Source organism: Neovison vison, chromosome 8, assembly GCF_020171115.1.
Source record: "Neovison vison isolate M4711 chromosome 8, ASM_NN_V1, whole genome shotgun sequence".
In the NCBI taxonomy this organism is placed as follows: Eukaryota; Metazoa; Chordata; class Mammalia; order Carnivora; family Mustelidae; genus Neogale; species Neogale vison.
The window spans coordinates 136,206,627-136,494,984 of record NC_058098.1 but is presented as its reverse complement, the minus strand read 5'-3'; the positions used below and the strand labels follow the sequence as shown (position 1 = coordinate 136,494,984).

Below are 288,358 nucleotides of genomic sequence, written 5' to 3'. Positions count from 1 at the left end.
CCCCCTTTTTTAAGAAGTAGCTTTAGAAGTGAGTTTGGGTGCTGTGCAGATCAGAAAGGACCCATAATTTATGCATGTATTCAATTGTTCAACAAATAGTAGTGAACCCCCCTTACCTGTTGGGTGCTGTTCTAGGTCCTGGGAATAAAGCACAACAAAGAGTAGTACTTGTGCTCGGTGGTGGGGGGGTGGGTCTTTCCGGGGAAGGGGGCAGCAGACAAGAAACAGTAAGCTGACATGCAGGGATTCTGTCCCGAGAAGCACTCTGGGGAGAAGAGAAGCAAGAGGTAAAGCATGTGGGTGGGCGCGTGCAGCTAAGGCAGGGAAGTCAGGCAAGGTCTCACGGCACAGGTAAGGCTGGGGTAAAGGCCTGCCCGCGAGGAAGCTGCCGCAGGAGCTTGGGGGCCGTGGTTGTGGTCAGGGGCCGCACTCCCGCCAGAGGAAACTGCCCTGTGCCCGGTGGTTTGGAGGGGCACAGAGGTGATGGGGGAGGGGAGAAGAGCAGGTGGCGAGGGCAGAGGGACGGGTGGCTTTCAGATCACGCTGGCTCTGGTGGCCACAGCAAGGTCACGGGCTGTCACTCGGAGTGAGGTGAATGGAAGCCAGTGTCGGTTTTGAGCTGGGGGAGACACGCTCTAACACGATTCAGAAGGTTCTCCCGGCCGTAGTACTGAGAACCTACTGCAGGTGACAAAGGGGGAAGCAGGAGGGAGGGGGGTGGCTGCACTCAGGGGGGCCTGCGTCCGGACCCTGAAGGTGCATCTGGCCAGATTTGTTCACAAGCCGGGTGAGGGTTCTGGAGAAGCAGCAGAGCAATCGGAACTCTAAGTGACGACCTAACCACACGCAGCCTCGGGAACTGGAAGAGAAGGTATTGGGGAGGAAAGCATTCTCTGCCCTTCTGGGAAAAGAGGACCCTGTCAGGGTACACAGGGGCAAGCAGCTCCCAGGGCTCCAGGTCAAGATGGCCGACAGCCCGTTTGTAAAAATCCTCACAGCGCCAACTGCCCCCACGCCCATAACCCCGTGAAGCGGCAGCAAAGAGGTTTACAAGGGAGTGAGCTAGTAAACTGTTGAGAAATGACAGGGGCACAGCCTGTCCCCAAACCATGGTGCCTCTCTGGAAGTTCAAAGGGCATGTGCTCAAACTGACAGACCTGTCAGTGAAGAGAGCTCCTCAGAGCTGGTGAGAGAGAGATTAGGGGAGGGAGCTTGTTTCAGGGCAGAAACACCAACGGTCCAAGAAGGAAAGGAACAGGATGAGAGAAAGGATAGAAAATAAGAAGATTCAGTGCCCCCGCCCCCACAGTATGAGCACGGACACAGACAGTCTCCATAAAAGTCACGGCTTCCTTGACATGGTATCTCCTGGGGTTGAGTAAAGTCTGCCAGTCAGAACCACCCTCCCATGGGAAGGAGTGAGCGTTCGTGCTCAGAGAGAAGCTGATGGGGCAGAGGAACCTCCCATAGCTGCTCCCTGTTAGAATCTCCTTAGACCATCACTGGAAGTACCAACTGAATTAAGACAACACAGGCCAGATACCTGCGCAAAATAGCACGGAGGAGAAGGGGCCAAGATGAGCAAAAGGCCCCTGAGAAAATAATTTAGGAATGAAAAAAAACTTTAAAAATAACTATAATTAGTATCCTCAGGAAAAAAAAAAAAGTATTGCCTTAATACAACACTCTACTACCAAGAGAGAACTCAGAGAGCAGGAGTTTGTTGAAATAAAAAAGACGTTATTGCCAAAGTTATAAAACAACAAAAGAAAGGCAGTAAGGGAAAGTCAAGAAACATCTTCCCGAACAGAGAGCAAAGAAGGAGAGGAAAGAAGTATAAGACCTGAGAGACACACAGGGTCTCAGGTGGCATGACGGAAGTGGAGGGGCCCCCCAAACTCGGAGAGCGCGACGAATACAGATGAATGTAAAACTCAAACCCGGATCTACCCTTATGAAAACCGAGAGCACCAAGTGTAAGGAGAGGGTCCTAAAAACTGACAGAGAACAATTATTTTTTGATCGGTTGTTATTGGTATTATCATTATTTTGATAACTACTTGTTTGACAGAAGGCAGCTCATCAGTAACATTGAACATGGGAAGACAATGGAACGGAACCTTCGAAGTTCAGGCAGAAAATTATTCTAATCCTGGAATTCTATACACAGCCTGTCGGACAAGCAGGTGGAAGAGAAGAGTAGAATCTTTTTTAGAAACACAAGGGCTTATACGATTTACATACTCTTCACCTTTCTGAAAAAATTACCCAAGTACGCACTGTGAAAAGATGAAAAAGGCACACAGCTGCTTTGGGTTCTATTCACACGTAATTAGGACCAGGCACACGACGTCTGTATAAAGATTCTGGGATAAAGTTGTGTCAGCAGGAGCTGAGATGCAAACAGGTTGTCTGCCCAGAAGTCACAATGTTCAGACCTGGCACTGATATCTGGGAGAGATTATTGTAATTCCTGACTGCCCCCTACCCCACCAGGCCTGGGAACCCTGCACTTTGGTTGGCAGTCTCGCATACGGTTGCAGGCAAGATGTTGGCCCACGTGCAGTCAACTGAAGGTTTGTCTCAGGCTGGGGGTCGGCTTCCAAGGTGGCTCACTATGTGGCGGGAAAATTGATGGTGGCTATTGGTGGAAGGCATCAGTTCCTCTTCACCTGGGTCTCTCCATATGGCTGCTTGAGTGCCTTAGTGACATCCCAGAGCAAGTGATCCAAGAGAAGCCTGGGAAGTCACTAACTGTCACTTCTGTAGTATTCTACCAGTCACCCAAGCCAGCATGATTCACCGTGGGAGAAGACTACACAAGGGCATGGCGTCAGGAAGTGGAGATTGTTGGCGGCAGCCATCTTGTAGGTGGGCTACCACAGTCTGCCCTTTGGCTCCTGGTGATTCAGGTTCTTCCCACATACAAAAATATATTCATCCCTCTCAAAGACCCTCAAGGTCTCACCTCATTATCTGTTTAGTTTCTTTGTGATGTCAATGCTCTTTTTCCAAGTATTAAAGTCTACATTAAAGTCTTTAGTAACAATAAATTACCACAAAACTAAGAAGCTTAAAACACCATAAGCATTTATTTTCTCTCATGGTTTCTGTGTGTCAGGAGATCAGAAGTAGCTAGGGTAGGTGGTTCTGCTTCCGGGTCTCTCAGGAGATGCATTTCGGCATTGGCCTGGGATGCCGTCATCTGAAGGCTCGTCTGAGGAGCGGCTTCTGAGTGGCTCTCTTATATGACGGCAAGTTGATGCTGGCTGCCAGCGGAAGGCCACAGTTCTCTTCCAGTGGGCTCCTTCACAGGGCTACTTGGGTGTCCTCACACAAGGCAGCCTGCCTCTCCTAGAACAAGTGATCCAAGAGAAGTCAAGGGAGAGCCAGCAAGGTCTTTTGTAAGTTAGTCTCGAAAACAACCCACTGTCACTTCCGTGGTATTTTCCTGGTCCCATGGGTCCACTATGATTCAGTGGGAGAGGGGTCTACACAAGGGCATGCATACCAGGGAAGGAGGATCGTCTCGAGCCATCTGGCAATGCCAAAGCAACAATTAAAGGAGCCGTAATTTTGAACAACTGAGAGATTGTAAGAAAAGGGAATTTATTTAGAATAATTTCTTTCCAACATCACAGCTCAAGTGACAGAGGTTTTATTTCCTTCTCTATTAACTGGTGGTACACTGAATATCATTTGCATAGTCATTATATTGCACACACTGTCTGTTTGACTTCAATGTTCAAACGTAGGAAAATCTGGAAGACTTGAAAAACTTGAAATACAAGACAATAGGTTTGAACAAAAATGGTATGAAAGCAATGGTACAGCAGAAAGCAGGGGTGTGTGTGCAGTGAGCAGAGGGGGAAAGAAGTGCAGGGACGTGAATTTTCCATCACACACAGTGGTGGGGTTGGGGGGGCGGGGAGAAGACACTTCCTACTGTTGACGGATCCATGAATAAAAGTTTACGTGTAGTATGTATACTTCTATAGGGAGGCGTTAGGTTCCTAGGTAACCTCAGAAAAACTATATATACCACTTTTTAAAGAGATTTTATTTATTTATTTGACAGAGAGAGAGAGAAAGCCCAAGCAGTGGGAATGGGAGAGGGAGAAGCAGGCTCTTCACTGAGCAAGGAGCCCGATGTGGGGCTCGATCCCAGGACCCTGGGATCATCACCAGAGCCAAAAGCAGACACTTAACTGACTGAACCACCCAGGTACCCCCATAGATACTACTTTTAAAATTGCAAGGAGATGGGACACCTGCCTGGTTCAGTCAGTAGAATGTGTGACTCTTGATCTCAGAGTTGTGAGTTCGAACCCCACACTGGGTGTAGAGATTACTTTAAATCATCTTTTAAGAAAATAAAATAATACAATAAAAATAAAATTGTAAGGAGAAGTTGGGGGAAAGAAGTGAAGGCTAGTGAAAGTGATCTCGAGGTTTTAGTCTTCGTGGGTGGGGGTCAGTATCTATTGCTTCCAATTAACAAAGCAAAAGGAAAGGACTAAACATTTTATTAAGGCCAAACAAAGCAGAACCAGGCAAATAGTTTTTTAACCTTTGAAACACATACTGTATACTCTACATACACTGCTTGAAATTTTAGTTCCATGTACATTTATTGCTTTGTAAAATAATAGGCATTTTATAATCTCACTCTGGCATCAGACAGTCAACATTTGACAAACCTGAGCTGGAATTAAAAGACACAAAGAGAGAAAAAGTCCAGTTCTCTCAGTACACAGAGGGACTAAGAATTTAGAGAACAAATGATGTCATGAACTGATGGGTAATATGGATCAGAGAACCATCCTGTGGATTAATAAAATATTTCATGGAAAGCATTAAACTCAGTATCCGACACAGCCTGATTGTTGTTGTGACTATCACGTTATTAATACCAAAAATATAATGTGTTGACTAGAAAGGGAAAGGGGCTTTTGATGTTAAGTCGTAAGGAAGTAATAAATTCAGATATAGAAAAACACTCTGCAAGGACAGCGGGCACACCCGCACTGGTGAAAGTCTATGAGCCATTGCAGATGATCGGAAGGATATTAAGTGAAAACACTGTTTCAAAACAGTATGTGCCATATGATGCTAGTTTTCACAGACGAAGCATTTGATAAATGAGTGCTGATAAATATTTACAGAACACGTAGACGACCCTCACGGCTCTATATTCGTTTTCTTTCTCTCTCTCTCTCTCTCTCTCTCACACACACACACACGCATACACTCACACACGCATGCGTGTATGCACATGTGCGCACACACCATCCACCAAAATATTAATACTGCTTATCACCAAGTAGAAAAATTCGGAGCGGTTTCTACTTTTTTCCTTTTTAAAGTTGCATCCTCTAAATAATCTTTAAAAATGTTGAATTACCTTTGCAGAATGAAGCAAACAAAGGAAAATAGAGAAAGAAACCACAGGAAGTTGTTTGAGGATGTGTCAGAAACTCGGATAAACTGCCCCATTATGACTTTTCTTTTTATTACAAAGAGCATTTTGGCGGAAAATGCACAATTATTCAAGGAAGGTAGCTCTGTGCTTTGACCCATCTTCTCTCCGTCATTTCCAAACCATAAGCATGAGACTTGTTGGCTCAGTGTCTAAAAGGAAATAACCAAACTTGGAAGCATTGGCCTGACACCCTAACATCGATAGCAAAGCCACTGTGCTGGGTGCGTTTTTTGGGAGGGGTGGGGGGGCTCGGTGCCACCTTCCCTGTCCACCCAGGAAGGCCAAGAGCCTGCCGTCCTGTATCATGGGGCAAGAAACACAAATCTACCCTGCTCGCTGGACTGCCTTATCTTTTCTGGACCTAATGTATCCATTTTTGCAAATTCAATCCCTACTCAGATTTGAAGGAATTCTTTAAAATATTAAATGTGAGCTCAAGCTTTCTTTTCTGTGATTCGCTAAAAAGTTTCAAGTTGCTTTGTAATAGTGTTCCCAAACGACAGCTGTTCCCAAACTGATTGTTTGCTGAAGACAGTCAACCCCTTTGTAACAAACTAGTAACATTTATCTTTTGGAAAATTGGGGGGTTCAGCTTTTGTCCTTTGCACGGCATTAAGACGTTGGTCATCTTGGGACAGAATTTGCCATTTCAATGGCTTTAGAACTTCTCTGCAAAGGAAGAGCATTATTTGAAAATTATTTTTTTCCTTAAAAAGAAAGAGGATTATCCATTGTCTCCGTAGGGAGATGAGAAAGAAGAGGAGAAACAGGCAAGTTTCTAGGCCTTTCTCTGCCCTTCAAATTCTCCCGCCTACCCTCCCCCCACACCTGTTCCAGCCAGACAGGAAATCTATTTTGAATGTGAATCAGAGCTGAGCTCCATTACATGCCAATTTCCCATAATTTCTAAGTACTATTTCTTCTTTAAAAAATTTTCTTGAAACATAGCATGGCTGCCAAGGCGGCGTTGACTCGTGTGAAATTCTTCAGAAGAAGAGATACAGCTACAAGAACAGGAAATGAACACGTGTGTGTGTGTGTGTGTTTGTGTGTGTGTGTGTGTGTGTGTTTTAATTAAACTGAATTGAAAGCAAAATGGAAGTGGCTTTCCCCAGGAGAAAAGCCAGGAGCTAGAAAGGCCCTGGGAGGCTTTCTCGGAACTCAGGGAGACGGGAAAGCTCCCGGCGGGGAAGGATAGTGAGGATGATCACCTGTGCTGAGCGCCTGCTGTCCAGCTGGTGTGCTCCTAACATTCTTCACACGCCGCCTCATTTATGGGTCTCTAAGGGGTTAGAATGCAGGCACGGCAGGGAGTGAGGGAGAGAGGGATCTACAAGGTTGGAGACAGTGGTCAGAGTGGACCCTGGGCTTCCAGATTTTCAAGGTGACATGTGTCTGAGTGGTGGTAAGTTCCAGCACTGACCAGACTCTGTAACTAGTGACCTGTCCCCGTGAGGCTCCTAAGAGTCCCAGGAGACCCCACACAAGAGAGGAGGATTTGTGGCCCGGCTGCATCTGGTTGTGAGTCAGTCTGAGATCTCATGATTCATCACTGTGGTTTTTTTGTTTTTTTTTTTTTTTTTTTCTGACTCCACTGATTTCTTTCAAGGGCCTCCTCCAAAGGTCCTTTAAGTAACCTGTTTTGATTTTCCCTTCGCTCAGCCGTTGGAATACCTTAAAGATGTTCATTCCTTTTTTGGGCAAAACAATTACTGCGCAAACAGACTCATTTTCTCTTGCCAGTTACCTTGAAGTTATCATTTCCACTTAAATAGACTCTGAACTAAAAATAGGTCTACCGAAGTGGGTTTCCACCTGCCTCATCTTGCTTCCCGACACCTGTGGCCCCATCCTTTTCAAAGCAAAATAAAGCTGTGTGCAGACACACAGACACCCACCAGTCAATGCAAGCTCATTTAGGGAACGGCCAGGGGGTAACAGATACTTTGATCTCTCAGCCTCTCTGTCTCCCCGTATTTTTCAAAAAGCTAGGGTACAGAATAGCAGAAATGCCAAACTCCTTTTTTGGCTGTAGCTCTGAAGAAAGAAGGATCCGATCTGAAAAGTGGTCGGCCTGTAAGATAAAGATGTAGGCTGGATATGCTGCCTGTTTAAATGTCAAGGTTTTTGTTGAATAGGCATTGAGTTGGAACAGAAAGGTCAAAGCTGACAGACTAAACTCATACTCAGAAAAGCTGCTCGAAGCTCCTTTTTCTCCCACTCCCTCCCCTCCCCGATGGAAGGTTGCTCACGTCACCCCAGCCCCAGCACAGCAATTAATGGCTTATGAGCCCAAGCCAAAAAATAAAAAATAAGCCAGATTAAGGAGCTTCTTGGTAAAATGTAATAGCGGCTTAAAGTCCTCCTTAAGCCTCAAACGATTGGTGGCAACCAATTTTTTTTTTTTTTAAATAGAGGAAGTCTTCGTGTAGGCAAATAATCAGAGAAAGCATCAGGTCCTGTGAGGCCCCAGGCTCCTCTTCATACAGTGCAATCGCTGGATGCTCAGTTTCAACCCAGGTGCTAGGACCGACTCAGCCTCTGGCTGGGGAATCGAGCAGCATCAGATCAGCATTAGACAAGTTATCCGTGACCGCGTCTCCTCCACCTGCCGCACACCCTCGGGGGCTGGGCATGATGCTTGGTGCTGGGGAGGCTTAGAGTCAATAATGAATGGTAGAGCCTCTGCCTTCCAGAATCTTCCTGCAGCCTGGGTGAGGGGCAGGGAACCAGACAGCTAGAGTTCAGGGAGGTGCGCTCTGACCAGGTGGCAAAAGGGGCTTGGGGAGCCCAGAGGATGAAGGGCAAGTCTCCCTTTGACTTTGGACCGAATCCCGGGGTGTGGGGCTCCTGCCAGGCTTCTTTGGCTGGGGGTTTTGTGTTCCGCCCAGAGGCAGGTTCTATGGTATGCTTCGCACATCTGAGTGTTCTCAAAGGCGGGTGCCTGACCTGCCCCCTTCTCATCTTTAGGCGCCCTGCTCTCTACACACTGGTCTCACCTGGGGCAGGACGAGGGTGGTAAGTTTGTAAAGCTTTCCAGGTGATTCTGGTGTGTGGCCAAGATTGAGAGCCTCTGCTGGTGATTCATCCCCGACCAACCCACTGATCTACCCCTCCCCCAGCTTCTGGCCTGGCATCCACCTGCTGGCTTGTGTTCCACCTGGGAGGTCATATCCCTCAGAGGAGGCGGGGGGCGGGGGGAGGGTCTCAGGGCTTCCGGTTGGGGCCCATTCCAGGCCGTGGCTCCCGGCATCCACTCTGGCGGCTGGAGGCATTCGGAGAGCTGTGGTGCTCATCAAGGGTGCTGGACGGATGCTGCTGTTCCTTCTATTACTGGCCCCTGCCGGGGGGTGGGGAGTCTCTCACGTCTATTTGCTTGGAATTTCTGCACAGATTAGACACAGGGAAGAAAGCCAGAGGATGGGTAGGGCTATTACACTGAGAGCACCCACCATGCACCCCCAAGTGGGCACAAAAGAAAGTTCCAGCATCCTTCTCTCTGTGATGGGGAAGTCAGCTGTAGGAGCTTAGGGCATGAGCGACATCTCCTTCGTGAGGACCGGCAAGGTGCCCCCCATGCATCTTCCAGTTCTCACTCATATTAACTGAGCCACAAAGAAAATAACTGGATGTTTAAGTCCATCCAGCTGGCAGGTGGAGGCACCAAGATCTGAACCCAGACAGGACACCAAGATCTGAATTCTTTCCACGGTATCTAGGTGAAGCTGTCAGTTATCACGGCAGCTTAAGGAGAAGGACGTGACCCTCGAGGCAGAGGTCTGTCCCCACACATTCGCCCTTCCAACAGGTCTCGAGCGCCTCCCGGGGGCTGGGATCCGGCCAAATGCTCCAGCCAGGCCTGGGCTGGAAGGAAGGGGTGGGTTTTCATGCAGACAACAGCACCGGGTCGTGTGGGTGCTGGGGTCGTGACACCGTTCAATCCTGAAGGTACCTGGGGGGTTGGGTTTTCCAACCTGCCTCCTGTTGAGGCTGGGCATATGGGCTTGGTGGCCTGCACGTGGGCCCCGGGTCCTTGGGGGACCATGTTCAGAGAGGCAGTTTGGTATCCACAGAGCACGGGATCTTTCCAGCAAGAACGTCAGGCGAGCCTCCCTCCTGGCCTCTTGGATCAGGCGGCCTCGGCTTCCACGTTGGAGGTTTATTTTCTCCCATCTGCTTTCCACCTGATGATCGACTTTGTTGCTTTGTCATTGGAGTGATGTGTTTCCTAAGCCAGGACCCACTTGTGGGTAAAATAATCTGAAATACAAGTGTGGAGGCTTCTTGATTTCTCCGTAGCTGATTTCTCCGTAGCTGCTGAGGGAGGGGACAGCTCAGCACGGAAACTTACCAGTGATTTCACAGCTGTTATTGGCCTGGTGAGATTTTCCAGCCATTTTATCAACAAAGGCTGAATTCTGGAATGTTGTTCTCCTTTCTGCAGGGTAGTGCCTTCCGACAGAGGAGAAGCTCAGATAGCCCTGGGGCTTTCGATAGACTCCACCTAAAGGGACGTCTTGTTTAGGGTACGCGTATCTCAGAGACTCGGCCTGACTTCAAGTCCCACGATCTTTCTACGGGGTGGTCTCTCACACAGGATGCTTCTTAAAAACAGACCAGTGTAGGGGAACCTGGGTGGCTCAGTGGGTTAAGCCTCTGCCTTTGGCTCAGGGTGCTGGGATCGAGCCCCACATCAGGATCTCTGCTCAGCAGGGAGCCTGCTTCCCCTCCTTCTCTCTCTGCCTGCCTCTCTGCCTACTTGTGATCTCCGTCTGTCAAATAAATAAATAAAATCTTAAAAAAAAAAAAATAGCACCAGGCTGGGACTCCCACTCTCTGCACGTCCCGGCTGGAGGCCCAGCCAGGGCCAGGTGTGCTGAATGCCAGCGCTCCTTCCTTCCCAGCACCGCCACCGAGCCGAGCGCTGCGTTCTCGCCTCCCCGGGCTCTTCCCCCCGGCTTCCCACTTGGCTGACGCTCCACACCAGCTGGTGGCTTAGATGTTTTCTCTTTCAAGACAAGGAGCCAGACTGAAGGCTGTCCGAGGGGCCTGCCCAGTGCCGGGAGTCCGGGAATCGGAGGAATACGAGCGGCCTCCCTCCCAGGAGAGGACCCCGCCGGAAGCCGTCGGTCCCACCCTGGGGTCTCCTGCGGAGGAGCCGGTGCTCCGGCTGGGAGTCTTCCCCCTCAGCAGCCTTTCCGAGCGGGGCTCTCAGGCCAAAATGTGCACGTTTAGTTCCCAAAGCATAGAAATTCAGTTTGAAAGGCAGAGCAAGCCAGGCTGGGGTGGGGTTGTCTACCCGGCCTATTGACATGAATCCACATCTCTAAGGCCATGCTGTCTGGACAGCTGACAGGGGCCAGAAACAGCAACCACCCAGTGACCAAGAAAAGGATGGGCCACCAGGCATCCAGGGACTGCTTCCCGTCCAAAGACTTCCTTCCATTCGCAGACTCTGCTCATCTTGGCAGGCTAACCCCGGAGGGTGCTGATGGGGGTGCTTGTGTCTAGGCACCAGGGCTGGGGAGCCCTGGAAACTCTCCAAGGCCAGACGGGGACTCATTCTCATGATTTTCCTGTGCTGGTATTTGTCACAGTTTTCTAGGTCACAGGATGGCAGTCCAGGGCTCCCTGTGAGGAGGGACTTCCACACTATCCGGCCATGAGACAGTGGCCTCCCTGCCTGACCAAGTTTAGTCAAAGACTTACAGTTCCTGTCACTGGCCCCCAAGGTCTCCATGGCTCCCTTGGGCAACAGCATGACCTGGAAGCTTGGAGATCTATGTGAGCTCTCCAGTCCTGGTCCGAGCCTGGCACTCTTTGTGTATGTGTGTTGCTTCTCCTTTTCTTATGAGGACGCTGGTCATATTGGATTAAGTCCCATTCTCCTCCAGTATGATTTTTTACCTTAACTCATTACTTCTACAAAGACTCTATTTCCAAGTAAGTTTGCATTCTGAGCTTCCAGGAAGGACATAAATCTGGGGGGAGTGTTTTTCAACCTAGTACATTTATACTTTATTTTTATCTCATTCATTTTTAGTTTATATTTTTATATATATTACTAATGCAGTACTACTATATATATGTATTTTAATATGTAACTGCACATATATTGGCAGGGCATCCTCAAAAAAGATTATTCCTGACATTTGGAGACCATCTGTTCCTGTCACAATCGTCCACGTGAAGAAACTCAGGTGGGTTTAGGACGAGATGGGTTGTCCAGAGCAGAGAGTGAACCAGACCTTCCTGGGTAGCCCTTTGTAAAGAGGAAGATAAATTCTGCTTCTTCCCATGGCTCAGGGAGCTGCCTCCTTCCAGAATGCCTGTAAAAACAAGGAATCTGCTGCATATCCACAGCTTCTTGGTATTTGGTTAATTGCTGAGAAGGCGTCATCTGCCCAGTGCATCTGTTGACTTGTTCTGTTATTTGAAAGCAAACAAGACAACAAAACCCAGAAAGCCTTCTTGTTGATGGGCATCCTTCAGAATTGCCTCTGAGCTCCCAGGTTGTATCCGTACAGGCCTGCCTGTCTCCCGCGGCCCTGCTGAAGCAGGCGTTGATTATGACAGAATTGGAGAACCGAGCGGGCCCAGCTCCCCAGCTTACTCCTTCTGGAACTCATGGCCCGTCACTACACCTCCCCCAGAATTTTTACGTTCTCGGACTGGTCCCCTCAGGCACAGCAGACGCTGTCGTGGCAGTGTGGGGTCAGTCAGTGCATAAGATGGTTCTGGGCTGCAGTCAGATGGCCAGACTAGGAGCTCCATCTCAGGGGTCATTTCTAGAACATCTTGCCCAGGAGAGTGAAGCTTTTTCCAGCTCGGCTCTTACCCTCTCTCCCTCAAGAAAGGGAGCTTGCTCTGTCCTTACAGACTTTCCGTGGAAGGTCCAGCTTGGGGAGGGGCAGGTGATTTAAGCTTCTCACTCCATCTCCTGCCCTTAGAAGATCAGGTCTCCAGTTGTCCAATACACCCTCTCTTGGCGCCTGTCTCTACTGCACAATGCCTGGGTTCCTTCTTTCTCTTTTGATTCCCAAGAGCCACAGAGTCTTTTTTTTTTTTTTCTTTTTCCAGAAAGTCCTAGAAGCTTCTTCTTGCTCTAGTTTACCAGTCAACTTGGCAGCACACTTTATGACTATAACAGAAAGATAAAAATATGGCTAATAGGGGTGGCTCAGTCAGTGGACTATGTGACTTGGTCTCAGGTTTGTGAGTTCAAGTCCCATTTGGGCATGGAGCCTCCTTAAAATCAATCAATATAAATAAATAATGCAAATAATAATAAAAAGCAAGTGGGGACTGCCACACCTCCATGCTCGGGGAGAGAGGCCCCTTTCCCCTCAGAAGTGGGCCAGGTTCTGTTGGAGAAAACTCTGAAGGACATTTGGACTGTGAGAGGCGGGACATCCCAGCCCAGAGCAGGGGTGGGGGTGCGTGAGGCCGAGATTGTGCTAAACTTTCCAGAGAACGAAGTAAGAGGAATTTGGGGATTGTTCGCTGTCAGCCTCTTAGTGACCAGAGAAGAGACTAGAGATCTGAATGAGAAATGGGGGGAAGAGAGACCTGGAAAGGTGGAGGAAGTCAAGGTCTAATTGTGGACCCAAGCCAGTGAGAAGTTCCCCTCTCAACGTGAGGACTCATCAGTTTGTAGGAACTGAGGCATCTGACATTCCACGTGATGCTCTATGTACCTCTCTTCCCCCGGAACCGAAGTGACACCTGTTACAGCCGCCGGAGGACTGCAGGGCTCCGAGGGAGGGAAAGGGGAAGTGTGACTTTCCTCTCCTGAGTGGTGAAGGGCAGAGAGAGGCCAGGAGACAGGAGGGCAAGTGAAGAATGGCATTCAGTGGGGGTGGGAATGACATGGGCAGTGATCCCAAGAATGGACATCGGGAGAGGGCACCGGGCTTGGATGAGAGCTCAGTCTCATTTGAATGCAAAATAGAGGGAAACCCTATAGGATGGAGGCCTTCAGGACATCTGGGCTCCAAAAGCAAGGTTATTTCCCCAGACTGCAGGCATATCCCACCACTGACCATTGACCGCTACTGAGACTGTCGTCAGCCCTGCAGGTAAGCCCAGGTGTTAACACAGTGGGGGACCTGTGGGGGGGCGGGTGGGTGAACCCCAGGAACTGACTGTCCCAGGCTAGATGGACAGGTGCACACCCTGCCCCACTCCTTTTGTCTCTCCACCAGTGTTGGGACCAGTGGGAGGGAGAAATCAGCCCCCAGCATCCAGGTGGGCTCCCCTGCCCTCCCTCCCTGCCTCAGGTGGTGGCTATCTGCTCCCCATTCACGCTGCTGCCACTCACTCCCATCCCAACACGGCCACTGTGTCCTCCCCCAAACAGAAGGGAAGGTGCTCCGTGACAGCACTGAGGGGCGGGGGGAATCTGGTTGCCTCGGTTGGCCCTTGCTGTTTGGGTAGGATTGGGGCCACTGTGTCTTCTGTGGTTTCTGACTACTGGAGAATGACTCTTGTCTAACATGTTCTGTTCGGCAAGGCTTCCCCTTTCATTGCCCTTTGGCTCAAGAGAGCAGAGTTTTGTTGGGATTTTCATCGTCTGTTCCTTCTGGTGTTTCTGGCCTCTTCTGTCCCATGTCTGGGCACATGAGACAATGAGGAAACCCAGAAACTACTTGCCATGCTCCTCGAGTCTCAACCCCTAACAGGCCTGCCTTCTCACCACTTTTCAGGTCCTTCTTGCGTTCGTTTTGTATCTAATGTCCAGCATTTTCAACCAGACCTCACTCGTTATTTTTATAGTCATAGTTTTAGAGAAAGGTTTGTTTCTTACCACTCATTTGATCTATGGCTGGAAAATTTTTCACTTCAAAGATCAGTGTCGTTAACAAGAATCACTGGTCTGGACAGTCTTGGGTGCCCTACTTTTTACGTATTATAATTTGGTTTAAAAAAATGAAAGTCTTCTACATTACAATATTGGAGTCTGAACTTTAACAATGAACTTTGATCTGAAGAGCCTGTATTGTTAGACTTCAAATGTCCAGGAACCATGAGCAAGTTTCGTTGAGGAGGAATGAGGCGTGGGAGAGAGAGGGTTTCAGAGGAAAAGGCTCTGCAGTGAACACATCAGGCCTCAAGCTGCGTCCCGGGGAACTTGCCCTCCAGGGAGTCCACACAGGAGACATCCTGCCCGGCACAGTGGGTCCTGCGTGGGGCTGAGGCTCTCAAGTCAAGGCACCCCAAATTCAGTATAGATGACGTCACTCTTGGTGGTGGGATTTCAGACTTGCATTTTCTTTCTTCCTTATACTTTGATGTGTTGTTTGAACATTTCATATTCTATTCTAATCTATCCCATTCTTTCTATTCCACAAATGACCCATTCTCTACCTTGCTCGCCCCATCCTGGACGGGGGGCCCAACCTCCTGGGTGATGTGCCATCTTGACGGTGATCGTTGTCCCCAGCCCATGTAGAACACCCCCTTAGGAGTAAAACCGTTTCCAGTAAACCATTTTTAAAAGGTAAACTGAGGCATATTAAAAATTATCAGTGTTTATTTCAGTAAAAATCAACTTCAACTTGACAGTGTCAAATACTGCGCTTTAGCAGAAGGAACTGGGGTAAGGGGTGGGAGAGAAGAGGGAGAAGCCAAGCAAGGAAATCATTTGATTGGCTGGAGCCTAAGTGGCTGTCTTATTCAGAAAGCCTCATTGGCTGTTTGGGATTGGTTGTCCTTAAGTTCCCATTTCTTAACCCTGAGGCAATCCAGGCTTAGGGTCTGGTTTGCTTCCCAGGCTACTAAGACATGCAAAGGGAGGTCCTGCCGGTGAAGAGACAAAGAGGGCCAGCACAATGACAGGATGGCTGGACAGCTTCGTCACCTCCCACACCTCCAGTTCATCCTCCGGGTCCACACAGCCAGTCCTGATGACTCATCGGATCAGAGCTGTCCCCATCCTCAGCGTCAGCCCTTCCCTCCTGACTTCAGTCTAATGGCCTCCTTGCTTAATTAACTTAACACCGCTACCTCCCATTAACAGGGCTTTGGCATCAGTCACAAGCCCAGGAGTCTGTTTCTGGTTAAACCTCAACCCTCCTCTTCTACAAAGCCCCAGGAAAATTCTAACTGGTCTTCGCATCACTCAGAGCCATGCTTTTCCTTGGCAACGGGTTTATTTTTACCCTACAGACACTGAGAGTCAAGGGAACAATCATGCTATCATGTTTCCTATTCCCATTGGCTGTTGGAAAGCTCAGAGCCAGAATGTGGCTTATCCCCAGCAGGTGCTGGGTAGAGGCATGTATTTTGTGTGGCAATCTCACTCCTGGCTTCATCTTACTTTTCCATACTTATTTTACCTTTCTTGTATCTTTCCCATTAAAATCTTTCATATGGATTTCACCTATCTACCTTAAAGTATTATTTGTAGAGTTGCAAGATTTCTCCTCTTTTCTGGAAAAGGTAGATGATGGGTAGATGGATGGATGGATAGAAGGAGGGAGGGAGGGAAGGAGGAAGGTGGAATGAGTGGATGGATGGATGGATGGGTGGATGGATGGGGAAGGTGAATGGGTGGGAGGTGAATGAATAAAGAGAAAGAGGGAGAGAGAATTCTCTCTTCTGCTGGGATCTTGATCAACCATTATTTCTCGAACTGTCCTATAAGATCTGGTGTACTTTCCCAGAAGACCACGACCCACCATCCTTCTCAAAAAACACTGCCATGAGCCTATGCACATGATCTGGAACTTAGAGATCCTCTCTGGAGGCAACCTCAAGGTCCAGCTTGTCCTCCAACCCCAAGGATCGCCCTTCTCTTGCCTGCATTGTGTATTATGCAGCACTTCTCTTTATAGTGATCCTGGACTTCTCTATTTCATTTCTAGGGAAGGGTTTATTGCTTTCCCTATAGAGAAAGGAAGAGGAAGGGGAGATCTATGAAGGACATGTACTATCTCAGAGAGGCGCCAAAATCCTGGGGTTCTCGGAACCTAAAAGAGATTCTAGTGATCTCCACTCTCAGGAATACCATCACAAAGCCAAAAATAAGCAAAGAAGGTGTTGGGGAACTAGAATATCCCAATGGCCATGCACAGCACCCAGAGGAGAGACCCTCACAGTTAATTCAAACTTTCTACGTCATTCCGACCAGCTCAGGTTCATGGTTCCCATGTCCACAGCAGACTAGCAGCTTCCCCTTGCGTTTTTCTTAGCACCAATTAAGTACCTTTCCCTCTGGACCCCCATCCCACTTCCATCCTGCATTTGCAATAATGAAATACCAACTCTCTCTTCTCCTAAACTACTCAGTACACTCTCTTATGTATTATTCATGTCTTGCCAAATAGTCTATAAACAAAATAATAAGAGTGCAGTTCCCCCTCTTTGTAATTTTCCTATTTCTTTTGATCTTGTTGATATTCCTTATTCTTTCTTTTGTAGTTTTATATAAAAGTGACACAGAAATTAACATTGCAAATGTCTCTTTTCGTTTCATCAGGAAGAGTTGCGGCAGACACTTCAAAGGCTTGAAGCCAAGAGAAAGAAGCTGAATCTATAATTTATTTTTGGAATAATCAGTTCCTAGCTAATTTGCTCATTAATTTCATGACTACATGCGAGCGGGAAGTACCAGAACCAGACTTGTCAGACCCGAGCAGCCCCAGCTTCGGCATCATCCCGCCCCTACGGAGCTCATCCGGAAGCAAGTGTGGGGCCCAAAGCGAGAGCAGATGCACGTGGTGGGTCGGAGGAGAGAGCGGAAGACCCACACTGGGAGCAGAGTCAGGAGGCGGGAGAGGGATGAAACAGGACAGAGAGGAAGGAAGGGGCTAGAACTCACAGGACTGAAGAGGGGACAGACACGGTCTGATGATCGTATGAAAATGACTTCACAGCTGTGTGGAGAACAGGTCAGGGAGACTAGTGAAGAGGGTCTTGCAGTGACCTGGGGAGAGATTAGGTAGTCCTTAATGAATGAGTTACCTTAATTAAGGTGGCCCTGAATTAATTAAGGCTCATGGCGATAGAACTAGAAAACGTCATCTTTTGGAGCCTCTCAACAGGGCTTGTGAACAGATTGGGGAGACCAGCAGAGGGAGAGAGAAATAAGACTTTGACCTTGATGTTTGCCTTGAGCTCTGGGTGGCTACTGATATCACAAAAGCAGGAGAGAGACGGGCATGGGAGCTGGCGGAGAATCGGAACAGAGATGTCCGGTGGCTGTTGGGAACATAATACCTGAATCTCACAGGACGGGCCATTATGCCCCCATTCCATCAATGCAGAAAGGAAGCCCGGGGAAGGTTAAGATTAAGTTGCCTGCCACGCACACCCCAACAGTCTATGCAGCAGTGCTTGTGTTCAAACCTTGTTCTCTCTCTCTCTCTCTCTCTCTGTTTTTTCTTAGAGCACAGGAGGGGAGAGGGGCAAAGAAAGAGAGAGACTCTTAAGCAGATTCCATGCTCAGCATGAAGCCAGATGGGCTGGGGGAGGGGTTCGATCTCACAATCCTGAGATCATGACCGGAGCAGAAATCAAGAGTCAGGTGCTTAACCAACTGAGCCAGCCAGGTGCCTTGAACCTGGTTCTACCTTCAAGAAACTGGGAAAATGGGCGATTATACATAATTAAACTTTTCTAGATACTAGTTTGTCCTTTCAGAAAGTGAAACATTTGACTTTAAAATGTCATTGGGAATTTGCTCAGAACAAATCAGAGGCCTGCACCGTTTCCCACCACCCCCTCGGGCCCCGCCCCGGCAGCTGGTAATGAACACAGACCCAGACAGGGTGAGGGCCTCCCAGGTTCTCCAGTGGGCGGGCTGCGCCCGGTGCTCAGTGGCCCACATTGCCTTGCTCTTCCTGGGCCACTTAGACGAACAACTTCAAGTACATACTCTCCATTATTATTCTTCCCCGCCCTCCACAGGGAAAAAACAAGCTGTTCTTGCTGTTGCCAGTTATCACTAATGCCTGGGATTTGTTGGCTGCCAGTGTTGAATGCAACCTCAAAAATCAAGAAACCAAGCCCGTCGGGAAAAAATATAAAAAATAAGGTATTCTCGGGGTGCCTGGGTGGCTCAGCTGGTTGGGCAGCTAACTTGATTTTGGCTCCGGTCATGATCTCAGGTTCCTGGGATCCAGCCCCGTATCGGGCTCTGCCGTCAGTGGGAAGTCGGCTTGAGCTTCTCTCTCTCCCTCTCCCTCAGCCCCTCCCCGTCCCCTCTGCCTTTCCCAAATAAATGAATACTTCTTTAAAAAAAAGAAAGAAAGAAAGAGAAGGTAGTCTTGGAGTGAGCATCAGAGAGGTTCTCTTCTTGAACAAATGGTGTACCTGGGCGTCGAGCTTTTAGCTGTGCAGAGACCTTCTGGGTTCACATCCAGAATCAGAAGTCGCAGAGGACCAGAGAAATCTGATTTCTGGACAAATGAGAGCTTGCAGGACTGAGCCCTTGGCTTCCCGGAGGAGGTTATCATTTCTCCTTAGATCTCTGTGGCAGACACGGCAAGTTACTGGCTGGATACACATTCCCCTCGTTCTACTTACTAAAGGAATCCCAGTTGGGAAGAGAGGGTGGTGTGTTTAGCTATGGAGTTGATTTCCAGCCTACCAGACTCCCTTGCAGCTTGGGGCGGCCCTGTGACATTGCACTTATTGTGGCTTTAATCATGCCCCCCAAAACACATGTTGAAGTCCTAATCCCAGATACCCGTGAACATGACCTCATTCAGAAATGGTATCTTTGCAGCTGTCCTTAGCTGAGATGAGGTCATTCCAGAGTTGGGTAGCCCTATCTCAATGTGACTGCTGTCCTCATAAAAAGAAAAGAGACAAAGAGATCAAAACACACGGGGAGAAGCTCATATGACAACAGAGGCAGAGATGGGAGCGATGCTTCCGGAAGCCAAGGATTGCCGACAACATCAGAGTTAGGAAGAGGCCAGGAAGCATCCCCCGCTGGAATCTTCAGAGGGAACATGGCCCTGTGGACAGCTCGATTTCAAACTTTCGGCCTCTAGAACTGTGAGAGGAGAGATTTCTGCTATTTTCAGCCACTGGGATCGTGGAACTCTTTTGCAGCAGCCCCGAGTTACTAACACAGCACTGAACAACGTGAGCAAAAATCCCTGACTGTGGCCCATCTCTCGTGGAAAGGGAAAGCTCCCGGGTCCCTCACCTTTCCTGCCTGGTAGGGGACACGTAGTACCAGGGACACACGCAGCCCCCAAGCCTCAGGCCAAGGACAGCAGGGCAGAAAGACAGGATGGCTGCAAGCAAGTCCCCACCTACAAACACAACAGTAAGATCTCCCAAGCGGCACGCCCTCCGGGTCCCTCGACACATTGGGGGAGTGTAAGGAGCCACTGGCCTCAGTTCTAAACGCAGTGAAAAAGGGCACCATGGCTGGCAGTAAGAATAAACCAGAACAATTGTCCTTCTTTTACAGAGAGCCATAAGAGACCCCTGCAAAGCACTGAAAGTCCCTTTAGAAAGCCGAATAATCAACACGAGGAAATAAAATTGAGGTTCTAACACTCACTATTGTGTAGTTTAAAGATTTATGTCTAATGCAAAATGTAGACAGGATGGATGATTATGGAGAAGAGTCAGCTAAATAACTTAATATTGGTTTAGAGAGTCTGAAAGAATTATCATAGTTATGCGAAACTAAATAGTTTAAGGACTGGATTAATAACTAGTAACATTCTCTTAGCAGTATGAAAAGAAAGTTATTAAAATGTTATTGTTTTTCAAGACGTATTATTTTCAAGCTTATTTTGTAACCTGCGTGCTAGTGTTTGGGAATACTGCTTGTGAGAACCTATTGCTTAATTTAAAGTAATTTTGTGAACTGGTTGTTAAACATAGACATTGTTAAAAATTACATTAGATTAGGTTACAGCTATATTACAATTTTGATATTAAAAACAAAGGTAACAAAAAAAAATTGACGTTCTACAAGGGGAATGATATCAGGAAACAAGAATTGAGGTTGAGAATGGACAGGTTCATAGAGGCCCGTGAGATTTACAACAAGAGACAGTGACCGAGACAGCGTCTCATGAAAATTTTAAACCACAGGAAAAAGATAGAATTCAACAGTCACCCAGGCAGAATAGGCAGGTGAAAGGGTGTGAGTCACAGCTGCCCTTGATTTCTCCAATAATCTAACTGCCCAGAGACAAAAGAAACAGATCTATAGGTCCCAGCTCGGCAGAAAACAAGTACCCTGAAAATCAGTTATGCAAACAAGTTATTATTTGTACCCGAGACTGCAAAATGACATCCCAGACCTGCAGAGTGTCCTTCCACAGCCCCACACAGATCAGAGCCCCTAACAAGACCCCGTTAGGTCTGAGTAGCTAATATGCACTAAAATAAGCAACAGCCAGCACTGAGGAAATAAAGGGCTATTTATTAAATGAAGTTAAGCTAATTGCCTGGGGATGTGGAAATTAATTTAGACCTACATCATGCCCCCCAAATAGACTCCAGATGCTTCAAGAAGTTAAATAATTTCAAATATGGGAAATTAGGGGGAGATTTGCTAAAAATAGATTTGAATATTTATCTCAACTCCAGAGAGAGGCTGCCTTCTTCAAAAGGAAATCAATAGAAATTTCAGTGGAAAACAGCATTTGGCTGTGACTTGCTGAAAATTTGAATACTTAGTATAGCAAAAGCCAACACTTCACATCTAAAATCCTGCGTAACTACGATGTGTCAGCAGGTGCTAAGTGCCAGCTAGGACACTAGGCACAGACATGCCACCACCTTCTGTCTTCAGGGCAGCCCTGTGGGGAGGCATTGCTACCCCGCCTCACCAGTGAGGGAAGAGCCCTGTGGTTCCAGCCTTGCAAGAGAAGCTTGTGACAAAGTCATCTGAGGGCACTCAGGGGAAGGGGGTGTGACCTGGAGATCAGGGAGCCGCTGCATCTCCAGGCTGGAGATGCAGCAGGGGCAGGGATGCTACAGATAGGAGAGAGCCGTCAGCACCCCATACAGCAGGTTACAGCCCGAGCTCGCCCTGAAACTGCTGAACTCCAGCCACTGCCCCAGTGTCGCCACCAGGAGCCCAAGAGCACAAGGATTCACACCTTGGCCCACCTTCTAATCTGGCGCTGGGGCCTCCCATTGGCCACCTGTAGTCACACCCTGGTTTGCAAGGGAGACGGAGACTTGTAGTGCACTGGCCCCAGCGGCGTATGGCGGGCGGAATGCTGTCCCCCAGCGATTTTGCATCCTCCTCCCCGGGGACCTGCGAATGTGCTGGGTTCAACAGCCATGGGGGAACAAGGTGGCAGAGGGAAGGAAGGTTTATCACCAACTGACTTTTAAAAAGGGAGATTATCGCGGATATTCCAGGTGAGTTCAATGTCCTTAAAAATCGAAGCGGGAATCAGGAGAGAGATCAGAGAGAAAGCCAAAGGAGGACCCCTCTAGCACTGTTGGCTCTGAAGAGGGAGGAAGGGGGCCGAGCAGGCAGCCTCTAGAAGCAAGGGGCAGGGTGTCAGCTTCTCCCTCAGGGCCTCCATGAAGGGCATATGCTTTCCTTAGAGCCCTGTGAGACCCTGCTGGGATGCCTAATCTACCAAAACCTAAGTAGTAAGTTTGTGTAGTCTCAAGCCACTAAGTTTGTCACTATTTGTCATAACAGCCATAGAAAGCAGACGCTCTTTCCCATCTCAGAGGAACATTCCGAGTCACCGAAAGGATTACTGCACGAATTGAGGAAGCAAACCGGCCCAGGCCTCTGAGTTAGCAGGGCCAAACCTCTCTGTTTTAGGGACGTGGAGCATCCAAGAAAGGTGCTATCATTAGCTCTACTTTCTAAATCAAGAAAATGAGACACAGAGAGGTTAAGTAACCTACCTAAGGTCACACAGCTGTTTCGTGGCTGTTCTGGGGTTTGAGCCCGGCAGTCTGACCACCGGCTGTATTCCCATCCACTACCTGATACCATCTTCTGCAAGATCAGCTGGCCACCGTGTAATTTTTAGTAGCAAATTGCTGGAAAAACTGCCTTGTCTAATGACAGGATTAAGTCCATTGTTTCGATGCTTCAACTCAATGGGGTTTAATGGAGGTTTCCAGAATGACGAGTGTGAGCAGCACGGGGAAATACCGACCATGTGTAATGAGAACAGCAGAATGCAGAATTATACTTGACCCCGAGCACAATACGCTAAAACCTTAACAGGAGGGAGCGGAAATGGAGAACTGACTCTGGGGCCAGAATGACCGTGGCCTTTTGTGTCGCTGGAACAGAAAAGTGGCACCGGAGATCACAGCACGGGATGCCAAGAGAAAGGGCAATCTGTTGTCAGATGGACGGACTGGGGCCCAGATGCCACTCAGGCTGTGTGACTTCTGTAAAACGAGAAGGACACTCCCCCACCCCCGGGGTCCGTGGGCTGCTCTGACAGGCCCATCAGACTATGTTTGCCAAACTGTGGTTGCTGATCGTGAATGTCAGCCCCTGCCCTCTCTCTGACCTTGACTTTCATGTCCATTTTTAACAGTAGAATGTGTTTAAGACCCTAGAACTCTCAAGGCTTATTTGGGGGTCATAAGATGTTCAAAGATCCCCTATGGTGCGGTAGGAGCGAACAGGCTTGGCAAAGGGGCTGTCTCTAGCCCCAGGAGGGCTCCCTGGTGGCCCAGAAGCTGCATGTGTTCCCAGCCCACACCCTGATATGTCAGGAATGTGCCTGGGCTCCTGGGATTAGCACCGATGACCCAGGAGTCTCCTGGTACCGCTGTCCTGCCTCATGCCTTGTCCTCGGGCCTCACGCGACCACCTGTCCGCTCTCTATCAAATGGGTGGTTTTTAACCAGCAGTGCTGATTGGCTGCCAGTGAGGACTGCAGTGAGCATCTAGACTCTTCTTTTGTAATGAGATGGGAATGAAATTCTGTCACTAAGCTCTGATGGGACAATGCAATGGCAACCACCATTTGATTGCGTCTTTCCCGATGAGTCCTAATTCAACGACTGTCAGGAGAAACTCCTTTTCCGAGCTCTCTTAGGGCACAACACGTCCTCAAGTCCACCAGCAGACAGGTGAGCAGGTTGGAATTTCCCAACTGTCCCTTGGCAGATATTAGACATCCCGCTGGGTCCCATTTGGGTCTATGCAACGTTACCAACACCGGCTTAGTAAATGACCGACGTCCCAGGTGGCTGGGGCAGAAGCTCTGGTTTCTGATTTCTTCCTGTCTCCTTCCTCCCCCGCTCCCACCGCACTTGACTGTCCAGCAGCGGAGTCTCTGCCCCTTTCGTCCTAGTACCTCTTACTCTACATAAGTGCTGGGTGATTCTCTCTTGTGCCTGTTCCGTGAGTTGGAGCCCTCTAGGGTCACCGCCCTATTCTGATTCCGGCATGCAGGAGGCTGAAATGACTCACAGAGAGGCCGTTTTGGTTCTTTCCCTGGCTTACCTGAGGCCAGGTGGGGTGGGCGGTGGGGTCTAGAGCAGGCGGGAACAGACAGGAGCCATTAGACTGGGACATCAGATAGAAAATTGTGCCTTCATACAGAGCAATTTCATTCCTTTAAAACTAATGGAGAAAAATATCAGCTATAATCACAGGCCTTGGCCTTGGCTGATCCTGCTGACAAGTTACAAACTAATCACAGCCTGTGGACAGAAACCAAGAGGATCTGAAGAAGTAGCAGACACCAGAGAAGGGCTCGTGGGTAGGAAGCACATGGGCTCAAACCCCTGCCCCGTGACTTGCAATGTCGACTGGAAAGACTGTGGAAACCCTTAGTCTTGGTTTCCTCGAGGGATGACCCTGCTTCTTCGTGGATCCCAAGGAGAGCATGAACTTCTCTCAGTGACGCCTCTCCGTGTCCAGAAACGAACCACTAGCTCCTCAGTAATGCTTCTTCCTCTCCTCAGACAGCACGGACGATTCTACTTACTCTTCAAAATGAGAGACTTTTCAAAGAATTCATGACGTTCATTATTTAAAAATTCATAATAGAGGGACTCTAGAATGATTCTCAGATGGGAGACGCCTCCCATACAAGTGAAAGCGACCAACCGTGCTGATGACAGCTCATGGCCTGGGCCTGGCCCATTCCGCATCCCTGGAAAGTCATGACAACCTGACCTTGACTGTGGCTGGGAGGCACCAAGCACCCATCCAGAAGGAGGCCTCCAGGCCAGGAGTAGAAACCTGTAACACAGTACCACATAGGGGGTCAGCATGAAACTTCTAACAGTGCCAGGACTATAAGACAAGAGAATTAGCCTGAGTCTGGTTTGTTTCCCCAGACCTCAGAATAAGCTAATCTCCATGGAACAAACATCTCATATTAATCATCTAGAATTCTACTCTTCTTCAGTTCAGAGACTTAGTGAATGTCTTATTAGCTAAGATGCCCCAAATAATTTCTAAGATAATCAAATAGAAGTCTAAATTATTGTTTTACATTATTTTTACAAGTGCGGGAGAGTACCAGATGGTTTGTAGGAACAACGGATTCTGCAACTACCCTTTTATTCTTATGAAAAAGTGAATTACGGGTATCCATGGATATTCTGGCTCAGAACCTTAAGCTTTCCAACCGCAATTAAAACATGTGACACTGGCATGGGGATAGAAAAAGCCACAGAACAAAATAGTGAATCCAGAAACAGACCTATATTTTATCTACTGAGTGTGTGATAAAGGCGATATTTTAAATCGGTAGAAAAAAGACAGACTAATCAGCATTTGGTCTTGTTACCATGGGCTATCCATGTAGGAAGAAAATTAAGATTGTGCCCTAACTCACATCTCATGCATAAATTCTGGGTGCATTAGATATCTAAACATATGTCTTCAAATCTGGAAGGAAATTTAATGACCTTTAAAAAGGAAAAAAAAAAAAAATCCAAAGCACCCAGTAAGGGTTTAATATGCCGGTTCTCTGACTTGAAAGCCCCCATCTCCCTGACACCATGAAAGAGGACTTTTCCCCCACAGCCGTCCCCACTTGCCGGGGACAGTTTACCTCGTTTCATTCTCACGCTCATGCCCCTCCTACCGCCACCACCCGCTCGAAGCCAAATGCCAACACGGGAGAGAGGACATAGAAATCACTAAGACCTTTGGCAAGAAAGCAACCTCCAGCCCACCTTCTCCTTTGCAGTCAATTTCAGTTCCTTCTTTGGAACATTTCAATATATTCTGGATGAAAGGAAGTAGGAGGGAGAAAAACATGGTTGTACCAAAATGAGAAAACATCTCGGATGTGCCTGTTGGACCGAGGCTGATGATAAATGCTGGTTGCAGAGCCATAATGGAAGCCCGGTAAATTCGGAGGCTTCTAGGAGGGGTTACTATTGCTCAGGAAGATGAGTGAGAAATCAACCAACAGCAGGAGCACAGATGAAAAGGAAATTAACACAAAGACAGAAGCTGGAGGGGTTTCTTTCTGTCTGAGAGATAGACAAAAAATAATTAGCACCCAAAAGCGTACCCGACAGATAACAAAGACTCAGAATAGAACAAGGAAGATAAGCTTCAGAAGAAAATTCAAAGGAATTCAGTCTGTGTGAATGAGCAAGCGTTAAACGGGCTACAAGCACCTCAGATTCACTGACTGAGGCTTTGACCCTTACCCTGACCCTCCGAAGTCATCCTTACTCTCTCCAGAGGGCGAGGGCAAGACTCTGAAAAGTCAGTTGACTTGCCCAAGGCCGCACGGTCAGTGAATGCTGAGCTGGGACCCAGACCCGGGATTTGTGACTTTGCCTATGGGACAGTTCTCCTGCTTCCTAAAGGCTTTGTTCAAAATTAAAGGCAGGAAAAGTGAAGTGAGGAATCAAAGGGCAGAACTTCAGAGGTCCCAGAAGGACTCCGAGAATCTCCAGACCTTCAACCAAAGCACAACCAAAGACCAATTCTGGGAACTCAGCACTTTGAAGCCCATATTATGTATTTGCTGGCATGCTTCCTATTTTTAAAAGCAAAACGTTACACAGGAAGGCTTGGAATTAAAGCCCGTTCGAGCTGTGTCCGAGGCTGCGCTCTGCCTATTCAGGGAAGGGGACGCCCTCCCCCGCCCTGGACAGGGCAGAGGCTGTGCTGCACCCCACCCCACAGCAATGGACCCGATTTCAATAAGGGCACTTGCAAAAGCAAAGAGCCTCAACATTTATTTTTAACAGACTTTAAAATGGCATCCTCGGGACTGAGTGTTTCTTCTTTGTGGCCGTGCTGCCCCCGACCCGTCTTCAGAAGGCAGGCAGGAAGGTCCTGCAGAAAGAGTTCTCTCTGCGGCTCTGGGGCGGGAGTGGACTGGCAGAGGTTGTCCGAATGGGCCCAGCTTCTTTGTCTAATCTCCAGGCGCCCTGTGGTTTCAGACCAAAGAGCAAGGGCTCCAGCTGAGAGCAATTTCCAAAAGTAGAGAAGAGCTGTCAGAGGACCGCATTTTAGCTGAGCCCAAAGGTCTGTTGGGATTTGACCGGATGGCCAAGCTGGGCACGGCTAAGGAATCTGGCAAGACTCTGGACAGAGCAGCTGGGGAATCTGGGGAGAAAACTGGAATTTGTTGTCGAATTAACTCCAGGCTCAAAATTGCCAGTGCCGTGCTCTGGAGGTGATTGTCTACTAATGACGTGGTGTCTTTCCTGGTCAAGTAATGCGATAATGATGCCCTCCAAGTCAGGAGAGAGAGAACCCTAGAAAAGCAAAAGTCAGCTCAAGTCAGCATCAATCCTTGTGCACTGAGCTTCGGAGTTGGCTCTGCATTTAGTTGTCTGTGGCTCCCGGCCTGCTGTGGCTCTGCAGCTCTGGCCAAGGTTCTGACCTTTCTGGACCACAGTCCGCCCCCTGTAAGAAGAACAGGGCCACTAACTTCCAGGTCAGGGCACTGCTGGGAGGTCAGAGCATGCGTGAGCCCCGGCCGTGGTGGGCGTGTGTACCTCTGTGTTCTGATGAGCCGCTGATGAGGAAAGAAATCAGCATGGAATGGTTTTGCTTTTCTCCATCATCTCCCACAAACTCTGTCGGGTCACATTGTCCTTTTCTCACTAGGCAGCAGCTTCCAAAGGACCAGATCTCCTGACCTTTCAAGCCCTCTGACAGAGAGAAAAGTCCACTGTAAGGGCTGGCCCTGGCCCCTTTTAAACCCGTTCTCTGGTCCTGCTTGCCTCATCCTACTGTGGCCCATGGGTCCCTGGCAGAGAGCAGAGGTGGGGGCAGGTCCCGCGGGCTTCCCCCACCGTAGACTCCCAGTGGGGATGGATGGATTTCCCTGTGTGGGGACTGTGGCTTCCCCCGGTTTCTCTGACCCATCTCAAACAACTCTCTCTGTTCCCCTGGTGTCCACATGGAAACAAGACTAGGTAAGAGGCTGTTTGACAGGCTGAATGAAAAGAGGTAACGGCGTGGAATTCTTCCAAGGGGACCCAAAGACACTTGGGGATGAGATAAATGCAGGAGAAGCCAGTTGCCTCCCCCACCCCCCAAAAACCTGGAGGGTGAGTAACGGCGATAACTGAAGGACAGCTCAGTGAGGGCACAGGGAGATAAGCCAACCCATAGCTCATCCAGTCCCCAAGGGGACCTGGTCAGGTGGGTACACAGGTGTGAATGTCCCCGTAAACAGAGGTTGCGATGCAAGTTGGCAGCGGTAGAACCGGGGCGGGGGGCTCGGCTACCTGGCTCTCTGTCCAGTGCTCTTTTCACAGCCTCCCCATCCCTGCCCCGGCGGCTCTCTGCTAGAGAGTGCTAGAAGGTGGGCGCAACATGCACCCCCGCAGGGAACAGGAGGTCTCAGAGAATCAATGAAGACATCTCTTCCCTCATGGAAATGGTATCCATACATTTAAATTGGTATCTTTATAATCAGCTTAAGGGCTTTTTATTTTAATATAGCAGCTGAGAGGCAAAATCAGGTCCCACTTCAAGTGCTACTAAAATCTGCTGTGTGGGTAGCTCTCCGATGTGGAAATGAGGCACCCTTCACGGCCACCCACACAGCAGCCTAATTTTCACTCAAGAGTCGCTATTGAAAAAAAGAAGAAGAAAAGGTGACTCAAAACCACTAGCAACTTTGAATTTAACTTCAGAAACTCTCCAGTTGATGGAGCAGGGAACTCATCGGGGAGTCGGAGAGAAGACCCGGAGGGCGGGGGGGCGAGGCTGAACCCCAGCTCCAGGCCCGGTCAAGGGCTCCTGCCCAGCACACCCTGCGGTCCACGCTACACCTGGGTCCCCATCCTTGGGGACAACAGCTGTGCATGGCCAGACTTGGACCCACATTTATACCTGACCCCAGAACTATAGCTAGAAAAGGCCTTATTCTTGAGGCAGTCAAGGGTGGGGGGGGGTAGTCTGGGAGGGGAAGAAGTCAACTCTTACAGATCCAAGGAAACATTGATTCCTTCTGGGTCCCCGAAAGCTCTCAGCCAGCCTCATATCTCCCGCGGGTCGCATGTCATGGGGACGGCTGGTTAGCTGGTGTTCCTGCCTCCGGTTGGCCTTGCCAGTCTCCATTCCTCTGGGAGGCTGTGTTCTGTCCCATGTCCCTGCAAGGACATTGCAGGCGCCCTGGAGCTGGCCCTTCCTTTCCCCAGCATCCACCTTGGTCTCACACCCACCCTCCCAGGGACCCCTCAGGACCACAAGCAAAGAGCTAGAAGCGCACTTTGTAAATGCCACGGGCTGTGCAAATGTGTCTGCCACGAGAAGGAGAAAGCAAACAACCAGGACGGACCAGAGAGAGCCTCTCCCCAAAGTCTTGCTAACAGACAGTTGATGATTCTCCGCCAACCCCGACCACGGAGCGGGCCTCAGAGAAGAAGGCTCCAGAACAGACTAGAAGGGGATGGAGGAGAAGCCCGCTCACAGCCAGATGAGCCCCTCAGACCCGGGGGGGGGGGGGGTAATGCAGACATGCAGACAGCACAGCGGGAGGAGGCACCATCCCTGGCCTAGGCTTTCTAGCCCAGTTACCGGTAGGAGGGAGACATCCTGACACCGCCTTGGAGACCACGCCCTGCTAAAGGATCTTGTGTCTTGTCTCCGGGTGTTCCTGAGCTCTCCCGCTGTTTGAGAGAGAAGAACAGCTTCCTGTTTGTGCGAACATCCAGAGTGTTTGCATGAGAGAAGGAGAAAGGGGCAGAGCAGCAGGCGAGGGAGGGGCGTGAAACACGTACTCACACTTGGTTAAAACAAGTCCTCAAGAGTGATAAAAAAGTGTCATGGCCCCTGTCTCTCCCCATCCCCTAGCCGTGGTCCCCCAAGACGATGTGATTACCCCCACACAGAGGTGAAGCAGTCTGCTCCGACGGCCCCCCACCTCGCTTCCTTTCGGAATGTTCTGTCATGCTATTTTTAGCCTTTAACCAGCAATAGAAAAAAGTTGTTCCACACCTTCCCTAACACTCTGTCTTCTCCAACTTTGATTTTTTTGTCAGCCCGGGGGGAGGGGCTATTAAGTGATATCTTACAATGGTTGGCCTGTACCTTCCTTTATTTACTAATATGGTTAAGCGTCTTTCATTCTTTTTAAAAAATTGCATTTATTTATTTGAGAGAGAGTGAGCCCAGGAGCACGAGCAGGCCTTGGTGGGTAGAGCAAGAGGGAGAAGCAGGCTCCCCGCTGAGCAGGGAACCCAATGTGGGGCTCCATCCCAGGACCCTGAGATCATGACCTGAGCTGGAGGCTTAATGGACTGAGCCATCCTGGTGCCCCAGCTTCTTTTCATTCTTAATTGGCTATTTGTGTTTCTGCTTCTGGGAAATACGTTTCTATTTTTTGGGCTAGTTCTGTCTTATTAGAAATATTTATATATTATAGATCTTTCACCAGTTATGTGTTGAAAATCCCTTCCGCTGGTGTGTGGTTTAACTTTTTGATTTCTTTATAGCATTTGGAAGAACCGATTTTCCTTGAACCAAATATAGCGATCTTTTCCTTTAGGATTTGCCTCAGCGATCCCTCCATGGCCTGAGACTATAAAGATAGTCTTCTGTATCTTCTCCAGATTTTGACTCTAACGCATAAGTCTTTAATCCACTCAGGAGTGATTTTTGCATCAGGTTTGAAGTCAGTGTCTGGTGACCAACTACCCCGATTCCACTCATCCGATCGTCCATCCTCCCTCCAGCTGAGGGACCAGCTCTGCCAACATCACGTTCTCCTGGGAACCTTTCCATCCTGTTGTCTAGGCTTTGCTCGTCCATCTCGGACTCAACACAAAACTGCCCTCATTACCATTGCCATGGGACACACTCAGGGTAAGGGGGGGGGCAAGCCCCGCCCGCACTCCGGTCTGGATTTCCTTCAGAGAGCTCTGGACAGTCCTCAGTCTATTATTCTTCCATATGGATTTCAGGACAATCTTGTTGAGTTCAAGGAAAAATTCTATCGGGGTTTTAAAATTAGAATTACATTAAATCCATGGATCAGTTTTAAGAATTTATAACTTTATGATAGGGAGTCTTTCTGTGAAGAAACTTGACATAGCTGTATGTTTTCCTTCACATCCCTCAGTAAATTTTACCATTTTCTCCCCCAAAACTGTGCATATCTTTGTTAGATTTATTTCTAGGTAGCCAGATTTATTTTTAATTTAAAAACTAATCTAATATCTTGTTGAACCCTCATTAGTTCTAATTGTCTAACTTATTCTCCTGGGTTTCCTACATAATAGACATATATCTGCAAAAAAAAAAAAAATGGAAGTCTGGTTTCTTCTTTTCCAATCTTTGCAACTTTTATTTTATGTTCTTATTCCTCTGGCTGGAACTTCTTGTACCACATAAAATTATGTTGTGGGGGTGGGTTCGCTGGCTTTTTTTTTTCCTGGGTTTTACCAGGAATTACGTTAATGCTTCACCATTAAGTAAGCTGGAATCTGTGGGGTTTTTTTTAGATATCGTTTATTGGGTTAAAGATGCTTTCTTCTGACTCTATATGCTCAGCTTTCTTTCATTTTAAAAAAAGATCATAAGTGGATGTTGAATCTTATCAAATGCTCTTAATGCATCTATTGAAATCACCATATTCTTTTACTCTGTAAATGGGCTAAATTGCATTAACAGAATTTCTTCGGGAGACAAGAGAAATTAAGGTTTTTAAGAACACTTTACTTAAACCCCAGCCTTCGTTGGCTGATTGGAGAGCCTTCCAGCCGGGGAGACACAAAGGCCAAAGTGCGGTAGTTGCAGGGTCTGGACAAAACGCGGAGGAAGCTGATGGCCTCACTTCCCTGGCGAAGAAGTCAAGGCTGTTGCTCAGAAGGTGTGCGTCCGAGAGAGAACTCAGACGCCCCAGTCCCCTGCCCCGTGTTGCCAGGAGGAAGAGGTCTCAGGCTCTTAAATTTTTGTCAGATTAATTAATTAATTAATTAATTAATAAACACTGACTTCTTTGTTCTCTCAAATCACTAACAGCGACCGCTTCTACCCCTGGGCCACGCGGCCTGCGGTGGTCAGGAACCTGAGCTCCCGGAGGACTCCGGCTCTGAGGACAGAAACAGCGGCCCTTCTTGGGCCCACAGAGGCGGCCCTGCACTCCACCGCCTGTGTCCTCCTGTCCGTCACTCATTTTCCTGAAGCGCATGAGGCTGTCTAGCCTTCTGATAGCCATCCCTACCCACTCTCCTTTTATGATTAAAGTTATACCTCTTTGATATCATTTCAGTGCCTATTTTGGAGGTAGGAGGTAAATACGTATGCTCAGTTCACCATGTTGTTTTAAAAAGATTTTACTTATTCATGTGAGAGAGAGACAGAGAGACAAGTAGGGGGAGCGGCAGGCAGTGGGAGAGGGAGAAGCAGGTTCCCGCTGAGCAGGGAGCCTGATTCGGGACTCGATCCCAGGACCCTGGGGTCATGACCTGAACCGAAGGCAGATGCTTAACCGACTGAGCTACCCAGGTGCCCCCTCAGCTCGCCATTTTGAATCATCACCCAATCATCCCATTAATGTCTGGTAAGTCAGCCAAGGGGCTCAAAGACAGAATTATGGGTCCCTCGGTTTCATGCTCCGCCCCCTCTCCCCTTCTTTCCGTCCTGACCTCCATTCACATTTACCCCCTGGGGTCATCAGCCTGTGAAGGCAGGAGCCAGCTGGATTCTTTTCCGGCACCTAGCAGCCACTGTGTACCACACAGGCGTGGCTTTCTGAAAATAAATATTTGCTGAATGACCTAATGAACGAATGACTACTAACGGTACAGGTAGATTTTAACAACATGTCTGTAAATATATTGGACAAAAGACTTCCTTTTTCTTCTGCATTTGAAGAACCAAGTAGGAAAGATTTTTAATTATGAAATATTCATTGTTTTCTTATCTCAGTTGCACAAGCTCCAGCCAATCCTGCTGAGAAATAATTCACAGTCCCTTCCAGAAATTATGCTATAGCCCAAGCATGAATAATGTCAGGAAGATTTCATCCCTTTTCAGGACTGGAAGCTGTTTCTCAGGCCCAGGAAAAGTCCTTCAGTATCAAAGTTGCTACCAGATTTGTGAAAACAAAAGCAATGATTTCAGGGAGCTTGGCTATAATGAGAAACTTCAAAAATGGCACTAGACAATTTCTAGCGCATCGGCCAACCAAATGTCTGCATAATGAACTTCTACACAGCTCTCGTTGTTGTGCAGATTAAATATACGGCAAACCAAATTTACGCTACCCAAATTCACCAAGTCCTGTAACAGAACCTACGTCCTTTGCCGTTGACGTATGTGGGCATCTCAGCTAAGTTTTATATTGTGATGCGCTGGGCATAGTGTAGGCTCCTGATTCTCTCGTCAAAGAGGCAGCTCCTCAGAGAGGAGACTGGAGCCCCCCTGCCTCCCCAGAGATCTGGCACATCAGCTTCCTCAGGGCTCTGGCCATGGGCTGGGCTCCACTATCTCCTACGGCACCGCCTGGCTCAGCCCACACCCGGCAGAAAGCAGAGAGGCTCCCTCCCAGGCACTGCCGAGCCCTGGTTCTTCTCTGGCCTCCCAGCACCAGCCTGATAGCCTGGATCTTTGGAGATGATCCCAGTTCCCAGTTCTCTGGCCCATTGTCCTGCAAGGACATTTATTGAAGCCTCATTGTATGGAACATGAGTTTGGTCATTTCTCCTTCCAGCTAGCCTACCTTTCTGGACATAATCCTGTACTCCGCCCTGCCCTGGAATACCAGCCATCCGGGCTCCAGAAAGTTCAACCTTCTCACTGCCCACATCTCAGATTGGCATAACTGTGGGCATGTTCGCACCCCACCTGGAGGTGCTGAAGTAACTCAGCTTAACTCTACAACGTGGGTTCTAGCACCTCTGCCCTCATCCTGTGCCCTGCCCCACGGTGGGCAGCTTTGAGAAGTGGGGCTCTGAGGTTTCTAGCCCCCAAAATGAGACAGGTGTTATGCCAACCACCTATTGTTTTAAATGATAATGGTTTTGGTCATTGCTCACCATGGCTAACGTCTGTGTGCCGTGGCCACAGGCTGTATCTACCGACAATGAAAGTAGCCAATAAAGGTCAACTAACCCTCCTTCAAAAATTAGGCTTCTGGTACCCAGACCCAAGAGCCTGTTTTCGCAACGGGATTCTCCAAGGAAAGGAACCAGGGCTCCTGGGAAAAATGCCTGATTCTAGGGATGGAACGGGGAAAATCCAAGATAAACCTGAGGTGTTCTGTAGTTATCGGAAGGTAAACCAGTGCTCAGAAGACAAAAGGATGGGACCATTGAAGGAACACAGGAGGCCGCTTGACAGAGACAAAAGCTGGAAGAGTTTGAGTGACAGAATCAATAATGTGGTACTGAAATACAACTCAAAGTGTAAAATAAGGAGTCACAGGTCCATACTGATAAAAATAAACACCCGAATAAGTACAGAAATGGGAAAAGAGACGAGTCTTTTGTGCAGAAGAATTCCAAGAGTATGTGTACATATTAGACACCCAGGAGATAGAGCTTACCCTTCTCCCCTGAAGGGAGCTAGACTTAGCATCTCACCTCCCAAGTCTAAATGAGGGGAAGCAGACAGGGCCGGCAGGCGTCACCTTACCCCTTCCTATCACCAGCACTATCTGGGGGAGCTCATGAGCCCTGAGACGCGATATGCTGGGAAAGGCCTTTCCTCTCTGCCATATTCTTTCCAAGAACACAAAACGCCAGTTTAATCACAACAAAAACATCAGACAAAACCAGAATGGGGATGGGATGTTCCACAGAATACTTTGCCAGTTCCTCATAATGATCAAGATCATGAAAAAGAAAAGTGTGGAAAACAGTATGGCGGCTCCTCGAACAGAGAAAGCACGTGACCCAGCCATTCCACTTCCGGGGACTTGAGCTAAAGAACTATGAGCAGGCACTCGGACACCAATGTCTGTACAAGCATTATTCACCACCACCCGAGGGTGGAAATAATCTAGGTGTCCGTCAACAGAAGAGCGGGTAGAAAAAAATGTGTTATGTACATACAAAGGAATATTCAGCTGTAAGAATGAGGGAGGTTCTAATATATGCTACAAACCTTGAGAAGGTTATGCTAAGTAAGCTAGATACAAAAAGAGAACTCTTGTATCATTCTACGATAGAGATCCTGGAGTAGTCAGAGTCCCAGAGATGGAAAATAGAATAGAGGTTTCCAGGAGCTGGGCGGAGGGAAAAAGGAGTTATTATTTAATGGGTGCAGAGTTTCTATTCAGGATGATGAGAAAGTTCTGGAAATAGACGATGGTGAGAGCAGCCCAACACTATGAATGGACTTAATGTCACTGAATCATGTAGTTACACATAGTTAAAATGATACCTGTTGGGCCACCCATATTTTACCAAAATTTAAAAAAAAAAAAAAAAAGGAAAGCAGGGGATGGGGGATTTGGAGCAAAGGAAAGACTGAGAAATTGTCACAGAGCAGGGACCAGGAAGATGTGACAGCTGGCTGCCATGTGGTGTCCTGGATTGGGTCCTGGAACAGAAAGAGCACGTGGATAGAAAAACTGGTGTGATCCACAGAAAGTCGGGGCTTTAGTTAACAGTAAGGCGCTGTGACGTCAATTTCCTAGCTTTTTTTTTTTAAGATTTATTTATTTATTTGAGAGAGAGAGAACAATAGGGGGAGAGGGAGGGAGAAGCAGACTCCCCGCTGAGTTGGGAGTCCAGTGCAGGGCTTGATCCCAGGACCCTGGGATTAGGACCTGAGTCAAAAGCAGATGCTTAACCCACTAAAGTAACCCAGGCGCAATTTCTTACTTTTGACAAACGGGTCATGGTCATATAAGATATTCATGGGGGAAATTGAGAGAAACTCTCTGTACTATATCTTTGCAATTTTTCTATGAACATCCAAATTATTCCAAAATAAATTTATTGTAAAAACTGTAAAAACAGGTGTCTCTAAATCCTCAGCCCAGAAGAAATGAGCATACCCTTCCAGGGAAAGTCTCTAGGTTGGAAACCCCAATATTGTTTCCGCTTCCGATGACAAGGGAGCCAGAAAACCCGGCATCCTTCCTTGGCCTCCGTTAACAGCACCGGAGCAGGGCCAGCAGCAGGCCAGGCCCAGTGGTCTGAGTCTTGTCTGCCCGACTAGGAAACGCAAAGCTTCCCAGAAGCTGTGAAACGAGGTGTGACATTAACAGCAGCCCTGAGGGCCACCAGCCTTGATTCCATCCCTCTCTCCATGGATCAACTCCAGCGCTTCCCAGAAGGTTTGCAGACCACGCGTACACAGTGAGCCTGCGGGAGGAGGCCGGGAGACCGCGGTGTCAGCTCCTTGCTCCCCAAAGCCTGGCATGAAAGTCCTACAGAAAGTAGGCATTCTCAGGGGGCCTGCCAGGAGGTGCCAAACCCAAAACATAGCCCCCCAAGCAGGCAGATCCGCTTTCCCTTAGGGCGGCTCCAGATGTTCATCACAGCCACAGGGGCGGTTCCCAAACACGCTAGGTAACCTAGCGCTTACCTAGTCCAGAGCACTCACCTAGTCTGACACCCCCACCCCAGACCCTGGGAGGTGCGGTTCTCCTCCTCCTTCTAAAGAGCAAAGCCGTTGTGTCTGGGCAGGTGCAGTGCTCAGCCTGCTGGCTGGTCCAGGAGGGGCTGGGCCACGCCAGACCTGCGGGGCCCTCTAGCTCACTTTCTAAGCAAGATGCCCAACCCTGAGAACCACCCCACCCCCCACCAGACCTTGAGGTTCACCTGCAGGGAAGAGGGTGGGGGAGGACAGGGCTGTGTCCAGCTGTCTGCAAAGAGAAGGGCTTTATTGCCTGCAGGAAGCAGGAGGAATTCCTGCCTGAGATGGTAGGAGGCGCCGGCAGGAGGGCTGAGCCGCCCCCCACCCCCCCACCCCCGCCACCCCGGAGGGGCTGGCGTGGGGTGAGGCTGGATGGTAGAGCAACCTCTTGCCCACGGGGCCCACAGCCGGGCTAACAGGAAAGCACCCGTGTGCTGCTCAGGAGTCAATCCCCAGGGCAGAGAAGGCTCGAGGGTGATGGCTGGGGAGGGAGTCGTGTCCCTCCAAACGCAGAGGTTGCAGCCGTGACCCCAGAGCGACTGTGGTCAGAGACACGGCTTTCAGGAGATCGTTAAGGTGGAAGGACAAGCGGGTCAGAAGGGCGGGGTCCTGACCCGGTAGGACTGGTGGCCTCATAAGACCGTGTGCACCAAAGCGGGTAGACACCGGGAGAAGGCGGACATCTGCGCCCCGGGTGCAGGCCGCTCACCAGAACGGGATCCGCCGGCCACCTTGATTTTGGACTTGGGGCCTCCAGAACTATCTGTTGCATGAGCCCCCTGGTCTGTGGTGTTTTGTGTGAGCCCCCTGAGCCGACCAAGACAGCGGTGCAGATAACGACACCTGCACAGAGAGCCACACACACGAGACTCGCCCCACCCCGCACCCCACTCGCTGGGCAATCAGGGAAAGCTTCCTGGGGGAGAAGGGCCCTGGCTGAGAAGTGCGAGTTGAGGAAGGACTTGGGGGGGGGGCGGCTCCCCAGGAAAATGCTGGTTGAGGAGGCAAAGCCACCTTCTCAAAATATGTTCTGGGAAGATGCTGTGCTCTTTTCGGTGGTTCAAATTCCACGTTGTGTCAAGAAGATTTATATTTCCATCTTAAAAAAAGAATCATCCCAGGCATTTTAAAAAAACCTCTTAAAAATAGAAAATGAGGAGAAACGAGTGGTTGGGGAAGGGAAAATGTGAAGCTGGTGTGTTTACTGCCATAGCCCGGAGGGAGAGTTGCGGGAAGTTCTCGGGTCTCCCCTTCTCCCTCCTCGAACCCACACATCAGAGGGACACGGTGCGCCCACCTGCTCCAGAGAAGGCTGCCGGAGGCCAGGGAGCAGCCCGCCAGCCCATCTCCTCATGTTGGGAATGTGCCTATTGCTAAGGGACCAGCTGCAAAAAGAAGGGGGTCTGAAGACAATGCTTTGTTTCCTACATTTTGCCCCAAAGTGATTTTCAATGCCGGCTTTACAGAGAGGTGTAAACAAGTCTGGTTTTGTTCCCAGTTAGGAGACATCTGGAATTGCAACCAAGTGCAATCTAAGAGGCCAGGGGCTGAGCCAAACCCCAGAGAAATGTGTGGGATCCCTGTGCAAAGGAGGCCAGAGGCAGGAGGACCCAAAGAGGGGTGGCTGGATCTGTAGTCAAGGGTGACAGGGTCACAGATGGCCCCGAAGTGTGGCATGTCCCTGCAGGGTGGGAGGACTCAGGGGCGGGCAGACCCCCAGGGCCCTCCCACGTGGCAAGGCGGACACAGCAGCAGAGGATGGAACAGTGGTGAAGAGCCAGGGGGCGGATGGGCAGAGGGCAACATCCGTGCGGACACGGAGTCGGACGGAGAGCAGCATCTATGTGGACACAGAGTCGGACAGAGGACAGCATCCACGCAGACACAGAGTGCCGAGTACTCAGCACCCCTGACCGAAGAAGTCCCTGGACCCAGATGCTTCCCAGGGAGGAGGAGGAGGCCCCAGACTGACCAAAATTAACTTCCTGCTGCCTCTGGCAAATGACAGCTCTAAATACTAACGACGAGGAACAGAACGAAAAGGAAATTTTTATTCCTCGCCTGCCGTCGTCACTGTACCTCACTTCATGCAACAAAATCGCATTCTCCGTTCCTATTATGAGAAGAAGTACCTATGGAAAGAAGAAGGAGACCCACGTGGGTCTCTTTCCTGCCCCGGGAATTGAGTGTTGAGACCCGTGAGAGGATTTGTTTCTGGAAAAAGAGTAACAGAAGGTGAGGGCAGAGATGCACACGATGGAAGCCTCCGGACTGTCTCCTCCCGGCCACCCGCGTGCCAGGGCTCCGAGAGAAGCCGGGACCCCAACCTCACCCGCTAGGAAGTGACACCCCGTCACACGCTTGTCTCCCCTGCCCCATAGCGCTTTGCGGTTGGAGGCCATCAACATCAGACCTCATCACATGAGAGTGTTGACCGCATTTGGGGAAAGGGAAGGAATGGAACAAAATAGCAGAAAACAGCATCACAATCGCTTAAGAGGAGAAAGAAACGCAGCCGGTGTCTCTTGAATACCACGGGCCACAAGTTCACTGCCACACGTCTTTAAACATATCTGTTCTTCAAATACACCAACACCCCAAGGTAGATACACTGATCGCGTTCTGTAGGAGAAGAAACACACCCGGGGGAGGTGAAGCGGTTTTCCCAAAGTCACTCAGCGAGCAAATGGCAGAGAAATTATTTGAACCCAACTAGCTCTTACTCTAAAACCTATGCTTTTGCCACTAAATTGGAGGCCCGTGACAGATGTAAAGGCGTGTTTGTGGGGGTGAAGGATCACTAATCTTCGAAAATCACACCCCCTTTTATAGATTTTACTCCTGAAATGTGCACCCACTGGGCTTCTCACTTGGGTGAGGTGCCCCCAGCCATAGGTGCTGCGGGGGGACGGCAGCGTGAGGCACGGCTCTGACCTCCGCTGCCTGTCGGGGGCGCCCCGGCGAGGGGGGCGGGCTGCGGGAGCAGCCCCCTGACTCAATCGCTAGTCACAGAGTTTCACATGAAAACTGTCAAGCAGGATCCAGTTCAATTAGCAGGAAAGCGAATTAGCAATTACCAAGCTGTCAAGTCACAGCAGAGTCTCAGGAATTTCAACAACTATCAAGACATCATTTAAAAATATTTAATTCCACTTACTTTATTCCAGCTGGGGGATCAGATTGCTTCTGCTTGGTTAGAGGTGTTCTCTGGGGAAAAGCATTAGAAGTGCCAAAAAGCTCCCCCCCCCCATAATGAGCAAACACGCGGAGAGCTGTGAGGACGTGGGAGAGCATATTCTCGTGCAAATGGATTTTGTAATATTTGCTTAGTTAACTGGAGAAGTAATATTGGTTTGCAGCCTGTGAGCTGGAACTTTTACAGTACACGTTTGGGAGTGAGATGCAATAAAAAAGCACTTTTGCCTAGCCGTCCCAATATAAACTTTTTACCTAGCTATCCAAATATAAACTTTAAATAAGATTAAAAACCATCATAACTACATTTCTCAGATAATTACTAACATTTGCTGTCTGGAGTGTCCAATGCTGTAACTTCTCAGGATCTTCTCTTTTCGCACTGAAACTTCAGAATCAGGCCCCTATGGACCGGTAGTAACAGGTCCTGGTTCTCTGAGGGGGAGTAGCTCTCTCTGAGGGTGTTCCTGGCATCCCTCTCTCTGAGGATGTTCCCAGCATCCCTCTCTCTGGGTGCCTGTTCCCAGCATCCCTCTCTCTGAGGGTGTTCCTGGCATCCCTCTCTCTGGGCATCTGTTCCCAGCATCCCTTTCTCTGGGCATCCGTTCCCAGCATCCCTCTCTCTGAGGGTGTTCCCGGCATCCCTCTCTGGAGGATGTTCCCAGCATCCCTCTCTCTGGGTGCCTGTTCCCAGCATCCCTCTCTCTGAGGGTGTGTTCCCAGCATTCCTCACTCTAAAGGTATGTTCGCAGAATCCCCCTCCCCCCGATGGCATCTTTCCAGCTTCTTTTCCTTTGTGAGGGTTCCCCAGATCCTTTTCTCTGAGAGTGAGTTCCCAGCATCCCTTTTTGATGGATGTTCCCAGGATCCCCCTCTCTGATGGCATTTTCCCAGCATCACTCTCTCTGAAAAGTGTTCCCAGGACCTCTCTTTCTGATAGCATGTTCCCAGGTTCCTAGCATGACAAGGCCAACCCCATAGAGACACCATCTCCTTCTAGTGTCTTCCTTAAAATGGCAATCGACCTCTCAGTTCGAAGGGTCTTTTCCAGTCCAACCCAGCCTCTGGCATCTCCAAAAAAAGACCCTGAAGACAACAATGGGCAGGGACTTCAGCTATAGCCAAAGGCTGCAAGGGACTCACCATCTGTGACAAATGAGTCAAGTGAACAATACCGACAGCGGAACCATCTTGCCTCAGGACAGAAGACACTCCAAGCTGCAGGTAGACATTATTAGCCCCATTTCACAGGTGAGGAAACAGAGGCTGAGAATATTTATGGAACTTGACCAAGTGGTAGAAGAAGGATTCACACATAATGACTGTAGGTCTAGAAGGTGCTCAGATGAAAAAGCCATCTCCAAAGGTTATATACCATTAAGGATCCATTAATAACATTCTTGAAATGACAAAATTATAGAATGAAAAACAGATCAGTTGTTGCCAAGATGCAGGGAGGTGGGTCCAGGGGAGGCGGGTGTCACATGCCACAGCAACAGGAGGGATCGTTGTAGTGTTGGAACCAAACTATATCCTGACAGTGGTGTTGGGGATGTGAGCCTCCCCATGCGATAAGATTGTGCAGAACTGAACAGACACACACGCAAATGAGTACATGTAAAAGCGCGGAGTCTGAATCGGTTCCGTAGATGTAAGTCAACATCCTGGTTGTGTTCCTGGACCACAGGGTTGCAAGATGCGGCCATTGCAGGAAGTGGGTAAAGGGAACACAGGATCTCTCTGTGTTGTTTCTTAAAATTACTTATAAATGCATGATCATCTCAAAATAAAAACTTCAATTTTAAAAAATAGTAAGCTATCAGATTTAGTATTTCTCTAAGAGGCTGTGAGGTCGTGCGTGGAATTTGTACTTGTTTCCCTCTAACAACTTTCATAAATTCTATTTTAAGGTATTATACATGCTGTGAACTTCAACTAAAAAGTAAAAAAAAAAAAATAGTAATAAAAGTAAATGCATTTTAGCTTTCCAAAAAAAGTGCTCAGAAATTTAGAGGGACAATTCCCCTCTTACTGAAGGAATGATGAGGATGTTTGAGGTCGGTCTTGAAGGATAAGGTGTGCCTCGACAGATGAAGCGAAACGGAAGTGTGTCCCGTGTTGGAAGGACAGAAGCCGAGTTCGGACAATACAGAACAAATACAGTTCATCTGTGTCTTCGAGAACTGTTCTGGTCCTGTTCAGACAGGAAGTACCGTCCTGATCCACACTTCCTTAATCTTCAATGAGGTTGCTTTTTTTTTTTTTTTAGCTTTTGGGGTAAAGTTGCATTCAAGTTTTGTTTTCTTTCTCAAAGTTTTTTCTAATTACTTAAAAACTCTGTGTGTGAGTGTGTGTGTGTGTGTGAGTGTGTGTGAGTGTGTGTGTGTGAGTGTGTGTGTGTGTGCATTCCCATGTCCTTGTCCTCTCGATGCACAGCTCTCAGCTACATGTCAAGGAGACTCTGCTTATAGTGACGGAAAAACCATGGGCTTGACAACTGAAAGACTGAAGTTCAAATCATCATTCCATCTCTCACTTGTTAGATACCATCCGACAACTATCCGGACTTCAATTTCCTCTTTTGTAAATTGGAGATTATATTACCGACTTTGGAGGGCTCTTACGAGTGCCAAGCAGCACAGTGTACATCAAAGTGCTTTGCAAATGGCCAAGTGCTAAAGAGGTGGGAATTGCTGATATTGATGAACTCAGTGACGCGATGTACATTCCTGATAACGGCTTCCTGTCCTGCTCTTTGAGGACAGTCCCTGGGGGAAACAGTACAGTGCGGTAGTGAAGAGCAGAGGCTTGGAGAAAGGCAGACCTGATTTCGATTCCTCTTCTGCCACTCTGGGAAGAGAACCTTATACCTTGTGCAAATGATTTCGCCCTTTCAGACGTCAATTTCCTAATCTGTGAATGGGAACTGGAGAACCTCACAGGTTGGTTGTAAGAATGTAACGAAGGGAGCCAATTAAGCAATATCCATTTGATTTAATAAGATAATTTCTATGAAGTACCTACAGTATATGTCATTTACTATTATTAATATTTAAAAGGAATCTGCAGGTGAAAAGCTGCTCTTTCCAGGCTGGAATGGGTAGAAGCTCTGGGGAGAAGGTGTCGGGAAGCACTTCACCAAGCGGGATAGCATCCCTTTTATCAAACCACCTGGGATGCCTGTTGAGATTGCAATCCATCCAGGGGGAGGCAACGGAGGACCAAGACCAGTGGCAGAGGCCAGGGCAGCCTCACTGCTCCCAGCTGACCTTCCCTGCCATCACTCTCCCCAGCTCCATGGTTCCTCTGCGACCCCTAGACTCCTTCTGAGCTAAGGTGAGGGCATGGAGCTTCTTTTCAAGGGAGAGGAGGGTAACCCCTAGGTTGGTTTAGATGCACTCCACTTCCAAAGTCACACTCCTCCCACCTTGTCCTCACCTCGGTTCAGCCACAGAGTTTCGTCAGCGTGTCCTAAAACTCTCACCTAGGTCCTTTGGTGGACGTTTTCTTAGCCATCTCTTACTCAATAAAGTTCATTCTACTCCAAGAGCTGAGGCAGCGTTCCCTAAGTTCTTATATGTTGAAAACTGTTTTTCTTGTAGCCTTGATGTTGAAGAACAGTCTGGGTACAAAGAAAATCCTTAGTTTACTTTTTTCTTTCATTTTTAAAAATGTTGCTTCACCATTGGCTTGACTTTGCACGTTACTCTTAAAAAGTCTAATTCCAGTCTAATCTGCTCGCCTTTGTGTTTGCACCTGGAAGCCTTGATATATTCTGCTTATCTTTGAATCGAATAGTTTCACTACATGTGTCTTGGCATTGATTACTAGCTTTTTTCAGGTACATGGTGACCCCTTTCTATTTGCCCATAGAAATATAACAGGAGCTTTTACAGAAAATTTTTAGAAATAGTGGGGGTTTCCGTAGAAAATTTTCTTGGATTCTCATTTTTAAATATTAACTCAATTTTGTTTTACTTCTTTCCTTGGGGACTCCAGAACACAAATGGAATTCTCTCTTTGCCCTTCCCACAACTTACTCTCTGATCCTATTTGCTTCCGTTTTATCTCATTATCTTTCTTTAGGTGTTTTTCTCCCTTTCTTCTTCTAAGTCTTTCAATAAACCTTCATTTGAGGAATTCTCCCTTTAAAATCTTTTAATTGAACTTTTCCTGCATTTCCAAAATATTTTTAACTTTTTCTCCTATTTTTTTTTTTTCCTGAACTCAATGACTGCTTTCTTGAATTCTTCCTGAGGAGATAGATAGATAGGTATCTATCTTAAGTTTTTGCACTTCTGATTCAAAGTGGTTTTATCTTTAAATGCATATTTGAGTATATTTAATTCTGTTTGAACTGTTGTTTTATAATTTTTCTGAGCAAAGCTTTTCTCAGTGGCTGCATGTTAAGAATTATCTTCACTCTGGGGCATTGCTAACTCTTCACGGACACTTTGATCTTTTTCGTAGTCAGGGTTGTGGTGTTGGTGTTTTCCTGAATTCCTAGCTAAATGGCACTCTGTTCTGTCAGGACAGGAAAGTCCAGATACTTGAGGGGATCTTTTTGCTTGTTTAGTTTGGCAGTGAGTGGAGTGTTTGCATGTCCTTCCATGGGTCCTAAACTTTCTCCTTTGATTGCTTCCCCTCTCCATCATTCAGGGTTTTTTTCTTTTTTTTTTTTTATTATTTTTTATAGACCTATAATATATTTTTATCCCCAGGGGTACAGGTCTGTGAATTGCCAGGTTTACACACTTCACAGCACTCATCATAGCACATACCCTCCCCAATATCCATAACCCAGCCACCCTCCTTCCAACCCCCCTCCCCCCAGCAACCCTCAGTTGGTTTTGTGAGATTAAGAGTCACTTATGGTTTGTCTCCCTCCCGATCCCATCTTGTTTCATTTATTCTTCGGTGGCTTCCTTCTCCCTCCCTTCCCCCTCTCTTTCCCTTTCCTTCCTTCCTTTCTTGCTTCCTTCTTTCCTTCCTTCCATTTGCCTTTTTACACCCAGAAGCTGGCATTTTAAGACAGCTCCTTCTAACCAGGCATCATTTTAAGTCCCTTCCTATAGTCCATGTTCTAAACCACCCAAATACAAGCTCTTTGTGTTTTCATATTGAAGGTGCTTTCTGTCTTTCCGACGGTGGCTATACACCAGCCTCAGGCTCCTCACCAGCACCCCTCTTCTCGCTCACTTCAGTTTTTCTTGATTTGATTTCACTTGCTATAAGGCCTGAGGTTGGATAAAGACAGGGCTGGAACCTGAGAAATTGTGTGGTTGGATTTGGTGAGTTTTTCCTCTCTTGACTTAAGGTTGTTTTGAAGACCGGGCATTCTCTGCCTTCATATTTTTCTGAGAGTGAGCCTATTTATGGGTTTTTTTTTCCCTCATAGCATTAGAAATGAGGAAAAACTCCCTAATTCCTTCTATGATGCAAGTATAACATTGATACTGCGCCTGATCAGAACAAACCTGTATCACTCATGAGTATCGACGCGAACATGCTAAATAAAATATCAGCCAACAGAATCCAATACCGCATTAAGAAAACGCTTAAGAAATGAACAAGCCAGCTTCGTTCCAACAATGCAATATTTACAACATGTGGGTCTACACACATTAACTACAGGGCTCAGGCGTATTGCTTTGCCAAGCCATCGTGAACATACAGAGAATCAGCCTGCCAAATGAATGGAGGGATATGAATTATACATCCAAAACCCACCCAGACAGGATGCAAAGCTTTTAGGAGATGACATTTGCTAAAATTGAATTAGTGGAAACATAAAAGCACATTTAAGACAGGGTTTTGACTCTTGCTGGGTGGGTTTTAAACACCTTCATGTCCGTATTAACACTGCCTCCTTCTCTGAACTGGGTTTAGACATAGATGTTGCCCTTCTCCCCCAAGGGCAGGGTCCAACCAACCATCCTCAGGGGTCCCCCCCCCAGCAGCTGGTCTCTGCAGGCCCTGGTCTCCTGGGGTCTGTACCAAGCCCTGTGACTGCAGACTGAGCTATCCTGCTGGCTACTGTCCTGTCTTATCGAGCTCACCCCGGTTTCAGAGGAAAGTGACCCTCCCAGGCAGTAGAAAGAGGCTCGTCTTACATTCTAGGCCCTGCTGTACTTAGTAGATGTGAGATTTTAAACAAACCCCATAACGTCCTTCTACCTTCGTCTCCTTGCCCATAGGATAGGTCTTCACATTTCATGGGGTGTCATAAGGATGGAATGATCTCGTCCTCTAAAAGGAAGAAAGAACCACATGAAGAAATGTGCAGCCTTATTGAGCAAGGAAAAACAAGATGGCTGTCAGTGCAAAATTTTGACCAGGAAGTCTGTCAATTATCACAATTTAATCAAGAATACATCATAATTCTTCCCCCCAAATCTAAATTTACAGGAAGTTCTAGCTGCTTTCATTCAATCAAATAAAATGAATGTCTCATTTCACTCATCCTTTCCAAACAGAAGATTCCTGTGAGCAATTATAGGAGGAAACCACGTGACAAAGAGAGCTCTCCTGTGACTAATCTTGTGGAATACCTGTCTGTCTCCTCCTCGGATTCCAGAACAATCTACCCACTGAGAACAAAGCCAACTGACATGCTCCTCTCTACGCAGAGAATACACAGGCTTGTTCCCAAGGCTCGAACACCCACCATCTCTCCAACAAACAAAAGCCTGACATTTATGCAGGCGCTTTTTCTCCTTAAGGTCAAAATACCGAGTAAAGATTGAAGACATCTGAGTTTGAAGTATATAAGTCCCTGATATTTTAGACCAGGATCTCTGCCTGGGACCACAAAAGAACATTCAAGTCTTCAGACATACAACTGAAGGATAGAGTGGGATTCCTTTACCCTCAAAATCCTGTCAAAGGAGAGAGAATTCAAGCCCACTCATGTCCTGTTGGTTGACTAGATGACAACAAAGTCTCTTCAACCGCTTTTTCATTCACTAAAAAAGGAAAGTTTATTGAATTCCCGTTATGTGGCAGGCACTGAGCTGTGTCTCAGCAGCCCGGCACCGAGTCCCGGATGGTCCTGTAGAACCCACCAAATTGCTGTCTGACAGACTCAGACAGTAATCCAATAACCGCACAAGTAGGCTATTGCTCTATCCCAAGGTGAGGGTGCCCAGGAAGGCTTCAGGGTCCAGCCCCAGACCTTGCACTCAGTACGTGCTCAATAAATGCAATGGACTGTTTGTGTCCCCTCAAAATTCATGTGCTGAAATCCTAATCCCCGATGTGATGGTATGGAGATAGTCTTTTGTTTTATTTTATTTTTAAACATTCTATTTATTTATGAGAGAGAGAATGGGGAGCAGTAGAAGGATAGAGATAAGCAGACTCCATGCTGAGTGTGGAGCCTGATGTGGGGCTTGATCTGAGATCATGACCTAAGCCAAAACCATGAATCAGATGCTTAACCAACTGAGCTACCCAGGTGCCCTGGGATTACTGATTTTGTAAAAGGATTTCAGAGCGCTCCCTCACCCTCTTTTTCTGCCATGTGAGGACACAGTAAGAAGATTGCCATCTGTGAACCAAGAGTCAGGTTCTAAATTGACACCAAATCTGACCCCTTGATCTGAAACTTCTCAACCTCCAGAACTGTATGAAACAAATGTTTGTTGTTTAAGCCACCCTGTCTACATAGTACCTTGTTGCAGCAGCCCAAACTGACCAAGATAATAAATATTGAATGGATGGACATTCAGTCTGAGCCCTGAAAGATGAGTAAAGTTAACCAAGGAGAAGGACAGGGAGAAGAGGGGTCCAGGAAGAAGCAAAGACTTGTGCAAATGTCCTGAGGCAGGAAGGAGAATGCCCGTTTGGCTCTAAAGGGAAAAGTTTGGCATGGCTGGCAGGCAGAGAGTAGGGTGGACAGTGGTGGGAACTGAGGGGAGAAGTCGTCAGAGGCCACTATATTCTTTTCTCATTCCCAGAACCATGAACTGATTGTGAACCCTGTCAGTTCCCCTCATTTTGATCAGTCTCACTAACACATACTTAATTCTTAAGTTACTGGTATTAGGTACTAACAGAGATTAAGGAGACTCGGGCCTGCCCTCGAGAGTTCTGCTGCCTTCTGAAATGCAGCTTTCTTCAAAATACACAGCAAGTAGAAAATTGCTGTGCAAAGATCCTGAGCATAATATTTGTGTAGATAAACAGCACCTGTAGGAATAATGCCTGGCAGCTGTGTACCATTCTACACTTACCTGCCATTATTTATGTGCTAACCTTTTTTTTTTTTTTTTGAGAAAGAGAGAGAGAATATGTGTGCATGTGCATGAGCGGGGAGGGAAGGGCACAGGGAGAAATAAAGAACCTCAATCATGCTCCACTCCAGCTTGGAGCCCAGTGCAGGGCTCAATCTCATGACCCTGAGATCATGACCTGAGCCGAAATCAAGAGTCAGACGCCCAGCTGACTGAGCCACCCAGGTACCCTCTTGTGCTAACATTCTTGACCAAACAACACACTCCCACAATAATTCTCAGTCTTGGGGAGTTTCTCAGGTGGGCATTACCCCAGGTCCCCAAAAAGACAGATTTAAATTTCAAGGGAAGAATCTCATTAGAACTTAATCGTGGTCCAACTATGCTACAGTACCTCCATTAGCACAGGAATTCATGGAGGAGAGAGATCTTCTTCCATGCTGGAGAGCGGAGCAAGGCAATGCTATCACATTCAATGCAAGTGGAGTAAAGGGTTTTAGATTCACCAACTTTGAGAGCTGGAAGGGACCCCAAAGGTAGTGTTATTCACACTTTTCTTTCTACAAATGAAAAGAGTCAGGTCCAGAGAAAGCAAATGCCCTTCACGAGCACAGTCACAGACCCTAACCCTAACCCTAACCCTAACTCTCCAGAAGGCCCCAGAAAAAGAAGGATGTGGAGGGATTAGAAAAAGTTTATATCCCTCTGTTGGTGAGGATGCTGTCAGTAGCAGGAAGAAAAATGTTTTATCGCCTAATAAAACTTTCCAAGGTAAGATGGATCCGTAGTTGGTTAATTCAGTGACTCAGTAACATCTTCAAAGACTCCAGTACTTTCTACCTGCCCCCTTTGACACACTCAGCGGGTTGACCTGTATTCTGGCTAACTCTCCTCATAGTTGCAAGATGGCTGCAGCTGTCTGGGCATCACACCCAAATCTCATAAGAGGTTCTTATCAGGCAGAGTTGTTTCTCATATTTGCATCGAAACCAATCACAGAAAAGGAGAATGAGACCTCAGTGACTGGACCGACCCTCCTCTAATCCCACTGTAGCCAAGTGGACATCTAGACAGAATCAGCCAAGATGAGGGAGAGATGGATTCCAAATGCCGAGCCAGCTGCCCACTTTCCGCTACTGGGTTCTAAGTACCCTTTTTCTCCCCTTGTACCATTTCATTTTTAGTCACTCTAAGCAAGGACTTCGGATGCCAAGAGCACAATCATTACAAAAGAGTTTTGCTGCACCAAGACAATAGGCGGTGCCCTGTGGAGTTTATTACAATGGATTTAAATTCCATTTCATTTTGTTTAGTTGAAAAGTCATATTCAAAACTCGCATTTTCCTCCCCTCTGGGGGCCTCCACTGTTCAGATTCATACCACCAACAAGCAGTCCTAAAAGCCTGCCGGATAATATAAATGAAAATGAGAACAAGAAAGATTTTGGTGCTATTTGTCCTGAATATCCTAGGGCAAGACTTGAATTTGTTTATTTGGAACATACTTGCAGCTTGCAAAGCCTCTGAAAACTCTCGGTGCTATCAAAACATCTAGTAAGTGCAGCTCTCAAAAACGAAATGCTTACAGGAACTGGGTTTGTCATTCTGTAGCTTTAAAAAAGCTAACAAATAAGGTTAATGCGATCTCTCTACAGCGCCGGATGATTTTAGTATCCCTGCTAGAGCCTCCGATGTTACTTCACAGAATATGCAAATGCGGTGACTACTGTCCGTTTTCCCAGAGCGCCGTGTGTGTGTGTGTGTGTGTGTGTGTGTGTGTGCGTGCGTGTGTGAAAACACATCCCCGCGGACGCTCTCACACCTCTTCCTATTTATAAAGTGTTGCCTTTAATTTCCTGAAAAACACCCTTCGATGCGGTGAGGCACCAAGGGGACATTGCTCCCGCCCTCCCCTAAGTCCCCACGCCAGCCACACGCTGGTCCACACACTTGTCCGCAAGACTCTCTTGTCACTTCTCTGCACTTTGTATCTTTTCTCCTACCCCTGTTCCTGGCACGAGATTTCCCCTCTGTCTAAAGGACCCTCCCCATCGCTGCTCCCTTCCCGGCTTGGGTAATCCACTCATCCTGCCTCTGACCTTCTGGAGCTCACACACCCCAAACGCCCACCCAACACCCATCAACGACGTGCCGGGACCCTTGTGACTCCTCTTCGCCCTGGATGACCTCCCATTGCACCGACTACTTCGGTAAGGTCAGCTTCGCCAGGAATGCTGCCCGGGACTCGTACTTTCTGGGGGCTGCTCTGACCTTCCCCAGCTACTCCCCACTCCGTGGGTCAAGGCTGAGGCCATGTGCCCACCTGGAGGTCATGGCTCTCCCAATCCAGACTGTGCTCCCGGTGCCCAGGCTTCCAGAATTCCCACTCAAATGACCTTACGTCGGCTCCAGGCCCCACCCTCCCAAAGGGGACACATGCTGGCAGGTATAGCCCTGGGGCGTGCAACCCCGGGATGGAGGAGCCAAGCTGCGGCTGTTTGGGAGGCTGGGGGTGACTGAGGCTCCTCGCTCCCAGACACGGGGAGAGAAGGGATGGGCGCCCCTTGGAGCTGGGGTCAGTCCTGGGGCTGGAGGTCATCATGGGGTCCCTTTCCCCATGAAACCCCAACTCACCCAAGAATTCTAGAAGCAATCCTTGCCTTCCAGGGACTCCTGTCAAGGTAGGAGAAGGGGATATGCTTTATCTCACAGCTCCTTGTAGGCGGAGGGACTGCGGGCCTCCACCTGTGCATTGGGGGCAGGTGTGGGAATGGTCCCTTCAAAGGATGCTTGCTGTGATTGGCCCCCAGAGTGGTGTTAGCACTGGAGGCCCTCCAGGCGGTGGGGGATTGGCTAAGGTAAGCTTTACCTCCTGGAGCAGCCAGGGAGCCTTCCCCGGGGGCCAACCCCTACCCCCAGAGCCTCTCCTTGAGAACTTAATACAGCATTGCCCAAGCACTGCCAAAACAAAGTGTGAGTTCCAACCAGGTGGGTTTGTTCTTTTTTTTTTTTTTTAAGGTTTTATTTATTTATTTGACAGACAGAGATCACAAGAAGGCAGAGGGGCAGCGGGGGGCGCGGGTGGGGAAGCAGGCTCCCCGCTGAGCAGAGAGCCCGACGAGGCTGGATCCCAGGACCCATGACCTGAGCCTAAGGCAGAGGTTTCACCCACTTTTAGTTCCGCAGATGATTCCAAGGGACTCTGTAGAGGGGCTCATGGTCCCGAACTAGAAATGGGCGCAGGTTTCCACTCAGCCGACCCTCATCACGTGCCGGGCACCACAGCGTGGATCGCAGATGTGATGACCTTTTCCACCTTCCCTGCAGCCCTGTGAGATAGGAGGACTCCGCCTCCTTCTCCGACAGAGGAGAAAACGGAGTTAGGAGAAGCTGGGGTGATTGTCAAGGTCATAGAGCAGGTCAGTGGCAAACCTCGGGCTAAATTAAAGCCTTCTGGCTCTCGGCCCAGCAGCCTGCCACGGGAGCCCCAGCAAACGGCAGGCTTGAGTAGTTGCTAGGCCCTCACCCTGTCGGCAGGAAGGGTCATGGCTGCCTTTCTCTTCAGAGACGCAGGTTTGTCAGGCTTAAGTCCAAGCGGCTGTGCATTCTCTGCATTTAAGAAACAGCCTGGGGGCGCCTGGGTGGCTCAGTGGGTTAAAGCCTCTGCCTTAGGCTCAGGTCATGGTCCCAGGGTCCTGGGATCGAGCCCCGCGTCAGGCTCTCTGTTCGGCAGGGAGCCTGCTTCCTCCTCTCTCTCTCTCTCTCTCTCTGCCTGTTTCTCTGCCTGCTTGTGATCTCTGTCTGTTGAATAAATAAATAAAATCTTAAAAAAAAAAAAACAAAAAAAACAGCCTGGAAATCACTCGGAAATTCAAGTGGCTCCATCAGTGATGAAACAAAGGCCGGCAGAGGGAAACCGGGGCCCTTCGAAAGATGCCGGTTTCTGAAGCAATAATAGACCATTATTGAAGCGAAAAGCTCTCATTCCATTAACAACACTGTTTAATGCAAGAACATGACAAAGCTTTTAAAGCTTCAAGGGCGAACGCATGAATTTTTCCTTTCCCAAAAGAAGTTTCCCGACAAGAGCTCTGTCCTTGGGATGGGCCCCAAAGGATATTTCTTGCCATTGATTTTGCAGTCCTCACGTCGGCCGCTTGTTTCCCACGATTCCGCCAGAAAAACCGGTGCACGCACATGGTGTGTTCAAAGATGACTTGAGAGAGGAAATCTGCTTTTGGGAATGGCTGTCATCCGTCTCCCAAATGGCCTCTTCCCCGCGGCAGAAGGAACTTGGGACTCGCCCATCTTCCTTCCCGTCTCCTTATCCCTTTCTCTGGTTGAGAAGCCCAGGCTCTCCTCCCTCCCAGACAGGCGCGGGGTTCTGCGTTCCAAGCACAGGCCCCTCTCTTTCCATTCATTCTTCTTTCATGTGGATGTCTCCTTGCTCCTCTTTTCTTCCTAGATATGCTGGCTTCTTGGCCATCCTGATATTTCCGTGGAGCCAAGGAAGGGTCACCACCCTAAATTTTAGCGCTGAGCCTCAAGATGCCTTCGTGTCTCCCCCTTCTCTCCAGGGGCGCCCCTTCTTGGCTGTTCCTCCAGAGACGATCTTTGCATGGATAAGCATCTCTGGGGAGGTATGTGGTTTTATACACAAATGTTTGCAGACTGCATAGCTTGTCCTGCACTACACTTCTAAGTATATATACATATGTCTATAAGTATGCATCACATGAATATATCATGTTATGTGCATAATTATTATAGAATAGAATACATATTATATACCTATATTTGAAGGCTATTGATTTGTATATACTTTTTTTATACAACTACGTTTCTCAAAAATTACCTAATATTTATGTAGATTTTGTCGTTTTTGTTTCTTTTGGATTTTTCAGCTGAGCAATGATATAGCATGTGACAGTAACGATTGTCTCATGTGCCTTGCCGCCTTGTTTGCCTCCTCTGTCCTCCTCACCTGACTGCCACCAGCTCTTCAACAATGTTAACTAACAGTGTGATACATAGAACGTTCATAAAAGTTAACCGTAGGCCACAAAAGAAAATCTTAATACATTTTGAAGAATCGAAATTTTACAAACAACACCCCGATCATAATACAACAAGAGTAGTGATGTTAATAATAAAATAAAAAATCTCGGGGTGCCTGGGTGGCTCAGTCGGTTAAGTGTCTGCCTTTGGCTCAGGTCATGATCCTGGGGTCCTGGGATTAAGTCCCACGTCAGGCTCCCTGCTCAGTGAGGAACCTGCTTCTCCCTCTCTCTGCAGCTTCCTCTGCTTATGCTCCCTCTCTCTCTTTCTGGAAAATAAATAAATAAGATCTTTAAAAATAAAATAAAATAAAAAATCTTTTCTCTCTGGAATTAGTATATATACTATTAAACTATTCTTAGGGCAAACAGAAACTACAAAATGAATTTACACAATTTCTTGAAAATGAAATGGACTAAAAACATATCAGAATTGACAGGATCTGCAAAAGCCAGTTATCAGAGGAGAATATATCATATTAAGATCATAGATTAGTACAGTATGACTTTGGATAACAGAGTAAGCTAAAAGAAGACAGAAGAAAAGACTTAATAAAGATAAAACAATTTAAAGAGTTAGAAAAAAAGAAAAGCAGTAGAATTAATAGTAACAAATCTGGCTCAGTAGGTAAAAACCTTCAACAACAAAACAAATCATCAGCTAACCTAATTGGGAAAGAAAACACAAATACACAAAGTTAGAAATGACAAGTGGGACGTGACCATCAAAACAGACACTTCTGAAAAACTTGTGAGACTACTATGCAGAATTCTGTGCAAATAAGTTTGAAGACCTGGATAAAATGGAGAATTCCCAACAAAAATGACAGTTTATCAAATTCATGGGAGATGATTCCCAACACCACCACCAAGCTCCTGGCCCACGTGGTTTCATGGGCTCTTAGAGTCTCAAATACGGAGCCATACCCCTGCTGAGTATGCTCCAAAAGAAAGGCAGAGAAACCCCCTTCACTCATGAACATCAGTGCAGAGAGCTTAACTAGAAAATTAGCAGACAGAATCCAACATTTAATAAATCTAACATTTATTTAAAAAAGGATACACCGTGATCAAGTACTGTTCATCCCTGAAATGCAAAGTTGATTCAATATTAGGAAGCTCATTAATGTAATCCATAATATTAATAGTGCTAAGGAGCTAATCATAGATGAGGCATTTGACAAAATCCAAAACTCATTTGTGTCAAATACTCAGTAAAATAGTAATTAAAAGATATCTTCTTAATATACGTATATGCATTATATAGGTATGTATAATATATATTTATAATCCAGAATTGAATTAAATGGAAAACTGCAAGATTTTTACTAAAGTCAGGAACAAGGATACTTTTTTTAATAATTTTTAAATTTTTTAATAAACATATAATGTATTATTAGCCCCAGGGATACAGGTCTGTGAATCACCAGGTTTACACACTTCCCAGCACTCACCATAGCACATACCCTCCCCAATGTCCGTAACCCCACCCCCCCTCCCTATCCTCTACCCCCCCACCCCCCCACCCCCCCCCACCCCCCCGCAAACCCTCAGTTTGTTTTCTGAGATTAAGAGTCTCTTTTGGTTTGTCTCCCTCCCAATCCCATCTTGTTTCATTTATTCTCTTCCTACCCCCCAAACCCCCCACGTTGCATCTCTGCTTCCTCATATCTGGGAGATCATATGATAGTTGAAGGACGCCTTTTATTACTGTTAACTGTTCGGCTCTGTATTGGAATATTAGCCAATGCCATTAGGCAAGAGAAAACAAGAAGAGGCATAAGAATTAGGAAGGAAGAGGTAAAATTTTCACTATCTACAAATGATGTGATTTTATCCATGGAAAATCCCAAAACACCAGTGGAAAAACTGCTACAAACCATGTAATTCAGGGAAGTGACAAGTTACAAAATGAACATAGCAAAATCAATAGCTTTCGTATGTAAAAAGAGAAACCACTTTAAAGCACACTCCATCCATATAGCAAAAAAGGAAAGAAACTAGGAATACTTAAGTGTAAAGTTGACAGAGAATGTCTGTCACAGTTTGTGTTCTCTGGGGAGCAGATGCCAAGATGGAGTCGGGAGTGCAGAAAGAGGAAGGCGGAGGTGTGTGACAATCCCTGTCAGCCCCGAGGCAGAGCTGGAGTGAGAGTTGTCCTGTGTTGGACTCAGGTGTCCAGGCTCTTAGAGTGGCCTTGCTCAGTCGATGCCAGGGCTCCCCCGGGAACCTCTGCAGAAGCTGAGGCAGACCCTGTGGTGTTCCGTGATTTATAGTAAGAAGTGTCTATTTAGTCTCCTTCCCATTTCTGGCAGAGGTCCTGAAATCCTTGGAATTTCCTAAGAGACAATTGCAATGAAGTGTCTTTTGAAATGTTAATGAGGTGACTTCTGGCCACACTGGAGGGCAGGGCTGGTTGCCAGACTGGTTCCAATCCATGCGAATGCAAGGTTGGAGGTTTAGGGCACGCTGCCTGACCTCCTGGCAGGGGAGCGGGATATGGCAAATGTAACCCTCAGAGGAACGGATGGCCAGTGATTTAACCAATCATGAGTATGAAAATGGAGCCTCTATGAAAATCCAAAAGGTTGGGGTTCAAAGAGCTTCCGGGTTGGGGAACACATGGAGATTTGGGGACAGTGGCCCCCTAGAGAAGGCAGGGAAACTCTGCACCCTTTATCCATAACCTGGCCCTATGCCTCTCTTCCACCTGTCTGTTTCTGAGTTAGAGCCTTTTATCTCCTTATTTATTTATTTATTTATTTAAGATTTATTTGTTTATTAGAGAGAATGTGGGGGATGTGGTGCAGGGGCAGAGGGAGAAGAAGAGAGAGCATCTTAAGCAGACCCCATTCGGAGTGCAGAGCCTGACCTGGGCCTCAGTCTCACAACAATGAGTTCACAACATGAGCCAAAACCAAGAGTTGGACACTCAATGAACTGTATCCCCCCAGGCGCATCTTTATGCTTTTATAATAAACCAGGATTCCAGTGGGTAAAATGTTTCTCTGAGTTCTGTTAATTAATCTAGCAAATTAATCTAACCCAAGAGAAGGTCATGGGAACCTCCCCCCTGTAACAGGTTGGTCAGAAACCCAATGGTACAGTCTGGTGGGACTGAACCCTTAACCTGTGGGGTCTGCCACTATCTCCAGGTAGGGAGTGTTAGTATTGAGTGGATTGTGGACACTCTCTCGTATCTGAGAACTGCTTCATGGTGGGGAAACCCACACATGTGTTGGAATCGGGTGCAGAATCTAATCCTGAGACCAAAGCACCTGCTGGAGGCCATCGGCTGACCACCTGCTCCTAACTGAAGAGCCATCTGAGCAGCATGTTTCTATGTCTTCCAGAACATAGAAACCTTTCAGAAACCTCCCTGGGGAAAAAAACTAGAAAACCCTCTTGAGACAATAAAAGAATGTGAACAAATAGAAAGACATCCCATGTTTTTTGATAAGGAAAGTCAACATCATAGAGATTTATGTTATAGATGGAAATGCAATCCAATAAAATGAAGTTATAGATGGGGAAATGCAATCCAACAAAAATATCATCAGAGTTTTTGTTTGTTTGGTAGCGCTAAACAAGTGGATGATGAAGTTCATGTGGGAGAACAAACAAGCAAGAAAAAAAACCAAGCATTAAAAAAAAAAAACCTAGCATTTTAAAAATTGTCATCTCTAGGAGGAAAGAAAGAATAGGATAGAGAGAGCAGGTTTAGAGGTCAGCCTACCTTGGATATACCTGTTTTATAGATTTGATGTATACTTTATGTATCTTTAAAAAAAACATTAAAAAGCAATCCCTTAAAATTAGAGCAAAATGAGACAGGTGACTCTCACTTTGTCTCTGGGGTGTGACCTCTCCCCATAGAGACCACTATTCCAAGTGACTTTAAAGCATCGCATCTTGATTTTACCTACCAAGTGGGATATAGCCTCTGAACAAAAGAAACACCCCCTCCTTCAAAAAAAGAATTTAAACTGATTTTTGCTATTCATACTATTGGTCATAGATTCGTAGCATTATTCTGGAACTATTGTATATGTATTCATTGGATAAGTAAATAAGCAATTATGTTTGAGTCAGTGAAACTGGGATTTTTTGGAGTGGGAGAAGGAAGCATAGCGTAAAATCAAGAAGCGTAACAAAAACTGTAGGTCTGTAATTCTCTGGTGCTGACCACTGAACAAACCTGGAAACAATGACTAACCCAGAAATAAGATGCACCCCCCAGTTCCCAGTCGTGGTCACTAATACTATGTCTCACTAAAAGGATGCCAGACATCCTGGGAGAAATAACTGACCCCAGGTATGGGGTGGGCGATGTGAAGGAGAGCCTAGAACATCTGTCACACCAGAAGGCAAGGAAGTTATCAAAGATTACTAGAGTCATGGCAAATGAACTTAAGGTAAAGAGAATCTCATGGCACAAAATTGGATAATTTGAACATCAGTAAGATTAATCATTTCAAAAGATCAAAACACATCAAATATCTCAAATAATAAGCTCGTAACTATAAGAAAAACAAAACATGGAATTCCTTGTTGGTCACCTTTGGGGAATACTAGGAAACCAACTCTGGAAAACTGGCAAATTAAGAGAAAGAATGAAGCATTTATCCTACCATTCCCATATGAACTGTACCTTGGGTTAGCCAAGTAGTTGATGAGGGGATTTTTGTTTCTATTGAAGGATGACAGCTTAAGAAGAAATGTTAAGGGACGCCTGGGTGGCGCAGTTGGTTGGACGACTGCCTTCGGCTCAGGGCGTGATCCTGGAGTCCCGGGATCGAGTCCCACATCAGGCTCCCAGCTCCATGGGGAGTCTGCTTCGCTCTCTGACCTTCTCCTCGCTCATGCTCTCTCTCACTGTCTCTCTCAAATAAATAAATAAAATCTTTAAAAAAAAATAAAAAAATAAAAAAATAAAAAGAAATGTTAAAATTAGAATATTACCATTTAGCAAACTCCAAGGAGTTAATAGATTACAGCAATAACCATCGAAGGCTGCTAATATCACAAAAACAGACAACCAGATATCACATGCCTCCTGATGGAAATACAGCTCCCCTGTGAAGTAGCCCCCCCCATTAAATCTAAGTCAGAGTAAGTCTTTATTTTTTTTTAAAGATTTTATTTATTTGACAGACAGAAATCACAAGTAGGCAGAGAGGCAGACAGAGAAAGGAAGGGAAGCAGGCTCCCCACTGAGCAGAGAGCCCAATGTGGGGCTCTATCGTAGGATCCTGGGACCATGACCCGAGCCAAAGGCAGAGGTTTTAACCCACTGAGCCACCCAGGTGCCCCCAGATTAAGTCTTTAAATCTAGCTACCAATTTATAAGAAAAACAGTGGACAGAGGAACATGTCAAATGACACCACGGAGATGTAAGCAGAAAAATCCACACTGGCATATTGGACAGAACAAATAATGGGTTTCTTCACAATAACAGAGTGGGGGTGGGGCGGGAGCAGGGTACAACCCTGGATGACAAGGGTCCTGAGATTCTTAGATGGAGCCCCTATCAGCTACCCTTCACATAAAGTTTTATTTACTTACATATTAGAATGGTTTAAACAGTGTTTGGATTTTCTGTTCTTTAATTTTTTTCTGGCATTGTCCTGGGAAGCCATCTGGACCTTGTATTATTTGTTTTGGAGGAGGCTCTTTGACAATTTTTTCATTTTATCCCATGTTAATTGATCAGTTTTAGATTTTCTAGCTCCTCTGGGGTCATTCTCAGACATTCGTATTTTTATGACCCCCTGTATTTGCAGAGTAGAACAAACAGCAGGTTGAACCATGAGTTGCCATCAATAATTTCATATGGTTCCATCCAATAACTTTTTTTTTTTTTAGAGACAGAGCAGTGGGGGAGGGAGGGACAAAGGGAGAGGGAGAGAGAGAATCTCGTGCAGACCCCACATGCAGCATAAGTCCAATGCAGGGCTTGATCTATGCATGACCCTGAGGTTATGACCTGAGTCAAAATCAAGAGTTCTGACTGAGCCACCCAGGTGCCCCTCGATCCCATAATTTTAAACAGAATTATTTTGTTTTCTTTGTTCCATTATCATATCTTACATCATATCTTTGTATATTTGTGTTTTCCTTATTTTTAGAGCTTAGATTAGTAAATGGCTTACCCTTTTTATTTCATTCTTTTTTTTTTTTAAAGATTTTATTTATTTATTTGACAGAGAGAGATCACAAGTAGGCAGAGAGGCAGGCAGAGAGAGAGAGAGGAGGAAGCAGGCTCCCCGCTGAGCAGAGAACCCGATGCGGGACTCGATCCCAGGACGCTGAGATTATGACCTGAGCCGAAGGCAGCGGCTTTACCCACTGAGCCACCCAGGCGCCCCTATTTCATTCTTTAACCCCAAAAATCAGTTTTGGGGTTTAACTACCACTTATATGTGTTTTCTGGTTCATTTTATTTCTGCTTTTATCTTTATTAATTCCTTTCTTTAGGATTATTTTGTTTTCGTTTTGGTATTCATTTGGGTTGGAAGTTTAATTTTTGATGCATTCACTCCTGTTTATTAATATAATGTATAAAAATTTGAACTGCTTTAGCTACATCTCATACATCTGATACAAGTGTTTCCACTTTCAGTGTCTTTCATTCCAGAGAGTCTGCAATTTCAGGTTTTTCTCTTTGATCCAAAGAGATTTTTAAGAGCTGGAAAATTTGTGGGTCCCTGGGTGGCTCAGTCGGTTAAACATCCGACTCTTAATTTTTGGCTCCAGCTGTGATCTGAGGGTCACAGAATCTGCTTAAGATTCTCTCTCTCCCTTTCCCTCTGCCCCTCCCCTCCCTAAAAAAAGCAAAAAAGAAAGAAAAGGTAGAAAATCTGGAGAACCAGCTATGTTAACTATATCTACTTTTATTGCATTGTGGTCAAGAATGCTGCTTATACTCTTTTTCCTTTTTTAATTTTAATAAAGCCTTCTTTTTGTTTTAAAATCTTTTTTGTAAATGTTTTATAGATGATGTATTCTTCTACATTTAAATTTTTATTTTTAATTTAAATGCTGCAAAATTCACATTTTTTAGTGTAGTAGTTGTGTGTTTTGCTTGTTTGTTTTTTCTCTTAATAGTTTTATGAGTTTTTAGGGCGCTTGGGTGGCTCAGTGGGTTAAGCCTCTGCCGTCAGCTCCAGTCATGATCCCAGGGTCCTGGGATCGAGCCCCGCATCGGGTGCCTTGCTTGGCAGGAAACCTGCTTCTCCCTCTCCCAGTTCCTCTACTCGTGTTCCTACTCTAACTGTATCTCTCTCTGTCAAATAAATAAATGAAATCTTAATAGTTGTATGAGTTTTGAAAGCAGAGAGTCATTTAACTATGACCACAATCCACAGGGAGAACAAACCGTTCCATTACCGGAAAGATCTCCCTCAACTACTCCTTTGCAGTGGAGCACTCCGCCATCCCCGACCCCTCGCAATGACTGTGTGATATCCCCCTCATGGTTTTGCCTTTTCCAGAATGTCGTATCAGCGGTATCACGCGGCATGCCCACTTTGAAGACCAGCTTCTTTCACTCGGCATCATGCATTTGAGGTTCTTCCGTATTTGGGGTGCATCCATCGTTTAGGTGCTGGGAAACGTAGATAAATGATGTGACATCCTGTCTTATCTCCAAGGCCCCAGCCCCTGCTGTGACACTCCCCTGGGGAGGCTGTGATCACCAAGACCCCAGGAGGGGTGACATTTCCTCTGAGAGTGCTAAAAAGGTACTGCTGGAAAGGACGAAGGATGGAAAGCTTCCCAGGACACCAGCCCCACCCCTCACAGAGACAGAAGCAGGACAGGGCACATCCCTGAGAAGACAGAAGGACGCGCCTTAACTGTGGGGCCGGCCAGGAGGCTCCAGCTTGCCTTAGCTGTGACCGCGACAGAAGGAAGAGCACGTTCTGGCTGCAGGCATGTGACTGAAATGGAGAGAGAAAGCAGGGGCAGCATCATCTGGTTCTAGCAAGACAGGGCTGTGAGGAAGCCCCGGCAGTGGGCAGCAGACCCTGAAAGCCCGTGGCAGCACGGTCGCCATGAGAACGGCCCTTTCGGACCTGTCTGCAGGGAACACAGCTGACCCTTGGCCCCGCACAGATGCCCTCTCAAATCATGAATGACCCATCTCCCGGGAACCCTGAGGCCGGCCCGTTCCTGGGAGACGGGTCTTCTCTGACAGGTGCCACGGCTCAAGCACTCAGTGATGGCCACGCCACCACCCCCGCCTCTCACCTGGCCGGAGGTCAGGCCTGGCCTGGGTCCCCCTGCTGGCCACGGCTCTCGTGCTCTGCCCCGTGTTTCCCGATGGGCTCTCTCTTGGTAAACAGGCTTCTTCGGTTTTTAATCTTGTGCTGGTGTCTGCTTCCCGGAGTCCCCACACTAACACAGGTGGGATGAGGGCTGCTGGCCCAAGAAAACAGGCGGTCGGATGAGGACGGGGACTGGCTCGCCACTGCTGGGAGGCTGAAGAGGATGCCATTTTGGCTGAAGGTGGCGAGACACCAGTAGTTTCCCTGGTGGTGACCTGGGGAAATGACCCAGCCATCATGGCTGATGTGAGAGCCCCAGGGCCTCCCCAGTGGAAAGATCTCCAGATGTCACATCTAGGAAGAGAGGCATAGGGCAAGTTCACTGTGGGGGTGGCTCCGAGAAGCCAGGAAGAGGTAAAGGCCGGCTCTCAGCGAGTGGACATGCATCTCCCCCGGGAGACAGGGGGAGGCTGAAGGAGGAGGCCTTCTGCTTCTCCTGGATTCCTATCCAAGGAGGCCACTGTCCAGCTGCTCACCCAAGCCGTCATGCGAGGGAACCTGGGCATCCGGGTCTCTCCTCAAACCCCAAGAGGGACACCGAGGTAGCAGAGTCAACACACCCTGCAGAGTCTTTCCCAAACCGGAGGTGGCCCTCAGGGGTGGCCCTCAGGTCAGGCCGGCTTTGCTTCCCATTGGTAAGCAAGGCAGGGACACGGGAAAGCGTGAGTCAACGCACACCCAGCCCAGCCTCTTTGAGACTCTGCACAACCGTTCATCCTGGAGAGCGGTGACTTCGCCAGTGCCTGTTTCTCGACCCAAGGCGACACCAAACGACATTCAGACTGTGTCCACATGGCTTCAAATCCCTGCACTGGGATGAGTTTTTGTTTACAAATGTCCGGCCTGTTTAGGAGTCGCCCTCGTGGGGTGGACGGGGTAGGCCGTTTGCCCACAGAGACTGTCCCGGAGCCTTTCCTGGGCGCAGCTTCCTCAGCAGAACGTCATTTGAAGCAAGTTGCATGGGTCACTCTCATTCTTTAATAAGAACATTAAAAAACACTCAGACTAATTCTGGGCAGACTGATTTCTCAGAGGGATTTTGTAAGTAACACATGCTCTAGCTCTGAAAAAGTGGAATTTATCTTCTAGGAAGGGGAGCACGAATCTTACCGTCACTTGATGACAGCAGACAGCACTCCGTTTTGCTTCCCAGATGGAAAAAGAAAGTAAGTCAAGAATGGAGAGTCACATGCGGGTGGTCCCCTGGTCCTACAAAGGGGGCCCCACCCCAGTCCCACCGGGACAGGGCCTCCAACATTCCGGACAACCGGGCTTTCAGGAGGCCTGAGTGTGAGGGCAATTGCAAAAGGAATCTTCTCCTGTTTTATCTTCTGATGGTTTCTGTAGGTTTATGAGAAAGCTAGGGATATGTGTGGTTTTTCTTTACATGGACATCCTAATGAGTTCCCTTACTAGTGCAGGAGGAATTTTTACCTGTTTCTCTTGGGGATTTCGTGTGTCTCAATCCGTCAGTAAATAAGGACAGGGTCGTCTCCCCTTTGCCGTGACTGTTTATCTTCACTGTGTTTTCTGCCTTTCCACAACTACGAGTGGACTCCTCGAGTTATCTGCCATGATGAAAACAGTGCGGAGCCCCTATGGGTGGGTGGGTTTGGCAACACCGGGAACTCTGGCAGGGGCCGTCACAGACGTTTGCACGGATGTGATGCCAGCCTGGGGCGGGATGGGAGCAGGAAATAGCTGAGAACGCGTTAGGCAAAGAAGTGCCTATCCTGGTCCTCTGCTCTCCCCTTCCTGAGCACTTCAGTCCCAACACCCGTAGGTGGCGCTGCAAGTCGGGTGTCCCTCCAGGGGCCGGAAGGAGCTGCTGGCCCCGGGTGAGTGGTCAGAATCCAGTCGCAGAGAAAAGGGGGTCTTTGAAGTTTGGGGGGGAGCCGGCTGCCTGGGTGTCAGAGCCCAAGAGAATGAAGAAGGCGTTCGTTCAGGCAAGGACGTGGCCTGATACAGAGCAAAATAAGGGGGTGTCCACATAACGGGGGTGGCGTGAGGTATCAGAACCCAAGTGAGGGCAGGAGGCATCCCCACGGAGGGAGAGGCAGGAGGCAGCCCAGCCCGATGGGTTGGCGCCCAAACAAGGGGGGAGGGGAGGACATCCGTGTGGGGGCAGCCTGGGCAGGGTGTCCAGCAGGGTGGGAGGATCCGCCAGAGGAGGACACCTGGCCCGCACGGAGTCGGGAAGAGGCGCGTCCGCTTAGGGCAGGAGGCGGTGCGGGTAAGGAGAGTTTGGTTACAGACAGGGACACTGATGGAATACGTAAGCGTACGAGGATAACCGGAGGCAAGTTTCTCACTGTCTCAGAAGTGAGTTCACGGATTTGGAAAGAGGGAAAAGGTTGAAAGTATCTGTGTGAACTTGGCGTTAGGAGAGAGATGATAGATAGCTAGAGATGAAAGACAGGTAGTTGGATGGATCGAGAGATGATTGATAAAGAGATAGAGGATTGATAGATACAGATCTTAGATGGATAATTAGATGACACAGATGACAGCTGGGTCGCTAGATGATAGAGAGATAATAGACTGATGTACGTCCCCTCGTTCTGCCCACTGGATGAGTCTGGGATCAGCGACACCCTCAAAGCTATGAGCACAGCCAGCACTTGGATTTCCGCTTTTACATTCATTCTCCGCGGAAAGAAACCCACATTCCTTGGAGAAGTCACTGACTCCAGGGCCAGGACGGAGAACTCACGGGATCAGCCCGCAACCCCCTCTCTGGAGGGATTCCCGGCTCACGGGGACCGATCTGCGGAAGATCGCGCTGACCGCTGCCACTGCAGCGTTACCGAGACCCTCGCCCTTGAAGTTTTAAAGCGATCCGTTTAGTGATGTTTCATTACTGTAACGAAGGAAACGACAGAGAATAAGGACTAAGGTCTCCCTGACTCCCCACTGGCACTGCTGCCCCCGGCCCCTGCCGATGGCGTGCAGAGGTGGCAGGACTCTGTCTCCACGCCGTGCTCTGGGTCCGGACGAGCTCGGACACGTACGCAGGTTCTGAGTCTGCACTTCGTCCTTTTAAAACCTGGGTCATACCACGCAATCTTGTTTTTTGCTTTTTGCACTTCCGAAGGCCGAGCAGCCAGGGCAGCAGAGCCCACCTCAACTCTTCCCACGACAAGTACCGCATCTCATGCCCGCATGCGACACTGTGTGTCCAAACACCCCACACTGAAGGGTTCCCCAGGAGTTCAAGTTTCTCACTATAAACAAAATCACTTTGCTTTGAAAAGAGAGAGAGAGAGAACGTTAAGGAAACCCAAAAGAACCCCGATGGAAGACGGGCCCTGTGAGGTAGTATTTTCTATCCCTCAGGAAGAACCACTTGCGGGTCTGAAAACCCTGCAAGTTTCTGTGGCAGGAATTTGCTGTGCCTGCGGCCTGAAGGACAAACTCGAGCCCAAACTCCCGCTATTTTCAGCTACAGAACACAAGCCCCCGGCTGGACCTGCAGATCAGCCCTGGCGAGGGCCACTGGTGTTCAGCTGCGCTCGCCAACCCCCCCACCCCCCCCACCCCCGCACCAACAGCCCTTCTCAGCAGGGACAAATGCAGACGAGAGACCCAGCACGGGAGCAGCTCAGATGCACAGATGCACGCAGGTGTAACCACGTCCCCCACTGGGCTCTTCCTGGGCAGGAGAGGGGGAGGAATGTGTTCCCGCTGCTTGTTTTATTCAAAGAAGCTTCTCTCCGCCATTGTCTGGGGCTGGCAGCTCTCTCTCTCTGAATAAAGAGCCCAGCTGTTTCCCTTCCCATTTGTCTCTGACCCAGAGTCCAACTGCAGATGGCGCGGATAATGAGCGATCGTGGCCCCGGAAGGGTAGTTTTGAAGGCACAATAGAGAGCCGTGGAAAGATCTCCAGATGTCACATCTAGGAAGAGAGGGATGATGGCCCTACTCTGCCTGGAGCTGGCCCCGGGGCCCTGTCGGGTCACTTGCCCCCTTGGGGCCTGGGACTTCTCACCTGATCTACCCCAGAGTGCCTGGCAGGGTTACTCAGAGGGGGACTCGGGATCATGTCCTTGCAGGGCCCTGTCTCCCCTCTCCATGGGCCTGAGCCAGAGGGAGCAGGATGGGTGGCATCGCCAGAAGGAGAGAGGACCTGAGGGCTGGTGAGAGACGGCATCCGGGGAGGCCAGTGAGCAGCTCCAGGGGACCGGAACGGCAGGCAAGTCTGGCACCAAAATGGGAGACAGAACGGGAGCAGGATTGCAGGGAAAGCTGGAACAGGGCAGGGCATGAAGAGCAGGAGGGAAGCCAGCACTGCGGGCCGGTGTCCCCAGAGCTAACTGCATGGGTCAGCTGGCCAAAGGCAAAAATAAGGCCACAGGGTCACCCCCTGGCAGCCCGCCCTCACTGGGCCAGTGCACCACACCTCACAGCCTGAGCGAGGCTGCTCTGGGGCACAGTCCTGGAATGAGCAGACTTGCCCTTGGCCTGTGGGAGTCACCTCACCCAGAAATGCCTATGGGCTTCCCCTCCCTTTACTCCCCTCCCCAGACACCCCTTCACTAATGACTGACCTATATGGGGGCACAAAAGACCAGAGGGCTCCCTAAAGAGTTGAGAGAGTCTCTTCCTTCCTTTCTCTTCTCTGCTGCTTTGACTGTGAGCACAATGGCTGGAGCTCCAGCAGCTATTTTAGACTATGAGGTTGCCTTGATGTTGGGATTGATGCACAGCAGAACAGAAGACAGAAGGAACCTGGGTCCTTGAAGACTTCATGGAGTCACCACCCAGCTCTGGGTTACCTGATGTCTTAGCCTGTTTGAGCAGCTACAACAGACTATACCATAGACAAAGAGACTTACCAACTATAGAAGTTTCTCTCTCCTGGTTCTGAAGGCTGGGAAGTCCGGGATCAAGGTGTCCACAGGTCTGGTGTGTGATGAGAGCCTGCTCTCTGCTTCACAGATGGCTGTCTTCTCCCTCTGTCCTCATGGAGCAGAAGGCGTGAGGGAGCTCCCCGGGGTCTCTTTCATAAGCGACGATCCCATCCATTCGCAAGTGCGCCTCCCTCATGACCTCGGCACCTGGCGAAGGCCCCACCTCCTCACAGTGTCACACTGCAGATTCAGTTTCAACATATGAATTTGGGGGGTCACAAGCATTCAGTCTGTGGCAGCTACTTCTGAACTGTCACGTGAACGAAGAAGCCTTCGTGTGGCGAAGCCTCTGCTTCCAGCTGACTCACGCACAGCGAACCTAATCCTAACACATATGGTCTTGGCCATTCCCTGACTGCTCTGCTCACAAGGCCACTTGTACCTTTTGGTCCTGTGTCCTCACATTTACTGTGACTTCCTCAGCATCTAGCAATGACTAACTCAATGCTTTATTGGACTTGGTTATTTTTCTCCTTTAGTAGCGATAAAACATGATGGGTTCTTTAAGAACATGGTATCAGCCAACACCATCTTCCGAAAGTTAAATATTTCAGTAGTAAAAATGAATAGGGATGATGCTAAGGGTCAAGCGGTCGCATCCGAGACTGACTGCTTCCCCGCCACCGACTGCACGGCCTTCCCCAGACCCCCTGTCTACTTGTCAGTTTGGAAGTTACACCTGCCGTCCCATGGGGAGGGGACATCGGGGGAGTCAGGGGAACCACAATCGGGTCAGAGCTGAGGAGCCTTGGCACCGGCCATTGCTCTGGGGGGCCTGAGTTTCTTCCTCTGTAGAGAGCAGGAGCCTTGGCCCCTCCTGAGATGAACGCTCAGGGACTCCATGATCACGTCACAGCCACGTGGGGGACAGCACACAGATCACGTTCTCATGCGAGGTGAGGCTCCCCGGGCCTTCTGAGTGGAGAGACGTGCACAGAGCGAGGGTTGCCCTGTGGAGTGACCCTCGTGTCACTAACGAACCCCGCACTGACTCACTGGTGAAGCCAAGAGTTCTCGGCCCACAGGCCAGAGAGGCACCGACAGTCACCTTTCCACTGTCCCCATGGCAACAGACACAGAGGCGCTCTCTGTGAAACCGGTTGTCGAAAAGCAAACACACTTTTTGCTCAGGGTTTGTTAACATATTAGCATTTCACAAAATCCCAGAAATAACTCGCTCTTGGCTCTTTGCATATTTTCCCCATGACCCTTTCAGCACACCTGTGGCTGATGAACCCAGAGTCAAAGAGGAGGGATGGAGGAGGGGTCCCCCGTGTCCTCGGTGGGAAAGGCCTGGCCTCACGACCCACAGAGATGCCTGCGCCCCGGGGCCGGGCAGGGGCCAGGTCTGGGAGGGACCCAGGCAGCCGAGCAGGGCTGCTTGGATCCTTCCCCAAACCCGCCTGCCGGAATACACAGAGCACGGTAGAATGCTGCGCAGCTGTCGAAAGAAGTGGACTTTTGATGGAGGCTGCCGAATGGACGGACCTTGGAAACGTGGGGAATGGAATAAGCCAGACACAGAAGGACAAAACTACAGGAGGCTCCCTCCCTAGAGCACTTAGAACAAATTAATGGAGGCAGAAGATAGAGTAGAGGATGCCAGGGGCTGGGGCAGAAGACGGGGCAGCTGTCGTTCGATGGGGACATAGTTTCAGACGAACAGAAAGTCTGGGGTGTAGATGATGATGGTCCCACGGCGATGGCAATGCTTTGAACGCCCCTGAATGTAACCACTTACGAATGGTGCCATTGACAAATATCGTGTCACGTATATTTCACACCCCCCCCAAAAAAAAACCCCACCCCGTGGTCTGGGAACGGGCCCTGGGTGCCGGCATCAGAAATGCGGAGGGTGTGGTGGGGGAGAGCAGTGTGCCGGGCTTGGGAGCCGGCAAGGGAAGGCCAAGTCTGGGCTCAGCACACAGCAGGACACAGAAATGTGTCAGGGTCGGGGTTTGGGGGGTACCTAGAGAAGCTGTACCTGGGGCTTTGCCATTTGCCAAACCGGGCCTCCGGGTACCCCCAGGGCCGCTCAGGAACGCACCCTCACCCTGACAGAGTCACCCTCAGCAGATTAGCCCAAAGAGCAGCCGGACCTGTTCCTCTGCCTCCAGCCGGTGACAAATGATCCTCATTAAGGCGGAAAGCGTGATCCATTTGTCATTTTTGACATGAGAAGTCCAGAAGGTCTCATTGACCACGGAGTTCCCTTCCGACAGGAAGCGACAGGCCATTTAGCAAGCCGCTGCGGGGTCCTTCACCGCCGTCGCACTCCCGAGAAGCAAGCGCGGCTTGGGCACTGAAGCGGTGTCACTTTAACGCTTAATGACGTTGCTTCCTCATTGACAAGACAGCTGCATCCGACGCAATTTGTCATTTCATTAGACAATAAATATTGGAAACAGCAAATAAACTACTGTGTGCAAGCGTAGCCCGGCGGCCCGGGAGCAGGTGCAGAGCCAACGGGGGTATCCGCACCCCTCCCTCACCCTGCACTTCTTCCTCCAAATCCAATGACACCACAGTTCAGGTCACATCAGCCACCACCATCCTCTCCAACCACGGGTATGTGCCACAGTTCAGGTCACATCAGCCACCACCATCCTCTCCAACCACGGGTATGTGCTTTGGGGCAGTTTTGACCAAATTGCCAGCCCCTTATTATAAAGTCAGGAAGCCGCCTTTTTTGGTCGCTGGCAGAGAGCCCCTTGGGAAAGCAGCATTGTTTCCCTACCTGGCCCGGTGCAGAGCACGGAGTTTTTCCTGTGCCACGCGGAAGGCAGGGCTTTGAGGAAGGAGAGAATGGGGGTGGGGTTCTGGACACTACGGAGGGAGCACAATGACCTGCGGCCCCAGAGGCTGGGCTGGGAAGGATCAGGAGGGGCCGTGGTGCAGATGGACATTCATTCCAGACCAGGGGAACAATGAACTTAAAGGAGGACCCGTTGCCTGGCCTGGGACAGCGGGAGAGAGAGGGGTTGCTGGGGACCGGATCACTGGGAGAAGTTGGGCTGAATCCATAGGGTCTCAGAGCTCTGCAGGGACAAGGCCTAGATCCGGACTCTCTCTTTCTCTCTCTCTCATAGACACACACACACACACACACACACACAGATACGCAGCTCTACTCATTCTCACGCAGCTGTTTCGGGTAACTGAGGCAGGAACAGTCCCTCAGGTTCCTGTGGGCTGAGGAAAGTGGGAGGAGCCAATGGCAGGTTCTGACGGTGAACACCTGCTCTGACTGTGGGCACATCTAGAAGGGGAAAAGAGTACCTGAAGCCAACTCTGAGCATCACCAAGAGGAAGAACAGGAAAAAAACACCTGCTTGACACTGATCATTCACCCTATGCTGTGTCCGTATGCTAGCCCAGTTCTCTCCAAGACAGCCATGTGAGGCAGGAGCCTTTACCTCCAGAGAGGTTAAGGCACCTGCCTAAGGTGACACAGCCAGTTAATGACACAGTTGGCACCTGAACCCAGATCTGTACTTTTTTTCCTTAGCAGAGCCATGACAGCCAGCAGAACTTCTCAATAACTTCTCCTAACACTTTAACCCAGAGTGACAGACTCGGTGCTCCCTCCACTCCTCCACCCAAAGTCAGGCCACAGATCTAGTAGTAGTCATTTACACTTTAGTGTGAATTAAAGACCCTGTGCTATTTGTCCCAGAAGTAACGTGTATGTTACAGCTCCACTGTAGTGGGAATTGCCTTGGTCAGCTTGGTCTCCTGGAACAAAATACCATAGACTGGGTGGCATAGACGGATGCCAGTAGGGGGAGGCTCCGGTGAGATCTCTTCCTGGCTTGGAGATGACTGCTTTCTCGCTAAATCCTCACACGACTGAGTAGGAGGGTGCTCCCATCTTTTCTTCTTGTGAAGGAACTCATGTCATTGTAATGCCTCACCCTCAGGAACTCACCTAAACCTAACCACCTCCTGCTGGCCTGGCCTCAGAATAGCATCCTTTGACAGCCAAGTCTGTCTGTTCAACACGTGAACAGGGGTGGGGCACAAGTGTGCGGTCCATCACTGGAACGGAGTTTTCTAAAGCAAGCCCGGCAGGAGTAAGCAGATGCAGGAAGACCAACCCGTCTCAGAGCATCCGGGGCTCCAGCCACACCTTCCGTCTGCGGTCTCAGGTCTTTGGCAGACCCCGCCCACCCGTCCAAGCCACACCATCAATTCACTGTGAGATAAGAGGAATGATCTTATCATTTAATTATCATCTTATCATTAAAATGAGCTTATCATTTTAAATCCTTTTATACCTATTTTTCTTTTAATTTTATTTTTTAAAGATTTTTTATTTATTTATTTGAGAGAAAGAGATCACAAGTAGGCAGAAAGCCAGTCAGAGAGAGGGGGGGAAGCAGGGTCCCCGCTGAGCAGGGAGCCCGATGCGGGGCTTGATCCCAGGACCCTGAGATCATGACCTGAACCGAAGGCAGAGGCTTAACCCACTGAGCCACCCAGGCGCCTCTATTTTTTCTTTTTTTAACTTTCTCTTTTATACATACACATACAATTTTTACAAAAATGCTTAAGTGGGAACATGTCAGTCATACCAACCATACTGTTTTTATTGGTTTTCGTTTCTTTTTTCCTTCCTTCCTTCCCATCTTTCTCTCTCTCTTTCTCTCTTTCACTTTGGCTTGTCCCTTCCCCCCACAGCTGTAGCTGTCAGTTCTGTTGCTCTGGAAAACCCAGCCTAGGACAGACTCGAGAACCTAGACTAATAGACCCACAAACCCAAGTTGAGCATTTAGCATCTATCCATCCATGGTTTCCTCCACACCCACACAATCCTTTCCAGAAAAACACACACGGTAGCCCCATGTTCACTGAAGGTAAGTTATGGAAGTTCCTAGAAAAAGACTATAAAAATTCTATCAATTTCACTTCCTCTATACCCCCCTCCTTCCATCCTGTCCAATCTCGCTGTGTCCCCAGGCCAAGCCCCATCCTTACCCTGTCTGCCACCTCTCTCTGACCTGTCCCCTTGGAACCGCCTGCCCGGCCTCTCCCCCGGGCCCACAGCTCCCGCCAGGCTCCTGGCACACCACCTCTGTGCTCCAAAGGAAACTTCTGTCTCTTCTTCCGTTACCCTGAGGCATAACTTCTTATGTAATTTCTTTATAACAAAAGGGAAGTTTCAGGAAAGCAGGAACCGTGCTTCTCTGAGTCACCCCGTAAATGCACACCTGGGACCCGGCCTGCCTCAGGGGAGGGCGCTCCCTGATCTTTGTGGAACCGAAACCCTCAGGGAAGAATATCAGTTCATCCCGAATCGGGAAGAGGACAAAGAGGAGGGTCTGCATTCTGGAGTCGAGGCTGTGAGGAAGAATTCGATCTAGGAACTTCGGCAAGACTCTTTGGTCCCCACTGCTGCTGATCCCTGCACTTGGGGGGCTGCATGAAGGGGCCTCGAATCTCCACGGGGGAGGTCTGCCAAGAAGCGAGTTCTGAATTGAAGCCGCTTTCAAGATATATGTGACTCATAACTTGTATTAGCTGCTGTGCGGACATAAGGTTGGAAGGGGAGGGTTTCTTTTAGTTCTTGCAAAACTAGATCTATGATTCAGAATCATAGCAAGCAAGAATCTGGAAATTGCTGGCCTGGGTAATGACTTGAAAATGTTAGAAATTGAAATGATTGATCTGTTACCCAAAAAAGCACCCAAGAGCGAGAACACAAAAAGCCAAGCAGAAATCCATCTTTAATTCAAAAACATCTTCCCCCTCAAGGAGCAAGAAGAACTGTCCCCTCGGAATGGTTTAAGCCCCTGCTTAGGAACATCGCATGCTGAGTGCAAAACAGGAACCGACAGCAGACCTGCTTCCTTGGAAGCTGGGAGCGGAGAGCTACGGAAAGATAGGACACAAATCAGCCTGGGAACTGACCAAAATCATCCTGGCTTTCATTTTTTCTTTTTTTAAGATTTTATTTATTTATTTAACAGACATAAAGCGAGGGAGGGAACACAAGGAGCGGGGGTGGGGGGGGGGAGAGAGGGAGAAGCAGGCTTCTGGCTGAGCAGGGACCCGGATGTGGGGCTTGATCCCAGCGCCCTGGGATGATGACCTGAGCTGGAGGCAGATGCTGAGCAACTGAGCCCCCCAGGCGCCCCGCATCCTGGCTTTCAGACTAAGAGAAAGACTGGAACCCATCTCCTAGATTCGACAGAGAGGACTCTTGATGTGAAAAACTGAAGTAGACCAAAGTGATGGCAAGGTGTTCTTGAGGGAAAACTGGACATTGTCTAGTCCTGGATTTTCTCAATCTGCGGCATTTGCAGCTTTCATTGTATTTAAGCTATTCTACAATTTTCCACATTGTGACTTGGGTTTGCTTTCAATGTCTGCTTTGGGTTTCTTCTACCTGGGGTTGACTCTTCTGAATAGTCATCTTAGCCCATGTGGGCTGTCAATCACTCGAATCCTGTAGCCTTGGTGGCTTACCAACAACAGAAATGTATTTCTCACAGTTACGGATGCTGGGAAGTCCAAGATCAAGGCCCGCTTTCTGATTCGTAGACAATCTTTTCCTTCTATGAGGAGCATGGTAGAAGGAGGAAAGGAGCTCTCTGGGACCTTGGTTGTAAGGGCATTCATTCCATTAATAAAGGCCGCCCCCCATGACCTATCACCTTCCAAAGACCTCACCTCCTGATACCATCACACTGGGGCTGGTTTCAACACATGAATTTAGGGGTAAGAGGTGCTGCAAACGTTCACCCTTTAGCACTGATTAATGCCCCTAGGCTTTTGGATCATTTTTGCTAAGCAGTGAACCCTAATGTGTTCTCTTAAACCCTGAAAAGTCCCCGAAGGTATCGGAGATCTGTCCTGACGTGCCCAGACAAAAACCATTTCCTAAATTTATCCCTTGCAACTTTGATTCTCGTCCACGAGACCCTTTTCAAAACCCACTAAGGAAATTGCAAAAACGTTAGCACCAATTTCAGTTAGCCAACTGAAAATCCAGAACTTTGTGCAAGAAAGAGGACTCCATGTTTGCGAAAAAGGTAGCAAGTATCAAACTGGACCATCTCTATCTGTGCAACTCTTTGGAATGTACAACGAATGCAAAGGCATTTTGCTACTGACAAACCCAGTGTTTCCTCTCCAGTTTCTTTCTTTTTTTTTTTTTTTGCATTCTACAAAAATTTATGGATTCTACAATCTTAAAAATACATATTAGTATACAACGGAAGCCCCAAATGGAGCAAATGTTCACCATTAGACAGATGGTTCCACCATATTCATTTCACTTCTGCTTTGTCCCCTCTCCCACTTAAGTCTGCGTCATTGTAAATTACCTTAGTAAGTACATCTGACACATCTCTCACCATTAGCCCAGCAGTATTTTTTAAAATTGTCCCGGCACAGAAGAACCTCTCCGATGGGTAATTAAGGAAATTACAAGCTTGTATTTTTTTTCGGGAATGGTTTTTCAGATCTGTGGAAGGGTAAGGCAGCCCCATAATGAATTCAACATTCCCAGGCATCGCTTCAACAATTACCAAAGAAATGAATCCAACTTACCGCTGCATTCTTTGGAGCTGGATACACAGAAAAGAGCTGCTCTGGTTCACGTGGCTCAGAATCCGATGTAAAGCCAACAGAATGCTGTGGCTTTGAGGGGCGCAAGACAGAATTTCAAAGCCTTAATAAGAATGATTTTTAAGAGCACATTCTCCCCGCCCCCTGTATAACTATGGTGTGAACCCCTCCCTTAGGAAAAGATGGCAAAATTGTGCTTGTAACTGATAAGCTCTATAGACACATTTTTATTTTCAGAGCAAGAATTACTCCAAAAATAAGATTTCACCATGCTTCCCTGTCCGCCTCCCCTGAAACATCCGTTGTCTGTAATTTGGCCAAAGTAACACAAAATAAGCAGGATGGCAAATTTCAGCAAGCTCAATATCATCAGGCCTTTTCCCTGCTTGACCAATGGAAGCTCTGCCAGCTTCCCCTCAACTTAGTTTTTAAGAAAATTTTTTATTGTGGTAAAATACACAAAACATGAAATTTACCACCTTAACCATTTGAATACAGTTCAGGGGTATTAAATATATTCATAATGTGTAATCGTCACCATCCATCTCTGGGCTCTTTTCATCTCGTAAAGCTGAAACTCCGTCCTCCCTAGACAAGTCCTCTCTCCCTACGCAGCCGCTGGAACCCATCATTCACTTTCTGTCTGTGATTCTCACTATTCTAAATACTCTGTTAAGTACAATCACCCTGTATCGGTGTGTGACTGGCGTATCTCAGCCCTTAGCCCGCTGTCCGCGGGATTCATTCCCGTTGCCGTAGACGGCAGAATTCCCTTCCTGCATAACGTCCCGTCACAGGTACGGACCACATTTTGTCGATCCGTTCCTCTGTCGGGGGACCCATGGGTTGCTTCTGCATTTCAGCTATCATGACGAACGGGGCTGAGAACGCGGTGTATGTCCACATGATGGGAAATTTTCACCCACAAGAAGGAATGAAGTACCCACGTGCCCCACCGCATGGTTGAATCTCGAGAACGTTCTGCTAGGAGGAAAAAGGCAGAAACAGAAAGCCACGTTGAGTTGTGAACCCACTGAGGTGAAATGTTCACACTAGACAACTGTGCAGAGACGGGAAGATTATGGATCGCTGGAGATCGGGGGGCTGGGGGCTGTGGAGAGTGAGGGCTCCTCGGTACAGGGTGAAAAAAGTGTTTTGAGATTCAGTGGTGGGGATGGTTGCGCAGCTCGGGGAACCTACTCCCAACCCCCGATTTGTCCACTCGAAACAGGAGAGCCTCACAGCGGGTATATTTCAATTCAGTTGGAAAACGGTGGCTGCCGCCGCCCTTTCGCCTTAGTCCTGTTGGGAAGACCTCTGCTGCGGGGAGCAGAGCCAAGGGAGAGGTAGGATGGGGACTGTGACCGGCGTCGGACTGCAGGTGGACAAGCACATCTGAGTCTCTGGGAGCAAGGATCAAGACACAGGAGAGGCCCGAGCCGACAAGGGCACCAGCGGCAGAGCAGGCAGGAGAGAGAACCGGCCCGTGGAACCTGGAGGGTGGGGAGGTGGAGACCAGCACCGCTGCCAAGGCCACGCCTGGAGAACCCCAGGACACTGTCCCGAGCCCATGGAAGTGTCCGGTGGGCAGGAGGTGGATTTCTACAATCTGAAAAATCAGTTAAATCCTGCTTGGAATGTGCTGAGAAGAGCAAAGTGCTTCAAGGGAATCCCATAGTGCAGCAGACGGATTCTAAGTCACAGTCACCCAGTGATCTCTCTGTCGGATAAATCTAAGGTTTTATTATCGGGTTTCTGGTATACCGGCTCCTGCTGCTTCAGTCCTTTGAAGCCGTGAACAGCCACTAGTTGCATACCGAGTGCCAGGCGCGTGCCTGGTCATTCACTCACTCAATATCCGTCACCCTCGGGGGACACGGTCTTCGGACACTTCCCACCCTTCCAGAGCTCACCCCGGCACCCGAATGACCACTGCCCGGTAAGGGTGCGCTGCAGTCCTGCTCTAGCTATGCCGGTAGCTGGACATCTCCCCACCTCTGAGTATCGTCCCAGACCCCAGCATCAGCATTGCTGGGGGTCTTGCTAGAAGTACTGCTGAGACCTGCTGAGTCAGAATCTGCTATCTAACAAGCTCCTCGGGTGATTCCTATAGAGGTAGACACTTGAGAAGCGTTGGCCTAAGCCGTTAGCTTCCTAGGGTTAAAAAAAGAAAAAACAAACACTGTTTCCTGTCCATTTATTCTAACACAGAGAATGGTATTACCAGAAGCGATGATTTTGGGTAAAAGAGGCGGGCGCACGCGGACCACACAGATGAATGCCTACCGTGGGCTCTGGCCATTACAGAGAAAAGCAGTTCTGAAGAATGATTCATGAAGACCTAACACTTACTGAAGACCTAGTAAGTGCCAGGTTCTGGGTTCAGAGATTTCACACACCTGATCTTCCTTAATCCCATGTAAGCCCTCCAAGCAGACTGCTACTGTGCCAGATTTCCAGGTAGGTCAAGTCCATGAGCAAACAGCAGTACTTACTGGGTCTAGCGGCACCCTTACCAATGGAGGGGCTGGAAGAAAAGAAGATTCAGTTGAACTCCCGATGATTAACCTCCGCAACTGAACTCTCCCTTTTAAAACTCACCAAACTGGAACTTATCACTGGAACTTATCACAGATGGACACACTGACTGCACTTTTCTTCCAGAACCTAATTAGGACATGCGTGTCTGCCTTCTCCAGTGAGACCAAGAAAGTGCATTGTCCTCACTGTCTTCGTGGAATAAACCTCAGCCTCATTTTCTGACCCACTCAGCTAACATTTACCAGGGTAAATCTCTCCGGTCCTCACAGAGTGCCTCCTCAATCCAAGAGCTGGGCCGAGCTGCTCAGAATAATCCAGAAACGGAATCCTCTTCTCTGCCACCGCATGGCCGCAAGGCAGCCAGCATGTTGATTGTAAACCTTGGTTAATGAGTTAGAGCTCATCATCACAGAATGTGAACACAGACAGAGACGTAAGATCCAAATCCTGGAGCCAAGGGGGAGGTGTGCACTCCATTCCCATTCCCATCATCAGCCCCACAGACAGAGGGAGGGCAATGATCTTGGGCAACCCGTTGAGGGCATATTGGACTTCTCCAAGCATTCCAGCACCTGAGCCCACAGAGCCATGGGGGGCGGGGGAAGCACTCCACCCGCTGTGTTCACTCAGCCAAATCACTCCATCTGGTGGCTCTGGAGTCCCCCTGGCAAGAGCCAGTGCTCAGTGATCGTAGTGACAGCGACCAAGGGCCAGCCCCTTGCCAGGCAATGAATGAAGGTAAACCTCCAGAACATCCATGAGAATTGTCAGTGTTCTAAGTGCTTCCATCAGAATCCCCTGGAAGACCTCTCACAACACGGGGCCCTGACACAGTGGTCTGACTTAGAAAATGAAAAGACAGAATATCCAGTTACATCTGAATTACAGATAAGCAACAAATATTTTTTAATGCACCTGCACCCCCCAGCATCGGTTGGGTAGTGTTCACCGTCTGTCTGAAATGTCAATTTCCTTGGATGCCTTGTCGCTTATCTAGAAACCTCACCTCCAGGGTTTCTGGAGCAGCGGGTGGGGGGTGGGGTGGGGCTTGAGAATTTGCATTCTCAAGGCATTCTCCAGGGACTCTGATATTGCTGGCCTGAGGGCAGCACTTGGAGAAACAGATGAAGGTAAGATAATTATCCCCATTGTACAGGTGAGTAGAATGAGGCGCAAAGAGATTCAGCAACTTCTCCAGGATCGCGCAGCGCAGCCAGGACTGGAACCCGCAGCCTGGCTCCAGGACTGCTCATGACCCAGCCTGCTACGCCACCCCAGGGAGAGCCACACTGGAGCAGTGGTGGCTGCTGCCCTGGGGTGGGGCTCGGGGTGGGAGGGATGTGCCACTGCTTCCTTACACGCTCACGCCCTTAAATCCGTTCTGCACAAAACACCAGGATCATTCCTTAATTTGTTTTAATTTTATTTTTGTAAAGATTCATTTATTTATTAGAGAGAGAGAGGGAAAGAGAGAGCGCATGCGTGGGAGGGGCAGAGGGGGAGGGAGAGGGAGGGACTCTCAAGCAGACTCCGTGCGGAGCGCCGAACCCGACACAGCCTCGATCCCACCACCCTGAGATCACAACCCGAGCCGAAACCAAGATCTGAATGCTTAACCGACTGTGCCACCTGGACACCCCCAGAATAATTCTTTTTAAAACTGAAGTTGAGTCACATCACTTCTCCGCTCAGATCCCTGCAATGGCCCCCATCTTCCTTGGAGTAAGATCCGAGTCCTGACTGTGGCCCTCAAGGCTATCCGATGTGGCCCTGGCTTCCTCTCTGATCTTATTTCCTTGCATCTGGCCTTTTTGCTCAACTTCAACACTTCAGGCAGCCTCCAGCGTTGGGGCCTTTGCATGCCCTGTTTCCTGTGCTTGGATGCTTTTTCTCAACACATGCCCATCGGGTCTGTGCTTCGATGTCCTTCATCAAAAACTTCCCCAGGGCCCCCCCAAGACAGCACCCTCCTTCATTCTCTGCCCCTTCACCCGAACATATTTCTTCACAACACTTAGCATGTGTGTGAACTGGGTTCTTAGCTATATACCCATTTCTTTTTGTTTGTTTGTTTGTTTTGTTTTGCTATATACCCATTTCTTATTGTCTTCATTCACTAAAAAATCAGCTCCGTGAAAGCAAGCCATCCGTGTTGTTCACTGCCTTGAACGGTGCCCAGCGTAGGTCAGGTCCTTGAGAAAAAGTATTAAACGTGTGAAGAGATTGTTTGTACGTCCATCCATCATCGCCTGGCCCATATTGCCAAGAAATACCAACTTGTTATACAAATCGAGTTAGACATTTTATACAAAATGATCATTCAAAGTTGCTGTCAGAAATGGCTGAAAAATACTAATCATCTTTGGCTTTGGGGAACACACACAGGATTGAAATATCCAGGGCTCTGCCGAGTACCTCCCAACCCCACTTGCAAAAAAACCTGTTTTCTTAGCTGGCGACCGCTTGCTCAGAACTCAGTGTTAACGCACATGGATTGTTCCCTAGCAGCAATTCGGCATTGGAGCAGAGGCCTGGAATTAAAACGTCTCTACTTTTCTTTAGCCAATGGTAGTTCTAATTATAGCGTTCAGACTGGCATGCATATTTATTTACTCATCTCTAGTCCGGGCTTATAATTAAAAGTTAGCGCATTCTACCTTGGAAATCGGATGACACATTGCCACACTGTGTTCTGGGGCTGTATGTGATTAGAGCACAGTGGTTCGGGAAGCTCGGGGTGTTATCTCTTCCTATAATTATGCCGTCCTAGGAGAGCTAAAGTGCGCAGCCAGGACCCTGCACAGGCGCAGGGAGGGAACCTGTGAGCCTGTCTCCCGTGAGAAAAGCTTGCAGGTTCGTCTGTGCGAGCCAGGTGCCCTCCGGTTCTGGCCCTCCCCCTGCCCGAACTGCCTGGGGGCGTCAGAGAAGTCCTCAGAGGGGCTCACCTCTCTGGCCTGCCAGGACAGCCCATAGCATAGCAGGTGCTCGAAAAATATGTGCAAAATGAAGGAAATGCGTGGGCATGTGAAATAATTCGTGACGAGCACTGGGCCCCACTGTGATGCTGCGTTTCTGACGGCATGTCTCTCCCAACCCTGCCCCACCGCGAGCTCCTGCCACGGAGGCACGAGATTCAGATGGGGCTGGATTCAGGATGGGCTGCGGCGTGATCCCAATCTCCGAATCTCTCGGTCCTCCAGTTTGCCCTCCTGCCACGTGGGATGGAATCACAGTTCCCTCGCCCAGCTGTGGGGCGGAGGAAGTGATGTGATGTATGTAAGGCCCACGTGTCCTTAGATGCACTACAGACCGTGGTTCTCCCCCTTAAAGGGGGTGCCCTCTCTGATCAGCCATGCCACCGGCTGTAGAGTCTGCTCACAACCACCAGAGGGCAACAACGAGCTCAGCCGGGTGGATTCTGGGGGGCACACGGAGGCCCCCATGTTCCTCTTGCAACTGTCCTTGTTTCTGCCTCACAGATGTATCTGGTCCCCTAGCCAGGGCTCAGCCAGGAACACCCCATGACCTACGGTGGCAGCCTTGTACCTTGTCCCTGCTCGGTGGCAGCCTGCCCTCCATAGCAGAGTTTCCACTAAGACTCCAAGAAGCTCTCACGTGAGGCTCGGGAGACCTTCTCCGGCTCCGGGAAGGCCCAGCCCTGCTCAGAATCTGGGATTTCTCCCAGCGTCACTCACAGCAGCCAAGACACGGGAACAACCCCAGGGCTCACGGAAAGAGGGATGGGTAAAGACGACGCGGTATAGACATCCAACGGAGTATTATACGTCGGGGGAAAAGGAAGGAAATTCTGCCACTTGCTGTAAAGCAGACACCCTTGAGGGCCTCGAGGTAAGTCAAATAAGCCAGGGGGAGACAGATACCGTGTGGTCTCACTTACAGGTGGGATCCGAAACACCCCAAGCAGAAAACAGTCTAATACGCAGAATGTTGGTTGTCGGGGACTAGAGGAAAGGGGGTGTGTGTGGTTCAAAGGGTACACACTTTCCGTGTTACGATGACTCAGATCTGGGGACCGAATGTCCTGCGTGGTGACCCCAGTTCCTAACCCTGGCCGTAATCACGCTCGCTCCGAGAGATTTTAGGTTCTCACACGGCAGCAGCGCGGTGCTTACGGAAGCTGAAGGAAGGGCCACCTGCCCTCATCAGGGCGAGCATTTCGAACGTGTGTCTCAGATCGTCGCGCTCCAGCTGTCGTGGGTCAACCATTTCTCAATACAGCTGAGGGAGCATCAGGTACTTCTCCCTTCCCAGGGAAAAATGTCACACTTCTGTGACAGCCCTTAGCCTGTGGGTAGGACTTGTGGGTCTTCATGAGGACTTCTTCCTGCCAGAGAATACTCGTGTCGCTCTGTCTTTAGGGTTTGACGCTGTCCTCCAAGGAGAGTGCCACGGGCCAACGTTCCCCGGGCCACTGCACTGAGGGGCTGAGCTCCCTTACGGCCGTGGGGCCGGCTGCCTGCCACGCTGTTCTGCAAACTGGGGCGGCCTAAGGACCAGAGCAGACCAGCCACCCACACTCACACCTCTTCTTTTCCGCATTAGCCCCAGACACGCAGAGGGGTCTCCCCCAAAGACGGCCTTGGGTTGGCCCTGAACTCCAACAGGCTACCAGGAAGACACCACTTCCTGTCAAAAGGAGCGTTTCTGGATCGATCCCCAAATCTGGTCTCCATTTGAGCGCGCCAAGTCCCACAACCCGATGGTCTGGTTTATCACAACAATCCAAATAACGGCATCGTGTGAAATTCGTGTCATTTGGGGCGTCGCAGGAAAGTATGAAACTGTGTTTCTCAAACAGTGTTCCTCCCAGCTCCCACGGGGTCCGGAGATGCCTTACGGGGGCGGCTGGAGTTCCCTCGGGGCACATTTCAGTTTCTGTTTCCACTTGAGGCTGATCAGAAAACGTCGAGAAAACCTCAGCTTCCAGTATGAATGTCCCAGCAAGGTGGATGCGAGAGGAAGAGGTGCAGGCGGTGCGTGGGCAGGTGCTCCGTGTCAGACCTGACTTCTCTGTGAGCAGAAGCCCAGCCGCGATCCAGGACTGATGGACTTGGCACCGTGGGCTCACCCCACCGCCCCGCGAGTTCTCTTGAGTCTCTGAGCCCCGGGCGGAGAGTCTACAAAAGGAAGAAAGGAAGGCCAGAGAACTTTCTCCCTAAGGCCCTGGGCAGAGAGGAAATCTTAGAGGCCTGGGTCACAGTGCGCCCCCAGGCCTGCTCCTGGGTCCAGGCACCAGAGAGGCGAACGGAGGAGAGCGCTTCTGCTCTCCGCCCGGGCGTGGAGCTGATGTAGGAGGGAGCGTGGCCGGCCATTGGCCGCCCTCCGTGAGCGGTCTGCCTTCCCCAGCTCACCCACCGACACCTCTGCCCCCAGCACTGGGCTGCAAATGCACCCTGAGGTGGAGGCCGCTGGTCACGGATGCCCGGGAGATCGGCCCCTGCCGGGGGCAAGGACAGCAGACTGGGCAGAGGGGGTGGGACGGACTGGGAAGGCCTCAGCCGGAATCAGAGGGAGGCTGGGGTGGCCTGCACGTCGTCCTGAGCGGAGACAGGCGGCCAGACCTCCAAGTAATGGCCACCACCACCTGGGAAGCAGGTGGCCCCCGGGAGGGTACGAGTGTGGGCCAGACAGCTCTGTCCCATGATCTCTGGCAGGAGGCTCAGGCCAGGATCCAACATTCCACATTCCTGGTGGGGGCAGGGGGAGGGAGCACAGAGCACCACTGCCTGCGGGGGAGGGGTCAGTGATGAGGGGACACCAGGCCCTGGGAGAGGAAGGCTGGGCCCAGGGGCTGAGGGGAGGCTGTCAGCCTGTTCCCGACATGGCCAGCTAGTGGGGCCGCAGCACAGTCAGCCGGGCCCTGACCCGCAGGCTCCAGTGCCCCCCGTACCGTCCTAGCATACTCGGTCCGCTCTCCAGTTGGGTGTGCACCTGCTCCTGATGTCCCTTCCATCGCCAACAATCTCCGTGGCCCCGATTTAATCTCTAGCACTTAAGAGAGCTGCAAAGAGTGCGGACGCGCTCTCCTGGGTTTGGAGGCAGTGTGTGTGCGCAGACGCGAAACGGTGGTGCAACCCCACGATGTGTCCTTCCAGACCAACAGGAAGGCACTGCTCCTGAAAGGAACGGTCAGCTCTGCAGAGATGAGAGCTAAATGCTAGAAGTTTGCAACAGATTCTTTCCTATTCGCACATACAAGGTGCTGAGACTTCAACGTATCTTCTCGGAGGGACACAAATGAACCCATAACATGCTCCCTCCCTGGGGACAGCCTGCCTTCTGTGACAGCCAACACGGGGGTGTAAAGGCCTGGCCTCTTGCTCTGACTTGGGAGGACTTTGAAGGGCTGTTCTGGCCGCACAGTGCCCCTGGGACGAGCTGAGCCCACTGTTCCAGCATCGTCCCCCGACTTCTCCCCCCCCACGCAGCCAGGCAGCCTTCTGTCCTCCCACAGATGCTGGCCCTGGAGCACTGCCCCCACTGAATGTCCCAAACTCTATTCTCTGGCTTGGGGGAGCTCCCTGGGGAACGCACCCTCTGTGGGGGTTGGGTCCCCAACACAACACACATGGCAGCCAAAGGAGGGTCTCTCCTCACAGATGTTTAATAAAGGGCCAGGCTTGTTCTCACGCTCTTGCCCAGAACATTCCAGAAACTGCCCCTGGGGTAGCATAAATTCCATTTAGGAGCACACGTGGGCCCCCCTCCCGCTGACACGGCCCACCCTGGTTGGGTGACCTGGTGTACAAGTCTCAGTCTTCCGACTTCTAGCGACGTTCAGCTCCCTAGTCATGTCTTCATCTAGAGCCATCTGTGCGGCCTCTGCTACACGCCAGGCTCCTGTCGTGGGACCAGGACACCCAGAACTCTGGGTCACAGCTCCCTGCCCTCAGGCAGCCCCAGTTCAGGAGGGAGAGACACAAGCAAATGCCTGCAGTACAGAGGGACAACGTGGCAGGAATTCCCAGCATGCAGTGGGGGGGAGGGGTCCAGAGAGGAGGGGACCAGCCCCAGATGGGGTGGGGGGACCTACGACTCCTCGGTGACCGTGACAGGATGTGTCCCGAAGTACAGTGCTCGTGCTCGGGGGACAGCTCTGCAGGCACACCCTGGCCTGTCCTGGGAGGCACGAGGGATTTGGTGTGGCTGGAGCAAAGGCAGGGCAGGGGCCCAGCCGTGAAGGGGTGCGACGGGCGAGGCAGGGAGCAGGCGGCCGGCGCCCGGGGCCAGCGCTGCTGCTCGGGGTGGCATCAAGAAGGCTCGCGGGGTCCTGTGTGCAGGTGGGCGAATCCTAGACAGTGATGAAGATGCCCCCCGGCCCGGCCCAGGCTCTGCGGAGCCCACGAAGCGGCCTCTGGTGTCCGTCCCGGGGAAGGCGCCGTCAGAAACGGCCTGGAGGTGAGCGCCTGCGAGGCCCACGCTGCTCTCTGGGGACCCTCTGAAGCGCAACACTGTTTCGGTCACTGCCACGCACCCGGGGCCTAAGCAACTCTCCTCCGGGAGCCACGCGGAGAGAGTCCCCGTCAGAGGGACGTTTCTGGGTGCTCCGCCTTCTTTCTGGAATTCGGCGTCAGAACCTCCAACAGCTGTCGGCACCCCCCACTGAAACACTCAACGAAACGGTTTTTGTGAGACAGAACTGCTTGTTGTGTGTTTGCCGTCCTTCCCTGGGCTCCTGGAAGGCGAGGGAAGATGCCCAGGAGAGCCTCGAAGGGTCTGCAACAGCACGGCGGACTCCACACCCCGCACGGGGCGCATCACGGCTGCGGCTGCCTCCCGCCCTCACCCCCGTCCCCACCAGGTCGCCTTTCCAGCTGAAAGGAAAAAGTGCACGTGAGCCCGACACTGAGCCAACGGCGCCTGCCTGTCCCCGCCGAGAACCCCGGACGCGAGGACAGGGGTCGGACCTGGCGCTGGCCGGGCCCCCTTCTGCCTGGGTCTGGCCCGCCACATCGCTATCGCCGGACGTGTGGCTCGGGCTACCACGGAGTTCAAGCCCTCACCTCCTTTACAGACTAGAAAACTCAACCGAAAGGGGCAGGGACTCTGTGGACAGCAAGCTATACAAGCAAAATCAGATGAAATATTTCTAGAAGATGGAGGAGTGCGTGGACAAGTGTCCGTGACACACACCCCCATCCCGCAGGTGGTAAAGCCAGCTGGGGGCAGCTCTCCCAGGCCCGCTTGGCCCCGCCACGGCGTCCGATGCTTCCGGGGACTGTGGGATTGGTCACCGTGTCTGCCATGTGGCCTGGGGAAGGGAAGGCGTTAAGAACTATGGGTCCCCTGCCCTTCCCTTTCCTGGTCTGGGGGTCTCCCCTGATCCGATTCATTCCGCATGGGGGCTTATTTTTTTTTTTTTTCAATTAACCCTGTCCTTCACCTTCACCTTCACCAGATACCCTGAGCAATGTATTGGCTGAACCTCAGCTCCAATCCACATATCCAATCCCAGACTTCTCGCCTGGCAGGAAGCGCCATTTCCAGCCAAGAGCGAGGGGAAGAAGGCTTCTGGTCATGTTAACTAAGTTTACAGTTTTGGAGCCAGGCAGCGTGCGGTCCAGGGAAGTGAGAACCTGTTAGGCCTCATCCCAGCTCTAGTGCAAGACGATGCAAGAAGCCGGGAGGGGAAGAAAGAAGCCTTCTGCTGCAGAGACAAGAAAGTGCCATCCAGTATCCAGTATCAACGGGGAGAAGGTGAGTTCTAGAAACAGAGTGGCGAGACTGGCCACTTTTGAGCCAAATTCCAGTGTGTAGGAATGTTGAAATAACCAGCAAGAAGGAAGGGGCTCATCACCGGGGGCAGGTGGACCGTCTGTAGCAACCATCTCACTGCACCTTGATAAGGTCCAAAAAAACCTCCTGGGACAAGCACGAGGCCAAATCGTCTTTGTTTTGGGAAAAAAATCATCCACATCTGTCCACAATTCTTCGTAAAAGAAAGAAAGAATGAATGAAAGAAAGAAAGAAAGAAAAAAAAGCAGCAGCAGCCTCTCAAGGTGAAAGTTGAGAGAGAGGGAACTGTGCCTCAGAGTGACCAGAAGGGAGGCAGAGTGAGGCACAATAGGAAAGAAAAGTCCAGACACAAGGAATAAGACGAAACGAGTCAGTATCCCTACATCTGGTAGGTTCTGGAAGAGAAAACCTAGAGGAAATGAAGGAGAGCCAATAGACGAAGGGACCAGCAGCCACGGACACGCAGCCTCAAGCAGGATCTCACATCTGGATAACACGACGACAGACCACAGACAAAGAGAAGATCTGGAAAGCAACAAGACGGAAGGGGCAGATCTCTGCAGGGCCCTGGGTGCTCGTGGACAGTGTCCGTGGACAGTGTCCGTGGACAGCCCGCGCAAACCAGAATACGATGGGAGCTTATTCTCAAAGTGCTAAGAACACATTTTATGGTCAAAACAGGACTGCATAGTCCTGCATAGGGAAACAATCATGTAAGAGTGATGGAAAGAATTCAGATTTTTATAGACAAATAGAAACGAGTGAATTTACCAATAGGCCTTCATTATGGGAAACACCAAAGAAACTATTTCAAAAAGAAGAAAACTGAACCCAGAAGGAAAGAAGCAAAGAAGAAATGAGCAAAGAAGGTAGTAAATATGCCAGAAAAGCAGAACCAGTACTGACTAAATAGAACATCGTAATTAATTTGAGGGGTAATAAAAACAAGGTAGAACTCAAGTACCACACAAAAACGACATGGAAAATTTGGTAAATGATGATCGTGAAAACATTCTAAAATTTGTGTATTTTATACCAAATGCTTGGGTGGAGGATAGAAAAATGGTAAACCTTTATAAACTGCATTAAATACACATATTAAGGATAACTACTAAAAAAAAGGGGCAATTTTCCAAGAGGTAAAGAAGAGTAGAGTTTATCTCAAAATATTAGAAGTAACAGAAATTTTAAAGAGCAGGGTGAACAGAAAGTAGGAAATAAGATTGTAGGAAAGAATTAAAATATCAACTATTATAATAAAAATGACTAAACTTGGTTGTTAACAGACAGAATCTGTCGACTGGATTTTTTTCTTTAGGACGGCCTTATGCTATTTACAGGACACACCTAAAATGTAAGTACTCCTATTTGAAATAAACGGATGGAGAAAGAAATTGCAAGCAAATATTTATCAAAAGTAAATGAGTTTAGTTATATTAAAAAGGGGGGGGAGGAAGAGTCCATGTGTTTCCTAAGACAGCAAACTTACCATCTAATGATGAAAAGCACACCAGAAAGTTCTAACAGTCTTGAGCGTGACACAGCTAACAACACAGCCTCAAAATAGATAAAAGCCTACCCTTTGGGGGCCCTCTTTCTGCACTCACAGAAACAGAACCACACATGCTGGAGAAACAGTGTGGTGAGGACTCCGGGAAGTGGCAAAAGGGAGTCATTAGATCGGAAAGGGCTGCCTAGAGTGGGTGGCCATTCGCGAGCAGAAACACACCCACCTTGCGTGCACTGTAGCAGGACAGGGTGGATACAGCGGGGCTTCTGGAAGCTTCTGGACCACTCTGAGGTCGAGGGTCCTTTGAGAAGTTGTTGGAACCTACGGATCGCCCTCTGTTCCCCAAAACTGTGCACCTACAGAAAACATTACTCATAATATCAGGGATGCTGAAGGATGCCCCTGAACTTTTCCAGGTCTTTGATATAAACAGAGGAAAGTGGGGCACCTAGAAACCACGAAAGATGACAGAGAGCTGACAGAGACTGAGAGCTGGGTGGCAGCTCGTTCTGAGGAGGTCACGAAAGGGATAATTTCTGAGCCAAGACTGAAGGACAAGAGCAAGCCACGCCCTGATGAGAGCCGTTCCTGGGCAGAGCAACATGCAGACATCAGGTGGGGCTGGCTTGGTGGTGCCAGGGCCCAGGTGGGACACAGGTGCCCTCGTGAGGTGGTGGGAGAGTCCTGTCTTGGTGTTGATCGGGGAAGAGCGATCACGTGTTGGTTGGAACGAAACCCAAGTCTTTGCGGGCTGGATCCGTGTGATCTCCGGAGCAGGTGGAAATGAGCCCTGCTGGCAGGCAGCCTGAGATAAACAAGTTTTCCAAGGGGACACAGAGGAAGCCACCAGAACAAAGGAAACAAAGAAAGCCACGCAAGGCCACTTTGCAGCTGCAAAAATGACTAACCCTCCTCCTAGAATCACCCCGCGGGAGAGGGCCTTGAGCTCCTGGGCGGGCATGCTCCCTTGCTACAGCAAGCCTCAGAAACCCAGTGCAGAGACTACGAGAATGTTCCAGAATGTGCGCGGTGGGTAGTGGACTGCAACACAATCGTAACCATATTGGCCCGCATTATTCTTTCCAGCACCCAAGCAGTTTGCTAGGAACTTTACACGGAGTTTGTGACATTTCACATTGCCATAACCCTCGGGGTGACTGCGGTCATTACCACCTTCTTCCCAGGGAGTGGGATGAGGCTTGGCTGGGAGAGGATAAAGCAGCCGGAGGGGATTTAGACCCAGTCGGCCCCATGAAGGAGTTGCGTTCCCACAGCTCCACATGAACACAGCTACTCAGCATTTGAGCGCTGGTGAGGGCAAGAGCCAGCGCTCCGATCCACGTCTGACCCCCGAGTGTTTGCTCATAACCACCATATTTGCCACCTTCCTGCACAGAAAGCCAGAAAGTGAATTTCAGCCTAATGCAAAATGCAAGCAGCATCCCAATCTAGTGCACTTGAACCCAGGGAATTTACAAGATGCAAATGCAAATACATTCTCATTGCCAGGAGGCACTAACCGCTCTAACAGAGAGGGGCCCGGAATTCAGACACGCCCTTAGTGTTGGGAACGCAGAGCAAACATCTTTCTTCTACTACACAACTGTGACCCTTTAAGGGGTGTCCCCAGGTCCCGGCTGAGTTTGTGGTCTCCCAAGGACCCCTCCTGATTTAGAGATTCTGCACCAGTTTGTAGAACTGACGTGTCTGAGACAGCTGTTGGCCTTTACAGGAATCAAAACAAGGCTAATATGGGCAAAATCATAAGCAAGAAATTGTGAAAAGTCCCATCAGTAGATAAAACAGTCTTCTGCCCGCTTTGGTTTTGCAGCTCTAAAGCAAACTCTTGGATCCCTCACCAAATATCGCTTCCTCTCCAAAACCACTGTCCAGTGTTCTTCAACAAGGCTTCTGTGCCTCCCGTGTTTAGAAGAGAACAGAAGATTTCCTTGGACGGGGATACAGACATCTGTGCCCCTGTCTACTTCCCTCCTGCTTTGAAAATGCAGAATGGGGATGCCTGGGAGTCCTGTCCCCTTCCCCGGTCCACAGCCCTGGTCCGGGGAGGTGACAGCTCACCGTGGCCCCTGGGCACCTCCTGCTCATGCTTTCAAGTCGTAGGATTCAGGCATCTCACCGGGAGGCCGCAGAGGCAGACCCAGAACCCGGCCAACAGCTGGAGGACAGTGGCCAACCCATGGGTCTATAACGGAGCCGAAAAAGAGCCCATTCGCCCGACATGCAGCAAACCCACAGACCGGAGCCGGGCTCCTGCGGTGAGGACTGAGGGGCCGCAGATGGTACTATCCCACCCGGGAGAATGGGAGCTGCTCCCAAGTCCGGAGTCCCCGGATGGCTCGCAAGTGAGGGTTTTTAAAGGCGAAGCTTGGGGCAGGGCCTCCTGAGAAAGTGGGTGCCACTGACTGCGGGCCCGAGAGGTCATGTGGCAGAACCTGCTGCTGCTTCACCTGGGTCCCCAGAGGCGAGCGCATCTCAAGGGGCTTGCAACGTGCAAATGTCTCTGTTCCTTTTTTTAATGCTTTATTTAAATTCAATTTAGTTAACATACACTGTATTACTAGTTTCAGGGGTAGAATTGAGTGATTCATTACTTGCATAAGAGTGCTCTTTCCGTCTCATGCTTTCCCTAATGCCCAACCCCCAGTGGCCCAAGACCCCCTCCCCCCAGCAACCCTCAGTCTGTTCCCTGTAATTAAGAGTTTCTCGCGGTCTGCCTCCCTTTCCCTTCCCCTACTATGTTCGTCGGTTTTGCTTCTTCAATTCCACATATGAGTGAGATCGTATGATAAGTGTCTTTCTCTGACTTATTTCACTTAGCGTGATACCCTCTGGTTCCATCCGTGTTGTTGCAAATGGCAAGATTTCATTCCTTTGGATGGCTGAGTAATATTCCAGTGTGTGTGTATGTGTGTGTGTGTGTGTGTGTGTGTGTGTGACATTTTCCTTATCCCCTCATCTGTCGATGGACAACCGGGCTCTCTCCGTGGTTTGGCTATTGTGGACATGGCTGCTATAAACATTGGGGCGTGTGTCTTTATTCTTCATGTTAGGGATTTCACTAGGTACTTCTGGTGTCAGTGTCTTTAGGGCAGTGCTGATTCATTACTTGTCCTACGGGTCCCTGTGAAGAAGAAGCAGATGTCCCTGTCTCTTAAGCCTGGGCCGGCATGTTCCCTGCTGGTCCGGCTGCACCCAGGGATAATACAATCTGATGAGACAGGTGCCAGCTTCGGAGGCCAGGCCTGTGTCATTTGACCCCCTCTAAACTCTCTGGACTTAGTTTCCTCATCTGTAAACAGAGAAAATAAGACCCATCTGAATGACTCAGGTTCCCTAAAGAAAAAGAATGTACTGATACAGATATGCAGAGTTGGACAGGCAGGCAGATGGACAGACAGAGACAGACAGACCTGTTATAAGGAACTGGCCCACAGATCACAGAGGCTGACAAGTCCCCGGAAGCACAGATGACAGAGACCCCCCACAGCCGACGCCGTAAGCTCTAGTCTAGCAGGCTCAGACCCAAGAAATGCTGGTCTCCCAGCGTAAGACCAAAGGCAAGAAGAGACCAATGTCCCAGCACAGCAGTCAGGCTGAAGAACTCTTCTCGCTCGGACTTCTTGTTCTATGCTGGTCGTCCAGTAACCGGACCAGGCGCACGGGAAGGGCGATCTGCTCTACTCAGTCTATGGATTCCCGTGAACTTGCTCTTGGGAGACAAGCTGCTGGGGGTCACTGGACTTTGCTGGACTTGAATCCTTGGGGACACCCACATTCTAGACCCGATTCTCCCTGGAAGAACCTACCTGAGCGCGAACACGCCCAGCACAGACGTGCACGGAGCTGGAGGGCGCTGGTGACCGCCTTCCCAGCCGGCTCTCACCAGCAGAATCAGGTCCGGTGCAGGGAGACTGTGGAGGTGGCTCCCCCACGGTCCCCCAGGGGCAGGGCTGGAGCTGGGACGGAGGTCTGCCTGACACAAATCTACACCGTTTACCCAGCTGGGTGCTCTCGTCCACTCCCCCAGCCGGCCCAGCTGCCCCCACTCCAGCCCGGCCCCCAGCCTCTCACCTGGGCGACACAGACAGCTGGAGGAGCTCGGGGTCCCCGGAGCAGGGGTGAGGTCTGCCAGACCAGGCTCCCGGGAAAGGGTGGGCAGACCTGCGGGGGTCTGCAGGGGTGGGCAAACCATGGGGGCCGAGGAAGCCAAGGGCAAGGCAGCCTGATCTGCTATGAGAGGGGACTGTCCTCGTTTCCCCCACGGAAAGGCAGGGGGACTGTCTCACCTTGGTTTGCGAACAGCTCCTATTCTCATAATTACCAACCCTACGAACCACTGAAACCCCAGTGCTTGGGCTGATGGGATCGCCACTGCTTCAGGTCCCCACAGTCGGCATCCAAGCTAAAAACCACCCTGTAAGTACTGGTTTGGTTTTTAAAGACCCAGATCCTTTCATCCCACCTGGTAAACAGCTGCTCCCCAGCCCGGCCCCACCCCCACTTGCCGCCTCTCACTCCTGCACTCCTGAGTGGCAGCAGGTGGTCTCCAGTCCCTCCTGGATGGCTGGTGCCTGGGCCCTACCTGTCACCAACCATTTTGGGGGTATCACCCCCACCCAGAGCCACTGCTAACTGAGGGCTCTTTGTCAAACCCCGGTTTCCCCCGGCCCACGGCTGAATTCCTTCATGGACACCTCTGGACGTCACACTCATTTCCAGAACGCCTCAAACCTTCAGGACACCCGCCTTCTCTAAGCACCCCTGCCCCATGACATAACAGGAGAGAATCCTAGAGTTTGGAGCTCAGGGAAGATGTACGGCTAGAGGCTGCCCCCTGCTGCCCCAGATGTGCATCACACTCATCACCCATTCAACTCCTTTCACCTGAAAGGCATTCAGCTGCCAGTCGTAGGAAGTTCCAGAATATAGAAAATAAAGACGATGGCTCCAGATTATTTTTTCCAGTGCTTAAAACGTCCCCAATTCCCAGGAACCCTATATTCTGAAGTGGTCTTCAGAATATAAACCACTGACTTTATGCAGGATGTTTTCCACTGTAAATACTAATTTAGGCAGAGACCAGAAATGACGGTCAGCAGGGGTTCTGGCCCTGACACCCCATTTCCTGCCCACAGAACCAGTAGGAGACACGGTTTTCTGAGCGCCCGGGCTCCGCACCAAACCCAGAGAAGATCAACCGTCCCTCACGAGGCCGTCACACTTCAGGGACAAACACAAGCCCTGAAGTGCTCTACAATTATTATTTTTAACATAATTATCTATCAGGGAATATTTAAATGATCTCCCAGGGCCTAGATGGGTATCGAAAATGTGGAGCGCCTAGTTGCGGGAAATCATCAAGGATGCTCGTGGGGGAAACGAGGACTAGTTCGGTGTTAGCAGCGCAATCACGCAAGAGCAAAGCAGCCCCTGAGACCACCACCCTCGGCGCAGCCCGCTGGCAGGACCGCCCTTCACGGGGCTCCGGGAACCTACATGTCCGGAGGGTTCCCTGCCTTCCCTGGTAAGAGTGACTCCCTCTGCCTAAACCATGCTACAATATGGTTCATGCGGAAGACGGGCTTTCCTTCTGGGACTCTGGGGTCTGGGGACGTGCTACACAGAGGGGCCTACATGACCCCACACACACACCCTGTGAAAGCCCTGGGCACTGAGTCTCTGAAGAGCCTACTTGGTCAAGACACCTGGGTGGCTCAGGTGGTTGAGCATCGGACGCTCAGTCAGCTCAGGTCATGAGCTCAGGATCCAGGGATCGAGCCCCGCGTGGAGTCTGCTTGACATTCTCTCTCTCTCTCTCTCCCTCTGCCCCTCCCCCTGCCCAAGTGCTTGCTTTTGCTCTCTCTCAAATAAATGAATAAATCTTAAAAATAATAATAATAATAAAGAACCTACCTAGTCGACAACCTTTTATATGTGTTGTCAAAACAGTGCCCTGTGTGAGCCCACAGAAGACAGTTTAGAAACTTGTGCCTTGGGGCACCTGGGTGGCTCAGTGGGTTAAGCCTTTGCCTTCGGCTCAGGTCATGATCTCAGGGTCCTGGGATCGAGCCCCGCATCGGGCTCTCTGCTCAGCAGGGAGCCTGCTTCCTCCTCTCTCTCTCTACCTGCCTCTCTGCCTACTTGATCTCTGTCTGTCAAATAAGTAAATTAAAAAAAAAAAAATCTTAAAGAAAAAAAAAGCTTGTGCCTGGTTTCCTCCGAGCACTGCAGGCTGAGTCCTGGGAGTCCTTCTAGCCCATGGTCAAGCTGGGGGTGGTCTCAGCGACCCCGACACACAGCTTCTGGTTCTGGTGGGGACCAGCCCAACTGGCACACTCGAGCCTGGCCGGAGAGGTGCTCTGTACGCTGCGCGTGGTGAAAATGTCCGCACCCTCCGACTCGGTCATCCCGTTCTAGGAACACGTCCTGTCGGCAACAGTGCAGCAGACGGAGGCACAGATACCCATCGGAACGCATGCCAAATCCGGGAACAGAGTAAATGCCCGAGAACAGGGAAATGGCTGAGTAAATTGTGACACACCAGTTGTAAGAAACTGATTAAAGGGAGGAGTATAAAGATGATGAAGAAAGACATGAAAAGATGTTTCCGATGTTAAATTTTTTAAGGCTGAGTAAATTGACTGCAAAGAACAAAAGTGACTGTTAAAGTGAAAACGGCTGTGATGACAAGGGGGTGTGGACTTCTCCACACCTAAATTACCTGGAATGCTGCTGTTGTCATCATCTCCGAACTTTCTGGGGACTCGGCAGGAGCAGCTGGAAAGGTGTGAGCGGCGGCCCTGACCCGTCTGCTTTCACCACCTCTCATGAAGCCTTCAGGGTGTGCGCGTGGGGGAAACAGAGTTAAGCCAGTTTCCACCTGGGAGAGAGAGATCTAGGGGACAGGAAGGAAGCCTAAACTAAGCAGGCAAAGACTTTCCCCACTGCAGTCCCTGCCCTCCCGGAGCCCCGCCTCTCCCTGCACCTCATCTGGTGACCCCCATTTCTGCTTGCTCCCATCTCTGCTCAGTGATGTCACTCCGGCTCCACCGGCTCCCGACGGGGAACCTCTTGCCCTTGCCGGAAGTGGGAGCTCCCGCCCAGGCCTAGCCCTCTGCTAGCAACTCGGGAAGGGGCAGGGTCTACAGGTGGTGGGCGTGGCTTCTCGAGCAAGCCCCACCCCACCTGCCCCACGGGGCGGAGCCTCACTCCTGCTGGTCGAAATCTCTCAGGTCGCTACCACCTGGCCCAGGGGAGCCGGGCCTGCACACCAGAGACGGGGCTGTAGAGTTCTACCAGAACCTACCTTAAGGGCCTTCTGGGATTGAGGGAAATCCATTAAAATACAGCTCCAGCAACCCCTAAATCCAAGGATTTTTGTCCTGTCCTGGAGGGTTGTATAGAAAGTTACATCACAAGGTGTGGGGTGTGGAAGGGGCAATGACTTGCTCAAGGACATCCAGCAGATGTCCTGGCAGAGCTGGCAGAGCTGGGACTGGAACCCAGTGTCCTGATTCCCTTTGGGGGGGTCCTGCAGGCTGGGCTACGGATACGCACCCAGAGTGGATCTGGACACTTTTTGGCTCAGTGACTGAAGAAAGAGAATATGTTCAAGCTGGACTGGCAGGCGAAGTTTTTCTCCCCGCAACATTTTTCTTTTGAAAAATTACAAACATATAGAAACGTTGAAAAAAGGGTACAGTGCACAACCATATATCCATGACTAGATTGTGCAATTAACATTTTGTTGTATTTGCTTTGTCACATTTCTATTTGTCCCTCTACCATCTGTCAGTGTGAAATAGTTTCTGAATTAAAGACGAACCCGCACAGAAATATTCAGCCTCTCCATACATCAAGCCCTTAGTCATCCTGGATGTCCCTGCTGGCCTTTTTGGTCCTGTTCCTTGTCTCTGGAGCATGTGGCCAGGTATCTGAGCAAACCGCATGGCTGTTCCAGGCTGTTCCAGGTTGCTCCACGCCTCAGCCTGCCACTGAGCTTACAAGAAGCGTCCCAAGCAGCGGGCACTGACCGTCTGTACACACACACTCATGGGACCTCTCCCAGAGTTTCAAGGAGGTCAGAGCTGCCACTTCTCTGCAAGGTGGGGACTGGTCCTGGCTGTGCTGGGGGCCCAGCTGCCGAAGAGTTATTCAGCCACTGGGGCAGCCTCCTTCTCGGCCCCTGGGCATTCACCCCACCCACCTTTACTGGGAAAACATCAGGATCGTAGAATGCCAGCCTGCCTGTCCCAGCTCTGGAGGAAGAACACAGAAGAGAGGAGAGACAGCCCCACTGGCCCCACAGCCTCTGCTTTCAGACTGATGTCACTCGGCCCCCCCTCAGGTGAGTACTGGCGGCTGTCACCCCGTCTCTGCTGCAGCCCTCTGCCTGAAGCCAACGTGGGCTTCCCCACCGCTCCCCTGGGCCATGGCCGTGGTACTCCCAGTCCTCTTGTTCTTTCCTGAGGGTTCTGGTTCTTTCCCTTGTGCACCAGCTGGGAGGAGTGCCTGAGGGCACCAGCTGAGGCCAGCAGGAGGGGCCTGGAGCCACAGAGAGACTTGGGCCCCACTGGGTCAGAGCAGAGTCACAGCCAAAGGCTCAGAGCATGAATCCCCACCCTCCGGTTCTCCTTGCTTCCTTCAGAGGATCTAAAGTCAAGACCAAGCCTCCGGGTAACCTAAGGACCTTGGACAGGCACTTAATTTTACTGGCAAGGGCCTCCGTTCCCTCCTGGGTTGAATGGGGTTGGAAATCTATGTCTCGGAGGACCCGGCGGGTTGAGCCAGATGAACGATGGTGCTTTGTAAACCTTCCAGGTTGATGCGGCTGGAACAGGTATTAACGGCAGAGTCACTAATTTCCCCTCACCTGCCCCTGCTCGAGCCAAGCATCGCCCCCCTCATCCCAGCATCCGGCATCCGCTCTAGAGCTCACATAGCGCCTCCCTCGGCCCCTCTCCTGGGAGCCCCCGCATCCGCAGGGAGCTGAAAGTATGACTATTGTCAGTTCACAGGCCCCAGGAGGGGCAGGGACTGCTTGAGGTCACGTGGCAGTTGGAGGCCCGGCCCCAAACCCCGCATCCTGTCTGCTGAGGAGTCGGGAGCCCGGGTTTTTCTTAGGGCCCCAGAAGCCAGGGCTTTGGTCTCCCCCACCCCCGTGCTGTTTTGAGGTCTCCAGCCAGGGCGCCTGGGGTCAGAGCTGAAGAGCAGCTGAGCCGGGCCTGGCACAGACGCAGAAACGCTCTCCAACTGCCCCCCCAGCGGGGTTCAGATGTCACACACACACTGGGAGCTGCTGGTCCCCTCGTCCCCTCGGCAACAGTCAACACAGGCAGACGCTGGAAACACAGCTCGGCTCAAGCGCCCGCCCCAGCCCGCATCAGGCACTCTGGGCTTGGGGTCTAGACAGCTAGTGAGGGGGACCCCTGCACCGACTTCCCAGGGGCTGGGGGGGTCCCGGAGCGGTCCAAGCTCAGACCGGAGCCGCTGCTCTCTCTCTCTCCCTCCAACTCTCCAGTCTCTATTTCTCTCTGTCTCTGTGTTACACACACACACACACACACACACACACACCCATGGGGAGCCGCCCCGCCCCGGGGTTCCCAAGAACCACGTCAGCTGGGTACCGGCTGCCCTTGACCAGACTGTCAGCCTTGGACTCCTCCACGGCCCCGGGTGGCCCTGCGGTGGGCAGGGGTCTCGCCGGCAGTCGCCAAGCCCCCCAGGCCCCAGAAGCGGAGCGGTTGGGCCAGGGGACAAACGGTGTGAGGCAGGATCAGCTGTGGAGGGAGCTCGTGGAGGCCGAGAGGAGGGGCCAACAGCGCTGGTGAGTGCCCTGCCTGACCCCCAGCCTAACTCAGGGTCTAGGAAGCTTCTGGAAGAAGAGAGATCCATGAGAAGGAGTAACCCAGCAAATGGGTGTTGATGGAAAAGTGTCCTGGGCCCAACTGGGGCCTCGAGGGTGGGAGGGAAGGTGGGCAGGGGCCTGGTGACTTGCCTCCTTCACTCCGGGGTCCCACCGGCCTTTGGAAGAATCCCTCACGGGCGGGCCAGGAAGTCATGGCAGCACTGGCTGGGGGGCAGGGGCGCGAGGGGAGCCCCCTGGCCCTCTGACCCAGGTGAGAGACACCCTTCACGCGTTTGTTCAATCCAGACGTTTCTAGGACAGAGCCACCATCAGGCTGCAGTGAGGGACAAGGCAGTGTGGGGAGGGTGGGCGCCTTCTTCGGACAGAGGCCCCTCGGAGGAGACAGCCTGGAGGCTGAGACCTGAAACCTGAGAAGAGGCCAAGACGAGTTCGGTGTGTTTAAAAACAAAGCGAAGCAAAGCCCGTCCATGTGGCGGCCGGGAGCCTCAAGAGGAGCAGGAGGAGGAACACCTCACACACTGTGGACGGTCGCAGGGCTTTGAGGGACAGCACCATGGGGTCTGCCGAAATCTGTGGAAAAATTCAAGCCGTGTGTTTGTGGTAGGATTCTGACGACCGCTGACGGGCTGGAGTGAGAATGTGTGCAGTGTGTGCAGTGTGTGCGGTGTGGGGGCTATGTGGGGTGTGTGTGTGTGTGTGTGTGTGTGTGTCTGCTGCGTATGGTATGTGCGTGGTGTGTATGGGGGGTGTGTATATGGGTTTGTGTGGTGGGTGTAGGGTCGTGTGTGTGTGTGTGCTGGATGAGGGGGTGTGTACGTTTGGGGGGCAACCTGAGCAGACCTGGGGCTCTGTGAGTGCGCAGGAGAACCGGGCGCAGAGCGGCTGTGGGCACGGGGACAGGGGTTCGGGGACTGTGCCTCCAGCTCCGGGGCGAAGACGTGTGAAGTGCCGAACCACATCCAGGTGGCCTCCCCGGAGGTGGCGGAGGGGCACCAGTCAGGAGCTGGGCGACGGCCCCACAGGACAGAACACGGGGAGGAGGCCAGGCGTTGAGGGGAGCAAGAAAGGAAGTGACCGCTAAGGGACGGGGGTTTCTCTTTGAGGTGACAAAAAGAGCGGGGACGGTGCATGACTCTGAGTGTGCTGGGAACCACTGGACCAGACCCTCTGCCGGGGGGACCCTTACATGTGGATCTGCTCTCGATGGAGGCAGCTCTCGCAGAACGCTGGTGCGGCAGGCGTGACAAGCCCCCCCGGAAGGATGGCATGTGTCCCGAGCGATGAGGCCACAGCACTCGGCCGGCAACAGTCACTTGCTGGACAGCGAGTAGCCAGGAGACTGAGAGAAGCTGCCAGAAAAGAAGGGGTCACAGACCCCAAGAAGAAAGAGTTCAGGGGAATCCAGAGCTGTGCTCCCAACAGAAATATGGCAGGAGCCACCTGCGGAATTTTCCATATTCTAGTCACAGCCTTAAAAAAGGTGACAAGAAACTAGTGAAATCCTTATTAAGGATGTATCTTGTCCAAAATATTTTCTTTTTGGCATGGAGTCAATATTTTTAAAAGGGGATCATTGATATTCTTCTTGGCACCAAGTCTTTGAAATCAGGCCTGTATCTGAAGTCTCAGGGCCCAGGAGATGTGCCCCATAAACCCACCTCCTGGGGTTTTTCTAGACAGAGAAACTGAGGGCCCAAGACCACAGTGACCTCGCTCAGGGCCACACAGCCAGCAAAGCAGGCAGCAAGCAGAGAGAGGACAGGGACCCAGAGTTCCCGCCTCCTACCTCAGTGGCTCTCGCCAAGTCTTCGCGTGGCTCTGAGGTTCAGGTCCCTGCTTTCTGTTAGTTCAAAACCAAAGCTCTTGGAACATGGCTACCGCGTGACAAGACCGGGGTGATGGTGAGTGGAAGAGTCAGGACACCTGGGGAGGATGGGGGGAGAGGAAGCAGGGGGAAGCAGGGGGGAAGCTGATGAGGGAACAGGAACCCCAGGAAGGGTCAGGTCGGGAGGTTCCCAATGACTCAGGAGGGTAGCTTGAAGACAGGGAACTCAGTTTGAAGTCTGACTATGGAACAATGAGGCAACTTGGAAAAGAACAAAAAACAACCTCTAGGGAAAAAAAAAAATCTATAACGTTGAAATACAAAACACAACTGAAGTGAGCCTTCATAAACCCAGATTCATCACAATTACTCAGAAAGACAAGGGGGGTAACACATGGAACCCTGGAAAACAGAGCAAGAAGATCCCCCATACCTCTCCAAGGGAGCTCTCCAAGGGAAAGCTGGGAGAGATGAAATACCGGAGGGGAAAGCGTCTTGAGAATTTTCTAGAACCGTAGAAATGCACGCATGCATGGACACTGGAGGGTGTCCTCCACAACATGAAAGTAAACAAGGAAGGAAGGCCCAGGACCCCAAAAGCAGGGACCCCCGAGGAGAGGTCAGGACGGCAGGAGGGGGTCTTGGGCAGCAGCCCTCGTGGCAGCAGCGCGGCCCGGGTTCCCAGACAGCAGCTTCTACAACAAACTTGAACCAGACGGTAGATTACCTGTCGCGTTTGCCTGTGTGGGAGATCATAGGGGGAGGGGCTTTACAATCTTGTTGGAGGGTTTGGAATCAGTGATCTGTACACAGAAAGCTAAGAAAACCAGGAAAAAATGTGATCATAAACTCTAGGAAAAAACTCCAGGTTGTCCAAGGAAGGATCGGAGATCCCATGGTCCTAGACAGCCACTCTGTGAACAGTATCTAGAGGACCCCGAGGGTATGAACAGCGCACACCAGTCCTCCCAAAATCTATGACACAATCATTTTGGAAGAAATGAGGGAAGGGAAAAGGGGCAAGAAAGCTAACTCAGCATCTCCCATAATAGAAAGTCCACAGATACGCTTACAGCTTCAAAAACTCAAGAGAGGGCAATCTAGATTTATTATTCCAGAATATGACCATGGCAGACCCAAAGAAATAGCGAAAGGGCTAGAAACGTGACCGGAGGCTGTGGGGTTCGGGGGCTGGGAGGTTTGGGGTAGAGAAGCCTGTTTTTATTATAAGACTTACAGAATTGTTCAGCTTCTTAAAAACAGTTTAAAATAAAAATGAAATTAGCAGTCCTGTCCTGGTCTCCAGCCCAGTGCCCACCTTCCTCTGTGGCACACACTGCAAGGCTACCAAAAAAGTGAGGTTTTGGGGGGCACCTGGGTGGCTCAGTGGGTTAAGCCTCTGCCTTCAGCACAGGTCATGATTTCAGGGTCCTGGGATCGAGTCCTGCATCTGGCTCTCTGCTCAGCACGGAGTCTTGCTCCCTCTTCTCTCTCTACCTGCCTCTCCGCCTACTTCTGATCTCTCTCTCTGTCAAATAAATTAAAAATTAGAAAAAAAATTATTTTAAAAAAGTGAGGTTTTTCTTCACAAAGTACTTAAGGGCTCCCACTGGGCTCTGAAAACGCAGAGGGCTTGCACCCTTGCCTTCCCCATCACGGGCCACCACCACTGCCGCCACACCTGCCACTCCGGGACACGTCACTAATTATTGAAACACTGGCTCGGTGTAGAGTCAACGTGGTTGGCTTAGGGTGTTTGTTTCACTTGATCCTTTTCACTCCCGCGTGACGTCATAAATGCACCCACGGCACTGACTCATTCAGCTGACACAGTGAAAGCCATTTGCAAAAAAGAAGTCGCAGAAAGATATGACGCTGCCCCCCCCACCCTGTGTTTTCCTTTCCAGGGCTCAGCACTGGAGTTTCCTGAAAGACTACGACCCCTTGGTAAGGCCAACGGCGTTCCTTTCACGCAGACATGCACCGGGGATGTGAGCACATTCATCTAACGTTTATGGGGGACCTACTGTGTGCTGGGTGCGGGAATGGACGGAGACAAAAATACATCTACTGTCTTGTTTCAAAAAACTCAGGGTCTGGGGGAAAGAAAATGCTTAGTGCGCGTTTAGGTATTAGTTTTCCGCAGCGTTTCTAGATCTTATGACGATGAACCAGCTGGCAATGTTGGGTGTCCGCTTCGGAAATGCTTGTCCCCATGAGGATGTCAGAGTGGCAGTGAGTGGAGTGTGTGTGGTGTGCCCTTTGGGGATCAGCTTGGGTGAACATACGTTGTAAACGAATTCCCCTGCTTCTGAAGTCACCACTTCCAAGCCGTCCTCCACGTTGCTACCAAGGTAACTTTCCTAAACCACAAAACTGACCCCCTCTCTCCCCCGCTTAAAATCCTTCAATATATCTGCATTTTTCCCAGCGGCTCACAGCCCTTCCCATGATCTGCCTCCCCACGCTGACCTACGCATTATTTTAGCCGTGCCTTTGTGCATGCTGTTCCCCTGCCTGAAATGCCCTTCCCGCCTTGTCAGTCAATCCCATTCATCACTCAAGGGCCTCCCTCCCTCTGGAAATCTGTCGTTCCTGAGCAGGCTCCCGCAGATCCTCCTGTTGGTTACTCGACAGCATATCCAATCCGCTCCTTTGAAAGAGCCTGTCACCTTTCGACGAGCGACTTCACCAGGCTGTGGTCTCCCTAAGAGAAAGGAGAAAGCCAGCTTCCTCGCTGTCCCCCACCCACCAGCCCTGCCCTACCCCCCAGGACCTAATAGATACTCAGCACTCAGTTGATGCTGGATAAATGACCAAATGTTGGATGAATGTGGCCCTAAGGATGGTCAGTGAACCAACCTGGAAAATGAGCAGTGGGCCAAGTGGTCCAAGCAGTGGCCACGCCTGCCAGCCTTCGGGGAGGTTTAACTAACTTCTGCCTTTCCAGCCTGCGGGCTCCCTGTCTGCCCTGGGATAGAAGGTGTCGTTCACGAGACCTGAAATCCCACACGGAGCTCCTGGGCTGGGCTCCCAGCCTGCAGTCTCCCTGCCAAGGGCTGGGATTAGCAACTCGATCACGGACACCTGCATCACGCCCAAAGGTGTGGGGCCACCGTGGCCCGGAATTTCCCAGGGGAAGGCCAGGATCCTGTTACTGCACTGGTCCTATAACTGCTGGGGGACCCAGGGTAGCCCCGAGTGACCCTGCCCCGAGGGCTCCCCAGACTGTTCTCGGTTCAGGCACTGACTCACTCGGTCCCCTTCCGGTCACATGCGGGAACGTTCAGGCCCCCAGCCTGGGAACAAAACCAAGTGTCATCCGTGGGGGGAAGGCTAAATAACGTGGAACGTTCGTGCAAGCCACACGAGGGTGTGCGGCAGAGCAAGGACAACAAGGGAGCTGCGGCCACACGCAGAAACGTGCACGACCCTCGAACACACGTTCCTGAGAGAAGGGAGCCACCGTCTCACAAGATAAATTTCAAAACCGGGAGTCCGAGAGGCAGCCGGGCTGCCTCGGGGGTGGGGACGGAGCCTGGGGTCTGAGCAGGCGGGTCCAGGTCGCGTGGCACGTCCCCATCTGGGGGGCTGCACAGACTTGCTCACGGCATGGGGGCTCGTGGAGCCGGATGGTTATGATTTGTGGCCATTTCTGGGTGTGTGTGAATTCAAGGAATTCTGGGTTCCCCGGGGGCCCAAGAGGGATGGAGGCAGCTGGAGGAAGCCTCCCGCTCCCTGCTCCGGGCTCGCTTCCCTTCCCTGCTAAGTGCTGGCCCCGTGCTCACCTCTCCTCTGTGACACCTTCTGTCCCCTCTCCTCAGGGCAACAGGAAGGAGCCTGTGCAGCTGCCGGAGCACGTGTCTCTCTTTTCCGACACAGTCCCCAACTCCGCCAACCAGGTGGTGGGCAGCAGGGTGAACACGCCCCTGGGGCAAACCCTCATCGGGATGGACTTCTTCTGTGTCAGTGGAGTCCGGAAGAAGAAGCTGGAAGCCGAGCTGCAGCCCGTGTAGGGGGAGGAGGTGGGTGCCAGGGTAGGACGGGAAGGGGGGTGTGGGCTGAGCTGCCCCGCGGCCCCGGTCAATGGCCCACACTTGTCAGCCAGCCTTTCCTCCTCTCCGCGCCCCGCACAACCTCTCCGAGGGCTCCACTGGCCCGTTTTCAGTCCTGAGATTAGAAGGACTCCGGGAGCGTGTCTGTGGTCCAGGCCCCGGCAGGGCTGGGGTCTCCCTCGCAGGGCCCCTGAGAGGCAGCCCTACGTTTGCAGTCACGAGCTCACTACCTGGGTTCAAATCCTGCCCTGAACTCCGAGCAGCTGTGTGATATTGGGCGGGTTGTTGGAACCCTCTGTGCCTCTATTCCCCGCCCCCCGCCATAACATGGTGTATTTGCTTCCCATTGCTGCCATTGCAAATGGCCACACGCCGAGGGGTTAAAAGAGCACACACGTTCTTTCTTACAGCGCTGGAGCTCAGAAATCCAGACTGGGTCTCGCCGGATGGAAATCAAGGTGTGCGAGGCCTGTGTTTCTTTCCGGAGGTTAGAGGCATCTGGTTCCCCGCCCTTTCCAACTTCTAGAGGGAGGCTGCCCACGTTCCTTGGCCCGTGGTTTCCTCATCTCCAAAAGCAGAATGATAGCATCTCAAGGCTCCAAACCACCCCCCCCCATCTTTTAGGATACCTAAGATAATCTCTCCATCTCACAGTTCTTAATTTAATCATGTTGGCAAAATCCCTTTTGCATGTAAAGGAACATATTCATAAGCCCTGGGGTTGGGGCATGGATGACTTTGGGGGCCACTTTCTGTCTACCACATACAGGACGAATAAAAGTACTGATTCTAGAAGGCTGTCTTGGAGATAAATTGGGTTTCTGTGTGTCACTGCTCAGAGCAGGGCCTGGGTCATGGTGACGACGGTGTGTTTGCAGAGGACACCCCTCTCCCGGGAGCGAGAGTAGCCTCCTGGTGAGTGACGCAGGGGAGATGTGGGTCCTCACACAGGGGCTGCTGGGAGGTCAGCCCTTGGGTCAGCTTCATTCCCGTGTGATGGTCTGGGTGGTCAGGGGTGGGCCGGAGCCAACCCGGGGGGAGCCCCCCTGCAGAGCCCAAGCTGAGGCCCTGCCGTCCGCCCTGGGAACCTGTGACCCGGACCCACTCCATGCGCTCTGTGCTCTGCGGAGGACCTGGAGGGGCTCGGGCCTGGGCTCAGCCACAGCAGGAAAGGGGAGCAGGGCGCCTGGGATCCAGATGAGCTCTTGTTTCCATTGGAGAGAGAGGGTGGAAGCAAGAGATATTCTGGGAGCTCCCAGTGGGGAGGCTAAGTCAAGGTTAAGTGCAGATGCGGGGGTCGGAATCATCCAGATCTTTTTTGCCCAGAGGGAGGGCAGGAGGCCGGGGACAGGTATGGGTTCTGCCACCTCAGGACAACACAGTTATCAAGCACAGACTCTGTACTCGGCACACTCACTGAATGGTCTTTTGAAAGGGTTATTGCCATGATTTGAGAGATTTGGAAACTAAGCCGAAGACATCGTTCAGTCTGGCCGGGATTCTACAGCCAGAGAAGAGCTGGACTCACGCCTGACTTTACCAAACCCAGTTCTCCTCGGCGGGCCTCAGTCTTCACCGCTGTGAAATGGGGGCGGAGAGACGGGGTCCCAGGATGGCACCTGCTCAGCGTGCTGTCTGTGGGCGTGCAAGCAGGCCCTGAGGCTCAGCGGGCTGCCGTCACACCGCGTGACACACCATGCCACTTTTTGCTCAAGGGTCTGCATGGTCTTGGCTCCAGGCTTCAGGTTGAGGCCAAGTCTGTCCATAGGTCTCCCACTACCTTGGACCAATAGCTTCCTAGGGCACGTTCTCATGGCACATCACCAGAGCCCAGGAGCCAACACAAGCCATGCAGAGCTTTGCAAGCCCTCATCCACTAGCCTGTTAGCAGCTGAACAGGTCACATGGCCACCCCCAGGCTCACGAAGGCAAGAAAGCACACCTCACCCCCGCAGGAGCGTCAGGAGGCAAACACCGGGTGGGTCATAACCCCAAGTAAGAGGCAGAGGCTCTGCCTGATTGCACAAGGAGCTTTGGGCAACAGTTTTCTGCAGGTGGCTTAAAGCAACACCTGGCCCGGGGGCCTGGGTCCCAGAGCTGCGCGCGGATGGAGCCCTGGATTCTGCGGGTCCCAGACTGGTCCTCTGCACACTCGGCCGAGCCCTGCTAGACGCAGTCACCTGTCCCTGCTCCAGCTTGTGCCTGACCCCGCTGCGGGGTTGCGGGTCAGGGGCTCTCAGCCCGAGAGACTGTGGGAGTCCCAGCTTGGGGACTCAGGGAGGAAGTCCTCCTGCAGGAGTCGTCTCCGAGCTGGTCCTTGAGGAACAGCCAGGCAGGTGGGGAGGGGAGGGGGTTTCTGCTCAAAGGGACAGACACTGCCAGGAAGGGCTCCAAGGCAGGGGAGCACCCATGAGGCCAGCCCTGAGCAGAGAGACCCCAGGAAGAGCTCCCTTCCGCACTCCGCAGCTCCCCAGCACGGGTGTCATCACGGGAGACCCCTCCCCACTACCAGCCGGCCATCCCTGCCCTTCCCTGCCGCGTCTGCTGTCCTCTCCAGAGGACGCCTGCTTCTACCGCCCCACATCCTGGCCACGTCACCTGCCGGAGCCAAGGACACCCGGACTAAGGGGTGTCTGTGTCATGCCTCATTAGGACCCAAACAAAGGAGGCCGGCTGGGCCAGGAGAAGTGGGCGCCAAGCCTTTGTGTCGGCACCAGCAAAGGCCAGGGGGACATTAGAAACAAGGAGACGAGACATCTTACTGCCCAAGGCTGGGAAGAGCTGGAAGTAGGGGCTAACCGAGCCATAGAGAGGCTGAAGGATTCTTTCTTTGCCTTTTATAACTGCTTCTCTGACCTCTCCTGCCTCATTCTCCTGTGGCAAAACCAGCATCACTGCCTTCTCTCTCTCTCTCTCTCATAAACACACACACACACACACACACACCACTGTCCAGAGAATGTACGAGGTGAGCTCAGAGTTTCTTCCTTTGCTCATAAGTGAGAAAGTGTTCAAAACAGGATGAGGGCCCTCAAAGTGATGGAGTCAGAACCAGCTTGAAGGGGTTCCCACTGGCGAAATCTGGGACAAGGAGAGCAGTAAAGTGATGCCCATTCCCGACTTCACCTGTGGCAACACACCCCTGACAGCTTCTGAGCAAAGCCAGTGCCCCTAAATCCCACCAAATAATAATAATAAATAATAAATGATGATGATAATAATAATGCCATGAGTCCACATCAATAAGTTTTAAAATGTTTAAGATGAGGAAGAAAAGCTCTTCTCTACTGAAAAATGTAGCATAAATGAAAAAAAAAACAGAAAATCACCATTTTATCACTATCACTGATTTGGGTAAGAATCAGTAAAAGACACTAAAAGCACAATGGGAAAGATTCTTAGGGAGTGATAAATGATGAAGTCTGAGAGATTCCCCTTAACCACATACTTAAACTTAACCTTGCCAGCCAGAGGACAGCGGACAGCAGGTGCGTCCTGACAGGACCCGCTGGGGAGGGGCGCCCGCCCGGGAGCACTCCCGCCAGCCCCACATAACCTGAGCGCCCCATCGGGCATACCCCGTGGAGCGGCTCTCTGCCTAACCGCCGGCCTTGACTCTTCGCAACGTCAATATCCCAAGAGACACGGGACACTGCGGTTGGGATCCACATTAAAGGCGGTACAGAAAATATTCAGGACCAGCTCCCACGACAAACCAAAAGCAGCCCTAAAGGACACTGGGCAGACTACAGGTCAGACGATAGGCACTAAGCAGCAGACAAGAGCTCTGTACCCATGTTCAATCTGCAGAGTACGACCGTTCTAGCAGGATGCTGTAGGAGAATGCCCTTGTTCTTAGGAGAGGGCAGTGGTTGGGGGCAACTGTCATCACGTCTAAGACTCACTTGCACTGTAGAACCCCCACCCTGCCCAAGTCTCCCCTTCCCATCAAGGGTACAGAGGACCCAAAAGTCAGCTCCCCGGTCAGATAAGCCAACATGCTATGGGATGTCCCAGCTGGGACGTGGGGGCTGGGATTCCCCATCTTCCTCCAGAGCCCATACCAGACTCCTCCTAGGGTAACCCACTCCCCACAGCTTTAGGAGCAAAGCCAGTACCCACAAACCCCAAAAACACTTCTCTAGTTTGCACTCAGTAAGGAACCCCCATGTATTACACACTTACTGGGTACCTCTTAGAACATTTATGAGATGGGTATCTCCATTTTAAAATGAAGAAATTGAGGCCTAGGGAGGTTAAGAGCTTGCCCATCTCACACGGTCTGTAAGGGCCATGCTAGGAAGACAGCAGAGGTGTGCAAGGCCTTGGAGTCCCACACCCACATCAGCCACATCCAGGGCCTCGTGCAAAGCAGCCCGTGCAGGGAGAGGGGCTCAGAGTCAGGTAGAAATCCTCCTCCTCCTCCAATCCCGCCTCCCCTGGCGGAGGCCCAGAGCAGGCAGCTTCTGTCTCTGGCCTGGTGGTTGTTTGTCCCAAGCCATAGAAGGACAGCTCTGTCTTACAGAGGTCAGGCAGGCAGGGAGCACTCCCAGAAGTGTAGGGACAGGTAGGGCTCCCGGCTGGAGTTCTGGGACAGGTGGGGCCCCGAGCTGGAGCCTCTCTCTCCTGTCGCTGCTCCTGTGGACCGAGGATGAAGAAAGGGAGAGTGGTGGGGGGAGGGAATCCCAGCCACTTGGCAGGGCCAGGAACTGCTTCCACCACGGAACCACCGTGAAATGGAAACGGTCTTGCTTCAGCAGGTGAGGGGAATGCCGTGAGGGGAGCGAAGCACCTGGCACGCGGCAGGCGATCCCCTTCTAGATGCTTCTACAGTTTTCACTGCTGCTATTGACAAGTCTTTGATGTTTGTAAGAAACCAAACCTCTTTACTTCCCTATTTCACTTCCTACAGGCAGTACCCGCCCGCTGCTGAACAACCCAACCAGAGGCCCCGGGGATTCCCACCACACGGGTGAGGCAGGAGCAGCTGGCCCGCAAATCGTGTTATCTGACAATTAGCAGACTTTACCGAAACCACGGGGCACATTTAGTCCACCGTGGAGACTCCCTCTGCACATAACACCTAAAATGATGCCTGGACACGCCTGAGACTCGCCCCAAACCCAGGAGAGCCGGAGTGCTCCCCCTCAGTGCTCCCGAGGGCCGCCTCCTCTTCCAGGCGCGTCCTGTTCCCTGCCTGATGCCCCCCACACCCGGGCCCTCTTCCCTCTCCAGCCTCGGCCACTCACAGGACAGAACCCAAACCTGCAGGTCCACGGCCAAGTCCAGTGGAGTCCTCGTGTTCAGAGCAGCAGAGGACTCTGGAAGAGTCAGGGAGACAGGACGTGGAGGTCGGGGAGTGCTCCTTGCCCTGAGGCGGTCACAGACACAGCCGCGGCCCTACAATCTGTCTGACACAGAGCCCTCAGCGTCCTACGTGTCCTGAGACGGGAAACCCACAGGCCCAGCCGCACAGAATTCAAACAAAATCTCCCCACTCGCCCTGCGGGGGCCTCAGCCGTCGGCCTCCAGCTCGGGCGCCCAGCCACATCAGAGAGCAGCAGCTCAGACGAGATTTGCCCTGCAGATCCCCACCACCCAGTAAGGCGTAATAAACAGAAATCGTGTCTTCTGTCCAGAGCGTGGGAACACTGTCACGGTGCCACATGCTGAGGGCGTGGTCCCGTGAGGCCCCTTGCGGAGACAGCGGTCCAACAATGAACAATGGAGCTGGGGGTACCAGGCGCAGTGGCAGTCCGCCTTCTCACGTGACCCATTCCCGCCAAGCAGGAGCACCCCCAGGAGGCTCAGAGAGCAGAAGGCACCACCCCAGGACGCTTCTAGAAGTACAAAGACATAGGAATGCAGGTCCTTCTGGGACACCTGGGTCTTTTTTTTTTTAATTTATTTATTTATTTGACAGAGAGAAATCACAAGTAGAATGAGAGGCAGGCAGAGAGAGAGAGGGAAGCAGGCTCCCCGCTGAGCAGAGAGCCCGATGCGGGACTCGATCCCAGGACCCTGAGATCATGACCTGAGCCGAAGGCAGCGGCCTAACCCACTGCGCCACCCAGGCGCCCATGGGACACCTGGGTCTTGAAGCCTAGAGGCAGACCCCAGCCTCAAGAGCACTGGGAGCCACGGGGGCAGCTTCCTGTGGTCATGGACACGTCCCCTCCCAGGGCAATTCTTCAGTGAGCCTTCTGTTCCTTCCAGACTCTTCCTCCTATCTGCTTCCTCGTCCTTACACTGCTCAACAGGGGGCAGTCGTAACTAAGCTAACTACAGAGGGCGATTGTGTGGTCTGTCGCTGGACCTTCACGGACACATTCCTCTTGGCAGAGAACTTCCGGACCCCTCAAAGTTCCAGAACATTCTGTTGTCTCCTGGGACCCTGTCTGGGAGGCTCGCCCAGCCTCATTTTGAATTTACCATAGCGAGCAACCTCACAAGCATGCAGATTTGTGACACAAAGGAAAATAATGTTGACCTTTCTGTTCCCAAAGGCTGTGGCGGTAGCGAGTGTGGGCTGCTATCGAGACCCCTTGAATTTGGAAGATGAGTCAACAGGATCTTCAGGGCAGGTAACAGTAAAGAAGATGCTTCTACACTTCCCACTTCGAAGATTAGCTGCATTTTTTTTTAAGAAAAAGCCCCGAAATCAATACAGCTTTTGTTGCATCTTTAAAATAACCGCAAATAAGTCTGAAAAAATCATCCGGCATCTTGCTGTTTCTACCACTGGACAATTTAGTTCTTATTCATCAGCCTGCTGATTCATTCCTTTCTCAGAAACATAGATACCACCCCCCAAATTTTCTGATATCCTTGTTTTTAACGGTTGTGGCTTGCTGATCAAAGCAGCTGAGTTTGATACAAGTTCAACGTCATTTCTTTCAAACATTAACTCATCATTCTGGGCTTGAGATACAGAACAGGACACACCTGGCTTCATCCAAACCCTGGTGATGTATTTTCACTCAAGAAATTTTGTATTTCGGGACGTCTGGGTGGCTCAGTTGGTTAAGCAGCTGCCTTTGGCTCAGGTCATGATCCCGACGTCCTGGGATCGAGTCCCACGTCGGGCTCCTTGCTCAGTAGGGAGCCTGCTTCTCCCTCTGCCTCTGCCTGCCATTCTGTCTGCCTGTGCTCGCTCTCTCCCCTCTCTCTCTCTCTGATAAATAAATAAAATCTTAAAAAAAAAAAAAGAAATTTTGTATTTCAACAAGAGAACCACTATCCTGGGTAACAATGTTGATGGAAGGGAGCGAACACGACCTCACCTTGTAACTGGAAGCCCAGTATAACGCCCTTGACCATGTTTTGTGCACTACACATAGTGCACACAATAGCCATTCTTTTCTATTTTCCACCATTTGTCAACTCAGAGCCACTTCTTTTCCTTTCCAAGGAGACTGAGTTCTGCACTGATGTGATTAAGTCTTTCCAGAAGGTTCCACCGGGGCCCTTCAGAGCCACATCAACATTTTATGGAATGTCGACAGTCTGATTGCTGAGAATGGTCTTCCTTCTCTTGGTAGATATAGCAAGGAGCAGATGAGCTGCATTTTAAATCGATGTCAGGGAATGGCACTTTAACCTTGCTGTGGACCATTATGCATGAAGTGAATGTTTGGCCAAGAGAATCAGTATTTATGAAGGTGTCCCACAGGGAGCCCCATCATCCTCTTCAGCCTCTGCAGCCGGTGCCTCTCAAGCTGGTGTGCTTTCAAGTCTGGGGGATTTGTTAAAAGGAAGATTTTGGGTCAGCATGGTATGTGTGATATATATTACATAAACAATGCATTCGATAGATAGATAGAGAAGTATGAATATATATATTACGGACTAAATTATGTCCCCCAGCCCCAAACTCACATGTGGAATTACCAACCCCAAAGGGACTGTATTTGGAGATAATTGAGGTCATAAGGGTGGCGCCCTAGTCCAATGGGACCGGTGTCCTTCTAAGAAGAGAGAGAGAGAGAGAGATGCCAGGGGTGTGTACACACAGAGAAAAGACCACGTGAGGACGCAAGGAGAAGACAGCCGGGGAGAGGGGTCTCACCAGGAGCCAAACTCGCCAGCACCTTCCTTTGCCAGCTTCCAGAAGTATGGGAAAATAAAGTTCTGTTGTTTATGCCCCCCTCCCAGTCTGTGGTGTTCTGTTAAAGCAGCCCAAGCAGATTAATCCAACACACACGCAGGCACACAGGCAGCACCCCAGCTCTGTCTCCTAAGAGGGCAGATGAAACTGACACCGCAAAAGTACTAAGCATGTCCCATCCCAGGTCTTTGTTTCGAAACCCCACACTCTGTTCATTAACAGGGCGTCAGGCTCCTTAGAAAAGTGGCTGGTTCGCAGGGGAGCCCAGGAGCCCTAGTAACATGGCAGGCAGAGAATTGCCATCGCTGTTGGTGCCAATCCAGGAGAGCCGACATTCCCGTGTGTACCAGGAAGCCTTTGCTCTACCCATTCTGCAGAGGAGAAAACTGAGGCACTAGGAGGTTGGACGAATGACCTAGAGTCATGCAGAGCTACCGGGCTCCCAGGGACTGCCCTACGTAGCAAGGGCATGGTGCCTGGGGAACAGAGAGACTCCAACTGGGCCAGCTGGGGGACAGGAAGCAGGCTGCCTGACCCTTCTGGAGCACAGAATCCTTCCCTTAAAACTAGAGGAACAAGGGGCGCCTGGGTGGCTCAGTGGTTTAAGCCTTTGCCTTTGGCTCAGGTCATGATCTCAGGGTCCTGGGATTGAGCCCTGCATTGGGCTCTCTGCTCAGTGGGGAGCCTGCTTCCCTCTCTCTCTGCCTGCCTTCTGCCTACTTGTGATCTCTCTCTATCAAATAAATAAAAATCTTAAAAAAAAAAAAAAAACTAGAGGAACAAGCACCCGGTGCCTACCTTCTCTTTGGTTTTAAAACTTCATTGTAGAACAGTGATTCCGCTACAGACCCAGCATCAACGCCAAGAACGATCAACTCACAGCTCATCTTGTTCCGTCTACCTCCCCACCCTTCCACCCAGGCCCCCAATATTTGGAAACCAATTCCAGACATAATATATTTCATTTCTAAGTATTTCAGAATCTCTAGAAGTTGAGGATTTAACATGCACACTCTTCATTTTCCTCTTGAAAGTTTCCTTCTGGACATCCAGTTCCCCTAATTTAGGCTTGGGAAGGAGGAACCGATACTTCTGGTTTTTTCCAGAGGAAGGTTTTGATGGCCAGGTCGGGGGGCTGGAGGCGCGGGGAGGAACATGGGGCCGGACGGGAGGAAAGCCTGAAGCCAGGCTGAGAGTCACGGCACAGAACCAGCCACCGCGAATTCTAGCATTGCATTTGTGTGATTTGTTGTTGTTGGGTTGGTGTTTGTTTTTTTTTTTCCCCCTGCTTCAGAACCTGGCCGCTCCGTGGCTTCTGAGAGCTTGGAGAACACACTCCGCCGTTTTGTGCCGCGTTCTTACCTTCTTGTATCACAGACTCTGTTTTACCTCCTCAAGAACAACGTTCCCTCTGAAGTGGGGAGGTGCCCGACTTCTAGGGGATGGGGAGGAGCGCCCCACACCCAGCGGCACGGAAGGGCAGAAATGAGACGACCCCGGGAGGTTCTGCGCGCCGCCGCCCCCACCCCCGGCCGCAAAGCCCGTGTCCCCAAGTAAAACGAGGAGGACGCACGTCTACGGAGTTGGATCGTTAACGTCGTCACAAGGTTTCATCTCTGAAATGCTTCCCGGGAAAACAAAGCACAGCGCTTAGGGAGTGAAAAATCCCACAAAATGGTCCATCCTCCCGCGAGGGGGTGCCCGTTTGCGCTCCCGGGATTCAGCCCGTCCCCACCCAGCCCGTGGGAAAGCGGAACCGTCTGGGGGTCCCCCAGCAGCTCGGCACCGCGCGCCCTCAACACAAAAAAAGTGCATCAGCAGCGGGCACCGCCCGAGAACCGCGGCCGCAGTGGCCGCCCCGGGGCAGGAATGACGCGGGGCGGGGCCGGGGGCGGGGCGGACGGATGGGGAGGAGCGCACTCGGACCCGGTGGACCGGGGTGGACTCGACTGGGTGGACCGGGGCGGGGTCGGGGCCAGCCGGGCGCCCGGCGGACGGCGAGGGGCGGAGTGGTGAGGGGCGGCCCCGAGCGGGACCGGGAGCCGAGAAGCGGGCGGAGGCGCGGCCCCTGGACTGGGCGGCCTCGGGACGTATCTGGGGAGGGGTCGGGGCCAGACGCGGGGCGTGGGGGAGGGGTGAGGACCGGACCCGGGCGAGGCGCGGAGATCGGGGCGGGGGTGCGGTCGCCAACCGGGTGGACCTGGGCGGGGCGGCCCCGGGCGGGGCGGCCCGTGGGCGTGGACGCGGGCGCCCGGGGAAGGCGGAAGGACTCGGCACGCCCGGCGGCCCAGCGCAGAGCAGTTTCCTTCCCACGCGCAGCTGCGCCCCCGCCGAGTCCCCAAGTCCCTCAAGTCCGGGCCGGGAGCCCCCAGCCCCGCGGGCGCCATGCGGGAGCAGCTGCTGCTGTTCTGCAACTGGAGCACCCTGGGCGTGTGCGCCGCGCTCAAGCTGCCGCAGATCTCCGCGGTGCTGACGGCGCGCAGCGCGCGGGGCATCAGCCTCCCGAGTTTACTTCTGGAGCTGGCGGGGTAAGGCCGGGGCGGCTGCCCTTCCCCCTCGTCTCTGCGGCCTGGAGGGGCCGGGACCCCGGGAGCGCCACGAGTCTAACAGAGTAGGGCCGGGAAGCGGAGCCGAAAGCGCCCGGCCACTGGGCAGATACTTCCTGGTGCCGCTCACCATCCCTGATTAGTTGCGGCTCACCGCGCCTGCGGCGCAAGCCCAGTTTACAGATACGGAAACCCTCTGGCGAAATCACCCGTCCTGCAGCCACAGACCGACCGAGCGGCTTTGAGCCAGCCATTTGCACCTGGAGGTTCTCTCATACACATCCTCCCCCGCCATCACCCCTCTTCTCGGGTCCCGATTTCTTTGTGTGTAAATGAGGGGTTGAACTATAAATTCTAAGGATCCCCTGGCTTTTAAAAGATACACGGACGGGGGAGGAGGCTTCAGAGAATGGAGAGTTCTTTGGAGGGAGAAGGACTTGAATCTGGCCACAGCCAGCCCGAGAGGAGCCAGGGCGCTCCGAGGGCGCTTGTGCGTCAGAAGTTCTGAGCCGCCGCCCTGACTCCGTATTTAAAGATGTAAACGGGAAAAGCAGAGTTGTAAACCTCGGTTGGGAAAATTCGAATTGGTGGGAAAGCAGGTCCACGAAGCCCGGCACCCCTGGCAAGGCCAGGCCCACCTCACCTCGCACCTCGCCCGCTCGGGCCCCCTAGTTACCGCCCCGCGACCGTGCGGGCCGGGCCTCGGCGGAAGCACGCCCTGGAGAGGCAGCCCGCGGGTTGACCCCGGGGTTCGGGAGCTGGATAGGAGCCAGGGGCAAGGGAGGGAGAAAGAGACCTGGGGTGGGGGTGGGAGAAATGGGGGGTCCTGCCTCGGGCGCGCCCATGTGGGGAGAGGCTTCGTCCAGAAAGAATCGGGCGCTGGCGAGTGTGTGAACGACCCCACAACACTGGGGCCGCGGCTGGGCAGCCGGGATGGGAGAGGCCCCGCACCGCTGCGTCCGTCCTGGGGCGGGGGCGGCCGGAGAGAAGGCGTCGGTTTCTCTAGGTCCCCGACCCGGGAAGGTGAGGCTGGCGCGGTGCGGGTGAGCCCAGACCGCCGACGCCTCTCCTTGGGTCGGGAGCGTGCGCGCACCTGCAGCTCGGCAGGCGGTCCGCAGCGGGGGGCCGTCGCGCTGTCCGACCGCGCGCGGGGGCAGAACCGGCCCCGGGCGGTGCGGTGCGGCCCGCGTGGACCGGTGGGAGGAGGCCGGTGTGCGGGGCCCCCGGGGATCGCCGCGCAGTTGGCGGCGCGGGCGGTGGGCTTCGTGGAGGCCGGCCGGGCGCACGCACCGCCGTAGATGGCCGCGGCTGTGACCAGGCCCCTCTCCTCCAAGCCCAGCTGGAAGTGATCGGGGGCTCCCGCCGCTGGATTCCTGGGTTTTATCGCCGGCTCAGGCCGCACTTCCTCCAGAGTTGGGTCTGAGTGCGGACCCTGTGCTTTAAAGGCTTTATGGTAGTCAGTCCTCAGGACGGCCAAGGGCGCAAGCACTGTTTTCTTCCCCAGCCAGCAGGAACCCGAGGCGGAGAAGGTGAAGCACCGGGCCCAAGTTCACGGGCAGCGGCAGGACCCTAGGGCTCAGCCGGTCCCTGGCTCTCTCCATGCTGATGCCTACCTTCCCCCGCTCTCCACGCACACTGGGTTTTGCAGCTTTCTGGGCTCATCCGCCATGTCGTGGGTGGGGGAAGGGTTGGCAGCACCTTGCCAACCTTGCCACCAGCTTTCGCTGGTGGGGGCCGCCTGGGCCTTGGCGCTCGGGGGCATTACCTGCCTGAGGCCTACTAGGGGGAGGGGAGCCGCCAGAATCCCAGCAGAAAGAACCCCCCGTAGGCATCAGCATCAGCAGGACCCTTTATCTCCTGGGAAGAAGAGATAGCCTCTTGGAGGACAGGTACACTCCTTGGATACTGCTCTCAGCAAATTAACTCTGAAAACCCGTGTCTGAAAGAATTGCGCCAATGGGGACATAAGCCATATCTTAATGATTCCAGAAAATGACATGAAATGTGGGTTGCTGTGAAGCCTGCTCGTGACCCTACGGGTCATCCATCCCGCAGGGCCTGCTCCGAGTCTGCTGTGCCTGCAGCTGGCTGGCTGCCCTTGTGCTCTGCAGAGGTGGGTGGGGTAGAGCCGCCCCCAGGTCCCCCTCAGAAAGGTGCTGTTCTAGAGGCCGACAGGAGGTGGGGCCAGGAAGAGTCCCAGCTTTTCCCCTGATGCCCAGACGTGACCCATTGCATAGCCAGACAGCCTGCAGGCAGCGGGGCTGTGGGGTCCGTGGGGCAGGCTGCAGGCTGTGAAGGGGACAATGAGGGAGGCCCAGGCCTGGGGAGACGCACGCACGCACGGTGACGCTGGCGGCCCACCTCCCATCCTGCGACCTTACCCCCAGCTCAGCCAAGAACGGTTCGCTAAATTGGAAACAGGATTGGGGCGGGAGGCACAGGCTCGCCAGTCCCCTTCCTCACTGAGGTCATGAGAGGTTACATTTGGATGAGGGAGGGAGGGAGGGAGGCTCTGGCTCACCTGGACAAACGGCCTGGGTGATGGGGCAGGAGGGTCTGAGGGGACAGCACGGGGATTTAGGTTCTGGGAGAACTGACCAGTGGGGGGGCGGTGTTGTGCTGGAAGGGCGGGAAGCCCAGGCCTTTCCTCCTGAGAAGGGTTGTCTCCTGGCCCCCACCAAGTCCCGGGCCACTTCGAGCTAGAATTTTCTTAAGGAACTGGTGGCTGTTCGTCCTGCCTTTCCCCCGCTGCTCCTCCTAGCCGGTGCAGCACTCTGGAAGGCCACAGGGATGGTCCAAGGAGTTGGTCTTCCTCAGGACTCCTCTCTCGGCTCAGGGCTGCGCCCACACGTGCCCAGCCCCTCACGAGCTCCACCTCCTGCCCCTTGGGATGTCCGTCTGGGCCTTCTGGGGAGGCTGCCCGTGCCCTGGAGCTTCGGAGACAGGCCAGCCTGGGGGCCGCATGCTGGCGCACGGCTTGGCCTCCGTGGAAGGGACTTGGCAGAGACCGTGCAGGTCGTGCCCAGTGCCCCGTCGGCCCTGGGCATGTGCTCCCAGCAAAGCCATGGCCATTCCATCCTTTGTGTCCCAAACTACCCCCACTTGATATTGGCAGGCTCCAACCTCCAGTTCCAGGGTTTTGCGAGGAAACCTGGGCTTCCACCAGGGGAAGGGGGTGGCTGGCCAGGCCTCCCCGTGGGGCACTGGGTCAGTGGAGCTCAGGCGTGCCCTCTCTCTCTCCCCAGTTTCCTGGTGTTTCTCCGGTACCAGTGTTACTATGAGTACCCGCTGCTCACCTACCTGGAGTACCCCATCCTCATCGCACAAGGTAACAGGTCCCTGGGACCCCTCCATCCCCTGGTGTCCCCCCCAATGTCCGTGTCCCCCCCCAACATGTCCCCCCTTCTCCTGCCTCACTGGGGACCTTTGTCTTTCAGATGTCCTCCTCCTGCTGTGTGTCTTCCATTTCAATGGGAACGTGAGAGGGGCAGTGCCCTACCTCGGGGCGTATCCTTCCTTCTGCCTCCAGGAATGGGGGTGGGGGAAAGGGCGTGTTACCTGCTTCCCGTGTGTGTCCTTAAGCCAAGTCCTTACCCAGATACACGTCCTTGGTTAAAAAAAAAAAAACTAAAAAAGATCCCAAATGCAAGACCCCCTACGAGTGACAATACCTCCCCAACCCAGAGATAGTCCCGGTGGTCTTGGCCCTCCGGCCGCTCTGCTGAGGCCGGGGTGCCCACGGCACAGGGAGCCCATTGGCTTGTGGACTCCCTCCGTGATGGAAGCGTCTGCCTGAGGCTGCCTGGTCCGCCTTTGTTCTTTAGGGGAAGGGAGATGTTCCCTCTTCCCTGGAACCGTCCTCAGAGTCCCTGAAGTCCGAGTAACGGGAATGGCTGTCGTTCACACGATACTAACACACCTGGTCGGCGGGCTGGCTCCTGCTTGTCCCTGTGCGAGTGAGGTTCTGGAACGTTTGTTCCAAGTGAAAATGATGCCCCAGACATGAGAAGGGTTGTGGTGGGGATCACTCACGGGGCATCGTCTGTGACCCGGGGCCCGGCTTTCATTTCAACGCTCTGTAGAAACTGCGCGTCCCGTCTGTGAGATGAGTCGTGCCCCCGTTTTGTCGCAAGAGTCACAGTCGAGGGAGCATGGAACAAGCTCGGGTTTCCGACCTCCTCCCACCAGCCGGGAGGAGCGGGAGGGAGGGTTGCCGTGTTAACAGTGAACTCTTCCTTAGCAAAAGCGTGTCCCCAGTATTGTGTGGGACGTGCTTATACGCAAAGACTATTTTTGTCGACCTGAAATTCACATTTAACAGGGTGCCCTGTACGTTTATTTTTGAAGTCAGGCCACCTGACCCAAAGGTCATTTTGAGGAAGTCAGGAGTTGCTGTTCCTGCCGCTACTGGTCAGGTTTTGTAAAACGTTACATAAAATGGGTATTTGTAATGAATAGTATAAAGCTGGGCAAAATTCGTATAAGAAATTGAATTAGAGCATTTTTTTAAAAGATTTTTATTTTATTTATTTGACAGAGAGAGATTGGAAGTAGGCAGAGGTGGGGGAGGGGAGGAAGCAGGTTCCCTGCTGAGCAGAGAGCCTAATGCGGGGCTCTATCCCAGGATCCTGAGATCCTGACCTAAGCCTAAGGCAGAGGCTTTAACCCACTGAGCCACCCAGGCGCCCCAAGAGTGTGTTTTAAAAACAAGATTTCATCTGCCTGGATTCCAGAGGCCCTGCTGGTGTGACCAGGTTGTCAGGAATTACTTCTCACCCGGGCACTGTGGAACCCTTTGTTTAAATAATGTTGTTAATTGTAATCCTAGCAACCTGGTGGGGTCCCTCTGAAGTGCCACAAGGCATTGCGGACACAGGTGGGACAAGGAGTGTTAAGAGCATGTTGCAGATAAGCAAACTGAGGTTAAAAGAAGGACAGTGACTTGCCCAAGGTCACAGCTGAGGCTCCTGGCCATTATCTCTTGTGTTTGCTTCAGCTCGGTGTGACTCGGCTTACAGCCTCACCGGCCTTGACCGAAATGTGCTGTCATGTGTCCTGTCTCCCAGCATGGCTAACGCGGCTGGACTGATACTGGAGTTAGCCAGGAAAGGGGAGGTCAATGAACAGAATTTCCTGGGACACCTGCAGAACGCGGCTGCCTTACCCTGTCGACCTTCTTTAAATGCTTGACTTTGACATTGCTTTGGAGGGGTCTGAAGCTCAGGGATTAAGTGGGCACTTAGAATCATTTGGACCCTAGCAACTGTCCACAAACGCAGGGGGCTCTGGGCCATTCTCTTCCATAATCTGCTTCTGTTCTTTTGAGCCGTTCTTGTCTTTTCCAAATCAGAGAAGTTCTAGCAGTGCGGTTCCCAGGCCCGCTTATGGGCCGACCCTCCGTGGTCTTGGCGTGAAGGCTCAGGCACGGGGTCGGGGGGCGTGGCGGGGCACCAGCTAAACCACTGCTGTCTCCCTTAGCACTGGGTAGGTTTGTGGCCTCGTGGTTCGTCCTTCCCCTGCAGAAGTGGACCATAGATCTGGCCATGGTAAGTGTTATCGTGCCTTTTGAAGACAGACTGGGTGAAGTCATCTGTCCCTCCAAGCCACCGGCCCTGCAAAGAACCATGTAGATCAAATGTTTAACCTGCTTATTTTTCAGCTGTACCAAAGGATAACGAACAAAAGCACAGTCCTATCCAAACGTTAAAAGACCTGATTCTCAGATGTTTGGCCACATTTTTTACTTCCTTTTTTGGGTAGTCCATAGAGAACCGGGCTGGGGAGGTAGTTAACAGGGGTAGATGAAGGACCAGACATAAGTTAAAGAGCTTCTGATAGGGTCGATAATTGCATATTGGCCACAAATGCATTATTTTTCTAACCTTGCCCTCCCCTGCCCCCTGCAACATTTTTGTCCTCCTTAGCAAAGGGTTAGCTCTGTACTTTCTTCCTTCTCTGGTTAAGGGCCCCAGATTCCCATTGTGTGAGAATAGAGTTCTGAGGGTGGGTCAGGACCCATGTGCCCTCAGATCTTCTCTCCAGGGTGACTGGAGTGTACTTCTCCACCCAAGGGGAAAGGGAGCAGAGTTGGTGGTCACCAGCATCTGCCTGCCACTCCCAGATCCATGAACTTCACCCCTTCCCCCGCGTCTCGTCTGTGACCTTTGCTCAGAAAACACACTTGACTCCCTGTTACATTTCACCCTTGTGACACGTGGGAGCAAATAGGTGGGGTTGCTGTATTAACAACGAAGAATTTTTTATATAAATATGTCCCAAATATTGCACAGGACATACTCACGCTAAAATGATTTGCTGTTGATTTGAAATTCGAATTACCTGGGTGTCCTGTATTTTTATTTGCTAAATCTGTGCGGGCCTTGGCGAAGCTCCCCAAGAGAACTACTTCACGATTCTGGAGATGGTTTTTCTCCCGGAAGACGGAGCGGTGGCGTATCCAGCCGTCACTGTCAGACTGTCTGTGCCGCGCAGGCCTTGCCCCTCGCATGAGTGAACAGGGCCCTACCTTCGTTCCCCAGCGGCCCTTCCACGCTCTCGTCCTGATCCCCACCCCCACCCCCGCAGCCCCCCGCCGGCCTGCGCTGCCCTGGGCCCTGGCCGGCTCTCTCCGACGCAGTCTTCCCTCCTGGGGTCCGTCCTCGGAGCCGTGTGCCCGCAGCTCCCTGCAAGACCTCTCTTTGGCTCTGGGCGCGGGCCCTGGCTCTTGTCCGCTGGAGCGCTCCATGCCCGTCACTTCCCCACAATCGTCCCGTGTCCTAGGGACCCCCTCGCTCCTCCGCCCTCCCCATCACCCGTGCAGAACCGCGTTGCTGTTGAGGATTTGGTCATTCAGCGAGAGCTCGTGGAGCGCCAGCCCCATGTCGGGGGCGGGGGGCCCATCAGAAGCCACACGTGTGCTCTGGTCGAGGACACCAGCCACTGTCATTCGTTCCTCCTCTTGGCATCTCTGGGGCGTTTGCTGCCCTGTCAGCGTTCGCTTTGAATCACTTTGCTCACTTGGCTTCAGGGCGACCCTCTGCCTGCTCCTTCCGCCCGCTTCTGCCTGTCCCTCCTCTTCCCTCCGTCTGCGTCCCACAGCCCATCAGCAAATCCCACCAGCCCCACGGTCATGGATCCAGCCGGGCCGCTCCTGTCCGTGCTCCTGTCCCTGCTCCTGCCCCCGGTTCCTGCCTCCCTGGTGCAGACAAGGCTGTGGCCGTAGCCTGCGGGCCCCATCCCAGCCTCTGCCTCCCTCCCTCTGGTCTGCACTCTGCCTGGCAGCTGCAGCGGGACTCTGGGCCAAGGTGAAGGCGGGCAAACCACAGGGTTGGGCCCTGCTCGCCGTGGAGTGTGCTCGCTCTCCTCGCGGGCCAGCACAGGGTCCCCACGACTGCGTGCACACGAGAGAGGATGTGCTCTGCCTGCTGTTTTGAGTTCATGAGTCAGTTCAAAGCAGCTGGCCTCTCAGACCCCGTATCTGTGTGCCTGTCTGTCTGTCCTCCATCTAACTGCATTGGCAGGTGGCTGGAGAAGCCGCTGTGGCCACGGCCCGTCCGTCGCCCACCGAGCAGTGGAACTGGGCGTGTTACAAACAAGCGTCTGGCTGGGTCTCTTGCTCCCTTGCCGCGGGCTTTGTCCTTGTGCTGACTGGCTGTCGCCTACCCTGATGATGTGGCTTCAGAAGCACTTGTGGTATCTGGTGCTCATGCTTTTTTAACCGAGGACTCTGCCTTTCTGTTTGACCTGCAAACAGAATCTGAGTACCTTCATCAGCGCGGCCAGCAAGTTTGCGCAGCTGCAGTACCTGTGGAAGACCAGGGACTCGGGAGCCGTGAGCGCCCTCACCTGGAGCCTCGCTTCCTACACCTGCGCCAGTAAGAGCCGGATGTGGGGGGAGGGGCAGCATCCGGCGGCTGAAGTTTACGACCTTGATGTCCACCTGGCACCATCCCACAAGCTTTAATCCTTTGCACGTAGCTGTTCACATAGAAGCTCCAAGTAGACATTTAATGACCCTGATGTCATGCAGACCACATTCCGTTCTCTGCAAGATCCATATTCCAGCTGCTAAAAAAAAAAAAAGTAAAAGCCCACCTTTCTCCAAAAATCTGGCCTAGTATTTGCCATCCTCTCTTATTCTTTGAAAAGCATCAAGAGGTTGATTAGGTTGAGTCCACTGACTCGTTTTATAAACACGAATCTTGATGATGTAACAGATTACAGAGCTGAAAGTCATACGCTGACTTGAGAATGAATATAATTTGCTGTGGTGAGTTTTTCTGGAGCCGTATTGCTGGGTCTCGGGTTCAGAATTTCCACTGTTCCTGCAGATTCTTGCAGGAACTACCTAAAACACATATACACTATTTTAGTTAGAAACATATTTTAAATTCAAAGCTGTCACATTAACCAGGCTTACTACTTTGAGATCTGTGAATTCTACTTCGTACTTCTTCTGTGTCCTAAAGGACCGATGTCTCCATTAAGGGTTGATGGAAAGGGTCTTTGTGTCCCGAGTTTTTTAAAATGAAGGCTTCTTGAGTTTTATTTTCCCCTTTAAAATGTTGAAGTGTTATGACATGTTGAAGTATATGTATGGTTTCTGGAATTGCTAATTAGGTATATTACTTATTAGCTCCCTAATTTTACCTGGAGGAATTATCTTGAAGTGCAAGTTGATATTGCTGAATGTTTTCTTTTACAGCAAGAATAATAACAACTTTAATGACCACCAGTGACCTTACAAGTGAGTATCCACTTTTCTGAACTGTGTGCCCTTGGTGCCTGCTTCATTTGTGAACTGTCTAGGGTTTCACGGATCAGCTTGCTCTCCTGTACGGGGAGAGGCCAGCAAGTTTACTCCTGGGCATCAGCCCCCACTTCCAGAACTGAGCATCTGCGTCCTGTAGGGTCTGGGATAGAACGTGCAGCACAAGGTCGGAGAGTCCTAGCCTTGTGGAACCTCCGCCCCAGCAGCGGATGGAGAGGGAGGGACAGTGATGGCAACACGACTAACGACCGAAGGATGCTGGGAAATGTGTTGTAGAAGAGTAGGACGGGATGAGCACCTAACGGGGGAATCTGAACGAGCTGGAGGGGCCTGGAGCGGCAAATTTGGAAGAATGAGATCGGGAGAAGGGGAGAAGACCGTGACGGAGTGGCCTGCGTGAGGGTGGTGAGCAGGGGACACACGGCTTAGCCACGGAGAGCGAATGGGAGCTCTGGGATGAGTGTGAAGGCGGAGTCTACTGAGCTGACAGTCATTTGACCCCTACATCCCTTTGCCTTTTTAAAGGGGGGGAAGTACTTGGATTGACATTAAAAGAATTTAATGATTCCTTGGTCTGTTTTCCACTCCCAAGTTGAGTGTATGTATTTTTGGAAAGTGATCAAAACAAATGGTGTCACCTGTTGTATGAAGACAAGAAATAGGTTCCTGGCACATAGACCGTTTAAACAAGCATCATGTTATTTGAGAAATATTGCTATGGAGCAGTGGGGCATAGGTGTGTCCCTTTGGGGAGGCTGTATCTGCGGCTCAGACACCGTCTGCCGGTTCTGAGAGACACGTTCAATTATTCTGGTCAAATGGTAAACTTGGGTCTGATGGGAGAAGGGAAAGCCAGGTCTCAGTCCTCTCCGAGGACCCGAAGCAGTCTCCGTATGCGTAGAAGAGTCCGACTGTAATTAACGAGCGAAACAGACCCACCTATTAAGAGTCTGGAAGATGGAGAACGTTCTAGTTGTAGTTTACTTCGTATTTAAAGTGGCGGCTGTTCCTGAATGTGATCAGTGTGTCTGGGGATAATCGTTTAAATTCCGTCTAACTGACATCCCACAGATTTTTACAACCACAAAGACACATTAAATCTGATAAATCTTATGCATCAGGAGAGAGTTCATCAGGTCACTTATGGTAAAGGTTTCTGCTCGCCAGAAGTATTTAGAACCGAAGTTGTTCAATACCTCTTGTGATGTAGAGTTTCAGGTTTCATTGGGCCGGCTGAGCAGCGGCCAAGTTCCCACTTGGAGCAGGAAGTGCTTTTGTTTTAGGACGTGAGAACAGTACTTGTTAATACGTACCTTTCTTCTTGGTGGATTTCAGTTCTCCTGCGGTTTGTGATCATGCTTGCTTTGAACCTGTGGGTGACAGCCACGGTGCTCCGCTACAGGACGGCGGCCGTGAAGGCTGAATGATGGATGCGTTCCTCCTACCAAAGTGGATTCCTGACAACTGACCCAAGGGGAGAATCAGCACACGGCTGCATCAAGGTCTTCTGTAAGTTTAGGGAGTTGTTTCAGAAACTCTGAAGCCAGAGGTGTTTAGACACTGGTTTAGAAATGTTGATTCCCTCCTCCTCCTCGGCATCAGGAGGGGAGGGAGGCAGGGCTCCGACACCTGCAGGCTGAACAGTGCACGATTCAGTTCTCTCCAAGGCACACATGATTATGAATGGATTTTTTCTCAAAGTCATACGTGGAAGTGTTGGACATTACTAAGGTTCACTTTCTGGGACTGTTTAATTTCATAAAGATGTAACAGGCTGGCCTTACTGTATCAGAATACATATGTACCTCCTTAGGCTATGGTAAGGGTATCGAGGGAAGCAAAAATTGGCTTGAGTTCCTATACCAAAGTTAGTCCTTTAATTTTCATTTGGTGCCTTTAAGTAATTCCTTAAGGAAAGGTACTGTTAGCTGCAATCTTTGCTTAGGATGAGGCAGTCCCAGTGAACTTTCTGATTCAAGCGTAACGCTGCCTTTTAGAAGGGTCTTTTAGAAGGGTCATGCCTTTAGAAAAAACACCACATCTTGTCCACTAATACCTACAGTAAAAGGGTATTGCTGGGTTCTGGCAAGTATTTATGGACTTCATTCTGTCATATTCTAAACATGATGTCAAGATTACTGGACATTGCATTTTACTGTAAAAGTTTATAAACCTTAAGATTTAAAAACTCTTTCCTTTTATAATGAATGGCATAGTAAGTCAGTGATGCTTATTAGAAAATGTTTTAGTTTCCTATGTAAAACAAACTTTTATTTTCTGAACTTCGCTGAGGCTTAAAACTGTCAGGTTTTTAATGTGATTAGTTTTAAGTTACTTAAAATGCTGTTTTAAAAATATAAACTGTGGTTAATTAAAACATTATTGCTTGGAACCAGCAAGAAGAGAAACGTGGTATACAAAGATAAATAATAAATCATTCTGTATGTTTTACAATCATAGTTGTCCTATTTTTTTTCCTGAAGATTTCTTTGAGGGAGAGCAAGCACACACATAGGTAGAGGGGCAGAGGGAGAGGGAGAGGAATCCCAGCAGATTCCCTGCTTAGCATGGAGCCTGACTCAGGGCTTGACCTCACAACTCTGAGGTCATGACCTGAGCCAAAATCAGGAGTCAGAGGCTCAACCCACTGAGCCACCCAGGCGCCCCATGTGAAAGTAAGCTGTATTCCCAACATGGGGCTCAAACTCATGATTCTGAGATCGAGTCACACGCTCTACTAACTGAGCCAGCCAGGTGCCCCTCACAGTTGTCATTTTAAAAAAATCCAAGTGAATCTTTTTCTCATATGCAGTTATAATCTAACCATTAGTATAATACAAATTATGTGATTTTTGAGTCCAACAAATATTTAATTTAAATATACTTTTTTAGGGGCACCTGGGTGGCTAGTGGGTTAAAGCCTCTGCCTTCAGCTCGGGTCATGATCTTAGGGTCCTGGGATTGAGCCCTGCCATAAGACTCTCTGCTTGGCGGAGATCCTGCTTCCTCCTCTCTCTGCCTGCCTCTCTGCCTACTTGGGATCTCTGTCAAATAAATAAATAAAATCTTTAAAAACACACACACACACACATATATACTTTTTAATTAGAACTTTATCATTGCTTAAACCTTCTCCCTTAAAGAACATACTATCTTAGGTGAAGAGTTCCCATTTTTCCTTTTCAGAAGAAAAGGGAACAAATATTTGAACTATTCCAGATATGCAGCATCATCATACTTAACTCTACAACATCATACTTAACTCTACAACAATCCTATAATAAAAGTCTCAATTTTACAAAAGATGAGAACACTGAAGCCCAGGGGTATAACCTGTCCCAGATCGGGTAGCCAGTAAGTGTTCTGAATAGGAGCCCACTGATTACCAAAGAAATGCCTCCTCGAAAACCGCCTCTTAGCACACCGGTTCTGACAAAACAGGCACCCTGTCTTCTCCTTATCCTGGACACTGAAGTAAGATGGTGAGATTTGCATGTCCCTTAAAATACCTAAATCAAATCAGCAACAGACTCCTTGTTGAAATCCTATTTTGTATTTCTCCATGGGCTAAATGACAGGGTAGAACATTCACAAGTCTGTAACCTTGGTTATGATTTGTTTTCCTATACCCATCAGTGAGGAAGACAAAATTTTAGGGGATAAATTTTAGGAGGGTGCAGCATTCCAGGACTATTCACAGGAAGAGTATGAAAATGCTTATGTCTTAATTTCTTTTATTTAATTTTTTAATATAAAAAGCAGGCATAAAATACAATTACATTACTACAAAGATGCAACAAAATTTCTTTTAAAAATCGGGTACGATTTTTGTTCAACGGGGACAGCTGATCAAATAGTTATGATTATCTAAACCATGCAGTTCATAACTTATTACAATTCCAAACAGAACTCATTATTATGGGGAAGGGAATCGAGGACAGGCCCCCAAGCATACGATTCAGCACTGTCACACAGTGCCGGTTTTCAAAGTGCTTTATGAATCAACTATGGTTATCTTCATGCCAGAGGGAAACTGCAGCCTTCTTCCAGGGGAGAAGTCGTGAGTCAGTAGCAGTGTCGACACAGACTGAGAAACTCAGAAGTGACTTGCTCTCATAGAATATTAAACATGTTATTTAAAGCATGTTTCAATAAGGTAATAGAGTGTCTAAGTTGCTCTATTTTATCATGAGAATCCTGTAAGAATAGATTAACAACAGCAGCAAAACTTCTTAAATTGTGGTTTGGCAACCTAGAGTATTTCTTTTTGAGGATCTACAGATAAACTGATACAAAAGATATCCTTCTTCAGAGCCAGATTTGTGACTCTAGCCTAGGTTAGTTTTAAAAACACTAACCTTATTTTAGATTTCTTGGTATCCTTTAGTTAGCTAAAGGCATTTAAAAATTTCAGATAGATTTTTTTTAAATCTTGCTTCTAGATAGCATATTTTAATACTTTTCAAAAATTCACTGTACATTAATTTTTAACAGTAATACCGGCACCAGTTTTCCTTCTACTTCTGTTTCGCTATCCCCACTAAACAAAAGTAAAAAAATCCAACTAAGAGAATCCCAGTATTCACTACTTCTTAGTTATCAATAGGAGGTATTTATGGCTCTAGGAGAAATCAGGTGTGAAGAAGTAAGCAACTTTTGGTCTTTATCTGGGAACCTTTGGAACCTCAAGAAAAAGAGCAGGTGGCACAAAATCAGGTTGTTAAACCAAGTTAATATTATATTTAATGAGTGTTGGGAAGAGAACACTTGGATGGATGTATGCATTCATGTATGTACATGAAACCAGCAACAGGGTAAAAAGCAAATTCTTACCCAAGGTCAGAATTTTTATTAGGCGCATTTCCATTAGCTGGAGAAACAACCTTATAAACCCTTGTGTTAAACCATATAATGTGAAGAATCTCCATGGGAGAGATTTTTTTCAACTCCTAGAATACCTTTTTTTCCCCAAAAAACTTCACATTAGTTTTCCTTGTAGAGTTGCATCACACCATGATTCTCCATATTCTCTAATATATACAGCATTCAAAATTTAACTTTTGCCATTTTTACTCAAATATTTCAATTACTCATGTGTAAACTTCAGATTATTTCACCTTAATAAAGTTTATTAAAAATATATATATATATATATACTCTCCAATTCAGAATAATATGATAGAACCTCCCATAGTGTAACAAAATCTTTATATAAAATATTAATTCAGTCTCCTTTTAACAAGTCTAATGAATGGAAATATTTATTCTATATAAATTTTATATATTTTTCATTTTAAAATCTTACTTAAAAAAAAAAAAAAAAAAAAAAAGCTGTGCCCCCAAACCAGAACTGCAGAACATCCCTGTGAGGGAAACGGCCCGCGTCTCTGGTCTTAGCACAGAGCGCATGGAAGAGCGCAGGCGGGATGATGACAGAACAACAAAATTCAGTTTTAGAACATCAGTAGGCCGAAGGCCACTCTTCAGTTGCCACAACAGTATCTATATTTTGGGGGTCTAACTCTTTAAACATTTCTACACTGATCCCAGAGGGAATCAATGAAAAGTGTCTACTTCCTTCATTGGTTTATTAGATGACATATTTCAGTATCACACCAAACCCTGCATGTGTGTGCGTGTATAAAGAGACTGATAAAAGACTACATAATTTTTTTCAATTTGATGTTTAACATTAATGCACACTGTAGCAGTATAAAACACATTTTTCTGGGATAATGAGAAGTCTAGCAGAAGTGGTCCTGCATAACCTATCAACTTTAACATCCTTTAAAAAAATAAAAATCAGGAGCCTCTGAGGCTACTTCTTCCCGTCACCAGTTTTCTTAACCCAATCCTGAAATATTGCCATTACACAGTTATGTGTTTGAGGGATCACATTTAAATATTTAAAATATATCTACAGTATGTCTTAGTTTTCTTTATATTTGAGATAATCTTAGAATCTTGAGTGTGAAAATGTAAAAACAGTCACAAATGTCTCTACTAGAAATAAAAACACATCTAGGGTAGCCAGCAAATTCAAAGCAAAGAAAACAATTCATAGCCACACACTAATACTGAGGTCTGTATGAAGACTGGGATGAATTAATAGATATACATAAAAGATATATTAGTTCCAATAGTATCCATTATTGTTTCTATCACCAATACTTAAAAAAAAATCTGTTATACAATCAAAATAGGCTGACATTGATAACTATTACATGTAAAAATAGTGCACTATTTTTTCTTTTGCAACACGAATTTGCATCCTAAGAGCTGGTAAACACTTTTTTTCAAAATACAGAAAAGGGTGAGACTTTTAAAAAAATTAAATTAAGGCATTCAAAATGGGAAAAGTTGCCTATCATGAAGCATTAGGAAATTGATACAATTAACATCAAACTGCCTGTTACAGTAACTGCTTAAACATGAACATGCAGCTTCCACGGGGTATACACAAATAAGTGATACAAACTCCAACATTATGGCTTTATACAAGTGCATAGTTGCAACTGCAGGAAGTTATGATATCTGATTTATGTGTATAAAAAATAAAATGGGGCATTTGAAGAACCCTCTTGCAGTATTACAGTACTATATATATCTCTGTGTGTGTGTGTGTGTGTGTGTGTGTACATATACACATACAGAGACACACACATATATATGCACACACACAGTCTAATGGTCACTTCTTAAAAGATGCAGTCTCGATCACTGTAGTGGAATCCATTCCCAGACTCTTCTGGTAAATGTGCTGGTGAAATCTCTCTGCTGATGCTGAAAAGATGATTTCTTTCATCTTTAACTCTTCTCAATCCTTTTGTGCAATGTAGTGTGAGTGACTGCCAAGAGAGCGTTATGGAACAAGTTTGGAAGAGTTGTATATAATATTCTTATTCTATTAACCAATCATTGTTGGTTCGACTTGCTGCTCCAAAGGAGCCCAGAAAATCTCCAAGATTTATAATTTATATTGTAGGAATAAAGGGAAATATATATATATGTATGTATGTGTATATGTGAGTATCAGTCTCTCAGGAAAATATAGCTTTTTAAGAAATTTTGGGCCATCATATTTCAGTCTTGTTTTAACTGGAAGAATATGATCTCCTTGAATAATGACTGCATTCATAGAAGGCAGCTAGCTAGAAAAAAGAAAGGAAAAACAAAGTTAGTTGACACAGTAAAATAATTTAAGAGATTGTTAAATTGTTTGTAAAAACATTCCATTTATATAATTAAACTATGTAGTCTTCCAACTCCTACACTTTTAACACCTAAATCATGCATAAACCTATTTACTGTATTACTTTTCTAATTTTCAGGTACATGCAATTATATTCTTATATTTTCCTATATTTTCTACAAACATGACCACACAGGTTTTAATAAGGTTAACTGGCTCTTAGGGTTAGATAATACATTCCTGAGTAACTCAAGTGCATGTAAGTCTGACTTGGAAATTAACTAGCTGCCTCATGGAGCTCAAAGAACAGTGGGCTTATGGACCAGGTTCTACTTGACTGTTAGACTCTTAGCCACATTTAAAAAAATCTGTAAAATGGAAACAAACACTGTTGTAGTAAAAATGCTCTATAAATCTTGGTTATAAATACATCCCAATAATAATTTATTTTTGCAATATGCTTACTTAGGTTAAGATAGACATTACTTCTTTTAAATCCATTTTGTATAAAAGGTTTGACCATGAGGTTCGATTTTCCTTCAGATCTCCTTTAGTCATGGTTAACCAAACTATTTATGTATTTTACAAGTACAAGAACTTGCACAGCACATCAGCAGCATTCTTCAGCAACAGTAACATCAACTTGTCGGAAAGCAAACATCTCACGGCATCACAAAGAAAAGCCAAATCAAAAACAGTATTTCACAGCACTTATTAGACTTACAAAGTGTTTACGGTTCAATTCTTGCACGTTAGAGAGAAGGAAGGAGGAGGGAAGAAGAGAGGGATAGAGAGAGGAAGGAATCCCATGCTATGTTCACAAACTAATACAGTTGTAGGAACTTGAAAACACTGTAAATTTTACTTCTCTGAATATGCTTCTTTGGAATGAACAAAAAGTACCAGAATCAGCTTCTTTTGTTATTTGTACATGTTTCATTCCTAAGATTAAAAATTGTAATTCCAACTGTATTGAAAATATATAGCCAATAAAGATTCTGAACATAGCATTTCACTTTTACAACTTAACATGAAAATTTCAGTTAGAAACTTTTCTGAAAACTACTTTTCAAATACATACTATTAAAAACAACAAAATTTCAAGACTAGTCAAAAACAATGAAAACCCAAGTGCAAATCACATGCACTACTTGGAAATACTAACTCATTTTTCATTTTTTGATTTACCCCATTTATTTCTTCAGAAATCAAAAACATCGTCATCATCATCACCACCATCAACATCATCAAATGACCAATCCCAGTCTTTAAATGCCAAATCAAGCAATCTGCAATAGGAGGTTTGCAAATTCACATTCTAGCACTCTTTAGAAATGGCAGCTTAATAGGATATCTAGAAATCACTTTGTGCTGTGAAGATTTTAACTCTCCCTTCATCAAAAACAAAATAGCCAAAATTAAGATGGTAGCACACAGGAGATCTTCTTTCTCTTTTTATGTGAGTGCATATAACATTAGCCAGGTCTGATTTCTAGAATACCAGAGACCTGAAGACAGGTAATATTTGAGGTAAGATACGAGCTTTTCCCCACTGGGCCCAAATGAAGATGTAACCATCCTGATGCCCACTTTGATTTGTACCAAAGCTCAACATTTGTCAACACTCCCTTTGCAAAAGGACCCAGATGGCCAGCTCACATTTTTCTAGAACAGTACCACGAGTCCCAGTTTAAAGAGGGACTAATACTCAGAATGCAGGTTTCTCAATTCTAACTGGACACCATATGCTCAGTGGGTCACCAACAGTGATGTTCTCTGTGAAAAACCACAACTGAAGAGAAAAACCACAGGTATATAAGCATTATTAGCAGCTTTTCTTGGCTGAATAAAGTGGACTTAGAGCAGGGGTGTATGTGTTTTTTTCTTTCCAATCCAAACATCTAATATTGCTATCATCTTTATTTTAAAAAATAGGTTAACTTTTTAATTGTTTTAACTGTGAGGTTCATGAATCAACTTATGCCAAGGAACTCATTTGGTTCCCCAAATCTCATTTGTGACCTCAACCTTAAAGTCAGTTCTTAGGGCACCTGGGTGGCTCAGTCAGTTAAGCATCTGCCTTTGGCTCGACTCTTGATCCTGGAGTTCTGGGATTGAGTCCTGCATTGAGCTCCCTGGTCAGCGGGAAGTCTGCTTCTCCTTCTCTGCTCTTCCTCTATCTCCTTCTCTCTCTGTCTCCCAAATAAATAAAATCTTTAAAAAAATAAGCTGCTTCTTAAACTTTATGTTGTTTACTCAATGCTACTTATAATGCATATTCCAGGCATTATCCCAAGAGATTCTGATATAAGTGGACTGAAGGGGCAATGGGAGGCAAGTAACTGCATTTTTTTTTAAAGATTTTTATTTATTTATTTGATAGAGAGCATAAGCAGGGGAAGAGGCAGAGGGAGAGGGAGAAGCAGGCTCCCAGCAGCCGATGTGGGGCTCCATCCCAGAACCCTGGGGTCATGACCTGAGCCAAAGGAAGGCGTTTAACTGACTGAGTCACCCAGGGAGCCCCAAGTATCTACATTTTTAAATAAAAAATTGGAAGTGAATTCTAATGCATCTGGTTGACTTTGGTAATCTGAGAGTATATAAACTGAAAGAGTATGTTGATAGATGGTTACCCTAAGTGAAAAGAAATAAACCAAATCAAATTACTCTATTTCAAAATGTGCTAAATGTAGAATATTTGAGAAAATGCACAAACATATAAATTACTTAAACACACTTCGCATTTTTCTAGGCCTACACAGACAGTAAGTTGTAGCAAAGGTACTACTTGGGACATGGAGATCAGTCAGCCATCCTGGGTGTTTAAGCCCCAATTTTGAAAAATCTGCATTTCCTACCCTTCCGAAACCTTTGAAGTGTTTGTGAAGTGCGCACCCATGTCACAGTCTTCAAATTCTAGAAGTCTGGTCACTAGCACAATGCCCGAGAGTCTTCCTTAAAGCTCCCTCAGCCCTTGCCAGTCAGCCATCTAATTCTCATTCCAACATGAGAAAGCTTTCTCGGACTTGGTTTCAGTACATTCGTGAAGGAGCGCATTTAAGGCAACACACACCAATCTCTTGCCGAAAGACTTCTATCAGAAGAACAAAATAAAAACTCCCACAGCACAGTGTACTGGGTCCTTTTCAATCTGGTTCAACGCTTTCTCTCCAGGGACATCTTCTGCCGTTCCCTGTCATTACCCTCTCCCCACTCTAACCCAATACAATGTTACAAACACATAACACGGAAGTAATTCTGACAACTCAGTACCTCTGCACATAGCATTTGGCCTACCATTGTCTTTTCCCCTTATTTCTTTGCCTGGAAAATTACTGAACCTCCCTTTTTGGTGAGCTAGCTTGATGCCCTCAGGCAGAATTCTCCATGTTTTCCTTTGTTCCCCTGTAACACTCACTCATGCTTCTATTATAAATAACATTTTAAAAAGTACCATAACATTCTCTGTTTGATTTTCTATCTCCTCTATTTATTGATCAGTGGGTACACATTGCAGGCCTGTGAAACTTACTGCCGAAGACTGCTTTGGAAAGGAGCATTAGAACTTTGAGTTCTGCTAAAAGTACGTGACACTGCCTGTTTCTTTACATGCCACCAATACCAGCATTAATCTTACCAGTTTGGCAGGTTTTACATTTTACTTTTATTTTAACATCTTTGCTTAATAATCAAGTTGACCAGGGCACCTGGGTGGCTCAGTTGTTAAATGTCTGCCTTCAGCTCAGTTCATGATTTCAGGGTCCTGGGATGGAACCCCGTATTGGGCTCTCTGCTCTGCGGGGAGCCTGCTTCTCCCTCTCCGACTCCCCCCATTTGTGTTCCCTCTCTCGCTGTATCTCTGTCAAATAAATAAATAAAATCTTAAAAAAAATTAAAAAAAAAATCAAGTTGACCATTTTTCCATATTTATAGTAATGCTGGCATGTTCCTCACTGATTTTTATATTGGGAAGAGGCAAACATATAAATGATTTATATAAGAACTCTATATAGAGAGATATAACCCATCTTTCTCATACACATTGCAAATTATACACACACACACACAATGTTTTTAAAATTTACAAGGTTTTAATTGTAATTAAAAGTAAATTTAATTTAATTTACTCCATCACTGATTTTCTTTCTTTCCTTTTACTCTTAGGAAGTTCCCCAATCCAAAATCAGATCCATATTTACCTATTTTCTTCAACGACACTTAACGGATTTATTTTTGACACTTCCAGTTGTATACAGCTTTTTCATTTTTATCCAAATAATTAGTCTGTTAGCTTCCTATATTTATAAATGGAAAAGAACAAAACTGAAATAATAACATGAGCACCTGGGTGGCTCAGTTGGTTGAGCATCCTACTCTAGATTTCAGCTTAGGTCATGATCTCAGGGTCATGAGATCGAGCCTTGTGTTGGGTGTGAAACCTGCTTAAGATTCTCTCTCCCTCTGCCCACCCCCCACCCCCCATAAATAAAATAATGATAACATGAGAGCTCCTCTCACCCTTAAATTTTAACTGTGTTGGCAATGCTTTACTTCTTAAAACTGGGCAAATGAGCATTTGTTGCATTTCTGCTTTATACTTTCCTGTGTGGCTTAAATACTGCGTTTTAAAGAAGACCTTTAAAAGAAAAATAATTAAAGAGAAATGCCCTCAGCAAAGACCAGCATTCTGTGTCCCACTTTGGAACAGACTAAGGATATCTCCAAACTATCTTTATCACAAATCAACATTATATTCACAAATTTTCTGCCTTTCCAGCATTGTTTTTTTTTTTTTTAATTCAAAATTACCAAGAAAACATACCTTTGGAATAGGATTTCTACACATATGTTTTATGAGCTGTCAATTAACTCATTTCTACTCCTATCACCGTGAGGCAGTGCAGGATTACGGCTGGGGTTGCAGAGGCTAGAACTAGACTATCTAGATCTGAACTCACGGCTTTGTTGCTTATTTGGTATGTGATCTCAAACACACGGTGCTTCTATGCCTTAGTCTCCATGCCTGTTAAATGAAGACATGAAGAGCTAAATCACAGGGTGGTTATGAGGATAAATAATTTAGTACACTTCAAGCTCACAGACGAGTGCCTGGCATACATAGTAGCTAACGCTTATTTAACTATCACTTCCCTACAGAAAAAGGGGATTGCTGCAAAGAGTTAAAAGGAGAATTAGAACCAGGAATGTCACAAAAGCGAAAAGAAAAAAAAAATGTAATGGTGTAGGCATTAACAAAGACAAACACTGAGGAAAAGTTAAAAAAAATCAGATGATTATTTATAGGTATTATGTTTTAGTGCATATACAAATACATTTGATGATTTTGCTAATGTCTAACAAAGTCAAACATTTGTCTTAAGAAAGACAGCATGCGAGTTAGTTCAACCAAAGCTAGATTATACAAAGAGCTAGAAATTAAATTACGGCTGATATCAACCAGCTGTTTCCTAGGTGTTCCTGAAGGATCCTTTCACAGCTCTACCTGCCTACTGGAATGTTATAAATTAGTGGAACATCAAAGGCCATCAGGTCCAATGCTTGCTCCCCTCCAGAGCTGTGCTGCTCACTGTCAGACGACCTACACATGACAGACTGAGGAGGGCGCTCTTTCCCAGCATCACCAAGCAGTAGCCTGAATCCGGTACTAACACTGTTGGTGACGGGGCATTTACTATTCTAGAGCAAACCAAGTCTTCTAATTTTGGAAATATCTGACTGCCCGATACTTTTCCCTTGCTGAGTTACAAATGTGTTTCTCTGCTCGGTTCTTGTTCTAATACATCATCTACAGAAAAGTCCCCTAAATCTTTATGGCTGTTTACCATCTCCCATCCTTCCAAACAATTTCTTCAGAAGCTAAATATCCTTAATTCCTTCACTTACTCCACATGTAACACTTTGAAATGATCCATTACTCCCTCTGTTATTCTCATCTGTATATCCTCCAATTTGTGCATACTACTCTTAAAATGTGACACCCAAAATGAAATGCAAACTTTAGGGTGATTCATATAAGACAGAGACAGATACAATTTTGTGAGTTAATGAAGCAATGGAGTCACAGATATTAAAGACAATGGATATAACGCTGCAGACACATAATAAGATACAAAACTGCATCTTAAATGTGTCCATCTTTATGCTTAAAATTTCAGAGTATATTAGACAAAAAATGTTCACAAAAATGCCCTATACATTTTATAGTCAGTTTTGGTATTAGTTTTATCTACATGCAAAGTTGTGAGAGAAAGAAATCCCTATTACTTACTGTTGCTATGCAAAATGTATTAAAAAATCAATGAAGAATGATTCGAAGGGCAGGGCCAGAACTAAAAACAAAAAGCAACAAAAATACAAAGTAAATGTGCCTCTAAACAGACCAAAATGCCAAAGTGGAGAAGAAGGGAATAACCAAGTATTTATAAGTCAGTGACCATGAAAACTGTTATGTAACTGAAAACATGCCTCAGTCTGAAATCTGCTTCATTAATGAATTCTATGTGTTATCGCAGGTAGTGAAATCATTAATTTATCAAACAGTAACAAAGAGTAAAATATATGAAAGGAGTGGAGTTTTTATAGTCCTGAATCTGAAATTATTTGCCCTTCTCGAGTAGCAATCAAAAAGAAAGATAATAATACCTATCTATTCTGCTCTACAGGAATATTTTAAAGACTAAATGACAGAATATGCAGGAAGTTGAATGAGAGAACAGATTACGGAAGCACTCTGGAAGCTGTACAGCACTAGACAGTATAAACTATTTCAATAGCATAACGCCTATGCATTAATAGTTCTACAATATTAAAAACAAAAACTTAATTTTTAGATGTTTTGCGCATGGCACATGGAATGACCTTCAGTGTCTCTGTTTTGAGTTTCTTCAGCTTAATTACTACCATATAGTCACTAATTTTATAGTATTTAGTTTTCTCATACCTCACAGAAAAATTCAACATTCTCACTGCTGAAACAGCAATTCTACCTTTGTCATTCTAAATTATTTCCTTGAGATAATAGTTTCAAGAAAAGTTTCATATTAGATGTTTGTGGTTAGAATGAAAAGATTTCTGATAATACAGCCAATGCACATCATTATTCATATACTGAAGGTCCTGTGTTAGGGAACATAAAGGATACCTGAAATTAGATACCTGATCGTGCAGACTTTACCCTTTAGCTAACTAACCAAATCTTCATGGTCATTTCAGTGAATAGCAATAGTTACAAATGCCACAGTAGCTAGTAAGCCAAGAAATGGTTATTCTGCATCAAGAATGAAAGGACATATGAAAATAGTTCCACCAAAACATTTTGTGCATTCACCATTATCTTGGAATTTACTCCCTCGTCCCAACTCTGCCTCAAATAACAAGGAATGTCCACAAGGAATGCAGTTAATATCTGCATTTTTACGATTGATCTCTGTTGCTATAAGTCAGAAGCAAGTATTATTCTAAACTTGTAGATGTAAATTAAGACTTAAGATTTCGGTCCTGTGTACCAAGTCATCTAACATAAAAGAGGTTAACAGGTTTGCAATACTAAACACAACGTGTGCACCTGATGCTTACAGGTCTGTGTACACACTGCCTACGAAACCATTACATTAGTCAGTGTGCTTCTAAAATCTCAAAATATTATGTTTATATACTTAAAGATGACAAAAATGAACCTTTATATATTTTTGGTTGAATTTAATATATGTGTGTGATTTAGTAGACAAATCTGTACTACATTCAACTAAATCAATGAATGAGACATACACACTGAAACAGTTTCAAACATTTGGTATTCCATGGATCACTGACATCCCGAGCAAAGGAACACTACAATTAGGAAAGTCTGCAGCTGAACACAAATAGCAAAATACTAAAAAAGACACAAATTTTTAATCACATTTTGATTTATTACCTTGGTTTGTTAGGGGCAAGCTGTCGACTTGGCCGTCTAATAGACTGGTTTTGTTGTATCTTCATCGAAGTTCGAGGAGATGACCGTGCAAAAGGGTCTGGAGCTGGAGGCTTTTTAGGGATCTTTTTCACCAACCGACTAACCCATTTCTGCTGCTCTTCTGTAGAATTTGCTAACAACAACAGGTTCTTTGCCGTTGAGATATCATAATAAACTATAAAGAAATATTTGGAAAAAATTAGTATGTCTAAATTCATCTGAACATAAATGATGAAGCAAGTAATTTATTATTTACCTTTGCAAGGCGCTATGATCTCTTCCTTTTTGTCCATGTGATCTTTATGACATTTAATATGGCAGCGCCGGCACTCTAAAGCAGGAGGAGGTTTAAACATATGCCACAATGGCTTCATACAAGCCTCACAGTTGGTTGGGAAATGATAAAGAGTAGGAATAAATTCATGCCCTTTATGGCAAATATAGTTTGATTTTTCTCCCACTGGCTCCACTGGAAATTCTTGTTCCTTCTTACTTTCTCCTTCATTGGCATACAGAATCTATAGAAAGCAAAAAAAATAATGAATGATTGTCAACAGAAATTATTTTTTAAGTAGTAACAATTCTTACAGTGTCAATAAAATAATATTAGCCTAAAACATTCAATGAGAAGAAAATGCATTTGATGTTCAAACATTAGTAGGTTCTGTCTAATCAAGAGTTTCTATGAGAAAAGTCACTGGGACGGTCACTTGGCTCACATACCAGAAAAAAAACATGCCTACTTATTTTCTCCATAATAGCTATGTTTTAGCAATTATTTTTTAAAAGATTTTATTTATTTGACAGAGAGAGAGAGAATGAGAGAGAGAGCACGAGAGGAGAGAGGTCAGCTGGAGAAGCAGACTTCCCACTGAGCAGGGAGCCCGACAAGGGACTCGATCCCAGAACTTCAGGATCATGACCTGAGCTGAAGGCAGTTGCTTAACCAACTGAGCGACCTAGGCGCCCCAAATGACCTTTAAATGGGCCTAAAATTGAAAGATAATCTAAAGAAGGCCCAAGAATAAAGAAATTTGATATGTCTTATCACACCAAGAACGTCGGTCTAAAGGTGAAAAAAAATCCAAAATAAATTCAACTAACCAAAAACAAAATAAAGTTATTTTTCTTAAAAGATTTTATTTATTTATTTGACAGAGAGAAATCACAAGTGGATGGAGAGGCAGGCAGAGAGAGAGACAAAATAAAGTTATTTACCTGAAATATCCTGGGAATTTCTTTAGCATCTGCTCTATATACATCTGTCTGTGTAACTGGTCGGACATGAAATAATTTGCTATAAAAGATTTTTAATAAAGGAATAAAATATTACCAAAGGATCAAATTACATTAGTTACCCTATACTTAGGTAAGAAGTTAAAAGCAATGACTTTGACCCATGTTAGAAGGTCAGAGGATACACTGGTTCTTTTAATTCAATCACTCCTTGAGATTTTGAGTACTTCCAGGAAATCAGAAATCTTCTAGTTAGTTTCAGAGAACAACATATTAAAGACCCATAAAATATAGATGTTTTAGCTAACTCTATATCCCAGACTTCCATCTCTATGAAGCAAATACAAGAAAATGTAACAACAGTACAGTACAAGCCATATGAGTTTACCTATCTACATACTATAGTGAGTAATAAATAGCACTAATTTGACAAAATAAGGTCACATAATTCTCTTATACTTTAAAAGAGAAAGGTTCTAAATATTTTAATAAAAACACTTACTCTATATCTAAAACCATGTAAGGATTAGATTGTTCTTTATCTTGTTCACTGTCATAGAAAAGAATCTTCTTACTGCTTACAATCACATACTGTTAAAGAGAGGGAGGGAAGGAATTAATGACTAAAGTGAATATAGATCTTATTTATTTATTTTCTTTGAAAACAAATTCTACAGCAATAAAAATTGAGAAGTTCTCAATATACTCAATATACTCAATATACTCAGAAGTTCTCAATATACTCTTAGGAAAGTCTTCCTTAAAATAACAATAAATTTAGTTGTTATACATATTAAATAAGCAAATTGGACAGGAAATGAATTCAAATGTATCTTGGACTGACTTATCTTCAATCCAGTAACCCAGGTAACTTTACTGCTATGGTTTGAAATGTCTGTGTCCCCCAGATTTTAATGTAAAACCCTAATACCTAATGAGATGGTGTTAGCGGGAAGGGCCTTTGGAAGGTGAATGAATAGGCCATGAGAAGAGAGACCTCCTGAATGGGATCAGTGCCCTTATAAAGGGGTCCAGAGAGATCCCTAGCCCCGTCCCCCATGTGAGAACACGGCACGAAGTCTGCCATGTGAAAGAGGGCCTTCACCAGAATCCAACCATTTGGCACCCTGATCTTAACTTCCAGGCCCCAAACTGTGAGAAATAAATTTCTATTGTTCATACACTAACCAGTCTGTTTTGTTTTAGCAGCCTGAATAGACTAAGACATTTACCAAAAATGAACATCACAATATCAATAAATCACAGTAACAGAGCAAAAGAAATTATTAGGGCTTCCTGTCATACCCAGAGTTGTTTTCCCACTGAAACAGCAGAACACCAAGGCCAACCGACTTTTGTTTTCCTACCACCAAAACCTGTTTTATTATTATGAGGATGAAAGGTTGTTTGTTTCTTTCTTTCTTTCTTCATAAAGATATACAAAATCACATCATTCCAAATCAGGAAGTACAAAGTTTTATGTGTCTAAATAAAAGTTCTAGTTAAATGTATATCTTACAACTACAAATGTGAAATGGCTACGGACAAACCAAAAGCAAAATAAAAGAACCATATTCAAAAGTACCAATTACCTTTTTAACCCATCCAAATTTCTTAGTGTTGTTTCGTACAGGTAATGAAAGCCATCCTTCTAGTCTTGATTCTATAAATAAGCAGAAGATATGAGGATAAATTTAGCAATTCTCCTAAGAAAATGCACAATTCAATAAAATTTTAATATAAAAGTCACAGAACAAATCAAATATGCCTTTCAGAATTTATCACTATACGTTATCAAGGCTGTAATAATACTGCAGGATGAGTATAAGCAAGTTATGAAATGCCAAACAAAATCCAGGTTAAGCACATTGAAAATATATGTTCTATAGCTTATAAAGAAATCCATGCATCTGCAAAGTTGAGCAGAAAAGGTACAAGAAAGAGAAGCAATTCTCTATTCTCACTAGTGCACCTATATTAGAATTCTTTATTTTTCCTTTGGAAGAGGCCTATTTATTGATATAATGCATATGTATCTTATTCAAAGAGAAAACATTTTAAGTGAGTAATTACATGATCAGAGAAAGTGGATGTTTTAAATGGCTAAAATAAAATGAAATAAAATTGTGTAAATTACCGTTCAAATCTGGTTAGTGAATAGCAATGTAACTAAAAACAAAAACATTTCTAAATTCCAAAATGGCAAAATCAGTAAAATTCTAGTTCAACAAAGGAAACTGCCTGAATCCTCAGAATTTGTTCCAGTGGCATGTGATCAGTACCATTTAATGGAATAATTAGGGGCAACAAGTATTTCTGGAGGTTATTCTGATAGTCACGTATTGAACTGTGCTGAATGCTTAACATCCATTTTCTTGAATTCTTACAACCCCACAGGAAGGCCGCACAGGGATGCACCAGACTCCAGAACCTATACTCTCTCACATCAACAACCTTCCAGACTCTGTGAACAGAAATGCTGTCATTAAAAACAGTCTATATAGTGTACCTGTCTGGACATGGTCCTATACCAGCTTAAGGGACCAAATCAGATGATCTGTAACGATGAGTATATATGCCTGGGCAATGTGACAACAAGGTAAATACAGCTATTTTACTTTGCATTCAGTTAGTAAGAGACTACATTCTACCTTATATTCAACTGCTCATACACTAATTTCCTGTGGCATTTACATTAAACGTGGTTTGTACTTACATGAACTTCGTGTTAAATAGAGATTTTATATGTTTTCCATCTAGTTTCTTCATTTAAAACTCTAAGTCCTTTTAGGGCAAAGACTGGGTCAAAGTGTCTTAAACTCTCTTTTAAGGCCAAACACAATGTAGCTAAAACAATGAAAACCTACATCCACCTCTCAGTCTACGTGGTGTTTTCTGTGCTGTTACTCTTAACATGAAACTTCAGAAAGAATTTCTCGGTGGCTAAAAATGGATGACACAGGCAATAAAACCAAATGCTCTTAAATGATATAAAGTCGACAAAATAAGTCTATCAAACGTAACAGCAATGCCATTATGACAATACCTTTAAAACTTCTTTGTTCATGCAGCATTTTCTTTTTAACTGAGACCAGAACAATTTGTTAGAGTTAGTGAATATTAGTTAATGTTACAAAGAAAAAAAAAGGGATTGAAACTAAGGGTAGCGGGGAAAACCTCAAAGGTGAAAATTTTTCAGGATATCACCTGTACCGTTAGGTTCCGATGAAATAGGTAAGTAAGGCAAAGATTCTTCTTCTGAATCAGAATCAGAGTCAAGAAGCATATGAGAACTGGAAGGCTTAGTGGCAATATTGAGAGAAGTAGAGGAACGTTGGTAGGTGAATGACATGGATTCCATAGTGCGTGATTGAGTGATATGAACTAAACACCCAACATAAAAGGAAAGGAAGTAAGAATGCGGAAACAAGTTAAGAGAAAATAAAATGAATATTTGAAAAAAAGAGCTACCTATAATACATAATAAAGAGCTAATTTAAGTAACTAAATATGTGGAATTTTCTTTTGCATTTTTTTCACAAGAATTTTTGTCAAAAATCAATATATAATGTAAGTTTAAATGATTGTCTGAAGCCCATCCCAAAGAGTATGCTTTTTTCTTAAAGAAATGACATTTTTCTCAGGAGCAGTCACTCTCAGGACTTAACACAATCAACTGCTTTATATTTAAGACAAAGTTTTTCAATAAAAAATAACGTAAGAGGTGAAAATAAACCTCTACCTGGAAATCCATCATCTGCCTCAGCATCCCCTGGTCCACTGCCTATACTGGAACTATCCAGACCAATATGCAATGCTTGGAGCTGTGACCGCAGCTGCTCAATGTCACTATCTTTACTGTCCAGTGTCATCTGCAGTTCAATTCGGATCTGGCTCTCTTCAGCTATTTGCTACAAGAGATTAAATTATGTTAAATTAATTGGATACCATATACCTCATAATTTTATTAATTCAGTAACAATTATGAATAGAAATGTTCTAGAACCAATACAATAAAATACTTAAAATACTGCTTCTTAAAACAAGTCTTCAACGTAGAGTTCAGAAAGTATTCTTACAGCCTGCATTTCGTTCAGTTCTTTCTGATACTTGATCATCTGCTGAGTCAGTTTTTCACGTTCAGATTTAAGCTCCATATGTAGCTTTCTGTTCTCTTTCTCTTTTCTCCGCACATCAGTGTCACTACCACGCTTGACGGGTTCTTTTCGATTCATGATCTCAGCCAACTTATTCACAGCCTTAAAAACATAAAAATAAATAGGTAATCAAATAAAATAAATTGTACTGATGGTTCTTGGTAATTCACCAACAGCAAGTTATATGACCACTAATAATCTCCTTCCCTATACACATGGGGCAAGGAGAAATACTGTCTATATTAAATAACATATTCCCTTCGTTATTCTTTATCTTCTTCCAAATTATGTTAGTTTTTCACTCTCATGTTTTCTGAGAAATGTAATTTAAAATGTTTACAGGTTGGATCTGATGTCACTTTCTACAGCTTTAAGTTTTTAGTTTCAAGACAGACTTCTGCTAGGCAGATCCACTTCTATTCTGGAGGAAGAAAATTTTGCATTGGTATCATATTAGTAAAATAGAGTATGTCCAACCAGAGAACTGAGCATCTGGGACCCACAAAGATTCATGCTGTATATACGCAGCCATAGAACTGGCAGAAGGATGGTCCAAAGGTGCCTTTTCGGACTAACGCTTTCTTAGGTGTCAGCAAATGTTCACTCAGTTATTTCTTAAAAGGAAAAAAATTTACCAGGTGACAAAAAAAATTAGGAGGGAATGTGATTTCACATGGAAAAATTACAGAAACTTGAAGTAAACACTGAACTGGACAATGTCAGCCAAATGTAGCTGCGTGCAACCAGGTGAAAATACCGATACACTCAATGACCATTACAGCCAATATGCAGAGGGAGATGAACTAGATTTCAAAATCCTCTTTACAGTTTGTCACACCTACTTGAGTTTTGAGCGTTCGCTCTGTGAGCAGCTGCTTCTCAAACTGTGCTTTAATAGCGGCTGCGCTGATCTCCTCATCTTTCAGCCGTGACAGCTCTGAAACACAGGGAAATGTCAAGATTATATTAATAACTACAGCAATGAGAAAACATTAGGCAAATTTAAAATCAACTTTAGTCTTTGTTAATACATACGTTCTTGGGCATCTTTTAATTTGTTATTTAATTCTTCTTTCTCATTTGCAAGATTGGCAACATCACTAGTTAGTGTCCTGTTTGTTTCTTCAAGCTAAAAAATGAAAGTGGAAAAAAAATATATCCCAATTCAAAATAGATAAGTTATAAAGCAATCATTCAAAATCAAAATAGACTAGAATGATGCTAAAACTCTTATTTTTCTAAGTACATCTATCTCTACACTTTGTGGCTTTGTGGAACATTATGGAACTTCACTGATGAGAATTTTGCTAACCATCAGACCTCGAGAGCACCCCAGGAAGCCAAAATCTGCTCCTTCTCTCAAAAAGCCTTAGCAGCATTTTTAATGAGAAAAAAACTTAATAAACTAAAAACAAACATTATAATAAAGCACTGTATTTCATCATCCAGAATAAACATATTTTAGGTTTTTGTTTTCTTTTTAAATTTTATTTACAGTTATCTGACAGAGAGAGAGAGAAAGAGAGAGAGCGAGCACAAGAAGGTGGAGTAGCAGGCAGAGGGAGAGGGAGAAGAAGGCTCCCTGCTGAGTAAGGAGCCTGACATGGGGCTCGATCCCAGGATCCTGGGATCATGACCTGAGCCAAAGGCAGAGGCTTAACACACTGAGCCATCCAGGCACCCCAAACAAATTTTTAAATGGTAGTATTTCTTTCAGAATATTTTATTTATTTGTTTGTTTGTTTGTTTATTTTCAGTGTTCCAAGTCAGAATATTTTAAAACAAAATAAAATTTTAACTAAAGAAGCTGACATCCTTGTTTATTATTATTACAAATCCTAATCCTACTCTTCTTTCCCATCCAAAAGAAACTGTATTATGAATTATGTATTCATCCTTCCCACCCATGACTATATAGTTTTCTAACAAACACATAAAACAATAGTGTGGTTTTGTGTGATTATAAATTGTTCATAATCACACTGTATCTTTTTGTAACTGCTTTCACTGGACATTATATTAATTAAACTGTTGACATATAAGGATCTTAATTTATTTTAACTGAGACAGTACTTCCACCTTCTACCTCATTTCATCTATCTATGTATTCGTCTATTGAAAAGACATTTGAATTTTGGAGGCAGCTGGTTGGCACAGCCACGTAAGCATTTACCTTCAGCTCAGGTTAAGATCTCAGGGTCCTGGGATTGACCCCCAACGTCTGGCTTTGCTTGGCAAGGAGCCTGCTTCTCCCTCTTCCTCTGCCACTCCCGCAGTTTGTGCTCTCTCGCTCTCTTCTTCTCTCTCTCACATAAATACATAAAATCTTTTTTTTTAAGATTTTATTTATTTATTTTTTTGGCAGAGAGAGAGACAGTGAGAGAAGGAACATAAGCAGGGGAATTGGTAGAGGGAAAAGCAGGCTTCCTGCGGAGCAGGGAGCCCGATGCCAGGCTCAATTCCAGAACCCTGGGATCATGACCTGGGCTGAAGGCAGATGCTTAATGACTAAGTCACCCAGGCACCCAATGAATAAAATCTTTTAAAAGAAATGAAATAAGAAAATAAACTTCCACATATCCTTAAGAGCAACCTTCTCAGGTCCCCTCCCTGTTTGGGAGCTTTGTACTACTAATTTGTGATCATTCAATAAACTTCACTTTGGGGCACCTGGGTGACTCAAATGGTTATTAAGTGTGTGCCTTTGGCTTAGGCCATGATCCCATGGGCTCCCTGCTCAGTGGGGAGCCTGCTTTTCCTCTCTCTCCCTTTGATGCTCCCCCCTGAACAGAGGGGGAGCACCAAAATTCAAAAGACATTTGAATTTTTGCTATTACAAACATTTATGCTGCTATGAAAACTGCCTAAATTTCTCCAGCATATTTATCATAACATAGACTTTCTTTAGATTATGCAAACATTTAAACTTTCATATTCTGAATATTTAAAATACTTAAATAATAAATATTTAAAATTGCTGTACCCCTTACTATATTATGCCACCTACATTTACACTCTCCACAGTGGTAAATAAGAATGTCAGTTCCCACATGTCTTTCAAACACTTGAAATTAGTGAGATACTTAATTTGCCATTATAATGAGTATGAAGTGGTATTTCAAAGCTATTTTATCCAGCCTTTCCTAAATAGTAGTTAGGTTAAGCATCTGCTTATATTTTTAGGGTTTCCTCTTTTGGCTCATTTTTCTTCTGTATTGTTTAACTTTTTCTTCATGAGCTTGAAGGAGTGCCACATGTGCTCCTGATACTAGCCCTTGTTTAATGAATACATTACAAATATCTTCTCTCTCTAAGTTGTTTGTTGTCTTCTGCTATAGTAAGTTTTAGATTTCATTCTAATTGTTTAAAATTTTTCTTTTACATTGAGATCTTTATGATAGCTAGAATTTGTGCTCGCTTCGGCAGCACATATACTATGATAGCTAGAATTTATTTTTGTTATGTTGTAAAAGGTAAGGATCTAACTGTAATTCCTTTCCCTTTAAAAAGAAATCATCCCAAATCATTTATTACAACTAAATCCTTTCCCAGCAACGTGTCTATTACCACCACAACCATATATCACATTCCTGTATGTGCAAGAATCTGGTTCTGGCCTCCCTACTCATTTCCACTGAACGGGATTAAATATCATTGTTCTAATACCACACTTTTTGTCCACTATAGCAATTTAATAACAGATTCAACTACGTGATACTTTACTTCTCTTTGAAATTTTCATTACAATTTTTTTCAACCTGCATAGGAGTACCTTCATGGTAGTTTCAAGATTCTTTTCAAATAAACTTTGTTTAACAAGAAGAAAAAGGCTTATACTGTTTCTGTGCCTGGTATTTCCCTTTCACTTTAGTTTTTTCACTCTGAATTTACCAACAAGTAGACCCACTGGAAGCAGTTCTTTTTTGAGCCTCTGTCTGCCAAACACTAAGAAGCTAATGTTCACTGGATCCAAAATCCTATGGCCGGCATGTTAAGATTTTTCATTTCCATCTGTAGTACCTTCCCAGGTGCTTTTAAGGAAGACTGATGATAAAGTAACTTAATTAAAATTAAAAAATAACTAGATATTTTACTTACAGATGCAATTGTAGCATCTTTTTCAGTGAGTTCCTGTTTGTGTCTAGCCATCATCTCTTTGATCTCAAGCTCCTTCATGATTTTCTCTTTTTCCAAATCAGAATATTGTTCTTCAGCAATTGAGCGAGCCAGCTGCTCAGAATCTGCTTTGGTCAAGGTGATCTCCAGTTGAGCAGCCAAGGAGTCCCTACGTTTTAATGATACATTATTTTAATGTCCAGTTTTCATTAGGAAGTCAAAGTTTTTGTCTAATGTACTTCATCAACAAATTCTTACTTGCACTATTGTAGGCATTGTTCTAGAAGAGAACATGACTATGAACAAAAGATACAAGGATCGTAGCTTTACCTTTCCTCCTGTAAGTCCTGTTTCTTCTGTTGTAATTCTTTACAAAGTTTGGTCTTTTCTTCACATTCTTCTTTAAGTTCCCTCACCTGTGTTTTATAGAGGGTCTAAATAACAAAACAGAACAGAAACATATCATTGCCACCACTACCACCATCATCTTCATCATCAATTTTATTTCTAAATCCAAAGTCTCTCCAGACAAAGTCAAGTTGGACACACACAAATATGTTCCTGAACACTGAGCAATGTTGGACCCTTGAGTAAATTAATAGTGAATGAGCCTTAATCACCCAATTAACTAATAAAAGTTCCAATAACAATTTAGAAGATAGATTTTCAACTGGATATCAGACTGAGGTTTCTCATTAAATGACACAGACAGGAAGAACCAATAAAGAGGCAAAAAGATATTACTAATCTAGACAAAAAAAAATTTTGTTAGCTTAAATGAAACACAGGGGACATTACTACTTATTTTAAAACCAATCTAAAAAAGTACAAACATTAAAATGACAATTTTTCTTTCACTATGAAAATTCTACCTCAAAAAGCAATCATTAAAAAAAAGCAATCATTTTTCCTATTATATGTTAATTAAAAAAGTGACAAAAAATCAGCTTGAATAGAAAGAATTATTAGGGGCAAAAAGCATTTTTTAATCAACTTCATAAAGTATGTACTTAGAACTATTTTTCTAGCAATGATAATAGGCTTCTGTTAAGCTATCAATAGTCATTTGCCCACTTGTTCTTTTTATATGAATTGTGTAGTACAAAACAACCTATCAAAATCCCTGTCTGGTGTTTGCTTTAAGAATCTATTCTAAAGACCAGAGTCTTTCTAGTTCTGCAGTAAAAAAAATTTTTAAATTCTACAAAGATGATAATTTTCAAATTAATGTATCTGGAACTTACTGAGAAATATTGCTCTGCTTCAAGCTGATCCTGAAGTTCTTTCATTTGCCCGTCTGCATCTTGACGTTCTCTGTAGGGACATCGAAGAAAAGGTTCAAATAAGCTACACACAAAATAAATAAGCGACTCTTGAAATGTGGCCAAGGGAACCAATGGGCATCCCTGGATCCTTAAAAAAAACCAAGAAGTCAAATTATTTACATAATACTAATCATTACTGCATTGTTGTTTTAATTCTCATTCTCTCAGGAGTGTGTATGGACTTTTGAAGTTATAGAACATATAATGATTCATCACTCCAACAGCTAATGAATGAAATGTGTGTTTGTATGCTCTTGTGTTTTAAAATTTTGTTTTAATTTCTAACACAAAAAATATCATTAGATATAACTGACATAAATAAAAATTTGGATAAAGGTGTCCTAAACCAAACAGTGACTAAAGCAGTAATACTAACTTACATAGTCTCAACCATTCACTGTGATCAGTCATTTCTGCCAACCAAGTAGGAGAATTAAAGGACACCTGAAAATTGGTTATCTTAGGATGAGTGAAAAAAATGACAGGGAGGGAAGGAGTGCTCATTTTTATGTTTAAATGTGGATGTTAACTACACAGATCTATACATTTTGTAAAAATTCATTGAGCTCTACCATATCATTTATGTACTTTTTTCAGTATATATATTAATCTTCAATAAAGCAATGAAATTAAATAAAAAATAAGTAAAATAAAAAGCAAGCCTAACAACGCACTTAAGAGGTTGGGCTGGAGTAAGTTAAACTCTAGGGTTACTAAAAAAAATGAAAATCACAATTATTCCAACTTAAAGCTAAGAGGGAAAAAAGCAAGCTGGAGAACAACACAACATATACAATTAACCACCCCTCCAATCTAAAAAAACCTCAATCCTGTATACACTTAAAAGGATGTATATAGGAGAGACAAAGAAGGAGGTATGGAAGGATAATGAACAAACTGTTATAGTATGTTCTCTCTGGAAAGATGAACTATACTTGCATTCATAGGGGGAACATGGGGCACCTGGGTGGCTCAGTTGGTTAGGCATCCAGCTCTTGATTTCTCCTCAGGTCACGATCTCAGGGTTGGGGGCCTGAGCCCAGTGTCAGGCTCCATGCTCAGCGGGGAGAGTCTGCAGATTCTCTCTCTCCCTCTCCCTTTGCACTCCCTACCCCAACACGTGCTCACTTTCTTTCTCTCTAAAATAAATAAAGGGCGCCTGAGTGGCTCAGTCAAGTGTCTGTCTGCTTTCGATTCAGGTCATGATCTCAGGGTCCTGGGACAGAGCGCTGAATCGTCAGGCTCCCTGCTCAGCAGGGCAGCGGGCTCTCCTTCTGCTACTCCCCCTGCTTGTGTTCTCTAGCCTTCTGTCTCTCTCAAATCAATAAAATCTTTAAATAATTAAACCAATCTTTAAAAAAAATAAAGGGGAGCATATACTGTTTTCTCTTTCTTTTTAAATACAGTTCTGAGTATTTTATAGGGAGAAAACATTTGAATGCCACTTGGATATTCAAAAATATATACAGCAAGAAAGACTCAGATTGAATGATATACTCTTTTCAATCTGTGTATTACATAAAGCTTTTATTCTTATTCTCACTTAACGTAATTTGGTCACTTTCTTTACTTCTTGGTTCTTAAAACATTGATAAAGTGATCACTCAATATCACTTGTCTGTGTTATATCTGTGTTTTATTATTGAGGCGTGTACTATTAAACATGATGATTCTTATTTTTCTGAGTCAAAAATGTGAAAGAAATGTATATATAAAATATAAAAGGTCCATTTTTAAAATGATCTCATCATTACCAGTTAAGCCCAATTGCGGCAAACCTCAGTAGACTTTTAAATCATGAACTCGAAAAGCTGCTATCATTCCTTTATATATAACTTTAAAAAACTAACATTTACCAGGCATTTAAGAAAGTATTTTTTAAAAAAATAACCACACAGTATGCACATGGTTACAATTAAGCAGTACAGAACAGCACAGAAACAATTACAATGAAAAGCAGCAGTCTCCGTATCCTAATCCTCGTCCTTAGCCTACTCCTACCACCACCCCCCCACCGCCCAGAGGAATTTCCTTTATTTCATTTCTGTGTTTTGTTCTTTTGACAGTTACCTCCACATCTCAGCTGATTTCTGGACACAAATTTAAAATACTACTTACCAATTCTCTGCTGTAAGAGTACCAAGTGAGCGCTTACCATCCCTAACCTCTCCCCACCCCTGTAATACAGTTGTATCATTGGCCTCAGCCACATAACCACGCTTCACTTCGTACTGCATCAACCGTAAACCACAACAAGGCCCCACCCCCTCGTCAGTTTTTGATGAGAACTGCAACACTCCCATCCTTTCTTTTGTTTTTGAAATTTCATGAGAAAATGTCTAAATGTGGGTCTTTTCTCACTTATTTTCTGAGTCCTTTCAATCCAAAGACTTCTCTTTCAGCCACGGGAAACTGTTTTCTATTTCTTCTTTTTAAAAGATTTTATTTACTTCTTAGAGAGAGAGAAAGAGTGCAAGCACACATGAGCAGGGAGAGGAGAAGGAGAAGCAGACCCCCCATGCCGAGCAGGAAGCCGGACTTGGAGCTCAATCCCAGGACCCCGAAATCATGACCTGAGCTGAAGGCAGACACTTAACCGACTAAGCCATGCAGGCGCCCCTATTATTTAACAACTTCCTTCACTCGGTTTCTGGGGACTTCTTTGTCTGGCGCTAGAACTCCTGGGACCAGTCTCTGTGTCCTACCTATTTCTCCATAACTTCCATGTCATTCCCTTTTGTTCCATGTTTGATGAAATGTCTTTGGATTTTTCTTTGAACCATCCTAATAAATGTATATGAGTCGTTTTTAACATTTGACAGCTCTTCCTATTCTGGCTGCCCTTTTGCATTATGTCAGGTTCTTGTTTAATGGAAGTAGTATCTCCTAAAAGTTTTGATCAATACTACTTATTACCAATAGGCTTTTTTTGGTTTGTGCTTTTGTTTATTTCTCTTCTTCCCTTGATATATTTTTCATCTGGGGATATGTTTCCTTTTCTTTATCATAGTCTTTATCCTTAGTACTGCATACTATCCTCAAATGCTAGTGATACTTGGTTATTCACTTACAAAGGAGGTGGTATTTTAATTTTAATTTTAAATTTTACTCTCTATGCATGTGGAAGTGGTTTTCTAACTGGCAAACTTCAGTTTAAGATGAGAGGCTTAAAAAGCCATATAAGCAGGAGGACCCCTAAAAGGCAAAATGAGAATTTAGTCCATACTAGCAGTTCTAATTCTCTGCAGAGGATATGCCCAATTTCTATAGAGGGACTGCTCTGTAGGAACCCAACAGTGGTAGTGCCCAGCTACAGACATTTCTGCAAGGGTTGGCAGGAAGAGTATGAGCAGCAGATTGTTCCACTTACAGCATCAGATCTTACTCTAGCCCTTCAAGGTACTTGATCTGAAAAATGAAACATTTTCTTCTTCATGAATATCCCACTTCATATATACTCCTTGCTGTTGCTTTCCTTGCCCTATACATCATTAGTGAGGTTTCCACTTGCCATAACCTCTTTACTAAAGAAACTTCTAATCTTCCAATCCATTGTAATTCTTGATATGTGTTTATGCATTTTAAAAAATTCCCTTACTAAAGGTTTTACTGGCATCTTGGAAGGAAGAAAAGATACACATGTTAACCATTTTCAAATGCAAGCCTACATAACACTTCATATGTAAATTCCCATTGCATATATGTATCATTTTATCCTGGTACTTCAATTACTTATGTACCCATTTTACCTCTCCTGAAGGAGTAACTTCTGATAAAATGCTACTAAGATTCTTAACGGTAGGAAATGTAGCTAATTCATCTTTGAGTCTCCCATAATAACTATAAGTACCTTACATATTCATACAACACTGGAGAATGTACTATGTGCAAGACATTAATCAGGGGTTGGAGAGAACAAAACATAAAAAAGAGATAGTTGCCATTCAGGAAACTTATAATGTACTACATGGTTAAGATAACAAATATGAGTTCTTCGGAGATAAGGAGTTAGGAACTGAGGAATTAAGAAACAACAGATCCATGTGTACTTACAAAGAAACAAGGGGCATATATACTAAGTACTATAAAGTTGGTATAAACAAATTTAATTAGAACAACAGAGGAAACACAATCTAGATGTTTAATCAGCTCTTACATTCATATAACCACTATGGGTAGAATAGATACTATGGATACTACAGATACAACGGAGAATATCTATTTAGTCAGTTGTTTAAGTTGTTTTAAGCGTCCACAGCTTGCACTGTTGACCAAAACTGGGCCAATGAATTCCATCCTAGAACTTCGGGTACTTTCTGAAGTTGGGTCCAGAAAAGTAATATCAGTCTCTCCAAATAAATAAAGCTAGAAGGCGTATCTCTAGAGCCTGTCCTTCTTGAAAGACCAAGTTTTCTGTTAAGTGGGAAAAGTTAGGTCTAAATGGGAGAAGAATATAGCTAATATATAGGGCAAACAAACAAACAAAGATGAAGATCCCTAAATGGTGTTCAAGTTTCTAGTTCGAATTTTCAAAAGTTGAAATCTCATCAAGTTTAAGAGTCCAGGTTTACCCAGGCAACAGATCAGCAAAAAAAATTCTCAAAATCTTTTTAATCATCCTTTCCTAGATCATGTCAATATTTGAATGCTTGACCATCCTTTACTAAGTAGTGTCAATCTTATTGACCTGTCACAGGTATGCAAAAAGCAAGCAATTAGCAATGATGAGAAGAGAGGAATAGTAGAAGTAGTATAGCAGGTTGTATATACCTATTTTTTAAGATTTTAATTATTTGTCAGAGAGGGACAGAAAGAGAGTGCATGCACAAGCAGGGGGAAAGGCAGGCAGAGGGAGAAGCAGGCTCCCCACTGAGCAGGGAGGCCAATGTGGGACTCCAGCCCAGGACCTTGGGATCATGACCAGAGCCAAAGGCAGATGCTTAACAAACTGAGCCACCAAGACATCCCTGCAGTACAGCAGTATTAACAGTAACAGTTGTACTAGTAATGGCCCCTACCGTTTATTGTGTGCTAGATACTGTAAATGTATCATTGTCATCCTTTCAGAATGCCTAACAAGGAAGCTCTTACTGCCCCTTTTTGTAGGTTTTACAATAAAAGGCTCAAAGAGGGGGCATTATGATATACTGAAGTATATCATAAATGATTTAAAAATTTGTATGTTTGTTTAATAATCAAACATGTCCAAGTCCCAGAAACCCCTCAAAGAGGGGGGCACTTCAGTCAGTTAAGTGTTCCAACTCATGATTTCAGCTCAGGTTATGATCTCAGGGTCCTAGGATTGAGCTCCACGTTGGGCTCTGTGCTTAGCAGGTCTGCTTGAGGATTCTCTCCCTCTGTCCCCACCTGCTCACACTTTCTCACTCTCTCTCTAAAATAAATAAATAAATCTTTTTAAAAAAGGCTCGGAGAGGTTAAATATTTTGCCTGATGTTGGTCAGCTAGTAAGTAACGGGACTGGAATGCCTATCTCTCAATCTGTATCCAAAACCTATGTTCTCTCCAAATAACTGGGATCCAATAGGAGCTCTGAGCATGATTCAGAAGTAATTATACTACTAATGACCGAATGGGACAAACTTTAATGGTATATGTTCACTTTGGAAGGATTTTAAAACTGTTCTCTATTTCTAAGCAAATTAAGTAAAATACTAAAGTATATCATAAATGATTTAAAAATTTGTATGTATGTTTAATAATCAAACATGTTCAAGTCCCAGAAACTAAAGGAACAAACAGAAAGCACGTGGACAATAAGCGTGAAGAGCGGTTCTGAGAAGGAATCTTAAGAGCATGAAGTGAAAATCCCAGACAGTTTCTTCTACTCCAACAGCAACATTCTATCATTATATCATAATAAGGTAGAAGAAGTAAAAAATCATTGGGGAAGCAAATATAATCTTCTTGAAGGACAACACTGGCACTCAACACATTACTTACAGAGAAAAAAGGAGCAAATATGGTCAAGACTATGACATGATCAAAAGAAAATCCCCAGGTAAATCAAAATTAAAATAATTTACATGTGGATAGTTGTACATATTAATAAAACTGTCTCAAACAATTTACTTACTTTCGAAGTTCAGCATTCTGCTTTTCCAAGCTCATTTTCATTTCCATGAGATGATTATTTTCTTGTTTTAACTGCTTTTCTGACATTTTTAGCGTGTTAACTTGCTGTGTTTGCATCTTCAAGTCATTTTGTGTAAGGCAGCGCTTCTGAGTTTCCTGCTCTATTTTTAATGTCAAATTTCTAACCTAAAAAACAAATTGTCTACTTGATAAAATGTAAGTAATGATTTTTCTTATCAATGAAGCTTGCAGCAAATATGATCATGCAAAACAGACTTTTGCCCTTAGGCACTTAATTCATTTCACGGTAAAATAGTTTTTGTTATTTCTCATGTCCTATTTTTTTAAATAAAATATGATCTTTAAGGTAAAAATAACTTAAAATTTTAAAAATTATGATTCACCATTTAGCATACTGGCCAAATTCAGTAAAATTAAAGGTTGCAGAATATTTTATAAGAAAAAATTTTAAATTATGAAGCCATCATTATATATCATTACAGATAAACCTAAGTTGACTATGAATTTATTACATAGTTTATTACACTTCTTAGTAAACTTAATACTCACATCCTCATTTAGCACATCTTTCTGTTTAAGGAGTTCATTTATTTTCTGCTGTGACTGTTTGAGGTCACAGTCAAATATGGAACATCTCTTTTCAGCTTCCAGCAATAGGTTCTCCACTTTCTGCTTTAACGTCCTTTCCTCCGAGAGCTTTTTCTCCATCTCTATTGCCACAAAAATGGACATAATCATGAATTCACAAACAAAAAAAGCCTATCAAATACATGACACAGTGCTATAGAAATTACAGCAAATGATAGCTTAAAAACATTTTTTTAAATTTCCAATTTAATATTTTCATTACTCTTCTTAATGAGTTTCAAATGTCAAGTTTTATGCTTGGAAATCAGGCATTTATTTCGTTTGCAGTGTGGAAAAATCTACCACACTGCAATATGACATCCATTCCACTGGAAGTAAAATAATTCTGCCTTCACTGATGGTTCTAAAAGAGACTTACATCTTTTTAGTAAAGATTTATTTATTTTTCTGTTACTCTGCCTCTCGGTGTCACTCTTCTTACCCTAAAACATTCCAGGTAGACTTTTTATGTCTATGGCTCTTTCCATATTAGCAGATTAATACGCAGAGGATGACAATTATATTTTGGGGAAATAGTAAAGGACAAGACTCTGGGACCAAACTTCCTGAGGTTAAACTCTAACACGTCCTAATTATTTGCCTAGGCAAGTTAATTAACCTCTCGGAGGCTCAATTTCCTCATCTCTAGAATGATGATAACAGCACCTATCCTCCCTCGCATGGATGTTATGAAGATTCCTAGTTAATATTTGTGTGACACTTAAATGCTGCCTGGCACACGACAAGCATTTAGTAAGTGCTTACTATTCAAGGAGAATGTTTAATGACTGGAGGAGAATGTTCACAGTATTATTTTAGCAGAAAAAAATGCAGAACAGTAAACAAAATTCAGAAAATGTACAAAATATCCTCTTGATCAGTAAGACTGTGGTTAATCTTTACTTCTTCATACTTTCCTGTATTTTCTAAATGATTTACAATAAACTTTTGTTTTATTAATCAGAAATGGCTTTTAAAAACCTTTTTTTTTTCTTCAAGATTTTATTTATTTGAGAAAAAGAGAGAGAGTATGAGCAGGGGGCAGGGCAGAGGGAGAAAAAGATTCCTTGCTGATCAGGGAGCCAGAAGCAGGGCTCCTTCCCAGGACCCCACGATCATGACCCGAGCTGAAGGCAGACACTTAACCAACTGAGCCACCCAGGCAATCCTTTGAAATGAAAAGCAGGCAAGGTCTATGTCTAAGCAAGTGATTTCGTATTAAATACCAGTAATTACCATTAAAGAAATTACCTTTTGATGTACTGATTAGAAAATCTATTCAAATTCAATTGGGCTCCTCTGCTCTTTCATATCTAATGCTTGATATCTGATTATCATTTATTATAGTTATATAAACCTATGATTTTCAGTTTTTAATGAACTGTCTTCAAAGGTGTGGAAAAGGGACGCCTGGGTGGCTCAGTTGGTTAAGCAGCTGCCTTCGGCTCGGGTCATGATCCCAGCGTCCTGGGATCAAGTTCCACATCGGGCTCCTTGCTCGGCAGGGAGCCTGCTTCTCCCTCTGCCTCTGCCTGCCACTCTGTCTGCCTGTGCTCGTGCTCTCGCTCTCTCTCTCTAACAAATAAATAAATAAAATCTTTAAAAAAAAAAAAGTGTGGAAAAAATGAAACTTCTTCACATTCTACTAGTGACAGCCAATATTTCTAAGTACTTCTCCCCTATCATTCACTCAATTTTCACAACAACCTAATACTGTCTCTTTAGAGGAAACAATGCACCAAAAGGAAAAAAAAAAAAAAAAAAGATAAGTAACTATGGACAAGGTCACATAACTAGTAACTCTTTAGTAAGCCATATTCTTAATCAAAGGAAGCCATAACATGCAGTAGAAAGAAGAAAGACTTTTAGACCCGGACATGGACAGATGTACTCATTATTATTATTATTATTATTATTATTATGCAACTCAGAAGCCAACCTTGTCAACAATGAAAAAAAAAAAAGAAACACACCCGGCCCCCAACAATTCACCCTAATGTGGACACAGAGAATAGAAAGGGACACAAGTGAACTTACTGAGGTGATAAAAACATAGATTCTATGAACTTGTTTTGAATGGTGGTTACATGTATATATTACAATGTGAAAATAGTATCTGCATTTTATTGCACCTAAATTATAACTCAAAAGAAAATGAACGCTATCTTCTAAGCTACTGATAGGGAAACATGGCACACTAACTTCCTCTCTTCTAATTAGATTTTTCTAACTAAAGCCCTCAATCAATCTCAAAATCCTTATTAGTAACTTATACTAAATTGATTTTAACAAAAAAATCTCCAATTTCAATTACATTCAATAATTGAAAACCTATTTTTTTGCTAAGCTATTCATAAATGTTATGCTTCAGTATGAAATAAAATTCCTGCTTAAGAGTTCTATAAATCTGTCACAAGAGTATTTTATTAATTTCCTATGGAACTTCAAATCCATCATACTTATAAGCAGTCAGGAAAACAAGAAATTATCCTAAGACAATTCCAAGATACATACTGGTTTGTGGAAAAGTCAACTCTGCTATCTTACCCTATATTCCTTAGAAGTGGATAACACTTTGACCAAATCTAGCTGTATCTTCCTCATGCCAGAGTTCAAAATATTCAATGGGCTTATATTCTCGTTAGGCCAAGTACTATTTTTTGAAACATTTATTTTGCATAAACTGTCAACAATTTTACTATACAAACTGGTGAAATGTCAAACTAAATATTACAGAAAGAGGAAATCCCCCCAAATCTGAATAGATAGATCTAGAACCTTATGCTCTGCGTGCCTGTTACTATTGATTCCACTGAAATATTAATTTCTCTCTGATCCTTAAATTTGGTAGAGTAATTTTGTGTTTGGGCCTCACTATCTTAGAAATGATTATTGCCATAAAGGAAAAAAGTGATGTAAAGCTTCTCTAATCGTTTTTTCTCTCCAGTTCCTAATATTTGACAATAAAATATAAAAAAATGTTTTTCAAAATCAAAGAGTGGACTACAGAATCAATTCTTAGTACAATGCTGCAGCAAACCTCTTAGAAAAAAGCATACCTTTCATGGCTTCTGATTTTGCTTCTTCAATGGATTCATAAATCTTATTTTTATCAGCCAGCCGCGCTTTTGTAGCCTTATGCTCAGCTTCTTCTTGTTCCAAGCTCTGCTGTATAACTTTTAGTTGGTACGTCATATCTATTTCCATGTTGTTCTTTTCCTATTAAAGATTTAAAATAGCAACTATCAACAAAAAAGACTGGCTCACAATTTCAAAGACTTATAAAGTTGTTTTTTATAGACTAAGAATGTTCAATACCTTTCCTGCCCTCTCCACTCGAACACTGTATAAAATGACCCATGGAATCCACCTCCCATGGCGCCCACGTCCCATCCTCCACTCTACCCTGGAGATCTACACTGGGAGCCTTTTATCTCAACAGAGTAACCAATGATATTCTCAACATCAGATTCAACAAACACTTTTCAGTGTTTATCTCATTTAGACTCACTGTTGCCCTTGAAACTATTTCCTTGACATACCTGACACTGAACTCACTTGCTGTTCTCATCTTTTATGTCACTTACGAAGTCTTCCCCCAGCTGCTCCTTGAATGAATGCTGGTGTTCTCTGGAGGTAGTGTTCTTCAGCCACAAAGCTTCTCCCCTTCCTATATCATTATTTCTCACTTTGAAAACATATCCAATATATATCTAAAGATAAATTTTCAGGATTCTCTACCATTTACCCTCTTATATTCCACATAAAGAGACTTGCTTTAAGTTGGGAATCTTTAATAACAGATTTCAATTTCTATATATCCTCAAAAAGATTTTCTAATTCTTTGTTCTCTATAGTTTGTATCATAAGTGTAGATATTTCTTTTATTTTTCAAATAAATCTCCAACCCTGAAAATGATTCTTTCAATCCACCAACAGAGTAATCTACTCTGCCCTGAAAAACAACTGCTCTAATCAATTTCTTCCCAGACAGGTTCTTTAATTCACAGGCGTTAGCACTTCTGTACCAATGACTCTCAAGTATTTCTAGTTTCAACAACCAGTTTACTGATGTTGTAAACATCCCAATTTGGCTGACTCACGTACACCTCAAACTTAGGACTAAAATGGATTTGTCATTGTCTCTTCTAAGAGCTGTTTACGTTTATTCATTGTAGTTAGCGGTACCATTATATATCTTGTCACAAAGTAGGAACCTAGAACTCATCCTTATTAAGTACCACACACATGCCTCATCTAATCAATCACTAAATGCTGCCCAAATATTCTTCCTCCAAATATTTCTCACCTTATTTCCCATCCTTTTAACCACTGTACTAGTTAATTCTCCATTATCTGAGTTACTGAAAAAGCCTCTGACTAATCTCCCTACTACCTCTTATCATGTCCTCCCCTCAAATTTATCCTCTACAAGGTACACAATGATCTATCTTAACAGCAAGGTACACAATGATCTATCTTATCTACCTCTAGTAACAGCACCCAATTTAAAGTCCTTCAGTGGTTAGTCCATTACTTAGAGAAACTAAGTTTAAGAGAGTATTCAAAATCTTACATGATCTAGATCATTTTGGTCACTGAATTCCTCACACTAAGCATTAGGACCAAACCGCTGACTTCAGGCCAATTTTGGTCTGATGTCTATTTTCGTAAAATTTCACTGGAATATAGCCACACCCATTCCTTTATGTGCTACAGTAGAGCTGAGTTGCAACAGAGACCATTTGGCCTTCAAGTCCTGAAATATTTATTGTGTCTTCCTTAAAAGATTAAAATTTGTTGACTCCTGCTCTGTACTCCAGAAATACTGGGCAGTTTGCATTAAGTAAATCAACTATGCCTTTTCTGTTTTCCATCCTCTGTAACTTTTGCTCATGCTGTCTTCCCCAACTCAGAATGTGCCTTTACCCACCCAACCAATCCTGCCCTGTCAGACGGGGCCTTTTCTCCTGTGCATCCAATATACCCTGTTCATTCTTCTAGCATTCTATGTACCACGCTGCATTAGAATTATCTGTACCTTATTACTTTAGAAGATACTCATCAGATTGTGAGATTTTTTAAATTGATTTTTTTTTTTTTAAGTAGGCCCCATGCCCAACATGGGACTTGAACTCGTGATCTTGGGATCAAGAGTCACATGCTCTACCATCTGAGCCAGTCACGTACCCAACTGTGACACTGTTAAAGGCAAGCAAGGACTATATCCTATATTTCTACCACAGATGACACATTTAAATATGTAAACAAATGAATAAATAAGTGAACAAAAACACCACATTAACTGCACAGAGTCTAGAAATTATCCCTGGCTTATAGTATTTTTAAGAATAACTTGTAAATGCCAAAAGCCATGATAACTTTCTATCATTTTTAAGACATATTCTAAGTCAAAATTTGAGTTTTCCTTGGCTCCCTAGGGAGAAACATCCACTGAAAGCATTCTGATTTCTCTTATTTTATTTTTTTTAAGATTTTATTTATTTATTTGAGAGAGAGAAAGCACACAAGCAGGAGCAGAGAGAAAGGGAGAGGGAAAAGGAAAAGCAGACTCCCGTGTTGAGTAGAGAGTCCGATGTGGGGCTCGATCCCAGGACCCCAGGATCATGACCCAAACTGAAAGAAGACATTTAACCAACTGAGCTACCCGGGTACCCCTGATTTCCTTTATTTTAGAGTAAGTTTTCCAATCTGATATTTTATAGTCATTTCCTTAAAAATATATAAAGCTGAACATGTTTTACCTTTTCCAAATCAGTAAGTTTCTCCTGTAGTTGTCTCTTCTCCATCTCTGCTTTTGCTAATAAGGTTTTGCCATTCTTTAAATCTTCTTCTAGGCCAGATATTCTGCCTAAAATTGCAACATTTTAAAAACAATAAGCCCACAGAGTATGTACATATTAAATTAAGAGTAAAAAATTTTAAAAATCACCTCATAGTTTGGAGGTATTATTTATGAGCAGTTTTTTAAATTGTTTGTAGAGTGCCTTATAATGAAGTCAACTGAAAATCAAGGGCTAGTTTGACAAGTTAAAATATTTCAACGTATTTTAAAGTAAACCTTCTATTCGTAAAAGTTTGTATCGATGCATTTCCAACACCCTAACACATAACAGAGTAGTATATTCAGAAACGTGATACTCCAAGACATTATCCATCATCAAAAGTTATTTCCAAAATGCAAATCATCAAGATGAACTCAAGTGTAATCTCTACTTTAATACCTTGTAGGTCATTAATTATCTCGGATCCATGGGTTCGGTCCCTCCTTTCAGATTCTAGAACTGACTGAAGATTGATAAATTCCTTTTCAAGTTTTAACTTGGCAGTCTCCAACAGGCAATTTTTATCTTGAAGATCTCTATTGTTAGATTCCAGCTGCTGAATCTGTTTTGAACTTTCTGCCTGGGTTTTTCTTAACCGGGCTGCAGTATCAGATTCTGTTCTCAGCAAAGCATTGGTTTCATCCAGCTGATATTCCATTCAAAATCAAACAAACAACAACAAACAAAGGCATATATAATGAAAATATTTCCATTTAGTATCTCATTACAAACTATTTAAAATAAGAAAAAAAAGTAAAAATATTTTCCTTTTGATTTCCCTTTAAAATGAGAGGCAAAGAAGGCCTTTTCGTAACATTGCCAACTAAAAGTCTTATTAATAAGTCATTAAGGAAATTCAATTATCTTTACTACAACTGAGATCAACCTACTTGTCTCTGGAGCTGATTCACTTTCTCAGTAGATATTTGAGAGTTCTGATTTCTTTTTTTCAAATCTTCAAGTTGATCCTTTAAACTGTTAACTATGATAAAAAGAATTTCAGTGGCAAGCTTCAACACAACATACACATACACACACAATTTCTTTCTTGGTAAGTATTTAATATTCTACACTACAAACCATCATTTTCCAAATTTCGTTTCTTGTCTGCTTCGTGATCAGCTTTCCGCTGATATTCTGCATTTTTGTGCTGAAGAAGTGCCTTTTCTCTTTCTAATTGTCTTAATGCTGATTCCACACTTTTCCTTAAAGTAATCTGAAATAATGCTTAAAGTTATTACCAAAGGAAAGTATGCATAAAAATAAAAGAAAACAGTATGTCAAGCAGATAAAAGACACCTTTAAAAATAAGCTGCAACTGCTGTTTTGTTAAAATTCACAATGTTTTCCATTATTTTCAAAATACCACACCTCTCTTAACTTATCAAGACCAGTGCTCATTGTTCACTACTGAAAGTCAAACTTTCTGAAACATCCATTACCAATGAATCATCTTCACTTGATATAAATGTTATGAATAGAAATTTAAAAGAAGAAACAATAGTTACTTTCTGTTAAGCCAAGTAATTTAATATAAATGCAAATTTCTTTCTTGCATTACCTACACATGCTAAAATTAACTCAAGTTTGCAAAAAACATAACAAAATGAAGTCTATCATCATGCTTATCCTGTAATTTTAGTCCTGTTCACCAATGCTAGAGGTAGGTCTTATTATATACCAAGATAGTATTAATACGGGTCTAAGAAGACTCTGCAGCTAGGCCAGGCATCAAAACTCTTAGTGAACAAAGGTGTTAATAAACGCATAGAGGAACTTTACCTCTTCCTCTAGTTCCTTTGCTACTTTCTCAAGGCGAGTATTAACAGATCTGGAGAATTTCAAAAGAAATAGTAAGTAAACCTCTAATTCATAATAAAAACATCTTACTATAAATTTTAAAATAATCAAATAATTACTTTGTAGCTCTTCCTTTTAGGTAACATGTTTAAACTTCAATTTTAACCTACCGCACTGAACTAGCCACAAAACATACTTGCACTTTTGCTCTAGCTCCTCTTTGGCTTGCATCTCAGTGCTAAGATGTTCTTCTAACGTGTATAATTTTTTCTGAATCTGTCAGAAAATAAGATACTATAATTAGAAAGTTTAGTCACACTTAAAATAGAAAAGCCTCAAGAAAACAATGACAAGCTGAATATAACCTCATCTATAATGGTACATAAAGCTTCTGTACCTTCTTAAAGATGTGATTTCTACTGACAGAGGAAAAAATCCTCTAACTCCTGCTCTCTATCACACTACACACGTATGCAAACATGTACATGTCCACACCACATAAACATATGAGTGAGAAGCTCTAAACTTGGCAGAATTCTTCTATGACACCAAGTCTCTCCTTCATTATGAATAAAGGATATCCTCCACTGTTCTTCCGCAGATTACTTATATAAAATACTGTCATAGTGTGTACTTATAAGATGAAAAGGTCTATATCTGAAACAAATACTTGGAATATTTGAACTTGCTCAAAAATATATTATTGCTCTTAAAGAGAAGAATTTAAGCTCTTCTTTTTGTCTTTCTACACCATGCCAGGTACAGTACTAAAAGTTATGATGAAAAGTCTTGATGAATAATATCTAATTGATCATAAGTCATTTCCTTGCCATTCTTTGTGTCTTCTTCAAGGCCAGATATGTTGGTCTTTAAATAAACTAAAATCACAGAAAGTATTAAACAGTCCATTTTTGGAGATTACCTTCTTCATAAAGGATTTAAGTTTTTTAGTTCCTTTGTGCCTTAGGTATAGTGGCACTTTACAAATGTTGTCTCATTAATCCTAACAACAAACGTAGAATACAGTTGTGTTGGGGCGCCTGGGCGGCTCAGTGGGTTAAGCCGCTGCCTTCGGCTCAGGTCATGATCTCAGGGTCCTGGGATCGAGTCCCGCATTGGCTCTCTGCTCAGCAGCGAGCTTGCTTCTCTCTCTCTCTCTCTGCCTGCCTCTCTGTCTACTTGTGATCTCTCTCTGTCAAATAAATAAATAAAATCTTAAAAAAAAAAAAAGAAGAATACAGTAGGGTTGTATCTACTTAATAAAGAAACTGAAATTTTAAAAAGGTGAATAACTGGGCCAAGATAGCTTAGCTAATAAGTGGCTGTGTCAAAAATCAATCCAAGTCTGTTAGACCCCAAGGCTAATGTTCTTTCCGTTATTCTTTCTATAGTGATTGGGTTCCCCTTGTTTCTTAAATATTTTATAAATTTTATACAAAACTATTATTTTTCCTAGTAAGAATATACAGGCCAATGAACAAGTCAAGTTAACTGCTTTTGGCTGCTATTGTATTAGAATAATTTGATCATACTAGTTTTCACACGTTAATCAGTTACATATCCTTGATAAATAAAACTAAGAAAATAACATAATACATATTTAAACAATAGATCCATAAGGGCAATAAGGAAAGGAATACTTGGTAGAAAAAAGTTGGGAACTTCTCTCTCAGGCAGATGTAGTTCTCCAAATGCTAGGTGGAAAATGGCTACATCAAAACACTGCTAGAATGAAGCACTTTTTCAGTTTTTCAACATACGTGACATCAACATACCTCTTGGCTTTCCTATTTAAAACAAAACAGAGAACACAGAAATTTACAATACTTGTATGCTTTATAAAATTCCCAAGAGAAATCATACCAGAATTATCTAACCAACTTTCTAATTTTCTATAAATTTTAAGGAGAAAAATGTTTAGCATACTCATTAATGTGTATGTGTGGATATGATTTACTTTTGTTGTTAGAAATTAGAAGCCACAAAATATGTTAATAGTTTGATAAAATCACCCTTTATCTGAATTCATTCTTAAACATTCAAAATATTACTTCCTTCACTATTTTTGTACCCTTATACCTTATTATCTATATATATTCTTTTATAGTACTAAGATTATAAAATTTCCTGATATTATATTTGCTTATAAACTTATTCTATCACTTTTGCTACTAAAACTAAGCCTAAAGCCATATATAATTCATCTTTTTACTAGCCACTGTATCTTATACAATAATACCTGCCAAATAAATTAATCATTTCAATGTTCTTTGAACTATATTACAACAGAGAATGCCATCTACTGATTCAAAAAGTAGCATCAAATGAATTTTTTAAACGCATGGATATCACTAAATTAATTGAACATAGGATTAAAATAAAGTAGTAAAAACCTATACATACTTCATTTTTCCTTGATTGTACTGAATCATTTTCTCTACAAGGTGAAGAGTCACTTAATAACCTAGAAGGAAAGGCAGGAAATAAATCTTTTGCATGTCATTTTAATCCATTTCCTAATACCACCAAATTATTATCAGAATTAAATTCCAGCCACAATGATTTTTTTTCTGACCACTTCAACATAATTTAAATGAAGCAACGTTTTCCCCTCTAGATATTTATCATTTTCAATAATTTAAAATGTTGCACATTTTTTTGCCCCCCCCCCATTGGATGTTCTAGTCTTCAATACCGTTAAGACTGTAGTCACTAGATGGGCTATGCAGTGCCCCTCTTCATCTCATTTTGAGTTCCTGTAACTATTTTATCAAGAAATCTAGTAAGACATCTCTCCTCCTTCTCAAAAATAACATCTCTTGATTCCCAGGTCTTAATACATAAATCATCACTTTTATTTAATTGTCAATCTCTCTGAGTCCTCCCTCATTGCGTATAAATATGCTTGGGTTTATCAAGGCACGCATATCCTCATTTTAGTGAGCATTACAAGAGTGTTTAGAATACTATCGTTAACAAGATGGCCAACTCATCCTGGTTTGCTGGGGATTTTCTGAGTTTCAGCATCAAAGTCCCTTGCCATATCCTAGGAAGCCCCTCAGTTCTGGGCAAACCAAAATGCTTGCTCACCCCTACCATTACATACATGGAAGTACCAAAAGTTTCTCAATATGTTTCTCAAATGTTTCTAATGTCTCACTCCTCACTGCCTCACTCCTCACTGTCAAAGTTGAAAGTCCCTCAGTGTAGCACACAACAGTCATCTGCTGCTTTATTCTTCCTCTGAACTTCAGCTCCAATATAGTTTTTAATCTTTATACCCAATACTCACTACAGCCAACCAGTATTTATTGGCCTTGTGCCAGACTCTGTGCTACATGGAGGGATTACAGCCAAGAAACCTGAAGTCTCATTAGGTTCTCCAAATGATCGTAATACAGTAATATGCACCTTGTGTTTGGGCCCTACTAGACCACACTACTCTGCTCCCAATGTGTGCCAACATGCCACACTTGCTCCCATTGTTCATCTCCCCACGACTCTCACCTAACCTCCCCACATCTTGGCCACTCAAAACTTTTTCTTAGCTTTACAAACACCCCCCTCCTTCCCTGAGGTCTTACCTGACTGCATACCGCACCCCCAGAGATGTGACTTTTATTTTTCTCCTGAACCATCTTAGATATTTTGGTACCTTTCTTAAGGCAAATATCATATTTCTATCCTTTATTATGACTATATTATTCTCTTATATCCCTTATTAGATGGTAAGCTCCTTCAAACATATTTAGTCTTACTCTCTATTACCCCAAAGAATACAGAAGAATGCTTTGCATACATTTGTAAATGAATAGCATTCAGGAATAATGGAACTAAATAAAAAATAACTTTCAATAGTCCTTTTTTAAAACACTCAAAAGTTTAAAACAAATGAACACTTTATCTTCTGTAATATATAGTAAGGTAACTCTTTACAGCTAAATCTTGAAAGCAATAAAAATCTAACAAATCACATACAAATTTTCTCTATAGTAGGTAAATCCTATAAAAGGCAGCTGGTTTCCCACAAAAGCTTTAGGAATTGGGAAGGTTTCTACATCTCCTTTATCATCTTCAATGTCATCAAAATTGCTGCTGTCTATGTCACTGCTGAGTTCAGGTACTACAGGAGCTGCCGCTGTTCAAAGAAAAGAAATGGATTATTTTCTTCATAATCAAAATATATATTAACCACCCAGATTTAATATATATTAATACCAACACATTATACATCAATAATATATAATTAATCAACAACATCATGATTTACTATAGAAAATGTGGTAACATGTTTTACATTCCATCATTTCAAAAACTAAAATTTTATTAAGTATTTTATTACTTCATTGGAGCAGGTTTGAGTATAGATAAATCAAACAAGGAGAGCAATATGATATTATTCTAGGTATTAAAATTGTAAGCAGCAATAATTTGCACAAACATTCTTTAGCCTTTGGCCTTTCACATTCTTTAAGTAAAATATTTTTACTCTTAAAATGAATTAATGTCAAATATACATGAAGTTAAAATGAATTACTATGCTTATTCCAGTATTCATCAAAGTATGGTCTATATAATTACTGATTAATTCAAAGAAATTAAATTCAAATTAAGGGATATTCCCCCATTCTGAAAATTATTGAGATCCATAAAAAACTTACAAATTAAGAAATCTGTTTATTTTAAAAGTATTAAGAAATATTATTGCTAATGAATACATATTAGTTTAAGATACTGAGGAACATTTAGTTGTAAATACTGCAAGAGAACAAATTTGAAATAAAACCTCTGAATTAAAAATTAGTTAGCATTAAGTGTAACAAACATGATTACTAATTCAAAAGAGGGATCAATTACTGAGATTTAAAATGTGATGGAATGGAAATATTCAAATTTATTGACTTACTCTCTCTTATGTTATCCCAATTCCATTGGTCATTCTTAAAGAAAGGATGCTGTTTGATTTCTTCTACCCCATTTCTCCCAAGTCGTACTTCCCTAAACAACGCAGTTAAAGATTATATTACAAAAAGATTACAAAAAAAAATTAACTTATCTTGCCTAGGACCAAAATAAGGATCACAAATGACTTTGAGATATCTTTATTAAAAGTTTCAGCTTAAATGTTTTTCCAAAACAAGTAATGTCCATTTTACAATATATGATCTCTCTAGATTAAAAGGATGATAAAGTATAGTAAATGCCATGGAAAGGGAAATGTATTTCCATCTGTAGTTTGTATCGAAGAAAAGTACGCATGAGACTTTCAAATAAAAATATTCATCTATGTATGCCAAAACTGCATGACCAACTCCAGGATGTAAAATGGACAGAAGTTTAACTTCAAATAAAGAAAAGTTATTCAAAGCCTCTCCAATAAAAATGTAGCATAGAGTCTGCTCCAGATTCTCTCCCTCTGCCTCTGCCCTTCCTCATGTCCACTCATATGTTCTAATAAATAAATTTTTAAAAACCTTTTAAAAAGTAAAAATTAAATCAAAATTTTAAAAAATGAAAATCTTATAAAGAGCTCACATATTGTTAGAAACTATCAATCTTCAGTCTGATAAATTGTATATTAAAATAATTATACACTTACATTAAAATAATCATTCTGAATACAAGAATAACAATAGTAACAATTTAATTCCTTGAACTTCTGAGTTTTCAATGCAGATTTTATGGACATAAAAAACATCAGTTTTTTTATATGCCCTGGAGTCATGTTTAATATAAACAGAAAAACCTGTAAACTCTAGAGGGAAGTACACTAGTCACAATGATGGCATTAAATTCTTTTCCAAATATCTTTTCTCTACCTATAATCATTCCTTGGACTGCACCCCCCCCAATAAAGTCCTAAGGCAAATCTTTCATTAACACGTGCTATGTCCTGTTTTATAGTCTACCTTTCAGCACAAATTATGGTCATCCTCAACATCCCATCTGGTCCCAAATCAAACATACAGGATTTGTTCTAAGTTTATCGGCATGGATTGTCTGTTAACCAGATAATTAACAAATCTTATAAATGATAAACATATTAAAATGATTAACCTCTCTAATAAGAAAAAATAGCAATAACTTTTCTTGCTTCAGATAAAAAAAAAAATTCATGATATACAGTTTGATGAGAATGAGCAAAGTAACTATCAACAATGGAAATATACCCTGCTGTGACTACTCCGGGGGTCAATTTTGTAAAACCAACTCAATTTTAAAGTGTGTATCCTAGAATTCTACCTTTAAAACTTTATCCTACAGAATGTATGCAAAATATAAATACTTGAGGATAATCACTGTGGTACTGCTTGTAACAGCAACTGGCTAACAAACAATATGGTTTTTGCTGAGAAATCAGAACTCTTTTCGAGCTAGAAATGCCCTGAGTTATCAATCTGATCTGATCCCACTGTTCACGGATAAGTAAAATTTCCCCCAAAAGTAAAATTATTTCCCTAAGGTCATAATGGTGGTGAATAAAGTTTGGATTGTGGTGCATACACACCCAATATAAGCTGGTCCTTTGACAGGCTGACTCTTACCACAAATCTAAAAGAACTGAATAGAAAGGCCAAGGAAGAAACTCCGAAGAGTTTTCTATCTTCCCTTCTTGAAGCAGGTTTCATAGCATTGTTCACCTATTTTGTTTTAAGAAATATAGAATTTCCAGAGTATATTCAAATGCAAATAAAAAGGCTGGGAAGGAGGCACTCCCAAGTCAAATACAAATAGTTTTTGAGATTATAACCTGTTAAGTACGTATCTGCACAAAACACTCTTCTCTCAAGAGTCGTACAATAAGAGTCAGATGGGCTTATCACTTCAAAGGATAAAACATGAATAATACAAGCTTTACTCCTCTCAAATGCATTACCTTACTAAGTTCTGTTTTTTTCTTTTTAGACATGAAGGTAAGGTTAGAGTTTGATTACAGTAGGGTTGCACACACATAATGACAAGAGCAACTCAACAACAGGTCCAGCAGTAGGAAAAGGCTAACCCAAGCAATTTGGATAAAGAGAACAAAAGACTTCATATGTAAATAAATGTTATGCTTTCATTTTTACAAATTTAAAAGTTAAGGGCTCTCAGGGTGCCGTGGTGGCTCAGTTAAGCATCTGCCTTCTGCTCAAGTCATGATCCCAAGGTCCTGGGATCAAGCCCCATGTCACTGTTTCTCCTTCTCCTTTTGTTCCCCGCCCCCTCCCCCAACTTGTGTTCTCTCTCTTGCACACTCTTCTCTCTCATATAAATAAAAAATCTTTATAAGGGCGGGGGGAAGCTAAGGGCGCTCTACAAAGAAATTCAATGTACATTACCTATCTGTTAAGAAGGCACAAATGAGATTCTTCGCATGTTTAGAAATTTCTGCATCTTCAGGGAAACATAGTGAGTTTTTATGATCCATAATTTTGCTGTATGTTCCTACAAGTGAATCTGCATAAAACGGAGTATCTCCTAAAATTCCAAGAAAGAAGACACTGAGTGTAACTAACAGAGAATGAAAATTAAACACTTTTCATCTATTATTTAAACACGTTAAGTTTAAATTTGTCACATGCGTGATACAACAAGTGACCTGTGGGTGAGGAGCCTCAGTTGAAACACACCAGCACATACCAAGGATGTATTTAATTTTTAACCACACCAATGTACCATCAACTCTTAAAAGCAAAATAAAATAATGCTAACTATAGAATTTTTTATTGTTTTTACAATGGAGAAGATTACTTAGAAGGGCCAGATGGATGAGAATCTTCTAATGCTTGAGCTGGATCAGTCCTTCTTGAGATTATTCTCTAGAGCTATGCTATACAATAGAGTAGTCACTGCCAACATTTAAGTTAAATTTAAAGTTGAATTAAAATTTAAAGTTTAATTAATTAAAATGAAATAAAATAAAAATTTCAGTTCCCTAGTCACACTAACCACATTTTAAGAGCTCAGTGTGGCCCGGGCTTACCACACTGGAATGTGCAAACATAAACCATTTTCACCATGATAAACTGGACAGAGTCAGACCAACCCTATTACTTCATATGAGATTTGCCTAAGATGACACATAGCTAGAATTCATAATGGCAGAAATGGTCTCCCAATGCAGTGTTCCTACAGACTAAAGGCTATGCTAAAAAGGCACTGGAGTGTAAAGACAGAAAAAATTGAAAGCACCATTTTGGTCAGTACTCATCTAAAGCCCCAAGAATTAAAGGTCCTGCCAGTATGACTCATCTGTAAGTCACCTTAGCAGAAACCAGACTTCCCCATATCAGACAATCCAAAATTTCAAAAGGGGTATTCAGGTAATTTTTGTTTGTTTTCAAAGAGGGCAAAGGGGTGCTTTGAATTCAAGATTTTTCTAGCGCCATTTTTAATTACAGTAGAGTTTCTTAAATGAAGTCCCGTGCTAACCAACCTAGGCAAGCACCTGAGTAAGCTCAGAATATTATAAATCAGTGCCATTCAAAGTCATTAAATTCAACTCAAGAGTTGAAAATAGTAGCAGGTATTTAAATGGTCCCTTCAAAGGAGCTATGTGACTTTATCCAAATTACTTTCTAAATCCCTAGGAGAGTCTAGGCAAATGATAGAATAATTCTACTTTAAAAAGATTACAAGAACACCTAATGCATCATCAGATTGGGTCAGAAGTGGGGAGAATGAACAGCTACCTGGGAACATATCCTGCATGTAAAGAGATGCACTACAAAAAAAAAAAAAAAAAAAGCCCCCCAAAACATAGGTCATACTATGACATGAGTTTAAAGCACAGCAAGATCAATACTATATACACAAAATGGTCATCAAGAGAAGGCAATTTACACCACAAAAACATTCCATGATTAAATATTATTTAAATTTGAGATTTGCCAAAATGTTCTGATTTTTTAAAGCAATAATCATAATAATCATACAAATTTTCTACTACCACTTTTTTAAGGGTTATCCTCTAGAAAATAAATTCTCCAATTTCTAAAGATAAATTTTCAACTTTAAAGTTGTTTCATATAATGTTATTAGCCTTAAAATAGATTAGCCCCAGAAAATAGATTTAGCCATATCCTCAAGCCAGATGATTCAGTTATTGGCCTCCTTAGCTGGAAGATATTTTTGTGACCCCAGTACTTAGGAATAGGGAATCTTAAGAATGAAATCTACGATATAAATAAAAGTTTTGAAATACCTGGGCCTTCCAAATTTTGATTTGGTCAAAGTGAAAGAAATTATTAAATTTGCCTGAGATTTCTGAGAATGAAATATTATTATAAAATATTTTTATCGATAATCAGTCAATAACTATTTATAATTTATTTTACTAGAATTAAAACCATATGTAAATACAAGTAACAAACACAGTTGACAAAAATCAATTACATAACTATGTAAACAAAATTGGAACAAATATTAACAGCCTTATACTTAAAATATTTACAACAAATACTATTAATCAAGAAAATCTTAGACTAGAAGCCCACTAGAGCTGTAAACTTGCTTCTTCTTCTTCTTCTTCTAACATTTTCTTCATACAAAAAGGCCACTGAAGAATTATTTCCTAGCAACATACTTTCGAATCCTTTTACATTTCACTAAATCATTGTGCCAGTACAATTTGGTTTTAACTTTCCAATTAGTAATCTGTCATATCTGATACAACTAATTCAAAGTTTTTAAAAATCCTACTTTTTCCACAGGACACAATTTCCTTATATTCCCAAATTCTTGACTTAAAACTAGTGCTATGAGATGGGTTTTTTAAAAAAGTCAAAATATCTACTCACCCACCAGCATCTCAAAAAGGAAAACACCCACAGACCACCAATCACATTCTCGCCCATAGTAACCATCACCCCCTTGTGATTTGAGAACCTCGGGTGAAATATAATCAGGTGTTCCAACTGCTGTATCACAATGCACCATGCCTGTCTGGTAAAGAGGGAGAAAAAAACAGCTACATGTAAAAACATACACACATAAATACAACTATTCCATTTACTACTATATTTATGTAGTGACTACAAATTGCTACCAACAGAATTTCATTGCTGATACAGCTTTGGGAGGATAGGAGATAAATGTATTATGAAATGCCTAAAAGCGTCCAGATTACAGGAAATCAAGAATGACTTTTCCACTCTAAAATACAGGAGGCTTCATCAATGGAAGAAAGAAAAAGTGGTAAACTCTAAGGGAATCCCAAGCAAATCAACATCTTTTGTTTCTCTTTCTTACACTACTAAGTAGTTACAAGGGAAGTACAAAACGTGATCTTAAAGCAGTGGCCTGGGGAAAAGAATTAGAGAGAAAGGAAACTTTGGTGTTTTCAAAAGAAATTGCAGTAATTAAGATTACAAAGAGCCTAGTTTGGAGCTGGATAAAGACACGGTTCTTATCATATTAGAAAAAATGGTGGAAATAGATAAAATGTTTAAATTAAAAGATCTTAACAGCTTGAAAGCTATATACCACCAAACTGTGTATTTAGAAATATGGAATTGTGGCATCAAGATATTTGGCAAAATGATAAAAAACTTTTATCTGTATTTAGTTTTAATGGATAATACGACAATCCCTGATGTCTTTTTGACAAGAACCATTGTAAATATATGCATCCATGTGCATCTTATAGCAGGTGTGTGTGTGTGTGCTGTAAAATGAAATCACTCTAATACTATGCTAAATACTATTCGTTCACCTCCAGCTCTGTGCAAACTTGCGAAGTTTATAGACTAATTTAAATGCCCTCCATTTCCCTTACCTCCCCAAGAAAGAGTATGTCATTCACATTCCTCATAAGGAAGCTAATATAAATTCCCGAAATACTAAGTGTTATGAACACCTTGGGAAAAGGAAGTTCCATGTATTTTGTAAATATGACTTATGTAAATGTATTTAAGTGCAATAAAAATATATGTTAATCATGGGAAATTAATTTTGAAAACAATCTTTTCATTCTTCAAATTAGCAACAATAACATATGCAATGATTTTACTTCCCTGCGCATATAGCAAATAGAGAACAGAAGTCATTTTAGTTTGAATATAAATTAATAAAAGTCCTGAAAATAATTGAGCAGATTAGGAGGGCAATAATTTCTATGGATGTACTCAGAATAAAAGATGAAAAACAACAGTGCCTAACTTTAAAAGGCAGGGTTAGACTGTCCTATACTTCTGTTAGAGGAAACATTAAGATACTTGTTTGGGTAAATAAAACTCCTTTCAAATATATCTACCGAAACTAGACTTTAAAAATGAATCCTGTAAGACTCAAGAACTAAAACCTAACTGGATACACACACCAAAAAATGCCATTGGAGGAAAAATTATTTAGCATTCAAAGGTTTAGAGGAAGGAGAGGAAAGGGTAAGATTAAAAAAAAAAAACTGGCATCAAGTTAGGCTGTAAAGGATGGGACATGTTAGGCTTTACCAGAGAGAGAGGTATGACAGCTTAGAAAGAAACAAGAAAAAAATAAAGGAACTAGAATGACTTTTTATAAAGCATATTCAGGAAATAAGTGAAGGGGCGCCTGGGTGGCTCAGCTGGTTAAGCCACTTACTCTTGATTTTGGCTCAGGTCATGGTCTCCGGTTCATGAGCTCAAGCCCTGTGTGGGTTCCACACTCAGTACGGGGTCTGCTTGGGAGTCTCTCTCTCTGCCCCTCCCCCTGCTCATGTTGTTTCCCTCCAAATAAATAAATAAAATCTTAAAGAAAAGAAAAGCAGTAAAGTCCAAATCAGCTAAAAGTGAAGTTTCACAATGATGAAGGTGGGAAAGGTAAGATGGAGATCAATTTGAATAACCACTTGCAAAATAAATACTTTGGCAGAACTGAAGAATTTTTAGTAGGGAAACTACGTAAACAGCACTCTGCTTTTAGGAAAATAAATACTCCAACCACAATTTTTGACTAGCATACTGGAGGTTAAGATTTTTTAAAATAAACATTTGTAAAAGAAATTTTAAAACTGTCTCATGGAGGGGCACCTGGGTGGCTCACTGGGTGAGGCCTCTGCCTTCAGCTTGGGACAAGATCCCAGGAGGTGGGATCGAGCCCCGCATGGGGCTCTCTGCTCAGCAGGGAGCCTGTTTCCTCCTCTCTCTCACTCTGCCTTCCTCTCTGTCTACTTGTGATCTCTATCTGTGATCTCTACCTCTATCTCTATCTATCAAATAAATAAATAAAATCTTTTAAAAAAAAAAACTGTCTCATGGAGAAGTTCTCATATTACATGAAACAGAATCCACATTTATGACCAGTCTCTTCTCCTACCCTAAAGAAATACAGTGGGGTGATGGACAATGGGGAGGGTAGGTGATATGGTGAGTGCTGTGAAATGTGTAAGCCTGACGATTCACACACCTGTACCCCGGGGCAAATAATATATGTTAATAAAAATAATTTATTAAAAAAAAGGAAAGAAATACAGAAATGATAAACCAGAAACTAAAACCTGGTTTACCAATGGTGGGTGTGGGTGGGAAAAGGGTGGAGAGAAGCGGGAGTGTGGGAATGGGGCAGTAGGAGTAAGGAGGGTAAGATCCTTCTCTAAGCATACAATTTGTACAGGTTCAACTCAGAAAGCCAGAGGAATGTTTCACATATCATAAAGACTATGAATAAGCAATTAAAATCAACTAGGATGTATGCGTTGGGGGGGGATACTCCAAATGGAATACAAACAGTAAAAACTGAACCTGTTCTATAAATTAATAATACAACCACACCAAATGGGGGCAGTGATGAAAAAAACTAACCTAAATAACTCTGTGTATGTGCTGCCGAAGTGAGCACAAACATAAGTAACTTCAGAAAACAGTATCTGTAACAGATACTATAAGGCTAAACACAAAAGGAACTGCACAAAAATAACATATTCTAATTAGTAAATCTGTCATAGGGTAATTAGTAATTAATTCTGAAATAATTTTATGTTCGTCTTCTAGAGTTGAACAAGTAAATAAACTGCAGGCAATGACAGCCAGGTTTCTTTATTTTTTTTTTTAATTTTATTTATTTATCTGACAGAAAATGCACAAGCAGGGTCATAGGCAGGGGGAGAGGGAGAAGCAGACTCCCTGCTGAGCAGGGAACCGGATACAGACCTCCATCCCAGGACCCTGGGATCAAGACCTGAGCCAAACGCAGACCCTTAACCAACTGGGCCACCCAGGTGCCCCAAAAGAGCCAGGTTTCTCAGAGAAAAGGGAAAGGGGGGGAAAAAAAGGGGAAAAAAGGGGGAAAAAAAAAAGGGAAGAAGATTACAATAAGCCCTGTGGTGTAGGAAAAGAATTAGTATCAGTGTGAACTCATGATTTTAGTAGCCTAGATATACAGAGAGATAAATACAGAATTAAACATGAACATGTGTGTGCATACAGATTAGCACATACAGTATATTCAGTATACATGTGTCTGGTGACAAGGCCTAGAAATAACGGCACTCGAGGAGCAATAAGCGTATCTAGTGCCCAAATACTGATTTCGAAATGCCATTCTTGAATAAAAGAAATCTGAGCTTCCTTGAAAAGTGGCTCATTCCATAGCTACGACAGAGAAAACACAAGTCTTCAACGACTTACAGTGCCAAGAAATAAGAGAAATGCTCTATACGGGGGGCATGGCCAAGGACATAGGAGCCAACCCCAAGGAGCCAAGATAAGCAAACTGTGGACTGAGTTTCAAGGTATGAGTAGGAATCTACCAAGTAAACTGTATCCAACATCGTATTTGAAGGCCAGGAATCATGAAATCATTGATTTTATGGCACTGAAACAACAACAGGTAATTTAAGACCAGTGAACTATAAGGCACAAAAGGTCAAATGATAGAGAATGAGGGTGAAATGTGGAAGGGATCACACCATCAAGAAGCTTCATACAGACAAGCTAAGGAGTTTGAACTTGACTCAGTAGATGACAGGAATCTACAGAAGGGTTTTAAGCAGGAGAGCAACATAAACAGGTACACATTTTCAAATGGGTAAGTAATTTAAATGGGTAAGATTAAATGCTTATTTGCTAAAATATATCTGGAATTTATATTAGATATTATAATATCATAAGTGGAAGTTTACAGAAAACACAAAACTGGTCAGTCATAAATCCTGAGGTTGGCCAAGGAAACTATTCTAAGTGGTTCCTGTGAAAGTGGAAAAAATTGTAAATGGAATTCTTAATTATCAGAAAAGCATTAAGAGCCTAGGCTTGACTACTACACAGGCAGGAGCCAACTCAGTCCATTTTAATGATTAAAAATGGTGCATAAACAATGAATTTTTGGAACACTGAAAATAAAATAAAATAAAATGGGAAAAAAATACTGGCTGGCAGATAGTAGGTGCTCAATAAATACTTGTTAAATAAATGAACTGTTAAATAACTTTAAAAAAATGAGTACTTGCAGCAGGGACTCCTTTTTCAAACAGGCATATCCCTCACCTTTTAAAATTCTCGGCTAGTGCAAAGTCCTGCTTCTTCTTTGTTCTACTTAAAAAACATCCCAACCGGTTTAGAAGCCCATGTCCATTTGCATTATACAGTACCCAACACACAAAGGCTGCCTGTTATTTTAGTTATCTCCTAGGGGTACCAATTATTACTTTTATTAGGGCTCTGGTTACAAAGCTGCATAGCTTTTGAACAGTCTGTCCCTACTGTCCCCATAAACCTATTCTTTCCTATATATAATTTTGCAGAAAAATAGGGTTTTTTCAGAAATACGAGTAGAAACACCTTCATTTTAAAAACTGTTGTCACTTGTAGAAGGGTTAAGAACATTAACAATTTACCAATTAGCTTTTAAAGAAGTACAGCCTCTGGGGCACCTGGGTCGCTCAGTGGGTTAAGCCTCTGCCTTCAGCTCAGGTCATGATCTCAGGGTCATGGGATCGAACTCCACATTGGGCTCTCTGCTCAGTGGGGAGGCCTGCCTTCCCCTCTCTCTCTGCCTGCCTCTCTGCCTACTAGTGATCTCTCTGTCAAATAAATTTAAAAATTTAAAAAAAAAATCTTTAAAGAAGTACAGCCTCAATATAATCAATATAATCAAATAGCACACACTAGAATATTAAGGGATATAATTTTATATTATTTTCAGGTAACCTAAAACACTGACACAAAATGTGCCTTAAAAGGTGGTAAAGGTAGCTATAAAATGCACAATGACAAGCAAAGAGAGAACTCCATTTACCTAACTAAGTAAGCAATTTTAAATAGCAGCGCTACGGGGCACCTGGCTGGCTCAGTCCGTTAAGTATCTGCTTTCAGCTCAGGTCATGATCCCGGGGTCCTGAGATCGAGCCCCACATGGGGCTCCCTGCTCAGAAAGAAGCCCCCTTCTCCCTCTCCCTGCTTGTGTTCCCTCTCTCGCTGTGTCTCTGTCAAATAAATAAAATAAAATCTTTTAAAAATAAATAAATAGCAGTACTTCTTGGCTATCAACTGAGACACACCTAGATGTAAATATACTACACTGTGACATTCACTCACATCTATATGTTTTTTTTCCAGAGAGATAAAGAGTCATAGTATCCAGGAAACTGTGTAAGCCCACACTTTTATTGAGAGAACTTTCTGACATATGCCAGTACTCTTTTTTTTTTTTTTTAAAGATTTTATTTATTTGTCAGAGAGAGAGAGGGAGAGTGAGTGAGCACAGGCAGACAGAATGGCAGGCAGAGACAGAGGGAGAAGCAGTATGCCTGTACTCTTAACTGCAATAGGAACCAATTATTTTAGTCTTTCTGGTTATAATATTTAATTGTGTTTTATTTTTGCATTTATCCATAGCCAGGAGAGCTAAAAAATAATTTGAGGATCTCTGTCTATATTGTAGATAAAGGGCTGACAAAGTTTTCTGTAAAAGGCCAATAAATATTTTAGTAATACTTAATAAATATTTTAGGATTTGTAGGCACATAGGATCTCTACCTCATATTTTTTTTTAAACATCTTTTTAAAAATGTACAAACCATTTTTAGTACAGGAGCTGTACAAAACCAAGCCACAGGTCAAATCTGGCCTTGAACTCCAGTTTGCCAATCCCTTCCATAGACGTGCAGATGAATGAGAACAAAACTAGGCTCATTTCTAACAGCTTTGAGACTATAATGATAATCAAACAGAGGCTAATAAAGTGATGAACCTAAAACTTGCAGTAGCACCATTTACATTAACAGCTAACATAACAAAATTATAAATTCTATGTACTATAGATTTTAATTAAAAACTCCTTTGTTGGGACGCCTGGGTGGCGCAGTTGGTTGGACGACTGCCTTCGGCTCAGGGCGTGATCCTGGAGTCCCGGGATCGAGTCCCACATCAGGCTCCCAGCTCCATGGGGAGTCTGCTTCGCTCTCTGACCTTCTCCCCTCTCATGCTCTCTCTCACTGTCTCTCTCTCTCAAATAAATAAATAAAATCTAAAAAAAAAAAAAAAAAAAAAAAAAACTCCTTTGTTCTTCAACATATATAGCTGTTCTCATCATTAGTGTTAGTTGAGGAATGGAGTTCTGGGGTAAAACAAACATTTTAAAACTTCAGTATTTAAAGGCTATATATTTCACTACATCAAAATTAAGAACTCCTATTCAAACAGAAACAAATGCGTAGCTGACTGGCAGATGATACAAGCAATATCTGTGGAATCACTATTGAGATTATATAAGGAAATCTGGAACATCAACAAGAAGTTGATTTTAAAAAGGTTAAAAGATACACAAGTAATTCATGAAATAAATGACTCACAACTGCATGAAGAAAAGTTTGACATCATTAATTATAAAATAAATACCATTTTTAAAACCTACCACCTTACACCAACGGAACTGATAAGATTTAGATGAGTAATGGGAAGGCGGAGTAATAACACAGAGAGACACGAACTCAAATGCACTACTAGCAAGAGGTTATAACATTTACAGCCATTCTGGCGGTCAGGTAATACTTTATTTATCCTCTGAGTCAGCAGTCCCACTTCTTCTAAGTGTATATTCAGAGGAAACCCTTGTCAGAATACACATGGGACATGTCTGAAGGTGCTCAACATCAATGTTTATGCTCAACATAGTACTGCTGGCAGCAGGGAGCTGATGTGGCCTAGGAATCCAACACAAGGGGGAATAAGTACAATCAAACAGACAGATGACATGGAAAATTAAGAAGGACTGAGCTAATTTACAAGTATCAGAATAGATATAAAACAAGATTGAGTGAGGGGGCGCCTGGGTGGCTCAGTGGGTTAAGCCGCTGCCTTCGGCTCAGGTCATGATCTCAGGTTCCTGGGATCGAGTCCCGCATCGGGCTCTCTGCTCAGCGGGGAGCCTGCTTCCTCCTCTCTCTCTGCCTGCCTCTCTGCCTACTTGTAATCTCTCTCTGTCAAATAAATAAATAAAATCTTAAAAAAAAAAAAAGACATCCATACCATTATATTATTTATACACATGTACACTATATTAATAGTGTATAGTATACTATAAGCAAGAGCTTATAGTAAACACATGACAGTGGCTGTTTATTAGGGACAAAGAGAATAAGACTGAAACGGAAAGGGGGAAGACATCATAAAATAAAAACCAGATGAAGCTTTTCTGTTGACTCCTAATGACTAAAAGCGTTGAGCCAAGGAGTATAATTAGCTCAGCTAAATGTACCTGAATTAAGAAATAGTAAATAAAATTACATAAGTCACATTTTATTTTGCCTTATAAAGAGACAATGTAAGATATTTAAGTCAATTTAGTATTTACTTCCATGCTTGTAAAATTATTCTATAAAAACCATATTCTGTCTTGTTCCCCACACTCTATACCCTTTCTTCCTTAACCATCATTACCTACCCTAAAAACATGCGGTATGACTTATTTCTCCACATCCTCCCAAAAGTTTTTGGTTTAATTAAAATCAGAATACAACCATGGAAGCACAGTACAAAAACATCACTCATTATGTAAAACAGACATACAAAAATTAAGCATTCTATTAGAAAATTATATTATACTTTATTTTCATTAAAGATAATTTTTAATATTAACCATTTTATACTGTATTATGATAAACACCACAAGAGGGAGCTTTGGGGACAAATGCTCCATCTACTAAAAATTAATGTATATGAAACACGGACACAGTGACTACATAATCAATGAAGAAAGACCAAAGAAGAAAGGAATATTGAGTAGACAGGGCAGACAAACCTAGATATATGAAAAGGGCCTACGAAATACAGCACAAATTCTAAATAAGAACATTAGAAAAGTGATCAGTCAGATTAGGATTATCAAGAAGAACTCTGTAAATGAGGTAAAATTTGAGCTGAACTTAGAAGAATGCTGATGAAGACAGTATGATCTATAAAAGTGAATGTCACATAGATGGCATAAGAGGTTAAGAGAAAAGAAAATTAGCTTAATTAAAAATAAACATCTTGATAAGATATTTTTGTTAAGAAATATGATTAGCTATATAAGCATACTGGAAGGTTATAAAAACCATACAAAAGATAATATCTAGTTTGCTGTCAACATGCACTAACATTTAAGAAGTTTGATATAAGTAGGTCACCCCTTAGATCCAACAAAGAAATACAAATACAAACAAACAAACAAACCATGATTCCTCCCCATTAGGAACTACTGCAAGAAATTATATACATAGTATATTTACAGAGAAAAAGAGAAGAGATACAAATTTTGCAACATAGATAAATCAACATCATAATTAGTATGAGGTTAAAACTACTGAACCTATTAATTATAATGTGAATGGTTCTACAGGTAAAGTACACAACACATGATGTTCCTAAATGTATTCCATATGGTTGATGCAGACAGGGTTGGTAGGAGACAGTAACGTAAACTTCTTAGGGGTTTTTTTTTCCTTTTTAAGGAAAAATAGAGAAATAACAATGGTAATGGAAATAATACCCATGTACCTTAATTTATATTTGTGTTCTATTCTTCACCTGAATCATTTTGCACATGAACTAGTTTTAAATGATAGCAAATGCTTGTCACCATTCTATGGGGTGATACCCAGGTTTTCTGTATTCTTATTTCTCTTGTATTTACCAAATCTTGTACTATATAAATAAATAATAAAGCACTCTGTAGCTAGATGATCAGTTAAAAAAAAGTTTTATTTTGTTTAAGTCATTACATAGCAAAACTAAATTTATATTTGTTTAAAACTATAGAGATTTGAAGCTTCTTTCATTTTTGTTTTTTAAAAACTAGCATTTTTTTTTTACTTGCTTATTACTTACTTCATCCATCTTCATACATGTGCCAAAATCTGCCAACTTAAGATGTCCATGTTTATCCAAGAGCATGTTGTCAGGCTTTACATCTCTGTGAATTAAGCCCATGGAGTGTATGGCATCCAGAGCAAGAACAACTTCAGCAGTATAAAATTTGGCCCATTTTTCAGGTACATCATAGTTACTCATAAGGTTTACAAGATCTCCACCAGGCATGTACTCCATTACCATGTACAGATACTTATCATCTTGAAAAGCACAAAAGAGCTGTAAAACAAAACGAGAAAGGAAAAAAAATATTTAAGAAAACCAAAAACAAAAAACAAAAAGCATAAATGGAACAAAACCCAAAAATTTATTACTACTGAAAAAGACAAATTATTTTCCAACCAAAAGAGTTGAATTTTATGAAAGCTTTGATTTTTAGATTTGGATATTCCTAATGGAAAAACAGGTATCAGACAAAACTTTTTATATAGTTAACTTCTTTATGCTGAAGAACATACCTAAATGAATAATTTTCCCTCTTAGCGAATACGAGAATTTATTTAAACAAAGATATTTTAAAAGAGAAACTGAATAAGGGACATAAAAGATGAAAAGAATGACAAAAGAATTTATAATTTTAAAAAACAGCTTTCTGAAAACAAAACAAGCTACTGTACATAATTCACAAAAAAGAAAGCTAAAGAGGTAGGCGCAGCTCAGAAAAACCTAAAAGATACCACATTCTATAGATGTAAGAAGAGGGTTACTCCTTTCCATACCACTGGAAAGGAGTGAGCTTCAGGTAGCCACACTTAGAACAGGGCCTTCTCTCTCCTATTCCCTATCATCTTGCTCATAAGCAGCAAGTGGCTCCCAGACTAAAACAGTGGCACTGGGACCAGAGAAATCACACCAAGCGAGGGCTGCTACTGACTCCCCAGAGCCATGGGAACCACAGATTCAGAAGAAAAGTTATTTGTACATTCCACCCATGTCCCAACTCACACCCAGAAGCAAGCAATGCAAACAGAAAAGGTTTCCACAAACAGGGAAAACACAGAATTTCTAAACCAAGAACTCCTATTCAAAATAAATAAAAAGAATTCCTACAAATCAATTCTTTTAAAAAAAGAGACAACCTAATAGGAAAATGAAGAAGTATTAAGAAGGCATTTCACAAAAGAAGATACTCAAAGATGAAAAGGTATGAAATCTCATTAGAGAAAGATGAATTTAAAACACTGTGAGACACACCTTGCATGCACAAAAATGACCAAAAATTTTAAAACTGATAATACCAAGTGCTAGCAAGGACAAAGGAAACTTATAAACTAGACTTCTGTAACCACACTGGAAAATAAGCTGTTACCACCCACTGAGATTGATTATAGGTACTCAAAAATGCTCTACCTAGGAATAAACCCAACAGAACAAAAAACATTTACACTACTTGTAACAAATAAAATTTTGAAATAACACCAACAAATTGTGGTATATACATACAATGGAATAAAACAGCAATAAAACTAGTGAACTGTAGCAATGTAGATAACTTATGTCAACATAATACTGAACAAAAAAGCTAGATACAAAAGAAAAGCTACTCAGTAGCTATAAGTGGTATCACTTATATAAAGTTCAATAAATAGGGAAACTATAGTTCCTGAGTGATTGTTTAGGTGGTACACTAGAAAGAAAAGCAAGAAACTGATGACTAATAAAGTCAGAGGAGTGGTTATTTTGGGAGGAACACAGGGAGGTAGTGATTGGGAAAGAACACAAGAAAGCTTCTGGAGGCTAGCAATGTTTATTTTTTGAGCTGGGTTGTGAATGGATAGGTGTTTGCTTTGAGATCAATCTTTTTGCGCTTGTTTTATGTATTTCTTTGTGTATGTCACGAATAAAATCATTTTTTAAAAAAGCATGATAAAATTAATGCAGATAATTTCAAATGCATTTGTAGGTATCGGATACCCTCCTTCTTTCACTATCCAATATTCAAGCAGATACGTGCATTGGAAAATAAAGACTGACCATAAAAATTAGGCAGATAAAGAAACTAGAAAAGAACAAAATAAACCCAAAGAAAACAGGAGCTAGGGAATTTTTTTAAAAGCAGAAAATAATTAAAAAGAAAAGGGGTGCCTGGGTGGCTCAGTGGGTTGAAGCCTCTGCCTTCAGCTCAGGTCATGATCCCAGGGCCCTGGGATTGAGCCTGGTTCACTTCCTCTCTCTGCCTGCTTCTCTGCCTGCTCGTGATCTCTTGTCTGTCAAATAAATAAATAAAATCTTTAAAAAAAAAAAAAGTTATTTGTAAACAAAAAAAGTTAACTTTTTTTTACATATTTTTACATACATAAATTTACATATATGCCAGTCAATAGAAAACTGAAAGAAAAGACAGATACAGTCGCAGAAAATATAAACTGACTCAAGAAATAAAAACCTGAATTAGTAAAAGAATCACTTGAGGAAAATAAAAGGTTGAGAGAAGATCTAATTGGGAAGGAGGAATGGAAGGATTGAGTACAAAAAAAACATCCAAGTTTTAGGACAGCAGCTATCTCTCAGAAGGAGAAAAAGGAGGAAAGACTGGGTAGGAGGAGAACAAAAAGTATTTCAAGAATTCTTGCAATGTTTTCAAAATTAAAAGCTTAAAATTAACGATGGAAAAATGTTAAAATTTACTAAATGTATGTAAGACTGAAACCGAAGAGCGTTTCCAGATGGCTTATTTATTAGGCACACAAGAAGAGCCATTCACCAATGGTGAATTAATTAAGTTGTGTTTGATTGCATCAGCCGAAGAAATGCGTCTAGATAAAATCAATGCAAGACTCTGTCTTTCAACGACAGCTGCTCAAAGAGTCGAGGACACTGGTGGCAGTATCAGTAGTCAATTTAAAAACAAGGCAAATGATTTCGGGTGGTTTTCCTCGGCTCTTAATGAGTCCACAGATGTTACTGATATTATGCAGTCATTAGCAGTTATTGGAAGAGTAAGTGCCAAGTTTGAGTAAAAAAAACAAGCCTCTATAAACAGTCTGTATAGATGAACTACAGACAAAAATATTTCCAAAGAAATTGAGAAAACACTAGTTCAGTACAACCTGAAGTAGAACCTGGTAAGGTGTGTTAACCCTAAAGATAGTGGTAAAAACATATGTGGAGCAGAAAAAGGCTTTACTGGACAAATTTACAAAGCTTGTAAAAATGTGTGATACTGAAAATCTGTAGTTATTCTCTGTAATACTTATCAGTAAGTACTCTGGAAAATATGTGAATCCTTCGTGTAACAAATAAATTAGTATAAATGGATGTTATTTGCTCTTTTGGACTTAACCATCATCATCTGTTCTGTGAATTTTTTTTTTTTTAAGATTTTACTCATTTTTTATTTGACAGAGAGAGGTCACAAGTAGGCAGAGAGGCAGGCAGAGAGAGAGAGAGGAGGAAGCAGGCTCCCTACTGAGCAGAGAGCCCGATGCTGGGCTCGATCCCAGGACTCTGGGATCATGATCTGAGCTGAAGGCAGAGGCTTTAACCCACTGAGCCACCCAGGCACTCCTGTTCTGTGAATTTTTGTTAGAAAAAAATGCTGAGTATTCGCACACAACCATACAGCAGTTCAATGGCTTAGCACTGGTAAAATTTTATTGCAATTATCTGAGCTTAGAGCCGAGACTAAACTTTGTCTGGTCAAGACCATCCTCAACTACTATCATGGAATACTGACTAGCTTTCTAAATTAGCTCTAGCTACAGACTTTATAACGTTCTTAATTAATACAACCTAAAATGATAAGGTAAAATAGAGCTTATGTGCAAAACTTTAACTTTGCTGAAAGATTTTATTTATTTTAGAGAGAGAGCTCACGTAAGAGAGCATGCACAGGGGAAGGGGGAGAGGGAGAGAGAACCCCAAGCAGACTCCCTACTGAGCATGGAGCCAGAGGTGGGGCTCGATCTCACCATCCTGAGATCATGACTCCAGCCAAAATCTATAGTCAGATGCTTAAGTAACTGAGCCACCAAGGTGCCCCACAAAACTTAAGCTTTTAATGACAACTAACATCAAGTTACTTTTTATGTTTCCCTTGCTATTAAAATCAAAACAAGAAGTGGGATCTCCCTCCTACACAAATTGGCAATGGATGTACTTTCTGAGCTCAAATGACAGTCCCACAGTTGCAACAGCATTTTTTGACCTGAATATAAGTGTAAAGCAAATATCCATATTTCAAAATCCAATTAAACTCTGCAGCTGATGGGGACCTGGGTGGATCAGTCAGTTAAGTGCCTGCCTTGAGCTCAGGACATGATCCCAGGGTCCTAGGATCGAGTCCCACATCGGGTTCCTTGCTCAGCAGAGAGCCTGCTTCTCTTTCTCCCTCTGCTGCTCCCCCTGCTTGCACTCTCTGGATCTCAAATAAATAAATAAAATCTTTTAAATAAATAAACAAACTCTGCAATTGAGAAGCTTCTGCCTAACCTTCAGTTGAAAGTGACAAACCTGCAATGTAATAACTTTGCTAAAAGGTGAATATCCAGACAAGAATTTAACATTATCATTTGTCTTCCAAATGCTAAATAGGCTCAATCAGAATCATATGCTCAAGGTCAACATCAACAGTTATAAATAAAGTATTGGTATACGCCCTTGATACATGACGAAAATGGCCCCTTCCCTCTCTAGTCTTTCTCTAAAAAACTCATAACCCTAGTCTAAACAATGAGAAAAACATCAAATTCTAATATAAGACTATACACATCATATAATATAACTGACAAGTAATACTTAAAGCTTTAAAGGTCATCAAAAACAAGGAAAAAAGTCTGAGAAATTGCCACAGCCAAGAGGAGGCTAAGAAGATATAATTAAATATAACACACTATCCTAGATGGAATCCTACAACAGAAAAAAAGCATTAGGTAAAAACCAAGAAAATCTGAATAAATTATGGACTTTAGTTAATATAGTATATCAATACTGGTTCATTCATTATAACAAATGTACCTTACTAAAAGTATGATGTTAATAGAGGAAACTGTCCCGGGTTGAGGGGAGGATATAGGAACTCTCTACTATCTGCTCAATTTTTCTATAAATGTAAAATTGTTTAAAAATAAAGTCTATTAATAAAAAATAAATCATATGCCAGTGGATAATAGTATTTGGCAGTACCTAACCTATGTGAAAAGATATTTTCTAGTAAGATGAATATGTCAGAAAATCTTATTACACATTAATATTAACAGAACATCTACAATTTTGATAGGGAACATTGACTGTGAACCTCAATTAAACAAAAGATTACTACCCCAGAAAACAAGTTCATTCTTCTCCTTAACAGAGTGGTATTTTTAAAAATTGTACTTATTATCACATTTTGAATTGCCTCAATAAGAAATCTGTAGAAATTCGTTTTCTCATTATATAAGTTACCAACATTCTATCTATCCCTTGGGCCACAAAACCTAAAGTAGGTACTATCTGCTCCTTTGCCAATTTCTGGTGGGTCTGAAATAAGATTGGCCATGGCTGGTAATTGTTGAAGCTGACTGAATAGTACATGGGGATTAGATGCACCTTTCTACTTTGGGATGTTTAGAAGCTATCATAATAAATATTAGTGGTAAAAAATTATCATTAAATATATTGAAAATTTTTCCCTGAAAGGTATGCAAGCAAGTTCAATCCAGTCCCAAGGAATGAATAGCTTCTATTTTATATAAACTGTACCAAAGCTCAGAAAAAAGTGTTGTGCTTCCCAACTATGTTTATTAGGGTAGTCTCACCAGAATATGAAAACCAACCCAAAAAAGCCCATGTTTAAAAAAAAACTGAATTAAAGCAAAGGTCAAATGTCACACAAACAGATGGACAATTACTTAAAATATTGGTAAATCAAATTCAATACTCTACAAAGAATATAAAATTATAGCAAATAGCATTTACTTTTTATTGTATACTACCTTGAAATTTATTTTTTAGTGTGCTATAATAACAGATTAAACAGGAAAACCATCATAAAAGCAGCTCAAGAACACACTTCAAATACTTCAACATTATTCCTCATTAAAAAAATACTTGGGAAGCTAAACACGAATAGATAGGCCTTTACTGTCTTAATCAGAAAACTGCAGCAAATATCAGATTTAATCGTTAAATACTAGAGGACTACCCAATTAAGTTTAATATAATAAAAAAGATAAGGATAAAAAACTTCTACTAACTCAACACTGTACTGAAAGACTGAACCAATGCTGGTTCTTCTGCGTTTTGTAACATCTACATATTCAAACACTAGTTTTCTTATGCACAAGTTTCTTCTGAACATATCTGATGAGAAAAAGTAACATGGCTCTACTGAAAATCAAGCTCTACAGATATACATTATATTGTTATGAGAGGACTTAATATTTCAAAATAATCAAAACCCAAAAATATCTACCAATTAAAGCAATGCCAGAAAAAATTTTAAATGTATTTTTTGACAGAATGAAAGGCTAATTCTAACTTCACAGAAAAAATGTTAAGAATTTCCACAAAAATACTAAAAAAGGAGAACAATGAGAAGACTTGCCCTACAAAATACATGAAAAACTACAGAAATTAAAACAACATGATTTTTTAGTGCTTAACAAATCAAAGTAATAGAACAGAGTCAAAAGAAATTCACATATATATGGTAATTTAGTCTATGATATAAAGGACATTTCATTTGCTTCAGGGGAAAAAGATGGGCTTTTCTACGAATGGCCCTGGGAAAAGTGGCTACTCATTTGGGAAAAACAAATCTTACTTCATATAAAAAAATAAATTCCTGGTGACTCAGAAAGAGACTCCTGCCCCTCCCAAAATTAAAATATAAAAAAGCTAAAGTATAAGAGAATATTTTCATTATATTGGGCTGGGGAAGGTATTCCCCAGCAAGAATCAAAATATAGAATACATAGATTTGATTACATCTACTTTTAAAAACTCAATAAGCAACAGACAAGTAACAGTTAAAGAGAATGTATTTCCAACAGCTGTAACACAGAATATATTTCCAACATATGTATATTCATGTACAGGGTCTATCAGCATGCTAATAAATCAATTTTTAAGAAGTAAAACAACACACAGAAAAGTGGGATACAAATTACTAATAAACATATGAAATATCCTGAACCTCATCATTAACCAAAGAAATGTACTTTAGCACAATAACATCTTTTCTTCTTGAAGATGCAACTAATAAAAATTTTAAATAACTACAATATCCAGTATTGGCTAAAATGTAGTGATATAAAAATATTAAATAATTAGAGTAATATAAACTTGTAAAAACATATTTTTTTACAAAGCAATTTGGCCCTATCTATCGAAACGTCAAATGTGCACACCATATGACCTAGCAAACCCAACGCTAGGAATCTATTACAAGGAAATATTCACATGTGTAAAAAGGATGGACCTATAAGCACAGTTAATGTACAAGATTGGTCTGGAACATCCTATAGTGTCAGGCAGCAAGCTATCAAAGGCTGTCACAGCTATGTCCAAAGGACTCAGGAATTAACCCAAAGAGGATGTCACCTGCCAAAGGTGTCACAATGTGGTCATCAATAAGATATTCAAAGGATTAAAACACATCAAATAGTTTTTAAATCCAGGAGTTCAAACTGGTAACTCCCTCAGAACTGTTCACCTTTAGAGGATAAAAGGAAACTAATCCCTTACTTTGAAAACTGGTAAATATAAGCAAAGAATAAAGTATTTATCCTGTCCTTCCTCTGTGAATTATACTACTGGGTAACCAAATAGTAAATGGGGGAATATTTTCTTTATAGAATTACTCCAGTCACTATAATAAAAAAAGAAAGACTGGGGAGGAGGTGGTGGAGGAATGACTTAACTAGAATACCACCATTTTGAAATCCTTAATAAATTAACAGAATTATAATATTACTTTTTCAATTTACAATGTTTCGCTGTTGACTGGTTTCCACGGATCCATTAACTCTTTATCTCAATGAACACTTTAAAAACATCCACTTTGCAGAATTAAAGATCAAAGACACCCGTTTATGAACTGATAAACTAGAAATGGCAATGATTCTGTTGCTATGAAAGAAATTTAAAGCTAACAGTGGAATAATTTATTACCATCATTCCTTACATTATCACAATATATAATTTGCTACAAAAATTTTAGTTTTAGCTACACATATCAGAATTTCTATTCACTAGCTACAATAAAAAAGGTAAGTAGAGAGAAAGAGAATTGGGGCTCCACATCATTAAAAAAGTAGTAATAATGAGCTTCTAAATTACATAGCCATCCGTGCGGTGTATTTTGTACCTGAAAATTGCCTTCAACAAGCAAAGTATAAATCTCCCAAATCATTTAAGCATCCTGAACATGCATAGGTACATACCTAATCTCACTCATGATACTTGTTCAAAAATGTCTGCAGAATTAGGTATTGGTATAAAAACATCTTTAGAGAAGCAAAGTTAATGAGGGATATAACTGCAAAGGAGGCAAAATACAACCACAAATTCCTTAGTTTACAGTCAAGTAAGAGGCTCAATTAGGAAGCACAAAACTGTCTTATATTGTAGGTAATATTTAAAGGACCGGAGGAGAAGTTTTGGTTTTTTGGAGACAGGCTGATTATTGTTCCTATTATGTAAATCATGAGAGTGTAGGCAGGGCATAATGGCATTCTGGTAACCAATCTAATCGTTCATAAAGGAATTTTTTTAAAAAATTACAAATAATAATTGCTTTCATACACCAATTTAAGTTATTACATGTCATATCTATATGACATACTATTTAGGAACATTAAACAAGCATACTGAATCTGACCTTATTAAAAAGGACTGTACTGTTCCTATGTGAGTAAGATGCAGGATTTTTAGCATACAAAATCATATCCCAGAAATAATAAGCACTTACAATAAAAGGAAAATGACCTTACGAAAGTCTGTTTGCTTACCTGAACCACCCACGGACTGTTGGCAAAGGCCATAATATCTCTCTCTTCCCAGAAAAAAGCAGAATCAGATCTTTTTATCATTTCGAACTTACTAAGAAGCTTCATAGCATAAACCTTCTGTGATGCCTTATGACGAACCTGTAGATTTTTTAAAACACAAAAATAATTTTGTGAAAGTTGAACAGATCATATTATAATTCTATTATTAAAGACTTCAGTTATAAAACAAGATGATCTTTAGCTAACTAATAAAAAGTTTTAAAAGCATTACACTTTAAATGGGAAAAAAGAAGAAAAAATTCCCAACAGCCTAAAAATTTCATGAAATACACAATACCTTTAAATGCTAGGTTCCATGAATTCATAAAGCTTCATTCCTTAATGTTATTTAAGCTAACCAATTTTAAGAACAAGATATTGTTAAATGAGAAACTTTCAAGGTATGTACATGTATCGCTATCTGAACACAACCTAATAAATTTAGATATGAAGAGATATGTGATTTTGTTAAGTCATCTTTATTTCTTTCAAAGTATCCTACTTAAATGGTTTTTTTATGTTAAGAAAAAAAAACTACCAACAATATGATTATTTGATCAATTCTTTTTTTTTTTTAAGATTTTATTTGTTTATTTGTCAGAGAGAAAAAGCACGCACATGCACAAGCCACCTCCAGACTGAACAAGGAGCCCAACAGAGGCCTTAACCTGAGCCAATGGCAGACACCACTGAACCAACTGAGCCACCCAGGCGTCCCTATTTGGCCAACTCTTATCTTCCTTATTAGAATGTAACTTCCACAAGGGCAAAAACAGTATCTTTTTTTTGGACCATCATTTTAATCCTAAATATATGACAGCAAACGCTACCACAGAGCCAACAAATACCTAACGATTATAACTGTTAACGTTTGCTGAATAATTAATAATAAATACTGACTGCTAGCATTTATACGTGGGTATCTAACAGGAGTTAAAAAAAAAAATGAACTCCAAATCTTCACCCCTAATTTATTCCTCCTACAGTCTTCCCCATTTTAGTAAATGGCTTCTTCATCCTTCCGGTTAGTTGCTCTGGCTAAAAGTCTACGGCTCCTCTTTTTCCCTCACACAGCTCATCAAACTCACCAGCAAATCATTTCAGTTCTACCTTAAAAGAGTTTCAGAATCTAATCATCTCTAACTATCTCCACTGAGAACAGCCTGGTCTAAATCTTTTCTGTCCATTACCTACGATAACCTAACCTGGCTTCCCTGTCACTCTCACCCACCCACAGTCGGGTCATCCTTCAAAAACATAAACCATTTCCTGTCACTCCTGTTTTAAAACCCCAGTGGTTTCTCATTTCATCTCTGTAGGTGTTACTCTCTGTGCCTGGAATCAGCCAAGCCCACACTTCCTTCAGATCCCTGCTCAGATGTTACCTTCTAAATGAGGCCTACTCTGGTCAAGCTACTTTGATTTTTCAATTTACAGCCACCCTCATGCCTATTCCATTCTTTCTTTCCTGCTTTTGATCCATTGCACTTACTACCACCTTACAGCTTCTTTTTTACTTTTATTTTATTTGGTCTTGCACTAGAAATTAAGCCCAATGAAAGCAAGGATTTCACTGCTTAATCCACAGTGCTTAGTAAAATGCCTGGCACATAATAAAATATATCTATATAATATATATATTATATATTATATAAAAAAGTATTTATTTTAGCAAATAAGTATTTGATAAAAGAATGAATTTACTGGGGTGCCTGGGTGGCTCAGTGGGTTAAGCCTCTGCCTTTGGCTCAGGTTGTGATCTTGGGGTCCTTGGATTGAGCCCCACATCAGGCTCTCTGCTCAGCAGGCAGCCTGTTTCCCCCCCACACACAACTGCCTGCCTCTCTGCCTACTTGTGATTTCTGTCAAATAAATAAATAAAATCTGAAAAAAAAAAAAAAAGAATGAATTTACTGAGTGGGTGCTTACTATATGCCAGGCACAGTATATTTTCAAAATGTTTTATTCTTCATAACAATCCTAATGAGATATTACTTCCTCATGTTACAAATGAGAAATATGAGGCACAGAGAAATTAACTTGCTGAGGATTATACAATGAGTAGAAATCAAGATTTAAAGGTACAGTAGTCTATGGTACCTGGGTGGCACAGCTGGTTATGTCAGACTCTTGGGTTTCAGCTCAGGTCATGATCTCAGGGTCGTGAGATTGAGCCCCATGTCAGGCTCTGTGCTCGCTCAGTGCAGAGTCTGTGTGAGATTCTCTCTCCCTCTCCCTTTCCCTCTGCTCTTCCCTATGCACTTGCTCGCTCTCTCTCTCTCTCTCTCATACAAACAGATAAATAAAATCCTTCTTAAAAAAATTAAAATGAAGGTATAGTAGTTTGCATCCAGAATCCATGCTAGTAACCACTTATCTATGCCATTTCTACATAAGTATAGTCAGAATTAGGACAATTTCCCCCAGAACAGTGCCAGACTACATTGGTCAGCAGAGTCTCCCAAGCAGTGACTGCTCCTTCTCACTAAGAAGTATGTCATTATTTGTACAACAAATTATATGGTCATCCTCTGAGGGCTGGATGAAAGAAGAGGACACTGAGCTCCTGACGAAAATCTACAGAGCTCTAAATGACCTAGCCTACAACCACCCTCCCAATCTAAATCTCATCATTTTCTTTCCCTTGTTCATATTTCAACCATATTTAACACCTTCTTTTAGTCCCTCTAATAAACCTTTCCTCAAGATCTTTACAGGTACTGGGAAGGTAACAGAAAAGCCATCACAGTCTCTGACGTCACCTCCTCCCCAGCGACTAGTTCCTTCATTCAGCTGAAATATAAACTCAAAGGAGTGAGGAACTCATTGTTCTCTATCTCAGAACTCCATGTGTTTTGTTCCTAGTAGATACCATAACTTGCGATTTTTTTAAAATGTTGTTTCCTTGTATTCCTGTCTCCCCCATTAGAATGTAAGTTCAACAAAGTTAGGGATTACCCATGCCTATTTCATTCTCCATTATATCCTCAGTGTCAAATACAATGCCAGCACTGCCAACTAAAATAGATACTAAATATTTGATGAATGAATTAATATCTGTGAAAAAGAAATTTTTATCTGATCACTGACCAAGCTATTAACTTGCAGTTTCAAGAAAAATACAACAGTAAATTTCTAGTTATCTCCCATCAAGTATTGTCCACATTTAGAATCAGTACTTATATTGATGAAAATAAGATAAACCAAAGGAATGCTCATGTCCCTCCTAGAGAAGATATATAAGAACCATCATATTTTATAGATTAGGAACTGTATAAAATGCTACCAAATCCTAGAAAAATCATACAATGCTGTACCTTTTTAATAGATTTTTCTTCCTAACAAATCTTAGGTAAGAATTTTATTTGAATGCACTTGAACAAATCACTCAGAAAGACAGAAAAAGGTCTAGCATGAAACAATAAAGATACATACTCCAAATCATGCATCTTTGGCTATGATAAAGTAACTGATACTATCTAGACCTCACACTGTAAACTACAATCAAAATGGCAAAACATATTAAGCAACAGTTTTCAGGCTTGGTAAATTAGGCAACACAAGATTATAATCCCTGAGAGGAGAAAAACTCACCAAGTCAGCCCCCATAATTGCCCAGACACTCTACTTGAAGGCAATATCCGAACCAGCACACAGGTGGATCATATAAGCTAAGTACAGTGGTCCTGCTGAACTGAGAAGGCAGAGATCAGTGTTCAAGACAAATGAGGCCACTGTATTATGCTGGGCAGGAAACAGGAATATAAGGAGCTATGCAAAAGGTCTCTAGAAGTACCATTTATCCAAAGTGAAGTATCCAAAGTTTATCAGGGAGCAGGGGTTGATAACAAAACAGAGACACTGGAGGTGAAATAACATTAGAAGAACAATCAATTTCCAGCCAAACAAGAATGGGGAAAACTTGCTCTTTCCTAGGCATTCAGGTGAGACAGCTTAGGAGAAAGAACCATGTGCTAAAGCAAGAGGTACTCCAACATTACCTAACAATGCCTAGTAATGTAATGCCAATCCCTAAAAGATCAAAAGGGGAGCAGAGTTTGGAGGTTCAGTCTCACCAGTTAAAAGGAATTGGGAAACAACTTGGTCTTTTTGCACAAAGTATAAATTTCAGTGTGCACAAGTTAAGGGTGATCATCAGGTAATTGGACAGATTATTAGAATGAAAATCAACACATCAACAAAAAGTAACAAACTAACAAAAAATCTCTATCCTATATATGTAAGGACCAGTACATATTTTAAAAAAATTACTTAGTGGGCCACGTGGGTGTCTCAGTTGATTAAGTGTCTGCCTTCGGCTCAGGTCATGATCCTAGAGTCCTGGGATGGAGCACCACATTGGGCTCCCTGCTCGGCAGGAAGCCTGCTTCTCCCTCTCCCCCTGCCACTGCCCCTGCTTGTGCTCTCTCTGTCAAATAAATAAATGCTGGGGGAAAAAAAAATAGGCATTTAAAAAAATGAGTAAATAAATGTAAAAATTACTTAATAGGCTCAAAAGGGAAGTGTGAATCATCACAAGAAAAAAGGAGTCAATAGAAAACCCCAAAAACACTGAACTTAACTAACAAATACTTTAAATATCTCTTACAAATATGTTCGAACAACTGAAGGAAAATAAGTTAAAGAAAAAAAGGAAAATGTAGTCACAATGAGTGAATAGAGGAAAATATCAACAGAGAAATACAAACTGTAAAAAAGACACCAGAATTTCTTTAACTGAAAAGCAACAAAAATGAAAAATTCATTAGAAGGGCTTAATAAAGAATGGAGACAGGAGAGAAGTCTGTGAACCTGAAGACAAATCAATCTAAAGAATAAAAAGAAAAATGAAAATGAGAGACTCCAGGGCTTGAAAAGCAATTAAACGGTATAAAAATACTATATATAAATAGACTAAATATAAATATAATAAACTAAACACACCAACTCATAGGCAGAAATTATCAGAATTGATTAAAAAAGCAAAACTTAATCTCATATATTTTAAATATTAAGACCAAACAGATTGAAAATAAAAGGACAAAAAAAGATGTGCCACACAAACAGCAAGGATAAGAAAACTGACAGAGCAATATTAGTAACAGATAAAGAAGACTTCAAAGCAAAGAAAAAGGGGGTTAAATTCAGATAAAAGGAGTATAATTCAAAATCCTAAATATGTATGTATCTAATAAATGAGCTTTTGTTCATGAATCAAAAAATGACAGAACTAAAAATAGAAAGACAAATCCATGATTTCAGTTGGAAATTTTAACATTCCTCCCAGTGTTTAATCTCAGTGCTTAATATAAGAAGTAATCAAAATATCACTATGGATATAAAAAAAAAAAATACGGCCCCCAAGAAAAACTGGCTAATCAAGTCACAATTACAAATGTTAATATATTAGTAAGTTACATAACTTCTCATTTTAAGATATTTTACATTTAAAACTTCAAGTATTTTGATATGACTTAATTTTACATAAAAAGAATTCTATATGCAAACGGTCAAAGTTATGATGAGGGTCACAGATTATATCTATCTTCTATATTAAATTACTAAACTGGAATAACAATTCCTTTTATTTACAGACATTATAGAACACGAAAATAAACACATGTGAAAGCAGTATGAAAATATGAATGGTAGGCAGGGGATTAGGAGATAAAGGATCCTCATCAGAAATGAGAAATCCCTTCCACAACAAATAGACCGGATTTTTAATTGATTTGTATCGAATTAGCAAATTAGCTCAAAACAAATGCTCATTCCAGCTGTTAAATGTTATAAAAAAAGTTTAAAATATTATTAGAAAGAGGTTGCTAAGGTACTACTTCTCTAATTGTGCCACTCTTCAAATCTTCATTTATTCTAAGAACAAATCAGATTTTGAATGTTTCCTAGTTTCATCAGAAAAGCAATCCATAAAACACTAAGAGACAGTCAATTACTTTACACTGTAAAATTATTTATCCTTGACTCATATCATGGCAAGTTCTAAAAATCCTGTAAAGCACAACTATGAATAGAAACGAAAAGATGTTTGTCAGCTGATAGAAAATAGTAAAATACTTTTTCTTTTTTTTTTTTTTTTTGAGAGAGAGAGAGCGCGTGACTGGAGGAGGGGAGAGGGAGAGAGAAAATCTCAAAGCAGGCTCCACACCCAGCAAAGAGCCTGACATGGGCCTTGAACTCATGACCCTGAACCAAAATCAAAAGCCAGATGCTTAACCAACTGAGCTACCCAGGCACCCCTATTTTTTATCTTTTATATCTGAATTAACTAAAATAAAAACAAACCTAGAACAAAAAGACCATTCAAATACACAAAAAGTCATACAGCATAAGTATAAATCTTTGAACATGAGAAACATGCTTGTTCACTTTACTTCTGCTGATTCTTTATGCAACATTACTCTCTGTCTATGCTTCCACAGCACTTACAACAATCTAATATTATAATTAGTTATATATATATATCTGCTTCATAAGCTCCTTGAGGCAGAGTATAAATTTTCATTTGTGGGACTGCCTTGTGATTGGCAAAATGCTGAATATCCAATTCAACAAATTCAACAAAATTATAGCTATGTCTGTATGAGGGAATAAAATTTTTAATAAATAAAGACTATTTTGCCTAGATGCTCTATTTAATGAAGCCCAAATTTCATGTAAACTATTGGGATAGGACACTTAACTGGCTCCTAATACAAGAGTCAGAAACCACCAGCTTGTAGTCTTTGACCTGATCTATAGAACAAACATTAAGAGGCAACAGCTGAATTCATGCCAAACATCTACCTCATACTTTTAAAATTCATTAGCACTAGTATTACAAAGTACTACAATAAAGCGCTGTGACTTTAGAAAAGCTGTTTCCATTGATCTTCCTTCTGAGGATGTCTCTTTCTGAATGATTCTATTATAATCTCCCTCAGCATCTCTGTACACTCCCCTTTGTTCCTCCTCCTCTATTCAATATGGATGGATAAACAGTCAGATACAGGAGCTATTCATTACTACACTGTACAGAGTACTGCTTAAAAGCACAGATTTAGATGTCAACAAACCTTTGCAAATATCCTATTTATGAACTACGGGGCCAACTTACTTTACCCCTCCAAGTTTCAGGATCTCATCTATGTCAGAATCTCACAGAACTGCTGTAAGGGTAAAATGAGACTATGAATATAAATACTTAGCACACAAAATGTACTCAATGAAAGTGTCAGCTAATACCACCACAGACAAATAGAACTTAATTCATTCTATCACAAACCTTTATATGTGTTTCCCCTATGTCACTAGGCTGAGTACGTGACAGACAAAAAAAGTTGCTCCTAGTCTCTAAATGATATTCCCTCCCCCATATATATAAAACACAAAAAAAGGGTCAAAGAGCTAAGAGTGGTTTTATCTCAAATGACAGAATTCTGGGTGATTTCTCTGTTCTTACATTTGCTTATTTGTATTTTATATAGCAAATATGTATCTCTTAAAAAAAACTTTTTTAAATAGGTGAAACAACGCTAATGTAGCTAGAGATAAGACTTGCTTAGAAAATCTTAAAATAGACCTAGATTTCATAGAACACTTGTGGACAAAAAGCTTTCAAAAAAATTATTCTAACCAAAATGTCCTATTTGAGATTTTCAAAATTGGCTTTTAATTTCAAAAATTACAATTGATTATTTTTATAAGATCCAGTTTGACAGACTAAAGCAGTTAGTGTGTGCTGCTAAGGTTTTCACTAAAAATGTCTGGTTATGGCAGTCAAGACTGAATGAAGGAATACAGGAATTACAAAAGCATGGAGGGAAGGAGATAATTCCTGCAACTCAGAAATAACTTTGTAACCAGGGAAGAGCCTGTTTTACTTCAAAAAAGGAATTAAAAATTTGAGTTGACATGACAAGCGTTAGAAAATCATTTCCCCTATACTCTTTCCTTCTGACTGACTCTACTTTAAAAGCTTAATTTAAACCAATTAAATTAAAAGCAAGGGGGGGAAGAGATCCTTATCTCACATCTGCCTCAAGTCCTGTCACAGAGCCTCTATCTCTTTAATACTGGATCCTAGAAAGCATCTGAGCCCAGGGATCACAAGGAATCACAATCAATTCACTTGAATGAAAAGTTTCTGTTTCAGGTTCTGTATTGTGCAAGATATAAAAAGACAAGAAAAATCCAATCACAGATATGATCTGACCACACACATCCATCATTTACCAATGTTCACAGTTGGAACTGACAAGTCACTAGAGCGAGGACTCTCCCTTTCTCCTTGCAGCTCTACAGATACTCCTCCTAAACTTTTCACTTAGCTGAGGATAATCTCCTCAGATCTGGCCAACTATTTTCAGATAAGCAGCTACCAACCCCTGATGGAAATGCCAAAAGCTTTCTAAAGCCAGGACTCCTACTCTTAAAAAATTTACAATATAAAAGGATTCAAAGAAATATACATATAAACTACAGTACAAGGCATAATATGGTAAATTACACAAAATTATTAAATTAAAATATGCAGAGGAAAGATCACACTCAAATAACAGGTACGAAGGAGAGTAACAGGAGAAAAGTTTTCTTTTAAAATGAACAAAGAGAACAATGAATTCTGGTACACTGAAAAGAAATTTAAAAAAAAAGAATAAAAAAATGAACAGAGAGAAAGAAAGTGAAACAGATTGAAGAAACAGACAAGAAAACAAAGAGCATGCTCTGAAATAAGTAGCCTGCCCAGAATGAATAGCATAAAAGATAAAATTGGTGACATCTTTAAAAAGGGCCTAAGGGCGCCTGGGTGGCTCTGTGGGTTAAAGCTTCTGCCTTCGGCTCAGGGTCCTGGGATTGAGCCCTACATCAGGCTCTCTGCTTGGCAGGGAGCCTGCTTCCCTTCCTCTCTCTCTGCCTGCCTCTCTGCCTACTTGTGATCTCTGTCAAATAAATAAATAGTATCTTTTAAAAAGGGGGGGGGTGCCTAGAAGGCCAGGATGAAGACTTCGTGCTTCACGTAGTAGTTAAGGGAGCCATGAATATATTTTAAAAAGTTCAAATTGGCTGCAGTTTCTATTAGGCAGATAGATCTGTACTTCCTGTCCTTTACATATACTAAGACACAGACAGTAGGGAAATAAGGAAAACAGAAAACATGTTAGAAAAGCCCCTAGTTAATTCTACTATCTATCTACCCATACCCAAAATGGGACAGTATCGATACATGAAAATACAAGAATATGAAGTATGGGGAAAACAGTCAGTGAAACAGTAAATGTGGGTCCACCTGAGCCTAGATGGCATGAATTACAGATTAAACAAGCTTGGTTTTGATAGTTTCTCCATCAGCACCTGCCAATCCAAAATCAACAGTCCAATGGTGAAACATTGTTAGCAGAAGTGGAAAACAAAGTAAAATACAAAGGAGATGCTCAATACCCTACTGGGAAGAAAAGGGTGTCTTGGATGACAGTGGTTGGCAGTGAACACCAAAAAATAGACTGGAGAACTGTTATGAACAGGACTTACTGAAAAATTAAATTTAAGAAATGAATAAAAGAGAAATCAATGATTTCTAATTTTTTGGCATGAGCAACAGGGTGATAGTGGAGCCATGTATTTATTAAGATGTGTTACAAATTTGTGGGTGAGTTAGAGAAGGAATCAAACATTCTAATTTCACATATTTTAGACGTGACACATCTTAATGGAGATGCCAAATAAGCCATCATGTTTAGAGAGCAAACTAGAAAATTCTGAGCAGCAACTATGAATCTGAGCCTTGACATCATGTAGATTATATTTAAAGTCACAGGAATAGTAGCGTGCACCTTGGGAGAGAATGCAGATCAAAGAAACAAGAGCCTAGCCTTTGGAACTATGATATTTAGTAGAAGTCAGATGGAGAATGAACCACTAAGGAAATTAAGAAAGAAGAACCAGAAACATAGGAAAGAGTGGTGTTTCAAGAAAAGAAGAAGAACTGAATACTAGTAAGAGGCAGAGAAAGAGGAGAATGAAACCCCAGGAAGGCAATAAGGTAACATACAAAGTCTGTATTCACTGGCACAGAAAAATGATTATGACTATACAACAAAGAAAATCGACTATGGAGTCCTCTATCTGGATTCAAGTCTCTGCTCAACCACTTAGTGGTTCTATGAGCTTTGGCAGGTTGTTCATCCTACCTATCCGAACTTGCCCATCTGTCAAATGGGCATGACGGTAATACCGTCTATCTAAAGTAGTTCTGTGAAGACTGATTACTACACAGAAGTTGCTTAGAAGCCTGCCTATAATATTGTAACTGCTCTAAAGTGTGTGTTATTACTTAATGTTACATAAAAAACCCACAAATTACAAAACCACTATATAATATGATCCCTTAATACACAGAAGACACTAATACATTACACATACCTTTAGAAGTCAGAAAACTATACATCAAAGTAATAAAAGTAGTGGGGCAATCAGGAATTTTAAAAAGTATAATGATGGCTTACTTTCTTATTCTACTATGGACATATCTGTTGTATAAATAAGATAATTTTTATTTTTAAGGGAGACTAATCAGCATTGATGCAATTTTTGAAACTCCTAGAAAGAAAATAATTACAATAAAATATAAATGTCCACTTAAAATAATTTGATCTTAGTTTTGTTAACAATTCCCAAATGTCCAATTATCAAATACTAAAAGGATACCAAAAGACTAGTTACCTTTATGCTTGACAATGAAATAAAGACATGAGAAAAGGAGATTTCCACACTTTATTCTACCCAATTCTAAGCAACTTAGACCTCTAAGAGTGAGAATGCATTCATATATTAATTTCTTTAGTTTTAAATAAAACAATCACCAGGAAATGTAATGATCACTTTTTTCTTTTCTTTTCTTTCCTTCCTTTTCTTTCTTTCTTTCTTTCTTTTTTTTTTTAAGTGGGTTCCCCACCCAGCATGAAGCCCAACACAGGGCTTGAACTGATGACCCTGAAAAGACCTGAGCTGAGATTAAGAGTCAGACACCTAACTGAGCCACCGAGGTGCCCCTAATGAATGCTCTTGTTAAGAAAAAAAGAGTAGGCAACATCACAAAACCAAACTCCAAAATAAGAAGATATAACTTCAAAAACAAAAATGCTAAACATATTTCCACTATTAACCATGAAATCTTTTTTTTAATACCTTATATGTTAATAAAAAAATTTTTAAAAATTAAAAAAAAATATATATAGTGTTTTATTCCCCTTCCCCCCCCCAAAAAAAAGTTCCCACCAATAGAACCAAGAGGTAAAGCCAAAACACACATGCTCCAAGTTCTTGTGTCAGGTCATCAGACTAAAGCAATGTTAAAATATTTTTCATTTTTAAAAACATGTGACTTTGTTTCTGCATGTTTTGTGGACAAAATAAAATTCGGAGTGGAAAATTAACAATAACAGAAGCCTTTTCTTTTCCTTTCTTGAATGTACTGAAGTTAAATGATCAAATTCACCTAAAACAGAGCAATTGACTACATTGCTATAAAAACATGACAAATCAGGATCTCTCATATTTCCTTCCAAAAACAGAACTCCAAATTCTAGTCTTTCCTCTTTATCTACACTGAATCCTCAGTGTGAAGAAACAATGTATTTACTCTACATACTTATAGTATGAATCTTTGTATCAAATAGGCTATAGTAACAGTGGTGAACACTTAGGGAACACTATAACTAGGCTTATTTATTTTTTAATAAATAACTCTTTGAGTTAGACCAGGGCAGAAGTAGGATTCGATTACTTTATATTTTCCCTATCTTACAAGATAACTCAAGATAACCATAACTCAAAATCTAATCTCTGACCCTTGCCCCATGGGAATTCTAATAGCCAAAACTTCACCATTTTCACTGACTAAAAATAAAATAAACAAAACCCGCATTACTTTCAAAGGCAGCCCCCTCCTCATATCTCCAAGTTAACTTCTCAATTCCCTCCACCACACCTCATATGGCATTGTTCCAAGTCCCTGAGCATTTCATCCCTTGAGTACTCTCTACCGCTGTGCCCTTTAAAACAGGGTAACAGAGCATCTAGAATGTATAAATGACGGAGTATGGCCCAATCATCTCAAAAGAGAAAAAACCTGTATCAAAACAATCCAAACTTTCTTTAGTATTTTGGGCAGCCACATCACCAATGATTCTTGCTTGGTTTACATTCAAGGAAAATTGTTCTTTGATTCATAATTACTGTTAAGGAATCTACTCCTTGAGTTCTTCACATCTAAGTACAGGTTTTTATTCTGGTTAAATTTCACTTCTTCTATCTGGCCAACAACCTTCCCAACTTCTGGATTTTGGCTTCTCATCTGAAAGCATTCTCATACTTCAGTTTTAACTCCTTAGTAAAATTATTCAACATGTCAGCATTGCCTCCATACAATAAATGCCTCATTAATAAAACCCTGAAGAGAAGAAGAGAGAACAAACAGATCCCTGGGGATCTCTGTCCAAGGCACCACTTATGCCTTCCTCAGCCTCCTTAGAAACAGCTATTAGTTATAATGCTGCCTAACTCATATCCTTGTTCATTGACATTTTTCCATATCCTCTTATGTATATCAGAGTTTTTCTTTCTCTCCTTTTTTTTTTTTTAATATTTTGTTATTTATTTGACAGACAGAGATCACAAGTAGGCAGAGAGGCAGGCAGAGAGAGAGGAAGTGCTTGGAAGCAGGCTCCCTGCTGAGCAGAGAGCCCGATGCGGGGCTCGATCCCAGGACCCTGGGATCATGACCTAATAACCCAAAGGCAGAGGCTTTAACCCACTGAGCCACCCGACTCCCCTAACAGACTTTTTCAAATATCTAACAGATGTATATCACACCTATTACACTACCCTGATCTATAAGTTCAATAAACCTATTAAAGAAAGAAGAAATGAAAGAGATGACAAAGATAAGTTAGTCTGTCATGACTTGTTCCCAGAGAAGCCGTGCTGACACACAGTGAGCAGTCCTCTTCTCAAGCTCCATCAAAAAGAGTAGAACACTATTGGAGTGAAAAATAGAATCTGACCCCATAATTTGACCAAAGACAATAATTTGTAAGCATAAAAAAGCGGAGTTTCATACTCAAGTGATGAAAACAGGAATATCATTACAGTTCCTAATTAATATGTAAGTGCAATATTGATTACAAACATTTATAATATTTCCAGTTGGTATCACTGTTGCCTGCAAAGATAAATTTCATATTAAAATGTCTTTGTGGGGCGCCTGGGTGGCTTAGTGGGTTAAAGCCTCTGCCTTCGGCTCAGGTCATGATCCCGGGTCCTGGGATCAAGCCCCGCATCGGGCCTGCTTCCTCCTCTCTCTCTGCCTGCCTCTCTGCCTACTTGTGATCTCTGTCAAATAAATAAATAAAATCTTTAAAAAAAAAAAAAAAAAAGTCTTTGTTGGGGGCACCTTTGTTGGGTGGCTCAGTCATTAAGCCATTAAGTCATTAAGCCTTTGACTCAGATTAGGGGCCTGGGATCAAGCCCGCATGGGCTCCCTGCTCTGCGGAGAGACTGCTTCTCCCTCTCCCATTCCCACTCCCCCTGCTTGTGTCCCCTCTCTCACTGTCACTCTCTCTCTTGTCAAATAAATAAATTAAATCTTTTTTAAAAAAGTCTTGTTGGGTTTCTAATATAGCTAAGTAAATCTCAGCTAATTAAAGAAAAATGTTATTAGTCTTAACATATTAAATAAAAACACAACAGTTCTTGTGGAATATTAGCTGCTAGTAGGCAATGTGTGAAATCAAGCTGGCCTAACATATTCTAAACCTCAGGGTTTCAGCACTGGAAGCGACCGGGGTTACCGTTTACCAGCGCCGCCTTCTACAGATGAAGACACTCAGGTTCTCTGAGACGGAGTAACTTGACCAAGCTCACAAAACTAATTCTGGCATGGCCGGGCATAAAAATAAGATCTACTCAGAGGCTACTGATATCGTACAAAACCCCGCTTTATAAAATAAAATAACAGAGCAGAACAACACATTCTTACCAGCTGCACTTCACCAAAAGCACCCCTTCCAATAACTTTCACCACATCATAGTCTTCTGCCTTCATCTGTAGCCCTCTGATTTTCTTCACAATTTTCTCATCTGTAATTAAAAGATCATATTTATAAGCAATACTTTTAAATAATTACTATATTTGTAAGCAGATTTTTAGTTCAAGAAACTGTATTCAGTTTTTAGCTAAATCTGTCAGTTTTCGAAGGTTACTATTTTAAAATGTAAGATACATACTAACTTTACATCAAAGAACCAAAACTCTACAGTTTATTAACACATATAAAACAAACATTACTAACTACCAAAAAGCAGCAGTGAAGCTATTTCATTTCTGACTCTGTTGCTTGACAAGATGACAGCTAAACAGTGATGTCCCACACAGTCCTAGAGCGCATTGTGAAGAATGGCAAAGAGCTGCTATGACATTACCTGCAAGGCTAATCTTAGTAATAAACTTAGTAGCCTACTTCTCTGAAAGGTAGTAATCACATATGATAGATATGGTAACTAGTCAAGATTGTTTAATTATGAAAACAGCCCAATCTCTGACAATTCCAACTTAAAAAGCTCACTGTGTTGCTTACTAAAGACTGAATTATTTTTGAGAATCTGTCCTTAGAATTCGACTTCATTTACAGCTTCACTGCAACATCAATACTGGCAAATACTAAGTTACTGCATATACAACAATAATTTTTATCACATTATCTTTCATCAGCTAGACTGAAATGTCTACATTTATACAAACATAAAGCTCATTAAGTCCCCTGGGTAATGTAAACCTAAGTCTTAATATTGTTAATATTAATTTAAAAGTGCTCTTTGAACTGCCATAAATAACCTATCCTGAAATCACTAGTCTTAATAATTTATACAAAATCTTGAACTTTACCTACTTTACAAACTGCAACTAGTTCTGCAGTTTTGCTTTGAAAATAAAAAATCCTTGTAATTTAAAAACAAACCAAATAGCAAACTAAAAAATATTTAAGGTTAACAATGTATAAACTGTAATATAAATCTCATCAAAAGTATAGTGATAGGATCAAATAAAAAGTTTACTCACATCTATTTAAAAAATTATCTATATTCTTGTTTTTCCTCAAGGCAGGAAAATCCAAATCAAGGACCAAGGAATTTAAGCCATCCTGTTTAAGAGAAAATAGAAAAGGAAAAGAAAGTTGTTATAATTTCCAAATATTAAAAAAAGTCTTAAAATTTTGTTATAAGCTATTCTTGCTATCAAACCATTTTGATATGAAATTGCCCAGTGGCTCCGTATAACAGCCCTAACTTGTTTGCTAACTTCTGCTAGAAAATATTATGAATGATCCTATCATGTTTTCATTTGTTATTTTAGCCAATAGAAAAATGGCATTTGTGTATGTAGGTCTTTGTTTGTTTATTTATTTGGAGAGGTGGGGAGGGGCAGAAGAAGAGGGACAGAGAATCTTAAGCAGGCTTCATACCCAGCACAGAGTCAGAGGCCAAGCTCAATCTCACAACCTGAGATCATGACCTGAGCCAAAATCAGAAGTCAAGAATGCTTAATCAAAGACTGAGTTACTCACCTGCCCCTAGAAAAATGTCATCTTAAGATATGCATCCCCTGGGGTGCCTGGCTGGCTCAGTTGGTAGAATATATGACTCTCGATCCCATGGTTATGGGTTTGAGCCCCACACAGGGGTATAAAGATTGCTTAAATATAAAATCTTAAAAAGAAAATATGTATCCTCTATTATTTTTGCTAGTCAGATGTCCTCCTCTCTCTCTTCAAATGTCCAGGAAAATTTCACCAAGTTTCTGACTTTAACGAATACAGACTAAAGAAAATAATCCCATTTACAATGCATCAAAAAGAAAAAAACGTCTAGGAATAAATTTAACCAAGATGTAAGACCTGCACACTGGAAACTCTAAGAGTCATGAAAGAAACTGAAGAAACAAATAAATGGAAAGATATTCTCTTCTTAAGGATTAAAAGAGTTAACATTGTTGAAATGTTCATACCAGCCAACCAATCTGCAGATTCAAAGGAATACCTATCAAAATTCCAATGGCATATTTCAGAGAACTATAACAAATAACTGTAAAATTTGTATGAAACCACAAAAGGTACCAAAGAGGCAAAGCAATCTTGAGAAAGAAGAACAAAGCTGGAGACATCATGCACCCAGATTTCAAACTAGACTACAAAGCTACAGTAATCAAAACAGTATGGTATTGGTACAAAAACAGACACACAGAGCAACAGAACAGATTGAAAGCCCAGAAATGAACTAACATATATATGGATACTTAATCTCTGACAAAGGAGGAAGAACCTATAATGGAGAAAGGACAGTCTCTTCAATAAGCGGTATTGGGGAAACAGGGTAGCTCAATGGCAAAGTAATGAAACTAGACCACTATCTTACACCATACACAAAAATTACCTCAAAATGGATTAAAGACTTGAATATAAGACCTGAAAACCATAAAATTCCTAGACGAAAACACAGGTGGTAAGCTTCTTAACATAGGTCTTAGTAACATCTTTGTGTATCTAACTCCACGGACAAGAAATGAAAAACAAAAATAAACAAATGGGACTATAGCAAACCAAAAAGCTTCTACACAGCAAAGAAAACCTACTGAATGGGAGAAGGTCAGCCAACCACATATCTAATAAGGGGTTATTATCCTAAAATAATTAAAGAAATCATACAATTCAACAACAAAAAAACCCCAAAAACTTGATTTAAAAAATGGGTAGAGGATCTGAAGAAACATTTCTCCAAAGAAGATATACAGATGGTCAACAGGTACGTGAAAAGATGAACATCACTAATAATTAGGGAAATGAAAATCATAACCATAAGACATCACCTAATACCTATTAGAATAGCTATTATCAAAGACAAATAACATGTCGGAGAGGATGTGGTGAAAAAGGAACCCTCTCACACTTCTGATGGGATTATAAATTGGCAGAGCCACAGTGGAAAACAATATGGAGATTCCTCAAAAAATTAAGAATACAACTACAATGTGAAACAGATATCCCACTTCTGGATATTGATGCGAAGAATATGAAAACACCTATCTGAAAAGATACATGCACCCTAAGCTAACTGCACCATTATCTGCAATAGACAAGATACAGAAATAACCAAGTGGCCACCAATAGGTGTATGGATAAAAAAGAAAGTATATATACAATAGAATACTACTCAGCCATAAAAATGAATGAAATTTTGCCATTTGCAATAACATGGATGGACTTTGAGGATATTATACTAAGTGAAATAAGTCAGATGGAGAAAGACAAATACCCTATGGATTCCACTTACATATGGAATCTTTAAAAAAAATGAACAAATGAACAAAATAGAACAAAAACAAACTTGCAGATACAGAGAGCAGACTAGTGGTTACCAGAAGGGAAGGGGCTTGGAGGGTGAACAAAAGTGGTAAAGGGAGCCAACTCTATGGTGATGAACGGTACCTAGACTTGTGGTGGTAATCACTTTGTAGTGTATACAGGTGTCAAATTATAAAGCTATACACCTAAAATTTACATCATAAAAAAAATTCACCCACACTAAGAAAATTCCCATTCACTCGACAAGCATTATTTTTTTGCCTAATGCACACAAAGAAGAGAAAAATCCAAAAATATGGGCACCTCGGAGGCTCAGTTGGTTAAGCCTCTGCCTTTGGCTCAGGTCATGATCTCAGGGCCCTGGGATCGAACCCGGCATCGGGCTCTCTGCTCAGCAGGGAGCCTGGTTCCCCCTTCTCTCTGCCTGCCTCTCTGCCTACGGTGTGATCTCTCTTTCTCTGTCAAATAAATAAATAAAATCTTTTTTAAAAATCCAACAATAAATATGACACTAAGTATTCTTCCCCTCAGGGAACTCAGCCTCAAAAGTAAATTTCCCTTAAAAACATAAAAATGGGATGATGCATTATTCAGATTACTATTTTTTAAAGTTTCCTATATTTTTCATACTTTCTACAATAAGCACACATTAAATTTATAATCAAAATAAGAAAAAGTACCTACATATAATTTGCTGGGGGTGAAAAAAATAGTAAAAAAACAGTCTTTATTCAAAGGGTACGCTTGTGAAGGTAACAGTATTTCTAAAACATTACTGCATATACTGTTTCATCTCCAAGTAACTCTGAAGAGGGCATGAAGAAATATTCTTCATTCTAAAAATAAACTAAGACTTAAATTAAGTGACTTTGACTTTTCCAAGGTCATGCTACTAGGAAATGACATATCAAATACTACCCAACACTAAAGGTCCCATATATATATATAACTCATCCCCCCCTAGTCTCAACGACCAGACTAACACTGACCAGAGCCTGGAAGAGAAAATAGGGAGCTTAAAAAGCTGAAGGCTTTTAAAAATAAAACAGCAATAAAGATGCCTTTTAGGGATCTGAGAAGGGGAAAAATCAGAAATGCAATCTTGATTCTCAAACTGAAAGAAAAAAAACACTAAAAATATAGTAATAAATATCCAATTTCTAGTGAAGTTAAGATTGGAACTTTCACATTTTGAGATCTCACACATACCCAAAATTCCCCTCTCTAGGGCAGTCGAACTGCTTTTTAAGGATTCCAGCATTTTAGCATAGTAGGCTATTAAGTACCAAATTATTGCTGTAACTCTTTGGTATAATTTTGCCATTTTAGTAAATGTAAAATCTGAATGACTTATATTTTTAGATTATATATGTAATTAATGACTTTAAGTCAAAGAAAGGTACATTTATTTGGAAAGACTTTTTCTATACCTCCATTAACCTTCACAAGAAGAAAAATTTTAATTGACAAGGCAAAAGCTTTTACTACAAGAATAAGTATCTTCCTCTCGTTCAGAGACTTTTCAAATGGAATATCAACACTTCATACAGATATGTTAAAAGTAACTACATTAAAATCTCCATCTATACATTACGAAGAAAAAAATCCTTTGGAAAAAAGAACCAGCTTCACATTAGTAAATGCTACTAGCTTCACATTAGTAAAATGATTAAATCCTCACTTACCCCACATCCTCTCCACAAGTTATCATAAAAAGATGGGATTATGTAAAGATTAAACAGTTGAGAAGAAAATCCTGAAATAGTTTATAAATTTTTCCTATAACATCCTCCACCAGTGTAGAGTCAGAGTGCTTTCTCAGCAGTTCTAACATTACAGCAAGTATTCAACTCATCAGTAATTTCATTTTGTTTTTTAAGCCATTTTTTAAAGATCAAATACTACCTCATTTGTATATTGTTTTATTTTTATATAGTATTTCTGAATGATACTATACTTTACTCTGCTAAAAATTTATATTTGAAGAAAATGTAGGGAGTAATATATACTTATAAACTTATATTTACCCATGAGGTTTTATATTTATAAATTTTCACATTTGAAATGTATCCTAGTTAGTATCACTTATTAAGAAACAAATTATTTTTTTTTAGACACCTGTATTTTCAGTACAGAAATTAATACTGAGATCCAGTGGCTGGGTTAGCTCAGGAAATAACTGAAAGCCATCTATGTCTATGACCTTCCTTGTTATGTAGTTTTACATAAACCTTAGGCAGTAAGATTTTTTTTTTCAGCGTCTGTGATTTCAACTCTGATTCTCTTCTTAAAAAGTGCTACTAGCTGAGATAAAGAAATCTTAAAAAGAATTCCAAACTACCAAAACTTCAAAGCAATTAAGAAAATTAACACTATTTGTCCCTTTCATCACTTCCAAAAGCATAGAAATCATAGGATAACATTTAAGAGTTTTGCTTTGGTTTGTTTTGGGGGGGGTGGGCATCAACTGGGGGAAGGGACAAAGGGATAGGGAGAGAGAGAGAATCCTAAGCAGCTCCATGCCCAGCAGAGAGCCCAACACCAGGCTCGGCTCTCACAACCCTGAGATCATGACCTGAGTTGAAATCAAGAGTCAGCCGCTTAACAGACTGAGCCACCCAGGTGCCCGTAAAAGTTTTTTTAAAGAGAATATTTAAAAGTGCTATAACAAAACAAAACACCAGCACCACAAAATATTCAAGGACCAGATAGAAAAATAAAAATGCTAAATAATGAATAGGAGCCAAAGGCACAAACATCCAGAGGATTTCAGGGCAGGGAATAGTAAAACCAATGACTAAGAATTAAAAGCGCCAAAATGTGGTAAGAGGGCCAAAACCAGACTGATCACTGGGAAAACACTAGCTGAAATAAAAATCCCAGCCCCTAAAAGAGACTGAAAAAGCCCAAGTTTATACAAAACTGCCTAACTAGGTATGTCAGATATAGCTGACAATCAAGTCTTGAGGCTAAGCTACCAGAGGTTGCCCAGTTACATCTCTAATATAACTGGCTGATAAACGTGAATCAGCTCCAATACTGGACCGTGGTTGTCTATAAGTGAAGAGTCAGCATCGAAGGAAGGCAAACAGTGCATTATAATACTGTCTTCCAGAATAAATGGGTACAAGCCAACACCCAACTTCTCCTATTATAACTATCATGGTGGAAAATACATATGTAATTTCCTATTTTCCTAACTTTTCCTGAATGAAGAGCCTTTTAAATTTTAATTGTCAAGAAAGAATGAAGTATGGACTTGTTTTCACTGTCACTATATATTGATTCTAAATATCTGTTTTTAAAATGTCCCAAAAAAATGCATTCCTCTCCTTCACCTCCCAAAAAAGGAAAAAGTCTGGAAAGACTTCACCAACCTGGATTGTCTGAAGTGGTAAGTAAAACGATGGAGACACTATTCTAGGAATTCCAATTGTTAAATGCAGCACAACATAACCCATAGCTGAAAATTGTATAAAATTATGAGTTGTCAGCAAACGGAAATACTTGAAACTATAAAACTGAGTAAGATCACTAAAGGAGTAAGTACAGACACGTGAAAAAGGATCAAGGAACTGAGTCCTGGGATATACCAATATTATGAGATTGAGAAGAACCGAGGACTAAGAAGGAATCAGTAAGGAAAGAAAAAAAAATCAAGATTTGTGTTATCTTGGAAGCCAGGTAAAGAGCTCTTAGCACAGCATTCCCTCAGTTCCTACCTTTATTTAATTTTTTGATTTTTATATTTTGTTCATCATGGTTTTCTGCATTTACTAAGTATTGGGATCAAATATTGTTTATCTTGATCATGGTGGGGTTTTCGCACCCCCTTAAATTTTGTGCCTATGGCAAGTGCCTCACAGGCCTCAGCCTGGCCCCAGTCCTGGTGCTAAAAGACTGAAATCTCTGTGAGACACTCACTAACTACAACATACTTTAATTTTTAAAAAATTGTGCAAAGAATCACATAATTGATTTCATTAAAGTTTTAAAAAAAAATTAGTAAAAAGATTAAGTACAGAGTTAATAACAGTACCAACGGTGAGAGTGCCCTATGTTGATAATAATACAGACAGCCGCATAACAGACACTGTGTCAGACACCTTCTATAATATCACCTCATGTAATTCACTGAATTTGCCACATTGACTGTAGAAGTAGGTGTTATTAACATCATTTTTTTAACTGAAAAAATTAAGCTTGGAGAACTTAATTTCTCAGAGTTGCAGTTAGAAAAAGCAGGGTTGGGATTGGATTTAATCTGCTTTAAGTAATTATTAGTATTTTTAAATTTTACCTAGGTTCCAAATTTTTCCTGCTAAAAATATTAAGTCAATGGGAAGATATGAATCAAAGTACTATTCATAATATGTAGTATATTGTTCAGAAACACATGAATAAAATTAACATCAAATTTTATAACTATATTTTGGTTTATAAATCAATAATTGTTATCTTTTCTTTTAAAAACAAGGTTCTCCTCAAGGCATACACAGTATTTTACTGCTCCCTGTAGATTAAAAAAGAAAATCAGTAACTTAAAATAAGATTAAATAAAATTAAAATTAAAATAAAAGAGAAAATCAGTAACTATAGCTCCCCATTATCAGAATAGTTAATATGTCATCTGGCTGAATCCTATTCCTACTTAATACTGGGATTCAGCTGAAAAACTACTAGCAGATAAAGTCAGAGTTGCTATTCTAATACTGATTGTAAACAAACCAGACTTAAAAAATATTTTGCATATCTATAACTTATAAAATTAAGTATCATATATAGACTTTGGGACTCTCCTTCCCCCATCCCCAAAAAACTCCTGCTCATTCAAGGTAACAATTACACCAAGAAAATATTAATACTACTACCAATAGTAATAATAATAATAGTAAATAGGGACTTTGGAGATGATAGTGGCCAACAACACAAAGCAACATTTATTATATCTTTGTGGATTTATGTCTAGACAGAGAGGAAGAGAGACAAGCCACTCTAACAATAGAGCTATTCCAGCATTCTTCAAATTTTGAAAGTAAAACAAAGTTTTGTTAACTAGTACTTTTTTACTAAAAGGTAAAACAACTTGGTCACATTTACAGTCAGAGAAAAAGAACAGTCCTCCAAACCTGTTTCCGGCCAGTTGTTTAGGTAATTAAACCAACAGAATCATCTCTTTCACTTCATAACTAGAAGTTTACCCATATGATTTCCACCCACCAAGAACCTAAATACAGAAGATCATTTCCACAAGTTGGGAAGTTAAAATTTCAGTTTCATCCCCAAACAGACCCTATCCATACGATCGAGCAACCACTCAATGAAGGTTAGTTGTTATTATTACTTCCACTATTTTCAATATCACATAAATACATACTTTGCATTTAGGGATTACGTAATTCAAAAGATGCAGACTTAAAAGTGTTTTATATTTGACTCTAACATCTAAACCTATCAGCACATCTTTTTTTTTTTCTTTTAAGATTTTATTTATTTATTTGAGAGAAAGAGAGAGTAAGAGAGAGCATGAGAGGGGAGAAGGTCAGAGGGAGAAGCAGACTCTCCTTGGAGCTAGTATACCGGACTTGATCCTGGGAATTGCAGGATCATGACCTGAGCTGAAGGCAGTACGCTTAACCACCTGAGCCACACAGGCGCCCCCTATCTGCACATCTTTGATTCTAACAGGTGGAACCAAGAACAGTTTCATTACTAATTTAATGCCTAACTCTTTTAATTCTTAATGATTCATTTTCGGGGCGCCTGGGTGTCTCAGTGGGTTAGGCCTCTGCATTCGGCTCAGGTCATGGTTTCAGGGTCCTGGGATCGAGCCCCACATCGGGCTCTCTGCTCAGCAGGGAGCCTGCTTCTCCCCTTTCTCTGCCTGCCTCTCTGCCTATTTGTGATCTTTCTCTCAAATAAATAAATAAAATCTTTAAAAAAAAAAAAGATTCATTTTCAACATCTGTATAAGACAATATCTAAATCACAGGGCTAGTCTGACAACCAACCAAGTATTGTTTATGAAGCCAAATGAAACAAGGGTTAAGTCTGAAAACTACTAGTCACTGTATCTATTTTTGCTATGAATGCACATATATGGTAATCAATTTAACAAACTCTTTTTATTCCCAAGTAGTTTTCAATCTTATTTCAACTTTATACAGCTTGAAATTTTATTTCAGCCACTTAAAATCTGGGAAAGGGGCGCCTGGGTGGCTCAGTGGATTAAGCCGCTGCCTTCGGCTCGGGTCATGATCCCAGAGTCCTGGGATCGAGCCCCGCATCGGGCTCTCTGCTCTGTGGGAAGCCTGCTTCCTCCTCTCTCTCTGCCTGCCTCTCGCCAACTTCTGATCTCTGTCTGTCAAATAAATAAATAAAAATAAAATCTTTAAAAAAAAAAAATAAATAAAATAAAATCTGGGAAAGATTACCTACAACACCTAAGTGTTGTAGCGAGAAATTCAAAGCAACCTAAAAAATCTGGAAAAGAAAAACTACAATTTTACTAAGGCTTGTTACAGCTATACTAGGCAATCATTAAAAATGATGGCTATAAAGACTATATAAAAAGTAATACAAAATATTAATGTAAAGGGACGCCTAGGTGGCTCAGCTGGTTAAGTGTCTGCCTTTGGCTCAGGTCATGACCCTGGTGTCCTGGGACGAAGTCCCACATTGGGCTCCTTGCTCAGCAGGGATCCTGCTTCTCCCTCTGCCTGCTGTGCCCTCTGCCTGTGCACGTTCTCGCTCTCTCGCTCTCTCTCTCTGATGAATAAATTTATTTTTAAAATATTAATGTTAAAAGTACAAAATATAAAATTGAATGTATGATAATTCTACTTATGGGACTATGCATATGAAAAATTTTGAATGGAAATACAGCAAGTGAATATAGAGAATGTGGTACCAAGATGGAGTTACATGGTTAATTTTTTTCTTCCCCTAAATTCTAATGTTTTCTGTAGTACATTTTGTAACTCATAGTAAAATCTAAATGTTCAAGATATAAGGTACTACAGAACACACTTAAATAAATTCAGACTTCAGAAAACTTATTATCTATAGCTCTCCATATCTCTACTGAAAACATATCCTATTTTAAATTCCAAAACTTTTTACTGTTCTCCGCCTCCTACAAATCATATGGTCTTATTCTCCCTGAAAGCTCTCTGGAATTCAAATAAATGTTGCTTCTGCCCAAAACTTAAATTGGAATTTTTTAAAATTTTTTAATTTTTTTATAAACATAAAATGTATTTTTATCCCCAAGGGTACAGGTCTGTGATTCACCAGGTTTACACACTTCACAGCACTCACCATAGCACATACCCTCCCCAATGTCCATAACCCCAAACCTCTCTCCCGACCCCCCTCCCCACAGCAACCCTCAGTTTGTTTTATGAGATTAAGAGTCACTTACGGTTTGTCTTCCTCCCGATCCCATCTTGTTTCATTTTTGAATTGGATTTTTTACAGGGATTAACAGATTAATTTGGGAAGAACTGACTACTTCCCATCCAAGAAGCAAGGTAGGCCTCTCCATCAACTTAAATTCTCTATTTCCTCCAGTAAAGTGTTATTTATGTATACTGTATTTATATTTCTTGCTAAATCTATTGTTAAGTATTTTACATTTTTGTGTCCATTATCACATTTAACTAAATTGGCCATATGAAGGATACTGAGCTCCTTTGAGAACAAAACTATAATTGAAGTTCCCAACAGAAACACATTTAATATATCCCATTTCTTACTAATTAATGATGCTCAAATATAAATTAGGTAACTAAAAAGCAAATGTGATTTCCATAAAACTCTGTTTAAATTTTTATACAGAAAAGTAGTAGAAACATCATGAAAAACATGATAAAGGGTGTGGGGCTGATGAATTTTACCAAGACTCTAGAACCCCCCTCATCCTGACCTAATCCTTGATTACACCATGAGATAAAAATGAGTAAGAAACTCGTCCTCAAGTTTGCAAAATTTCAATCAAGGCTTTCTATTATAGCAACTTATCCTCCACTTTTAAATACTTGTTTGCGTTTGAAGAGCTGGGACAGGAGGGGTAATGTGGCATCATAAAACATTATACTCTATACCACATCTTCCAGGTGAAAAAAGTTTCTTATACATATTCTTATAACTCTTAAAACCACCTCAGCAATTATAGATAAGATGTAGATAACTGAACTGCCAGGTGAATGAGATGGAATTAAAGGAATTTCAAACACAAAATTATTCTTGCCTCTTAGCAGATTTTGTTATGTCACTATAGTTCCTATTAGTATTTCTTAAAACTATAGACATCTAAATCTTTTCTTTTATATCCCACAAAAAGGCAATGGCTGGAAATATTCCAGCATCATATCATTACAGAGAGAGACATACTATCCTCAGTTTTCTGGTCAATTATTAATCAAATCTATGCAAAGAACTTTTCTGAAGGCACAACAAGTACCAAGCTCTCCTGAAAAATCAGATGGCAAAAATATATACCCATAAATCACATCAGGAAATCAACATATATTGAGCACCTAATTTGTGCAAAGGAAAGTCACTTTCTCATTTAATCTCATAAAAATCAAACTGAAAAAGGAATGTAGATAGCGAAAAAATGTTTTTAGACAGAGTCATTTAGGTACATAAGAGACACAGAAGTTCTAACCAGAAGCAGCTATTTCTGCTACCCATACAACTACTACGAGAAAACAGCGAAAGAAAACTTCAGCAAAAAAATAGTTGGTAGTTGTTTTTAAAGTACACACTCTTTTTCCCTTCTAACTATATATATGTTACTTTGCAGACTCAGTGCCCACCTACTTTTACTGAAAAACTAAAATATGCTTCTCCATAGAAACTACAGAGGCAAGTATATTTCATCCTCACCTAGGAAGCAATATTTCTTCTACACATCTGGGGGGATTTTTTAGTAATTAGAAAAAAAATTTAATAATTGGAAACAATATTAGAAAAAGTGTTTAAACCTTTTATATTAAGTATATATCTCATATCTCTTTTGTCCACCTATCTACACCTCCCTATAAATAAAAGAAGATAAACAAGTCTTCACAAGGAAATCTAATACACTACTTTTTGGTCTGCTTTACCTTTTGGTAGTCCATATATTATTATTTGGCAGAGAGAAGGTCTCATTCCTAAAACAAACTGAAAACGACATAGGCAAATCTAGAGTTTCCAAAGGCTCATTATCAACTATCATTTCATACGTCGTGCTCAATTTCTGGCAATAATACCACCTCAGGTAGGAATAAGAATTTCTTGTCATCAATTTAGATACATATTAATAACTCTGGTTTAAAAATAATTTACCTGAAACACTGAACCTAAATCATCCTTAACTAGAACTCACAAATCACCATAATTTCTCCTATGCTCAAAGGAAAAGGTAATGAAACACACACATTTCTGAACTTCCTTCTGAGAATCAACTTCTACGGCTGATAATTCTATCTACCTCTACACTGCGATCTGGTACCATATTTCCAAGTATCTACCAGACAGCCAACAGATCTCAGAAATCTCCAAAGTTGGGTGTATGTACTCAATGAGAGTATATAAGATGTCCACTAAGAAAGAAAAATTACAATTTTGCTCACTAAACTTTAAAAAATTTTAAGTTTAATATAGAAGTTTTCAGTAACATTCCACTCGTTAGTTTTCACTGAAGTGTAACATTCTACAGTTTGCATGTACCTTACCTTATCATGGGTAGATATTACCTATTAAATTTTTTAAAAAATTCTCTAGTAGAAAGATTACCAAAGAGATTTAAGACATTCCATTTTGGGTGTAGATGTCTACACCAGTTTACCAAATGCCTATGCCAGTTTACCGAACTGTAAAATTTAAATTTGTACGATTATCTATTATACTTCAATAAAGCTATGTGAAAAATGAATGCAATATATATATACTCACAGATTTAAGATAATACTAAAATGCAAAGAGTACAAACAAAAAAGAAAATGGCAGTGTTAACCCTTCACCTACTCCTTATATAAGCTCTTATGGCCCAAATTATTAAAGGCTAAAACTAATGGAAAGTTAATCATATCACCCCCCCAACTAAAATTAAAAATTATATGAAGCCCAGTATGAATTTCATTCATAATCATTAATAATTTATAATATTTCTTCTATAATCTTAATTTCTATAATTATCTCATATGCAACTGGGACAAAGGGAATGATTAGAATACTAATCAAAATACATTATTTTTTCCAGCTTATTATTTTTTTCAAGATTTATTTTTCAGAACGCTACAGAGAGCACAAGTGAGTGGGGGGACCAGCAATGGGAAAGAGAGAATCCTGAACCAGACTCCTCTCTGAGTGTGGAGTCTGACCCAGGGCTGGCTTGCAGGACCATGAGATTATTACCTGAGCCAAAATCAAGAGCAGGATGCTTAACCCACTCAGCCACCCAGGCACCCCACTTGTTAATATTTTTAAATGATGGGCAAGCTTTCTCAAATTAAAAGAAAGACTTCAAAATAAAAGAAGACATTAAGAAAAAAGCCAAAAATCATGCTAAATGACTTCCTACAATATAAATAGTAGCTTCAAAGATCCCTACAGTGTTTATGACATTAAGCTATCTAGTGAGGTTACAAGTGCAGATGAAAAAGCTGAGAAGACATTTTTCCTTTGTGTTTAAAAAAAAACAAAAACAAAAACAAAAACTGATAAAGAAGGCTGTGGAAGAAAAGGCCTTCCTGGGCCTAAATCTCAAAGAAAACAGCACATGCCTCAAAATTTAAAGCAGCAGAAATTCAAAGGTCTGTGATGCTGAGTACAAATGCCAAGATTTACCTGTGTTGATATTTTTATTTGAGCTGTTCCTGCTTTTGTTAGTGTTCTGATTGCAAGCTATATAGGTTCTGCACAGTCTGATTCTACCCTATTTCTTCTCCTAAGCCTTGTTAGTTACGTACATGATTTAGTTAGTTAGTTTAGTTAGTTAGTTAGGTACATGATTTTTCCAGAACACAAAGCTTTTCAGGAATTCATATTTCATGTCTGTGACTGAACAAAGCCAAAGCCACCACAATTAGAAAGATACTTAAAACATAAACAGGAATATGAAAACAAATCTCTATAATTTTTTAACATAATGTTTAACACCTGAGTTTGATCCAGCACTTAACCAATTTTCTTTAAACTTAAAGATAAATGTCTGAAAGCCTCTTTTGTGTTTCAGGTTTTTTGTTTTGTTAGTTTCTTTAATATAAAAAAAGATAGATAAATTTTTTTAACATTCAGAAGCCATTGGAAACACTGGTTCTTCTTAAGGTTTTTTTTTTTTTTTTTTTAATGGCTATTATATGAAAAACAATATGGCTTAAAACTAAAGTGGCTTTGTGGCCGGTATCTTCAGAAAGCACACAGAAAAAAAATATTGAAAAGGTGAAGAAATGAATAACAAATTATACATTAAGAGAGGTTTACTATACAGCTGGAAGAAAATACTTTTTCTAAACTGATGAGTTTAAAAATGGTTAGATACTGTTACAATGAAGAAATAACTGAAGAAAATAAAATATTCTCAAAATTACTTAATAAAAACAGTATTTTTTTAAAAAAAAAGCCTTTTAACAGTAACCACTGATACTTTAACTGAAATCTAAAACTGTCTCTGGAACAACACATGTCATACTACAAATGAAAGTCATTCACTGCATCATTCACAGAACAAGTTTTTACAACTAAGAAATTAAACCCTTATGAGGACAAAGTAGTACAACATATCATCAACACTGTAAAATTTATAAAAGCAGGACTGCTAAAGTATAATAGAATTTTTTTAATTCTTTGTAGTGAGATGAAGAATGACCATACAAAATTTCATAGCAAGTTTCAAAAAGTTTTCTGGCTATCCTGTCATAATGAACTTTTAAAAGTTACTTGAACTTATACATGAATTACTGTTTTTCATCTACAAAAAAACAACTTCTCCAAATATATGGCCTTGCCTGTGGTAACAAGTACCCATTAACAGTATGCCAGCAGTTATTTCTGGAAAAAAATCAATAGATTTTGTCTAAGTAAAGGTGATGTTTTAACAGTAAGAAAAGAAAAATTTTCTTTTTGGAAGATATTTTTGCCATGGAGAAAGTATTCTGACTAGGGAGGTGGCTAGAAGTGTTTCCATTCATATGTGAATTTTACAGATAACATGCTTTGCCTATTAAAACTGTTTTTTAACTTTCAGATTGTGTTTTAAAAACTTGCAAACAATTCTCTGATGCAGTTAGAAATAAAGATATTCAGCAGATTTTAACCACATTTGTTATAATATATTTTCAAGTACTGGCCTCACCAGAGAAAACAAATTTACTTAACTGAACTCCAACTATATAAAAAAGTTGTATGACTGGTAGATAGAACTGGAAAATGAGTATTATGATTTAGTAACTGCTGCCACTGATGTGTCCACTTGTATCCATACATCTTTGTGAAATTTTAAAAAACTAAACAACAGAAACTCCAAAATTATGACAGTCCTTAAAATCCAGTAGCAAAATAAACTGAACTTCCAACCTGATCTTTAAATCACTGTGACACAATGTAAAGCCAAAACTTTAAAAAGCAACTAAGCATTTTTGTGTAAGAAAAGTTTTTATAGGGGCACCTGGGTGGTTCAGTTGGTTAAGCGACTGCCTTCAGCTCAGGTCATGATCCTGGAGTCCCTGGATCGAGTCCCACATCGGGCTCCCAGCTCCATGGGATGTCTGCTTCTCCCCCTGACCTTCTCCCCCTCTCATTCTCTCTCTCTCTCAAATAAATAAATAAAATCTTTTAAAAAAAAAGTTTTTATACCATTATAAAATGAATACCTCAAAAAATACTATTTGTCCTTTTATGTGTATTTCATAATGCATGTAATATTTTAATATAATGATACATATATACAAATTATAAATGCACATCTATGTGAGAATGTAACTTTTACTGATGGGATACAAAATTAAAAGTCTGGAGATCACGAACTCCTTAAATGTAAGAATTTTTTATTACCTTCCTTAAAGGTAAATATTTTGCTTTTTACATTCCAAGCACATAATATATTCCCCAAAACTGCTGTGTAAATAAATATTTAGCTAGCATCTTGGCATCAACATGTCCAAAACTTACTCATTTTCTCATTCATACCTTATCTACTCTGTATCTGGTAAGCAGTGCCATCCTAGAAGAGTAAGGTTCAGGAATCCTCTCCTTTGTCCCTTATACAATGTCGCCTTCTTTACGGCAGCCGTTCTTGTCTCACAGTTGCTCCCTTCTCCACTCCTTTTCATTATGTTTGCTCAGATTCTCATTTCTTACCTACTAACTAGCTTCCCTGACTTTAATCACCCTCTACTCTAGCCCATCATCTTTAATCAAGTAATCTAAGTGAACACTACCTAACAGGATAAACTGTATGCCACCAAACAGGATTCATTAAGAACACATCACTTCTATGAAATTGCAGCCAAAAATACATACCTTGGGTCTAATCATCAGAAAACATTAGACACACCCAAATTGAGGGATATTCTACAAAGTGGGTGGCTTATTAACCTTCAAAACTGTAAAGAGCGTGAAAATCAAGAAAGACTGAGAAAACTGTTCCAAATTGAAGATTAAAGAAACACGAGAGCTAGATGCAATGCATGATCCTGGATTAGAGCCTTTTGGTTTAAAGAACATTATTTGAGCAACTAACAAAACTTGAATGAGGGCTCTCAGCAAAACAAATACAGAAGTTTTGAAAACCTTTTCTTAAGTTGGAAATTATTCCCAAATAGTGAGTTTTTTTAAAAAGTTATACCAAGCCATGTTTCTGACCCTTTGGATTTGCTATTACTGTCTAAAATGATCAGATCCAGGGGCTAACTCTCCTACTTCCACCAGGTCTTAAGTTTTCAGAGACTTAGTATCTAAACTGTCAACACCTATATATTTATACCTTCCCCCTTCCTTTACTTTTTTTCTCCTTGCCATAAATCACTACCTTATATACAATTAATTATGTATTATTATCTGGCTCTCCATTAAAATATAAGCTGATAGCAGAGAATTTTTGTTTTGCTCACTGTAACAGGGCCAAATCCAGGACCCGGCAGGTGGTAGTTGTTAAATACATATTAGACTGAACGTACACAAAGTCCTTGGAACACAAAGAATTTAAGACACGATACAAAATAAATTCACTTTCTCAATCACATCAAGGGAATACTGAAGCAGGTAAAAAGACCCCTAGTGTTCATTTGATAGCTCTGGGTTATGATTTCAACAAATATGTCTGCAGCATAAATGAATGAGCTAATGTTCCTGCTCTAAGGACCTCAGTGAGCAAACCTAATTCCATCAAAAAGCAAAGCTGTACTACTGCAGCCAGCTAAGACAACAGTATTTACCAACAGTGTGTGGGAAATACTGTACAAACGCTCAAAATGCTGACAGAGAAGAATTAACTGTATCAAACTGTACTGAAACTGTAGATAAATACACAAAGAAAGCAAGTTTTCTTGGGGGGAAGGAGGGGACAATAAACTCATACTCAAAGAAAGTCAGTGGTAGAAACCAAGGGACATAATATCACTGAGGTCTCTGATTTTATTACCACATTTCCTTGAAAAACTACCAAGACTATAATTAAACTAACCACAATGATCTCAATTAGTTTACAGTATTATGAAACATACGAAACTGTTTGTATTTAGAAAAAAAAAGTATAATCCAAAAATCTGCAAAATAATCAAGGTTTCTACACATGAAGTGATCAAATCACTAACCTCTCATTTGATAAATGATTTTCTCCTATGCCACCAAGTAATACAAATGACTTTCCTTTCTTGCATACCAATCCCCAAAGTCAGACATTATCTTTAAAAAATTCCTAAATAATAAACATACCTGAATTTAACCCAATACTCTGAAAAATGAAACAAACAAACAAAAACTATGTCTGTGCATGTATGTATGCACACATATCTATGTAGTAACAGTCATGGTTTGATAATCATTGAGTTACACACATGACCACCATCTATCTCCTAACCAAACTGGTTCTTTGATGGTCAATGAAATCCAGGTTTATAAAACAAATTCTAATTGCCAACAGAAATAGTATTACAAATTAGAGTTCTATCTCTGGAAACCTATTTCAATTATCCACCCTCCCCAACACACCAAAAAATAAAATCGCAAAAATAAAAGAATACAAAACACAAAAAATGTAGTTTAACATTCCTAAATATGAAGCCAATCATTTAATAGAAAAGCTATGTCAAAACTTCTTGAGATATTTAATGAATGGGCTGAACTAATGCAAAATAAGTCAGACTAAGATGACCTATAGATACTTTCTTTTCCTAGCAAATCTCCCTGTAAAAAGTATTGGTATCTTTTATTTCTCCTTCTCACTTAGTCCATGTTACAGTAATCTGATCCCAAAATTTGGTGAATTTGTTTTTTAAGGGCAGTAGCTTGACCATACTAGTGTTATTAACATTAGTGGTGTTAACTGCTACCCTCAGGAAATCCTAAATATGAATTTAGCTGTTACTATAAAGTTTTGACGTACAATTTTTTCAAAAAGGTTAAAGTGGGAGTTGGGGATTAAAGGTCAAGCAGTTGTGAGATTCCTGTAGTTACTGTGCTTGCTTACTCATATGGTTCAGACTTTATAAAAGACAGTGCCAACACCACTGTGATATATGCAATACTAAGAGAATTCTGAAAGCAACAAGTCACTGACTGAAAAATTCCAAATTTAAAAGACAAAAAACCAGACCATATGAAGGTCATCATACTGAAAGCACGATCACCACAAAATATTCCATTTTGTAATTATTCTTGAGACTACAAAACAGTATTTTCTATCCTGGCATACACAGCACTACAACTTAACCACAAATCCATGCTCTATGGTCATAATTTATAAAAATATAAGATCTACTGAAGGAAGAATCATAGGTTGTACATAACAGAGATTCAGTGATCACAACTCCTATTTATAATTATTTTAAGTTACACTGAATTAATTTTCTAAAATCCTGAGCCCTACAAATTATACACACTAATTCTCATCTACTCTCATTCTTTTGATAAACACAGTCAGGTTTATTCAATCCTTGTCCTCTATTCAGGACAATGAGCCCATTCTGTCCCATTTATCTCAGCCTGTATCCCTCAGATCTCTATCTAACATATTCCTCCAATTCTCAACTGGCTCTGAATTCAGAATGAGAATAATTGCTATCTACCAGACCCCTAAAATGCTTTAAAAAGAAACAGTAATGTGTGGACAATATAACAGGGAGATTTCTACCTCCACCAATGATAGACTAATTTATTGTAAGCCAATCCTATCACTGAGACCAAAAGGGATGGGGAGTGGGGTCAAGGATGTGAGCCTAAAGTTGACGACAATGCTGCAGCTCAGAAGTTGAGAAACTGAAGAAAGTTTCCAGAACTCTCATGAGATTGGGAAGACAGAAATTAGTTTTGGACTCACAAAGAAAAAGTCCAGGCTTTTAACTAAGTGCACTAAAGTGTTCCACCCCAGGAATTAAAAGCAAACAAATAAACAAAAAGACAGAAACAGACCAACCCTCAAAAGACTGAAAATCTGCCTCAAATCTCTTCAATCGTTAAATAGATTAAGGTGGTCTGTCTCAGCCTTAACAGAAAATATAAATCCTCTTTGAAGATAACATTACCTAATATCTAAGGATTTTTTCATATATAACGTCCAGCAGTCAATCAAACATTAGTAGTCATATAAAACTAAAATCATAAAACCAAGAGAATTTTTTTAAAGATTTTATTTATTTGAGAGAAACAATAATATTTGAGAGAGAGAGAGAGTTGAGGGGAGGAGCAGAGGGAAAGAGATAAGCAGACTCTATGCTGAACATGGAGCCTGTCTCAGGGCAGAATCCCACAATCCTGAGAGATCATAACCTGAGCTGAAATCAAGAGTCAAAAGCTCAACCCACTGAACCACCTAGGTGCCCCACCAGGAGAAAATTTTTTTATTAAAAATCAGACGTGGGATGCCTGGGTGACTCAGTGGGTTAAGCCTCTGCCTTTGGCTCAGATCATGATCTCAGGGTCCTGGGATCAAGGCCCGCATCGGGCTCTCTGCTCCTCAGGGAGCCTGCTTCCCCCTCTCTCTGACTGCCTCTCTGCCTACCTGTGATCTCTCTGTTAAATAAATATATAAAATCTTAAAAAAAAAAAAATCAGCTATATGTAGAAGAATGAAACTCGACCATTCTCTTACACTGTACACAAAGATAAACTTGAAATGGATAAAAGACCTCAACATGAAACAGGAATCCATCAGAATCCTAGAGGAGAACATAGGAAGTAACCTCTTCAATACCAGCCATAGCAACTTCTTTCAAGGTATGTCTCCAAAGGCAAAGGAAACAAAAGCAAAAATGAACTTTTGGGACTTCATCAAGATCAAAAGCTTCTGCACAGCAAAGGTAACAGTCAACAAAACAAAGAGGCAACCCAAGGAATGGGAGAAGATATTTGCAAATGACAGTACAGACAAAAGTACAGATCCACGATCTATAAAGAACTTCTCAAACTCAACACACACAAAACAGATAATCATGTCAAAAAATGGGCAGAAGACATGAACAGACACTTCTCCAATGAAGACATACAAATGGCTATCAGACACATGAAAAAGTGTTCATCATCACTAGCCATCAGGGAGATTCAAATTAAAACCACACTGAGATACCACCTTACACCAGTTAGAATGGCCAAAATTAGCAAGGCAGGAAACAATGTGTGTTGGAAAGGATGTGGAGAAAGGAGAGCCCTCTTACACTGTTGGTGGGAATGCACATTGGTGCAGCCACTTTGGAGAACAGTGTGGAGATTCCTTAAGAAATTAAAAACAGAGCTTCCCTATGACCCTGCAATTGCACTACGGGGTATTTACCCCAAAGATACAGATGGAGTGAAAAGAAGGGCCATCTGTACCTACAATGTTCATAGCAGCAATGGCCATGGTCGCCAAACTGTGGAAAGAACCAAGATGCCCTTCAGTGGACAAATGGATAAGGAAGATGTGGTCCATATACATTATGGAGTATTATGGCTCCATCAGAAAGGATGAATAACCAACTTTTATATCAACATGGACGGGACTGGAAAAAGATTATGCTGAGCGAAATAAGTCAAGCAGAGAGAGTCAATTATCATCTGGTTTCACTTATTTGTGGAGCATAACAAATAACATGGAGGACATAGCGAGATGGAAAGGAGAAGGGAGTTGAGGGAAATTGATAGGGGAGATGAACCCTGAAAGACTACGGACTCTGAAAAACAATCTAAGGGTTTTGAAGGGGCGGGGGTGGGAAGTTGGGGGAGCCAGGTGGTGGGTATTATGGAGGGCACGTATTGCACGGAGCACTGGGTGTGGTGCATAAATAATGAATTCTGTTACACTGAAAAGAAATTTAAAAAAAAGAAATTTAAGAAATAAATCAGACCCATAGGAAATCCAGAAATTTAACACAAACTTCAAAATCACTGCTTTTAATATGTTCAAGATAAGATGGGAGCATTTCAGCAGAGAACCTGAAATTTTATCAAATAATCAAATGAAAATTCTAAAACTTAAAAACAAAATAAGTAAAAACTGGGTGCCTGGGTGGCTCAGTGGGTTAAGCCGCTGCCTTTGGCTCAGGTCATGATCTCAGGGTCCTGGGATCGAGTCCCGTATTGGGCTCTCTGCTCAGCGGAGAGCCTGCTTTCCTCTCTCTCTCTCTCTCTGCCTCTCTGTCTACTTGTGATCTCTCTCTGTCAAATAAATAAATAAAATCTTAAAAAAAAAATAAGTAAAAATTAAGAATTCAACAGGAAGAGGTGAAGGGGAGTGTGAAGTGTACACTTCGGGTTATGGAATAAGTAATTCACACGGATGAAAGGTACAGCATGGAGAATATAGCTAACGGTACTCTAAGAGCCTTGTGTCATCACAGATGGTAGGTACACTTACAGTGAGCATAGTATACCATGTAAAGTTGTCCAATCACTATGCTGTACACCTGAAACTAATACAGCACTGTATGTCTACTACAATTAAAAAAAAAATTCTAGATTAGATACAACTATGCCCTTTAGTAACTAAATCCTTAAAACATTTTTTTTCTAATCCTTAAAACATTTTTAAGTTTAATCCTTAAAACACTTTGATATTTAAGGTAAGTTCTTTAATTAAGACTATAAGTGCATCTTCTACCTTTTGGGCATTTGGTTTTTCTCAGTTATCTTTTAACATTCTCTTTTAGTTTTGTTCACTTTCAGCAAATAAAAACTATAATTTTTTTCTTTATAGATGCTTTTGTGTTGATTATGTTTAGATCAAATGGACATGTGTGCAGCTTCATTTTATTTATCATATTTTTCTTTTTAAGGTAACAAATCTTATTTATTTTTATTTTTTACTTGTAAAGTGAGCTTTACACCTAACATGGGGTTTGAATGACCCTGAGATGAGGAGCTGCATTATTTTCAACTGAACCAGCCAAGTGCCCCATTTTTTATGATTTTTCATTTTGCATTTGTCCCCTTTGACTATTTGGAGTTCATTTTAGTGCATGAGAAAATAACCTCTTTTTTTCCCTTAAGTTACTTAACCAACTTTTTAAAGGAAGTTTTTCATATAATCATAAAATTTGTATTTTGTTCTCATTGTAAATATATGTAATGCTAATTGAAATGAAGGTAATAACAAAAATAAATTCTAACTTTTTCCTACTACCTGCACAAATACATAAATATGTATTTGTCAGAATATCCTTTGAAACCCAGATGTAAGTAATTAAAATGACTCAAAAGTCCTTAATTACAGTTATTGGATAATTTTAAATATATCCAATGGAATAAATACTGTAGAGCTATTAAGAAGAATGAAGTAGAATATATTAAAATAGAATTATGAAAAGGGTATGTTGTTGAAAGACTAAGACAAATTACGACATTAAAAATGGACTGAAAAAACTATTCAGTCAATAATTTGCACTTCAGAATAACAATGATGCTCTTCTCATAAATAGTCCAGTGTAGCAATTAAAAACATTACCACAAATGCCTTTGGATTTGCTGCTCCCTTTATACCAATTCCGACTATGTGTTTTGGATACATGTTCTATAAAGGAATTGATTCAGACTTTGCATATGCTGACTTTTTAGTTTCCATTATTCACTGAAACAGAGCACTGTTAAGCATATTTAAAATATCATATGAATGGTTAAGGACTACATTTGCTGGCACCAAAATAATGTTCAACATATAGCATGCTATCATTCATGCACAAAATAGGTCTCATATGCTTGAAATTTTATATATCATCAAATCCAGTAGGTTTAGATAATAAAATATTAACTATAATATACATAGCATTAGTTTTGCTTTTCATGGTTTCTTTTATTATAACACTGTTGAAATCAACTTATAAAGTTAGGAAGCTAGATCATAATTAAATTTGGCCAGTATCCCAGCACCCATGATTCACTGTTTTGTGTTTGCCACTAAAGATGTTCTTCAAATAGCTAAACCATATCGTGGCATGTGATAAAGCTAGGCAAATATGCTTAAATATGAATTCTTTGAAAAATTATTCATCTCCTTAAAGAGCATAGCCAAAAACTTTCTTCCAAGAAAAGAGCTGCTGAAAAAGGGGGGAAAATGTAATTACAAATGAGACTATTGTCCCTAGAGCAAGGAATGTGTCCAAAAAACTGAATTATTCTTTCATTAAAATTTCATGCATACTGTCATCTACAGGCAAAATCTATGAAAAGGAACAAGCCACTTATCTAAATTCCATTTGTCAGGGGGACCTGGCTGGCTCAGTCAGAAGACCATATGACTCTTCATCTCAGAGTCAGGAGTTCAAGCCCCACACTGGGTGTAGAGATGGCTTAAACAAACAAATATTTTTAAAAATAGTAATAAATAAATTTAATTTGTTAAACGTAAATGAATAACTATACGCCAAAGCACAGTGCTATAAAATGGGAATATATATATAACTAAATAATTTTATTTATATCCTGTCTCATTGCAAAAAAAAAAAAATCTAAGATAATCAAGACATAGTCCTTAAACTCAGAAGCTTATACTCTAATAGAAGACATAAACTTAAAAATACATACTATAAAGGGTAAAAAGATTTTAAGAATTATATTCAAGTTACAGAACATACCCTTTAATCAGTGCTACAAAACAGAGAACACTATTACATAGAACACAATGCCCAAAAACAGGGGCATGGTTAAGCAAATCATGATGGAAACCATTTCATTCAATATTGTGGTACATTTGTTTAAAAATGTAAGGGAAAAGTTAACAATATCATAGGAAAATGTTATGCTATCATGTTAAAGACAAAATTGAGTATGAGGTACACTACCAATGACTGGAAAAATTTAAATTAGGAAAAATTATGAAAATAGCAAAAAAAAAAAACCAGTAGGAGTAATTATCTTTGGGTGGTTATGAGTTTTCATTTTTTACTCTTTACATTTTCCAATTTCCTATAGTAACCATATATTACTATTATAACTAGGAATGTAATAGACAAAGATATCCATAACATTTTCTGGCAAGCCATTTAAACAAGGGGCAAATCCTAATATCTATTAACTAAATAACACTGTACAATGACCTCTGAAAATAGAGCAAGAAAAGTTTCATCAAAATGTAGATTGGTAGGGTGCTGGGAGGCTCAGCTGGTTAAGCATCTGCCTTCAGCTCTGGTCATGATCCTGGAGTTCTGGGATCCCGCCTGGCATCAGGCTCCCTGCTCAGCAGGGAGTCTGCTTCTCCCTCTCCCTCTGCCCCTCCCGTGTTCCTTCTCTCTCTCTCTCTCTAATAAATAAATCTTTAAAAAAAAAATTTAGGGGCGCCTGGGTGGCTCAGTGGGTTAAGCCGCTGCCTTCGGCTCATGTCATGATCTCAGGGTCCTGGGATCGAGTCCCACATCACATCGGGCTCTCTGCTCAGCGGGGAGCCTGCTTCCTCCTCTCTGCCTACTTGTAATCTCTCTCTGTCAAATAAATAAATAAAATCTTTAAAAAAAAATAAAATAAAATAAAAAATTTAGACTGATAAGAAAAGATTGAGAGAAATGAAAGACTTCACCTTTCTAAACAACCTCTGCTAGAAATTAAGACCAGTGATTACATTATTAAATGACGTAACTGGGGTACCTGGGTGGCTCAATCGGTTAGGTGTTTGACTCCTGGTTTCCCGGTTCAGGTCACGATCTCATGGGTTGTGGAATGGAGCCCTGCATCAGGCTCAGCGGGGAATCTGCTTGAAGATTCCCCCTTCCGTCCCTCCCTCCACTAACGCTTTCTCTCGAGCACATGGTCGAAATAAATAAATAAATCTTTTAAAAAATTTTTATGAGTTAAATGACATAACTAAAGTAATAAAAACCACACTGGGCATTTTACTCAGGTCAAAATCTGATTAGTTGCATTTCATATACTCAATACACGTTCTCTATCTGTGCTATCCCACATTACTACCCAACACCTGAAATAAGGTTAGTGCAACTGAGGAACTGAACTTATCTTATTTTAATCAGTTTAATTAATTTAGCTACATAAGAGGTATTTTTAGATACATTCTAAGACAGCTCTCTTAAAACGGATTAAGAAGTACAAACTTCCATTTATAAAATAAGTCACAGGAATAAAAAGTGTAGCATAGGAAAAATATAGTCACTAATCCTGTAATAACTATGCTCGGTGGGAGTAACTAAACTCATGGTGAGCACTGCATAATGTAAAGAATGGATTGTTGAATAGTTTCAGATGTCATACACCTGAAACTAATAAACACTATAAGTCAACTATAATTTAACAACAACGACAAAAGAAACTACTCAATAAAACAACCCTTGACTGGTAGCACTTAAACTTGAAAAATTGGAAAAGTAGATAAATACTATGAAAACAAATGAAGAAAACAAAATTCCTACATGTATATAATTAATAGAGGTTAGTGAAAGGGGACCAAATGGGTTGTAAATCTTAACAGCTGAGGAAAATTCAGAATTTCTACATTTGTATATAAAGAATTAACAGTTTTAATTATTTACTTTGTTAAACTTAAATCTATACTTAGTCAATTACTAAAGAAAAATCATGCTGGATTTATAAAATAAATACAGCATTAAGAAAGCCTATAGCAGGGCACCTGGGTGGCTCAGTCAATTCAGCACCCAACTCTTGGTTTGGGCTCAGGTTATGATCTCAGCGTCCTGAAATCGAGCCTCACAGGGATTCTGCACTCAGTGAGGAGTTTGCTTAAGATTCTCTCTCTCCCTTTACCTCTGGTCCTCACACACACACATCTCTTTCTCTCTCAAAAAGTAAAAAAATAAATCTAAAAGAAGAAAGAAATAGAAAGGAAAAAGGGAGGGAATGTGGGAAGAAGAGAAGAGAAGAGTAGAGAAGAGAAGAGAAGGAGGAGAAATTCTATAGCACAGTGAGCATGTGACCAGCTGGGAATGGCAAATTTTTCCATAGCTTTTAATTTCCTGTACTCCAAAAAAGGAAAGACTCAACAAACTAAAAGGTTACACAAACAAGGACTTATTCTCAACAGTTCTGGCATCTGTCTCTTCCATCAGTGAATTTCTTTTTCAGGTATGCAGTCAGTCTTGGTCTCACTTAAGAGATAACAGGTTAAACAGGTTCTGGAACACCCAGGCTTTAAAAATACTTTGCCATAACAGATTATAAAAATTAAATATAAGAAGTAAATGTTTCATATGATCATAAATGTCAAGTAATTCTTGTTCTTCTATGTTCCTAGGATGTAATGTGTTTGTCCTGTGAATGTCATTACAGACCAAGAAAAGTAGGCTAAAACAAAATGATAAGCATGAAAACCAAAAATGCCTCAAAATTTCTCAACGAATTAAGAAACTCAGAATATACTAGAAGATTCAAGCTGTTTTCCTCAGATCATAAGTACAGTAATTTAAAGCTAACCATACCTAAAACTAAACCTTTAACTGATGAAGGACACTAGCATAAATGAAAGACTTAAAGACTGGGTTGAAGCTTTCAGAATAATCATTCTCTAAGATACAAACCTTAAGACTGAGTACTACTAATCTAGGGTTTATGGTGGTTTTCAACTTTGCAGATTCAGAAAAGTTTATTTTAACTTCTCATTCTTCACTAATAAGCAAAAGAAATAAGTTACCTGAAACAGTTAATTGAGTCACTGGTATAGAGTACCTCCTAGGGGAGTAATTTACCAACGAGAGTCGTCTCAGAAATAAAATATGAAAGACAGGCATTTGAAAAGGCATGACTTAGTGAAAAAGTGTGTGATTTGGAGTCAGACAGACTTGAAACAGAGAATGAATTCCATCACTACTACCAAGTTAACATAACTTGCTTCTCTAAACCTCAGTAATATCAGTAAACAGAAACAATAATACAACATTGCAGGAATGTTGTGAAGAAAATAAAATGTCTATAAAACACAGTACATACATAAAAGGAATCCTAATGAAGGATAAGTATGAGTTTTTAAAAGCTATTAAAAAAGTAAGCTGCCCTTTGCTATGTATTTCTAAAAATCGTATTTCTGGGGCACCTGGGTGGTTCAGTCAGTTTGGCTCAGGTCATGATCTCAGGGTTCTGGGACTGAGCCCTACATTGGGCTCCCTGCTTAGCAGGGAGCCTGCTTCTCCTTCTGCAGCTCCCCCTGTTTGTGCTCTCTCTCTCACATACTCTTTCTCTCTCTCAAATACATGAAGGAAATCTTAAAATAAATAAACAAAAACCTTATTTCTTTGATAATATTTCTTTGATAAAAGATGGTAATTTTTAAGTACCAAATTGACTTGGGTTCAGCTGAAGTGACAGAAAATGCCCATTCGTGCTTTTATGTCTGCCTTAAAACAGTTAAGGGTCCTTTTGAAGGACAGTGGTATAATCTGTTGCTGTCCCAGGAGCTGGAGCTGTCATATCCCCTCCTCTCTTTCACTTTCCATTCGAAGAATAAAGGCCATTTGTACTATTAAAAAAAAGAAAACAGAGTTAATGGTGCTTACAACAGCTCCCACAATCATCAGAGATCCAGGTTCCTCAGCTTTGTTGCCATCAACCCAAATATACTGCTCCCACCTCATGATGTGGGACAGCAAGCACCAATACCAGTCATTAAAAAGAAATGGCCAGGGCGCCTGGGTGGCTCAGTGGGTTAAGCCGCTGCCTTCGGCTCAGGTCATGATCTCAGGGTCCTGGGATCGAGGCCCGCATCGGGCTCTCTGCTCAGCAGGGAGCCTGCTTCCTCCTCTCTCTCTCTGCCTGCTTGTGATCTCTCTCTGTCAAATAAATAAATAAAAATCTTTAAAAAAAAAAAAAAGAAATGGCCAAAAAAAGGAATACATGAACTTCCCATAAGGACTCTTCCTCACGCTACTCATAAACCCCTTTTGTTCACATTCCATAAGCCAAAACTACTCATGTGGTCAATCACATACAGCAACAAAAATGCTATAAAAAAAAAAAAAAGATTGTGATGATGGTTACACAGTGCTATGAATGTACTTAGTGTCAATGAAGTGGTTAGAATGGTAAACTTCATGTTATTTATATTTTACGGCATTAAGTAAGAGATTTAGAAAACACTAAAAATGCTAAATAGAGAGGTAATACATAAAAATGGACAAGAACCAGGGCACCTGGGTTCAGTGGGTTAAGCCTCTGCCTTCAGCTCACATCATGATCCCAGAGTCCTGGGATGGAGCCTCACACCAGGCTCTCTGCTCAGCAGGGAGCATGTTTCCCCCTTCTCCTCTGCCTACTTGTGATCTCTATCTCTCTGTCAAATAAATAAGTATAATCTTTAAAAAAAAAAAAAAAAAGGACAAGAACCAAAAATGTGGACATAAAAAAATATCATGTGTGATATGAAAAATACACTGAATGGACTGAATGGGACCAACAAAAGACTAGAAACTGTAGAAGAAAAGACAACAGAATTTGAAAACATAGCAACAGAAATGATCTATAATGAAACACAGAGGGGAAAAGAAAACCAAAAGATGTAGATAGACTCTCAGTAAGTTGCAGACCAACATGATGTACATAATTGAGAAGTTACCAGAGACAGAAAAAGAAAACATGTGAAGAAATAAGGGCTATAAATTCTGTACACCTGATAAAAAATAAAAATATACAGATCAAGAGGCTCAACCAAAGCTAAAAACAAGAAGCATGAAGGAAACAACAACAGGTATATCAAACTGATTAAAGACAGTTAGAAAAACAAACTTGGGGTGGGGGGGAGGGGAGGCGGGGATAGTCAAAGTCAAATAGTGACTTCAGATAGTGAAGCTAAAATAGTGAAAGTCAAAGATAGTGAAGCAATGTATTTAAAGCCCCAAAAGCAAAAACAACTATCAACCTAGAATACTATATACAGGAAAAACACCTTTCAAATTTTAGTGTCACTAAATAAAAATGAAATTACAACTTATCAAAATTTGTGGGTGGCAGCAAAAGCAGTAAAGAGAAATTTATACCAAAAAAATGCAAACTTACAAAAAGATCTAAATTCAGTAATTTAAACTTCCTGAGGAAAAATCTGAGAAAGAACAATAATTTAAGCCTATAACCAGAAGAAAAATAAAAATGAGAAGAACCTCATACTTATTAGTATGGCCACTATAAAAAAAAAAAAAACACCCTTAAAATAATAAATATTGGCAAGGATGTGGAGAGACTGAAATCCTTGTGCACTGCTGATGGGAATGTAAAATGGTGCAGCCACTATGGAAAACAGTCTGGTAGTTCTCAAAAAATTAATAGTAGCGTTATCATATGATCCAGCAAATCCATTTCCGGGTATACAATGAAAAGAACTGAAACCAGGGCCTCCAATATTTGTACACCTGCGTTCATAGCAGCATCATTCATGACAGCCAAAAGGTGGAAGCAACCCATGTTCACCTACAAATAAATGGATAAACAAAACTTTGTATATAAACACAACGGAATATTACCCAGGCTTGAAAAGGAAGGAAATGCTAACATATGCTGCAATATGGATACCTTGAGGGCATTATGCTAAGTGAAATAAGCCTTTTGACAAATACCATAAGACAAATACTGTAAAATTCTACATATATAAGGTACCTAGAGTAGTCAAATTCATAGAGACAGAAAGCAGAAAGGTGGTTGCCAGGGTTAGGGGAGGGGAGGAAGGAATGAAGAGTTGTTCTTTAATGCATACAGAGTTTTTTTTTGTTTGTTTGTTTTAAGATTTTATTTCAAGTAATCTCTATGCCCAATGTGGGACCGGAACCCACAACCCTGAGATCAAGAGTCCCACACTCCATCCACTGAGCCAGCCAGGTGCCCCACAATGGGTATGGAGTTTAGAGTCTCACAAGATGAAAAGAGCCATGGATCTTGGCTGTAAAACAGTGTGAATGTATTTAACACTACTAAACTATACACTCAGAAATGTAACCATTTCTGATGGTAAATCATATATTGTGCATTTTTTACCAAAATAATAAACAAATAAACCTGGCATTTGTTGAAGGCTTACAAACACATCCATCACTATGTGCTTTAGATTACATCATTTAAACTTAACAATTTTATAAAGGAAGTATTATTATTATCCTCCATTTTACCGATAGGTTCAAATGTTAAGCAATCACAAGGGGACACAGTTAAGGACAAGAAAATAAACCCAAATATGACTCCAGAGCCTGAGTCCTTGCACACCTTGCTATACTGTCTCTACATTGCTTTTGTTAAATGGTAATTACTTCTATGAAGGACGAAATGTTATCAAAAGAAACATTCATAGGGACGCCTGGGTGGCTCAGCTGGTTAAGCGTCTGCCTTCAGCTCCAGTCATGATACCAGGGTCCCAGGATCGAGTCCTACATTGGGCTTCTTGCTCAGCGGGGAGCCTGCCTCTCCCTCTGCCCACCACTCTCCCTGTTTGTGCTCACTATTTCTCTCTCTCTCTCTGACAAATAAATAAAATCTTTAAAAAAAATTTTTTCCCAAAAAAATAATGTTGATACATATGGGGGGAGGAGTTTCCCAGCTAAAGCAGATGATGTGTTTTGATGATAGCGCATGGTACTTTTCAAAATTCCATATACAATGAAACAATTCCATGTTTATATTCCAAACAATTTCAACTATTTCATTATACGCTGCTGATTGTTCTGCAAAGATACCTCCATTAACACACACCATATCAATACTTTTCAATCGTCTATACAGGGTATTTTTTTTTTGGTGGTCCTATAAAATTTTACACACACATACATATACAAGGTTATGACTAGGTCTTTGATTTGTTTTAATCCAATGTCACAGTTCTTTAACAATTTTTAACAATCCCTTCTTTAAATTTTCCATTTAATTTTCTAAATAATTAAGTAGTACCAAAAATTGTTAAATGCAGAACAGTTATATATTCTTCTCATTAGACATTTTTCTCAAATGTCCTAAAACAATATGAAGAAAATGATGCAAGTTAAAAAAAAAATTCTATTCAAAAAGTTAAAATGGTGTTCTTTTTTTCATTTAAAAAAATCTTTTATGTGGGTTTTTAAATCTTCGTTACTGAAAATACATTTTATCTGTGGCCTGGGTAAAAGTTTGTTTTTTCTTCAGAGATCTAATGAAATAGGCCATTCCAAAGGCCTACACAAGTTCCACACTACCAATTAAGGCAAAAGAAGATTATCCTCCCTATTCCTCACCATCTATTACCATCCTACTGTAGGAAATGCAGTGTAGTCTACTCAAAGAATATGGAGACATGAGGCAGAATCCCAGTTTCCCCAACAGTAAGAACAAGAAAGTAACAGAAGCTATTTCAAGGGGCTTTAGGGAGAAGCAGATGGACTAATACACACACAGCCACCAGAGACAATAGGTAACTTTGCTGCTATCCTTATTGTCATCACTACCGCCATCATTACCATCTTCCAACATGCAAATCAAGCCCCTGGTCTTTCATAATGCTTTTCTACTATTTCCAATGTCCTGTGACCCCCTACCTTTTCTTAATTCATGGTAATCACAACCTACTGCTCTAAAACTAGCAACTAAGGCACTCTTTTATATTACTGTATTTATTGCTCTTCATCATTTAACTTTCCATTTGACAGTAAACTTTATCTTCCCAAATAAACTATGACTTCTTACAAGTACCTAGACTATGTCTCAAATGTTATCTTACATGTGGTATAAAGTTTAAAAAAAAAAAAAATGGTACGTTTTCTAATGAGATACCACCAATTGTGGAGTTCTTTTCCCCTTTCCTGGGTTATACATTCCATTTCCCCCCTAACTTAATCAAATGATCAGCAGACATTATCTACACTAATGGGCTTTAAAGATACTGTATTTTGCTGGCTCGGTTGGTTAAGGGTATACCTTCAGCTCAGGTCATGATCTCTGGGTCCTGGGATCGAACCACATGGGCTCCCTGCTCAGCAGTGTCTGTTTCTCCCTCTCCTTCTGCACACCACCCCCCTGCAACCTGGCTCATGCTCTCTCTCTCTCTCTCAAATAAATAAAGAAAATCTTAAAAAATAAAAAATAAAAAAGATAGTATATTTTCTTGGGGCACCTGCGTGGGTCAGTCAGTTAAGTGTCCAACTCTTGATTTTGACTCAGGTCATGATTTCAGCCCCATGTTGGGCTCTGAGCTCCATGAGGAGTCTGCTTAAGGATTCTTTCTCCCTAGGTGTCTCCCCACTGTGCATGCCCACGTACACATTCTTTCTCTCTCAAATAAATAAAATCGTTTAAAAAATTGGTTTAAAAATAAAGATACTATAGGGGCGCCTGTGTGGCTCAGTGGGTTAAAGCCTCTGCCTTCAGCTCAGGTCATGATCCCAGGGTCCTGAGATCGAGCCCCGAATTGCGCTCTCTGCTCAGCGGGGAGCCTGCTTCCTCCTCTCTCTCTGCCTGCCTCTCTGTCTACTTGTGATCTGAGTGTCAAATAAATAAATAAAATCTTTAAAAATTAAAAAATTAAAAAAAAAATAAAGATACTGTGGGTGGCTCAGTCAGTTAAGCATCTGCCTCTGGCTCAGGTCATGATCCCAGGGTCCTGGAATTGAGTCCCACACTGGGCTCCTTGCTCAGCAAGAGCTTCTCCCTCTGACTGCTGCTCCCCCTGCTTGTGCTCTTTCTCTCTCTCTGAAAAATAAAATCTTAAAAAAATAAAAAAATAAAGATACTGTAATTTCTTAATCATCATCACCAACCTTGCCCTAATTCCGCTATCCAAATGTAAATAAAAGGTAGAAGCCTCCATCATCTCCTTTAAGACATGACTACTAATTTCCTTTTTATTCACCCAGACATATGAGAGAAGAGTTGAAGATATCACAATTTATTTTTTTTAAGATTTTATTTATTTATTTGACAGAGAGAGAGCACAAGCAAGGGAAGCACAAGAGGGAGAAGCAGGCTCTCCTGCTCAGCAGGAAGCCCAAAGCGGGGCTCAATCCCAAGACCCTCAGATCATGACCTGAGCTGAAGGCAGATGCTTAACCAACTGAGCCACCCAGGCGCCCTGAAGACACCACAATTTAAATGCACCACTGAGCTACCCTGCAGTCTGACAGCAAACAAGTCTGAGAGGAAGAATAACAGCAGCTCTCCTTATACTATTTTCAATAATTTGGGAGATAATGCTGCCCCATCACCAGCAGTGGGGGGAAAATTAAAAAAAAGGTCATGCCAAGAAGGGAAATAGACACATGGATTGAGACTGCAGATTCATCATCATAAGCTTATTAATTTGCAGAATTTCACACATATTCATATTCAAATGTTCCACACAAGTCCTTGAAAGACTTACAAATAAAAAGTGATCATTAGATAATATACTGTTCTTAAACTGTCTATCACACTGCAGACCTCCAATAAGGGTAGATCATATAGTTAATTAATCTCTCCACTTGGAGACAAAAAAAATAATTAAGAAAGATTAAGGGGTACCTGGGTGGCTCAATCGGTTAAGCGGCTGCCTTCAGCTCAGGTCATGATCCCAGAGCCCTAGGATCGAGCCCCGCATCGGACTCCCTGCTCAGCAGAGAGCCTGCTTCTCCTTCTCCCTCTGCCTGCTGCTCTGTCTACTTGTGCTATCTCTCTGTCAAATAAATAAATAAAATCTTAGAAAGAAAGAAAGAAAGAATAAAACCCCACAACTCATTTTTAGAGAAGCTCAACCTGAACCTAAGAAGATTTTGGGGAGAATAAGTTGAAAAATCAGATTTAAAAGATACTCTAAAATCTGAAAACCTTTCAATGTTTAGAACATTTTGCATTAATCACTTTTCTAAAATATCTATTCAGCTTGTCCAAAAATAATGGTTACCAATTTCTTACAAAGAGCTTCAAGTATTAGCTTTAAGAAACAACCATAATAATGAGAAAAGGGGGTACCTGGGTAGCATCTGGGTACCTAGGTCAAGCATCTCACTCTTGACCCAGCTCAGGTCTTGATCTTTGAGTTCAAGCCCACATTGGGCTTCATGCTGGGTATTCTATCATATGAGAAAACAGAAAAGTGCTGATACTAAACCTTTTCACTACAGAATAAATAAAACCTTTGCTGAAAGAATTTGTTAGATTATACTGATGAAATACAGGCTACTTGGACATTTTTACTTCAATATGATCTCAACACAAGTAACACATTTTTTCATTATGTCTGCAAAAAATGGGCAACTAACTCTATTCTGCTTAGAAGGGGGTCATAATATTTTTTAAATGTCTAAAACTAAGTATTTCTAAAGAGAGTATTTTTAAAGAACATGTCATTTTGATGTGACCAGAAAAATTAAACAGAAATCTAACAAATTAATAAAGCACTTCGGAACAGTGCATGGCACACAGTGAGAACTACTAAATGTCTTTTTTTTTTAAATTCCAGTACAATTAAGATACAGTGTTCTATTAGTTTCAGGTGTATAATATACATATACAAATATGGAGTGCTTCACGAATTTGCATGTAATCCTTGAGCAGGGGCCATGCTAAATCATCTTTGTACTGTTCCAATTTTAGTATATGTGCTGCTGAAGCAAGCACAAGAACTATGTCTTGCTAACGCTATTACTATTATTGATGTTGATAATAACTTTAAAGAGATCTCATAAAAAGACACTATTCAATATGCTAAGCTTCAAGTGCTTACCATTAAGAATTTAAAGGAGTTTAAAATATCTTCTACAGTTTAAAGGAAGTTTTATATACAGCATTCATATCACCATTTTCCATTAACCATATTTTATTCCCACTTCTCACACAGAAATCTCACAGGAAGCATGAGTTCACAGTGGCAACTCCTCCTTGGAACACTCCTCTAAGGAAATCCTCTTTTGAGTTCTATAAACCATCCATCCATCATAATTAAATACGTAACTAGGTCAGTTTCTAAAAAATGTCATTGTAAATACATATTTGTCTTCTCCATCATAAGTCTTGAGTTCAAACCAAACTGAGTACAATGAGGCAAAAGTATTTCCATACACTGCATATTAGTAATATTTGGGGAGTTAGTATTTTCATCCAGGCAGAGAAAACTACATGTCCAAAAAAAAAGCCTGGCAATGAGAAGAAAGCAGCTTCAAACGAAGTTATTTAATATGGGCAGAATTTGGGAGGAAGAACTGAAGTTACAAGAGATAGGGTTGGAAAAGTCAGAAGTCACGTCATTAACAGTCTTGTAAGAAATTATTATTATTTTGAAATTTTCCCTGAATGAATGGGAAATCAGTTATTTAAGTACTTTAAGTTGGGGAATAATAGGATTAGATCTGCATCTTATAATAAGTAGTTCAGTTGGAGAGTAGAAAACAGATAGGAGGCTAGGAAAGAACGGGGAAGAGCATACCGCAACAACCACAGAAAAATGTGATGGTCACCCGAAGTGGGAAAGCAGCTGTCAGGTGGGAGAGAAATGAATCGCATGTTGGAGGTAACATTGATAGAATCTAGTGATACTGAACGTGAAGTCAAAAATGACAGATACCCAAATAGCCAGATTTCTGGCTTGATTCAAGCCAGATGGATCGCGGAATCACTAATCATAGGAAATGAAGGAGCTGTGAAAGCAAAGGGGAGAAAAATAATTTTGCTGTAGATACACTGATTCTGAAGTATCCGTGATAGATCTCAGTGGAGATGACTCACAGGCAGCTAGCTGACGTATGAGCCTAAAGCTCAGAGGGAAGATTTCAGGTAGAAAAATCAAAATCATCAACATACAGATGATGAAGTCCTAGAAATAGACACAAGCTTAAGAAGGTGGCAAAGAATGAATAAAAAAATAGGAAGTAAGCAAGAATCCCATTTAGCAGAGGAAGAGAAAACAAAGGAACCTGAGATAAATAGCTGGAGATGCTCTGAGTACTGTCATAGAAGCCAAGAGAACAATTTGAGAAGTGTCAAGTACTTCTGAACATTCAATAAAATGATAGGTTTAGCAGCAAGGAAATCCAGTGAGCAGTGTCAGCAATGGGACAGGACGGGAAGGAGATTATGGTGTACTGAGGAATGAACAGAAAGGGAGACAGCAGTTTGTTCTGCTGGTGAGGGGAGGGGCAAAAGGTAGAAAGAATTGAGATTTCTTGGGCACCTGGGTGGCTCAGTGGGTTAAAGCCTCTGGCTTCAGTTCAGGTCATGATCTCAGGGTCCTCAAATGGAGCCCCACATAGGGCTCTCTGCTCAGCGGGGAGCCTGCTTCCCCCTCACTCTCTGCCTGCCTCCCTGCTTACTTGTGATCTCTTTGACAAATAAATGAAATCTTAAAAAAAAAAAAAAAAAAGAATTGAGATTTCTTTCTAGGAGTCATTTAGTTTTTTGTTTTAGGTGAGACATTTGAAGAAGTTTAGCCAAATGAAAAAGAATCCAAATTATGAGAAAGATGAAAGATAAACAGAATTAACCAACAGAAGGAGAGAATGAGATCCAAAGCACAGTTGGAGAATCAGCCTGAGAGAGAACGACAGACACCTCATCCACTGAAAACAGAAGGAAAAGTAAGAACAAATGGTACAGAAGACATAAACTGGTGAGTCAAATAACAGGAAATTAAGGGATCTCCTTTTGATGGCTTCTATTTTCTCATGAAGTGAGAAGACCATCTGTGGAGCATACTTTGCTCAAAGAAAGAAAAGAATATTTAAAACGGACCCTATGGGGAATGAAAGAATTGCTCTGCCATGCTGAAAGCTCTTAAAGAAAGAGAGACCATGAATTCACAGTACCAGTAATAATGTAATTTTTTTCTCTATCAGTGCTCAATGTACACCTTTTGTATAGGCCAAAACACTGATCCAAAATCTAGGTGCAAATGCATAGGATAGAAATTCAAAAAGGCAAGGAAATTGATAATTCTGGAAAGAGGTCTGAAGTGATGGATGATGGACTCTTGCGTGCTTATAAAGAAAGTATCTGATGAAGAGAGGTGTCAAGGAACTGCAGTTCTCAAAAGCATCAATGAATAGGTTTAATAAAAGGATAAGAGCTCACGAACAAGACATTTGAATAAATGATCTCAAAGGTAAAGCTGATTTCAGGTAATGGTAAGGTCCAAAGTAGTTTCTTGGGAGTAAGTAGCTGAGTTAAGGGAATCTACACTAGAGATGAGCAAACTGTGAAGCCAGGGTCCTGGCTACTCTGTTCATATAAACACTGAATTCACCTAGAACGATCGCACAACCCTGCATGGAAAGAAGTCTGTGGGTCAGAAGGCTAGGTCTTCAATGAGCAAGCAGAGATGTGAGACTCAGCAACAGCAATTTTAAAGGAAGGTTTTATAGGCACTGTAGTGCAAAGTAAGAAGGAAACCACCTCTTTTTATTTTCTTACAACTAGGACCTGTAGAGAATAAAGGAAGGTACAAGTTCCACTGGAGAGAGCTTTCCCAAGGAGGAAGATAGGTGGTGTTACTTAAAGATAAAAGTAACGTTCAGTAATTTCAAGATGCAAGTGATTATGTTTAACCCTAGAACAAGGGTAAGAAATATCTGAAAAAGAGGAAGAACAGGTGAGGGAACCAGCGTGAGAAGAGATATGTATAATGACTTGTATCTTGGGCAGGAAAAGGCAATATCACGTGACTAGATTTGGTGGGATCACTGCATGGAAAGACGGCTAAGAGGACAGGTTTCAAGAGTTCTCTAAAAGAAAAGACACCATGTCTCTCAGAGGTTAGCCAGTGCCTGCAATTAGAAAAGTCTATGTCTAGTGTGTCGTAAGAGTCCTAACGCTTTGGAAAGAGCCAAATGAAGTTTGGATAATTTATATGGGTTTCAGGCTACATGCTAAGACTATCAGGCAAAAGCCCCATTTGCTAGGCTTAGTCTGTAAAAACTGAGAAAAGCTCCCCATCTATCTTAGATAGTAGAAATCAATATTCATCTTTGACTATAAATAACCCTGTTTGGAGCTGGACTGTTTCACAACACCTAGTAGGGTATGATAAATAATAAAAATATCCCATTAACCACATAAGACATTCCTCTTTTAGACTTAACTCTTCATTTGTAAAATAAAGGGGTATATTAGAACCATTATCATTAAGAACCAACCTTCCCCCTACTCCAAAAAAGAAAGCAGCAAATCTTACATATAGACTCCCAGTTGGAAATCAGACTAGCCATTTGATAAAACTTCACAAACACACACTAAATGCTACAGGCTCTGTGCTAGTCACTGGGCAGAGACATGAAGATGACTACTATGTAACTATATGAGGTGATGAATGTTAACTAAACTTATTGTGGTAATTATTTTGCAATATACTTAAGTCCAGCCATTATGTTGTGTATCTTAAACTTATATAGTGCTGTACATCAATTATATCTCTATAAAACTAAAGAAAAAAAAGAAATTATCTTTAAAGCATTTATGCCCCATTACCCTAAAAACTAGGTTTAATTCCCAAATTTCCAATAAGCCATGATATAAAAGTTAGAAAAATAATGACTACTACATGGTCACAACTGTAAGGGAGCTCATAAGTAAATAATCATAATACACAATGATAATAAGTAAATAATCATAATAAGTAAATAATAAATAATCATCATAATAAGTAACTAATCATAATATGCAATGATTCTAATCACTTACAACAGAGAGTACTGTAAGAGCAGAGAAGGCAGAGAACAATCACTGCCCGGAGTTAGGGAAAGGGATAAGGAAGAATTACAGAAGACTCCACAGAGCAAATAAATTTGATGTGGATCTTTAAAAAGAATTAAAACTATAACTAACAACAAGTGCTCAATCTCATTAGTAATCAAATACTGAAATGCACATAAAAAAAACAAAAGGAGATACTGGCTTTTTTTCACCTATGAGATTGGCAACTAAGGTAAAAGGCTGATAATATTTACCCAGCAAAGGTAAGGGAATATGTGTATTCTCATCACAGTTGGGATTATTTTGGAATTTTAAATGTGTACATGCTTTAACAATCCCATTTCCAGAAATCTACAGAAATATTCACATATATGCACAAAATTAGTGATGTTCACTGCAGCAATGTTTATAATAGAAGAAAGCAACAAAAATGTCTATCAATACTGAAACAGTGAAATAATTCTGGCAAATCCAGAAAATGCAATACTCCCTAAAAGAACTAGATGAGTTATAAATTCTGACTGGATGGCCTCCAAATAAATTAAAAAAGCAAATACAAAACAATAAATATGATATAGATGCATTTTTGTTATTAAAAAAAAAGTCCAATAAGTATTCTTACTTTTTATATGCAATTTTATATATTATATACATTATAATACATTATAATATACATATACATATAATATACATATAATACATTATAATACATTATAATATATTATATATAATATATATAATATATTATATATTATATACATTTTTATATATTATACACCACCGTTATATGCATACACCGTTAATGCATACAAGAAAAGTGATATACTGATGTGTTGTCAAGTGGCTGTTTCAGAAGACTGAGATCAAGGAGAAAGGGCTAAGAGAGAATTTATATTTTATATTCACTTCTGTAATTTTTACTTTTTTAAATAGGCATGTATTATTTTTTAATTTTCAAAATGAAGTTTTTTGGAGCGCTCGGTCATTAAGCAACTGCTTTCAGCCCAGGTCATGATCCCACAGTCCTGGGATCCAGCCCCGCACGGGGCTCTCTGCCTGGAGGGAAGCCTGCTTCTCCCTCTCCCACTCCTTCTGCTTAAGTTCCCTCTCTCGCTATGTCTCTCTCTGTCAAATAAATTTTAAAAATCTTTAAAAGAAAAAAATGAAATTTGTTTTGTTTGGTTTTTCAAGTTGACAAGAGAACAAGAGGTAGCATTCCCGTTAGAGACAGAGACAGAATATAAATAAAAGAGGATGTTATATTTATTCTGTTATTGGTGGAAGGATGTTGCCTCTATCCCTGGTCGGGCTCACTCTCTTCCTTTTCACATCTCGGAAGATAAATCTACTTCCCCGATGTCCATTATCTGTGCCATAAATCCCACCAAGGCTTTTTCCTGCTAGTGGTCTTGGCTGGCTCAATCAGGGAAGCGTCTGACTCTGGATCTCAGGGTTGTGAGACTGAGCCCCATGCTGGGTGTAGAGATGACTTAAAGAAGACTTTCCCCTGCTATTGTCCCCTGATCCTGGGGCCCTTCAAAAACCCCTTCCCTTTACTTCTAGTGGAGGAGAGAGAGGGATAGGCTCCTGAGCACAAGAGACCAACCACAAGATAGAAAACAGTCTATGCTGAAGTCTCTCTCTATTCTAAGAAAAACCACTGAGATTAAAAAAAGAGAGAGAGAGGGGCGCTTGGGTGGCTCAGTGGGTTAAAGCCTCTGCCTTCGGCTCAGGTCATGATCTCAGGGTCCTGGGATGGAGCCCCGAATCCGGCCTCTCTGCTCAGCAGGGAGCCTGCTTCCCTCTCTCTCTACCTGCTTCTCTGCCTGCTTGTGATCTCTGTCAAATAAAATAAAATCTTAAAAGAGAGAGAGAGAGAGAGAGAAGAGAAGTAGATAAAATTCATTTCTTAATTCATAAATACCACAACAGGGAAAGTATATAATGTATCAACCCTAACAGTGGCTATTCCCATACAAACTTCTCCCCATATTCATTTTAATTATGCCTGGATACTAATTCAGATGTTTCTGGTCTATAAAATACAAATTCTTACTCCATAAGGTTGTTAAAAAGTTGACATTAGACTTAAGTTAGTCTATTCTGTTAGCCAGATCCTAAACCCCTAAACTGGGAAATTTGGAAATTATATGATCCAAGGAAATTAACTAGTTACTGATCACAGTAGCCATCAACACAGAATGATCACAACATATACTATTATGCTACTTTTAAATTTTTCTACATGATTAAATTATAATTGTCCTGGTATCCCTAAAGACCAGAATCTGTACCAGAGGTCATACAGCATAATACCTGCTGTTTATCTTCTAAACCATTCTTTTGAAATTGTGCCTCCGCTTACTTTTGTTACTAAAAAGTAGGCCAAAAGTTGCTAAATTTAAGCCACAGATAAAAACTGCTGGTAAAACCCAAATGCTCCTTTAAAGTTTACATAAAGCGTGATTAACATTTTTGCAAGTGAATAACGCAAAGGCTTAAAAATTATGTCATGACTTTTCCTAATATTTGTACCAAGATTTCTGAAATTTAACATCACATAAGAACATCAGACTCTGTTTTCATAGTTCAGCATCCTACCAACTCTAAAAGAATATACGTTAAAAAAATAAATAAAATAAAACAAAATAATATACCTTAGCTGGGAAAAATCGATACCTGGACTATAAACACAAAAATGAATAAAAACAAATATTCACCAAATGAAACTATCCTCAGTGAATTAAAAAAAATAAATATGCTAACTAACTTTTTATTCAGTGGTTTAGTACTTTAGAGAACCTATTATTTGCTAAATAATGTGCTACCATTTTTAGGAAAAATAGGTTAACACCAGGAGATGGATTTTGTATGCACAAATCCTTTTGAAGACACTTACAGACATATATAATTTAGGCTATATTACAGATAGTTCTTCAACACTCTGTAAACAAGCTTAAGTTCAGTACAGTTTACAGAACACTAATACACAGGGTTAGCATCCCACTGGATTTAATCTTCCCATCTCCTTGAGGTAGACAGATATAGGTCTTACAAATTATCAAAGTCAAGAAGATAATTAAAGATAATTAATAAAACATCTAACTAATCAATACCAGTCTTAGCTCTTCTGACACCAAATCCAGTGTTCTTGCCATTACACCATTCTCTTAAAAATACACTTAAAAATTATCAAGTCATGGGGTGCCTGGGTGGCTCCGTCGGTTAAGCATGCAATTCTTGGTTTCAGCTCAGGTCCTGACTTCCATCCAGGTCAAGAGAGTGATCTCCAGCTCAGGAAACTGAGCCCCATGGTACGGCTCTGCACTCAGAGAAAGGTATGCTTGGGAATCTCTCTCTCCCTTTGCCCCTCCTCCCAACTCAAGAGTGAGTGAGTGAGTGAGTGTGTGTGTGTGTGTGTGTGTTTAAAAAAATTCTTAAGGAAATTCACTTGTTTGTTCATATATTAGTAAAGGTTCAACAGAATCCATTTTATGAATTTATTTTAATGGAATTTTACTTATGGAAAATGATCTGAAATAAGTATGCTACTTTCCAGATTCTTACACTTCCATTTCACAGATTTGTTCTAACTTGAACCAAACTGAACAATTCTGTTTACAAGAGGATAAAAAGCAGCACAATAAAATATTATGCCAGAGACTTACATTCTCCATATTTTAAGAGATGAACTTCCATACATAAAAATCCCCTCTTACTAGCTCTCCCCCCAAAACTGAGTAATTAACTTGTATTCAGTGTTTTACTTTATGACTTCTCTCTGAAGTAAATTGCATAAGCCAATTTTTACTAGAGTTTCCTTTTATTAGTTCTAAATTTAGTTTTATTTGTATCATCCGTTGGTCTCTTGTTCTGGGAATGTCTTAAGTATGAGAAACAAATCTGTCTTCAGCAATGCCTTCAAAATTTTTAATTTTATAGCTTCCCCCTTTTCACAAAAATACATGATTTTACAATTTTTTTTTTTTTTAAAGAAAATTGTCTCTCAGAACAACCAGCAAAATCCTTTAGGTGAGTTTTTGCATTCTCTTACATTGTTACATCTTGCTTTTATGACTAAAATCTTGTTTAGCCAGAATATAACAACATTAACAAAACATATTCATACTTTCATTTTAAACTGCGATCATGAATTATATAGTCCATAGCTATAGTCAGAAATAATGCCTCAGAGCTGCGTTAGCACGGACGTGACATAACAAATCAAGAAGTCTCAAGTTAACCTGCATTTTGTTAAGTATTTAGAAATGGTGGGAAATCCTGTGCAATGCTGAGGTATTATGGAATACACTTTCTAATGACCAGATTGTAAAATATTTCTAAACTGAAAAAACACTTCCAATGAAATGTTAATAAATCAGATGTAACAACCTTCTAAAGATAACTGCAGAGATATATTCGTCAGTCAAAGAAGGACCACTCAGTTTTGGATGTTTCACATTTTACTATCTATTCAGCAATAACTTGGGAAGAATGGATACACTTTAAATGATAAACTGTGGCCAATCTTTAGGGCTTTAAAGATACTGTGTGTCACTCTATAGTCTCATAAATATTAATATTGCCTTGGCCACAGTGTGTCCAATTTTATTAACTACAAGATAAAATCTACAAAAAGTGAGTTGCTAAAGATTTTAAATACTTAAAAAAAAAAAGATAAAACTCACAACTGCTTTTCCTCTAATAGCGTAACTATTATCATAAGAATCAATAAATAAAAATGTTTTCAAATTTCTAAAATACTTACATACCCCCTTAACCACCAAAATTAAAATGGCCATACAAGAGGAAGTCTAATATACAAATATTTGAAAAAATGAAAAATAGGGACAACTTATGCACTATGTAAAAATTGTCTGGTCTTCCCTTTTTTTTTTTTTTTTTTTAAGATTTTATTTATTCATTTGACGGAGAGGGACACAGTGAGAGAGAGAACACAAGCAGGCAGGGGAAGTGGGAGAGGGAGAAGCAGGCTTCCTGCCGAGCAGGGAGCCTGACTCGGGTGGATCCCAGGACGCTGGGATCATGACCTGAGCCAAAGGCAGACGCTTAACGACAGAGCCACCCAGGCGCCCCTGTCTGGTCTTCTCTAATTTCCAATGATGTGAAGAGACATAACTGCAAAGAATGTGCATTTGAAAAAAATCTAAACAGTAACATATTAGTAAGATGACTGTTACATAACCAATAACTTGAAGGCTGCTCTAAAAATAAAATTTCAAGACAGTTTAACATAAAGATTTTGAATATTCTACATTGTATTTTTTTTGCTTGATTTTAAAGAGACCACAAAATAATTTTTGTGTGATTTTGTTATTTTTTAAACATAGGCACATTCATAGATATACATACACTGTGCTGCTTTAGCTGCTATGTTCTGCAGGACCATACATTTCTAGTGAAATTTTTCTTTCTGAATTAAAACAACTGTCAGTGATTAAACAGTCACTATTTCTCTGTCGCCATTTATTAAATGTGAAACATCAAAATTATATATTTTCCAGGTCAGTAAGTGTCTATAGATGATATTTCTCATGAAAGGATAAGATGCAGTATTTCTATATCATCATTTTAACCTGTGTATATTTTATCACAATAAAAATTGTTTTTCACTTCTATTTGGACTATCTTGTCTGATTCTTCCTTCAGAAAAGCTCAACAAAGCAAATTAAATTTCCTTCTAAAATAAGAAAAAGGAAAACCTTGGTCTAATTCCTATGGAGCTCTAAAAAAAGATAGAAAATGTGATGACCCTTCGTATTTCAGATTTCAGAAAATCTGGCACTTCTCCATTCTCCAGCCTTTCCCACATATACAATTTTGTGTGCCAAGGGGATCGAGACTATTTGGTTTTGGTTTTGTCAGTCAGTACAAGAAGCAACACCTACAAATTTCTCAACCTCGGATCTGCAGATTAACCTGCGTCAGAATCACCTGAGATGCTTGATCAAAAGCAAATTACTGCCCCCACCACAGACATCTAAATCAGAGGAACTGACATCATTTCTACCAAATACCCTGGGCGTGATTCTGGCTTCCAACAGATAATTCTGACTTTCTGACTTCATCCAAGCCTTGGTGAGTCACAAAAAATAAATAAAGAAAAATAAATACATAAATATTCTCCTTTCCTCAGGTACATTTTCTTTTTTTTTCTTTTTCTTTTATTTTTTCCCCCTCAGGTACATTTTCAATCCAATGCCCTCTCTGCCAATCTTTAAACTACAATATTGCACCTCTCAGCTCAGTAGCTCCCACAATTTCCTGCACTTGAGAACCATCTGTGGAACTTTTAAAACTCCTATTTCTAGGCCACATCACATACCTATTACATTGGTAGGAAACTAGGCATCAATATTTCTAAAGCTCTCAGGTTGAGTGCTATATATATATATAAGATTTTTAAACCACTGTCTTAGCTATCAGATTTAGCAGATACAGATTAGAAAATCTGTAACTTAAAATTACCTGTAAGGGAAACCTGGGTGGCTCAGTCAGTTAAGTCCCAAATCTTGATTTTGGCTCAGATCATGATCTCAAGAGTAGTGGGATTAAGACCCAAGTCAGGATCCCTGCTCAGCACAGAGTCTGCCTGAGTTTCTCTCCCTCTGCTCCAACTCTCATTCTCTCTCAAATAAATCAGTCTAATAAATAAATAAATAAATAAATAACATAATATAATAAAATTACCTGTAAGGGCCAGGACATAAACTATATTGCTATTAAGATTTTAAATTTCCCGATTTAGCTATACATTTCCTTTTTATTTTAATCCAGTAGGATAATTTTTGTCAATTCATTTATTAAAGCTTTAAGATGGCCTATTTTGAAAAAATCTAAGACAAAAAAACTTTAATGTTGAACACAAATAAGATCATGCCATGCATCTAAAGTTCAAAGAGAAGTTCATCACTGTTTCATTTGCACATTAATTTCAGTGATATTTTGAGAAATATAATCATTGAGAAGCCAATACAAAAATTCAAAGTTCATGCTTTAGATATTTAAAAGCAACTCCAAATATTCTGTTTATTCCAGAGAAATTTTGCTGAATTTGGAATAGCTACTATATGGTTAAATTTTACAATATGGTTTAAATTCTGCATTAACTCTTTCCCCAATTCTGACTTGATATCTAACCTCTCTGAAAGAAAATATTAATTTGTATATATTTGCCTCTAGTCTTTACTAATTCCAAAAGATGCTGTTTGTATGACCTGTTAGAGGCCCTTAGAGAAATCAAGTGATTCATAAAGAAAAAAATGTTTAATCTTGATTCTTTCAACACAGGCACACTGGTCAAACACAACACATCATTTTTAACCATCCAACTTCAACTTGAACTTTATTCACTATGTAATACAATAAAATATGGCCATATGTATTTAAATATATAAAAACCCCAAGTACCACAAACTATAACTCTGTAAGTTATCCCAAAAAGGTGAAACATTTTTCAAAATCATACTGATGTTTACACACTTAATACTTGAAATATTTTTGCATGGGTTTCAATATACAAAAACACATTTCACTAGATCATGCAGACCTCAAACTTCATGGCAGTTGGGCTATTACACTTTCTTTTTATTTTTTTGTTAAAAAGGAGAGTGGGGAGGGGCAGAAAGTGAGGGAGAGAGAGAATTGTAAGCAGCATGGAACCCCACCCAGAGCTCAATCTCACAACACTGAGATCATGACCTGAGCCAAAATCAAGAGTCAGATGCATAACCAACTGAGCCACTGAGGCACCTCCAGCGCACTTTCCTTTTAGAAGAATAAATACCAATACAAGCAAAATATTTAAAATTCATCCTTTATAAATTAAAGCATCTTAAGTACTGAAAGAATTATTTCCTCAAATTTTCCTTTCTGCTCAAAAATGTCCCATTTGTGGTTATCTCATAAAAACTCAAAAAATGCAACATAAACTAACACTGAAGAGAAAACTTCAATTTCAGGGGCGCCTGGGTGGCTCAGTGGGTTAAAAGCTTCTGCCTTCAGCTCAGGTCATGATCCAGGGTCCTGGGATCAAGGCTGCATCAGGCTCTCCACTCAGCAGGAAGCCTGCTTCCCGTCCTCTCTCTCTGCCTGCCTCTCTGCCTCCTTGTGAGCTGTCTGTCAAATAAATAAATAAATAAATAAATCTAAAAACAAAACAAAAAACAGAAAACTTCAATTTCAATAAGCATACTTTTAGTATGACTTCTAAAGGAATCATACTGAAACACAAGGTAAAACAACAGGGTAATAACCTGATACAGAATGGACATGTATGGCAGCTACTTTTACATCTGAAAGAACATGGTCTTGATTAAGTTTCAAAATTCTGCTCATAATTTAATCCCAGAAATCAATATCCATGCCACCTGTGAACAAAAAGTAACATCTGTATCCGTATATTAAATTCAGATGGGTACTCAAAGCATAAGCTAAAAGCTAAGTGTAACAATACTGTTTAAAACACCAGTAGTTACCAGTCACAGGAACAAAGTCATAAAATTAGTAGTAAGAATGTCTTTTTCATTCTTATGTAGAACAGAAAAGTTTTATAAAGATAAAAGTTGGCTCAAGATGAGAAAAATCAGTTTATAAGCTTAATCAAGATACTCCAAATAATAATAATAAAGAAAAAGGAAAGAGCAGCACAAAACAGAATGGAGAAACAATTAAAGACCATAATTTAAGTCAGAAGTACTTCAATTTGATCTGTAGCTTAGAAATAACTGGTAGAAACTGCACTGCCATTATCAGGGCCTACAAGGCTCAGCAAGGTGCATTCATTACTTGAAAGCAAAAGGTACCACAAAAGGTTTAAAAAAAAAATAATGCTTAGTAGTAATTAGGCCTTTCAGGTGGAGACACTAGTCAGTAGGATAATTTCACCTATAAAGGGCTGTGATGTATATGTATCTGCATTCTATTTTTAAACATTGGAATTGGCTTGTGGTACACAAAATCAAACTCCTTTTATTAGACCATACTCACGGTACCTTAGTAAAAATTTTAAAAACAAAATTAATAAGCACATGAAGCAGTATCATCATTTATCATTTATCATGAGTAAAAGGTACTACCATGGCTATCATCACAAAGATAACAATGTCAAATGTTCTTTGAACATGTGGAAAAACTGGAACCCTCATACATTGCTGGTGGGAATGTAAAATGATACAGACATTTTGTGAAACACTCTGTCAGTTTCTTAGAAGTTAAGCATGGGGGGGGGGGGGGGCTAAGCAGAAGCATACAATATGACCCAGGAATCCAACTCCTTAAAATCTATCTAAGAGAAGTAAAAACACATATCTGTACATATGGTGAATTCACAAACAAAATACGCTATATCTATACAATGGATTATTAGTCAGCAATAAAAAAAAAAAAAAGGACAGAATACTGACATATGCTTCAACACAGGTAAACCTCAAAAATGTTATGGTAAGAGGAGGAAGGCAGAACAAATGACTGAATATTGTAAGATTCCATGTGAATGAAATTTCCAAAGAAGAAAAACTTACAGACACAGAAAACATATCAGTGGTTGGCTTCCCTGGGAGTAAGGACTGAAGGCAAACACGCTCAAGGAAATTTTGGAGGGTTAATGAAAATGGGTTGTGATAATGTTGGTGGCACAATTCTATAGATTTACTAAAAATCAGTATATTGTACACTTACAAATAGGTAAATCCTATGGAATGGAAATTATAGAATAAAATAAAAAGAATAAAGAGAACTAATAAATCTAGTAAACAATGATACCAACGTTCAGCACCTGCTGACCACTCTGACTGCCAGACTTCTTTTTTGGAGCTTATTCTAAGAACAAGTAAGAGACTGTGACACTGTCTTCTCAACTGCTCTGTATCTGCAGCCTGTATTTATCATTCAATCAACAATTGTCAAGGACTTACTACAAGCAAGATACTATATATTGCTCTCCTTTGCTAACTGACAGTCACCATTACATACAGAAGAAAAAACATACTCTGAATTCTCTTCTTGGTATAGCTGTGTTAAATACAATGCAAAGGGAACAAAAAAAATTAAGTACTTGGGTTTATTAGAGAAAGAATATATTATTATAAACAATAAACATTTTATTAGAGCTAAGTGAAAATCCTAGTAATCAAAATGCTTGATAATATCTGAAAATTTTTCAAAAGTCATTCATAGTGACCTATAATAACACTTTGATCCCTGATCAAAATTTCTCATGCCCTTTGGCTTTCTTTTAATTTTGCTTATCAATACTGCCTTACACAGCCAATACACCATTTTAAAGAATTTCACCCTGTGAACAGACCCACCAGAATTTCATCTGCCCTTACTTATGAAGCACTGTTTCAACACAGGCATCACCTAGGTTTATAAGAAGGAACTGGATATATTTAACCAGAAGAAAAGTTAGGGGGCAGGAGAACAGATAAAACTCAATAAATCATAAAGGCTGTGCAGCCCACACAAAGTATCTTTACTTCACCTAAAGCACTGAATAAAATTAGCTTAAATTCTTCCCAAAACAAATTTGTTTCACCACAATCCAGAAAATGTCCAAATCATTATTCACTTTTCCTACTTGACCTTCAGTTAATTCTATCACTCAAACCTATCCTCTTTGCATATACAGATGTTTACTTAACTTCCTTCCTACAAATAAGTGACAGGAACATGTATCAAAATGTTTATTTGGGGATACATTAGTATCTCTTTAAGCATTATATATTTCTACAGGCTATCACTCCTGTTACTCAATAAAGAATTATTTGTTAGTTCATTCAACAAATATTTACAAAACACAATAAAAGAAGACAAAAAAAATGTCCTAAAAGAGCTTATATTCTGTTCATTAAATAAACTCAAAAACCAAGAAGTACATAAGAAGACAAAATGTATTAAGCATTCCTCATCATACTCATACCGGTCATTAAGATACTACCAACCCTGTTATACTCGTTTCCATCTAAAAAGTATCACTGGAGGAGGTTCTGCTATTCATTTCCACAGCATATAAATCCCTAATAACAAAGTGTTAGAAATTAGTTCCAAGTCCATAACCTCTTAAAAATAAAGAAAAGTTTTTGGGGCGACTGGGTGTTTTAGTTGGTTGACTCTTCATTTCAGCTTAGGTCACAATCTAAGGGTCGTGAGCATGTTGGGCTTTGGGCTTAGCAGAGTCTGGTTCTCTCCCTCTCCCTCTGCCCCTCCCCACGTGCTATCTCCATCTCTCTCTCAAATAAAAAAATAAACCTTTAAAAAAGAGAAAAAAAAGAAAATTTCTATCAGTTGTTTTATAACTAAAAAAGCTAAACTCTTAGAGGATAAGGGAAATCAGATGTTGAATAATGAGTAATCAATTAACTACAACAAAAAAATTTATTAAGTACTTTAGATATCTGAACGAACAATTCATACCTTATCAAAATGAAGCCATAAGCCATAAAATCATTCTTGGACTTAAAGAAACATTCCCCCAAAGTATTATCAAAGATGAACCAAAAGTGAATCTCAAAATTTCCTTTTTGTCATACATACAAACATACACAGAGAAGGGGGGGAGAGTAAGAGAATGAAAGAGAGGGAGAGTAAGAAAGAGAATGAGAGCAAGAGCGTAAGCATGCAAGAGAGCTAGCAAGATATGCTAACTATTGTGATCCAGATGCTTTCCAAAAAGATGAGTGAAGGTCATCTGGGACTGCCAGTTGCAGAATTTACACACATATCTCCGTAATTCAATTGTATTTTAAAGGAAAAAAAAGTACAGATGAGAGGAAAGAATAACTACAATCAAGGAAAAGGAAGAGACAGTTTTAATAGAGATCCCAACCACCATAATTTCATATTAATTTAAATATTAAGCTCTATGTAATAAAGTAACCTGCCAATAGAAAATGTTATTGCTTTTTTTCCCCTCAAAAGCCATAAGTTGCCCTGAGTCATCAACATTCTCTTCACAGTAACCCTGATCACTAACAGTTATATATATATTTGAATGTTAGCACAGAATAGGATTTTATTTTTAAGTAGGCTACACACCCAGCGTGGGGCCCCCCCCACTCAGGGCTCCAACTCACAACCCTGAGATCAAGACCTGAGCTGAGATCTACAGTCAGACACTTAACTGGACTGAGCCACCCAGGCACCCTCAGAAGGGTTGTATACTTGTAGAATAGTATTTCCATAAAAAGACTCAAGATGCCCAAATGAAGACCAATACTGTAATCATCACCCTCTTTCCTCCCACAAACACCATTCTCCAAAGAGGAAGTTGTAAGACAATACAGAGATACAAACAAAGGCTTCCAATTATTATTTTGGTTACTCTAATATTTATGACAAACTTCCTGACAAAATCTTCAATACCCCTACTTCAGAGTTTCCATCAAAATTCCAAATGGAATAAAAGTAACATTAAAGATAACACTAAAAATAAAATCATTAGAGTACTAAAAGAAAATTCAGGTATATGATATTATAATTTTGGTGATGGAGAATGTTCTAAGGGGGCACCTGGGTGGCTCAGTGGGTTAAAGCCTCTGCCTTCGGCTCAGGTCATGATCCCAGAGTCCTGGGATGGAGCCCCACATTAGGCTTTCTGCTCAGCAGGGAGCCTGCTTCCTCCTCTCTCTGCCTGCCTCTCTGCCTACTTGTGATCTCTGTCTGTCAAATAAATAAATAAAATTTTTTAAAAAAGAGAATGTCCTAAGCATGACATCTAAGCTAGAAATCACTCTACAGTGAGAAGCCTGATAAATTTCACTATACAAAAGCTTCTGTTAAAGAAAATGACAAAGCACATATACAATGTCATTCTACTTTTTTTCTATTTTAATTTTTCAGACAGATATTTATACCAAAACGTTAATTTAACTCTATGTGGGGAAATTATATATGTAACTTGCATTTATACCTTTAATTTATAAGTTTTCTATAATAAGAACATATTGTTTTTATAATTACAATAATTTACAGCTTTCTTCCCTTCAAAAAAACAAAATCTAGGGTTTTCAACCACAGTTGCCTGCCCATTTCCTTCAAGTAAAAAGATAAAAGTACAAAATAAATCAATACATTTTGAACAGAGCTTGGTTAAACAGAACCGTAACTAACAATTAAATGTAGTTACTAGGTGATAGATAGACAAATAAAATATCCACCTATTAGAAAATTCATTTTTAACAAAGGCACCAAAGCAATTCAATGAGAAAAGAAAGATGTTTTTAAAAAAACTGATGCTGGTGACTATAGTTAACAATACTGTATTGTATACTTGAAAGTTGCTAAGAGTAAATCTTAAATATTCTCACACTAAAAACAGTATCAACAAACCACATGGTAATTATGTGAGGTGAAGGATGTGTTAACTAATAGTTACTGTGGTAAGCAACTGGCAATATACACATGTCTCAACTGTACACCTTAAACTTATATAATGTTATGTGTCAGTTATGCATAAAGCTGGGAAAAAATGGCAGATAGTGTGGACAAATGGATATGGAAAATATGGGGAAGAGGGGTGGATCTTGACCTCTAACTCACACCATACACTAAAACTGGCTTCACATCTATCCTAGACCCAAACTAAAAGCTAAAACTATGAAACATCTAGAAGAAAGCAAATGAGACTCTAACATGGGGAAAGGTAAGTGTCTTGGGCAGAAAAAACAAAAACCATAAAAAGATTTTGATTAAAAAAAAACACACCACAGGTTGGAAGAAAACATTTGCAAAACGTATATTTTGACAAAGAACTGTATATCGGATAAAGAACCTGTGTGAGTCAATAATAAAAATAAAGGGAAAAAAGAACCCAAATTTTTTTAAATGGGCAAAAATGTGAACAAATGTTTCACAAAGATACACAAATGGCCAGTAAGTACTGGAAAAAGTTATTGCCATTATTTAACAAAGAAATGCAAATTAAATTTACAATGAGCTACCCACTACCCACGCACAGAGTGGCTAAAATTTAAAAGACTCGGTGTTGGGGAGGAAATGGAATTCTCATTCACTACTGTAGGAGTGTAAAATTACATGACCACTTTGGAAAAAGATCTGGCAGCCCCTCTCTCTCTCTCTCTCTCTCTCTCTCTCTCTCTCTTAAGATTTTATTTTTAAGTAATCTTTACACCCAACACGGGGCCTGAACGCACAACCCCAAGATCAAGAGTCATATGCTCCACCAACTGAGCCAGCCGAGTGCACCAATCTGGCAGTTTCTTAAAAATTAAACATACTTCTACCTCACGACCTAGCAATTCCACTACTGGGTATTCACCCAAAATAAATGATAACATGTCCTTACGAAGACTTAGTACAAGATTGTTCTTAGCAAGCTTTATTAAAAGCCAAAGTATATAATATATAATAACCAAAAACTCAAAATAGCCCAGGTATCCATTAACAATAGATGGCTAACAGACTACGGTCCCACATATTGGAATGCTGCTCAGTCAAAAGAAAGTAACAAGCTGTTGATACACACAAAAACATGGATGAATCTCAAAAACCATGATGAGCTAAATAAGCCAGATGCAAACAAGTACACCGTATACAGAATTCTATTAGTAAGACGCTCTAGAAGAGGCTAAAGTAGTCTTTAGTACAAAAAACAAATCAGAAGCGAGAGATAATATAAGAGAATGGGGTGTGGAATTAGCTGAGAAGACATGTAAGGAAGACTTCTGGGTTGGTAATAATGTTCTGTATATTTATAAGGATTTACATTATACAGTGTATAATTTGTCAAAACTCATCAATAGTACACTTAAGATTTCTGCATTATATGTAAATTTTTAAAAAGCCTAAACAAAAAAATAAAATAAAAAGTCTAAACAAATACTGAACTCTACTTTAAAAAATACATGCTAAAGCGTTTAAGGGAGAAGCACAGGGCGCCTGGGTGGCTCAATTGGTTAAGCAACTGCCTTCAGTTCAGGTCATGATCCAGGAATCAAGGGATGGAGTCCGACATCAGGCTCCCTGCTCAGCAGGGTGTCTGCTTTTCCCTCTGACCTCTCTCCTCTCATGTGTGCGCTCTCTCTCTCTCTCTCTCTCTCTCTCTCTCTAATAAAACAAAATAAATCTTTAAAAAAATTAGTGAGAAGCATACCCATAGCTACAACTTACTTTAAATGAATCAAAAACAAAAGATATAGTAATAGATGGAGAAAGGGAGGGATAGATGTAATAAAGCAAATATAGCAAACTGTTAATTAGATGGTAAGTATCCAGATGTTCAGCTCAATTCTTTCAACCCTACTATGTACTTTCATATTTTCCATAAAAAAATGTTGGGGTAAGGGCACCTGGGTGGCTCAGTGGGTTAAGCATCCGATTCTTGATTTCAACTCAGGCCATGATGTCAAGAGTGGGGGGGGGTGCCTATGCTCAGTGGGGAGTCTGCTTGAAATTCTCTCTCTCTCTCCCTCTGCTCACTCGCTCACTTGCTCACTCACTCGCTAGGTCTCCCACTCTCTCACTCTCTCTCTCAAATAAATAAATCTCAAAAAAATAATAATAATAATATGGAGGAAAATTTGAACTCTACCATTACCTTAAGTTCAACATAGAGTATCTTAAAACACAACAATTTCACTCCTAAATATATACCTTAGCCTATAGATACATCACATGGGCTCCAGTAATGTTCACAGCAATTCTGTCCAAAACAGCAAAGAAAAACTATCTAAATATCCATTAAATAGGTTGGAACAATATACTGCAGTTTTTGATAGCAGTGAAAATGAAACCACAATGTGGGTGTATCTTAGAAATTTAACTGAAAAAAGCAAGTCACAAAAGAATGTAGTATGCAATACAAACTTTAATCTTTTTTAAAGTTAAAAAAGTAAGATGAACTAAACAGTACTGTTTAGAGATACATACAAATGTGGTACTCTATCTATAAAATAAAGCAAGGGAATAATAAAAAAAATTTCGAGGGGGGGCCTGGGGGGCTCAGTTCAGTGTCTGAATCTTGATTTCAGCTTAGATCATGATCTCAGAATCATGAGATCAAGGCCCACATTGGGCTCTGTGCTCAGCAAGGAGTCTGCTTGAGATTCTCTCCCTCTCCCTTGCTCATGCACTCACTCTCAAATAAACAAATCTTTTTTTAAAAATTTCAGGGTAACATGAGAGAATGCATGAAGACTGATCAAGCAGCAGCAACACATGGTAACTTTAACAGGCTAGTGTTCTGTTCATTAAATTGGGCAGTGATTTTATGAATTTTTTTATGTTTCATAATGCATATTTGCATGCTATATTCTCTTAGTATTTAGAATATTTCAGAATTCAAAAAGGGGAAAAGAGGACTATTGGATCATGACTCAAAACAACAATTTCGGTTTCAAGATTATTCACTATTTCTTTATAACAACAGTGTCTGAGATGTATATAAGTCTACACTGGCCTTACGTTGGGGCGAGATGTTTCTGAATTCAGAATTTTCTGGATTTGGGGGCACCTGGGTGGCTCAATTGGTTGAGCGAATGCCTTCAGGTCAGGTCATGTTCCTGGAGTCCCGGGATGGAGTCCCGCATCAGGCTCCCTGCTCAGCAGGGGGTCTGCTTCTCCCTCTGACCTTCCCCCTCTCATGCTCTCTCTCTCATTCTAATAAATAAAATCTTAAAAAAAAAATGAATTTCCTGGATTTTAGAATGCTAATAAAGTACATATATCACATTCAGTACATTCCTAAAAGTCCTCCTGCAAATCTGCTGTCACCTTGAAATCAAACACATTAATATTTCTCCAAGGAAAGCTGTTTCAATTATACCAAGAGGGACACAGTGATTATAATTATTCTAACATCAGATCAGGTCAGATGTTACGATCAGGTAAATTTTACCAAAACTTGGTTTTCAGGATTCTTTATACAGCAAAATTGTGGGTGAGGTACTGTGGACCTGTACTTTCAAAGAGGTTCAAAGCAAATTCCATACATCACTTCTTTAAACCTCTCTAGCTAATTCATTGTCTTTAATGATCATCAAAACACAAGGTGGTTTTTTTGGGTTTTGTTTTTTGGTTTTTGGTTTTTGGTTTTTTTTTATCAGAGAGAGAGAGGGAGAGAGAGCAAGCACAGGCAGACAGAATGGCAGGCAGAGGCAGAGGGAGAAGCAGGCTCCCTGCTGAGCAAGGAGCCCGATGTGGGTCTCGATCCCAGGACGCCGGGATCATGACCTGAGCCGAAGGCAGCTGCTTAACCAACTGAGCCACCCAGGCATCCCAAGGTGGTTTTTTTTTTTTTAAGATTATTTATTTATTTATTTATTTGATTGATTGATGGACAGATGGAGATCACAAGTGGGTTGAGAGGCGGGCAGAGACAGAGATGGGGAAGCAGGCTCCCTGGCAGGCAGAGAGCCCGATATGGGGCTGGATCCCAGGATCCTGGGATCACAACCTGAGCCGAAGGAAGAGGCTTTAACCCACTGAGCCACCCAGGTGCCCCAAAACACCAGTTTTAAAGTAAAGTAATCCCGGGGCGCCTGGGTGGCTCAGTGGGTTGAGCCGCTGCCTTCGGCTCAGGTCATGATCTCAGGGTCCTGGGATCGAGTCCCGCATCGGGCTCTCTGCTCGGCAGGGAGCCTGCTTCCTCCTCTCTCTCTCTGCCTGCCTCTCTGCCTACTTGTGATCTCTCTCTGTCAAATAAATAAATAAAATCTTTAAAAAAAAAAATTAAAAAAATAAAGTAATCCCATTTATACTATAAACACGCAACTTTTATTTCGCAAAAGAAAGACATGTATAAAACAACTTCTCAATTTTTATTCTATCTTTATAATATTCATCCTTATTAAACAGTAGAAAAAATATACATAAAATTTTACTTTAATTAGGCAGATAACTAGTACCAAGCTGAAATCTAAGGACTATGATAAGAAGCATTTTCATACAGTTTACTGGCATAATGAAATCAATCAAATAAAGCATTTTGTATTCCAAGTCACTGAAATTCATAAATAAATTTTAGTCACCCTTCCCCATCAACACTAGTCTTTTTCTTTAAGTTTTTATTTTATTTGACAGAGACAGACACAGTGAGGGAGGGAACACAAGCAGGGGGAGTAGGAGAGAGAGAAGCAGGGCTCAATCCCAAGACCCTAGGATCATGATCCGAGCCGAAGGCAGACGCTTAATGACTGAGCCATCCAGGAGCCCAACACCAGCCTTAAGTAACAGTTTACTCAAGCCTGAATCCCAAGTTATTATAACCATTTACTCTTTCAGGAAAACACATCAAAACCCAAAGGCACAGATCTTTAGAAAGATCTTCAGGGGCTCCTGGCTGATTCAGTCAGTAAAGCATGCAACTCTTAATCTCAAGGTTGTAGGTTCAAGCCCCATGTTGGGTGTAGAGATTACTTTAAAAAGACAGAAAGAAAGACATCTCTCTGGCATAATATTAAAGCACAATTCTTTTTACCATATTATTTGGAAAAGCAGTATGAGAAGTTGAGTCTTGAGAACAAAACATGGTTGTTTACCCAAAAGTTTCAAACATTGCAAAAGCATACCATTGAAGTCCCTCCCCTCAGAAAAAGTATTACAGAAACAAACCTCTCCCAAAACTCTATTTTTGGGGAGCTGGGTGGCAGAGTCAGTTAAGCGTCCCACCCTTGGTTTTGGTCCAGGTTGAAATCTCAGGGTCATGAGATCGAGCCTGGTCAGACTCTGTGCTCCATGGAATCTATCTGGGATTCTCTCCTCTCCCTCTGCCCCTTTCTCGGACTCCCCCCGCACCCCCCCCAGCCACCCGCCACCCTCCCACCCCACCAGCCCTGCCCATTCTCGCTCTCTCCAATAATAAAACTTTAAAAAACAAAACAAAACCTATTTTTAAATAATACCAAGCAGCCCATAATCTGTAACCACAAAAGGGATATACTCTCTTCAGATTAATTTAAGGACCTATGTAAAGCAAGGAGCATCTGCAGAGACACACAGTCTTAGAATCCAGCTTTACCCATGCTTGACGACTGCTAGCACTTTTCTGATGGCAAATACAAATTAAAATGCTACACACTCAAAATTATAAAGCAAGAAATGGTTGCCAATAAAACCATTTTCCTTTTCAAAGGAAACTTAGAGCAATTAACTATGCTAACTGCACACAGAAATGCGCTACACGAAATAGCACTACTATGTACCAAGTACTGAGCTCAGCACTTTGCATGTAATCTCACCTAACATTTTTTTCCTACAAAGAGAGTTTTACCTTCTAAGAATAATTTTACAGTAATTTCTGGTATATTTCATCTTCATACGTTTGTCATCTTGGTATAGAATTTTAAATGGTACTTTCTGAGCTGCTAAATGAAGTAACTAATACTCATGGCTGTGTTTTTATTTGACTATATTACTTAAGTTTTCTCGGTTAAGAAAAAATACTTATTTTCTAGAGTAAAACCAGAAGAAATGCTATATACCGTAAAACGATGATCAACTGTGATGCACAGGCTAAATCACAAGGTATCAAATCTTTAAAGTGATCTCAGCCATTATTTCAGGAAATATGTTTTTATAACAGTCTTGTAAAGATTAATTCATGAAATGTGCAAACCTGACGATTCACAGACCTGTACCCCTGGGGATAAAAATACATTATATGTTTATTTTTTAAAATAATAATTAATTAATTAATTTTCTAAAAAGATTAATTCATGGAGTTTGTTTGGAAAGACAAAAATTTCTGGAAATGAATAGTGGAGACGGTTGCACAATGACACGAATGTAATTAATGCCACTGAATTGAACACTTAAAAATGGTTAAAATGGTAAATTTTAGCACAAAAAAGCCAAACTCATTCTAGTATTTTGTCCAATACACATAATTTAAAGCTAACTTACTGTAACACAGCTTTAAAAAATTTTTCAGCTCATCAATTTGCAACAGAAGCACTGCAACCTTGTTCCAAAGAAAAGAGTAAGGGACAACTTTTGGCCTGGTCAGATTTACTTCAACTCGGAACCGCAATATTTAATCAACTAAAAACAGCAATAGCAGAGTCTGTCCAGTCAGCAACATCTAATGTCAATTCTCACACCAACAATACATCACCTTAACAAAAGTGTAAAGTGTCTTGGCTGTTTTGAGCACTCAATACATGGATGGACCAAACTGTTTACTAATCGTGTAATGTTTCACTTTTAAAAACAGCCTTCATTTTAATAATTTAGAAAACACTTTAACAAAAAAGAAAGGGTGAACATATTACAGAAATAATTAGCTTAGGATATTCCGGTATCCTGCACAGAATAACCCGAATAATTGTAATTAATATCAGTAAAGACCCACGAGATGAAAGTGCAGTAAAAAAGTGCCGCAAAAAAATTCTATCTGGGATTGAATCTGAACCTGATGAATACTTGCGGTACTATTTTTAACTGAACTTTCTGGCCTTGGGTCAAAGTTTTGCTAGCAAAATACCAAAGTGAAAATGTTGGGAGTGAAGCCCGGAGTCTCTGCTTTGGCTTAGGAGAAGTTATGCCCTCCACGCAACCAGTCCTACACCCAGATGAAGACTGCTAAAGAGGGAGCAGGGGGTCACCATGCCATGAGAACACACAAACTACACACGAATGCGAAAATCGGTGAAAGACATCGTCAAAGACCTCCGACAGAACACAGTACATCACTACGTTCTGCTCATTGTACAGAGAGACACACTCTTCGGTGAGTTCCTGCACTTTGGCCAAACACCACTCACTGAGTCACTCTGCAAATGATTCCAGAAACCTCAAAGGATAACCAGTGACTTCTGAAGAAAAGTCAGTTAATCACTGGCAAACTGGGAGGAGACCCAGTTTTTCTCAGCTTTCGGTCACTAGCTTTCTCCAGCCGCGAGGAGGACTGCACAGGAGTTCTGGCAAAGAATACCTAAGGGTCCAAGAATCACCCACACAAATTCTAGCCCTCCCGAGTTAATTTAATATCCAGAGCATCTTTTCCACTTCCTCCTCCTCCCCGAGGTAACCATCCGCACCCCCTTTTCCCATAAATACATCCCTACTGCGCGCGAAACGGTGAAATACAATCGTGCATCCTAACAAAAATAAGAAATGAGAAGGCATTCCCTGGTGCATTTCTAATTCGTGAAACACACTCCTTTCTTAAGCAAGAGCCAACTCGCGGCCTTCACGAAGTTATTAATTTGTATTCCACAGCCTGCCTTAAGAAAGAGACGCAATGAAAAGAAGAGATTTGTTCTACTCGACAATTCAGGCCGATTCTTGGGCTCCGGCTCTTTGTCATCGACCCCAGGTGGGTCCTCCCAACAGGGAGAGCATCAGGTTTCCCTGCTCCGACCCACGTCCCCACGCAGCATGCCATTCTTCCGAACTGCCCAGTCCGGTGAATCTAAGACAGCAAATCCTGCTCCCTACCTCCCCAAAGCGAGGGGAGAGGCGGGAAGGAGGAGAGGGAATGTTTCCTCCCAGGGCTCCGAGACGGAGGCAGCCGGGATGACACCCGCTCCAGGAGGGAGAAGGGAAGGACCAAACGCGGGTCTCCACTGCTGGAACCCGGTCGCAGAAGTCTCCGGCCTCCCACCCGGGCCCGGCTGCCGGAAGCGGGACGGGGTGGGGCGAGACCTCCCTCCCACGGGTGGGTGGGCACAGAGGGGGATCCGAGGCAGGCGCCACGAGAGCGGGGAGGGCGCCCGGGCCCCGGCCACCTACCAGCAAGCTCTCCACGTTGATGGGCGAGCGAGGGTCTCGGATCAGCGCCTCCAGCTTCCTCTGGCGGCTCACGCCCGCCCCGTCCCCCGGCACGGCCTCGGGGGCGCCGGGCATTTTCCCCGTCGCCGGGGGCCGGCTCATGCCGCCGCCGCCCGGCCCCGCACTCCCGCTCCCCGCGCTCCGGCCCGGGCGCCTCGGGGCCTAGCGCCGCCCCCGAACCGCCGGCTCCGGGCGGGGCTCCGCCACGGCCCACCGCCCGCCTCGAGCTCCGGCTTCGGCTCTCAGCGCCGGTCGGGGCCTGGGGTGGTCTCGGGGGGCCGCCCGGCCCGGCCGGGAGCCGCGAAGAGCAGACGGCGTCCCCGCCCCTCAGTCAGATTCGCGCCGCCCGGTCCGCTCGTCCGCCGCGAGCTCCCTCAGGACTTCGAGGGCGGGAGCGGGGAAGCGGCGCGGCCGCCGCCGGGGTGGGCCGCCCCGCCCTCTGGCGCTCCGAGAGGCTGAAGCCCGGGCTCCGACAACTACGGCCACCGCCAGCCCGCCCCCATGCTCGCCGGGGCAGCCTCGGTCCCACAAGCCCGCTCCCCTCACACACTCCCGCACGGCTCCCGTCTCCGGCCGCGCGCAGCCGCTACCCACAAGCCCCTCGGGCCGCGGCCGCCGGCGCGCGCCCCCGCTCGCCCCGCCCCGCCCCGCCGCGCGCGCCGCCGCCCCCGCCCGCCGGCCTCCGCCTCCTGTTGCCCCTTCTCCATTTTTTTTGCTTTTCCTCCCGCCGGTCCCGCTTCGCGTTTCTCCTTTTGGATCCTCCTTCCTTCCCCGCTTCCTCCTCCCCCTCTTTGAGTTCTCCGAGGGCAAACGGCCGGGCGCGCGGTGACCGCCTCGCTTGATCCGCCGGGGAGGGGAGAGCGCGCCCGGGGCTGGGGTCTTTTGCGGCCGGGCTCCCGCCTGACCCTGCCCGGGAGGACGACTCCGCGGACTCGGGGGCCGGCCCTCCCACCCCCACTGCCCGGTCCCGCCGCCGCCGCCGCGCCCGGGGGGTCGGGGAGGTGGGGGGGGGGGTCGGCCCGCCCCCGCTGACTCAGCGCGCAGCTATGCGGGCCTTGCATCACCCGCGCCAAAATAATAGCGACCGCCAGTCGCTGCCCTCGCCTGCTGGGCTCTGCGCTGGCGAGGGGCCTGCCTGGGCCGGGAAGGTTTTAGTGGAAAAGCTGGGGGAGTGTGCCGTGGGAATCGGAAACTGGACCCCAGGTCCCGGTGAGGAGGGCCGGGAAGAGTTGCTTCAGCCCCAGGGCAGAAGTCCTGGAAGCCGAAAACCTTCGTGCTGGTCCGCAGCTGTCTTCTCCCAGCCGGGGCATAAACACTAGTCAGGAGGAGGATACGAGGGCGATGGAAAAAGGCTTCCCTCCGCAGGCCTTCTCCGGGTCCTTGCCTTTTGGGGGACGGAAGAAGAGCGGTTAGAGGGGCCGCTGCTCCGCATTCCTACCCTCTCGCGGCCCGTGCCATTGGTCAGATCCACCCAGGGCGCAATCTGAAAAATATGTGCCAGGAGCTATAAAGTTGTTCACTGAGCCCCTTTGACCCAGTAAATCCATTTAAGGAAGTCCATGTCTAAGGAAATAATCCAGGGTGGAAAGGGGGGCGGAGAACTTGCATAGAGATGTTTATAGCGGGGCTGTTCAGAATGTTCATAATGACCAAAACCTGGGAAGGGGCCCAGCTGTCCAACAGCTGAGGGATAATCCAAGCAAACTCTGTCACCTTAACAGAATCCCGGCAGGTATGTATGTTGGATTTATGTCAAATGCCTGAAATTTTGGCAAGTACCTGAAAAGATGTATTGGAAGTAGGGTTACATGAACAACAGATAGAAAATAGTTTGTATCCACTAAAAACTATGCAAAATGAGCAGCTGCCAGAACAAGAGAATACGGTTGTTTTTAAGTGAAGAATTTTTTTTTCTATAAAGGTGCTTAAGAGAACATTAAAATTTCAAGAATTGAGAAACTACTTAGCTGGACCACTGTAAAAAAGCTCTAATCTACTCTCCATTAAGTAATAACAATCTCAAGAACTCTTCCCACTAGCATGTCAGAGATAAGCTCACAGAGATCTGCAGCTGAGTTCCAAAGCTGTAACCTTGTAAAAGTAGCAAGTTAATCAGTAAATGTTCAGCAGCAGCATCTTTTGCTTCGTGTTAAAGCCACCCACCCTCGGACTTAGGCAGGAAGAGGCCCTGAACGATCCAATATAGCCTTTTCCTCTCAGATAATTACACTGACTGCTGGTCCTAAGGTAAGCCCTTTAAATCTGTATGTTGAGTGACTCATTCATACTTCTACAATCACACCAGGAAAACAAAGTGAACCAGAGACTTCTGCTGTTGCAGAAGAGATAATACATGATTATAGATCCTTTTCCCTGAAGATACTAAAATATGCAAAGCAAAAGGATGACCAGGTGATTCTCCGGTTCCAAATTAATTTTTCAATAACTGACTATATTTTTATGGAGCGTGGTGGGCTAACAGGGAGTCATGGTCCTAAATACTGGACATAAACACCTTATTTGAAAAGAACAGGTAGTCATCAGCAAGATACAGAGAAAAGGCATCTATGCATATACTAGGAAAGACCATACTGTAGAAGATTGTTAACCAAGATGTGCACTATTGTCTACATAGGGAAAAAACTGATCTCTTGATATGAGTTAAACCGTTTTTGTTTTATTATTTATTTTTTTGTTCTACCCAACAATTCTTTTTTTTATCAAAGTAACACACAAATGGATTCTTGTAAAAATTAAAAGAAACCACAGGTATATAAAACATGCCTCAAAAAATTAATCTCTCTCTGGGGTGCCTGGGTGGCTCAGTGGGTTAAGCCTCTTCCTTTGGCTCAGGTCATGATCTCAGGGTCCTGGGATCCAGCCCCACATCGGACTCTGCTCAGCAGGGAGCCTGCTTCCCCTACCTCTCTCTCTGCCTGCCTCTCTACCTGCTTGTGATCTCTGTCTGTCCAACAAATAAATAAAATAAAATAAAAATTAAAAAAATTAATCTCTTGAGTCTCCCTACATACCACCACGCAAGTTCTCTTTCCAGTCAAGGCCTTTACCTTTTCTCATACGTATGTATTTTTATATACACACAAATGTATCTTTTTTCCCATACATCTGACCTTATAGTCTTTTGGAAGTTGACTCTTTTCTTTTTAATAATGTCTTTGGTCTCGATGTCTGTAAACCTAATTCTTTTGAACTGCTATACTGTATTTCATGGTACGGATGTACCAGACCTTTATTTTCTTCTCTTAGCATAGTTAATAGCAGACTCTGAAGACAAACTGGGCTAAAATCCCACTGTTTCTACACCCTAGCTGTAGTTTCGGCTTCCTTATATCATCTGTTACAAAGTGCTTAGAAGAGTGCTGGCCCTAATAAATGCTAGATGTTAGTATTTTTTCAGTGTCTCAAACATTGTTACAGTTGATATCCTTGTATTCTTGCCCTCATGTAGACATACTTTGATAGCATAGGTTCCTAGACCTGAAATTGTTGTATTGATGGGTAGGCATACCTTAAGTAGTGAGAGGGACGCCTGGGTGGCTCAGTTGGTTAAGTAGTGAGAGATATTGTCACACTCCTTTAAAAAGACTACACCAGTTTACATTCTCAATATCAGAAGAAACTCTGAATATCCCTTTACATTTGCCAGAATTCACTACTATAAGCTTTTTTTAATTTTTGCCAATCTGATGGGCAAACAAAATGACAGCTTCTTTTCATTTGTAGTCCTGTCGTTACTACTGAAGATGAATATTTTGTGCTTCTATTTCTTCTGAATTTACCTGTTTATACCTTTTGTCCATTGGGTTTGCCTTCCTTACTGATTTTTTTTTTTTTTTTTTTTTGACCCAGAGAGAGAGATCACAAGGAGGTAGAGAGGCAGGCAGAGAGGGAGGGGAAGCAGGCTCCCTGCTGAGCAGAGAGCCCAATGTAGGGCTCGATCCCAGGACCCTGAGATCATGACTTGAGCTGAAGGCAGAGGCTTACCCCACTGAGCCACCCAGGCGCCCCTTTCTTACTGATTTAGAGGAGATCTTTGTACATTATGGAAATTCCTTATTATAATATAATGTTAAAACGTGTTAGAGTTGGCAAATATATTCTTCCAATCTGTTGCCTGTCATTCAGTTTTGGTTTTGGTGTTTTTTGTCACATGAATTTTTTACCTTGTATGAAATGAAATCTATCAACATTTTTCTTAACAGTTTCTACATTTGGTGTCTGAATTGGGAGAGATTTTAAACCCAGTTTTTAGGGCACACAAAAGACTGAAACTGCAAGGAGTTCTCTGAAATGAGTTTCCTGATAACATCAAACTCACCTCATCCCCAGGGAGCCACAGAAAGAGGCTCTCCCTGTATGTGCCCTTCTCAGAGGGGTTCCTGCTGCTCTGTGGCTCCATCCAGGTCTGGCTGCTTCCTTCTAAACACTGTCTCCGGCGTATCCTGAGCACTGATGCAATAGGTAGGAGCTTGGACCAAAATTGTGTTCGATATGAAAGAAGAGTAACAGGGAAATAAACAGAATGTAGGGAATTTAAACAGGCTGGCCTCTCAGTGTATAAGGCTTTGATTCTACCATAACTTAGGTAGATGTGAGGGACTTAGGAACTCCACCCCATTTTATCTGAATTTTGTCTATGTTTTTTTTTCTCTGTCTCTTCATCCCCAGCCCATTTCTAAGTGGTTCGTCTCAGTTTAACATCCACTACCCAGCAGTACCTTCCTAGCTCTCCTGATACTTCATAGTCCAAACTCCGAGAACCCCTCTCTGGTCTACCTGAGACCCATCTGCTCTGTTCCAGTTTTTAATCTGAGGGATCTGCCTCTTCCCCAAGAATTCATCTACCCTTCAGAAGCAACCTTGCCCTCTCCACCCTAAATAGGGCTATAAAAGAACCATTTTTGTGTGTTCCCATGGGGTACTTGGAATTACTTGTTTGAAGAAAATAATTATTGCGAGTAAGGGCTTACACTGTGCTAGACAATGTGCATTATAGAAATTATCTTACTTCTCAAAACAGCCTTTTGCTAATGGTAATATTACTCTGCCCATTTTCCAGATGATGTAATAGGGACTCAGATATATGATAATGGAATGAATAAATTAATAAATGGAGCGATGGATGAAAACCATAAGCTCTGAATGGTCTGGGCATCACCCAAACACACAACAGCTTTTCCCTTCTTGCTTTGCATTGCAGAATAACTCAAGCTGTCATTGTAGTGAGGTGCTTCTGCCCCACATAAGCCAAGATTTCATCACAGAATAAAGGAATGAACTCTCAACACAAAGGTGTCATTATTATAGTAAACTCCACTCCTATAAAGGATACAGGCTTTAATGGTTTATGAAATAAGGTTTCATCCGAAGTTTCATTCACAGTTCTGGTAATAACTCACAGCATGAATGAGAAAATTGCTGTATCCTCTATGAGTCAGTTTCCTCATACACAAAACAGAAATAATGAAGCTTGGTTGTCATTAAGTCTCCTTAAGATCTCCAGATGAAAGATACTGGATGCGTCCAAGACAAATTATTCACCCGTATACTGTGGAAGATAGAGGAGAATAAAGCTGGTTACGGCTCAGAAGCATACTTGGAGGTAAATGGTAAGTCACTCCAAAATATCTACGTGTATATGTTTGAGAAGGGTCGTCCCAAGAAATGGAAAGCTCACCAGCTCCCTGGAAAGCTCAGCTTCAATCCTGGTCCTGCCAGTTTGGCAAGAGACCTTGATGTCATATGTGACAATCTTCTTTTCCCCATGAGTGAGCTAGAAATGGCCTCAGGTATGCTTTATGGATTTCCCTGCTCCAAAATCGCATGGGATTTTTCTGTGGTTATGCAGGAAATCCTCAGCCTGGAAGCTGGGGCTTTCTACAAGGTGTCCACAACCTCCATTTCGAAGGTTTTCTTCCACTGCTGCTCCTTCCTTTTGCCCAAACTGAACATACTTGGCTCTTCTCTTCTTCGCTCTTTGGTTAAGCAAATTTCCATCCATGTGGAATGTCATCCCTTCTTTTTCATCCACCAAGCTTCTAACCATCCTCTTTCTGGTTTTGAATGAAGGGCTTAACCCTTCCTGAGCTCTGGATCCCTTGTAGCTTTTAATAATATAGTTAGCAAGGTGTTTGCCTCACCTACTCGAAGAAAACGATGCCTTTATTTTTCTCTTGGTGGTCTTAACGTCCCCCCAGAATGGGTCTATTGTGTGTCTAGAGTAAATTAGTGACTTCCCATCATTTGCCTCCACCATGTAAAGTGTCCTTTCCTATCATTCCATTCTTCAAAACACTTTGGTCCAGCAAATGTGAACCCATACTGTTCACACACTGTTCCCAGGGCACAATGTTCCCAGAAGAAACCATATCCTCCCCACCTCTGAGCTTTGCTGGTGCCATTCCACCTCCCTGTCTTTTCCCTTCCAGTCCACCAAGCACCAACCACCTCGGAAGTCACACATCTTCCAATCCAGTCCCCTATGTTATGCTTTCCTTCTCAATTCAACTTCAGCATTGTGCTGGTTCTTCAGCAGGTACACAGAGGAGCTGGGTATGGATTCTTCCTACTCAGACTTTGCAATGAAGAAATGGTAATTGAATAGGTAATTGAATTGTTTAATGACCAGATGGTTGGATCAATGTATATACCCCAAAACCCCACAAATAATTGTAATTCCAGAAAGGTAACTGCCTGAAGACATTCACAAATAATATGCCAAGAGAATAAGGGATCCTGGAGCAAGGGGTATCTTCTAGCAGGGGATCAGGAAAAGGAGGGGGCATGTGACCTGGGGCCTTAAAATTCAGTGCGGTTCAGAAACGGGGAGAGAGAGCAGTCTTCCAAGCAAAACAAGGACAGGTGGGGGAAACTAGGAAATAACTAAAAGGGAAAATAAGTAATGACTAGAGCGTAGGCACCTGCATGGTTAGAAGGACAGCAGAGAAGATTCATTGACGCCAGAGCAGGAAAGGCCTAGAGTCTGTCCTAACATGCTGGGTAACATCACTAAGCCAGAGCTGTCCTCCAGGACTCGCTGTAACAAAAGGTCCTGACAGAGGCCACCATCCGCCCATTCTGTCACCTCCTGTGGTGGGCACTAGGGAACTCATCACTAATTACAGACACAATGGGGCTGGCACCTGGGACTCAGCTGCCCTACGATGAAGCAAAGTGGAAGGAGGCCAGTTGGGGAGACATTTTCGCAATCCACAGGCCACCGTTTGTAATTAGGTGGTTTACGATCGGAGTTATTAAAAGCCTACAAAGCATACAAAGAAGAAAACTGTGAAGTGATCAGTCATTAGAATACAGGGCTAACACTCAGTTTCCGCAAAAGCCCAGCTTATTGTGAAATGAGAAACCACTTTCAACTTCCTGGCCCTTAGAGTGGCCCTTTGATTGCTAAGGCTGCTCTTGTAATAGCCCAGTTGCTGCTTGGGTCCCTGGAGGAGGTCGGGCCTTGGTGAAGTGAAGGCCAAGGAGGTGGGCCGCTGGGAGTCAGGGCAGTGGGGGCCAGAGTACAGGCTGGTCCGCATCTTTGGACAGGCCGTGAGGCCAGGGCAGCAGACTCCGCGAGAGCGTGCTGAGCAGAGCCGCAGAAACCTCACTGCACCCGGCTCCATCCTTTCCTCCCTGTGTGCTCCTCTCTTAGGTTTTCATGAGAACAGGTTAAGAGAAAGCTCGTTCAGGATCCGACCTGTTGAAGAGGTGGTCCGCAGAAGCTGGTTCCTTTGCACTCCTCAAAAGCCGAAAGGATCCCAGGCGTTTCTGTCATTGATTCATTTATTCATCTGACTATCTATTTGGAGTTTTAACAAAGGTATTTATGTACTGGTCACACAGCAGTGAACAGCAGAGAAACAATCTCTGTGGACCCTTTTTAGGCTTCTGAGATGATGGAGGGGACAACTATGACATAAATAATCATAAAATAAGTCATTAGAGATGTGATAAGAGCTACAAAGGAAAATTATAAGATGCCAAGAGAATTAGAACAGGAGGCCTCATCTAGACAGGGATCAGGGAAGGTTCATGAGAAAGGAATAATCCCAAAGAGGTCTAAAAGGTCTAAAAGGTCTAAAAGGATGCATAAAACCTGGGAAAACCTAGGGGCCGGGGAGAAGCAGGCAGGCCTGGCTTTTCAAGGGAAAACTTTTTTTTTTTTTTTTTTAAACAAATCAGGGCATTTCATAATAGACAGGCTTATAGTTAGGCCACTTGTGTATGTGGAAACAGTGGGGCCACAACTAGTAGACAGAAAACACTTGTTCTTCCGCAACACCGCAGTTCAGCCTGGTCAGGTTTTAGCCTACCTGTCCCCAGCCCCTCATGACTGTGGGAGTCTTTGTGGCCATCTCTCTAGGTACTTTCTGTAGTCATTCTTGGAAGCAGGAGAATCTGGAAGCAGTCTGTCAGATCCTTGTTCTGATCACCACTGGTGAGAGGACCCATTTTTCTCCTGCATCTGAGAAAAAGAAAAAAGAAAAAAAAATAAAGAAAAATAAAGAAAAAAGCTGCAAAACCCAGTGGGGGACATAAAAGTTGGACATATGAGACAGAGGCTTCAGTGCCACTGATTAGGGGCTGTGTGACCTCGGGCGACTCACTTAACCCAGCTGAACTCCACTACTCTATCTGTAAAACAGCTGCAGAATTGATTTCAGTGTTAAAACAAGGACATCCAGGGGTGCCTGGGTGGCTCTGTGGGTTAAAGCCTCTGCCTTCGTCTTGGGTCATGATCCCAGGGTCCTGGGATCGTCCAGCCCCACATCAACTCTCTGCTCCACAGGGAGTCTGCTTCCTCCTCTCTCTCTCTCTGCCTGCCTCTGCCTACTTGTGATCTCTGTCTGTCAAATAAATAAATAAAATCTTTTTTTTTAAGATTTTATTTATCTATTTGACAGAGAGAGAGAGATCACAAGTAGGCAGAGAGGCAGGCAAAGAGAGAGGGGGAAGCAGGCTCCCTGCTGAGCAGAGAGCCTGATGCGGGACTCGATCCCAGGACCCTGAGATCATGACCTGAGCTGAAGGCAGCGGCTTAACCCACTGAGCCACCCAGGCGCCACCAAATAAATAAAATCTTTAAAAAACAAAAAACAAAAAACAAGGACGTGCATGTGAGGGGACCACACCAACCAGACTCCAGGGGCACAGTCGGAGTCTTTTCTTTCAAGTCCTGCGGTAGTTCCCGGCTCCTGTCCTGGGCATCGAAGAGGAGAGGAAGGAGCTGTCAGGCATGACCTCCAGGTTTCACTAGGACTCATCAGTGAAGTAACAAAGATCGACTATTGCATCTAAATGCTGTAAGTTTACTTTAACATAGATCAAAATGGATGAGTTTTAAAAAAAGAAAAGAAAGAAAAAGAGAAGCAAGCGATAGGATAGTCCTTTGTGATCCTTGTGCCCTTTTCTAGGTGCGGTATGGGGGACAGAAGAAAGAAAGAGAAAGAAGTATCTCGTGGCAACCTCCAGAGGCTGAATGCTAATGAGCACAGTCTTCAAATCTTTCCATTTCGTGTTGACATTCTTACTGACGGTGTTTGAACAGGGCCGGGCTGTCCACACGCAATCCTTGTTTGCCGTCGCCCGGCAGCACCTGTGAGATAAAGCCGTCCAAACCTCAACAGCTCTCACTCTGCCACCACGACACAGGGAAGGTGTGAGCCACCAGCCTCGGAAGCTGTCTGAGACTTCGCGGCCAGAGGGAGAGCAGAGTGTGAGGAAGGGCTCGCGGAGCGGAGATGTTCTGGAAGCCAGCCGCGGGCATCACCGCTCTGCTGTCGGAAGTGGCGCAGAGTCCCGGATCCTTTGAGGCCCCAGCCCTCAGCTAGGACGCACACTCTGCTTCCCCAACAACATGACCGTGACTGGGGCACCGGCACTCCTCCCCGTGCTTCGAAAGGTGTGAGCGGGCTCTCGGGACCTGCTCTCGGGACCTGCTCTCGGGACCTGCTCTCGAGGCTTTTTCCACTGCAGCTCCTCGAGCTCCTCATGAACCCTGTGTCCTCACGTCAGAATGATTTGCAAATGCAGCATTTGCAGACTGAAGGCAGAGCTGACGTCCCAGCTCCCCGCCTCTGCATAGGGGCATTAGACCGGGTACTTCTGCTGGTTCCAAACTCATTGTCTACCCTGCTCTGTGCCCCAGGCGCTGACCTCCATGAGCCACCCTCCCCTGGGCTCCCTTGCCGTGTGTTTTCTGGCTGGGTTCAGACCAAGGGGTGGGTCCCTGGAAAGAGATTGGGACCTCCACCCTGGCCCATCCTCTCACAGCAGCTCAGTACCCAATACCCACAGTCCCCTACTCGCTGCACCCCGTTCTCACTGGGCTCCGGGAGCACTGGGTCCTCCCCTCCCCTTGTGGCCCTCACTTCTCACTGCCACTGATGTCTGGTGCCTCAGTATCCCTTGTCTTCCTTCAGTCCTGTCTACATGTCTGGAAAGAGCTCCTTCATGGAAACCACGTGGATCAATTCTGCTCCCTACTGAGACCCAACTTATTCAGTAAATTAGAGGAAGTCGTGGAACTTCTCGGAGTGTCAAGTTCTTCCATTATGAAATGGAAGTAATAATACTTAGTATCTAGCACCATGCTTGACCGTGGGTCCTCAGAAACACTGCTAGTTGAATAAATGAATGAATGGACAGGTGGCTGGCTGGTTGGGGGGACAGATGGAAGAAATACTTACAGGGTTAGTGACAAGATGTTAATGCATTAGGTATGAAAATACAAGTTATTATAATTCTTATTAAGCGGTAAGTGAATGTAATACATAGCATAAACTATCTTGATATCAAAAAATGGTCATGGGTCAAGAATCAGGAAAACTGAGTCCTGGTTTTTCCTTCTGTTAATTGTGTGATCTCAGGTGAATTATTTTCCCATTCTGTGCCTCTATTTCCATTCCTCTAAAACAAAAAATTAGCATTAATAACCCTCAAGGAGCCATCTCACTTGGAGAGCCTATCAAGTGGTAAGCATTCCAGAGAAACAGCTTGAATTGGAGAAGTTGGGGACATCCTCAGGGCAGAGACAGAGACTTGAAGAGCACAGTAAGGATCAGAACAGCGGACACTCCAGTGAGCAGAGAATTGAGGGTTATAAGCAGGGAAAGGCTGGTCAGTGCAGATGACCAGGAAGAAACATCTAGCCAGAACAGAAGTTGCCTCTGGGAACTCAAAGGGGCCTTGAGCATCAGGCTGAGGAACTAACACTCCAAAAAGGAAGGAATCTGACTTCCTCGAGGCCCCGGAAGCCAAAGGAGAACTCGGATTCGAGTTTCCTCTGCTCAACCCTCTCAGATGCCATCAGGGTCCCCATCTTCCTCTCCTGATGGCAGCTACCTTCTCTCTTTTGTGAGTCCTTTCTCTGAAGGTCACTTGTCAAACTAAGGATGAAGGAAAATTTATTCGGTGAGGAAACCATTTGGTAAGGGTTCTTTGGGCACTGGTCAAACCTTGGCAAGGGACCCCTTCCTGTCATGAGCCTCCTTGCAATTTATTTTATTTTTTTAAGATTTTATTTATTTATTTGACAGAGAGAGAGACATAGCAAGAGAGGGAACACAAGCAGAGGGAGTGGGAGAGGGAGAAGCAGGCTTCCTGCTGAGCAGGGAGCCTAATGCCGGGCTCCATCCCAGGACCTCAGGATCATGACCTGAGCCGAAGGCAGATGCTTAACCAACTAAGCCACCCAGGCACCCCTCTCCTTGCATTTTAAAATGTTTGTTCGAAGGCGAGTCAAAAGCAAGATAATCAAAAGAAAGTGATTTTTAAAAACTGCTGCACACATGCCTGGGTGGCAAGGTCAGCTAAGTGCTTGCCTTTGGCTTAGGTCATGATCCTAGAGTCATGGGACCAAGTCCCACATCCAGCTCCTTGCTCAGCTGGGAGCCTGCTTCTCTGCCTGCCATTCCCCATGCTTGTGCTCCCTTTCTCTCTCTGTGTGTGTCAAATAAATAAATAAAACTTTAAATGTAATAAAAAATAAAACTGTTGCAAAAATATAAATTCAGAAACAAGAAATTTTAATGGGACTTGAGCAAGAATATGGCCCTGTAGGATCCTGGACCGTAAGTCAAAACACTTGAAAAAAATGATAAAAATGAAGATGAAGAATAATAATGCAGAACTTTTGTGGAGTTAAGAACCCCGTAGTGTGATCTGACAACACGGCTAGCTGTGTGAGTTTAGGCACGTCCCTTCATCTCTGGCCTCAGTTTCCCCATAGGTTACATGGAGGAGGCAGACTCGACAGCGGGCTCTAGAAGACTCTCCTGCCCCGGTGGAGCCTACAGCTCCCATGTCACTGCTCTCTCTTTCAACTCTGTTGAAAACAGCATTCCTCGGAGGGCCCAAGACAATTTTTGCGACTTTGGTTTCAGCCTGCCTGACTTCTCTCGGGGGCATGGCCTCTCTGAGCGCAGGGGTGGGGCAGCTGCTTAGTTCTGGCCTCTGTGTGGCTTTGGCCAGACATGAAAAGCAGTGTCAGCACCGGCCTGCAGTCAAACTGGGCCTCTGAGAGGGGGTCATCTACATATGAGCCAGCCTCACTGTCCTGCCAGGGACAAGACTCCTCACCCCTAGTGGGTGCTTCCTGGTGTGACCCCCTGACCACTTGTCCACACCCCGCGGGACTCGCACAGTGGTCATTGCAAAGTGTGACTGGTGTTCTCCAGCTCAAAAATGTGCATGACACCTCCTTGCTGTGCTATGGGAGCATGTCCCCAAGCAACTCCCATCCTGCGAGATGTGTCACTTGAGTTAAGATTCCAGAGAAAAGAGACCTGTGCAGGCTTATCAAGCCCAGCATATTTCTAAGATATATTTGACCAAAGGACTTTTCTTTAGCAACTCTAAGTGATGGCCCTCAGCCCTGCGACTCCAGTCTGCTTTGGGAAACGCTGCCTTGTGGGTGCAAATCCAGACTTTCTCATGTTCAGGTAAGGCTCATCTCGGTCTGGCCCATGCTAACTCACTGGCCCCTCCCCGCTTCTCCTCTGTATGGCCTTAAGGCCAAAGCCGTGGAATTATTAGTTGACAGCTGATGATTTTTGTGCGTGCCAATGTGGAGGAAGTCCACGTTGTAAACTTGGAGGAAGAAAAATGTAAACTTGGAGGAAGAAAAGAAAAAAGGCAAGGTCCTAGGTGAGAATATTACCAAAAGGGTCCTAGATTTCAGGTCAAAAATGCTGGAAAACTGAAGTTCTACTGCTTATACTCTCACTTTTTTGTCAATTAACTATGCATTTCTCCCCCATCCCAGGACTTTGTTCACCTTATTCCCTCTGGTCTGCCAAAGCTTCCCCTTTATATACCTATGAAGAGCCTATTTATGTCACAAAACTTTACTCAAACACCACCCCTTCTGCAGACCCTCCCTAAATTCCTTACTAAGAATTTATTATTTATTAACATGTTCCCCAGCACTTTTCATGAACTTCTGCTAAACTACCTTCCATTCTGGGCACCTGGGTGGCTCAGTGTGTGAAGTATCTGAGTTGTTTTTTTGTTTAAGGTTTTATTTATTTATTTGACAGAGAGAGACACAGCAAGAGAGGGAGCACAAGCAGGGGGAGTGGGAGAGGGAGAAACAGGCTCCCCACTGAGCAGGGAGCCTGATGCAGGGCTCGATCCCAGGACCCCAGAATCACAACACTAGCCAAAGGCAGATGGCCAATGACTGAGCCACCCAGGCGCCCCAAGCATCTGACTCTTGGTTTCAACTCAGGTCATGATCTCAGGATCCTGGGATGGAGCCCTGTGACAGGCTCTGTGATCAGTGGGGAATGTAGTTGAGATTCTCTGCCTCTCCCTCCGCCCCTTCCCCTCCTCACATGCTCTCTCTCTCAAATAAATAAATAAATAAATGAGTCTTTAAAAAGGAAGTGCTTTTCATCTACTTCCCTCGACAGCTCCATGTAATGGCTATCCTAGTCCCTCTTGTCAGTAGTGGGTTGTGTGCAGGAGGTGTACTGGTCCGAAGGACACAGGCAGTCCCTGTCCTCTGCTTCTGGGTTCCCTTCTCCTCATCTTGGAGCTCTCGGAGCACGTTCTGGAAATCTTCTCCCCATAGCCGTTCCATCCGAGTCTGTCTCGGCCGCCGTGGTGGGACTTACGCATGAACTTGCCTCTGTTGAGATGATCTGTTGAAATCAGAGAATGAGTCTGAAACCTGAAAGCCAAGAAACTGAGGCATTCATTCACAGTAGTTCCCAAATTCAGGGGTTCGGTTATTTGGCATTCAGACAGTCCTGAAGGAATCGGGAGCGAGCACACAGGCAAGACAGGTCTTCTCTGAGGGGGCAGAGCAGGTGCCCCAGAGCATGGGGCAGTGAAGTTCAGGCTTTTGCTTGGCTTGTTTTCTCCTGGACCCAAACCTCACAAACCAGGGACGCACGAGACACAGCAGATAAAAAGTACGGCTGGTGACAAGGACACTGCCTGAGTCAGCAGCCTGCGGTAGCTGACCGGGTGGCAGATTCAGTAGGAAAGGAGGACCCATCTGGGGCCATCAGGAGGAGGGGCAAAGAGCTCCCTGAACTTCCAGGGTCTCAGCCTCCGCGGACATTACTGCACTGTCGCAGCAGAGGCTGCCACAGAGGCGCCTGGATGTCCAGGAAACCATCGCCGCGCCTGCCACGCCCTCCTCACAAGGCAGCAAAGTGTAGTGAAGCTACTGGGGAAAAGTTTATTTTTATTTTTATTTTTTGGGGAGAGGGGATGAATTTATTTCTTAAATTCTGCATATGCATTCCAAAGGCTAAGCCTTCCCCCAAGGTAGCGTCACAGTTCCTGCCTCTTACTCCCAGGGCTTGTGCAATGTCGCCTTCCTGAACACCTTTGATTTAAACTGCGCCCCCAACCCCTGACATCCCTTTGCTCCTTCTCTTTCCATATTTTTCTTCATGCCAGTTATCATCTAATATACTATAGACCTTAGTGATCCTTCTCTCCTCTCCCGAAGGAATATAAACTCCGTGAGTTGAGGGGTTTGTCTGACTACTGTGCTCACGGCTCTCTCGTGGGGAAACCATGCATCTGGCACCAAGAGGCATTCATTCTTTTTTTTTTTTTTTTAAAGATTTTATTTATTTATTTGACAGAGAGAGATCACACGTAGGCAGAGAGGCAGGCAGAGAAAGAGACGAGGAAGCAGGCTCCCTGCTGAGCAGAGAGCCCGATGCGGGACTCGATCCCAGGACCCTGAGATCATGACCTGAGCCGAAGGCAGTGGCTTAACCCACTGAGCCACCCAGGTGCCCCAAGAGGCATTCATTCTTTACTGAAAAGTACGAATCCATAGACTTAGTTCTTTGGAAAACACATTAAAAAAAATTTTTTTAAGTGAATCTATGGCTGGCTGAAGAAAACCCATATAAGAATGTTTTAAACATAAGACACAGCAGTTCATGGGTAAATACCCATAAAGATTATACTCCTCACAGACACTACGCATTGGCGGTTCGCTTCTTCTGTTCATACGCACGATTTTGAGTGTCCTAAAGTATTCCAAATACAGAGTCAGTGAACGTGCTTCACACACACACACACACACACATACACACACACACCCTTCTGGTTCTTCCTGTCCCTTCCCTTAGATCTCATCAGCTAAGGTTTGACAAGTCTAGTCTATGTCTCCTTCAGGAAATTCTTAGAAGGAGGAGATGATGATATCGATTAGAAATGCTAGCGATTCCCAAGAGGGAGCCTAGAATCAATATTTAACCACCATTTATTGTGATGCTGGAGGCAGATACTGTATCCCGGAAAGTGCACTAGGCGTAGAGCTAGAAAGCTTGAGGGCTAGCCCTGGATCCATCGCTGAAGAGCGATCCATCACATAACCTGGATCCATCACATAACCACAAATCCTGAGCTCAGAAGTTTGCGGCTGCTGTTGTTTTGTGTAGGACTTTGTAAACAACGAGATGCTACACAATTATCAGGAATCATTATTATCTAGTTAAGAAATGACAAGTGCTTTACATGTCACCTGAAACAGAGGTGACATCAGACCCTGATGGCTTATGGCCCTTGCAAGGCATCGGTATCCATCTTGATATCTTGAGCGATTTCATTATTATGTAATTTGCTTCCCATCTAGGAGGTCAGTTTCGTCACTACAAAGAAGGATTCTGCCTCGTTGCAGCGTGCTGGGATGATTTCTCTGGTTCTGATCACAACTGACAGGGTCCAGAGGTCCGCCGCAGTTCACTGGGATGGGTTCCAATTGATTTTGCAAACTTCCAGGTAGTTCTCTATGAGCAAAACTGTAAACTTCCTTCCTCCATTTATTTTCTCATGCATCTATTCACTCATTTCTTCCAACAAATTCGTGCTGAACATCAAATGTGTGGCAGAGACCGTACTAGATGCTGGAGACAACAAATGGAAGAAGGCACCGTGCCAGTGCCCTAGATGATCCAAGCTGAGTCAGAGAACCAGCTCTGTAAACACATTATAGATGCACACAGGAGGAGCCATGAGGAGGCAGGAGCAAGGTGGGTAAGACTAGAGCAGTGAGGCCAGACCCACTCTGCCTGGGGGAGATGGAAACCTCTTCGTAAAGAGACATGACCTTGGAGGGTTGGTGGGAGTTAGCCAGGCAGGGGCACACCATCATGCAGGGAAAGAAGACCTTGGGGCATATCACTTGGGAGCTTAAGAGACGCTTATGGTATACCTGTTGTGAGTTAGGCACCGTCGATGAAAAGGAAAACATAATCAGGGGATAGAAAGCAGATAGGATAGAGCTGAAAAGGGTTAGATTGTGAGGTGATTAAATGCTGTGCTCACTGCTTACAGCATCACTGAATGCAAATAAGAGTACGGATCCCTTTGTGTAAACTACGTATCTTCACTATGTAGACATTCGACACATATCCATGTGCCAAGGACCTACAAAACACTGGGGATGCACTAATAACTTTCTCTGAATCCCTGTCTGAGAAGAGCACATCAGTAGAGAGCAGTGAACCATGTGACTGTCCAAGCCCTGGGCAGGAGGGCTTCATCTCATCCAGGAGGACAGATGGGCAAAGGAAGACTTCTCAGGGGAGGTGATATTTCAAGCTGAACCCAGAAGGGTGAACAAGACTTATCGAGAAGACTAGAACAGGAAGTGCTCCAAACAGAAGCAGAAGCAAGTGCCAAGGCCTGGAGGCCCGCAGATGTCAGTGTGGCTGCGGCTGGGTCCCCCCGAGGGATGTGGCTGAGCACTCCGGATCCAAGGTCTATGTAAAGACTTCGGGCTTCACCCCACAGGAAGCATCGGTAGATTTTAAGCAGGGGAGTGACATGATAAGATTCGCAGTTTGAACGCGTGCATCACTGTCCGTGAAACTGACATCTACCCCTTCGCCAGCTTGGTGACAAAATGAAGTCACCCTTCCTTCGTATTTGGATCTTAATTCCAGGAGCCCCTACAGGGGGATCAAGTGGCCTGGACTACCTGGAGGCAGCCAGCCCACCAGAAGTAGATGGTGAATGAGAGGTGTTTACGTGACCTCTGTCCTCCGGAAGATCTCTTCCAGAGGGCATCCGTCAGCGCATTTGCCAAGGTACGCTAAGCAGGTGTGTGTGCACAGAGATGTCTGCAGGGCTGTTTTCCTGCATTTTAGCAGCAGTGTCTCTGGGTCTCAGCGATTTTTACACTTTTTACTCTACTTTAGCATTTGAGGTTTTTTCACAATCACAATGCATCATCATTTTGGGAACTGAATTCGGGAATGGAATGGAATGCCCTTTAGAAGGTCAGATCACCTGTTCCCTTGTCTCTAGGGGCGCCTGGGTGGCTCAGTGGGTTAAAGCCTCTGCCTTCGGCTCAAGTCATGATCCTAGCATCCTGGGATTGAGCCCCACATCAGGCTCTCTGCTCCGCGGGGATCCTGCTTCCTCTTCTCTCTTTCTGCCTGTGTCTCTGCCTACTTGTGATCTCTGTCTTTCAAATAAATTAATTAATTAAATCTTTAAAAAAAAAAAAGAAGATCAGATCACCTATTCCCTTGTCTCTAAAATGGGGAAAATAATGTTTTATAAGGTTGAGAAAAATTCAATGCTATTTTTATGCTTCTAATATTTTTATTACTTTTAACTGGCAATTGATTTTACATAAGTACATAAACACGATTTCCTCAAGGATTGGATTTCCTCAAGGTGAAATCCTTTTTTCCCCTTTCCTTGGTTTAACTCCTTCTCCCCCCGCTCTAGACTGCTCTCTTCATATCACAGCTTCTTGCCAAGCCCAAGCCCAACTGCAGATCCTACACAGCCGCAGGACATCCTAAAACATATACTATTGGTATTTTCCTCCATGATGCTACAGTACCAAAAGCCTATCAATGTACACACTTCAGTGAATATATGTGAGCATTCTTTGTGAAGAAGAGATCCTCTTACACACAGTTTTATACATTTTACTTTCCTTACTCAACAACATGTTCTGGAAATCCATTCTGGTCATCCAGGAAAATTCTGAGTTTAATGGTGGCGTCATATTTCATGATTTGGAAATAACACTCTTTATTCATCTGTTCCCTTATTTCAATATTCACCCCGTTTCTGGTTTTGCAACAGTGAACAATGCTGCAACACACACACACACACACACACAGACACACACACACGCCTTTGCTGCACAGATGTTTTTATTTCTTTGCAATAGATTTTCAGGAATGGAATTTCTGGGTGAAGTGGGTACAGCCAGTCATTATTTCTAATGCATGCTAATTGTTATGAAAGTGCCTGATACGCGGTTATTGCTCAATAAATTGGTATCTGCCGCTATTTTCCTTATTAGCTGAGGAGTTACATTTTGGAAACGTTTAGTCATTTGTTAGACCTCCATTTAGATCAGCTACATTTTACTTTAAAGACAGGCATTATGTGAAATAACCATACCAACAACCATCCTTTCTTTGTTTATACAAAATCAAAAGGAAATAGGACCTCGCTGGAAATCGAAAATAGACATGACCGTTTACCTCCCCGTTTCCGCCTTGCATTTCAGTCCACTTCCTCAGTGAGCCAGGAATGCCGAAGCTCAAGGCTGTGCTGTAAGGAGTGTGTCCTGCTTTATAGATTTTTAACATTGGAATCAGCTTGTCTATCTCATTTGAAAAGCAGAAAGAAGGCCCATTAAGCAGTTTTCCCTGTTGTGAATAAAGAACTGATTTCTAACCTTTGAACAAGGTGGACGAACAAGGGCCAGTGTCTGCAGCCTCACCCCTGCCCTCCCGGGGCAGAAGCTCTCGGGCAGAACTCAGGCCATTTCTGGCTTGAAGATCCCCAGGGGGTTTAGCCTCCCTCCACGAAAATAGAGGCTGCACCTTCCGAAGGAGGGCACTGTTGCACGAAATGCAGACCCGATGGCTTCTGGACAATGGTGCTCCAAGGCCATTGGGCCAAAACGTCAATGTCTGGCAGATTTCAACCTCCGAACTGAAATGGACTCTTGCAAGCTGGCTGAGGACCAAGGGCTGGGCCCTGGACACAGCCCAAGGGATTGACAGGGATTCTGGGAGTGAAAAGGACTCTCACAGTTTTAATGAAATGGGAAACAGGAACCTCTGTTCGTCCGCTACTTTGTTCCCTTTTCGTCTGGGTTGTGGTGAGCCAACAGGAGCCAGTGAGGCCTGTGTCGGTGTCCTCAGGTTCGGAGCCATCCACCTTGGGCTGAGCTCCAAGCCCCGGGGCCCCACCAGGAACAAGGTGCTGGAGGCTCACTAGTGTCCCCGGCCGCTGTCTCTGCTCCTGTGGGCCCTTCCTGGTCTACACCTCCATGAGTCCCTGACCTCGGGCTTTCTGACTTGTTCTTGCGTTTTGACTTCAAGTTGAGCTGAATTCTGCTCTGAACCAGGGATGGATACTTGGAAATCATCCCTTTACTGAGGTCCAGCCACAAAGTACGTCCACACCCACCATTCTTCCACCAACCACCGTGTGTAGGTCCGTGAGCCAGACAGGCAGAGCCCTAGCCATGCTACTCACAGACGAAAAAGACTCTGGGAGGGGAAGTGACATGCCCGGGGTCACGCAGAGGAGCAGTGGCCCAGGCCTGGGTCTCCCGATGCCACTCCAGCCCTCCTTCCATGATGGCAGAGCTGTGCTGCTGGCTAGGAGTGGGCCCTGGGGAGAGGACATGGGTGGAGAGGTGTGTGCTTGGACTCTGTTCCTCTTTCCTGTTCAAGGGCAAACACCTGCTGCAGTGTTGTCTTCTGTCCGACACTGAGCTAGGCCGTGGAGGCATCGGCCTCTTTGATGGCTGTGTTTTAAGGCCTGGAACGGCAGAGAGATGGCACAGGAATGAGGGTGTTTCCAACCATTGCTGGACTCTAAGTGTCCTCTGGACAGAGGGCCAGTCTTGTCCTAATGCGGTTAACCTTTGGAATGTAATCTGATCTGCCGCTGCCGGGGGTGTCTTGGCCCAGGTCTACCAGGGGGCAGCCAAGGAAAAGGCTCAACTTCCTCCTTCATTAGCCCAAAGTGCCAGGATAAGAGGAGAAACCCGGCTGTCACCAAACCTGTCATGGGTGAAGTTGTGTCCCCGTCTTGGCTGGCGGCTGAGTGTCTGTAACCCCCAGGAAAGATGCTCTCAGGAAACGCCACTTCGGTCATCCAATCTCAGGAGCACCTGTTTGCTTCTCCTCCCAGTCCTAACCCTGTTGAGTTCTCCTCTCTTGGACCCTCAACAGGAGAGCCAGCAAGACGGGCCTTCAGCAACATCGCTCAGCTGTCTGGGCTGCCGGGAACACCTGTGTCCAATTCAGGTCGTTGACTCAGACGTCCCATTCCAGAAATAGGCAACAGCAGGCCACACAAGCTGTGGTCCTGTTCTTTGACCCCATCACAGTAACCCCAAACTTCTGACCTTGCTTTCTGTGATTGAAAAGAAGCAAAGCAGTGGCCCTGGGAACAGCTGTGCCCAACCTAACCTCTGTACCCAAATCATGCCCACTCAGTGAGAAACAAGCTGAAAAAGCCTGACTCGTTAAGACGCAGTGAGTGTCAGGACTGTGTAGTGTTTGTGTGTGTGTGTGTGTGTGTGCATTTCATTTGTCCATATTGGGGAAAAAATTCTATGCAGAGGCTTCATGTTTACTTTCTCTAACGAGAAGAGATCACACGGAGATGCCAGTCACGGGGGAGGACCTGACAGCCACCCACTCGAGGGTGAGACCCACTCAAGGGAGGTAGGGGGGACTTCTCTTTTCTTTAGTACAACTTGGTGTCCCTAAAGGACACCAGGGCTGGAGGGCTGAGAAAGTGCCGCGTTTTCTACAGTGTAAGTAAGTGTACAGTTAGAAGCACAACTTTAGGGCGCCTGGGTAGCTCAGTTGGTTAAGCAGCTGCCTAGGGCTCAGGTCATGATCCTGGGATCCCGGGATCAAGTCCCACATTGGGATCCCAGCTCCACAGGGAGTCTGCTTCTCCCTCTGACCCTCTCCTCTCTCATGCTCTCTTTCACTGTCTTTTCTCGAATAAAGAAATAAAATCTTTAAAAAAAGAAAAAAAAAAGAGGCATTACTTGATGCTTGCTGTAATCAAATAGCCACTCTCGTTGTTTGAGAATGGTTCTGTGTAAAAATGAATACAGGCCGTCCCCCTCCCCCAACAAGGATCTTGGGACAATCAGATATCTTGGGAATCCTCTCAGAATGACACACGATGGCCAAATTCTGCCACTGTAGATGAGAGAACATGACACAGGGGGCAGCGAGCTGGCCTGGGCTGGGGCTGCAGCCCCCTGCCCTTGCTCCCAGAGCCCTCCATGGGGTGGGGGCAGGAATCGCTGTCCTCATCGAGCCCCCACGGGCACTTCCTGTCGCTCCTTTCTCATGAAGCGCTTCCTTCAGCAGACACAGCATAGGGCTCTTTTGAGGTCTCTCTGTGGCATTTCTGGAATGTCCTTCTTCCCCAGTTCTGCTGTTCTTTCTCCTTAGCGTGAAGGCAGAGCAATAAAGAGGCCTATTTATACTGGTCTGGGCTTCTGTGGAGCACATCTCATGGCCGAGTGTTTGAGACGTTAGTGTTTCAGAGACAACCTGTGAATTACCTGGCCCCTCTCCCAGGGAGTGGGGATGGGGTTGGCAGAACCTTGAACTTGACTTGGGGCTGGGGGCTGCCTCCTCCAGCCAGGGGTGCCTCCCCCTGCTACAAGACCCCCTCCTCTCTTCCCTTCACCTTAGGGCACTAGGAGCCCACAGTCCACTTTGCAAGGTCAGCATCAGGCTGGTGAGGGCCACTTCCCCAGTAAGAACGGTCAGCAGCCTCCCGACAGCCGCTCAGAGTGAAGACGGCGCTCCTTCATGCAACTCGCTTTCTCAGAGGGGTCCGTGTTGCCATCTATATTTTAAAACAGAGCACGAGCTCTGGTACATCCGTTCTGTATCAGCTCTCAGACTGTTCTAGATAAGCTTTGGGGTGTCTGCCTCCCATCACCCTCCCTGTCGTTTGAGAACAGACCCTGCCCCTGCCAGGCTCAAGCAGTGTGACCTTGTGTCACAGGAACTTTATTAATTCCGCTCGAGATGGGCAAATG

The 288,358-nt window shown here is 43.1% G+C and overlaps 3 protein-coding genes and 1 non-coding gene across 4 annotated transcripts; 2 read left to right on the top strand and 2 right to left on the bottom strand.

Moving 5' to 3' along the window:
• Positions 1-96,133: 96,133 nt before the first annotated feature.
• Positions 96,134-103,065, top strand: C8H2orf50 (chromosome 8 C2orf50 homolog). The gene is made up of 4 exons (XM_044262557.1): positions 96,134-96,384; positions 100,159-100,198; positions 102,076-102,276; positions 102,717-103,065. The coding sequence occupies exons 1-3, from the start codon at positions 96,134-96,136 to the stop codon at positions 102,265-102,267; spliced, it is 483 nt and encodes a 160-aa protein (XP_044118492.1). The 3' UTR covers positions 102,268-102,276; positions 102,717-103,065.
• A 9,606-nt stretch (positions 103,066-112,671) lies between these two features.
• SLC66A3 (solute carrier family 66 member 3) lies at positions 112,672-124,183 on the top strand. The gene is made up of 7 exons (XM_044262071.1): positions 112,672-112,941; positions 116,205-116,287; positions 116,397-116,466; positions 118,448-118,505; positions 120,713-120,833; positions 121,664-121,705; positions 123,065-124,183. The coding sequence occupies exons 1-7, from the start codon at positions 112,799-112,801 to the stop codon at positions 123,154-123,156; spliced, it is 609 nt and encodes a 202-aa protein (XP_044118006.1). The 5' UTR covers positions 112,672-112,798; the 3' UTR covers positions 123,157-124,183.
• Positions 124,184-126,555: 2,372 nt separating this feature from the next.
• On the bottom strand, positions 126,556-265,907 carry ROCK2 (Rho associated coiled-coil containing protein kinase 2). The gene is made up of 33 exons (XM_044262070.1): positions 265,753-265,907; positions 205,512-205,593; positions 204,432-204,532; positions 190,358-190,495; positions 181,383-181,643; positions 171,900-172,044; positions 169,440-169,578; positions 167,024-167,115; positions 166,096-166,255; positions 164,521-164,581; positions 163,893-163,904; positions 162,314-162,393; positions 162,100-162,148; positions 161,398-161,533; positions 161,208-161,299; positions 160,717-160,963; positions 160,237-160,343; positions 157,531-157,690; positions 154,394-154,554; positions 153,825-154,009; positions 147,650-147,719; positions 146,736-146,839; positions 146,388-146,574; positions 143,325-143,418; positions 143,132-143,226; positions 142,212-142,391; positions 141,875-142,043; positions 139,725-139,795; positions 138,635-138,723; positions 138,115-138,193; positions 137,153-137,414; positions 136,858-137,071; positions 126,556-128,880 (listed from the first exon to the last, which is right to left on the bottom strand). Exons 1-33 carry the CDS (start codon positions 265,891-265,893, stop codon positions 128,877-128,879), a joined length of 4,167 nt encoding a protein of 1,388 aa, XP_044118005.1. The 5' UTR covers positions 265,894-265,907; the 3' UTR covers positions 126,556-128,876.
• LOC122916624 lies at positions 239,872-239,979 on the bottom strand. The gene has a single exon (XR_006386252.1). It is a non-coding gene; the product is annotated as a U6 spliceosomal RNA (small nuclear RNA).
• Positions 265,908-288,358: the final 22,451 nt, after the last annotated feature.

Bases quoted from the DNA above. Each gene is read 5' to 3' on its own strand.
- C8H2orf50 (XM_044262557.1), top strand. From the start codon at position 96,134: ATGGGGAGCCGCCCCGCCCCGGGGTTCCCAAGAACCACGTCAGCTGGG. The intron at 96,385-100,158 runs GTGAGTGCCCTG...TTTCCTTTCCAG, and splicing joins AGGAGGGGCCAACAGCGCTG to GGCTCAGCACTGGAGTTTCC. The intron at 100,199-102,075 runs GTAAGGCCAACG...CCCTCTCCTCAG, and splicing joins TGAAAGACTACGACCCCTTG to GGCAACAGGAAGGAGCCTGT.
- ROCK2 (XM_044262070.1), bottom strand. From the start codon at position 265,893: ATGAGCCGGCCCCCGGCGACGGGGAAAATGCCCGGCGCCCCCGAGGCC. The intron at 157,691-160,236 runs GTAAAACATGTT...AATCTTTAATAG, and splicing joins AACTTACTGATTTGGAAAAG to GAAAAGAACAACATGGAAAT. The intron at 142,044-142,211 runs GTAAGAATACTT...AATCTCTTGTAG, and splicing joins AACTGAACGAAATGCAGGCT to CAAATAGCTGAAGAGAGCCA.
- SLC66A3 (XM_044262071.1), top strand. From the start codon at position 112,799: ATGCGGGAGCAGCTGCTGCTGTTCTGCAACTGGAGCACCCTGGGCGTG. The intron at 116,288-116,396 runs GTAACAGGTCCC...TTTGTCTTTCAG, and splicing joins CCCCATCCTCATCGCACAAG to ATGTCCTCCTCCTGCTGTGT. The intron at 118,506-120,712 runs GTAAGTGTTATC...ACCTGCAAACAG, and splicing joins GGACCATAGATCTGGCCATG to AATCTGAGTACCTTCATCAG.